The 288,358-nt window shown below is 38.5% G+C and overlaps 2 protein-coding genes across 2 annotated transcripts in view; one reads left to right on the forward strand and one right to left on the reverse strand.

The window, feature by feature from the left end:
• Positions 1-1,101: 1,101 nt before the first annotated feature.
• Positions 1,102-149,465, reverse strand: Svep1 (sushi, von Willebrand factor type A, EGF and pentraxin domain containing 1). Its single transcript, XM_048338880.1, has 48 exons — positions 148,648-149,465; positions 125,129-125,384; positions 122,426-122,602; positions 101,991-102,149; positions 99,949-100,128; positions 90,497-90,676; positions 89,574-89,768; positions 87,639-87,757; positions 81,435-81,564; positions 79,910-80,017; positions 79,035-79,166; positions 78,247-78,441; positions 77,305-77,426; positions 75,612-75,720; positions 74,589-74,753; positions 73,592-73,825; positions 72,382-72,543; positions 70,528-70,689; positions 66,539-66,700; positions 66,090-66,181; positions 64,953-65,049; positions 61,816-61,929; positions 60,387-60,500; positions 59,264-59,465; positions 57,123-57,280; positions 56,125-56,326; positions 53,700-53,875; positions 52,833-52,957; positions 51,750-51,873; positions 50,431-50,601; positions 48,813-48,986; positions 48,021-48,140; positions 45,293-45,469; positions 44,922-45,006; positions 43,835-44,026; positions 42,050-42,217; positions 29,754-30,426; positions 24,353-27,141; positions 22,518-22,743; positions 19,956-20,111; positions 18,707-18,770; positions 16,686-16,859; positions 14,450-14,626; positions 12,767-12,937; positions 10,312-10,407; positions 7,394-7,489; positions 3,977-4,070; positions 1,102-1,480 (listed from the first exon to the last, which is right to left on the reverse strand). Exons 1-48 carry the CDS (start codon positions 149,197-149,199, stop codon positions 1,459-1,461), a joined length of 10,728 nt encoding a protein of 3,575 aa, XP_048194837.1. The 5' UTR covers positions 149,200-149,465; the 3' UTR covers positions 1,102-1,458.
• Positions 149,466-201,488: 52,023 nt separating this feature from the next.
• Musk (muscle associated receptor tyrosine kinase) overlaps positions 201,489-288,358 on the forward strand; it is a 96,869-nt gene continuing 9,999 nt past the window's right edge. Inside the window, exons 1-14 of the mRNA XM_048338893.1 lie at positions 201,489-201,615; positions 211,111-211,237; positions 214,722-214,873; positions 221,116-221,243; positions 223,281-223,422; positions 229,476-229,526; positions 229,637-229,666; positions 246,293-246,322; positions 252,724-252,848; positions 259,464-259,623; positions 271,099-271,105; positions 276,860-277,123; positions 279,851-280,026; positions 287,619-287,820. Coding sequence (XP_048194850.1) covers positions 201,537-201,615; positions 211,111-211,237; positions 214,722-214,873; positions 221,116-221,243; positions 223,281-223,422; positions 229,476-229,526; positions 229,637-229,666; positions 246,293-246,322; positions 252,724-252,848; positions 259,464-259,623; positions 271,099-271,105; positions 276,860-277,123; positions 279,851-280,026; positions 287,619-287,820 — 1,673 coding nt within the window. The 5' untranslated portion in view covers positions 201,489-201,536. The remainder of the gene's footprint in view (positions 201,616-211,110; positions 211,238-214,721; positions 214,874-221,115; positions 221,244-223,280; positions 223,423-229,475; positions 229,527-229,636; positions 229,667-246,292; positions 246,323-252,723; positions 252,849-259,463; positions 259,624-271,098; positions 271,106-276,859; positions 277,124-279,850; positions 280,027-287,618; positions 287,821-288,358) is intronic.

Consider the following 288,358-nt stretch of genomic DNA (forward strand, 5'->3'; position numbering starts at 1 on the left):
TCCACTTTCCTTCCCCCCTTACTCCCCCCTCCTTCTCAAGTTGAAGGCCCTTTATATCATCATCAGTTGTCTCACCCATTTCAGGACCTGCTTATAGACAATATGTTTTACTGCCACAGATATTACTCTGGCCCTTTATAAGTCAGTAGTAATTGAACTGTTAAAGCTTTGCATTTTAATATCTTGTTAATTTAACGGTCTTCTCTATATTCTTTTAAATTGTTCACCACAAACTGTTACCTTTCCATATAATCATATTTTCTGATGTGTGTTATTGTTAAAAGAAACCTATGCTATTTAGAAAATACAACAAAGAAAGAAACAACCTATACTTTAACCATAGAGATACCACAATTTATACTAGGGACTTACTTTGAATGAGATTTTTTTTTCCTGTTCTTACTTAACTTGGAATCATTTAAAATTCTACTTATATTCTTTGTCATAATTGGTATTTCTTAATATCACTAAAGTATACTTGCCATGAATCTAAGGGCTGAACTAGCCTGTGAACTTGTGGCATACTCCAGGTAGTCCTCATTGTTAACATTTGCTTTTAATATATTTTATTACAATAAATCAAAGTGTAATGAAGTCTTTGGACTTTAATCTCTGTGCAATAATGCATGCCAAGACTGGCAATATCTTGCAGGAAGCAGAGGATATTGAAGCAGCGAGTTGCAATAAGGCCCAAGTATGGGCTTAGTCCTAACTGCTCAGTTATACTTCTAAAGTCATTGTGAGAAGGCAAGGGAACATATTAATTTGGGAACCTCCACCATCTTGTTTCCTCCCACTCCCATTGAGTTGATGTCTACTGCTTTCTAAATGCTAGGAGAGGAATTATCTAGCCCCCAACCCCTCAACATCTTTGTTTAGAGGTCTAAGCCCAATAGCTACTCTTTGTTTAAATAAAATGAACCTTTATCGTGGCAACCCTTATTGTTGTGACAATGGGAGTAGAAAAAAGGGTCTCTTTTACTATAAAAGCTTGGTATACTACATGTGATCATGGGCTATGCCAGAAGTATAGAAAAAAAACCATGAGACTTCTTAATTTTGCCCTGGCCAACTCAGAAAATGGCACTACCCAGCCAAATATTATTTAGTAGCAAAATATATTTTAATGGAAAAAAATCATCTTAAGTAACCGAATAAAAATGTGTTCCAGAAACTTTCCCAATAGACAGCAGAGTATGTACATTTCATGAGGATGGGATAGCATCTATTTAGTATAATTTTTATATAGAAAATACAGGCACATTTAAAAATGGGAACATATAAGAAACGATGTCATGAGGAATAACAAAATATATCACAAAATTTAAAAAGTCAACTGCAAATAAAATGTTTACTAAACAAAACAAGCCCCAGCACCATGTTGGATTGCCTTGGTGTAAGTTCCGTGTAGCCCAAGGAGCTGTCAGGAAGAGATGATCTGCCCCAGGTGTGTGGTGATTAAAACCCAGTCCTTCTTTTCCTGGAGCAGAAAAAAAACAAAACAGATTCAAAAGACTGAGCTGAAGAGGTAAGAACTTTTGGGGGTGCTGACTGAAACAGAATTGAATTGAAAAACCTCAGAGTCTGAACATTATTTGTGATGGGGCTTGTAAGGATGGGGGGGTGGTTATTCTCTTGGAAAATGAAGGGGCCTGGAGAATAAGGCTAACTCATGAAAAGATCTGAGGAGCAGCAGGCTTACATTTTAGTGTCCCTTCTGTCACTAGCTTCCTGTGTGACAACCTTCTCATCTGAAAACAGAAGTATTTGGACTTCCCGAGTCTAAATGTCTCTTAGAGCACTAGTAATTCATGATCTTTAGTAATCATGTTTGTTTAGGTTCGATTTTGGGAAGAGATCAGAGGAAACATAACTTTTTTTCTTAAGATTGAACTATGGGCTGGGAATGTGGTTTAGCGGTAGAGTGCTTGCCTAGCATGCATAAAGACCTGGGTTTGATTCCTCAGCGCCACATAAACAGAAAAAGCCAGAAGTGGTGCTGTGGCTCAAGTGGTAGAGTGCTAGCATTGTGCAAAAAGGAAGCCAGGGACAGTGCTCAGGCCCTGAGGTTGAGCCCCAGGACTGGCAAAAAAACCAAAACTCAAGATTGAACTAACATTGAACAAGATCAAGCTATCCTTACCTATTAGTAGTGAAGGTTGCAGGTTAAGCACCTTGATGGAAGCTACCAGACATTACGCTATCTCCCTGTCATTCATATCAGGAAATGGCTCCATTGTCAGCAAGCGTTTATTGAGTATCTAATTTGGTGCCTGCACATCTACTGATTGTATGGTCCTTACTATATTCAGAATTATAGGAGAGAAGGGAAAAAACTATTACCAGCCTCACCTGCCCTTTACCAAAATTATCCTTGGCATGACATAGCCCAATTTAGCACCACAACTTGTCCTGGCATGCTGGATCAATCAGAATCTTTTTTCTGGATTTGTAAACTAGGGCAGTGTAGGAATGTCTCTGAATATTGTATGATGCTATATAAAATGTGCAAGTTATGACCAGTTCTGTCCTATGTGAACTGGCCAGCAGAGGAAACTACTCTGCAGAGATAGAGAGAGGGAAGAAGGGAAGGACGGAGGAAGGGAGAGAGAGAATGAACCAGCCCTTGGAGAGAAGAGATGAAGCAAGAGTAGGGAGGCTTGGTGTCTCTTGAGTTCCCAGTTTTGCTCCTTCTGATGTTCTATTCAGCGATTTCTCTGTCTTGGGATTGTGATGAAAATACCTCTACAGACTATGACTGGTATTTCTGAACCTTAAACAGGTACAAGTTTAAAATTGTTTTCCTCTGGACTTATTTTGATGATAGTCTTTTCTCAACTCCATAATCAGAAATGAGAAACCAATAAATAGAACATAGTTTTCATAAAATTTCTTGTAAGTCAATGAAATAGTGAACATATAAACTAAAAATACAGGACCAAAATACTCGGCTTGTGAAATAACCATTTACTGTCAATTTCAATACTATCTTTTATCGTACTCAAGAACTTAAACATCTAATAGGCAATTTTCCATAAATGATTACTTACTTTACATCCTTGTAATTTCTGTTGAAAAAATTGTTTATCTATCTTCCTTCCTTCCTTCCTTCCTTCCTTCCTTCCTTCCTTCCTTCCTTCCTTCCTTCCTTCCTTCCTTCTTTCCTTCCTTCCTTCCATCTTCCCTCCCTCCCTCCCTTCCTTTTTCCTTCCTTTATCTTCCTCCTTCCCTCCCTCTCTCCCTCCCTTTTCTTTCTTCCTCTCTCTCTTTCTTTTCATTCCCTCTCTCTTTTTCCTCTCTCTCTCTCTCTCTCTCTCTCTCTCTCTCTCTGTATGCATCTGTCTCTTTCTTTCATTTTAATTGTGATAAAATTTTATCAGCCCTTGGGATGTTGACATGGAGAATCACAAGCCTGAGGCATGGCTGGGCTATATAGTGTGAACTTGTCTCAAAAAAAAACTTGAAAACAAAAAAAAAACAATAAAACAAAATACATGGAATGGAATGTTTCACAAATTCATATTATTTTTGAACAAGGATCACATTTATCTCTGTTATTTACACATGTGCTTTTGGAGTAAGCCCGAATGCTTGAACTAACTTTTTTTTTTAAGCTTCAGTGTTAGTTCAGATTTAAAGAGTGTATTTGGGATACAAAATGCTTACACTCAGGAATGGGAATGTGACTTAGTGGTAGAGTGCTTGCCTAGCATGCATGAAGCCCTGGGTTCAATTCCTTAGCACCACATAAACAGAAAAGGCCAGAAGTGGCGCTGTGGCTCAAGTGGTAGAGTGCTAGCCTTGAGCAAAAAGAAGCCAGGGGCAGTGCTCAGGCCCTGAGTTCAAGACCCAGAACTGGCAAAAAAAAAATGGTTACACTCAAACTAGAGCTATCTTCTGGTTCTGCAGATGGCTTATCTTGAATTTCAACCTTTCTATTATAGATAAGCATTAATTTATTTTGGGGTTGCCTTACCTGGAGCAGTCGTGTCCTGTCCAAGCCGAAAGACAATGGCAACGGTTGGGTCTCACACATTTTCCACCATTTAAGCAAGGAGACTGGCAAGTAGCTGGGATGAAAATGTTCATGCATTTATTTAATTGCTATTTAAAAATTCTAAAGATGTCCATAGAGGCTTGTGGGAAAATATTTTTCCTCTATTTCCTGGTGCAGCTCCACCACTATTCCTCACATTCTTTTTTCCCATAAGTTATACAACTTGGCACTTTTTGAACTATAACATTTTCATACACTTAGTTAGGTTGTGAATCTCTTGATGGAGCAAGCACTTAACTATATGATTGACTGTATGATTAGGCCAGATACCAACTCTGATGATAGTAAATCAGGCTCATGGACTGTCTAAAATAACAGATGATTCAAACATAAGCCCTCTGTGTTTATCAGGAGATGCACTTACATGGCTTTTACTAGCCTTGATTGGAATGACACTAAACCTAAAATGGGTCAAAAGTAGCCACAGATGAAACTCTGAGAGAAGACCCCAAAATTTAATGACACAGACCTCTTTCTCATAAATCTAGTCTCATAACCACTCCCTATCTGCTGGAATTTATTTGTTAAAAAACCCGAGGATGCTTAGATTTGCAAATATCCTAATATCAGCATGCTTAGCACATTAAAGAGAAAGGAGAACTCCATATAGGGGGAAAAAAACCCTGTCCAGTAAAGTTGGAAATACACACCATGTCAGTTTCATGATAGCATCAAAAAGATAAAAGCCTTTTCTGGATGAAAATATCATCTTTGGTGAGATAGAAATAAATGCCATTTCTATAACTGCTCATTCCCAAAATATGGCCAATGCTTAGTAGGCAAGTATCAGGCATGGGATAGACAGAGTGAAGTGGAAAAGAAAGGAGAAGTGAAATATCAATCTTTCTCTTGGAGGGACAGTCTTACGAAGTAAGAAATAAAAATCAACCTAGAAGATCACTCTCACTTGCAACCTAATAAGAAAGGAATGAAACAAACCAGGTCAGATCTAGCAAAAATCAAACCCAACAATTCAACTCCAGGTCCTTGTGGTTTCTGCTCACTGGCATAAGAAAACATAACTATCTCAGGAACACGCTGACTTAGTGGCCCTCACTGTACTAGTTAACTCACTACATTTACTTCTTTGTCTAGAAAGTTCACATCTCTTTCCTCATGATCATGGCACTCCAGTGTCCTGTTGTGGGCCTCCTCATGCCATATGTCTTCTTGTACAAGCTCATGTCCTTCCCCCTGAGTGTTTTTCATTGATGACTTATACTTCTCTATCTTCAACTTAGATATATCTTCTGGGATCCTTGACCATCACGCAACTTCCTGTCACACCCCTGCTCATGAATGCTCCTCAGATCTCTCAAGCTCAGCATGTTCATCCTTAACTCCTTATCTATACCCCCAAACTTGCCTCCCTGGCTTCTGTAGGTGAGTAACTGGCAAGTTTCAAGCAGGAAACAGGGGTTTTGACTCCCTTTTAAAACTTCTACCCCCACAGAAAATCTATGAACAAGCATCATTGGTTCTATTTGCTTACTTTCTCTTAAATTCATCTTCTTTTTTTGGGGGGGGCGGGTTATCTAGACTTTGTTACGTCTTGCCAACTCTGCCTCTATGACTTTTCAACTAAGTTCTCTAGGTCTTGCTTGCCACCATTTTGCATACTGAGGCTAGATTTCCTAAAAGGAAATTTGACCACATGATTATCTTGCTTGAACCACTTTTGTGCTTCTGATGCTTACAAGGCACAATCCAGTGTCTTGAACTTCACATGTGTATATCCTAGTGTGAGGTTGCTCATGTTTACAACTTCATTTCCAGCTGTACCCCTCCATTTCCTCCGTGGCTTCATTCACATATGGCTTAATGCACCCAACTTACTTATCCCTCCATGTTGTGACTGGAACAATCTCCCAGTGACTCCTCTTGCTCTCCCTCAGATTCTAGGACTGTGAATCCTTTCCTGAACACTGATGGTTACTTTATTCACCTTCACTGCTCTCATAGCTTTTCCACAAAATTCAATTTGCATCAATTTTTGACACATCCTAGTTATGTATTGATAAGTCATTCTGCATTCTTTCCCTTTTCTAGATTGGCATTTGAGAGAGAAGGAGTTTTTGTTTGATAGCCTTCCGTGTACTTAGTACTCAATAAATGTAACTAGGAAATGTGCTGAGGCCTTGATGCAAAACTTAACAAAAGGAAAATGAATATGGCTCTGTGTCATTATGGAAGTTTACTCTGGTTAGAGAACCAAGGAGCTAAGAAAATACAAATAAATCTGACCAATGGAGCTATAAATTGCATACTTCTAATTGTGTAACGCCACATACATGAAATACAGGAAGTAGGCTACTGTGATAGAGAACAAGTTTGATAATAAAAGGAAACTCAGGCATGGAGGTGGATACAGTTGGGTTGGGTAGAGGAGGAGGGAGACAAGGAGCAAAGCTATGAGATGGGTAGTCAGGGAGAAGAGGCTGCTCACAGTGCAGTGGGGGAAGCCACCACAACAGGATCCATAATGGTATGGTGGGAACTGGGTTGTGCTTTAGCTGTGTGAAAGTCAGTCTATGCAGCACCTTCAATGTCACAAGAACTCAGGTTAGATGTGGAGACAATAGACAACCATGCTAGGTTTCACATGGGGCAAAGACATGCACAAAAGCAGTACAGTGATGTTCAGCCTGGTAATGGAGACATAAACACCATCTAACAGGTGCTGACCATGATGTAGAGGTCTCTTACTAGCTGGTGACAGAGGGTTAGCACTGGATGTGAGAGACCTTGGGCAGGGAGGAGTGGAAAAAGACATAGCTGATCTCAGATAACGAAGAGGGAAGGGAGGGGTGCCGGTGGCTCATGTTAGTCAGGAGGCTGAGATCTGAGCATCATGGTTCAAAGGCAGCCCAGGCAGAAAAGTCCATGAGACTCTTATCTCCAACTAACTACTCAAAAACTGGAAGTGGAGCTGTGGCTCAAAGTGGTAGAGTGCTAGCCTTGAGTGAAAGTCTCTCAAGAACAGCAGCCAAGCCCTGAGTTCAAGACCTACAGCCACCAAAAAGAAAAGGAAAAGAGGGAAAGTCAAGAAAGACTCATCATTTGGAAGAATGGCACCAGTACTTGCTATGATATGGTGCTTGTAAACTGGCAGGATGGTTTGCAGGGGGTTCAAGCCTGGGTGCATGAGAAGCATGCATAAATATCAAAGTTGATTTGTTGTAAGTGAACATTGGGTTAGATTGATTTAAGAGTTCCCAAAGTCTCTAAATTTAGTCTCTAGGATGTTTTTCCTTAGTGACATTCATGGGCAGCTCACTTTGAGCGCTATATAGGATACCAAAAATAAAATAAAACAAACCCTAAGAGAAAGCTTACCTGTATGACAGCGAGACCCAGTCCAACCAGATGGGCAGTCACACTGGTAAGGTGCCACACAGCGACCGCCATTCAAACAGGGAAGAATGCATATTGCTAAAACAATCAAAATAAAAATGTATTGGAAAAGATTTATCAAGATATACACACTCAGAGATATTCAAGTATTCATAGAACACTGCATTATCCAGGAGCTCCTAGTATGTGCTCTGCTTATTAATCAGCATCACTGGGAAAAACCAACAAGGGAAGTAAATCTCGATGCACAGCCAGATATAATTTCTCTAATGCCAAATGAACCCTCTCAGTGAGAACACACTGTAATCGATGCCTGCTAAGTGCTTTGCTTTGACTCTTCACAAAAACAATCAGAATGATCTCCATTTCCCCTCATTTCAGATTTCCATTACAAATTATATAAGATGCTCTGAGAGGGTTTGGCTGCCTTGGGATTCTTCTCCTAGACTAAATGGGAATCAGATGGGCTATCTTGTAGGTTACTGTTTGTAATGTTTTAGTTATAATGGAATAACTCGCTCTCATTTTCTAGAAACTGAGGCTCTATGGGGTCTGAGTCAGACCTCCTCCACACCCTCCCGGCTGACATTCCTCTTCCTAGCAGAGGCTGTTTAAAAGACTGGGACATTGTTGTCTTATTCTTCCAAGGATGGTCCTCTAATCAACAGTATTGACCTCACCTAGGAGTTGGCGATTCTTAGGTCTGAACCCAGTTCTGTGGAAGCAGAATCTAGGGCTTAACAGTGTCTTCCACAGGGCTTGTTTGCAAATTGAAGTCTGGGAAGTCATGCTCAGTGAGCTAATAAGCAAGGCCTGGAGTTGAGATATCATGGAGGGACACTCCCTGAGTCCTTGTACTCTTGGTATGATAGCACGGAAGCCTGACAACCCTTAGAAGAAAAGAACAATAGCTGGGGACGTGGTTTAGTGGTAGAATGCTTACCTAACATGCACGAAGCCTTGGGTTCAATTCCTCAGTACCACATAAACAGAAAAAGCCAGAAGTGGTGCTGTGGCTCAAGTGGTAGAGTGCTAGCCTTGAACAAAAGTTGCTCAGGGACAGTGCCTAGGCCTTGAGTGCAAGCCTCAGGACTGGCAAAAAAAATACCAAAAAAACCCAAAAAACGAAAAAACCCAAACCACGATGAAGAAGTGGAAAGAAAAAAATACATTTTTTCCCCATCTTTCTTTTTTTTTTTTTTTTTTTTGGCCAGTCCTGGGCCTTGGACTCAGGGCCTGAGCACCATCCCTGGCTTCTTCCCGCTCAAGGCTAGCACTCTGCCACTTGAGCCACAGCGCTACTTCTGGCCGTTTTCTGTATATGTGGTGCTGGGGAATCGAACCTAGGGCCTCGTGTATCCGAGGCAGGCACTCTTGCCACTAGGCTATATCCCCAGCCCCCCATCTTTCTTAATCACTGTAAAATATTTGCTTTGGTGAGAAGTTAGCAGTCTAAAATTTTTTCCATCATTCAACTCCCTATATAGAATAGTAGAAAAGATCATATTTATGAGGTGCTGCTACTGGGGCTTGGACTCAGGGCCTAGGTGCTGTCCCTTAGTTTTCACTCAAGGCTGGTGCTCTACCACTGGAGCCCCAGCTGTATGCCTGGCGGTTTTTTTTGGTTAATTGGAGATAAGAGTTTTATGGGCTTTCTTTCCCAGGCTGACTTTGAACTGTAACCCTCAGGTCTCAGTCTCTAGAGCGGCTAGGTATGAGCCACCAGCACCCGGCTCTCATATTTATTAAGTTTTCTAGTCTGTTTTTGGAAATAAACCTAGCATTAACCAATGGTCATCACATTAATGACTCACAGAACATTACTAATGAAAACAGGGAATATATTTGATCTCTACATACTGAGATATTGAAGTACAGTACAATTTAGATAATAAAAAAAAAACATTTTTTTTTTGTTGCCAGTCCTGGGGCATGGACTCAGAGCCTGAGCATTGTCCCTGGCTTCTTTTTGCTTAAGGCTAGTACTCTACCACTTGAGCCTCAGCATCACTTCCGGCCTTTTCTGGTTATGTGGTACTGAGGAATCAAACCCAGGGCTTCATGTGTGCTAGGCAAGCACTCTACCACTAAGCCACATTCCCAGCCCCATTAAAAAACATATAAACTACTAATTTACTTTCCACTGGCAAGTTGGACATATTTTTATTGTTTTGTTTTTTGTTTTGGTCAGTCCTAGGGCTTGAACTCAGGACCTGGGTACTGTCCCTGATGAAACTTTGGATCTCTTCTTAGTGTATGTCTAATTATTCAAATTTCTACAGGCCTATTCTTAGCTATACACTACACATCTGATACACTTTCAGCATTTTCTTCAGTAGCCCGCATCTTTGTGCTCAAGGCTGGCATTCTACATCTTGAGCCACAGTGCTACTTCTTGAACATATTTTTATAAGGATAAAAATTTCATATTAATTTACCAAGTATTCCCAGCTTCTTCTTTTCTTAATTAGGGATAAGTGTCATTGACAAATGATGACAGTGGGATGCTAATATTATCTGCAAAGTACAGTGTTATATAATGCTGTTTATTTACAAAATGTCTGGTGTAGTCTATGGTAGATCTGAGGAGGTAAGGGAAGAGAAGGCCATGAGACTCGGCTATAAGCTCCTTCCCAAGAAAACTCAAATAAATGCATGTCAGAAGGTACATGACACGGATATTAGCTGACTCTTGACAAATGTACATTCATATCCATGTGTATTCTAGATCTCCTGCAGCCTCTTGACGTTTTCAGATCAGCCTTGGACATTCTGGTCTGCTGTAAGGATTTCAGCCAATGGATTCCTTCCAACAGAAGGTAGTTCCTAGGAACTTCCCCAACTCAGTGGCTTCCACAGAATTGTTCAGAGTTCAGGGTAAAATTTAAGGACAGACTCACGCTCTTCGCAGAGACGCCCCATCCAGCCATCTGGGCAGGAACATGCATTTGGGCGTTGGCAGACCCCTCCATTCTGACATGGGAACCGACAGACAGCTAGAAAGAGAACAGGGGTGACTCATGATTCTAGGGAATTCTGAAAGGATTGTGGCAGAAATCATGAATGCTCATTTATTCTTTATAATATGTCCTTAAAGAGCAGAAACAATATCAGGTCTCAAGAGGAAATTTCAATATATGGAGAAGTATAGTTTGTTACTGGATGTGACAACTATATAATAGAAAGATAAAATTTTGTATATGTTTAAGATTTACAACTTTCCAGGCATGGTAGTGTATACCTGTCATCCTAGCTACTTGGAGCAGAGGTAGGATTGTAGTCTAAGGCTAACCTTGGTGAGACTTTATCCAAAACCAACTAAAAAGCAAAAGGATCAGAGCATGGATCAACATGTGAAGCATCTGTAACTTGATGTTTTCCTATATGCATATTGTGAAATAATCATCACATCAAGCTAAACACATAATTTCCATTTGCTCCCCTCCTTCCTACCTTCTTCTCTTCTCTAATTCTTTCTCTTTCTTTTATTCATGTGAGAGCACTGACAGTCTATCCTTCAAGAAAACTTAGACACTAGAGCCACAATGCCAAGGATTGCCAGAATTTATTCATCTTTCATAACTAGAAGTTTATAGCCTTTGGCCAGCATCTCCCTATCTGGCTTCCCACTTAGCCCTCCTTGCAAGCACCACTGCATTCTTTACATCTAAGTTTGACTATTTTTATGTTCAGTGGATCAGAGAGATCACAAGCAATATCTGTCTTTTTGTGCCTGGCTTATTTACTTAGCATATGTCCTCCAAGGTTATCAATGATGCTTACTGCTACATACCATAATTTCTTTTTTAATGATTGAATAATCTTCCATGTGTACACACACACACACACACACACACACACACACACACACATTCTTTACCCATTCATCTGCCAAGATTCCATGCCTTTTATGACTTGGCATTTCTATAGACCCTGTGATTTTCCCTGCCTGAATACTATTCTCTTTGCTCTAATCCTTTCTTGTTTAGCTTCCACTTCAGTCTTCAAGACCTAGTTCAAATGCCTCTTGTCTGGGAACCATTCCTGACACATCTCCCAATTCCCAGGCAAATAGGCCCTGGTTTTGCTCTTCCTCATTCCCCAGCACCTCCAAACTTAACCCTCTATGACCGCATCAACAAATCACCTATTACATGCTATGGCAGCTATTTGTGTGACCCATCAGTCTTTGAATTTATCTTTCTATCAGGAAGACGTGCGTGTGTGCGTGCGTGCATGTGTTGTGTGTGTGAGTGTGTTGTGTGTGTGTGTGTGTGTGTGTGTGTGTGTGTGTGTGCTGGTATTGGAGCTTGATCTCATGGACAAGGTGCTGTGCCTGAGCTATTTTCTTCTCTTTTTCCCCCCTCAAATCTGGTAATCTACAGCTTGAGGAACAGTTTTACTTTATTGGAGATGAGTTTCATGGACTTTCCTGCCCAAGCTGGCTTTGAACTTTGATCCTCCTCAAAGCTGGCTTTGAACTGTGATCAGCCTCCTGAGTACCTAGGATTACAGGTATGAGCCACTGGTACCTGACTGTACTTAAATGGTTCTAAAAATGAATTTTTTTGATTAAATTTTTTTTCTGTTTCCAAGACTGGGCTGCTGGGCTTTCTCATATCTTCTAGGACATTTTTTAAAATTTATTTTTATTTTTTCTGTTGCTATTCACTTTGTTGATGTCTAGTGACTGGCTCCATCTAACTTACCAGACATTCCTTCTAGGATATTTTGTAGTTTTGTAGGAAATTCTATGTTACGTCCCCAAACCTTCTCCTTGTCTCTAGAGTAGTAAATATCCTCTGGGGATTGAGCTAAACCAGGTGAGAGGAAGAGGCCATTCCTGTAAACCTGGGCTACCCCGGGGTTGCAGTGTGAATCCCAGCTCTATGGGGCCATTAGCGTGTAGTTCTTATCTCTCATGAAATAATTGTAGAACAAATGAAACAATTCTTATGATTTTTAAAAATGACACTTGGGTAGCTTCTTTTTCCTTTTTATTTTTGCGTGCCAGTACTGGGGCTTGAACTCATGTCCTGGGCTCAAGGCTAATGCTCTACCATTTGAACCACAGCTCCACTTGTGGCTTTTTGCTGGCTAATTGGAGGTAACTTTCTCATGGACTTCCTTATCTGGGCTGGCTTTGAACCAGGATCCTCAAATCTCACCTTCCTGAGTAGCTAGGATTACAGCCTGAGCCCCTGGTGCCTGGCTTCCCTTTTTCATTTTGACACAACTTAGGAGGAAATTTAAAGGAAAAGTGAAGCAGCATGCATGGTAACTGTCATATTGGATTCCCATATACAATTTTCCCCAAAGTATCACTAAGAACTAATCGTTTACATATTTCATTACCTTTGCAAATAGGAGGTGATGTCCATGTTCCATTTTCTAGGCAAACACTCCTTAGGGAGCCCTCCAGCACGTACCCACTGTAACAGGAGTAGGTGATCATGTCCCCATATTGGTGATGGATGCCTCGCACAATAGCATTTTCTACATGAGCTGGTGGGCCACATGAGATTTCTATAGGAAGACAAAACAACTATTAGGCCTGTGTGATTAACCTGATGGAGATCTCATTTCCAAGACTGAATTAAAGAGCAACAATAAAACACATAAAGGGAACTTTTTTCACCCACCTAGTATCTAGAATAGTAGCAACTGAAAGAACAATGTGCTGCTATCTAGAATAATTTGACATGGAAGATATAAGGATATTTGTTTTCTTACTCAAATCTTAAAGGTGAGCCATTTTACCATCAAGAAGTCTGGAGGAGGGTCTACCACACCAAAGAGGTGGCTAAAAGAGAAGGTCAAGGTCGGATGCTTAGAAGGAGAAAAAAACAGCAGGAGCATAGTCTACTGTTTCAGAGTAAAGGTCATGAATTTTAGTACTGTCTTCTAGTGCCTACAATAGGGCTTGGCACCCAGAGTTCTTAATATACATTTGGAAAATTGAGCAAATGATTGTGTAGTACTGTTTATAGCCTATGGATGAAGTTACACATTCGTTTTTGCCTGCTTTTGAGATCTGTGCTAGAATGAATTACATATATCATATATTTAAATAAAAATGATTACAATTGATTTTACTTTGTGGATTTTATTTTATTTTATTTTTTTACTTTACCAGTCGTGGGGCTTGAACTCTGGGCCTGGGTGCTATCTCTGAGCTTTTTTTGCTCAAGGCTAATGCTCTACCACTTGAGCCTTAGCCCCACTTCTAGCCTTTTCTGAGTAGTTTAGTGGAGATAAGAGTCTCATGGACCTTCCTGCCTGGCCTGGCTTCCAAGCACAATCCTCAGATCTCAGCCTCCCGAGTATCTAGGACAACAGGTGCGAGCCCCTGGTACCTGGCGCATCTATTTATTTTTTGACCAACACCACAAGACAGGAAGTGGTCACAGACAAGATATTCCCAAGGAGCTACTCACAGAGATCTACTTCCTTTAGCTAAGTCCCACCTCCTAAAGTGTTTAGAACCCCTCTAAATAGTGCTTCCAGCTGAAGACCAAACAGGAGCTTGGAAGGCACTTTTCATATTCAAGCCATAACAATCCTCATCAGTAACACCCAGGAACTTGATAGAAATGCAAATTCTTAGGACTCATCCAGACCTACTAAATCAGAAATTGAGGGCTGGCCCCTAGCCATCTAGGCTTTAAAAGGCTCTCTAGGTAGAGAACCACCCTAGAATCTGTATCAGTAAAGCACTTTAGCCTATTAAAGAATAGATTGGGACCATATGGAGCAAAATACAAATTTTCAATTTAAATTCTTGCCTATTCTTAGAAGAGCACATTTGGAAATGTGCTCTGTGATTGTGGTCAAATAGGTTTTAGCTTAGTTCTGGGAAGTATTTTTTCCCCCCACAATGTTTGGTATTCAAAGATCTTTCCTAAGTTTTAAACATTAATGCAGAAGATAGCTTATGATATGCAGGAAGCTAAGCACTAATTCCTTTCATTGAACATCTCACAGGACGGGAGAAAACCTCATGCTAACTGGCTAACTGGGTCCCATCTGTTGACTTACTTTCACACTTGGCACTTGTCTGTGTCCATGTCTCATCCGGATTGCAGGTGATGACCCCTTGTCCCTTGAGAAGGAAGCCTTCCCTGCACTTGATGGACACATTCTGATCCACATAGAACTCCTTTTCAGAAAGGACAGCATTCTCAGGAATCACGAAGGGGACAGGGCATGGGTTTGCTGTTAAAAGAAAAGAAAATTCAGATAGATATTTCTCCTCATTTCCTAATGTATTTCTTTGAAAGTACAGTTAATTCCTACAGGAGAGGAGGCTTCAGTGTTGATGATATGAGCTTTAAGAAACATAGAACTTATATAAGGATTTTTTTTTTTTTTTGGCCAGTCCTGGGCCTTGAACTCAGGGCCTGAGCACTGTCCCTGGCTTCTTCCCACTCAAGGCTAGCACTCTGCCACTTGAGCCACAGCGCCGCTTCTGGCCGTTTTCTGTATATGTGGTGCTGGGGAATCGAACCTAGGGCCTCGTGTATCGGAGGCAGGCACTCTTGCCACTAGGCTATATCCCCAGCCCCTAAGGATTTGTTTTGAATCCAATGAAGTTATTGAAAAGAGTGACATTGATCAAGATGCATTGTATTCAACTCCTTTGTATCCTACTTAAAGAAACTAAAATGAAAAAAAAAAGATAAAATCAGATAAGATACAGAAATACCAAATGATTTAAACATGAACATAAAACCCTAAAGCTCTAAGATGGCAAGTTAAATAATCTGAAATGGCCTTCTCTGTTATTCTAGATTTTTGTTTTTGATCAGTATTAGGGAACAAAAGTATACTTAGCAATAAAAATGCACTAAATATTCCTTTAGTATTGGAAGAATAGTAAGAACATAGCAAATGCATCTGTCAAGTTATTTTCTTTTTCTGGAAGGAACTAGAAAACTACCAGACATTTCTGTGTGTGAGTTTTATATGACTTCAGACCCATATTTCTATGAGTGGAATATTAGAATTTTGGCATTGTACAGTTGGTAAGTCTTATTGGTAAAGAGATTCGGTTCTGAAGGAAACATGGGAAATGGTGTTAGCTTTGCTTAGTGCAATTGTCTCACATACATTTTTCAAGCAATTTCATTTCTTTTTTCTGATTTGAAATAGGCACAAAAGAAGCATTGGTTGTGAGATAGGTTTCCCCTGAGTCCTAAAGACTCAGTTACTACATCAAGATACTTTAACAGTACCTTAGCTCTGTCAACTTATATCTTATTTGTAAATGTTGTTTCATGACAATGTTTATTATTACCTTTACTTACTATATTTATTTATTTATTTGGTCATGGTGCTTAACTCTGAGCCTGGGTGCTGTCCCTGAGCTTTTCAGCTCAAGCCTACCACTCTACCATGTGAGCCACAGCACCACTTCTGGTTTTCTGGTGGTTAATTGGAGATAAGAGTCTCATGGACTTTCCTACCCAAGGTGGCTTTGAACCATGATCCTTAGATCTCAGCCTCCTGAGTACCTAGGATTCCAGGCATGAACCACTGATGTCTGGTTTACTTACTATACTTATTAATGCTTTATTATATTAACATTACATTTTAAACCTAGTGTCTTTCTTTATTTCTTTTCTATTACTAACAGGGTATTCCTTTTGTCATTGTTTGCTCTTTTAGTGGCAGTGTTGAGGTTTGAACTTAGAGCCAGGTGCTTTCTCTTAGCTACTGGCTCAAGGCTAGCATTCTATCACTTGAACCCACAGTTCCACTTTCAGCTTATTGGTGATTAACTGGAAAAAAAAGGGGGGGCTCACAGCTTTTCCTGTTTGGGTTGGCTTTGAACTGTGATCCTCAAATCACAGCTTCCCTGAATTCCTCAGATCTTCCCCTTGACTCCACTAAAATCTATTATACATTTATAGCAACAGTTAAAAAAATTAAAGCAGTTATACAAAGGGATTTTAACAAGTCAGATTGAGTATAGTGCATCTTGATAGTCACCACTTCCACCAGTCTTCCCATCAACATTAAAAAAAAATTCATTTCATTTTCTCTTAGTGCCTTGAACATACAACCAGCCAAAGAATCTGATAAAAGTAGATTTTTAGCTAGTATGCTTTACATACTAAAAGTAGATTTGTTTTAATACCCCACAAAATTTAGTCATAGATTGCATTCTCCTGGACAATCTCTCTAATCAGTGGGGCTTCCTCTATGTTTGAGATAAGCAGGAAGCTAGTGGTGAAGCTGGTCTGATTCAAACCACTCCAAAGTCAACACACACGTTTGCAGAGAGGAGCTGAGTGGCTCCAGGTTCCGTTTTCCGTGCAGTGCGCCTCCAGCGGCCCTTCTAGGCTGTAGCCTCGGTGGCAAGAGTAGATTACCCGGGGTCCCCCTGTGCTGTTTTCCACCACAGCGTTTCCATTCAGAAACTCTGCTGGAGCTTCACATCTGCTCTCTGAAAGGAAGACCAAAAGCCATATGGTGAATGCTTTCCCAAATCCTCTTTACTTCCTTTGTTGTAGCTGCTAGAAATACTTATTAGAGTATATGTGTTTATATGTGTGTGTATATATATGCATGTGTGCATATATATACACGCATATTTGTATATTATATATGCACACACATAATTGTACATATTGTAATACATTACATATATAATGTATATTATATATGTTTTACATATGTATACACATATATAATTATACAATGTGTATAAGATATTGTGGCATGCTCCTATGTAAGACACAGTGAAACTCACTGGTGGAAGAAAATAACAACATTGGTAAGTATTTAATGACTACATCCTCACTTGTAAGGATTTCTGTTTTGTTCTGTTTATTTCAGCTGTCTATTATGTTGTTAATAATACTGGGGATAGAGGAAGATCTGAGTGAGCAGGTGGATGAAGTAAAAAGAATACTATATACTAAATTGCTACTACTGTTAAAAAATTCCCCTATGATACCAAATTAAGTTTTTATAACACCTGGGTAATAAAGCCCAGATAAAAAGATAAATACCAGATTCCCAATTAAGTTTGAACATCCACTTAATGTATAACAAATATATTTTAGGTAGAAGTGTGTCAAATATTTTGTGGGACTTGCTTATATTAAAATTGTTCTTCATCTGAAATCTAAACTTTAAAGCTCCCTGTATTTTTTTTGTGTGTGTGTGTAAATCTGACAGCCTTACTTAAAACAACCCTGAGATTATTTCAGTCAGTAGTTGACAAAAAACAGGTAAGCAAAATATAACAGGAAGGTATTACGAATGAGGAAGCATGGACTTGGGGAAAATGGGAATAAACGACATTGGACATGGCTTAGCACTATGCAAAGTTCATACAGTCATGTATGAGATTATAGGACAGATATAGTTATATGAGCATTAAGAACTAAAACCAACCATTTGTCTCTATGAATTGCAACCATATACTATTGCTTAGGAGACTTAAGACTCCACTCTACACAAAATTATCTCATTCATTTACTTCTGGAAATATGGATGAACCAAGAGAGAAGCATCATTAACAAGTTAGCTCAGCCGCTAACTTGTTAATCTGATGCTGGGCAGGCCTCTTCAAGTCTCCTAACCTCCATTGAGTAAGTGTAGTAAATGGAAAACTTCTTTTAGTCCTTCCATTTGTCAATGGAAGGGACAAGAAGAGTCCATCTAAGAGGCTCTTCCAGTCTGAGAATTATAATTAAAGAGCTTACCACTTGTAATAGTTGAAATTCTTGTCTCTAATGCTTCATTGTCTTAGGGCAGACGAAGCAGAGGGGGCATTGATTAGGAATAAAATCATGTGAGTTAGTCTACATGTTTCCCACTCAACTTGACTGTGCTCATAAAATGAGTTAATACAACAATCCACACAGAGTGTGAATGGTCATTTATAGGCATCCTGGAAGCACTTTAAAAAGATGTCAGAATTGGTCAGTACTGCCCAGGAAGCAACCACTCTAAGCTTCCTAATTTATACCCATTTGAGGTGACTCCTCTCCAAATGCTAATAAACAGAACCACTAGTCTTTAAATGAAATGTTTGCTTTCCAGAGCCAGTAATTCTATGCTGTTTTTCATTTAGTCCCTAATGTCTACTCTTAAGTTTTGACCCTTTATTGGTTTGGTACCCTTGAGCAAAAACCTCATTAACTGTTCCCTTATACTTTGCAGAGTTGTTCGCAAACTTGTTTTTAAATTACAAGGCTGATACATTAAATAGTTCTAGCACATTGTTATTTTGTTGCCTGGACACCATTGTAGGGACCACTAGGTGCCCTTTATTTAACTTACTTTTGCAGGTCGCTACTCCTCCACTCCACTGTCTGTTTTCCTGACAGATCCGCTGTCTGTTCCCCTGTGAAGCAATGGAGAAAGGGCATGGACAAGAAAAGAATTCTGTAACAGAAAGACAGTAAGAGAAGGCAAAGCTATGTAGCTGTAGACACGAATGTCTCAGCACTGGGAATAGTAAGTAAATATGTGACATAAAGGTAGTGTAAAGAACAGGTACAGATTCTCAAAAAGGTATCACGACTTCAAAATTCATCCCTGGCAGACTTCTTACTTACTTATCACTTTTTATTTAAAATGTCAATTAGTTATAACTAATAGTAAAGATGGATAAAGAATGGATTTAAAAATGTCAAAGAGATACTTAGTATATTTATTTACTTATTTAACTACTTATTTATTTTGGTTCACTGTGGAGCTTGAATTCGGGGGCCTGGGCACTGTCCTTGACTCTTTATGTTCAAGGCTGGCATACTACCACTTTGATCCACATCACCACTTCCGGTTTTCTGGAGTTTCATTGGAGATGGGGTTCGGTTGGAACTGCTCTAAGGATTTATTTACTTTTTTTTTTTTTTTTTGCGGAGGGACCAGAGGTTCCTGTATGAGGGAACCTGGCATCTCAGTTAAGAATTTGCCAATGTCTAAGGGCTCATTGTTGAGGAAATTCTGGCTTTACAGACATCAAGTTTGTTGTCACCCGCCATAGTTGACAGGAGAACTTCCTTTTCTCAGGGTGTGATTGGCAGCACAACCTGCTGAGACAGGTCAACTATGACTTTGTGGTTGGAAATTTTACTACTTTTACTTTCTGTATAGTATTCTGTTTTGAGGGTCATGGAGCTTGAACTCAGGGCCTAGCTTTTGCCCCTCAGGGTTAGTGTTCTATTACTTTGAGCCACAGCGTAACTTCAGGTTTACTGGTGGTTAATTGGAGATATAAGAATCTCACAGACTTTCCTGTTTAAGCTGGCTTCGAACTGGGATCCTCAGGGCTCAGCCTCCTGAATAGCTAGGATTACAGGCGTAAACCACCAGCACCTAGCTTAGTATTCTTTTGTGTAAAAATTTGAGATTTTTCCTTTTTAAAATTCTAAGTCATCCATTGCTTTCAAAGTGTCAAGTGTATAAGGCAACAAAACATAACAGATATTTTTAGAACAAAGTTGGTAAAAATAAATTTGTGCTAATACTAAAACTATTCCTGAGTTTACAGTAAAGCAAATTAATTCCAGTTAGACAATTTTACCTCTAATTCGTAGCCAGGCTCACACTGATAAATAACTGTGCTTTCAAAGCTGTAATTACTGCCAATTACGTATCCATGCTCTGGGCTTTCAGGATATCCACAAGACACTGGCATGCAGGATTCATCAGAAAGTAGTGGTGCCCACGTTCCATCAAGCTAAGTAACAAACAAGTTATAGTTAGGAACAAGCGAATAAGTTTGCTAATATTGGTAAATGGCAAAATAACTCCCCAAATCAGAGTCAAGAAGACCCAACATGTGCTGACATCATTTTTCCCCCTTTTTCTTCTTTCCTGATACTGGGGCTTGAATTCAGAGCCTCAAGTTCTTGCTTGACTTTTTTGCTCATGGCTGACACTCTAATACTCAAGCCATGACCCCACTTCTGGCTTTTTGCTGGTTAGTTGGAGATAAGAAGATAAGAGGCTTGAGAAATCAAGAACACCAAGCAGCATGCTTTCTTTGTAATTCTTGAGGCCTGAATGGTTGATACAAACTTCCATAATAAATATCAATACACCCTTTATATTTTATATAATTTTACATTTTAAAGTTTCTGGGAAATAGCATCTTTCACAGACTATACAAAGTTTAAAAATGGTTTCCTCTTCTCCATTTCAAGACAAATACTGGAACATATCATTTATTTTTTAAGAAATCACACAGTAAAATTTTTGTCTTTAAATATGTTTTTCTCTGTCATCACCTTGTCAGGGTTTTTTAGCCTTCTAGTCAGGTAAAGTGAGTCACACACAGTTTTTCTCTTTGGGAGTGTTACTGTATTACCAAATGATAGGTGTATATGTATATGTGTTCATCCACCATTCCTTACCTATAATTTCTTCTCTAGGGCAAGACATAGAGATGGGAACTCTTCTTCCCAAAGTGAGTGACAGACACTCAAAAATTTCCCTGCTGGGCTGGGAAGATGCTTAGTGGCAAGAGCACTTGCCTCATATACATGAAGCCCTGGGTTCAGTTCCCCAGCACCACATATATAGAAAATGGCCAGAAATGGTGCTATGGCTCAAGTGGCAGAGTGCTAGCCCGGAGCAAAAGAAGCCAGGGACAGTGCTCAGGCCCTGAGTCCAAGCCCCAGGGCTGGCAAAAAAATAAAAAACAAATTTCCCTGCTTTTCTACCTTGGAGTTATCCACAAAGAAATTCTCTGACCTACTTTGTCTGAAAGTAGATCCTAAGGTGCCCATGTCAGAAAGGGTCCTACCCCACAATTATAAGGATGAAGTGCTACACAGGGAGGCCAAGAAGAATGTGTACAGAGAAAGCTTGTTGGATGCCCACATGCAGTTCGTTAGCCGTAGCTTACATCCTTTTGTCCAGTCACATTTCTACACATTTGTCCATGATTTGATCATGCTTGAGCAATGAAGTCTCCATAAAAATCTAAAAAGATAGGATTCTGAGAGGTTCTGGACATTGAACACATGCAGGCTTTCAGGAAGGCAAGTGAGGTCACCTTCACACTGAGAGTGTGGTGTCCCTCCGATCACACAGACCAGACGGAAGCTCCTGCCTTCTGGACCCTTCCAGACCTAGCCTTAGGCATTATCTCATCTGGTTGTTCATCTGTAGCCTTTAAAAGAGAAACTCATAATGTAAGTAAGTGTTTTCCTTGTGTTGTAAGCCAATCTAGCATGTTAATGGAACCCACATGGGGGTGGTATGGGAGTCCCAATTAGTGGTCAGATGGTGAGGAGTTGAGAAGCCTGAACTTGCTCCTGGCATCTGAAGAAGGGAAATCTTAGGTTCTGAGCTCTCCAGACCAAAGAGGCCTGCTGCAACCTCCAGGTAGAGAGTGTAAGATTTGAAATGATCTGGAGAACATCTAGGTGGTGTTTGCTGCAGAACTGATTACCTGACACCCCTGGGAATCAGAAGGGTGCTGTGTAGTACAGTAGGTAAAATGAGTTTTGAGTTCTCCTGAGTTCTACTGCCTCTTCACACTTCTACTTTGCTGTTTTCTTAAGGAGAAAGTGTATGACTTTTCTGTCTGCTTTTGCAACTTTTTGATCTTTAGAATTAGAAATTACTTGGCATTGTCCTGGGCAGGATTTCATGTAGAAGTTCTTTTGAGACTAAGATGCAATTGTTATAAATCTCTTGGGACAGTCTTTTAACATTTTACATAATGGTGACACTTTCTTAGTTTAAAAATGGGAATATTGAAGGAATGGTGAGTGAATATCATCCTAATAGTCAAATACCTATGTGAAAATGGAACCAAGTAACTTGAAGGGATAGGAGGGGCTGAGATAGACAGGGGCATTATGATAGAAGGGTGGCCATGATGATCAAAATGCACTGTACTCATAAAATTAACATGCTGCATTGACACTTCTCTGTCCCACTAAAGATGATAAAAACAAACTTAATTAAAAATGAGAATATTGAGATACACTCGATTTCAATTAAAAGACTGCTTAAATCCTTTGCTGTGGATGAAAACTTGAGGCACTTGTTTTCTTTTTCAGGAGAGCAAGACCCGCCCTTGGTCATGGCAGAATATGTATAATGTGAGAGTTGAACTACAGCAGAGTTTCACCTGACACGTTGATATGTTGACACCTTCATAAATGTACCCTTCTACACATGACACAGAAACTTGCTTATTTGTGCCAAAGTCATCTCCATGGACAAGCAAACGTGTCAGATTTGATGGCAGGGGACATTTTTTAGGACTGCAGGAGATTCTCTCAGGGAACCAGTGACCATCTTTCTGGCAGGTGAATGTATCTGTATCTGTGTCCATCATGTAACCTTCCAAACACCTGCAATGGAAATGAGAACATGAATGCCTTGAAGGGAGTACAATGCACTGCTGACCTATTCATGGACTGAAGGCACTAAAAGGCTTAGCATTTTATGTGATGTATCAGAATTAGCTCAGGGGGATGGCATTTGCCCAGATCTCCACATTCAAGATTAGTCAAGACTAAAGTTGCTTTCAATGCTGATGTTAGTTATCTTCAATGTAAACACCAGTTTTTGAATTCATTTTTATCTAAAACCAGCTACTAGATCAAGAAACTCTGAGTGAAGTCTAAAATAGACTCAGCTACTACTGGGAATTTAGCACAGTATCTGTGGCCTATCTACTATGTTACAAGCACTGTCCCAGGTTCTCCACATAAGATAGGTCTTTCTTAATCTTGATCAATAGGTGTTATCAAGTGTTGGTGTTCATTTTCGCTCTAAAACTTTCTACAATTTTGAAAGTGTGCACATTTATTCAGCAAACATTTCTGTAACAGTTAACTAATTTTTGTTACAGCCACATGTGCGCTGCAAATATCAACTCATTCTCTCACCAGTCTTAGGAACAGGTGCTATGTAATCCTACTTTGTGATCCTGAAGTTGATATCACAGAGATTAAGTAGCTTAAAATGGCATTCAGCTTTGGAGCCATGGCACTGAGCTTCTACAGACTATTAAAAGGCAGCATGGTGCAGTAGAAAAACCACAGAACTTATCTGGACTTTTGTTCTGGAATCATGCTTTTGCCGCTAGTCTATGTTGCCTTTTGTTGTTGTTGTTGTTGTTGTTCAACTGTATAATTAACATTTGCCGACAGATTGTAATCAACACACAACAAGGAACCAAACCACTCAGGTCTTAGGAAGTGGGTGACACTGTGGTTTCTCAAATAAACCTGACACACATGGAAAATTTAGAACATACTGAACAGCAAGGAGCAATAATTATTTTTTCTGTGTAGCACTCATTGGTTTCGTTATCATTGCATCTCTTGGTTCTACTTGTTATAGCAATTAGGAAAATGAAAGATGGGGCTAAAGTGTTCATAACACATTGCCTAAGGAGAGTTGCTGAATTATTAATCAAATCTAAGTGGATCATATGTGAAAGATAATTCACAATTCAGAGACACGTAAATGAAACTTTAGAGAGTAGCTATCTTTGAACATCAAGGAATACCTATTCTAGTAAAAATATTACTCATAAATTTATTTCAAAGTTCATCATTTTGTGATATATTTTAGATAGAGAAATTTCCAGCAAAAGCCATTTAGTTTGTTTGAAAATCTTTTTTAGCATTTTTGGGCTAGATTCTTAGTTTTTTCATTGTTGGTAATGGTATTTTGTTGTTGTTCAAGCTAGCTAAAAGATTTTGCTGTTTTATGAGAGTCATAACCATTTTTGTTAGAAATCATGAACTGAAAAAGAAAAGCATAAATTAATTTTCTCTGTGGATTTCTACAAATGATTGATAGAATAAAGCCTAGTGTTAAAAGCTTTGGTTACAGAGAGAAGTTCGGGGATGGTGTTCTCTTTCCAATTATCTACCTTCTGACCTCCTGGTTTTCATTTCACAACCTTCCAGCCTGTACCCATTGAAGATTCTCAAGCCATGGTATTACCTTAGTTTTACTTTGCTTTCATAAGTATATGCTTCTCCAGTTGCCACAGCATTGGCAACAGATGGTGGGGGGCCACAGGACAGAGGCTCACACACTGGGTAAGGGTGGCTCCATATCCCCAAATCTGTACAAATCAGATTAGAACTGCCTTGCATGACGTAGCCAGGTCTGCAGCTGTAAGTCACCACATTTTCTTCTGCATTGCTTCTTTCACTGATGAGTGCATTTGGTATGGTTGGGAGAGAACCACAGGAAGTGTGTTCACAGTGTGGGAAGTCAGAACTCCAGTGACCATTGGCTTCACAGGTGATTTCAGAAAGTCCTAGGAGCTTAAAACCTCTGAAGCACTGAATCTGGGCTGTCTTTCCACAGCCGAAATCAGTTCCATTGACAGTTCCATATTGGATGATTGGTGTAGAACACATGCAAGGTAGGCAGGAAGGTGGGCTGCCACTCCAGGAACCATTGGAGAGACATCTTCTTGAAGGACTTCCATGGAGTTTATAACCAGGAAAGCACTGATACTGTATGTGCCCACCATGATAGAAGGAAAAACCATTAGGGAAGCCCTGGGGAAGATTTTCAGGAGGGCCACAGGCAGCTGGTTTACAGAAGGGGGCCTCTGCATCCCAGGTACCATCCGACCGACAAGTGATTTTCTTAGCACCATGCAACACGTAACCCTCCTGGCAGTGGAACAAGACTTCCTTCTTGAAGCCATAGTCCCGGCCATCCATCACCCCATTTGCCACCTGTGGAGGGGTGGTACATCTGACAGGTATGCATTTAGGAGTTGCTTCGCTCCAACTTCCATCAGCAAGACAAACACGACGTCTGGCTCCCTCAAGCAAGAAGCCTTCATTGCAAGCATACTCAATCTCTTTTCCGAAGGTGTACTCCTCTCCTTTGACTTGGCCATTGGCTGATACTGGGGGTGAGCCACAATCCACAGGAAGGCAAATTGGCTCATGCCCATCCCAGTTTTTATTATCCTGGCATGTTCTTCTCTCAGGGCCATGGAGCACATAGCCAGGGTCACACTCATAGTTCAACACACCCTGGTATGTGTAGTTGCTTCCTTTGATGGATCCATTCAGGATTGGATTTGGCCTTTTGCATGCAATGGTTTCACAGTGTGGGGGAGCACCACTCCACTTCCGGTCCTGCAGACAAAGTCGCATGTCAGAGCCTACCAGGATGTGCCCGGGTTTGCAGCTGTACTGTACGGCACTTCCCAGGGTAGTCTGTGTAAAATGCAAAAGGCCATTTTCAGGAGCAACTGGCAAGTCACATTCAATTGAAATGCATGAGGGTGCACTGCCATTCCAAGTGCCATCTTCCTGGCACATCAGGACAGGGTTTCCTAAAAGCTCATATCCTGGATTACAGGTATAGGACACCATTGTTCCATAGGGAAAATGTGATGAATGTGTACTGGAAGATTCCTTCACATGGGCCCAGCTTTTAGTCACTGCTCCCAAAGGATGAGGACGAGGAGTCAGATAAGGAACTTCCATCATGTCATCTTCTTGATCAAAATATCTCTGGCTTTCTTTGACTTCAGTACAATCTCCAAAATCAATGTGAGGAGGCAGCCCACAGTCTATGGGTATACACGTTGGGATGGAGCTTGACCATCCTGACTCTTCACAGGTCTGCATGGCATGACCAGCCACCTGGAACCCGGGGAAGCAGCTATAGATGATCATGGCCCCATATCTGTAATCAGCCCCTTCTACAAAACCATTTTCAATCGGCTGTGGGGCATTACAGTGGATGGCATTGCAGGATGGGGCGGCCACATCCCAGTCACCTGTTTCTAAACAGGTCAAGGCTTTGGGTCCTTCCAGTCGGAAGCCTTCATCACAAGAATATGTGACAGTCTGCCCATAATGAAGGCTGGTAGAAGAGAATTTGCCATTCAAAATCTCCTTGGGCTTTGGACATTCAATGGGTTTACATGTTGGTTTTCCTCCAATCCAGTCACCATTTTCACCACAAAGGGTGGTGCTGTTGCCCACTAACTCAAAGCCTGGTTTGCAGGTGTAGAGAGCTGTGCTGAGATAGGCAAGTCCTTGCACGTCAATGATGCCATTGAGGATTTCCTCAGGATGGGGGCATTCTACCGGAACACATTCTGGAAGTGGAGAGCTCCAGGTACCATCTGCTTGGCAGATGGTGGTAGGATTGCCTCTTAGGAAAAACCCATCCACACAGGAATACTTGACAGTACTTCCAAAATGGAGAGTGGAAGAAGGCACAGGGCCACCAAAGGAGATCAGGGGAGGTGGGAGGCAAAGAACCACCTTGCAAACAGGGAAGGAGTCATTCCATTGTTGAGACGGCAAGCATTTCAGGACAGAGGGGCCTTGTAGGGCATGGCCTTCTTTACAGGAAAATGTCACCACGCCAACTTCAGAAGTTAACTCTCTTAATATGAGCTGGTTTTCCAACAGAGGTGGCTCTGGGCACTTGGTAGGCACACACTTGGGGGTTGGCTTCTTACTCCACTTGCCAGATTTCTGGCATGTCCATGCACTGTCGCCGATAAGCTCATAACCCTCATGGCAGAAAAATTGGACCTTGGAGCCCACGTCAAAGCTTTCCCCTTTCATGAAGCCATTCTGGATTGGTGGAGGTTTCCCACAGTTGAGAGGGATGCACAGCAGGGGGGATTCACTGTGCCAGTGGCGATTGGCTTGGCAGACGAACAGAGGGCTCCCCACAGACTTGTAGCCTGGATTGCACTGGTACCTCGCTTCACTCTCATAGACCCGGCCAGTGGAATGCTGAGTAACAGGAAGGAAAAAAAGCGAGTATAAATAACATGAATATAAGCAATTGACTGAATGCTTTCATAGTAAAAGTAAACATTAATCAATTGGGACTTCAGGAAATAAAGTCTTACGTTTTTAACCCAGTAGGCTCACTCTACTTTAAGAAATAAGTACAGATGTGGAAGTAAAATGTAACAGATCAAAGTAGATAATCCCTACTATAGACAGTTTTACCACAGGGCAGAGCCTATGCTAAATAAAAAGATCATTGAAGGGGCAACACCAAAGATTATAAATAACTCTGTCACATTTTATGGATTTATTCTAAGCATTCTATTACAGGTTTTTTTCTTCATAATGTATTTCAAAAATTACTGTTGTGGTATGAAGTAGAGAATTTAAGCCAGGCACTTGTGGCTCCTGTCTGGAATCCTTGCTACTGGAGAGGTTGAAATCAGCAGGATAGCAGTTCAACCAGCACAGGCAGAAATGGCCATGAGACTCCTTCTCAGGGTTCCACCAATAACTGGGCATGGTGGCACCAGGGCACCAGCCTGCCATCCCAGCCACATAAGAGGCTGAGATTGTTAGGATTGCGACTCCAGGCCTACCTCTGCAGAGAAGCCCACAAGATTTTGTCTCAGTGGAAGAAGTGGGTGTAGTGGCAGGAGCCTGTTTTTCCCAGCTGTGACAGACAACATAAACAGATGGCACAGTCTAAGCACACATCTTGTCAGAAAGTGAGACCCCACCATCTCAAAAATAAGTAGTGAAAAGTAGAGATGGTAGCATGGTTCAGTAGGAAGATCTCTTGCCTAGCAAGCGCAAGGCTTCAAGTTCAAAACCTAGTACCACCAACTAATAAATAAATATAAAGAATTTAAGACTCAGGACCTCAAAATTAAAATAAATCAGAATAAACTCTTGTACAATTAATATAAAAAGTTAAACTTTTAAAGTGAACAAAAGAACAGGTAATTTTAAGCAGATAATTTATTAAAATCTAAAACTTGCTATGCATTTTTGTGGAATTGTGAATTCTAACTTCTGAAGTTTTATGAATGTAACAGTATTTGGGGAATAACAATATTCGTAAACAATTGTTTTATGTTATGTATTGTTCAACTATCCCATATGCATGTCAACACAAATGCCGTCATAGACTGATCCTCTATTATTAAATGCTAGATCGCCAATGCCCCTAATGGAGCCTGGCACCTGGCAGATGCTCTAGAAATACCTGTGAAACAAATAAATAAACCTTTCTTACCAACAGTCTATATCCTCTATCCATTAAGGTAATAAATCTAAGGAAAAGTTTTAAATTAAAAAAATATAAGTAAAAGTTTTAAACAAAAAAGTTATCACTGTTGTTTTGATGTTCTTAAAGAAGGAAAGGCAGTGGGTAGGTAGAGACTTTAAAGAAATACTGTGACCAGAATATTCTCTATGTAAAATGGCCTTTGGTTTAAGGGATTTTTGATCTTGTTTTCTTGATGAACTTATGAAGAGGAAACCTATTCATTTGGAAGCAGAACATGTTTGGAGGTCATATTTAATTCTGTCTGTTATGATGAAGTACCTTTACAGCATTTGAAAGAGCAATGTAAAACCTTTGTCATAGTTATTTTATTCTATATATTTTTTTATTTCCATGAGTTTTTAAATATATATATATATATATATATTTTTTTTTGGCCAGTCCTGGGGCTTGGACTCAGGGCCTGAGCACTGTCCCTGGCTTCTTCTTGCTCAAGGCTAGCACTCTGCCACTTGAGCCACAGTGCCCCTTCCGGCCATTTTCTGTATATGTGGTGCTGGGGAATCGAACCCAGGGCCTCATGTATACGAGGCAAGCACTCTTGCCACTAGGCCATATCCCCAGCCCTTAAATATATTTTTATTATCAAACTGAATTACAGAGAGGTTACAGTTTCATACATTAGGCATTGGATACATGTCTTGTACTGTTACCTCATCCCTTATTCCCCCCGCCCCCTCCTTATTCTATATTTTGCTGAAAAAAAATAATGAATTTTTCTAGATCCTCTCTGGGCCTTATATATTTCCCTTTCCTTTTTGGTGCCAGTACTGGGGCTTGAACTCAGAGCCTGGGTTCTGTTCCTTGGCTTTTTCATTCAAAGCTGATACTCTACTATATGAGCCACAAGCTTTCTCATGGTAATTGGAGATAAAAGAGTCTCAAGGATTTTCCTGCCTGGCTCTGGTGATTCTTAGCAATCAGCCTCCTGAGTAGCTAAGACTAAGCTAAGCTAAGGCATGAGTCACTAACAACATCCAGCACAGATCTTGATTTCTTAAATTGCATGTCCATTTTGGAGTAATCTGTATAAATGAAAACAGTGTTTTATTAAAATGGCCATAATTGAATTTCTTATTTAGGACCAAGATACTGCCACAAATTGCTCAGAAAAGACTATATTGAAAGATTGTATTAAAAGGAATCATAATCATCTTGATGCATTTTTTTCCCCCACAATCACCATCTGCAGGTTTAGGACACTTCTCTGTCTCAACAAATCTACTCCTTGCCCCTGCTTTTGAGCCCTCGGCCAGTAATAAGTGGGATGGAAGCATGGACCATTTGCCGTTTAGTCTCTTACCTGCAGAAAGCCATTCTCCACCTTAGGTGGTTCACTGCAGGAAACCGGATGGCATGTGGGTATGGGGCTACTCCATTGACCTGTGGCTTCACAGGTGCTCTTCTTCTCCCCTTTAATGTAGAACCCTTTGTGGCAGCTATAGGCCACCACGGCCCCAAAACTGTAGTTTGATCCACTTGCATAGCCATACGTGATGCTGGGCGGCTCCCCGCAGCGCACGGGAATACACTGAATGGACAGCGGGGAGGGGCTCCACTGCCCACCCCTCATGCATTCAATCTTGGCTGAGGTGTTCAGCACGAAACCTTCCATGCACTTGAAGCTCACCACAGAACCAGCTGCAAATTTGGCTTTGCTCACCGACTCCAAGATGCTGTACGAAACAGATGGAGGTTTTTCACAGAAATGAGCTATGCAACGGGGGATTGCCTGACCCTCTGGGGGAATCCATTTGCCCTGGGCATTGCAAAGGAGCTGGGAATTGTCTGCCAGGCTGTAACCATCGGCGCAGTAGTAGAACGCAATGTCGCCAAAGAGCCGATGGGCTGTCTCTGGAGAGGCGTGTTCCACACTGGGGGGTTCGTCACAGGAGACAGCTAGACACTGCTGGTTACTTCCGCTCCATTTGCCATTGGCCAGGCATTCCACCGTGTCAGGACCAGCAAGTGTGTAGCTATGAGATTGAGGGCAAAGAACCAATGAGTAAGCAGCATGTTTGAGAAACAGCATTGATATCTTCTGTTATTTTCTTCTTTCTAAAAATATATCTATCTGAGTTAGGCACAGGTGATTGATGCCTGTCATCCTAGCTACTCAGGAGGCTGAGATCTAAGGATTGTGGTTCAAATCCAGTAACCCTGACTTATGAAGGAGTCTACAGATCCCCTGTTACTACACCACCAGCCTCATTGCCCCTCCCATGAGAGTGGGCCCAGACACTTAGTCTGGGGTATGCACTATTTCTAGCTACCTGGGAACTGGAGACAGGCAAGCATTACAAACGAAAACTAGAAATTGCCACCTTTTATTCTAGCCTGAGAAAAACAAATGCATCTTCTGTCATTATCTTTCCAACCATGACTTTGCTTTTATTCTTTTTTTTTTTTTTTTTTTTTTGGCCAGTCCTGGGCCTTGGACTCAGGGCCTGAGCACTGTCCCTGGCTTCTTCCCGCTCAAGGCTAGCACTCTGCCACTTGAGCCACAGGGCCGCTTCTGGCCGTTTTCTGTATATGTGGTGCTGGGGAATCGAACCTAGGGCCTCGTGTATCCGAGGCAGGCACTCTTGCCACTAGGCTATATCCCCAGCCCTGCTTTTATTCTTTTTTCTTTTAAAATGACTGTTACCAGGGCTGGGAATATGGCCTAGTGGCAAGAGTGCTTGTCTCGTATACATGAAGCCCTGGGTTCAATTCCCCAGCACCACATATATAGAAAATGGCCAGAAGAGGCGCTGTGGCTCAAGTGGTAGAGTGCTAGCCTTGAGCAAAAAGAAGCCACGAACAGAGCTCAGGCCCTGAGTCCAAGCTCCAGGACTGCCCCCCCCCCCCCCCAAATGACTGTTACCGTTAGAATGTTGAGCTTATTGATGAGGTGATTAACATTTGACATATATAAGTACATCTTGAAATTAATATTAATCTATATTGAGGAAGGGAAATGGGTTTAAGATTTTTACTATTAAAGAATTCTAACAACTGGTGTGTGTGTGTGTGTGTGTGTGTGTGTACTGAGAATTGAACCCAATATCTCATGCACGCTAAGCAAATACTCCAGAATCATAGGATCCTGTGTGTGTGTGTGTGTGTGTGTGTGTGTGTGTGTGTGTGTGTGTATGTGTATGTGTGTTACTCAGGATGGGATTCAGAGCTGCTTAACAGGCAAGCACTCTACCACACCCCAGTCCTAATTGTTGTATATTTTCCAAAGAAAAATGAGGAGTATGCTTCGGTCCTATTTGACTCCATTCAGCATTGAACATCTCTCTCTCTCTCTCTCTTTAGATGATATCAGCCTGCTGATTTCAGCACTAATGAGTCCTATATAGTGTAGACAGAGCTCATAGTCAGGCACTTTGAGATATTCAGTGAACTTTAAAGCAGCCATTAGTGTCAGTCTCCATTGCCTCTGATACCTTTACCCACGGGGTTAGAATTAAAAGCTATGTTCTGCTCATGGCTTTACTATTTAATCAGTATGAACAAGGTTTACCTAATAGCTCTCAGACTTTCTTTATGCACAAGGGGTTGGCTCATATAGGATAACAGATTGATAGTGTGCAAAAATCTTAAATCACTCCCAAGTGCTGTCTCAACAAAGTGGAGCAAAAATATTAGAATATGCAGAAGGAGAGTGATTCTTATTGTCTTTATCACTCTTATTGAAGAGCCTGATGATAGTTTTGAAAGAATATCTAATAACTAATTAGGCTGTCATCTTGCTATTAATGAAGAGTAAGGAGAGCAAAAGAAGTAGGTTCCTAAATGGAATCCTGACTAGACAAATTGAGGGTTATTTATTTATTTTTTTGTTCTTGTTGTTTTTAACCTTTTTTTTTTTTTTTTTTTTTTTGCTAGTCCTGGGCCTTGGACTCAGGGCCTGAGCACTGTCCCTGGCTTCTCTTTGCTCAAGGCTAGCACTCTGCCACCTGAGCCACAGCGCCCCTTCTGTCCGTTTTCCATATATTTGGTGCTGGGGAATCGAACTGAGAGCTTCATGTGTAGGAGCATATTCCCAGCCCATTCTTGTTGTTTTTAGTGACTCGAACCTAGGGCCTCACACTTGCTAGGCAGATGCAAGGCCACTGGGTCTTGCCTTCAGCCCCCCTTTCATCAGTTATTTTCAAGGTAGGTTCTTCTTTATAACTGAGTTGGCCTAGGTTGTGATTCTCCTACTTATGCTTCCCCATGGTGCTGGGGTAACAGGCACGTGGCACTGTGCCCAGCCATGGTGCTCCTTAGTGACTGAGAAAACAGGTACTTGTCACTGCATTCTGCCTTTGGTTGAAATGGCATCTCTCAAGCCTCCTCCTCCTCCTCCTCCTCCTCCTCCTCCTCCTCCTTTTCCTCCTCCTTTTTTGACCTGGCTAACCTCCAACCACAATGTTCCCAATCTCTGCCTCCCAAGTAGCTAGAATTACAGACTTGAGCCACCACGCCTAGCTGACTGGTTCCCTTTTATGGATGACAGAATCACCACTGTGAGCTAGTACAGATAGACGTAGCAGAGTTGGGAACTGAATTTGGTTTATCAGATTCCAGTACTTACATTTTACTCCAATACTTCTCTGTCTCTCTCCCTTTTTCTTTTCAAAATGAGTCAAGCATAACTATGACTGGTAGGTGTACAGTAGTAGCTCCACTGTAGGGTGACTAATGGAAACTGTTGGACTCACCCCATCAGTAAAGACTTGTCATTAGATAGCAAGAATTTTACCTGGGGTCCCTCTTAGTTCTTTAAGGAATCAACTATTAGGCCAAAAATGGGGAGTCCATCATCCTAGCCAGAAATAGGAAATCTATAGGAGACAGAAAAATCAACAAAAATGATAGAGTATCAGTAGCCATGTGCATTTAACTTGTGTGCAACTGTATATTATGGAAAGAAGTGTCACTAAATGGATACTCATAGACATCCCCAATTGTTAAGTGAGGTCTCCATCGAGGACTCCTTCAGTCCATCATTTTTGAATAAACTCAGTTCTTTATATGAGGATCTGAACTGAACAAATATTTAGGTAGCTTCTGTCTTAAAGGATACTAGAAGCTACCCATAAACAATATGCTAAGAACATAGTTTTACTATTTAAAAAAGATTCAGTCTCCCTGATTTGTGCATGCAGAATCTATTGTTGCTACGGAAGGTGTGTTCTGAGTGGAAGTTGCACTTATTCAGGCTCCTGATGTTTTACAGCACACTTTATACCATTTTCATACTTCCATACTCGCATCATTGTGTCCATGGATTCCTTGATGTGGCTAGCATATTCACTGGCTCAAGTTCAGAGAGCCAGCCTTAGACACCCTCAGTTTATAAGAATTTATTGTGCCATCTATAAAAGTCTTCCTTTATAGCAGAAGCATCTGCCTCAGAAAGAACCCTCCTTTTTTCCAGAGAGTCTCTTGAGAACATGAGAATTGTGCTTTATAATTTCAGACCTCTGACTCCTGATCTTCTGAAAAATTTCCATCAGTGGTTCTTCCCTGATGGAAAAACCACACCAAAACAATTCTACAATCTAATAGAAAATTGACAAAAATATAATTTTGAATAAGTGAGTTCAAAGACCACATTTAACATGACTCCTAATTTCTTTGAACTGTGGTCTGACCTGCAACCTTTTCTTTATGACTTTCAATGCACACTTTGTTCTTCACTCTGACTCTTCTGGGCCTGCTCTGGGCCAGTGTGGTTCCCCTAGTGCACAGATGCTTCCTTAGGGAAGTATTTGTTCACACTTCTGTTCCTCCACATCTCACCACAGAAAGAGTGAATTCTTCTGCCTGATAAATGGGAAGAGGGGAAGGGCCTACAGATGAAATGGCTCTCAAAGGAAACATGTGAGGAGAGCCGTGGAGAAGAGTTGTTCAGCAAGAGACAGGAGCAAAGGCATAGCAACAGGATACAGCTGAGACAGAGTGGGAATTAACAGATAGGAGTGGCATCAAGACACCTGGAAAAGGCAAAGAGAGAAACACACGTGTGTGTGTGCGTGTGCGTGTGCGTGCGTGCGTGTGTGTGTGTGTGTGTGTGTGTGTGTCTGTTGATCAGGAGGTAGCAGATAGAGATTAGCGGTAGAACATCACAGCTTTGATCTCTGTGCTTGTTCCTGGCTCAGAGCTCTAAGGTCCTTGTAGGTCCCTGAGTGACAGGGGCAGCAGTAGTTTGGATGACAGAATCAATTAAAATGAGGATAGACATTCACTAAGAATGCGTATCTTCTAAAATACATAAATCAGTCTTTTAAGACAGTAAAGGAGGGATCTATTTCCCATTTGATGTGTAAGTGTATTTCCCCCACTTATTTTTGTTAAAGAAGCACTTAAAGGATGATCAGCTTTGTACAGATGATGAGGCATATCCATAACAAAAGCATACCCATAAATACTGGCTACAAAAGCAAGAAAGATTGGACCTAGGACAAATTTAAAATGGAGGACTCTTTCATTAAATTCTATGCAGCTTTTTGTGTTGTCATTTAAGGAAGCATTGAGGATACTCAATGAAGATTTTTATTTAATAAATGAGGCCAGGCAGATACTAAAACAAATTGTTCTGTTGCATACATCAAAAGGGAAAAAAAGGCCCATTAGTGGCACACTGGTGTTCCAGGCACATCTGAGGACAAACTGTCCAAAATACATTTTCATGTTCTCGGATCAATAACTAAGAGTCCTTTGAAACTTCAGCAGAGTAATTTTCAGATGCAGATTTCAGTGATTTGATTCACGCAGGAAGTGCAATCTTACTCATGGGCATGTGCCCAGGAAGCTTTGTGAAAGAGCTGCTAAGGGGGAAATGAGCTCTTCGGCTAAAGAGAAGAACCACCCATTAAAGAGCTCCACTAAGTAGTTGCAACTTCATAAGGACAATAGAAAGCATGCATGGGCATCAGTAAGGAGTCTGGTTTTCACTTCACAGCAACCATCAAAGCTTTTATCTTGCTACATTCAATAATTGCATTTACAAGCTTATAGTTGAGAAGAGTCAAAAGAGAAACATGTGATCAGGGTTTTATGATATTAGTAACCCTTTCATCACTCTTGAGTTTCGCACCATGAAGTGTAAACCTAAGACAGAAAAAACAAAAAAAGAGAAACAAATGACTACTTAGAAGTTTGCCCAGGCAGTTGAAGTACCCTCTCGTCTTTCCTCCCTCCCCGCTAGCTTTTGAAAGCTGTGATTAAAAGTTTCAAAAAGATAAATGTTGTAAAGATTCCTTTGGAAGACTAAGGTTAGAATAGGATGCAGTAATAAGGCTTTGGGCTTCGTTCCTTTTTTGGCATCCATCACCCTCCACTGGGCTCCTAAATTCTCTGCCTCTTTGTTCTCAATTTGGGAGTGGATCCTCTTCCTGAAACCTAAGGAAAGGTTGACAGGTCAATGCAAAACAATGACAGCATTAATAAAAGCAAAAGACATGAGAAAAACGTGTGCATGCACAAGCAGCCTGGGTGCCTACCAGGTGTGCAGGGCACGGCAAAGAGAAGATAGGATTGAGAGAGACTGGAGGCTGGGAATATAGCCTAGTGGCAAGAGTGCTTACCTCGTATACATGAAGCCCTGGGTTCTACTCCCCAGCACCACAGATATAGAAAATGGCTAGAAGTGGCGCTATGGCTCAAGTGGTAGAGTGCTAGTCTTGAGCAAAAAGAAGCCAGGGACAGTGCTCAGACCCTGAGTCCAAGCCCCAGGACTGGTTAAAAAAAAAGAGAGAGAGAGAGACTGGAGAGGGAAATGCATCTTCTTTTTTATTTGTGTGTGTGCTAGTCTTGGGGCTTGGACTTGAGTGTTGCCCTTAAGCGTTTTTGCTCAAGGCTGGCACTCTATCACTTGAGCCTCAGCTCTACTTCTGGCTTTTTCGAAGTAGTTTATTGGAGATGAGAGCCTTGTGGACTTTCTTGTCTGGGCTGGCTTTGAACTGTGATCCTCAAATCATAGCCTCCTGAGTGGCTGGGATTACAGGAGTGAGCCCACTGGTGCCCAGCCCTTATCTTTTTATAAGGTCAATAGTATATTAGGAAGTGGAAGGAGGTAGAAAGACAGGTTACATTAAAAAATCATGATTTGAACAGAACAGTGCTATCCTGGACTAAGGCAAGGCACAGTGTGTATTGAACTGATGCTAGTAAATCTCTTTTCCAGTTGGAGGAACAACTGGAAAAGGAGTAGAAATGGGATGAGACCTGAGCTCCAGTTCTGAATGTAAGAGTCTGGAAAACTTTCCTCTGTTCACTACTTAATGAAATACAACAGGTCTCCCTTAAATGTATAGCTGAGCTGACCAGAGATGAAATCTCCCATGTTCCAGACAGGGAAAGGAAATTAAAGCCAGAGAAGTAACCCCATGAATGAATATTGTAGCTTCTCTGCATTAGATAAGAAAAGGAAATGGAGAGAATAGGAAATACAGCCTTGGAGTTCAGTCACTGAGTCATAGCTGAATCTCTGGTATAAGTCTACATCCTGGAGAGACATTCACTCCAATGGTGAGATTGCAAACTTCCACCCTATGCTCAGCTCTGTTTGTTTTAGGTTGTAGGTCTGCAAGCCTTTAACTCCTATGGGTTTCAGGTTCGAATTTATACCACTCATTTTGTATGGAAAGCCTGCAGATGGATAAATGAATGTCAAACTGGGTCTAGGGTTGGTGATTCTTCTGGAGATACTTGGTAGAAAAATAAAACAATAACTCACATAGTCATATCTAAATAATTCATATGTCATATGTAAGTCTAACTATGATCACATGGATCATAAGAGATTGTCTTAGTTAAAGCCAACCCTGATTATTGTCAGAACATACTCTGAAATCACCACACACACACACACACACACACACACACACACACACACACACACACACACACACAAACATGCTTTCTATCACAATGGGTCTGTGGTAAGAACAAATGACAAGATTGAGGAGATAACAGAACCAATTGTCTAAAGTCTAAAAATATTACGGTCTGTTGAAATAAAGATCAAACACTCAAAATTCTTTTTTTTAAAGAGTAACTATGAACATAACTAGAATAGAAATTCTAGTAACAAAAATAGACAACAAAAAATTTTTAAACGGTAGATCATTTAAAAATCAGACTACAGATAGTAGATGGGACAGTCACTAGTTTGAGAGATACAGATGAGGAAATAACCAGATGTAACACAAGATACTCAAGAGATGGAAGACAAGACAAATTAGGAAACATGAAAATAGGTGGGTAGGGGAGGGATAGGTGAGAATGTTGGAAGGGGTGACATTGATCAAGATGTACTTCTAAACTGTGTTGTTAAATGGCAACTACTTCCTACGGCTGCTTAAATATAATAAAAAAAAAAGAAGAAACACACACACAAAATGAAAGGTCTCAATACATCTGAAAATATTTCTAGAAAAAAAGGGGAAAGTGCCAAAGAGTAAACATTTTCACTGAAAATGACTAATAAATTTAAAAAAATGGTAGAAGACCTACATATTCAGATCACAATGATTTTGAAACAAAATGAAAATATATTTGCTATACCATAGTGGGATGCTAAAACAATAAAGACAGGTTAACAAACAATCAATGGGAAAAGAATTTACTTTTAGAAAACAGCAGCAACTTAACTATTTTCTCAGTCTCAGCACTACCTTACTATTAATTGAACCAGATAATACTTTTGAACTCAGACCGTGTACTCTGGATGCATAAGTAATTTTAAGTAGAAACTATTTTTTTCCTTTCATGTTTCAAATGGTTAGAAATTTGGCCAGATAAAAAGAGACAAGAGAGAAAAGCTCCTCTTTCATAGCAGCTGCTCTGTGGCACCCAAAAGAGGGGGCTGATCACATAAAGGGGTACAGTGCCCTTTCTCTTACTCAAAGTTTTAATTTTAGAAAATTGATTTGTTGTGATTCTGGATCTTCACTTAGGATGTTCTGACCTGTGGCTAGGAGCCCTATTGTTTTCCCTACCTCTTCCTCTAATATTTTCATGGTATCTAGCCTTACATTGAGGTCTTTGCTTCATTTGCTTTGATTCTGGTGCAGGGTGATATGAGGATCTAGCTTCAGTTTTCTGCATGTAGATAGCCAATTTTGCCAGCATCATTTTTTTTTTTTTTTTTTTTTGGCCAGTCCTGGGCCTTGGATTCAGGGCCTGAGCACAGACTGTCCCTGGTTTCTTCCCGCTCAAGGCTAGCACTCTGCCACGTGAGCCACAGCGCCCCTTCTGGCCGTTTTCCATATATGTGGTGCTGGGGAATCTAACCGAGAGCTTCATACGTGTAGAAGGCAAGCACTCTTGCCACTAGGCCATATTCCCAGCCCCCCCAGCATCATTTGTTGAAGAGGCTGTCTTTCTTCCAAGCTACGTTTTGGGCTCCCTTATCAAATATTAGGTGGTTATATGTTTGTGGGCTTGTTTTTCAGCCCTTTATTCTATTCCATTGTTCCTCAGACCTATTCTTATGCCAGTACCAAATTGGGTTATTATTATTATTACTATAGCTTTGTAATAAAGCTTGAAGTTTGGTATTGATAATCTTCCAGCACTGTTCTTCGTGCTAAGGATTGTTTTTGCTATTCGGGGTTTTTATTATTCTATATGAAATTTTGGATTGATTCCTCTGTTTCTTTGAAGGAAGTTATTGGGATTTTGATGGGTATTGCATTAAATTTGTATATTGCTCTGGGCAGAATTGTCATTTTTTCATGTTAATTGTCTCCATCCAGGAGTATGGGAGGTTTTTCCATTTCCTTAAGTCTGCTTCAATTTCTTTTCTCAAAGGTTTAAAGTTTGCACACTAGAGGTCCTTCCCATGTTTGGTTAAGTTTATCCGTAGGTGTTTTCTTTCTTTGAGGCTTTTACAAATGGAGTTGCTTTCTTGATTTCAGACTCTCTCTTCTCATTGTTGGCACACAGGAAGGCTACTGATTTTTGTGGGTTGATCTTATACCCAACTAACTTTGCCAAAGTTTTGAACAAACTCAAGTAGCTTGAGTGAGGAATCTATAGGGATATTTAAATACAGGATCATGTTGTCTGTAAAATGGGATAGCTTTATTTCTTCTTTCCCTATTTGGATCCCCTTTATGTTTTTCTTTTGCCTTACTGCTCTTGCTAGGAATTCCAGCACCATGTTGAAGGGGAGTGGAGAGATACCATCTCACTTCAGTTAAAGAATGGCCATTATCAGGGAAACTAAAACTAACAAATGCTGGCCCAGATGCAGCCAAAAGAAAACTCTATTACACTGTTGATGGGAATGTAAACTTGTTCAACCACTCTGGAAAGCAGTATGGAGGTTCTTTAAAAGACTAAACATAGAGCTTCCCTATGACCCAGGAATCCCACTCCTAGGCATTTATCCAAATGACCACAAAGCAGGCCATACTAAAGCCACTAGCACAACTATGTTCATTGACACATTGTTTACCATAGCCAAGGTATGGGATCAACCTAGATGTCCCTCAGTGAATGAACAGATCAAGAAATTACACACACACACACACACACACACAAACACACACACAATGGAATTTTACTCATCCATTAGAAAGAATGATATTGTACCATTTGTAAGGAAATGGAAAGACTTGGAAAAAATTGCATTAAGCAAAGTAAGCCAGAGCCAAAGAAACATAGGCTGCATGGTTTCCCTCATTTTTGGTAACCAAAATGTGCCTATAAATCTACAAGTAAACATACTGATTAAAACACACACACACACACGGATATGATAAATTATATAGGCATTCACACATGGAGGCCAAAGGAGTATATGCATAGGAATGTGTTACAAAGGCTCAATAGCTGTGTGCATATGACCTTATAAAATAATATTTTACGAAATAAACTCCAAGAAAATGAAACAAGACATTTTTAGTTGCTATTGTTGCTGCTATTGTTTTCTTTCCCTTTTGTGATGTTTGTTGGTATTTGGGACGGTAAGGGGGCACAGAAAAGGTGGAACAAAGGTGAACAAATACAATAATGGTAGTCACTAGACACTGTGGAAAATGAAGTGTACATCTGTGGATGGGGATGGAAGGGAAAAACTGGGAGAGAGGGAAAGGGAGACATGGTAAAAATTGTATTCATTACTTATTACCCGATTCATGTAACTGTAGCCTCTCTGCATCTCAACTCTACAATATTAATAAACTAAAAAAAAGAAAACTGAAACTGTAACTGTCTGTTAATTGTTGGTATTTTTCTTTTGGAAAAATTATAAATGGCAGTGACATGTGATATATTTTCTATTAATTTAATTAACCAGTTAAGATAGTTTCCCCCTGTATTATTGAAATGCCATCACTTTGTATAATGATCATGACATGAAAAACAATAAAAAGTTGATCTCATAGAAGTTTAGAGTAGAATGGTGGCCACCATGAAGAAATGGTGGCCACTATGAAGAAATGATAAATATTTGAGAAGTATGTTTCACCTGATGTAAACATCACATGATGCATAAATGAACATGCATATAAAATACACCTGTACCACATGAATAGGTACAATTTTTATCGTTTTATGTAGCTTTTTTTTTTTACAAAAAGGTTCCAAATTTCACATAGCTATTTGTAGAAAAACTTAAAATTTATACAAGAACTCGGATCTTTCTGCAAGAAAATGCTGCCACCTGCTGGTAGTTCTGGCTTTTGGGCATGGTTTTACAGATGTGAAATAAAAGAACTAGGCTCCAGTCATCATGACAGTGGCTAAATATGTTGAGTTTTTGAGGTGTATATTTTACCCGGATAACCATGCATTATATAATTTGACTCATTTTAATGTACATAAGAATAAACCTTTAATGAACTCATTTTAAATGGGAGCACAGCTAAGTCACAGAGTGATCACAGCACTTCTAATGGTCAGTTAGTGAACAGTACTGTGAGATACAAGGGAGAGAATGGCAAACCCTCTGCTGTTGCTCCTTCCAGACAGGCAAAGAATAAATGTGGTCAATCCACAGAGTGTGCAAATACTAGTAGTGTGAACATATTAAATAAGGACTGTAGAAAAGAATGACTGCAATGAGATATAAATCTGATGACCTGGGATATAAGCAGCCCTCAATGCTTTATTGACTGCCCAAGAGACACAGAACAGAAGATCTCAGAGCGGAGCCTTTCCCTTCTGTATACCCCACAGGGCTTCTAGGAGATCAGAGAGGCCATGAGTGCAAAAGCTCTTTGTGTTTGCTTCCTGTTGCTGAGGTCACTAGGTAAGATCATCAGGAATGGAAAAGCCAGAACTTCATTCCTTTTATTCCCCTGCCAAGACATCTTCCCCTGTGACTTCAAATCTTGCATCTTTGGTTAAAGTAGAAAGACAGTTTCTGTGGCCATGCCCACTGTTTGTTATTCAAGGCTTAATTGAATAAATTTAATAAAGTCCAGGAAGACATTGTTTCCACAGGAAAACATGCTTCCTTTCTGCTGTCTCAAACATCAGAGCCTCAAGCTCTCTTTGGCTTTGCCTCCCAGGAAATTTAATTTTCTGTCCAGTTGAGCCTGTCACTGCAGTCAGGAAGTGGCCCTTCCCTGGCCTCTCCTTGTTCCTTTCCTCATAAGCTGTACTCACCCTTCTTTGCAGGTGTAAGTGACAGTGTTTCCAAAGGTGAAGTTACTGCCCGTAATGACTGCATCTTTGATGGCCGGTGGCTCTCCACAGAAGACAAGGTGACAGGTAGGTGGTGCTCTGTCCCAGGTCCCTGAAGCGGTGCATTCAAGGCGGGAAGGGCCTTGTAAGCTACAGGAAGGAAGGAAAGGAGGATTCTTGTCAGCTCTTTCATTGGTTATTTACTACTTTGGAGAGGAAATAGGCCTCAGAAGACAGAGGACACTTAAGGAGTTATAGGACATACAATGTTTCTTTGCATTTTATTGATTCATACAGAAACAAGGGCCATCTAAATATTTTTTTTTTAAAAAAAGAATGGGTTAGGACAACATGAGGACAGCCACTGGATGCCAAATAGAAGCTCCCTGTGCTCATTGGTGCAGGCGTGAGTATCAGATTACTCAGATGAGACAGGTTCATTGTCCAACTAGGATCCAGCCAGAGGGAGACATTTAGCAGTGAAAACAGGTAATCAGAGTAGTGAGGACAAAGGGCACTGGTCTTTGTCATGAGCTTGCACATTTTAACCATGTTAATTATGACTTTGACCTTTGGCCTTTCTTTGGCTTTACAAGCTCCTATTTCTCTGCTATGGCCTTTTCTTTCCAACCTGATTTGGATTGCCTGCATGATTCATTCTGTTTTCGTTCACTGTATGTGTTTCACGTTAGATACCATGGGACCACCTTTCTGCTCACAACCGGGCCTGATTTTACTATTCCTTCTATTAACACATGCTCACTACAAATCAAATCTCCTCCTCCTCCTCCTCCTCCTCCTCCTCCTCCTCCTCCTCCTCCTCCTCCTCCTCCTCCTCCTCCTCCTCCTCCTCCTCCTCCTCCTCCCCTCCTCCTCCTCCTCCTCCTCCTTCTCCCCCCTCCCCCTCCCCTCCCCTCCCCCTCCCCTCCCCCTCCCCTCCCCCTCCCCCTTCTCTTTCCTCTTCTTTTTGGTGGAGCGGTGGGGTGGGGTAGGGGTAGGGACAGCACTGGGGCTTGAACTCAAATCATCATGATAATACCCTTTTTTAAAATGGCTATTTCTGTGATAAGGTCTTTTATTCCTGCCTAAGTGCATGCTGGGACTGTGATCCTCCCGTGTTCAGCTTCCTACTATAGCTGGGATGACAGGCACACAGCAACACTCTGAACTTCTTCCGCTGAGATGGGTATTGGAGACCCTTCTTTCTGGCCTGGCCTGGACCTGCAATCCTCCCAATTGTAATCTCCTACCTAGCTAGGAGGACAGGTGCATGCCACTCTTCCCTGCTATTGGTTAAGAAGGGGTTTACATGTATACTTGGGCTGGCCTCAAACCACAATTCTCCTAATCTCAGCCTCCTGAGGTTATCCTCCCAAGTATCTAGAATTAAAGGCATGACCAACCGTTGTCTAGCATTCAACTTAACCTCTTCTAAGCTCAAGGACCTAGGCCTTTACTTTGGCATGTATTATATTTGACAACATCCCATGTAATGTTATAAGCTTTGTAAGTTGCTTTATAAAAGAGATCTGTTACAAAAGCATTTCATCAGCTATTTTTCTGTGCTTCACAATGGACTATGGGAATAGAATATTCCCCTGGGCATTTACAATAAGTTAGCCCCCAGGAAGCATACGCGTTTGAGAATATCCTTATGTTTATGGATTTGTTTTAAAAATCAGCCAAGAGAATACAAATGAAAGCTAGCGAGTACATAATAAGCAAGCGAGTGCTGTAGGAAGTGGGTTGGGACTTTCCACACATTACCTGTATCCGTTCTCACAGGAATACAAGGCAGTAGAAAGGTAGCTCAGCCCACTCAGAATGTAGTTTCCGTGACTTATGGTTTCAGGACTGGAACACTCTACCAGTTCACAAGCAGGAGGAGAATGACTCCAAGAACCACTGGCGAGGCAGGATGTTTCTTTATCACCAGCCAAAGTATATCCTTTATTACACCTGAGGGAGGTGGTAAAAGATTACAGAATGCAATTTGCTTGATTTTGCATCATTTCATCTGTACCCTAACCCTCTAGAATCTTAGGATTTTACATGTACTGGGAATTTCTCTTTCTTTTGGCAGCATTAGGATTTGAACTCAGGGACTTGCACTTGCTAGGTGGGAACTCTACCACTTGAGCCACATCTCCAGTCTTTTTGCTTTAGTTATTTTGTGGGTAGAATCTTACAATAATGGACTGTCACCTTCTTGCTCACCATCTCCTGGGTAAGGATTATAAGAGTGAACTGTTGCATTCAGCTTGGAATTTCTCTTTACCACCTACTGAAATAATGCTTTACGAGGCAAGCACTCTACCATTAGGCCATATTCCCAGCCCCTGAAATAATGCTTTAAAATTGCAGTTAGAGGGGTTGGTTCCTCCCTGTCCCCCAAGACTGAATACTATACATCCTCCTCTCAGGTATCTTGGTGGATAACAAGCAAAGGTCAGACTGAGGAATCTGATTTGCCTCCAATTTATGCCATGGCTTATTAGTGACAATAAGAAACATCTTGTTTGAGAGTGGTGTGGGCTCTGCTAAATCCCTCTTCTACAGGCTTGGAATCAGCATTTAATAACCAAGAGTATTCACTAGCTGGAAGTGCCTTCCTCCACAACGCCTCAAGAGGGCGCCAGTGGCAACAATAGATTGCTTGTCATAGGAGTTGATGACTCCTATTAGATTATTGGGCTATATTGTTTCATATTACAATTCATTGCACTTTTTTTCCACTTTCTTTATTTAATTTCCCCCATAGTCAAAAACATCCTCTGGGATTGTATCCTTTCTTCTTTCAGTTTTCTACTACCTCTGGCCTGTCACCAGCTAGTGCAATTTTCAACACGCTTACCAGTAAGTCACTTTACTCTTGTAAGTAAATGTTGACCCCTCAATGCCACCATTTTCTGGGGCAGCTGGTATACCACAGGAAACAGCTTAAAGGAAGAAAAACAAAAGGTGTGACCATCTGAAATTTGAGAGACAGCTCTGGATTTTTCTTGAACTTGAGATCTTTCTGTCTCAATCTCTCTTCCAACTTGATTGCTGGCTTGTGCTAGCAATCCATATGTAGCTTCTAGATTTGTTTGTGTTTTTGTGTGTTTAAGCACTTGCCTAATGGTCAAATTTTAAGACTGATAGGACATGATAATGACATGCCTATAGCTTAACTTATTCTTAAGAGTATCTACCACAATAAACATGGCCATTTACTCAACATACCTTCACAATATGGTCTGAGGTGATTCCATTCTCCAGTCTCCAAGCATGTGATTTTGGTGACTCCAACCAGCTCGTGTCCTTCCTCACAGGAAAATGTGACTTCAGCTCCAACAGTGTAAATCTCCCCCAAAGAGTGGCCATTCTCTGGATTTCCTGGAGCTTTACATTTTATAGGTTCTGGAAACAAAGGAAGTTTTAGTGGAATAACAAGTGACTTTCACCCAACCATGCAAAGTCTTACATCCAAAGAAGTTCACTACAGCTAAAGGACTTAGGAAAATCCTGAGAGAAAAGCTTTTGCAGAAAGGTACATGCAGGCCAGGAGCACCTGGGACATATAGCTAATTGTTTTTTAAAATGTGGTTTTGGGTTGTTGTTTTTTTGTCAGTTGTGGGGCTTGAACTCAGGGGCTGGGCCCTTTCCCTGAGGTTTTTTTTTTTTTTTTCACTCAAAGCTAGTGCTCTGCTAATTTGAGCCACAGTGTCACTTCCATTTTTTCTGGTAGTTAATTGGAGATAAGAGTCTCATGGACTTTCCTGCCTGGCCTGGCTTGGAACCATGATTCTCAAATCTCAGCCTCCTGAGTAGCTAGGATTAGTGGCATGAGCCACCAGTGACTGGTTTAATAGGCATTTAAATAATAATGTCAATACAAGATTTATTTGGGCAAAAAGGCAGTAAGAACTTTGCCCTCCCATATCACCCAACCTCTGTGTGTGTGTGTGTGTGTGTGTGTGTGTGTGTGTGTGTGTGTGCCAGTGCTTGGGCTAGAATTCAGGGCCTGGATGCTATTCTTTAGCTTTGTCACTCACAGTTGGTGCTCTACCACTTGAGCCCCAGCTCCACTTCTGCCTTTTTAGTGATTAACTGGAGATAACTTGGTGGTTAATTGGCAAGGTTTGCTTTTCTGTCCTCTTTTAATCTTAGTCTTTCCCCCTTATGATTTTGTTTATAAAAAAGATGATCAAATGTCTTTGTCTCAAGCAGTCCCTTAAGATTTTCTTCTTGTTCCTGTAGTATACTCAATTTTTTGAGTCATTCTCTGACTCTCCAGCCTTAGTGGCCCCCTCTCTTTGAATAGGAATATTTTTGCAAAATTTGCTTTATTTTACTTACCCTTTAAAGAGAAGAAATATATCTAAATCAGGTATTTCCACAGATAAGTTTTTTTTTTTTTTTTTGGCCAGTCCTGGGCCTTGGACTCAGGGCCTGAGCACTGTCCCTGGCTTCTTCCCGCTCAAGGCTAGCACTCTGCCACTTGAGCCACAGCGCCCCTTCTGGCCGTTTTCTGTATATGTGGTGCTGGGGAATCGAACCTAGGGCCTCGTGTATCCGAGGCAGGCACTCTTGCCACTAGGCTATATCCCCAGCCCCCACAGATAAGTTTTGCATTGTTTTCTTATATAGTGCACAAATAATACACAAAATTTCAGCCTAAGAATAAGATATTATATCTATACATAGATATATTATACATATATATACATGTATATGTACAGATATATCTGTACATATATCTGTATATATTATATATAATACATAGTATTATATATATAAGATTTCCTAGATTGACTTAGATTATGTTTCTGTCCTGTGACTTACTTTTTTTTTAATCCCTTCTCCCTCCCTCCCTCCCACTCCTCCTCCTCCTTCTCTTTCCTTCCCTCCTCCTTCTTACAATATGACACAGGATTCCTAAATCATATGTAACTCCTGGGTCTTTTCTGTGTCTCAGATTGCCGCCTTTCACTTTTGGGGATTTGTTAGCCAAATGATTTAATCCAGTGCTTTATATTCCTCTTTACTTTCTATCTTAGTGTTTTCTGGTAGTTACTCTACAATGAATGAGGAAAGATACCAATGTCTGGAAAGCAAGTCAGTATTATTGAAGTAATTATAGAACACAGACTAGGTAAGGCAAGAGGTCTATTTTCTTCTTTTGTCTTTTTAAAGGTATTATTATATTTATTCACTTAGTTGACATTTTATTTACTCATTCATTTAAATATATATTATATTGTCATAGTAGAGGTGATATACAGAGGGGTTATGTTTATGTGAGTCAGGTGATGAGTACAATTCTTTTGAACCATCTTTTAAGAATTATCTTTAAGTAGTTGTACAAGGGCGTCAACATGTCAGTTTATGAAGTGCATCTTGATCAATGTCACCATTTCCATCACTCTCCCCTATCTCTCTCAACCCCACCCACACCCTCAGTTTTCCTAGTTCCTATGTACACTGACTATTATGACTGCATTTGCCCACCTTTTCTTTCTCCCTTTGTCTTTCCTTCTCCCCTTGACCCTCATCCATCTGACACCACAAGTTCCAGCTTTCTGGTATTCATGTTTTTGAACTGTAAGTTAGTTGTTCAGAGGAGTTATACCATTGGAATCCTTCCCTGTGTATGCTACCAACTTTGTGCAACTGAGACAGAGGAAGGGAACTGACTGTGACGGCGAGACTATTGCTTATATGAATAATAATCCAAGTGCAATCTATTATACCTGCACTATGTAGATATTTCTTCAACATCCTGATGATATATGGTAGCTCCATGCTAAGACAACTTTTAGTTAGTTTAGTATAAGATGTTTATCTTCTTTGCCTCTGCATGCTCTTCAAATTTGAAATTATTGTCTTATTGTAAAATAACATATCTTTAAGACATATAACTGCATTAAACACTGAAATAGGAATTGGCAGTTGTGCGTGCATAGGTTACCTGCACAGGTTTTGCCGTCTCCTGTGTATGGTGGGATGCAAGAGCATATATATGATCCATTTATATTCAGGCAGGACGCATGCTCATCACAGTCCGATCCAACTGCACATTCATCCACATCTGAAATGAAGACAGCTTACAGATGCTCGAGTTCTTTTTTTTCTTATGGATCAAGCATTTGTTTTTACTTTTAAGTTGCTCCATATCACTTATGGTAATACACACACACACACACACACACACACACACACACACACACGTATATTTGTGCCAGTATTAGGGCTTGATCTCAGTGCCTGGGCACTGTCCCTGAGTATATTCATTCAAGGCTGATACTTTACGTCTTGAACCCCAGCTCCATTCTTTGCTTTTACGAAACTCATAGACACTTGCCTGCCCAGGCTGGCTTCTAACCATGATCCTCAGCGCTCAGCCCTCTGAGTAGCCAGGATTATAGGCATGAACATGTAATGCCCAGCAACTTCAACTTTTTTTAAAAAATAAAATTTACATACAAAGGTCATTATCACATTGTGGATCTGCTCAACTTCTAAAAGCTATCACTTCCCTACTTTGTGGGTAGACAAATAGAAGAACAGAGGTTGAGGTAGACTTAATAAAAAACTTAAAACATTGCTGGCACCTCTAAGGACAGGCAGCTGCTTTGTCATTACAGTTTGCCCAGAGCTTACTGGGAAGCGAGGAATGCCTTGAGAACTCCAGGAATGTGTGGCAGCTGTCTCCCACCAAGCTAGAATAAACCCACATAGCAATTAGAAACATTCATCTCACCGAGGCACAGTGGGGAAATGCCATTCCAGCTCCCATTGTCTGTACAGAACATCCTGGAATCACCCAATAAGTAGTAGCCAGTGTTGCACTGGTAGGTCACTGTGCTGCCAGCATGGAAGTCCTCCGCTGAGTAGAAGCCATTCTCCAAGGGGGGAGGCACCCCACAGTGAATGGCTACAAATGGAACCAGAAAGAACAAAACAAAAGAACATCTTAGGAACAACAGGCTCCAGGGATATCTTATCTGCATTAACTGAGTTCTAGGATAGTTGCTAAGGCATGGGTTTCTCTTTGCATGCAAACACTGGCTGTAGGGTGCTTTTGAAGTGGGGCAGGCATGTACAGCAATGAAGCACAATGTGTGCTCATAGTAGGTTTGTGATTCATACTTGGAGAAACTAGGTATGGAGATCCTATTACCCATTAGGTGCAGTCTTAGGTGTTGGGGCTACAGTAGTTGAACAAATAAAATTCCTGTCTTTTGGAACTTACTATCTAGTGAGGTAGGTAGACAAAAAACAAACTGATAAATACATAGCTGGCAATGGGTGCCATTCCTTATCTGGAATAGTTGTTTTGTTTCCTTACAACCTATTTACTTTGTCTACCTTACTTGTTTTATTTTTGCTATTTTAATTTTTATTATTCCTATAAATAAATAATAAATAAGTCCTATTTGCTTGTTAACTTGGCTGTTTCTCTGACTAGAATGTGAACTCCATAAGAATAGCACATTTTTCTCCAAAGGCTGTATCTTCAGCTCTTAGATCAGTGCCTGACACATAGCAGGCACTTTAAACATTGCTGAGTAAGTGAATGACATTGAGCTCTTTTTACTTGCCCACCAGGCAACTCCCTCTGGGCTTCCAGCCTGCTCAGTCTGCCCTTCCCTCACACTTAGTGCCTCATGCCACCTTGGACGTATCTGCAGGTGGTCTCTTTCAATCTTCCTGACCCACCTTTCTCATGGTGCCTGGTACAGCTGTCTACATAAGGGAAGGATTCGATAAATACGTGCTATGTTTGTTTCTATGAAATATTCACCCTTTGTCTAGTGTTCCTGAAATGAAGAATAGGAAAATGACACAGGCTCTGTTGGGAAGTAAGAATCAGTAAGAGCTGGAAGGGTCCATGGACAGGGTGAGTATGGTGGAAGTACTTTGTAAGCATGCAATGAAAACAATGAAATCTGTTGACATTGTTTGAAGAAGGCAGTCAGTAGGTGATGGAGAGGTCAAGTTTCATCAGGTACTTCTTTGCATGCATGTATGGAAATGCTTACTATAAACAATCCTTGTACCACTAGTACATGCTCATAAAAATCTATTTTAAAAAGTGTTCTTATGGGGCTGGGAATATGGCCTAGTGTCAAGAGTGCTTGCCTCGTATACATGAAGCCCTGGGTTCGATTCCCAAGCACCACATATATAGGAAACAGCCAGAAGTGACGCTGTGGCTCAAGTGGCAGAGTGCTAGCCTTGAGCAAAAAGAAGCCAGGGACAGTGCTCAGGCCCTGAGTCTGTGGCCCAGGACTGGTAAAAAAAGGAAAAAAAAAGTGTTCTTATGGCTTCAATGTTTCTCAAGAATCACCAAAGGGGCTTGAACAAAGGCAGCTCACGTTCACAGTGAGGGAGAGGCTGAGTCCACTGTCCCTGATTCAGACAGTACTGCACAGGGTTCCCGGCCAGCTGGAAGCCCGGATCACAGAACAGACGCACAGTGGAGCCTGGCTTTAAATCTCCTGATGCAGCTTTCAGGTGAGGTACGGATCCTTCTAAAGATGGACAATCTGAAGTCAAAGAACACAGGTGTAAAGCTTGTCAGCAACACATTGAACAGTGCCATCCACTTAGGGGTACAAATTCTGTTTTGTGTCAGCACAGGAGAGCCGCTCCAATGAGATTAAAACATGTTATCACATATGTCAGTCATTAGCAAGAAAAATTACTAGAACAATCCCTTGAATTCAACAAACTATTTTCCCTCTTGGGAAAAAAGTCTGCTGAAGATTTTCCTAAAGGAAAATGGGATTTTGGAAATATTAATAAGACAGTTCTGTAAGCATTCAAAGTCAGGAATTTCAGGACATTTTAAGAAACTTTTTATAATTTTAGAGAGCATTTTGATCATTCAGAGTCTGGCTAGTTGATGTGTGAATGGAAACATTCCATGTTTTTCTCCATTTTACCTGTTTTTAGGAAATAAAGAACCAAGAAAACAACTGTTGTAGAGCTGACTCCACCTTGATTAGGGAAACATGGTAGGAAATGTTGGGAGGAATAGAGCTGACTCCACCTGACCCCAAAATTCTGCTTCTGTAAATGGTTTGCTTAACTGTTATTTGCTCTACCCCCTGTGTCAACCTCCTACATCTGTGCCACGCTTGCTTAACTTGTTTGCTGTTCCCCTGGGTCAAGCCCCTACATCTGTGCTAAGTTTTTACCTTTATAAACCCCAATTTGAGGACTGCTTGGGGTCATGGTGGCAGCTTCCAAATCTGCACTGTGTCCCTGGCCAGTCAGTTCGCTTTATGCTTTCCCAATAAATCCGTCTTTTTGCTTGAGACTGTCTCTGAGTGGTGGATTCTTGGAGGGACGGGGAATCCCCTCCCTCGAACCCCGTAACATTTCTAACCCCGTAACAAACCTCATCTCAAATAGGAATATAGAACTCTGGTGGACATTTAAGCTATGATCATTTTCCTCTCACTTTCACCAAATTGTCTCCCAGAATTATTTATACCCTGCTATACAGAATGCATTTCAACATCAAAAACATATTTGGATAGGCATAAGTTTAAATATAAATCACTAATTAAGGAATAGATTGACAGAAGTCTGTGATTTGCTGTGTAGAGCATTCTTATCATTTCCTTTTCCTAGAAACCTAGAGCATAGTGAAGTGATAGAGAAGTTGATGGAGGATGAAAATTCTCACCAGAACAGAATATGCTTTTAGAATTCGTCTTCACTTTTCCTACAACTCCTCTCAAGAAATCAGGCCAGGCCAACACATTTCCTCTACGAAGGTCCTCTGAGCAGGAGGTGGCTAGTGATTTCACCTGCAAGTTTAAAAGCATATATTTGGATAAGCTTTAATTATTCCACTGAGATGGAGTTATTATATCACAAGTTAGTTTGGCTAAAAACTTCTATAGATTTTTGGGGATGGTGGGAGAGAGAAGCAGACTTTTCCATGGTATAATTTTAGGGATAACCTGAAAGATTCTCTTCCTTTCCCCCACCCCTATTGTTCTTTTCTCCAATTATTTCTCCCACATTTAGACTCATTGTTACCTAAAAAATTTAAAAATCCTATGCTTGGAGCTTCTTGTCTAAAGCATTACAGTCTACTAAGAAGTTGGGAAATGGAGGGGCTGCCTTCTATTTGATGTCTTCGATCACTGCCGTTGGGATATTTTGCCATTCCAATGATGAGCAAATATTTATGAAACCTTGCCATGGGTCAAATAAGACCACAAATATATATTTGGTATTTTGCTCAATCCTGTCAGAACTCTGATATGTAGCTGATGTTTTCTTTTATACACAGGAAAATGGAAACTTAAACAGTGGGTGCAACATATTCAGAATCATTCCAGTAAGTCTGCAGTAGAACTGGGATTCATAACTGAGCCGACTCAGTACAGACTAGCTTTCATCACTAACTTATCTATGCTGTCAACAGATAATCTTGTGTAAGGTCTAAATTTCTGCAAGCTTAGTCTGAGATTTGAATTATTATTCTATGTGATTCTTTCCAGTTATGAAATAGCAAGATTTTTCAAAATAGTTCTTTGCAGTAATATGTCATAGTATTACCAAGAAATTAAAAAAAGGATGATCATTGAAAATCATTGCAGGCAACATCTAACTTAGACCACAAAATCCAATGATACTGGTGATAAATTCCCATAACTAAGAGCTTACAATAAGATACGTCATCATTAGGCTGTTGACATTTTCACTAGGTTTATACCTTTGCATCTCATTACTGTCATACACTGAAAATGGAATTGACCTGCTGTGGAGACAGGACATAGTCCCAGAGGTTGAGCTGGCTTATGGAGCCCACAAAAGACTCAGCTGGGTTGAATCCCTCTCCCTTTTTGTCTTGTTCTTGCCCAAGAACTAATGCACCACCACCTAGAGAAAGAGAGGCAAAACTGGCATGATGGTCTCTGTGATTTCCCCAAATATTAATTTGGTATAAGAATAACCAATATAAATATATGCCAAGAGTCATCAAACTGCTATGCTATAAATTTATTCCATGCCTTATCCATAAGAAAAAAATTTAAATTAACTTTATTGAGAACTTAAAAGTCAGTTAATGTTTAAACTATTATGTTGGGTTTATAAATATATAACTATAAAACTTACACATACTACATGCACATATATTATATATGATATAAAATTATAATAATATAATAGAATATACACTATTTTTAAGCCAGTACAGTAGGTAAGAACTAACTTGCTTATTTTTATCAGACTCATGACGGGCTACTAATACTGCTCCTCAGTTTCTATATTCCTTAGGTTATAATGTTCTTTTTCTAAGTAGTTTATTTTAATTGGAGATAAGAGTCTCACAGACTTCTATGCCCAGGCTGGCTTCAAACTGAGATTCTCAGCACTCAGCTTCCTGAGTAGCTAGGATTATAGATACAAGCCACCAGGGCCTGGCCCCAAAGACATTTCTTACAGAGCCAAACAGCTCACATAGAAAAAGGCATCTGATAGCTTAGAGTCTGGATGCTCTAGGAATGCTAAGTGAGAGAGACAACTGGAACCAAGGACAACAAGGTCATCACACTTTTTCATTTGAACCCTGTCTTCTCTGAAACCTGGCAAAATGTTACTCCTTTGGCTAAAGACATACCAGGTATAGCTGTACCAACAGAGAGGCCAGTGCCACTGTCAGATAAGTTCCCATCAATATAGACTTTCCAGGCTCCACCAGAACTTGTCCAAGTGACTGCAATGTGATGCCAACTGCCATCATTCACCGGGGGACAGTTTGTGATCCTCTCCTTCCCATTCACGTAAAGAACCCAGCTGTGGAGAGAAAGGTTCCAGGAACACAGTCATGAGTCGTATGTTGCAATTCTTTGGGTGGGGGCATATCAATCCTCTTCTTTTTCTTTCTTTCTTTCTTTTTTTTTGTGTGGGTGAAGTTCTTTGTGTACACTACTTGTCATTATCTCCATTTGGCCATATTTCACAGGAGCAAAGTTGATTTATTAATTATACTTATTCAAAGCTTATTGGAAATTTCATGGTTTTCAGACACTGAGTGAGTCAAGAGATGTGTCAAGAAAATTGTCCAATTAAAAAAATATATACCACCTGGCAAATTTGGAGAGAGTCAAGAGTGAGTGAGAGTTGTACACATGTGAGATTGTTATCTTTCCACTAGAATGTGCTTTCTAAAACCAAGACCAAGCTTCACATGTCCCATAGAAACTAAGTGTCGTTTTATGGTTGCTGCTGTGGACTCTATATTTGTTTCTTCAAAAGTCACATATTTAGACCTAATCACCAATGTAATCATATTAGGATGTAAGGTCTTTGGGAGGTGATTGGGTTATGAGGGTTGGGCCCTTGTGAATGGGATTAGTGACCTTAGAAAAGAGTTCTAAAGTTGGGTATGACGATGCATGCCCCTAATCCCAGCCCTTTAGAAACTGAGGAAGGAGGATACACACACACACACACACACACACACACACACACACACACACACACACTCGTCCATACCCCAAAATTAAAATAAAAGAGGCCGCAAAGAAATTCTTTGCTGCCTCATCATCTGACAACACAGCTAGAACATGTCAGCTATAAATAAGAAATTGAGCCTTCATCAGACTCCAATTCTGCCACTGCCTTGATTGGGACTTGTGAGCCTCCAGTATTGTGAGAAATACACTGCTGAAGTTCATAGGTTATTCAGTTGATGGTATTTCATTTGGTTAGCTAACTGATTTAAAACGGTTGCCAAGGCAGTTATGTAGTAATCAAAGTGCATCAATGCAAAAATAAAAGAATTGCTGGAACTAAACCAGAATGCTCAGTGGGACAGATTTTCCATGATTACTTAGGGTAATGAAAAGGAGAGTAAATAGCTTAAACCAAAAGACAAAACAAAACAACAACTTCAGAAGTGGAGAAAAAAATGGAACATTGCTATTGAAGATATAAATGCATTGAATACATCTCTATTTGAAAATCTATAAAGAAGTGACATTTCCTCCATTTCCTTCCTTCAGGTTCTCCGTTTCCTGTCTCTATTCACCCAGGCAATAGGTTCTGTTTGCAAGTATGGTTTGCTTTAAGCAAAGGGTTTTGCAAACTTCTTGAGCTTTTTTTTTTTTTTAAGGTATTGGAGTTTGAACCTGATGCTTCCTAGGTAGGTTCTCTTACCCTTGAAGCATTCCTCATAGCCCCTTCACAGATTTTTTTCTTTTTGATGAGAGCTCAAGTCTACTAAGAAGAAGAACATTCAAGAATGGAGAGACTTCCATCAGAATAGAGAGACTCTTCTGGCTCCAGGTGAAGAAAGAGGGCTCAGTGGGTTTCTGGAGCCTGCAACCTGCTCATCAGACCAATGGTGTTGGTAAACCTGAGAGGAAAAGGCCACATGGGCCAATGCAAAGTCTATCTGGATCACAGGCATGGGCTCAAAGGAAAAGAGCAGCGATCTTAAGGGAGGGCTAAGGCTGAGCCAGCAGACAGTCAGGAGCAAGAACTGTGGACTAAAGATGGAAGTCTTGCCCAGTCTGTGATAGTTTAACAAAAGCTGGATTATTACTGAAGTGACTTTATTGACAGTGCTGAGGGAGGAGGCCCTGGGGTTGGGATGAATTCGTGCTACAGGAAGAGGAGGTGTCATCTTGCCACTGCACCTGTGTACTGGATCCTACTTCGTCCATTTATTTGTCATGACAGATCCTGCATTGGCCTTAAGAGTCTAGATCTGAGAGTTAGTGCTGCCCTCCCCAGGATGTGAACTTTGGGACAAATCATTTAGTCTTCCTGAGAGTTTGTTTAGGTCGCAAAAAGGCATGATTTCTCAGGTAATTATGACATAACACCTGACTGCTTAGTAGCAAAACACAATGTGTTATCACTAGAACCTGGCCTTTGTAATAGAACACGTCCAGATACTCTCGTTGGTTATTATGATCCTGCTGTCCTCATACTCAACTTGACTCTCTGTGCTCCCAACCCCCAATGCCACACAGTGAGGTTCTAGCTTGGTCAAGGGATGAGGTCCTTGGCACATCCATTCCAGCACTTGTGCTTACCCATTATAATCAGTCAGGAGGAAGGTATTGGCATTGTTATCCTCAATTGCATAGGAGATGGGTGTACCATAGTTGATGGAGTCAGAGGACTTCATCCAGAAGGCCCAGGTTACCTCGTGCAGAGCAGGGAGCACACCATCTAGTATCACATACTCATAGATTCCAGAAACTTCAAAATCCATATTAAAAGCTGTAGACTGTTCTGGAACAAATAAGAAAGGGTTCAGAAGGTAACATTGGTGAGACAGTTCCAATTTTCCACAGTGAACTGCATATGAGCAGAATTACTCTCAAATAAGCTAATTTTCAGCAAATATGACTGAGAACCAATGTTCAAATCAAATATAGATTATTTATGAAAGGTACATCATGTTATTTTAAATAAAATAACCAATAAGTACCTAGGAAAAACAGTGAGGAAAGAAGAAGAGAAACAGAGAGGAGTGAGTAGGAGAGATAGGATTGGGGTGCTACAAAAACAGAGAGACAGTAAAGCAAGTTTGTATACTGAAAAAGGAGGACTCAGTGGAGAGAAAAAGACTGATGTTGCAGGAGAGAGCAGAAGGTGAGTGAAGGGTAACCTAAGGGTGTAAGATTTTATGTAGTTCATGAACAATTCAGCTCTGACCCAAATCTGCAAAACCTACTCCATAAGACAAAAGTCCTTCAACTAAAAGGTTCTGTTCCCTGATAAAGCAGCTCAGCATTGATCTCTTTATTCTCAAACATAATCTTGGATCCCACCTCCTAAGTCAAGTGGTTTATTAGTGCCTTTTTCTAAACAGGAAGAAATTCTGCTAAATTCAATTTTTTTTCCATTTCCTCCTTATATTTTTAAGCCTAGTGCCAACCATACTGGCTGGCTGGGAAGGTTCAAGTCCAATGTGCATAACATAACTTTGGGTATGTAAAAGCATATGGAACAGGGGGAAATAACCTGATATTTATTATACTATGAATCTTAATATTGGTCACAGTAACATTTAGTTCATATGTACCTGTCTCACACCTGCTGCCTGAAAATCCTGGCGGGCATTTACAACTGTACGAGTTCAGTTTATCCACGCAGGTGGCTTGATTTCTACATGGATTAGACTGACATTCATTGATGTTCAGTTCACAGTGTGGCCCTGTGAAGCCTGCTGCACACTGGCACCTAAAAGAAAACAAAGTGTGTAAACAATCGGAACAGTTGCAAGAAGGCCTTAAAGAAAATCTCCCACTTGTAATAACTCAGTCTTTGAAAACTGACAGGCTCAAACATGTGTTCCAGTGAACAGTCCACATGAACAGTGTCTTAACTATTACTTCTTTCTAGTTCATCTGATTAAACACAAATCAACATTAAACCTAAGTCAACATGTATTTGAAACCCAGTAGCAAAGTAAAGTGGAAAGTAGTTCTGGTTCAGGTGAAATATTAGTTATTTATATGTTCTCTATTGAAGTTCTTGGGAAAAAGTAATGAACAAGTTCAATAGCATTCTAAAGGCTTTATATAAACTGTAACCCCTCTGTACATCACTTTGACAATAAATAAGTAATTATTTTTTAAAAAGGCTTTCTATGTGAAAATTAACATGTATAGCATTGAGTTAATACTCTCATTATTTCTATTTTTATAGTAAGTTAAATGTGGCTAAAGAAGTTAAATAACTATTGAAGTCTTATTGTTGCTAAGTGGTGGAGTGGATTTCGAATCTTGTCCTCAATTTGGGTGGCAGTCTCTGTGATTTGCAGTGAATGACTCAAACCCACTAGAATGGAAAATATATCTGATAGCACCAAATGTTAAACGAGGGTGTCATGAAATGAAAATAATCTCGGATAGTAAGTAGAACTACAATGTGGCAAGATAGGTTTAGACTTTGCATTTCTAGACCCCCATATGTCCATTCTGGCTATCTAATCTAGGAAATGTTGCAGAAGATGTATAAATGCTCACAGCTGCCTTCATAAATATCTATGTAAAGGACAATGGAAAAATAAGTCATGGTACAATCACATTTGTTTTTAAAACCTCTGAAAAATGTATTAAACCATCAGGATCTTGAAGAGCAAAGTTTTTCTTAAGATTTTCTAAGCAATAGCAGTCTGTCCTTTGTACCACAGAAGTGCTGGCTTCTGAACCTTCCTGCAAGAGTGGATAGGAGAGAGTAGCCTTGATAAAGATGACAACACAGGGAGATGGTAGAGAGGAGGCCTTTTGGTTGTTGTTAGACTGCAAATAAGAAGAGTCTGAGAAATGAAGGAGAGATTATATTTGGAAGAGCAAAAGTCAGGATGAGCAGTGAGAACCAATGAAGAGGAATAAGATACCTGCAAAGTGTGGTGAAACTGAAAGGTGCCAAACAGTATTATGAAACAAAGTGCAGAAGACAAAGATGAATACTAAAAAGGAATTCAGTAAAATACAGAAACCCTGAAAAAGAATGAAATTGAAATCCTAAGAATGAAAAACTCAGTAAGTTAAATTAAAACAAAACAACAAAACCTCTGTAGACAGACTCTCCAGTAGAGTGGATCACTGAAAATAAGATATCATGATTTGAAGACATATACTTATATTAGAACACTCCAACAATCAGAGAAACAAAATAGAAAATGGGACATACAAAACCTCTTGGTCACTATTAAGAGACAAAATGTAAGAATCATGGCTACAGAAGAGGAAAAGAAATAAAAGTTAAAGGAATGGAAAATAATTCCAGAGAGTAAATGAAGAAAAATACCCAAATCATGATATGAAAACAGTCATTCACACATAGGAAGCCTTTAGGACATCAAACACACCAGACCAGAAAAGAACCACCCCCAAGATACATAATAGTTCAAACATTAAGTGTTCAGAAAAAGGAAATAATCCTGAAAGCTGTAAGGGAGAAGGGTCAAGTCATATATACTGGACACAGTGCATCAGAATAGTAGCAGACTCCTCACCAGAAACGTTACATGCAAGGAGGGCATGGATGATATATGTGAAGTGTTGAAAGTAAACAACTGCCAACCTAGATTTATCTATCCATCAAAGCTATCATTCCTAATTGAGACTCACCGTGAAACTCCATAAATATGGCCAGATGAATCACTATCCAAGAGAATAAAAGCAGCTCTAAGTCCAGATTATCATGATATTTTACCTGAAGCTATTGGCTCCATCCTTGCAAGTGGCTCCATTTTGGCATGGCTGACTAAGACACTCATTGATGTTCTTCTCACACCGGGTACCCAAAAATCCAAGTGGGCATTTACACAAGAATCCCCCAACCTGATCTTCACAGGCTGCATTATTTAAGCATGGGTTTGATTGGCACTCATTGATTTCTGCTTCACAGTGCACGCCTGCGGAAGGGGAAGGAAGAGAAAGAGCCCAATTCATCAGTTCCCTAGGAAAACACCTTCTTTAAAGGGTGTTGCTCCTAAGGATTAGAATCAAGGTGACAGAGCCATGGGTCTATCAGACTGGTTTAGGATCCACTTTGTAATGAGCTCTGGCTTTCGTCAGTCATTTTAGAGCACTGTTTTCTCTTTTTATAATCTTCTATTTTTTAAATTTGCTTTCTGAAATTAAGATTAACAGTAGGCATTTAATGGAATAATTTAAAAGATATGTAACACATTTAAATTTTTTGTTTTGGGTTGGTCATGGGGCTTGAATTCAGAGCCCAGGTGTTGTCCCTGTGCTGTTTTTGCTCAAGGCTAGTGCTCTACCACTTTATGCCATAATTGGAGATAAGAGTCTGTCACTGACTTTCCTGCCTGGGCTGTCTTTCAACTGCGATCCTCAGCTCTCAGCCTCCTGAATAGCTAGTATCATAGGCATGAGCCACTAGTGCCCAGCCAAAATGTTTTCTTTATTTTAGGACTTTGTCTTTTTCTGTCACTGGCTATTTCATTTTGTAGATTTCTTATCAATTAACTATATGTATTTAATCATATTATATTGCATCACTTTGTAATATCCATTTTCAAAATATATTATGGATCTATTTGTAAATATTATTTATACAATTTATCTTCAGTTCTTGCTTAAAAGTTGTATTAACACACACACACACCCATAACGCATGAACTTATTTTTTTTTCTGAGATGTTTGAGAATGAATTGGAGACCCGATTCAGTGTGTATTCCCTCAAAATGAGGATTTTCTCTTAACAGTATTACAACATACTCATAAAAATGGGAAAATAGCACATACATTGCACTGATATTTAGAGCTTTACAGGATTCTAAGAAACTGAGGAAGAATGGAAACATCTCACCAGTGTACCCTTTCACACAGGTACAGTAGTAGCCAGCCAGGCCATCCACACAGGTCCCCTTATTCAGGCAAGGACTGGAGCTACATTCATTTATATTTTCTTCACATAGTTGACCTGCAAAGAATCACAGAATCTCTGAGCTGGAGAAAACCAGGGCAGACGTGAAGACCAATAGTTTTCAAACAAGTTTCTCAAGTGCAATTAGAAATCATGGCTAGTCAGCTGATTAAAAATGTTGCTCTTTGCCAGATACACTGAGATAAAATATTTCCATCCCTGGAAAGGTTCATTTTTTTTTTTTTTTTGCCAGTCCTGGGCCTTGGACTCAGGGCCTGAGCACTGTCCCTGGCTTCTTCCCGCTCAAGGCTAGCACTCTGCCACTTGAGCCACAGCGCCACTTCTGGCCATTTTCTGTATATGTGGTGCTGGGGAATCGAACCCAGGGCCTCATGTATATGAGGCAGGCACTCTTGCCACTAGGCCATATCCCCAGCCCTAAAGGTTCATTTTTTAAAGACAAAAATTTAAATTTTAAGGCCAAAAATGGCCTTTAGGAGCTATTTTGACAGTTAAAAATTTCTCCTATACAAACTTTGGAACTAAAGTCCCAAATGAAGCATAATTTCACTGCAGAATCTCTGTGCTTTCCTATATGACTAGGATCAATTATTTAATGTATTCCAAATACAGAAAATATTTGAGTTGGTTCAAATGTTTATTGCCATAAGTTATGGTATTAAATATTTCTATTACTTTATGGAAATAATTTTTAGATGATAAAGTTATTAGCATTAGTTCCTTTGAACATTTTAAAGGAACTTACTAAGACATAGATAACCACATACATATATGAATTAATAATATGCAATCAGCCATGTTAGATAATTATATACATATATGAATTAAAATACATAATCAGATGTTTTTACAATAGTCAATATTTTGAGTTAGGTACAGTGCTACAAATGTAGGCAATCTCAATATATTCCATTAATAGTATGTTGTTTTTGTTACTACTTGTATGATGGTAAAGCATATTCTATTGTATGATAATATAATACTAATAATTACTTCTATTATAATAATTATGTAATTGAAGAGGGAATTGGCAGTAAGGTCAGGTTTCTGAACTATTTGGGGTGGTGCAGGGTTTTGGAGGCTGTGACTTGAAATAAGATACACACTTAAATATCTGCATCATTTAGGTTGAGAAGAGAAGTGGGATTATCAATAATAGCTGATTCTCTTTTCCTAGCATCATGGAGATAACACTTCCCAAAGAACCTAATAGAAATTATGTCTCTTCAGTGTGTTAATAATATCATATTAGTATATGCTAAATGTACATGCTAAATTCACTGTGCTGATGAAATCATAATGATTCCAAGGTCTATAGGTTTATGTAATAAAACATAGACTTGTCTCTTACCTGCATAACCCAAAGAGCATTCACAAATGAACCCCCCTACTTGGTCTTTACAAATTCCTTGGTTGAGGCAAGGCATGGAACTGCATTCGTCAATATTTGTTTCACATTTTAAGCCTAAAATACAAACCAAACACTGAAGGAAAATAAAAAACAGCGATGAACAGATATAATATGATAAATTTAAAAGGTATTATCAGTAATCTACACTTACAGGCGGTAGAGATCGGGACAAGTGAACTGCTCCCATCTAGATAATACTTAAAGAAGTCACTATCTACTTCTTATACAGATATAAGATAGCTTATAAGACTACATAGAAAATAGCAACAATTCCAAATAAAAAGTAAGGATCGAAGAGGGAACTTGGAAGTCTCACTGGAACCAGTAATCCTGTTCATTTCAAGGTGAAAAATAACAAGAAGTCAGAGATGCTCATTATTAAGGTCACTTGGCTGAGGGGGGAGCGTGGAGCAAAATCTTGCCAGATATCAGCTCACACCCTGGGTCAACTCTCAGTGCATATGTGAGAGGTCAAATTGCAGCTCACATTCCAGGTGCTCAAGTATGCTGGCTTCATTGTCCCCTAGGATAATGCACAGTGGCCTTCTAAGGGCTAACCGGACTAAAAACCTATGATCTTCCTCTACCCTGGGATGGTAGGTGGAGTGTCAAAATATGAGGCTCATACCACTGGCATTACCTGAGGATATAAAAGTAACATAAATTCCAGAGTAACACCTCACACCTACTGCCATATTTCTGGAGTCTATTCATCTGTGTTTGAACAAGCCTTCCAGAGGTTTCTGACACACACTAATGTTTGAGAACCACTATCCTATAATATTCCCTTTCGAACACACCACTCGCTTATGGATTATTCAGATAAGACCTCTTATTTATGTAATGTTGGTACAAAACTTGGTATAAATAAATTCATAACCCTCCCTACCCCCCTCCAATGTACCCATACAAGCCCACTCTATAAGCAGAAGGCAGGTGTTCTTGCTAGTCCTTGGATATAGCTTGTTTTCCAATATTCTTTTGGCATACACCTTTTAGTGAATTAGTTTACTTACATACTTTTTTTAAAGCAGACAGAACATGTTTATTTAAGAATATAATAGTGAAGTAAAACAGACTATCCTAGGAGAGAGGAAACCCAGAGTTGAGTATCCTTTATGTATCATTTTATTTTCATTAAAAATGTTTAATTGGGGGAATGAGGGACTGTGGGGCACACCTGGAAGTCAACTAGCTGGCCCCGCCTGTTTCTCAGTCCTGGGGCCACGTGTGGCTCAGATGGTGCCTAAGGATGAACTCGGAGGTGGTTCTGTGGGCTCTGACGCCTCGGCTCTTCCGCCCTTACAACCCTCCCCTTCCTGCCGATCTTAGACCTGATTGGTTCCTGTGCCTTATATTAGTGGCACGTACTTTCCCAATAAACGAGATCTTGAGCTGCCTTGACTCCCAGGCCGTCTGATTGTCCTCTGGTGAGGGAGGGCTGGGTGCGGGCGGCCTGCCGACCCTTTCCTTGCTTGGCTTGTCCAGTCGGGGCATGCCTTCCCCATTTCTCCTGTGGGTTGGGGGAGCGCGGGGGGGGGCACGGGAGGTGGGGGGCTAAAGACCCTGACAACTGGCGCCCAATGTGGGGCATGAGGAAGCATAGGTTTAAGCTTTAGATGACCTGAGGTAAGGGTATCCCCAAAAAGATGGGGCAATATCACACTAAGCTTTAGACGACAGGAAAATGAACAAAGAAGACTGTTTAAGGAAGAAAAGGAGAGAGGGGGTGTGAAGCGAAGTGGAGTGGAACCAGACGAACTGGAGGAGCAGAGTGGAAAGCTGAACCCGGCTGCCTGGAGGAGTGGTGCATAGCCCACTGGAGCCGGCCGGAGGAACGAGATGGAGACGAGAACCGACCTGGCCTGAGGAGAGGAGAGTCGTGGAGCGGGGACTCAGTGGAAGCGGCCAGCTCTCGGCCACCACCTCTGTCGTCACACCCAGCACCGCCGGCCAAGCCCCCAGAGCCCGGATGCCTCCAACAAGCAGATGCGGGAGGAGGACCAGGAGGAAGCCGCCAAGAGGAGAAGCAGCAGCCAGAAGGGCAAGAGGAAAGGGGGCCAACCAGGCCCGGGAGCAAGCGCAAGGGAGTTTGCGTGCCTCAAGGGCAGCCACCCCTGGAACAAGAACGGCCTGGTGTGGGACGCGACCTCCCACGCACTGGCAGCAGGCGAGCGGCGAGTGGCGGCCCCACTGGGGACCGGCGTGCCCGCGAGGGAACGCGTGGCGCGGAATGGTGCTGCGGGCCCTGGCGGGGGGACAACACGCCAACTGGCTGTGGGGCCCCAGCAGGAGCGCGTGGTGCAGAAATGGCAGCCCTGAGAACTCCGAGGACGCGACCAGCTGCTGGGTGCTGAGGAGCTCCATCGAGGACAGCTACCCCGCGCAGTATCAGGACTCCCTCTTGAGTGTCAATCTCTCCCCCACCCCCAGTGAAACAAAAAGGGGGAGATGTGGGGCACACCTGGAATTGTTATTTTAAGGCAGGTTTCTATTTTCTCTTTTGTTTCTGGATTCAGCTTAATTCAGGTGAATGAAACTTGTAGAGAAATACAATTCTTACATAATTCCTATGCAATTGAGTCCAAAGCCATATTGCCTTTTCTAAGCACAGCCATCAGGAAGATTGAAAAAGAGCAACAAATCTTAGCCATGTACTTGGACTTCTAGTATTGTGTAACAAGTGAGAAAACTAAGACTGCTTGAAAATGTTTGTGCTGAACAATCTGTTCGGTGTTGAATGTCATGCATTAATTTGTGTTACAAGAAACTTTGGACACATGGAACTGTATGCCCATTTAAATAGTCATTTATGATGTGAGTTTCTCACACAAAAGATGATTATTTTTTTCTTCCTCTAAAATGTGCAGACAAAATCTTTGTGGGGGTATGAATATCTCTTCTTTAACCTACTGGTTTATCTGTTTTTTCAATTCAAATTTTTTTCCACTGATAGAGCCTAGGGTATCTTACATTAGAATTATTATTACATCAGCATATCATTAGCATACTAAGTTAGATTCTGCAAGACAATGATTTCAGATAAGATATACTAAAAGCTTGCATTTCCCAGTTACCTGTATATCCAGGTGGACACTGACAAACATAACCACGCCCAACTTGTTGGCAAGTTCCACTATTGTGGCATGGGTTCAAGAAGCATTCATGGAAAACCTATCAGTGAAAGAAAAGATGCCTATTAGCGATAAAGCACTCCATTCACCTCAATGAAATCCTAAGTAGTCAGAAGATGACAACATTGGACGTCTGGTTCTTGCTTCTAGGTGAGTTCATGCAAACTAGCTGGACCACTGTCTGAATAAAATTTGTGCTTTCCATTCATGGGCACAAATGATAACTACATACTTGAATGATGTCCAGCAAGCCCAAGTCATGTTCCTAAATGCTGGTTGCATGTTAGAATCTATCTGAGGTGTTTTAGACGTATTTGACAGAAGGGATTGCAACTCAGGCCAGTTCAATGAAAACCTTCCTGTGAAGCTTGCTTATTTGAGAGCCCTTGCTTTAAGGGGTTCCTACAAAATTCTAGGTCTAATAAGCTCAGCTTCAAATATAAATAATTATAAAATTCTAGGAAATCATTGTATTGGACTGTATGGAGTTGAAAAATAACAAATAAAATCTTATCATCTTTAAAAACATCATAAGCCAAGGATTCCATGATATTGGACAAGATGAATTCAGAATAATGGCAGAATCTACAAAAATTATCAGCCTTAAGTAGTTAAAAAAATGGAAAACAAGTGACAACTATGTTCATGAGTCATGTTATTTAAAAAAAATCTTTCAAATTCACATTATTCCAAGAAATGTTTTCTTGCTGGCACAAAGTATATAAACAATTTTGAAATGAAGGCTGAACAACTCTTTTTGTCATTCTTCTTTGGCTAAGCCAAGCATTCCTGTTCAAATGATGGGCTATGTGTGTGCTTTGTGTTGATTATTAGTAAGTCAAAGGCTCTTGTAGCCACACATTCTTGGACAGACTTGACTGAGGAAAATCTCTCATTTTTTGGTACTTTGAACATCAAATGTGTCATTTTTTGAAAGTTCTTCCTAGGAGTCATGGGTAAATAAAATTATTCATTTACGGAACTCATGAGTCTGATTAGATTTGTCACCATGGTAATTCTCTTCTGTGTGACATGTGACATGATTTTCCAACTATTCCATTAGGCAGAAAATGGACTTACTTGACTGCCAACTTCATACTTCTTTTCTTTACTTCCAGGAGAGTTAAAGAATATGTCGCTTTCTTCAGCTGCTGAGAAACTTGAACTAAAGCCTACCAAAATGAATAGGGTATGTGTCAGTGTGTGGTAGACATTGCTAATACTTTGGCTCCATCTGGACACTAAGATTCTGGTTGTAGAGTGAGTTAAGCACATTTTTAAAAAATTTCAGTAATAAACCTTTTTGAAAGACTTTTGGCAATCACCGAGTCCAACATTTCCAAAGTGGCCTTTTGAGCCATTTTTGTCATTAAAAAGATCTTAGAAGGTCAATTTAACAAGCCTAAGTACTCAAATCCATGAGAGAGAGAGAGAGAGAGAGAGAGAGAGAGAGAGATCTGAAAAATACCAGAGACAAGCAAAAAAATCTCCATCATGGGATGTGTAAGAAATGAAGTATATCAACCTACTAGAACAATCTGAGATGGATCTGGCACCAGCAAAAGTTGTAGTTCCATAAAAGGGACAAGATAGGCAGAAGGATTTTCCTGGGTCCGGCTGGTAATAGTCCCGAGGACACTGATGGCAGGGCATTAATCCCGAGCGAGAGAACTCTCCTGCTGGACAAGGTACTGCCAAGACAAAGAAGAAAACCCTCAAACTCTGTGCATACAATAAAGCAACACATTACATTTTTAACAATTGCCTACAAGCTTTGGGGTATAAGAAAGCTATTGAAATACTAAAGTAATCCCCTTTTACATATTTAATATCCCCACTGTTTATCACCTAGGTAAATATTTGGCTGTTTCCCCTGTCTGTCATTAACCACACATAGCTATTTGATAAAGATTAGAATGATCCATAGTATTGTATGTTGATTTTTTTCCCATTCCATACTATATCATGAGTATTTCCCAGATCCTTCCCTATGTCATTAAGTAATGTGATTTTAACAAATGAGAAATATTGCATCCACTGGTTCCTGTTGACTTATGCCCAGCTACTCAGGAGGCTGAGGTCTGAAGATCACAGTCTCAAGAGCCTGGACACAAAAATCCTTGAGATTCTTATCTTCCGTTAACTAGTAAAAAAGCAGGAAGTAATGGTGTGTCTCAAGTGATGGAGGGCCAACCTTGAGTGAAAAAGCTAAGGAACAGCACTCAGGTCCTGAGTTCAAGCCCCAGTACCAGCAACAGAAGAATTTTTGTTCAATACACAAAAGAAAAATATAAAGTAATATCTTAGCAAAGTAAAAAAGAGAAACTGTACAACATGCTCAATACATGAAGAAAAAGACAGAAAAACAAAAAGGAAGACAAAAAAGTTGGGAAAAAAGAAAGGAAGGAGGAAGGAGTGAGGAAGGTAGAGAAGTAGAGAGGGGGAGGGAAAAATGGAAAGAAAGATAGACAAATAAGAAGACAAGGAAGGAAGAAAGGAGCAAGAGAAGAAAGAAAGGGGAAACAAAGAAATGAGCTGAAACTAGGAAAAGTATCTAAGGGGCCATTTTGGAACTTGTACCTATTTAACATTAAAATAAGATAGAGCTTACCCACAGCACCAGAAAGTGTTGGGTTTTCATTCCTGGTTCTCACTCATGACAAGCAGAATGTGGTTAAACTGATGTGAGGGATATTAGGAGAAATGGGGGCAGTTCCCAGCATTCTGAGATGTTCTGGGAATTATAACTGTTTAATTACAAATTTGGTGTGAGGCAAACCTCAAAGCTTATTTAGAAAGCAACAAGAAAAACACGTCAGATATGAACTTGATTCAGTGTAAAAATCTTAGTTGATTTTGTGGTTGGGAGGAAGCAAGGGTGGGCACAGAATTTTCTGTGGCAGACTTTCTCCTTAAGTTCGCCTGCATATTGACGAATAAGTCTTTAGGCAATCTACTTCAAAGATGCTAGGAAGCTTTGTTTAGCTTGAAGAAATCTAAAGCTGGTTTTACTCAGCAGACAGGGTTTGAATTTCAGTTAGGTTGCTGGAAAATTCTCTTTACCACTCTTCAGTGAAACATTTAGATGGATGAACCCTCTCCACCTACCATGATCCAAATAATTTAAACATGGGATATATAAAAGCCTGAACTCAGTGTATGTTTCCCTTCTTCCCACGACTCTTAACTTGAGAGAATATTACCCAAAAGGCTTGATGAGTCCCTCTGAAAACAAAACTGCCCATAACAACTTCCCATGCAATTGCATCTTTCTTTAAAAATTATATTATTATTATCTTTAAGTAGTTATACAAAGGGGTTAATCCAACAAATGTTTATAAGTACAATGCATCTTGATCAATGTCAACCCTTTCATCATTCTCCTTCATCTCTTCCAACATATCCCCTCTCCTCAGTTTTCCTAGTTTCATAGGATATGCATTGAATGCTATATCTGCATTCCGCTCCCCCTCCTCTCTTCATTTGTTGAATCTTTTCCCCTTGGACGCTCTCCCCCACCTTCAAGTTCCAGTTTTCTGGTATTTATTTTGTTGGACTGTGGGTTAATATTTGTAAGGAATTACACCATATGAATTCTTCTCTGAAAATACCATACTTTGGTTAATATATTTGTGTATACTCCATGTAGTTTGTTTTTTTTTTAAAGGATGGATGTATCTGTATGGATGGCAGTTAGCATAGGAAGTATGTGAATGTGTCTTTGTGTTGCTTAGAAAGATGGAGAAGCCACAGTTCAGCTTCTCATAAAACCTCACTTATCCTGGAAGCCTAGTGCCTGGAAAGCTAAGTAGAAGAGAATCATGGTTTGAGGTCAGCCTGAGCAGAAAAGTTCATGAGACCCCTCCTCAACTCACAGTTGGGTGCAGTGGCAAGTGCTCATAACCCCAAGCTATGTGAGAGGCTGACCTTGGGAAGACCGTGTTTCCAGGTCATCCTAGGCCTTTAGATTCTGTTAGACTCTGCCTCTGTGGGGCAAAGCTCAGTGTGGTGGTGTGATCTGTGATGCCAGTTATTGTGAAAGCCAAAGCTATGTGGACCAGAGCTGAGTGTGAGCACATGCAGGAAGCAAGATCCTATCTTAAAAACAACCAGCAGGAAAGGGAGCTGCCGTCCAAACAGAAATGTACTCATTACGTGACTTTTATAACTGAAACTATTCTGTATATCACCTTTATAATAACAATAAGAAAAATCACCATGGGGAAAAATTAACCAGAAAAAAACCCCAAACTAATCAGGACTCAGCAGTGTCGAGGCATGGGTCAACTGGAAGAACAACAGCCTAGCAAGCATGGGGCCCTAGGTTCAAACTCCAATGCCACCAAAACCCACCCACTCATTCAGTAAAGGAGCAGCATCTTTGGGTTGCCATAAGTCTTATGTTCTTAAAGAAGAGTATACAGAATGGAGAGAGAATATACAATATCTTCTAGATATGTTTATTCTCTTCTCAATAGCAGAGGTAGTCTAACACCTTATTCTATGGCAGTGTTGGGAGTTGAACTCAGGACCTCACACATACTAAGTAGGCACTCTACCACCTGAGTCACTCTACTAGGCCTGTAACTTCTTATTTTCAATCCAGTTTTTTTGGTTGTTTTTTTTTTTTGACATTGCTTAGTAGTTGCAAAGCTTTGTAGTTGCTGGCAGCAAGTTGACCTTGACTGTCAATCCTGGTTTTATGACGATTCTTTTATTTTCAACTTTAGAAAGTTTTGACTGGATTAACTACATTCAGCAGGGATGTTAGTTAAAAATGCATATGCATATATGTATATGAGAAATATATAATATGTACATGTATTTCTCCTTAAGCCAGTAGTTCTTAACATGCAGACCCTACACCCATAAAACAGATGAAAAGTAGCTAGAAATTCAAATTATGAGATCTTCCTTAAGGCTTGCTGAACCCCAGAATTCTAGGGAGGAGATGCAACAATTGGTGTTTAATGAGCCCTTGGTTCTCACGTCTGAAAACTAAAGCTGTGACTCTCATCTTTTCCGGTTGTGGAGAATTCACCTCAGGGGAGAAACCACTGCCTGGGCTGATAAGATAAATTAGACTCTCTTAGAGTGGAGACTGGGCTTCTGTATTTGTAAAATACTTGTGTAAATGTGAAGATGATTGTGATGTACAGGCAGAGCGAATTACCAGCCATGGAATACTTAACACTATAAGGAATGAAATGCCAGGATTGATAGAACTTTCTATTTTCAGAGTTCCAAGGAAAATATAGGACATCATGTTATAAGTAAAGCTACAGATGTATGTCTCCTAGACTTGAAGGCACATATTTATTCATGAGGCCCTGGGACCAAGTCTTACATTAGCACTAATGTTTGTCCTGAAGTGTTGACTGAGTGACTATAAAGAAACTCTCCACTAAGAGGCAGCTGTTTACATTCTTTGCATATAGAGAGACATGCATACAGTGTGGCTGAAAACATCCTATAGACCCCACTAGGCTTAAAGAACTAGTGTTAAAGATTGGATAACCTCCACAAGCAGAGAAGTTCACGGCTCCTCTTTTCACCGTTGTAGTGGGTTCCGCACATAAGAGGCAGCTCTGGGACCCAAACTCTGGCTGATAGGTGCCCAGGGGACACGATTCACAAGTCTCAAGCCCATTGGAAGAGTACGTGCCTTGTTTACACTGAGCTAAAAAGAAAAAAACATGATGTCATTAGTAATAATTGTACTCAGTTAATTCTACACAGGGTCAGGGGGTCTGCATTTTAATCTAAGATAGAAAGAGAGACATAAAGAACTCTTCCTCCTGATCATCAAGCATATACACTGTACTGCGCCTGCCTCTGTATGCTACTAAATATTAGACTTGGTTACTTCCATTATGGCCTGTTCTGTCAGTGTTTGGCAGCCAAATGCAGTGTATGTATATAAATAACTGCTGAATAACATGAGGAATACAGATGGCAGAAAGGTACCATCACAAGAATGAACTGTACACAGGGGACGTGTGCACAACTCGTATAGTGTTACCTTGAGTAACAAAAACAAACACTGAATTGGGATCGAGTCTTATAACCACTCTCACATCTTTGCTACTATAAATGACACTTGGCTCTTCTGCCTCCTGCTGCTTACAGTTGCTGTTTCACCAGAGGGCTGGAGGGAAATAGCACATCAAGGCAGGCATAGCATTGGCACCAGAGAGTTTAAGTGATTAAACTTAGCATCAGCACACACAGGTGTTTTGTTTGTTTTTGTTTTTCTTTTCTTTTCTTTTTTTTTAACTTGGATTCATTTATATTTCTCAATAGGCATTGCTTGGAGCCCTGACACGAGTTGCCGGCCAAAGGACAGCAAGGTGGAAGACTTCCTACATTGCTAATTCATTTGCTCAGCAAGTGCTCACAGAGCACCAGACCCTCTTCCAGGAGCAGCAGGGCTAAGCCAGGCCAAGGTGACCCACCTCCCTGCTAGCAGTGGGTACTGCTGTGCTTATTTCCCTTTGCCAATCTCTGTGAACAGAGTAACAATTCCTAGTGGCTTAAGGGTGTAAATGTAAATTGAATACATAAATGTGAAAATGATAAATATTGCTAAAATTGTAGAGTAGGGAAGAATTGTTATAGTGTTACCTTGGGAGCAGATATCTTTTTTTTTCTTTTTTCTTTGAGACAGGGTATTACTTTGTAACCCAGGCTGGCTTTGAACTAGTGATCCTCCTGCCTTGGCAAGCTGAGGGCTAAGATTACAGGCATGTAATGCTCAGCATCTTCAAGTGGATATATAGTGGTATCTCACTGAGGTTTTAATTTGTCTTTTCTTTTTTGTTGGTGTGTTGTGGGGCTTGAACGCAGTGTTTTTTTTTTTGTGTGTGTGTGTTTTTTTTAACAGAGCAAAATAAGGTGTCTTGGCATAGTGGATATTTAAAACTGAAGGAGTTTGACAAATTTATAGAAGCAGGAAGATCTCCCTGCCTTTCCCCTGCCCTTTACTCCTGAAGCAGGTCATAACACCCTTAGGGCTGTCAGCCTATTACCTAGAGAAAGGGGATATCCATATCTCTGAAGATGGAAATACAAACAGGCCTTGCTAAGTAATCCATAACTTACTATCATTAGGTCATACCCTTTGATCCAACCATCCTTCTCCACACTATCCACACGTTTCCTTACTTCTTGGAGTGTTCATTTAAGAAGACTCCTAGATCACCTAAAACTTAATGAAATAAATTGGATTGTTCTCCTCTTATTAATTGATACTTATTTTTATAGGAGTCCTAGCCATAATGCAAGACATGAATGAAGAAATCATTCTTCCATTACAACTAGACAGAAAATTTAGGCTGCTTCTGCTCAGAATTTCCACTAAGTCCATATATACCTTTACACTCAGAGATGCTTCTGGAATGGAGGTACTCAGTGCGAGTTCCAGGAGGACAAGGCTTGCACCTTAGTTGTCCTTCTTCATCTTGATAGGATCCGATCCCACAGCTTTCACAGGCAGAATGTTCCAGAGAATAATAGGTTCCCAAAGGGCAGTTGACTGTAGAGAAAACAAACAAAAATATGAATCAAGTATCACAATTGAGTAACATGCTCAGATTTTTCTTTTCCTCTGACATAAAAGTCATAAAGATTGCTTCTGGGTACCATTGCTCTCAAGTTAAATTTTACTGCCAGAGCTTCACTCCCAACATAAACCTTGTGGACATTTCTAGAAAGTAAGAACAGTAGTTTTTATGATTTGGATTTTGTTGTGCTATTTATTTATTTATTTATTCATTTATTTATTTATTTATTTATTTATTTATATTATATTTAGGTGATTCAATTCAGACCCAAAGAAACACAGATTCCATAGTTTGCCTCATTGGCAATAATTAGTAAATCTCTAGGATAGTCCTAACAGATGAACACAATAACTTAATAGCTATGTAAAATGATCACATAAGATGATGCTAAGTGAAATGAACTCCAAGTTATAGAAATAAGTGCTTTATCGTTGTTGTTATTTTCAACATATTATGTGAAATTATGCCCTTTTCTTTGGATTTCTTCCCTATGGTTTTTACCCCTGATGTCACAATAACTGATTTTGGCATTCTCGGTATTGTATATATGTTTATGTGAACTAGAGAGGGGAAGGGGAACATCAAAATAGTGAGACAAATGGTAAAAGGCTAACCAATGCAATAGCAATACTTACAAGACAATATGCTGTAAACCAGCTGTACAACTTGGGGTGGGGGATTGGGGAGGAGGGAAGGTGGGAGAAAAATGAAGGAGGAGGCAACAAGTTTGACAAGAAATGTACTCACTGCCTTACAAATGTAACCATAACCCCGCTGTACATTACCTTGACAATAAAAATAAAATAAATAAGGCTGATTCTCTCACCTAAAATAGTTTCTTGTCTTAACCTATAGTGCTTACTTAGGTTCTTTAGAAGAGAACAGAAGTACTAAAAACCACACAAGAAAAAGAAAATGTTTTTCTCTTGCCACTGTTTGTACTAGTTGAAAAATGGTCATATTCATCTCACTTGGCTGAGTATACATGACACTTTTGTGATCGCAAGAAAAATGCCTTACCACACATGCGTCCCCTCAGCACTGAGCCTGGTCTGCAGAAGAGAAAAGCCTTTTCTGTTTCTAGTGAATTGCTATCAGCCACCAGCCTTTCTGAGGCGAGATGGAAAGAAGACATGGGCTCTGTGTTGAGCGTCCTTTTCAGCTGATTCGTGATCATTTCTAATGTCTTAATGAGTCGCTGCTGGTTTTCCAATTCAAGGGTATCATTTCTTTCATCAGGTAATGGCACACTAGCTGAGATAAAAACAAGACAACATAAAACATAACACACATTATGATGTTTCAGAAAGTTGTTTATAGTTTGCTTTTACCAAAAGAAATGGAATCCTAAAAGCTCTTCAGGAAAAACTCACGGTAAATTTAATCACCACTCACTAAACAACTAGCATATGGGTAATGTTAAGGAACTACAATTTGGGGGGAGGTATGCCAGTGCTGGGGCTTGAACTCAGCACCTTGAGTTCTATGCTTGGCATTGTCATTCAAGGCTGGCACTCTATCACTGGAGCTATAACTCTTCTTCCAGCTTTTTGGTCGCTAATTGGAAATAAGAGTCTCATGGAGTTTCCTACCCTGGTTGGTTTCAAATTATGATCCTGATATCTCAGCTTCCTGAGCAGCTAGGATTACAGGCATGGGCCACCAGTACCTGGCTAAGAGATTTGTTTTATTCCTTTCAAATGCTAGATTTCCAATACCTTTTGAATAGAGATCTTTGCTATCACGGATTAAATTGCTGTAATTTCTTGCCTCTTAAAAACATACTTAATTCACACCAAGATGGTAATAAAAAAGATATATGTTGCTGTGGGGAACCAACAATGTGATAGCTTAACAACGCAACAACAACAACAAGGCAAAACTTGGTTGAGTAGGCTCTCTAATTCTCAGTTCTGAGGCCATTTGCTAATAATGATAATAAATGAGAGATTTGGTTAGGTTTCCAACCACAAATCTCACTTAATATTACCTTTTCAAACAGAAAGTTTATCCTTACCTGTGATGTTAAAAATTAACCGGATTTTGTGGTCAGATGATGGGGCATTTCTTGCGATCCGTGGGGATCTGGCTTGGCTCAGGCCAGTGTTTGTCCCTTGCACTGTGTCCAGAAAGTCATCATAAGAGTAATCCAGCCTGTTAGCTGTGCTCCAGCCTCCAGGTCCTGGCAGTTGGGCAGAGAGACAAATGATAGTATACTAGGTCCTAATGGTTAGCTTCAAGTCAAACTGCATTTTGACCACTTAAAGGACTTGCATCACATACAGGGTTTGGTCTACAATCTTATATTGTAATTTTGGGGCACTTTATATTTAACATGACTATACGAAAAGACTTATTCTAAAAGAAGGTGCTTGTATAGATATACAGGCATGTATACTATTCTGTCTTTGAGTTAATAATTGTCCTAGCTTTAGTAGTAAACAGGCATGGGGGCTGAATTCTGACCAATTTTCTGCTTCTCTTGTGAATTGCCACAAAGAAACTTGATTTCTATATAAATTTAATACATCTAGACAGAATGCCGGGGCATAAACAGATTATGTGCCTTATCTGCAACATATTTTGAAAGTGTAGTTCCTAAAACTAAATGCATACAGAATACAAACACATCAGAGGTGATGTGGATGGGTGATATTTTCAATGAATGTCTAATTACAATGTCAGTTGACTGCCATTTAAATTTCTGCTTTACAACTATTTTTTTTTACTATTTTTACAACTATTTTTTTACAACTTTACAACTATTATTTCTCATCTATGATATCCATATTTTACTTTTACTATGACAACGTGACACTGTTTTTGTTATTGTGCAGTTCTGGCTAATATTTTGTTATCATTTATTTGGTACCATAATTTAATATATCCATAACAACTATTAGCACATAATCAAATTATACAGACACCCTAAAGTACTTCAACCAATTAATAAGAGTAAATTTCCAAGATTACCTCACCCTTCTGGAATTATTCCACTTTTGCAATTTTGCAAACTATGGACACTAAATAATCTAATTACCAATTGCAAAGCCATTGTCATAGTCATAATTATATTCCAGGCAATATTTTTTGGTCAAGTCCTCCAGCCTGCATTCAATATCATCAGCATCACTACAAAATGATGGGACCTGTAAGTCAAATGAAGAAGACAGGTGTCAATCATACCTGTATGCATTGGGCAAATCCTTTGTTCCCTGGCTTTGACATTTCCATGAACAGGAATGGAGGGAAGGATCTGTATGTTCCTGTAAAGGCTGGTTGCCTCTCTTCTTTTCTTCCAGCCTCTAACTGCTTATTCTAACTCCCTTTTCTGACCCTGTCCATCATCTCTTCCCATTCCTCTTGACTCTCCTGTCTGCCCCCTGGGGCTGCCAGAAAGGCGAACTTTCTACTATTCCTACCTCTTGTCTTTCTGCTCCCTTCACCTTTGTCCAAATGAAAACTCAACTTTCTAGTTCTGGGGAATATTTTCTAGCCAATGATTCTAGAGATATTAGAAATTCTAGACCCCTGGGGATCTGGATAGGCCTGGAGGCTGAGGAACTTTCTCTTATAGAATGCTTTCAGAATATATCCCAAATTCGTTTCACTTCTCACCACCCTCAGTCTATCTAAACTGTCATCATCTCTTGCTTTAGCTTTTCATTGTTGTCCTTTTCTCTCTCTATTTCTTGTTCTCTTTCTGCTTCTCCTACTGCTTGGGATCATGTGCAGTTGGTCTCATTAAAAAGCTTTCCATCTCAGAATAAATATCAGTCTTTATCATCTTTATCAGGGCTTTCCAGTTGATTTCTCTTCTTAGCTCTACTTATTCTACCCCATGATCTCTATTGCTCTTCCCACTAACTTTTACTCCCGCCATTCTGACCTCTTTATACTAGTTCAAACCCCCAAGGCCATTCTGCTTCAGTGCCTTCATGGGTGTCATATAATTAATATATATACATTATTGCCTTTTAAAGTATAGATTAGGAGTTATAGAGGCCTAATGAGTGTAATTTTTTTGGTAGTTTTCTATCAATAACAATAATTATTTTTCTCTTTGGAATTTGTTGTTATCAAATGGGTTTAAATAAGGCCTTTTTTTAAAAAACAAACAAACAAACAAACAAGGTTTTCACCAAGTGGATGCAACTTAATATTAATACAGTTAATATATTTATAGCAATGCTTGGTGCATGGCAAACAGTACTATAAAATATGTGTAAATACTATAAAATACTTGTTAGAAAATAAAGTGCTACCCACTCTGTATATGTATCTGTATATAATGTTTCTTGCCTTTAATATGTTTAATAGAATTAAATATATTAGTGTACATTTCTGCAATTGCTGAAAGAAACCTAAACCAACAAAAGAAAATCATTTAAATGTTCGATTCACTCCTCATCATAAAAGAATATAGACTACAAAGTCAAGTATTTCTGTTATATTTTATATGTTTATATATTTATATATTTTTAATATCTCTGACTTTCTAAATTGGAGTGTTTTTTTCTTCCAAATTCACTTAAATGTAGATTTGTTTATCATGTATTCCAGAAGTCCAAAATTAATGAGCAATCCTAAATATGAGGTACAATTTGGGGTCACAAATAGAGAAATTATCAGGAGTGGGAATTTTAGTTGCTAAGGACACAGCGAAAGTCTGCAATAACCCTCACAGAACCCCTTAGAATATGACATAAAATAAAGGACCACTACTGACGTACCATTTTCCCCAGGGTAGTCTCAAAGGCTTCAGAAAACTTTCTCAATAGATCCACATCATCACAGCGAGTTGCTTTGTACAGTGTCACAAAGGATTTGAACCCATGGTTTGCAAAACGTTTTACTGGAAAATATTGGGCAAAACAGCTTCAGTTGGTTAGGGTTTTGAAACAAAAATTTACCTTTCTATAGAATAATGGACACTTAAAAAATTAAATCTAATATGATATGACAAAGACACTGGTGTGTGTGTGTGTGTGTGTGTGTGTGTGTGTGTGTGTGTGTGTGTTGGTACTGCGGCTTAAACATGGAGCATGGGAGTTAGTCCTTCTCTTTTTCACTCAAGGCAGGTGCTTTATTTTTACCATACCTCCAACTTCTGGCTTTTGGGTGGCTAGAGAGTCTCAAGGATTTTCCTGCCTGGGCTGCCTCCAAACTGTAATCCTCAGATCTCAGCTGCCTGAATAGCTACAATTACAGGCGTGAGCCACAGGTGCCCCACTGACTAACTTATAGCAACATATATTTCAGACTATAGAATATCTAACCTAAATCTATACCAAATCTAAGCAGAACACAATGGTTCTATTTATTCCACAAACTATGTGGGATATTAACTTAAATATAGGTTCTTCTAGCAATGATGAGACTGAAAATTTCATATTAACTGATCAAGAACTACATGCTAACACACCCCTTCATGTACTTCTGATAAATCATGAACTAGCCATGATGGTTCTGCTTTCTTAGAGCAACTGGATCAAGAACATGAGTATGGTGGCTAATATTCTAAACTCAGGAAAGAAGAATTCTCTTGTTCACAAAATTTCAAATGTGTGATCCCCTTATCCACTGTTTCTCATAGAAAGGCAAGCACCCTCTTCAACAGGAATATGCATGCAAATATGTACCATGCAAGGGTCCAGAATAAAATTAAAACTTACTAGCACAGTCGGGCCATTCAGTGGAATATGGTGGGTTCCAAATGCCATCTTCAAAAGCACAATAATACTGCTCAGTGGACCCTTCTGTGAAATCATAGCCCTCCAGGCAACTTAACGTGCAGTTAACTCCAGTGCTATCCTGGGCACAGGTAAAATTCCCATTTATAGGTGTAAAGGGAACTTCACAGGGAGAAGCTGTGTTAAAAATAACATGGTATTACTTATACACAGTGCTACGTATAGTATAAATAAAATTCCTGATGTTTAGCCTGAGTTTTTTTAAAGGATTCTTCCTATCTATCACTATCTCTAGGAATTTTTGCCTACACATCCTCAGTGTAAGAAGGTGTCGATAACTACTTTTGGTTTCTGTCTGGGCACATGTCAAAATTTATGTCTATGTGCACTTAGGAGTTTGGCATAGTTTATAAGTATTTATGAATCTGGATGATTGATTATTTTGGTGTTCTTTTAATAAAAGTGAAAAAGGCATAGTAGTTTTGTGTAGCAAAACCACTTTCAGAATGCTTCTTTAAGCATGCAACTTAGATCACTATCATACTTTGTCACTTAGAGAAAAATGTTAGTAAAATGGTAAGTGGTTGTTAATGACTTGTGGAAAAAACACCTCTAATTTGAGGTCAATTCTAGAAGCCTTAAAATCTATCAGTATTTTAACTTTGAAAATCCCATGTGCCCAGCCTGTTTTCTTTCACATGACAGAAGGCTATAGTAATTAGATATTCTAACACATCAATTGGGTTTCGGGGGTCTCATGAAGAAAATACCTTTTATGACAATGTGGATGTCACATGTTCTGTTATTGCCGGAGGGGTCAGTGGCTGTGTACTGCACAACAGTCTCCCCATGAGGAAAAAGGTCTCTTTGTGTGTGGCTTTTGGTGATGACCAAGTCAGAGCCTAGAACAGAAAGGAAGCATGACATTTAGGCGGATCTAAAGTTATTTTCCTAGTTTTCATGCGATCTGAAGTTTCAATTTCTTTAAATCAGTAGAGCTTTCCATTTATGTTGATATGTCCATTAGAGGAGAAGGAAAGGTTTGCTATATAGTCTATAACATACGAATAGTAGTTTCCAAAGCTCCATTAAATGGAGGCATTTTTCTTTGAATAAATCAGCTAGAACACTGGGAGCTTAAGAAATATATTTATCATTTTTATTGTTGTTTTTCTGGGTTTAAGTAAAACCTTAAGGTGAGTTTCTGTTATATTTGCTCACCTTTTTCCTACTTTTTTCAATGACCCTTTGTAATTTATTTGGCTCATATTTAAGAGTGAGTAAAAATATATAGCTTGGACTAGAGACCATGAATAGAATTCAGAGCTTGTTCTTTAAAGGAATTATAAACTTGGGGATGCAATTAATTCATTAGAACATCTCTAGTTACAAAAAACCTAGCATAGCTCTAATAAATGTCCATAAAATCTTGAATAAACAGAAACTCCAGTGGCTAGTAAAAATTAATAATGTTAAATGTTTGATTATACTAGCATCGAAACACATTCATTGCCTTACCTAATTATCCAGCCAACTTAAGGCAGTTGTGATTTGCTTTCTATTTCCTTTATCCTCCTAAAGAGCTTTTCAAAAACAAAGAATGATTCAATGTTACCAAGATGACCACAAAATCCTCTCATCTCACCTGAGTTGTCTGAGAACTGAGGCTCATCCCAGGTGGCAGTGTACTCCTTCTCTGAGACCTGGATTGGAGGTGGAGATCTACACAGGTCTATGACAGGGGGCTCTTCATCTAAAGAATAGAAAATCAAATGGAGAGGTCACAATCTGCGAACACAGTGAAGGGCTCGTGAGAAAGAAGGAAATCTGCAGAGTAATTTGACCTTGTAGGAAACAAGGTTGTAGCTGTGGCTCCTTTAATGAGATATATCTGATTTGCAATTCCACCATCAAAAGAAAGAGCTGTATTTTGCTAGGCGACTCTTTGTCCGTTGAAGAACAAATATCAGGATTCTAAAGTTACTGTGACCACAGCTGTGTGGAAAGCATTCCAGATGTGATGACCACTAAATTTGTGGGTTCTTCTCACAATGGTTGTGTGTGGGGGGGGATCCACCCAGGGATGACAAGAAAACTTTTTTAGATAAACTGTAGGAATGGAAATAGCAAAAACTAGTCATTCTCCTCCTCCCTCTCTTATCTGTAAGGTCAGGATAGGGTCGACAGTTAATCCAATAGTAGGGCCATATGGCAGAGATCTGGGTCATGTCATAGAGCAAGCAACAGATAAATGAGGTGCCGATATTGCTGCAAGGCTGGCAAGTTATGGCTAAAGGTAAGACCCAGGAGGCGAAGGCAGGTAAATTCTAGATGAAGACAAAGAATATGGTATGGACCTGGAACTGGGGAAATGGAGAGGGGATGAAATCTTCTGCAGGAGCTGAAGAACTCTGAGTCTGTTACTAAGAATTAGAATTCAGATTGAAAAGAAGATTTGAGGTAGGCTGGGTGAGCCAGGTTTCAAAGCCCTGGTTGAACATGGTGGAATTTTTGGATGTCACTAAAGAACAACAATGAGGGTTTATGGTGAGAGGAATTTAGGCAAGAAGTTCAGGTCATACATAGGAGTAAAAGCCACCCACCAGTGACAGGCAGAACCACAAGAGGAAGAGAAAACAATCTCAATATCCTTCTAATTTCTTCATCTCAGTTTTAATACTTTTCTGATACTCTGGTAGTTCTGTGAACCCCCTGCCCTGTGGCTTTTTGGTATAATTCTGTAGAAATCTTGCCAAAGATTATACAAGGGCAGGCAGAGCTCTATCGCATTAGCATGCAGTTGAAGTGTGTATGTATTGACAGACAAGTTGCTATCGTGGTTCCTTGAAAAAATCATTTCCTCCCTAGCCAACCCTTTCCAGGAAAAGCACTCCAGTGATAGGCTCTTTCCCTTCCCTTCCCTTCCCTTTCTTTCCCTTCCCTTCCCTTCCCTTTCTTTCCCTTCCCTTCCCTTCCTTCTCTTTCCTTCTCCTTCCTTCCTTCCTTCCTTCCTTCCTTCCTTCCTTCCTTCCTTCCTTCCTTCCTTCCTTCCTTCCTTCTTTCCTTCCTTCCCTCCCTCCCTCCCTCCTTCCCTCCATCCCACCTTCCTTCTTTCTTTCTTTCCCTCTTTTTCTTTTACAAACCATGCACATGATTTGAAGAAGACTTACCAATAACCTTGATATGGAAAGTGCAGCTGGCGTGGTTGTTGGATAGGTCAGTGGCTGTGTAGGTGATCGCCACTTCTCCAATTGGGAATAGGTAGGGTGGGGTAAAGGCCGGATGAACATGAACTGATACCTTTTGGAGACAAACATTTGAAAGTTTAAATTAATGTTACTAGGACCAATAGCTTCATTCCTTTTTGATTTCTAAATTATTGGCAAAGTAATATTAAGATCATAAAACATTTCTGAGTAGAAAAGGGAAGGAAATGAAGCATAGCTTGTTGATGTATTTTTTCAGATTACTTGCATAGTTTGTAATGTTAGCATGTTTATGAATATTGCTCATAGCATAAATATCTTAAAATATTTTCATGTTCTTAAAACATCTGCATAACTTAAAGCATTTCATGTTCTTACATAGTCATGAAAACTGAAGATGACTTAAATGTTTCCATATTTCTCTGTAGAATAAATATCTGATCCATTTTTAAGGAAAATTTTTATTGAAGGATATTAGCTTGGTTCTAGTGTTTCACTTTGCAAATAGGTCTAGGATGGACTATTTTGTAATGATTATTTTCTTATAATAAATACCTATGAACAAAATTAATTCGACACCATTAACATTTCACTGACAGATAATACAAGCACAGTAATAATTTGCATTTCTATTGTCAGATACATATCACATCATTGCCAAAGTTTTTAGAAAGCAAATTGTATGGCACTAAGTCATGATTTTGATTCAGATTTTATTTTTTCCGTTCTGAACATCCAACCTTGGGCTTCATATATATCAGGCAAGCACTCTACTACTGAGATATAGCCAGCTCAAATTTCTTAATGTCTTAGGCTAAAATTACATTCTCATATTTACAAGACATTACAGTATAATTTTCCTTTTTGAATTATATTTTTACTTTAAATGGTTCCAGAATTGTGATGTAATAAAAATGTTATCAGCATATTATTTAATAAATATTCTTACCTTTGTTTTGCAACTTCATTTTTCTGTAGTTTCATATGTCTTTTTAGTTCAAGAAATAATGAAAACATAAAAAGACTTATACAGTCAAATATATTTATCTTCTGATGATATTTTTAAAATCCAAATGAATGTAGCCATTTATGAAATGATTTGATAAGTATCTAAATAAATTAGGTGCCATCATTATTACTGATTTAAAATAAACCAAAAGATTTGATTATACGTCATTATTATTATTGTTGTTTTCAGTATTTGGCACTAGGAATTGAACCCTATGCCTTGCACATGTTAAGAATGTACTCTAGCACTAAGCTACAACGAAAGCCTATTTTTTCAATTCTCTGATGCTTCAATCTGTTTATCATTCTTCTACTTCATACTCCAGAATAATCTTACCTGTTTTCAAAAATATGCTGGCAATGTCACTGATGTACATTCATTCTCTAAATGTTTAGTATTCTATCTATATACATGGCATGTATTTCCATGTGATTTCATTAAAAAAATTTATCTAACATAATGAAATCTACTGAATAATCAACAAAAAATATTGTCTCTAAAGTAAACATAATTGTCTGCCTACTGAAAAAATAGTCAATATGGTAATGAAATTAACAGCAAGATAAACTTAGAAATCAGACCACTCAGTAAATTTTTAATTTGTCATTGAAATCAGTTATTTTAGAATATGTCTCTTTCAAAAGTGTTACATTTGATTTTAGATAATCTCTTGTTTAATGTGTACTTAAAATAAAGGTAATCAATGGCAAAAAAAGAAAGAAATGATAAAGTAATGGCATTCACAGGGAAATGGTCAGATCTTGAACAAATAATATTGAGCGAGACAAGCCTAGAGCACAGAGGACAAAGGTGTATGGTCTCCCTGATATGTGGTTGTTGGAGGGGGAGGGGAGAACAGTAGAGATCATGTCTGTAAAATAACAAACTTCTTTTCAAATGCTATTTTTACATGTTTTGGTCAGCGACTTTACATCATGTCTAAAACCAAACAATTACTAAACAGACATAACCAAACAATTACTAAATAGACATAAAAAGGTCTAAGATAGACCTGCCAGGAGCACAATAGCTCAACAGCTACATACATATGATTATATAAGATGAGGCTAAGCAAAATGAATTCCAAGAGATGGAAACTGGAGGATTTTACTGTTGTCATTATATTTAATGTACTAGGTGAATTTCCTTTGATGTACCCCCTGTGGTCACTGTATATGATTCTGGTACACTGGATATTGTATATATGTTTAACTGAACTGGGGAAGGGAAAGCAAAATGAAGGAGGGTGTAACAAATATGACAAGAAATGTACTTACTACCTTATTATGTAACTATACCCTTTCTGTACATCACCTTATCAATAAAATTTAATTTAAAAAATCTATCAATATTTCATATTTCCTTTAATTTTCTTTCACTCTTCTCAGCAAGTATATGGCCAAATGTTCTACATTTTTATTTTTATATGTATGTGTGTGTGTGTGTGTGTGTGTGTGTGTGTGTGTGTTGGCCCTGGGGCTTGAACTCAGGCTTCTGCTTCTTCTTTTTTAAAATTTTGCTGGCTAATTGAAGATAAGAATCTCACAAACTTTCCTTCTCAGGCTGGCTTCAAATCACCATCCTCAGATCTCAGCTTCCTAAGTAGCAAGGATTACAGGAATGAGCCCTTGGCACTCAGCTACATTTTTATCTTGCATTATAAGTAGAATCTCTTTTAGGAAACACGGTAATTCGTATATGCTATGAATTTATAACTGTATATTTGACTTAGTTACTTTGTTTCAAGAAATTAAGTCAGGAATATAAATTTTTTTAAGTTTAGTAATCATATTCTGAACCCAAGGGAAACAACCGAGTATGAATGATAGAATAGTAGATAAAAAGACAGAACGTAGAGATATAACATTGGGACAACCGTCGTTCCCAAGCGATAAGAAAGAATGAATGAAATCAGAAGAATCCTCTAAATTACAGCAAAATCTTTTGAGCTGAAGCTACAGCATCAGATAAAAGGAGTCTTGTTGATGTAGCAGGCAAAGTGAGTAAAGAAACCGCTAACGACAAAACAAATCTTAGATGACTGCATGTATAATGAAAGATTCCCATGGCATTGGGGAAAAAAAGTATTTCCTGAAAGGGGAGAATCATCATCTTATACCAGACTCTCTTCATCATTAAATGCTAGTATGGAAATAAGAGATATTCTTGAACTTGCAAAGGCTCTGTAAACAAGAGCTGAATCACAAATCCCTCACAAGTGGTGACAGTTGTGGTATAAGGAATTGCCAACGAACACCAAACCCTGTAAATACAGACTTTGTCTGAGAAACAATTATAAATGTGGTAATAAAACAAATGCCAAAGGTTTTGGAAGAGAATATACATGATGTAAAAAACTAATAGTCAACCAATAACAAATTGGGGTAAAAATTATAGACTATCCTAACACAACCTAAAGTGGCTAGAAATGTAAACAAATAATTTGCTTATTTTACTTTGATGGACTCAACAGATAACCTTATCTCCTCACACCTCCCCCCCCCCGATAATAAGGAAATTTTAGGCTTATACCTGTCTATGAATTTTATTTTTTAAATGGTATATTCTTCCTATATAATTACAGTTAAAGTCCCAAAGCAGAAGGAGTCTGGAGGTCAATAATGCCATATTATTAGAGTCCCTGTGGATGGGAGAAATAACAGGAGATTTTCAGTCAAGTGGCAGAGTGGTTCTGTACCCCTAGAATTCACTACTGGCCCTCAGTGGTAGAAAGTGGTGTGGAAATAGAAGCATTCACCCAGCTAGACGGCTAGGACCTTTTCCTTCCCTTTATGTGGAGGCCAAGTTTCAGATGACCTCCTCACAGAACATTGGGAGAGGGTGGAGAGCCAGAATCCCCCTGTGGGATGGAAGCTTTCCCGGGAATAGCAACCTATAGATTTACATTGATAGGATGGGTGCTGGTGAGATGGAAACCATGCTTTTGCGTATAGACAGTTTTCTGTTTCTCTCCTGGTGAACGTGGAAGGCAGGAGGAGGCAGACTGAGGAGAGGAACTCATTGGCCATAGGGTAGCCTGCAATCCCGTTCTTTGGTATGGTGAAGTCATATGGGCCAAGGGAGAAGAGTGGTCCTTCGGTTGTTGCCCCTATCCTATTCTAGAGGTAGTGGGATCTATCACAGGGACTGGAGATGAAAGGATGGGTAGAGGAGGCACTGCCAAAATACATCTCAATGTCATGACACCCTCCAGGGAGAGGGGCATGCCTCTACTGCATCTCCTAGAATCTATATCTGGACTAGAGGAGAGAGAATCAGTGTTGGCAGGCTGGCTTGAGTGTACCAGCAATTTAGGAAGGAAAACATAGCCTTAGGTACATGAAGAACTTGAACTCTTCCTCAAAATTTCCCTGGCCCAGTTGTATCAGTTTCCTAATATGATAACAAATTCCTCCACACATAGCAACATCAATTTGTTTTTACAGCTCCGTAGGTCAGAAATAGCAATGTGTTATACAGGATTCATAAAAATCAAGATGTTAGTAGAGCTGATTCTGTACCTGTAATCAATCAATCAATCTTTCTTTCTTTCTTTCTTTCTTTCTTTCTTTCTTTCTTTCTTTCTTTCTTTCTTTCTTTCTTTCACCAGCCCTGGGGCTTGAACTCAGGGCCTGAGCACTGTCCCTGGCTTCTTTTTACTCAAGCCCAGCACTCTACCTCTTGAGCCACAGCACCACTTCTAGATTTTTCTGTATATGTGGTGTTGAGAAATAGAACCCAGGTCTTCATGGATATGAGGCAAGCACTCTACCACCAGGCCATATTTCCAGCTATATCTGTGCCTTTTCTAGCTTCCAAAGTTAAAGGCTTCCTAAACATCCCCATTAGAACCTAAAAGCTTCCTGAATAATTACTTTCTATAGCATGTAAAGACACAAATATAGGCAAAATCCTCACTTCCTATCTGTCCAGTCTTTTTCCTGCTGCACTGTCTCTTACCACAGACAGACAAGTACTCCTCTGAGAACTAGGGACTGAACTGGGCTCACCTGAATGATCCACACCACTAGTCTTCCTGTCTCAAAATCCTTGGTTGAATCATGTGTACTGAGTCCCTTTGCCTTGGGAGGAAACATTCACACGTTCTGGCAATGAGGCCAAAGCTGGAACTGATTCGGGAAACTAAAGAAGGAATGAAAAACACCCACAGCTTCTCCTTTGTAAGTTACAGTGGTCAGCTCTGGACAGCAGGAGGATAAAGCTTTAAAGTCGATACAAGTTTTTATTTAACTAGCAGAGTTCATCCTTTTCACCCCTGAAAGTGGACTTTCACTACAGGAAGAAATTGTTTGTATAGCCAAAAGTAATCAAAGTATGTAAGGAGAGAAAATAGTTATGTTCTATTGGGGTCTGTCCCAGTTGAGATTATTCAAAATGAATCGATCATGCTGTATGTGGAATTTAGCATCAGGAAATTTCCCCTTCTGGAACTATCTTAGGAAATAATCAGAATAAAGGCAAAAACAGAGTAAAAGGCTGTTCACAGCAGCTCCATTTGCTATTTCCTCCCTCCGCTCTTCCTCTCTCTGTGTCTTGGCAGTGTGGTGTTTAAACTCAGGGCTTTGTACTTGCTAGGGAGGCCTCTGCCATCATTTCTGTTTTCAGGCAGGGTCTTGTGTTTTTTCCCAAGGTGAGCTTTGGACTGACATCCTCCCACCTCTGTCTGCCTCCTGTGAAGCTGTTCTCTCCCCTAAGTGGAAACAGCAATATACAAATTCCTCTTCCTCCTTTCTGTCCCAGTACTGGGGGAGGGTGGGACTTGAACTCCCGACCTCACACTCTCACTTGGCTTTTTCGCTTATGCCTGGTGTTCTAACATGCAATCCATGCCTCTACTTCTGAATTGTCAAGCCTGTAACTCTAGCTACTCAGGAGGCTGAGATCTGAAGATTGCAGTTTGAAGCCAGCCCAGGCAGGAAAGTCCTTGAGACTCTTTATTTCCAATTATCCACCAAAAAGCTAGAAGTAAAGCTGTGGTTCCACCAGTGCCTGGACTGATTGTTCTTATTGGATGAGGCATTGAGATTATTAGCACAGAATAGAATATTGTGTTATCATGATTAAAACAGCATAAAAATTCAGCATGGCATATGCACAATCTATTTGGAAAAGGATGCGGTTATTTATGCAAGCCTTACCTTTTCTCCGGAGTTGTCGCGGGCTGTTGGGATTTGCCAGGTAATGTTAGCAGAGTCTTGCTGTTCCTGAGTCTTAGCCTCTATGTCTTGAGGACAATTGATCTGAGGCGCCTCCACATCTGGTCCCCAAACACACAAACCAATCAGTGTCTTGATTATGTATTATTAAGTCACTCAAGAAGTTGTAAATCTCTGGCTCTATTAGCACCGTGGCTTATTTTTAATGGACTGGTTACAGATATGGAAAATGTAACTACCTTCCATAGTTTATGTTAGCTCAATTACATTTGTAGCTGCTGCACTCTTAGCTTGTTTTTACAGCTATTCTCCTGAACATTCTTTCTTTCCCCCTCTATTGAATTGCTGTCAAAAGAGGAGGAAGCTTGTGAAAGTTTGTGAAAGATTCCATGTCCTTATCTTTCCTGAGCCTTTCTCCACATTTTTATTTGCCTGAATTAATATTTTATCCTCCTATAACATGATATCTACTTTTTCCCCTCTAACTGTGCAGCTGAGGAAACCTTTTCTGATTCTACCCAATCATTTGAAGTACTCATCTCCCAAATTCCCACAGCTTTCTATGTCATAATTCAATACATCATTTTAAAATTTAATTTTCTTTTTTTTGTGTTAGGTTTTTTTTCCCCAAATTTTTATTATCAAACTGATGTACAGAGAGGTTACAGTTTCATACGTTAGGCGTTGGATACATTTCTTGTACTGTTTGTTACCTTGTCCCTCATACTCCAATACAATTTAAGATCTCTGAAGGTTGAGGTATATCTTATCCATAGTTTTATATAGTGCATAACATACAATAGGAGCTTATTAAATGTTTTTGAATGAAACAAAGAAATACACAGTAAGGAAATGAATGAATGCTGTGGTAAAGAGAAATTATACTCAAAAATAAAGCTAATTAACAGTCTTAGAACACATTGTCAAAATAAACAACAAATTAAAGCCAATGATACTTTTTGTAGTGTGAAATTTCACACTACAAATACTGAATTAAAGATCTCAACAGAGTCACAAGCTATTACTATATGACCAAATGCATCCTATATTTTAGGCTATGTTACATTAGTTTGCAAGTGGACATATCTGAATTGATTTGTGTTTCTTACCTTCTTGTTTCTTTAAAGTTTTAGGCTATTTATATTTTCTTGCAACACTTAATTCTGGGCAATTTCCCTCTCCAAAGATGCATAGTGGCATATCCATTCTGACACTCTGATAAAGTATGTAACTTTTCAATCATATTTTGTGACAGTTGGCTGAATTTGGAATTTTAAGTTTATATTTATTTTCTCTCCAAATACAGCTGTAGACATAGCTGCATTTCCTGCTGGTATTTAGAATTGTAAATATGTATAATATGAATCTGATACTTGTGTTTTGGGGTATAATTTATCTTCCTCTCTGGAAATCTACTTAACATTTTTGCATTAATATTGTACCTAGAAATTTTTATAGGAGTAATGAAAATGTGCTCACCTAATACTCAACAACTATCTTTGGGCTAAGGGCTTAAGTCTTACTATAGCTAAGATCTCAGCCTCTGGAGATCTGGGAATACAGGCATGAGGTATCAGCACTTGGCACTAGCTATTATTTAAAAGAAAATTCAGTGTTGCTTACTTTAGATGGACTTAAAACTGTCCAAAGATTTTTATCTCCTAATGAAAAACCTGATTTCCAGCACTAATTTTATCCTTATTTTTCTACTGTTACTTCATTACCTGCCATTTTATTAGATTTTTTAAGCGTTTTAAGCACACCAATTGAACCAGAAATCCTTATGTATATTAGGAAAACACCTGCCATTTTATCCCAAAATTGCAGCAAAATTTGCAAAGAGGATCAGTTCTATGCCATACTCCTGTGGCATTGCTTAAGAATTCGGTTTTCGCACCTAGTGTTATAGAGACCCACCTTTACACGCAGTACTGTGTAGTTTCGCACTCCATTTTCCAGAAAGGGTACATCTCACTTCCCTGACTCCTGATAAAACGAATCCTGGGCGACACATGACATGACATTGCATCCCAGGTTTGGCTGGCTGCTTGCCACAATTGAGGGGGTTTAAGATGACACCCTTAGGCTTCTGAAAGGTGGGACAATGGCGTTCTGGTAGAGGAGAATGAGAGAAGGTGGTTGGAATTCCCCCAAACTAGAAATGCTACAGCTTTCCCCTCCCCAAGAAATATAAAATTGCACTGACACAGATGGACATAAACCACTAAATAATCACGTATGGCAGTGCATGTGTGGTGTATTGGGTACCATGTTGAATTACATCATTTAAATTATCTCTACTTGTTAGGAAAATACTCTCATTTGAGCAATTTCCCCATAAGCCTTTCACTTTTAGTTTGTCACATTAACTACAGGGCTAGCCTGGAGCCAGGGTTCTTTCCATCTCTCCCTCCCAAGTAGTTGTAATTATTGGCATGTTCTATTGACCTAGCCAGTTTATAAAATAGAGTCTCACTAACTTTTGCTGAGAATGGCCTCAAACATCAGCTCTCTGTCTCTGATTCCAGAGTAGCTAGGATTATGGCAGCTACTGGGTTAGTGCCTGCATGCCTGACCAGCATTTGCTTAAAAAAAATCTACCCAGGTTAATTTTAGTTTAAAAGAATTGCCATTTGAAGCTCTAGACTTCAGTGAGTTGGACAACTGAGTTCAGTGTGGAAGTACTTTTACCAGAAGAGAGGACTAAAACAATGCATTTGTCTAAGTATTTATAATATCATGTGTTGAACCAGGCTTTAGTTACCACCTTTAGGGAATCTTGGAGAAATCAGAGAAGGAGTCGTGAGTCACCCAAGGCTCCATCCCTTCTGGGAACTCACCCACACACCGGGGTTCAGTGCCATCCCACTGGGCATTTCCTTGACAGGTAAGCTTAGCGCTTCCCTCCAGCCTGTATCCTTCATCGCAGGCAATCAAGCATGTGGTGTTGTAGGTCATTTCTCCAGAAGAGCAGCTGATTCGGCCGTGTTTGGGCTGGTGGAGACGGGGGCATGTTCTCACTATTATAAAATGCAAAACAATTAGAACATAATTTGCTAAATAAAGTGGTAAGCAATCAATAATACATCATCATTCCTTGGCTATTATGAGGTAATTAAAAATCTATGTTTTATTAAATGCAGTGCCCAAACAGTGTCACCGTGGTTATCTCTCTCCCTGTAAGAGGGAAACTTAAATCATGTAAGGGATCTGGCCCTAACTAGACAATGATGGCTATATATTATGGGTAGTTGAAAAAAAGGGAGGTAACTGTAGCCCACAGTTGCTATGATTCTCTAGGCTGTGTTCTAGCAAAGGGCAAGAGGCCTTTCCAGGGTAGATGCTTCTGGGACAGTTCATGATCAGCTCAGATCTTACACCTTAGGCCATATCCAGGCTGTGCAAAGTTGGCCAATATCCAAAGTAAGATTCCAGTATTCCACTGACTTAAACCTTGGTCCTTCCAGCTCCCCCACTCCTATTGCAAATCTTAGTTTATTATGGTATCTCACCTTAATATCAGTTTGTATTTCCCTATGGTGGCAGACTGTGAAGTATCCAACCAATACCTATTTATGCCAGTTTTATTCAGCCTGGACGTACTGAGATTTATAACTTCTTGCCTCCATTGAAATTAATGAGAGCCAATAAGATACGATGGAAATTATGTAGGACTTCTGGGAATACTTTTCAAGGGAGGAGCCTGTCTCAATGGATAGAAGGCTTCTTTACTTTTACCCTTCCCTCTTTCTTTATCTCAATATACACACTTGAAGGATAGTTTCTAAGCATGCTGTTTTTTGGTTTGGTTTGGTTTGGGTGTTTTTTTTTTTGCCAGTCCCAGGGCTTGAACTCTGGGACTGAGCACTGTCCCTGGCTTCTTTTTGCTCAAGGCTAGCACTCTACCACTTGAGCCACAGCGCCACTTCTGGCCGTTTTCTGTATATGTAGTGCTGAGGAATCAAACCCAGGGCTTTATGCATGTTAGGCGAGCACTCTATCACTAAGTCACATTCCCAGCCCTATGCATGCTGTTTTGTATTTATATAATCCTATAGAAAATGTATCATGCACTAATATGGTAGAATTTAAAAAAAAGACACCTTGGTCTTTGATGATAATGGAACTATTATGCTAGTTTTCACTTTGTCCCTTTAGATGAGCAAAAAACCATTAGGTGGCTCAAGACATTGCTATTCAAGTCTTTGATATGAATATAGTCACAAATCCTAATTCTCTCCACCCAGTATCCATTCAGTTTTCCTCTGTTGATTTTCTAATAAAAAAATCTTTCTATGCTTTCAGCTTATAGAATTTGTATGTTTCCAACATTGATCAAGGGCAGAACATATGACCTGGGATCATATTCCTTGGTCTGAGAAGCAAACAGATAAAACTGGTGATACATTCCTTTACTTGACCTTCTTTGAATATGCCATGAGAAAGCAGTCAGAAGGGTCTTCACTAAGCCCCAAATACTGGAAATGCTCCCATTCCCCATCTAGCCTCAATACTACCAAATGGAGTAGTTCCATGCAGTGTCTGGATACCAGAATTTTCCCAGTTTTCACACTTCTGATCCTTTATCCTCAACGCTACATCAGAGAGGTGACAAGAGGCTAAGAGAAATGACTGTTCCTTCCAGTGCATGTTTACCGATGATATTGTGGCTCCGGATTCTCCTATCAAGATTTCCCCACTACTACCAGCCCTCCCAAACCCACATCATGTCTTCAGGGCCAGTTCAGTGAATTCTCTCAAGTCCTAAGCTCCTTCTCATGAAAATCTTGTTGGGTTGCCCAAACCTCAAAGATCATCTCTTACGTACCAGAGTTATTCTACACAGTTATGCCCCTAATCTAAATCCACCATCTCTTTTATTTGCTCCTGAAAAATGGTTCAATGTTCAGCAAATATCATTTTGAAATTATCTTCCACTTTTACAACCTAATCAAATTGTCCACTATAGACCATATAAGGGCATAGAGGTCAGAGGCATCTTCATTGTTCCTTATTGCATTTCAAGATCATGACCTCTCCTTTTCTGCTTCTTGAAGACCTCTAGCTTCCTTAAAGTATCATACTGTATATTCAATCATATTATGTATTCATTATTCTCTCTTCCTCTCTCTTTCTGGTATAACACACATACCCCTTTGTGATTTCCTTATACATATAAATGATCATTACATCTGAATATCTATGCTTTGATATTCTTATCTATTGTGTGCTTGTCTCTGTAGAAAATCATCTCAAAGTGTTTAAATATTCTCTATACTTCCCTCCTCTACTTCTACTCCAACCAGAGTTTTCAATTAGAGAAAAGGGGAAGGAGAACAAGGGAGAAAGAAAAGAGGACAATGGGAAGGGTAGAAGAAAGAGAAGAGAAGGGGTAGGTAGGAGAGAGAAAGAGGAGAGGAGATAGTACAGCACAGTACTGGGAGATTAGGAGATGTCAATAGTTACAAATGTTAAACCAAGCTATGATGGTCATTGTTTTGGACTGAGGTTCTCTACTAGACCCCAACAGACCAAAGCAAAACAAGCAAAAAACCACTTAAATACCACTTAATCAAACACATTTTAAAGAAGAAAATAATAGATTCCTCCAGAAGATCTTTTTTTCCTGGAAACAGGAGATTCTAGTCTAACTGAATCAGTTAATAAGAAATTCATGTATGCTTTAAACCCTAACCAAAAAAAGTAAAAGTATCCTGAAAAAAAGGATGCCAAACAAGCAGATGTTTTCTCCCTCTCGTTCTGTTTTCCTGTCTTCACCGTATAAACCCAATTGTACTGATGGTTTCCTAAATTGCCTAGAGGGAGCTCAAATTTTACTCTGCAGAATGGGGACTTCCCTGAAAAATAAACTGCAAATAAAAGCCAATTGGATGTCAAATTAAATTGGAGGTAATTTTGTCTTTTGACAGAGAGAAGGGGCAAGGAAGAAGAGAGGGAGGAACAAAGAGAAGGAGATACTGTCTAGACTATGGAAAATGCATCCTTTCTATCAGATAGGCATGTACATTGCTACCAGGAACATATCCTAACATATGCTAACAGGTGGCACAGAGGTTAATTTCAATTCCTCTGTATTAACCTCCTGAGTATTGGGATCCTGGTGTGTGACACTACACCAGATTTTGATATCTTCTAGTGCACAAGCATCAAACATTGTACAAACAATAACAAAAATCCCGACCAAAGAAACAATTCAGTTTACTCTCAACACTCAATGTTTACACTGTACCAAGTTATAGAACTTGAATAGAACCTTGTGGAACAAAGTCTACTAGTGGCTTAAGTTTGCTGTGTACTTGAATCAATCTATTTATCTATTTCTATTATAACAATTTACAAACACACAAAAGAGGAAAGAATTGTATTTCTCATCTCAAATCCCAGACATATTCTTTTTTTTTTTTTATTTTTGGCCAGTCCTGGGCCTTGGACTCAGGGCCCGAGCACCGTCCCTGGCTTCTTCCCGCTCAAGGCTAGCACTCTGCCACTTGAGCCACAGCGCCGCTTCTGGCCGTTTTCTGTATATGTGGTGCTGGGGAATCGAACCTAGGGCCTCGTGTATCCGAGGCAGGCACTCTTGCCACTAGGCTATATCCCCAGCCCCCCAGACATATTCTTAAATTCTAAACATCTTGTTCAGATTGCTTACATCTTGTTACAGATTGCTGAATGTTCTATACATATACATATAGATACACACATATACATATATACACACTCAAGCTAGACTTTATTCTACAGGGATTCATTCAAATTATGTACCTTGGCACAGCATAAACATTGAGTGAATTAAAAACAAGCTTAGGATTAATTACTCTGAGAAAATTGATTTCTTAAGAAAATTAAAGAATCTTATTAGAAATGACATGATAAAAATGATAAACTCTAGCTTCTTCTATTCCTGGGATGACATCAACCACTAATAAAAAATAAATCAAACTTCTTTGTCTTTTACATTTTGACTTTCATGGAAGGTGTGCATCCTACATAGGCAATGTCACAAGCTAAGTTAGCTCCAGAAGGGAATAAAATGAAAGTTTTATTATTTGCATGTATAAACTTGAGAAACAATTGCTTTTGGCTTCAATGAAAATTTGAAAAGTCACTGTGCTTGCCAAACCCAAAGCAAATTGAATTTTCAATTTGCATTTGCATCTCTCAGGAGTACTGATAATAAATTAGAGCTGGCACCTCTGACAGATGCAAATTATATTGCTTCTCAAATGCTGGTTTTAATAAACTTTCATTGCTCTTTAGGGAAAACAAAGCATGTGTAATCATTCCTAATTATTTCTTAAACATCATGCATTTTTTAATCCAAGAAGGACCATTTACCATTTTTTAATAAGAACCCATTTATTTCTTATATTCAATTTAATTTTTTAAAACATTAATAAGCCAAAAATCCAGCTTACATTCATTTTAAACATTTCATAAGTATTTATTTAGTCATTTTAAAAAAGAGCAACTTATCCTGATCTGGTTATTACACATGGTGTACATGACATATAATATGTACGGTTATTGTTTCATTATGTCAATTTACATTTTAGAAAACTAATAGCTAAAATTTTATTTTAAGAAAGCACGAAAAATTGGTCTGTGAAGAGAGCAACCTATTATAGTACACAAAGTATAGTATATAGTACACAAAGAAAGCAATTGTGGCTCCCAACTTAAAGACGAGAGTTTTTTCCTTGTTTTGTTTCCTATTAATCTCCAAATTGTGATAGCAACCAATGCTGAAAATCAATGCAGACTTTCTCTTGCTGAGCCTTGTTTCTCAGGAAAAAGATAATATCATAAAATTTAATTTACTATGATGTTGTTGCATTAGGTAGTTATCATTCAGAAACCATAAAAGAATCCTTAGTGGCTTAGAAAGAATGCATAAATCAAATAAAATTGAAAATGACTGAAGTACTTTGTGGAGAATGCCTAGGGAAATAAGAATCAAGTCTACCAGTTACTACTCAACATGACAAAAAAAATCAACCATGTAACATAAAGTTTTCAAAATGCTTTGCATTTCTCCTGCTCTTCCCTTCTTAATTCAGTCTTACAAAAATTCTTGCCAAATATAATGATGTGATTAAAATTATTCTGATTTTATAATGAAATAAGACCTTTAAAATACAACTTTCTCGGGCTGGGAATATGGCCTAGTGGCAAGAGTACTTGCCTTCTACACATGAAGCTCTTGGTTCGATTCCCCAGCACCACATATACGGAAAACGGCCAAAAGGGGCGCTGTGGCTCAGGTGGCAGAGTGCTAGCCTTGAGCGGGAAGAAGCCAGGGACAGTGCTCAGGCCCTGAGTCCAAGGCCCAGGACTGGCAAAAAAAAACACAAAAACTTTCTCCAAACTACTCTCTCAGAAAGACAAGTGAATCTTGCCCAATGGCTATATTTTATAGAACCCCAGACACCCAGTTGTAAGACATACCAATTTTATGGGTCTCTACTAAGACAATGATAATACTAATTGTAGTGATAATACAATCGTCCTTGGTTTTTAAGAGGCATTCCAATTTTTGAGATGCTCTTATGTAAAGAAAAATGTTTTAGATTTGGTGAAAAATGGTTTATGCTTCACAGAATAGCATCTCAAGGAATTAAATCTATAACCACTAATGATAGAGCAAGGGAAGGGTCTGAGTATCTGCATTTGGGACAACTCTACTGATGCCCTAGGCCCACATAGCCTCCTTCCTACTATGATTAAAATTATTTTCTGTGTGTCGCAATAGCAACCCAAATTACATACATGAGAATAAGCATGCTTTTTAATGAGATGACACAAGAGCAGGACATCCATATATTGATATATATATATATAAATATGCATATATTTATATCAATATATGTCTTCATTAAATTAATTTAGTATTTCCTTCATTCACCAGATTTAAAGGATTGAGAGGAAAACATACACTGTGCACTCATAGTCTAGCTGAAGTGACAAGCTCAGTAACAATAGAAGTGAATGATTGGTTTGTGAGTTTTTCCCCTCTTTGGTTTTTCAAGACATGGTCTCACTATGTAACCTAGACAAGCCTTTGTAGCCAAGTCTAGCCTGTAACTCCCTGTGTAGACCAGTCTGATCTTGAGCTCATGATCCTCTTGCCTGTGCCGTCTAAGTGCTACAATCACAGGCATGCACCACCATGGCTGGCCAGGTATGATGGTTTGTGACAAGCTGGTTAAGATGAGAAATTTGTTTTTCAGAATCCCCTTCTTGTGGTCCCAGGTAAGGGCTAGTCAAAAGAGGGACCTGCCCTTGATTTCAGAAGGCAGAAATAAAGCCAGTGGTTCTTGCAGGTCAGCGCCTTCCACTTTGTCCCTGCCTGCCTTCGTGCCCTATTTCTAATGGTGATCAATCCCACTGACCAGCAACAGCCATGTTTATTCCAGGCTGCAATGCCACTGGGGTCTGTGGGGAGGTTAAGGATCTTATGTCACCTGAGTCTCTCTTTCAAGATTCTACAGTTGAGTAGGTGTAGGATCTGAAAGTGGGTTGTCAGTAATTCCTTGGCCTTTCCAACATCTAGTTTGGACCTTGTCTCCAAGCTTCTTCCAAAGCTATGTAAGGTCAGATTCCCCAAACAAATCTCTTCTACAACATCCCTGGCAGCTGTGCTTCCTGACTTAGACTGGTGTAAGCAGTGTGGCTGCTGGCATGAGAGAGGATAAGCCTGCCTGCCATACATGCACAGAGGCCATGCCCTCAGGCTGGGGAGGTTGGCAACAGTGGAGGTTTTATGAGGTCCAAGATCAAAGGCAGGGCAATGGGGCCAAGCTGGCAAATGGCTGGCTTCCTGAGAGGCACAGGCATTTTTATGGCTTTAGTGTAAGGCTAAAGCCTTACACTTTTATGGCCTTAGGATACAATCTTTGGGGTTGAACTGCAGGGGGCATAGAGGGAGGGGCCAGGGAGATGGTCAGTCTATGCAGCACGTCACTTTTTTTATGGCAAAGAATTAGTGGGATGTTGAAATGTAATGCGCTTCCCTCCCCACCAGGTGGTATTTGAAAGAAAATGTGTAAGTTTTACACTGAACTGGTAACTGTTGCCTTCCTAGGAATATATATTTGTTCAATGTGGGTCTTGGGCTCAGGGCCTGGGCACTATCCCTGAGCTTTTTCTGCTCAAGGCTAGTGCTCTTCCACTTGGAGCCACAGTACCACTTCTGGTTTTCTGGTAGTTAATTGGAGACTTATAAGAGTCTCATAGTCTTTCCTGCTTGGGCTGGCTTTGAACTACCATCTTCAGATCTCAACCTTCTGAGCAGTTAGGATTACAGGTGTGAGCTACCAGTGCCCAGCTAGAGATTTATTTTAGAAGCTTTAATTTTCTCAGAAATGCAATGTGGCTTTTACCACTTGACATTTTTTGTCCCCAGTTTGGGAACTAGGTTCTACTGCACACTAGGCAAGCGTATACCACTGAGCTATACCCCTAGCCCCAATTATCATCCATGAGACTGTAGCACTGAAAACACCTTTGCTTGTGAATATAAATAGTAGTTTATCTGAGACTGGAAATCTAGGATGTAATTTTTTTCCCTCTCAGATACCCTAGAAATAAATACCCTTATCTTCTAATGTGCAAAATGATTCATCAGTGCCCTAAAGGTTAGTCAGATTCTCTTCCCTTTGTAGGTAATGTTATTTATGAGACAGACATAATTTTTCTATTTTTCCAGGGCATTCAAAAATTTCACTAAGATTATTTCCAGACATGGATCTGTTTTTAATAATTTTTTTGGCACTCACTAAGTGATTTTAAATGGAATATGGAAGATTTTGGTTGCACATACTTCTTTTCCAGATTTCAGCTTGCGGATGTATTCTTTGATGTCCTTACTGCTTCCCCTGCATTCTATTCTCCATATATGAGAAAAGTATTTCCTGTGATTATTCTTATGTTACTTTATTCTTTAGGCATTCAGTTACCTCTGAGTTTTTGCTTTATTTTCAAATGAATTTCTAGAGCTGTTTGTTTAAATCTTTTTTCATTTATTGTTAGTGGTCCTCATCTCTCATCTCTAAGAAACTTGTGTGTTCTCTTAGCCCTGAAATGGTCCCTGTATCACTATGATTCCATTTTCTACCCGTCTTGTCCAACCAATCCTCTTTGTTCAATGTGTTAATTCTCTAGTTTCTTCTTCTTTTTGTAGGCATAAATGAAAGTTTAGATTGGGACCTGACTTAGACAATTGTTTGTTTCTCAGTGGGTTTTGTACTGACAGCTGATAAACACTTATGTGCTTTCCAATTGGGGTGGTTAGTAGCTGAGTTTTCCTTGTGGGTATGAAGCCAAGAAAAGAGCAGAAGGTAGAATTTTATATCCAGTGAGCTGGGTGACTTGTGGAGTTCTAGAGGAACCAAATCCTCAATCAAAAAGTATTGCCCGTGGTTTGTGGTGATGAGAGTGTAGTGATAAACAAAGCAACCAAGATACCCAGCTAAATTTGAACTTAAAAAAAAAAGCAATGTTTTCCTCATATAATCCAGTCTCAAGTCTTACATTGTACTGAGAAGCTGCATAGGCAGGGGTCCTGATGGAAAGCCTCAACTCATTGGCCTGTTCCCCTCTGACCTTTCCTTAGGGAGCCTTTCCTTCTGGTCCTAAAGCTATAGAAGTTGGGGTTGTGTGATGGCTGTGGATAGGAACATAGATACTGGGGGTAATAAGGGAGATGAACGGAGGCACTGCTCTGTTTCTCTGTGTTTGATGTGGAAGCCTCATATCCCATCCCTAGTACTGACCCCTTTCCCACTGGTCTGGCTGGGTGCCTTGAGGTCTCATTCCAGCAGAGGCGATGCTTTCTGTAATACATCGTCCACCCCAGGAGACAGCCCAAGAAATGCAGCGTGATTGACTGTCCCTGTTGCAGGATGCTGAAGTGGCTTCTCCACGCCCTGCGCTCACCATTGGCATCTAGTCCCCCCCCTCCACTCCAACAATTCCACAATTCGGCCCTTTATCTTGGTATCCTTGGACATTTGAGATTTGCAGAACCTAGCTATTTATTCCCCAGGCAGGCTTTCCCTTCACTTGTTCATCAAAGGAATATGAAGGGTATAGGTTATAATGATGCAGTCCACTGAATTGAGCAGTTCTAAATTCAAACTTGTGGATTGTTTTTTCCTTTCTGTGGTCCAGTGTATGAAATAAAAGAAGCAAAGAACTGACTGGCCCATTAGACTTTAAATCAAGAAAATCAAGCAAGGCGATCAATACACAATGGAACTGGCAGCTTGCATACCTCTGCAGAAGCTCTCTGACCCAGACCACAAACCATTGGGTAGACACAAAAGGATGCTGCTTCCCACGAGGTCAAATCCAGGGCGACACCGGACCCCACAGGCTGCATTGAAGTGGTTCTTGCAAGTGTTTTGGATAAAGTAGCCATTTTCAGGAGGCTTCAGGGCAGGGCAGTGGACAACTAACATAAAATCCAGAAGCAAAGTCAGCCTTTGTCTATGGACCAACATCCTTTTCAGTTTGTTTACTAGGACAGTCAGTACACACATCTCAGTTCTCCACAGCTTTCCTAACGACTACATTTGGATTTCTAAGTGAATATTTGGAAAAAGAACACTATACCCCAGTCCTATTTGTACTGACTTCAGACTAAATTTAAATACAGGCAAATATAATTTTTAAACTTAAAAAAGCTTACTTGTATTAATACCTACATGGACAAATGCACTATGTTCTAGGGTTTCATCTCCTTGTTTGATGCATCTGCAGATGAAGCCGAGGGTCTTATAAATGCTAAACACACATTCTACAACTAAACTATACCCCACTCCTCTTTTATGACTGTGATGATAATTATTATTATTATCAATTAGTTGTACGAGGTGGCTCCATTTTGACATGTTCATTTATGGATGCAGTGTCCCTTGATCAGAGTCTCCACCTCCATCATGCTCCCTCTCCTCCTCCCCCTCCCCAAACCAGTCTCCATAGCTCCTTTGACAGCATAAAGTATTTTGGCCATATTAACCCTTCTTCACTCTCTCTTTTGCCCTCCCACTCATGCCCACATCCCAGCCAGGATATGTTTCATATTCCTAATATACAATTTTAAAGCACATATGAATTGTTCAAAGGGGCTTCAGTATGTATCTCACACTTGCACATACTATGCTGTAATCAGATTGATTGTATGTGTGTGTATATATGCTACTATATGTGCTTATACATTATGTAAATCCTTTAGGTCAGCCTCTACATATGAGAGAAAACATGTGACCTTTGACCTTCTGTACCTGGATTACTTCACTTTGATGGTTTCCAGATCCATTCACTTTTTTCCTGCAAGCGACGTAATTTCATTCTTCTCTATGTCAGCCCTTAGTATTTGGTTTTTCATATGCCATTAGACATTTTTCTCCTTAATTATGGTAGCATGGAATAATGGACAAATAAGTCTAGAAAAATATATTTGCTATAAACCCTCTTATACATGGCACATATTACTTAGACTTTTTTTTCATTTTGACACAATAATGAGACACTTATGCAAATATATTTTTTTTGTTTCTTTGTTTTGTGAAAGTACCAGGGTTTGGATTCAGGGCCTTATGCTTTCTCAGCTGCTTCTCTACCACTTGAACCATGACTCTAGCTTGCCTTTTTGCCAACTAATTGGAGATGAAGTGTCTCAGGCTTTTCTGGAAGGGCTGGTTTTGAGCTGTGATCTTCCTGATATAGCTCTCTCTTAAGAAAGCTAGGATTGCAGGTATGAGCCATTGGCACCTGGCTTGAAAATAACTTCCTGTGAATTTGACTACCACCAGAGCTAAGAGGAGCTCATTTGTTAATCAAATTGGTTGTTAAAGTAGTAGCATTTGTCTTTTGTGTTCATTTGAGGGTTTTTTTTTTTTTTAAGAGTACTAGTTCTTTATGTTTTCATGGCTATGTTACTCGGTGTCTTGGAACAAGATACTGTTTGGTGGGAAAAAGCAGCTATATTATAAAAGCAACCTACTCTTAGTGACAAGAGAAAGGGACCATAAAGAGCATTTCAAATGAATTGGATGAAAACCCATTATTTCTTTTTTGCCAGTCCTGGGGCTTGAACTCAGGGCCTGAGCACCGTCCCTGGCTTCTACCACTTGAGTCACAGTGCCACTTCCAGTCTTTTCTGTTTGTGTGGTGCTGAGGAATTGAAGCCAGGGCTCCCTGAATGCGAGGCAAGCACTCTACCACTAGGCCACATTCCCAGCCCCATACCCGCTATTTCTGTCCTATAAAGTAGCATTTTTATTTCCTGTCTGCCAGTGGCAGGAGACTTACCTTGGCAGGTCTGGCCCGTTGCCCGATATCCTTCCTTACACACACAGTCTTCAGGGGCTGTGCTTCCAGGTGGAGAGGTGTGATTTTCATCAGGACATGAAATACATGTGCTGATTCCTCCTGGCAAAGCTTCAGGCTTGTAGGTTCCTGGCGGGCAAGCTGAGGGCAGACACACACAGCCTTCAGACACACACACTTCAATGCATGTGATATATCCAGCAAGTCACTGAAAGGCTTGAAACCATGTAGGGAGGAAAGTAGCCAAACAATAGCTTTTGTGTAGCAACAGCAATATAATTCAAGCAAGGAGAGAAGCCAACTTTTTTTTTTTTTACCTTTAAAGAGTGACATTGTTTGTTATAGGCAGGTTATATAGGTTCTCAGCTTCTGTTGCGCAGTACAGTAGACCTGTCCACTGACTTGTGGGAAAAAATTCAAAAGAGCAAGAGACATTAAGGGACTGGAGAAATCACTGATTCTCAACAGATACTACGATACTATCGATATTTCATCTGCCCCTCCCTGTCCTGTGTAGTTTCATCTCCACCCTGAGACCCTACTGCATGCAGTAGAGAACTGTGTTAGATATGCAAAAGACTCTTAGCCCATTGTTCTCATTCAAAGTCCTTGACAAAGAATGAGGAGAAGTGGAAGGGCTTGAGGGAAATAATCCAACTCTTGGAAAATAGACCCTTTGAAGAAAAAAAAATTTTTTTTTAAGATTTTGCTTTTCCCAGGCTCACAGGAGAAAAAAAAAAAGATTAAAAGCAGAATCTAATTGACCTCGCTTCAAATCTTTCCTCTGTACTGACAGTGTGGCTTTGAATTTGTAACTTCATCCTTTGGGAATAACACATCTGTAAAATAACTCAAAATTAAGAGATTTAATAATGAATAAAGGAGCTAAAGGGACTTGCCATGCTCAGTGAAGCCAATTAAATGCAGCAGAGTAATAAGATGCATTTGATTATTAAAACGGAGTAGAAATCGAAGAATGGGAATATATGGTTGATGTTTTATAGTAACTCATTACTTCCTCGTGTGTTAATAAGTAACATCCAAAGTTATTAATATTTGTATATGAATTAATATTATTAGTATCATCATATCCATTGTAAAGATGAGAAAATGAAGCTAAGAGGGACTTGCTGACTAAAGCTGTTTCAGTGGATGACAGGTAGAATGTTTAAAAATTATCTTTAGTTGTACAAAGGGGATTTCAACTCAACATGTCAGTATCTGAGTACAATGAAGCTCGATTAATGACAGTCCTTTTATAGTCCCCCCTCCTTCCCCCAGTCTCTCCAATCTTACCCATTTACTCAATCTTACCAGTTATGTTTTCACATATGTACTTTGAATATGACTCCATTTGGCTGACTTTTGTTTTGTTTTGTTTTTTGGCCAGTCCTAGGCCGTGAACTCAGGGCCTGAGCACTGTCCCTGGCTTCTTTTTGTCAAGGCTAGCACTCTGCCACTTGAGCCACAGCGCCACTTCTGGCCATTTTCTGTATATGTGGTGCTGAGGAATCGAACCCAGGGCCTCATGTATACGAGGCAAGCACTCTTGCCACTAGGCCATATCCCCAGCCCTTGGCTGACTTTTTAAACAGAGCTATAGGTTTAAATAGCATCCACCATGTCCCAGGGATTCTTTTATATACTTATAAATCTCATTTTAATCACCTTTAAAATCTATGAAGTAACTAACCTAATAATGTCATTTCAAAATGAAAAGACTAAGTCCTTAAGAGGCTGAAAAACCTTGCACTGCACAAAAACACTGCACAACACATTAGCATCTGTGTGGGGATTTGAACCCAGGCAGCTGGGATCCAGACCATGTGCACTACATATATGCTGCTTACTAAATACAGGTCTTGAATGTTAAAGCTAAAACTAAGCCATTATAATATACTATAACTATAGAAGAAATCACATTAAGAAATAGGATTCTCAATATGATGTATTAATTAGGACAATAACCACACTTGTAAGACTCCTGGTTATATTTAGAAAGATTCCATATTCACATCATATATATATATATATAATTTTCTTTAAGGACAAACAGAAAATATACCAAGGACTTTTTGGAAGATATGAGAAAGATAGCCATATTACAATATGAAAGTTGGCCGAGAATAAGTTAGAAATTTCCAAAAGAAGAAATGCAAAAAAATCAAATTTGTTAACTTATTAATGATGTAAAAAAAAGATAATGGCTTCTTTTTAATTTTACATTTTTTTGTTTTTTGTTTTTGTTTTCGTTTTTGGCCAGTCCTGGGGCTTGAACTCAGGGCTTGAGCACTGTCCCTGGCTTCTTTTTGCTCAAGGCTAGCACTCTGCCACTTGAGCCACAGAGCCACTTCTGGCCATTTTCTGTATATGTGGTGCTGGGGAATTGAACCCAGGGCCTCACGTATATGAGGCAAGCACTCTTGCCACTAGGCCATATCCCCAGCCCCTAATTTTACATTTTTTAATTAAAAAAAAAAAAGATTTTTATCGAGCAAGAAGGCACTGGTGTGTCAGGCCCTGTCAGGACCACACCCAAGGTGGGGATCTCAGGGAACAGCCAATTTTACATTTTTAAAAAGATGTTAATACCCAGTACCAGCAAGGATGCAGGAAAACACTCTCTGTCCTGCTCTGTTGGGAAGCCTGGGAAGTTTCTGTAGGTTAATCAGAGGAAAGGCACAAAAGGCCTTCTGGAGCTTTCTCCTTCAGAAATGTTATTTTTTTAATTGTTCGACAATGAAGATAACAGAAATTGTTCACAGAGAGAAGATTTGTTAAATTCCTACTACATATCCATCCAACGGAATACAAGCCAGAAAAAATTTAATTCTTCATGTGGTAAGTCATTTTGTAATTTGTCTCAAAAAAAAAAAAAAGCACATTTTCATCTGGGTAATGGTAGCTCATGACTGTAATCCTACCTACTTGGGAAGCAGAGATTGGAAGAATCACAGTTCAAGGCCAGCCTGGAGAAAAAAAAAAAACACTTCATGAGATACTACCTCAACCAATTGCTGGCACAAGAAGCTGAGCTTGAGAGGAACATGGCTCCAGGAAAGTGCAGGGGAAAAATTTCCAGACTCCATAGCAACAGAAAAAGCAAGCCCTGGTAGCTTGCATCTGTCATCTCAGATACAGTGGAAAGTACAAACTGGAGGATCAATATTCAAGTCAGCTCTAGGAAAAATGTGACACCCTAACTCAGCATAAATGCTAGAAAAATGATTCAAGAGTTAGAGCCAGTACTGCCAAAGAGAAATCAAGCATATTTCCTGAACTCATATGAATTGGATGATCCTATTTGACATACAAACATACTTGAGAATGAAGGAATTGATCCTTAAGGATATATATACACATATATATGTATGTGTGTATATGTATATATATATACATATTTATACATATTTATCTCTGGTTCAATTCTCAGGATTTGGGGGCTCTTTTTGTTGGTCTACCATTTCTGTATCTATTATAATGAATAGGTATTCCTTGAGTAAAACCAAAATGAACCTAATTGTACATCCTAGTTAAGAAAACAGACACATCTCAAATCCTCTGTTTCATTTCAGAGTTGGTTCTCAGACCTTGGAGAGCACTTTGGATGTGTCCTTTTTCCTGTATGTCTTTCCTTCAACAGTCAAAGGAAAACCATGGTGTTTGATTCTAACTGCCCAGTCTCCTGTAATTCTTCCTCCTCCTGCATGGACACGACTCTTGTGTCAGCTGAGATCATCTCACCTTTTCCAGGTTTGCAAACTCCTGCATTCTGCCTTCATCTCTGCCCTTCAGTCAAATCCCTTTCTACGTACACACTATCTCCATGTGGTCATCAGGAGAAGGGTGAATCTGTGGATGTTTGTAACTTTCCCACCTCCCGTCACCTATAATCAGCCAGTGAATTCTATGTTCTACTCAGAGCTGCTTCACAGTCAGCTAGCACCTAGTATTGTACCACCCCTGTCCCCTGCCATGTCTCATTTGATTAAACTTGGGAGCCTGAACAATTTTAGTAAATATCACCCCCCAATCCCCCATGCTCCACTTCCTTTCCTAGCCTCCATTTAGTGCTTGAGTGTTGGTGAGTTTTCCTGCCTCAGAGTGAACCTCCACCCTTCTTCCAGACTCCTGTTCCTCACAGCTTCTCCAGCTTCTTCAGACAGATGGGACTGCCTTCTCTTCTGGGCACTCAGAGCAAGCACATCACCTGGCCTCTCATCTGGTGCCTATGTACTTGTATGTACAGTGGACTTGTCTCCTTCTCTGGGTGTGCTACTTGCTCCTGTAAGTTCCAAGAGTCAATTATTTGACTCTGCCATTATTCATCCCATTGCCTGGGCTGGCAGGCAATCCATAAAAGGAAGGCAAACAAACAAACAATAAGCTCTGCTATTGTGTAGAAGGGGAGTCTGGGTAAGGACAGTACCAAGACCAAGAAGAGTAACAATGAAATGAGGTGAAAGGGTGTGCCAGCAATTAGTTGAGATAGTATCTCATGAAGTGTTTTTTTCCCCTAGGCTGGCCTTGGCCTGTGATTCTTCCAATTTCTGCTTCCCAAGTAGGTAGGATTATAGTCATGAGCTACCATTACCTGGCTGAAAATGTGCTTTTTTTTTTTTGAGACAAATTACAAAATGACTTACCATGTCAAGAATTAAATTTTTTTTTCTTTTTTTTTCTTTTTTTTTTTTTGGCCAGTCCTGGGCCTTGGACTCAGGGCCTGAGCACTGTCCCTGGCTTCTTCCAGCTCAAGGCTAGCACTCTGCCACTTGAGCCACAGCGCCACTTCTGGCCGTTTTCCATATATGTGGTGCTGGGGAATCGAACCCAGGGCCTCATGTATATGAAGCAGGCACTCTTGCCACTAGGCCATATCCCCAGCCCAAGAATTAAATTTTTCTGTCTTGTATTCCATTAGCCTCGACGTTAACAAGTTATGGGGTTACTGGCAAATCAATTTGTTTCCTTTTCCTGCAGTATATAGAAATTACAACTAACCATGTCTGTGATCATTCCAAAACTAAGAAGTGATGATTCTGTAAATAGCATAGTACTACAAAGTAACCTAGAGAAATTTCCATGCAAGGGGCCAGATTCTAGCTACTGATTTTATACATTTTTAAATATTAAAAATATTTTTCCAAAATCTTTTTAATAATCAAGGGTTTACAACACGAAGTAGAGAATAGTGTTTGGGATAAAAATATCCAAAAGTACATTTGGAAATACATTGTGAAATTCATACCCATAATGGAAAACAGACCTTAGGAGAACTATTAAAAGCATTGCACAATTTTAGAGGGAGAGGTGGAATCAGCCTCCTTGATTCCCAAGTGGACGATCTCTTGTAGAAAATCAAGCAAAAGTTGAAAAGATGAGATAATTCTGTGGCCTGAACAAGTTTCACAAGTCTTGATAAAGGTTTATGGGAGTTCAAAAAAATGGTTTAAATGAGACATTTCCTTCCTGGGAGCATACCAAATATGATTTCTTAACTGCCCATGTTGTTGTTAAAATAAGCACTTTCTCTTTTCAGAAACAGTAACTATCACTAGAAGTATGACTCTGGAAGTTATCATGGTGTCCTATCATTAGATTTTTTTTTCTCCAGCTGACACGCAATGCTTTGACTGAAGTCAATTAGGACACCACAAACAAACCAGATTTGAATTTGGAACAGACAAGGGAGTCTCCATCTCTCCAATCTATCTCTTCATTAAATATCAACTTCTTTAACATATTCATACATGTACATAACATACCCAGTGACTTCACATTTTGAAAAATTCTTCCTTATACATAATCTAAGATTAACTTAAGAAAACCAAGGGAAAGATAAAAGGCTTTTTTGGTACAATTCATTATTAAAGGTTAATGAATAATTAAACATTTATAGTTCAGCCTGGCATAGTTTCATGCCTGTAATCCTGGTTATGTAGGTAGTGGCATGTCCAAAAAAAAAATAATTAAAGCCATACAGAATTAAGGTATGGCTCAAGTGGTAGAGTATACACATAACAAGCAGACAATCCTGAGTTAGAATGCCAGTACCAACCATATATATATGTGCATGTATGTATCAACACACAGCATGCACATACACACACACACACACACACACACACACACACACACAGAGTCAGACCAATAAAGGAGCTGCATTTGGCCATATACTAAATAATTCCAGTGGAGTCCAATTAGGTAGACTATCATGGCAGCTCATATAGTTGTGCAATTCCAAAGCCTTCATTTCTGCTGCATCTAATATACAAGCCCCCAGGGAAAGGCTCTTTATCATTACAACACCATGCTTCTTTTCAACACTATATATTTGATCTGAGTAAGGCATCTGTCACTGCGATTGTTGTGATGGGATGATTATGAGTTTGGGGATCCACTGCCCTAGAGGGGACGAGATTTCCCCATAATGAGTCAAGGCAAGAACTCTAGTATGTCCACAGGGATCTTTTCATTAGGCAACTTCAATCCATAATATTCTATTTTCTATGGGGAATTTGATGATACTTTCAATCACCCTGAAGTCATCGCATCAGAGCATGTGTGGAATGCACTGGCGCCCTGCCACTTTGCCTGTGATTGCTCAGCTCATTTGGCTAGAGTGCAGATTATTTGGACAGAATTGAAAATCTGAACCCTGTGTGGTTCCATAACAGCACATGGCAACCTAACCACAGGATGCCATGTTGCAAATGCCAGCACCTTCTCCAACTTGCCAGGGTGGTGATGGATCACCAGTCTATCCAAAATAAACACAAAACCCCACATCCTCAAAAGACTGTACAAATGAAAATGCATCACAAATAAAGCTTCCCATGTTAAGAACTAGTATAAGGCTTGGAAATGGTGGTTCATGCCTCTAATCCTAGCTACTCGGGAGGCTAAAGGTTCAGAGCCAGCCTGGGCAGAAAAGCCTGGGAGACTCTGTTTCCAAAATAACCAGCAAACAAACAGGGCTAGAGTAGGGCTCTGGTGGTAGAGGCACTCAAAAGCAAGCTAAGTGAGTGAAGGTCCCAAGTTGAAACTTCAGATCAACCCTCCTTGCCCCACCCCCAAAATCAGACATACATATACACAAGTAGATTCATTTGTAAATAAACCTGGCTGAGTACAAAGCATTTAGAGTAAGTCTTTTATTGCAAACTGTATCCTTAACTATCTTGAAATATTAACTGACTGACTGAAAAATGTACAGTCATCCTGAGTTTTGTAAAAAAAAAAACTTTGTGGGCATACAGTTTTAGGCAAGATCCTCTGATGATTTTTGACCTTACTTTTCTTTTTTAAAATACAGTAAAAAAAAAAAAAAAGCCCTCGATGCATATCCTACAACATTAAGAAAAACGAGAGAAGGGGTAGGTTGAGAGGGATGAGTGAAAATGCTAAAAGGGGTGACATTGATCAAGATGCATTGTATTCTAAGTTGCTTTGTTGAACGGCAACTCTTTTGTAAACTACTTATAGATATTTAAAAATAGCCAATAATTCAGGATTATATAAAACAGTATAAAGTTTACTAAAAGTTAAAAGACTTTTGTTTCAACTCTTCCTTTGATGTTGGACGTTGATATTGGCAATTTTATTTTAATTAATTAATTAATTTATTTATTTATTTATTTATTGCCAGTCCTGGGCCTTGGACTCAGGACCTGAGCACTGTCCCTGGCTTCCTTTTGCTCAAGGCTAGCACTGCCACTTGAGCCACAGCGCCACTTCTGGCCATTTTCTACATATGTGGTGCTGGGGAATCGAACCCAGGGCTTCATGTATACAAGGCAAGCACTCTTGCCACTAGGCCATATTCCCAGCCCCGATATTTGCAATTTTAAACAACCTTTATAAAAGCATTTTGTTTTTCGTGATAATGGGATTTGAATTCAGAGTTTCACACTTGCTAAACAAGCAATCTGCTATTTGTGCCACCCTGTTTTAGTCTAGTTATTTTTCAGGTAGGATCTCATACATTTTTGCCCTGATGAGTCTTGCACCATGCTTTTCCTACCTATATCTCTCAAATAGCTGGGATTACAGATGTGAACCACCATGCTAGCCTCTCATGTCTTTGATTCACTAATGTTTTCCCCCCTTAGACAAAAGACTAACTTCCCAAACTAATGAGACTATTGTATATTTTATTATATATTCAAACTATTATATATTCAGACTATTATACTTTATATTCCCATTATCAGGACTAAAATTGCACAACTGACTGTATTCTTTTTAACCATTGGCTAGTAACAGGTTTTTTTTAATGATCAATTAATCATTATTTAAATGGGAAGTCCTGTGGATTTCGGCACAATAGGGTTTCAGTGTGAATCTAGGATCCGATTATCCGTGGGATTTACATACTGGCCAAACAGAAGCCTGTTTGCTTCAAGAATTTATGAATCTTTTGGGAGATTGTCCACATCAGGGATAATACTCAAGTACAATCCAGATTGGTGTGATCTTTGCTTAATAGGAACAGACACTATGTTGGTGTATTTATTAGTATCACATAGGCTTGCAAGATGCTACCTTTGGGGGAAACTGGGAGAAGGATAAAGGGGATTTCTCTACATTCCCTTTTAAAAGTCACACGAATCTATAAGTGTCTCAAAAGAAAATGTACAATGAATTTGTTTCTAAATAGCAGGAGACAGAAGCAAACTGTCAAGTTGCCTCCAGAAGTACTGAAAGTAGAGAAACAACAGTTGGAAGACGAGTGGATCCTGGCCACTATAGAGCTTTGCTAAACACAAAACACTTTGATATGTGGAAAAAAATCATGCTGAAAAATGCACATGAGCATTCTGACTGGAAAAGGCATTACTGAAAGGAGCATATTTGTATTCATCTATCTATCTATCTATCTTTCTATCTATCTGTCTATCTATCTATCTATTATATATGTAATATGTGCATCCACTATGTATACAATGCATAAGCATATATATTCTTATTAGTACTAGTGGGATATTTTTGTGTGTTTGTTGGAACTGGAGTTTGAAGTCAGGGTGCCTGGATACTGTCTCCCTGCTCAAGGCTAACACTGTACCACTTGAGACACTGCTCCCCTTCAGACTTTCTGGTAATTAATTGGAGATAAGAGTCTCATAGACTTTCTTGCGTGGGCTGGCTTTACATCTTGATCTCAGCTTCTAGAGTAGCTAGGATTACAGGTTTGAACTGCCAGTATCCAGCTTTAGTGGAATTTTTTGTATCAGATTTTAAACTCCATGTTTCTTTATAGAAAATTTTATTAACCTAAAAGTATTTATCTTGACACCTTATACATTTATTCTACTCATGTTAGTAGTTTTCAGTTCATTCTTTCAGATTTTTCCCCCTCAGGGGAATAATAATATTCTATACAAATAATAAGACAATTCTCTATTTTATGTTAAACCTTAAATGATGAGATAGAATATCTTGCTTTCTTAAATTTTATAATTTTGCCTTAAGTAGCTCATATATGAGGCATATTTTTCCTCATAATTTCTTCTATAGCTCGTAAGTTATTTTCTTATAACGGCTTCCATATTTTGACAATATCAAATTCTTAAATTTTAAAGGAAAGTTTCCAAATATTAACAATATGCTACATATAGTAACAATGGTCTACTTTATGTATTTGTAACCCTCACAATACCCTGAAAGGTTATGTCTTCTAGTGTCATATAAATTAAAAACACTACCTCAAACCATCAGTACATGCAACTACCACACATACACGCATGCACGCACATACACAAATTTGGGATGAATCTTAGTATTTAGATAACATGAAAGAGATAAATGTGTTATTAGTAACTTCCTATTGTTGAACTTGGCTTTCCAGATGGCTCACTTTGATCCAAAGCCAGAGTTCTCAGGGTCAGTAGACTTGTTCACCTTTGATTCTCCATAAAAGGAATGGAAAATTCCCAGGAAGCTGAGAACCAAGCAGGGTTTCCATATGCTGTGTTGTAGTACTTAAACATATAACTCTCCTGATTCACTTCTTCATTCATTCACCAAAAACTCATTAATATTTGCTATGTATTACATAGAAGCAACTAAATTTTTTTTAAAAAAAGAAGTATAACCTGTAATGAAGGAATTCATAGACTATCAAAGAAGAAAAATCTACCAAAATAACAATAATAATACTATATAGTGAATACAAACAAAGAGATGATATTTATGAGAACCAGAAGATCTACATCTATCAGGGTATTGAGTCTGTGTAGGAAGGAATGAAAGAAGAACTGGGCAAACAGACAAATCATGGGGGAGACTAGGCAGAGGGAGAGAAAGGCCCAAGCATAGAGCCATGAGAAGGCATGGAGAGACTTGGGGGGTGTCAGATCTAAGCAGAAGTTTAACACTATTGTCACATGACATTATTTTGTTGATTGTGAGGTTTGAACTCAGGGCCTGGGCCCTATCCCTGAGGTTTTCCACTCAAGGCTAGCACTCTGACCATGTTGAACCATGAAGCCACTTCTGGTTGTCTGGTAGGTAACTGGATATAAGAGTCTCTCAGACTTTTTTGTCCAAGCTGGCTTTGAACCACAATCCTCAGATCTCAGCATCCTGTGTAGCTACGTCACATGACTTTGATATTCCTTCTAAAACTATTTATTTTTTAAATTTTATTTTGTACTGATAGTAATAATTTGTGGGGTGGTGAAAGTAACAATACGTATATGTACATTATTAAAGTAAATCAGTTGTACAGACGGATTTCTTAGCCCTATTTCTATATATGTATAATATACACTTAATCAGATTCACTCCTCTGTTACTTTTTCTTATGCCCCCCCCCCGATTTTTTACATTTCCCCCCTGTGTTTATTATCTTTAAGTAGTTGTACAGGGGTTTCAATTCAGCATGTGAGGTGGGAGTAGAACGCATCTTGATCAGTGTTACCCCTTTCATCATTCCCCCCATCTTTCCCAGCCCCACCCATCCCCTCAATTTACCTAGTTTCATTTTTACATATGTACATTGAATGTTATGACTATATTACTTTCGAACTCTTTTAAAAGAAATAATGGTACTGCTTTTTAAAGTATCATTTTAGTTTATTGATTTTATCTGTCAGTATAGAATATTAGTTTTCAACCTTAGTACAACTGGTCTTTAGAACTTAAGGTTACGGTGATTTGGGGGATGTGTTAGAGCATCTGTCCTAGACTTACATATACCTAGCTTCTATCAGCAGTGGTCTCTCCATATTGTTTAATATTCCCTGGGATAGGGGACAAAATGACTGTGTGTTTAGAACCACCACCAGTAGCTGTGACAAATATCTCATTCCATTTTAATAGCACAATATTATTGATCCCATTTTATAGATTTGAAAACTAAGGTCTATAGAATTTTAAAAAATTTCCCAGGGGGACAATACAATGAATAAATTACAGGGCCAGAATTCACATGCTACTCATTGCTAACCATCACTGCTTATAAAGCATGGTTGCATAAAGCCTGAGTCATATATATTTCAAAACCACAAGCACTTAGTACGCTACAGGACACCTCGCAATTTCACTGAATTTGGAATGAAGAAGAATTTGAACAACCATAGCCGGATTCCCTCTAGCCTGAGTTATCATTTTCAAATTGCTAACGGGGCAATCAGCCAAACTAGATTAGTCATCTAACATGTAGTGAGGATGAACCACATGTAGATGTTTTGGAGCTAAACAGTGAGAATCTAAACAACTACTTGGAAGCATCCTTTATTTTGAGTGTCATTTAGAAAAGAGCAGCAAAATATTTCAGGGTCATTTCTTCGATGGATAATGGCTGGGCAATGAGACCTATGGATGGATTACAAATAATGGCCCGGAGTTGCGTCATATAGACTCTGCCTCTTTCTAGTTGAATGACATTAGGAAACTGTCTTGAGTTCTTTAAAAGAGTGTTCGTCCTTTGCAAATGAGGGCTGTAAACAGGTAAAGACTCTGCAAGTGGTATGGATCATTTCAAGAGTCAATTTCCAGTACCTCAACATTTGCAAGTACTTAAACTGCTGTGCTTGATAAAATATCTCATAGTGTCTTTTTGCAAGTGTCTGCCTTTCATTTTTCACGAGAAATGTGTACCCCCCATCCCTTTGTGCATTGCTCCAAAGCAAGAAGCCTACAGCACCATTCAAAAGCTTAACATGTGCAAATACCTTTCTAAGTCTAAGGTAGCTTTTCTTAACTAGAGGAACTGTGATGTACATTAGGTCTCTATAGCTTACCTCGGCTTACCTCATATAACTGAAATTAACAATTTCAGTAAGATTTTGGGGGTAGGAGGTGGGAAGAGATTCCTAAAAATCTAGAAAGTAAATAGTGAAATTGATTGGGTAACAAGTACTCTTGCAAGTTTTCCAGTGCTTCAATTTTAGTAAAATTGAAAAGGGACATAATTTTGTCAACTAACAAAACATTAACATACTTTTTGGAAGACAGAAAACTGATGTTATTTTTGGCATGTAAATCCAGAGACACTCCAAGAATTGGGTGTCATCAACTTAACTTTTACAAGTCCCATTTATATGTTTTTGTGAAGAAGGTTTCCAGTACAGAGGTCTATACAAATCAAAGAGAAATGAAATTGATACCATGTTTTTCTTAATCCTTATCCAACAATGAATAATAATAACAAATACATGGATATATGCATATGTCTCATTAAAAAAATTCTAAATAAGGGCTAGGAACATGGCTTAGTGGTAGAGTGCTTGCCTAGCATGCATCACGTCCTGGATTCAATTCCTTTGTACCACATAAACAAAAAAACCAGAAGTGGCTCTGTGGCGCAAGTGGTAGAGTGCTAGCCTTGAGTGAAAGAAGCTCAAGGACAGTATCCAGGCCTTGAATTCAAGCCCCAGGACTGGCACAAAACAAAAAAATTCCAAATATATATCTTTGTGTTTAATAAGTTTCAAAGTATATAATATGTCTGACAAATTTTATGCAAATAAAAATACAATAATTCAATCTAGTAGCATATCTTTCCCAGAAAATTTAAGAATTCATTATAATTTATATCCACTTTTTTCTTTTGCAGTGGAAGAGTACAATACTGTGATCAATAGAAGGCTTTGGCACATACAATTAGAACAGCAAGCCAGGTGCAGTGGCTTATGACCAGAATCCCAACTACTCAGGAGGCTGACACCTGAGGATGGTGGTTCAAAGCCAGACTAGGCAGGAGACTCTTTGAGACTCTTATCTCCACTAAACTATCAGACAAGGAGTAAGTGCTACTGTAGCTCACAGTGGTAGAGTGCTAGCCTTGAGCAAAAAAGAAGCTCACGTTCGGGCTGGGAATATGGCCTAGTGGCAAGAGCGCTTGCCTCCTACACATGAAGTTCTCGGTTCGGTTCCCCAGGACCACAAATATGGAAAACGGCCAAAAGGGGCGCTGTGGCTCAGGTGGCAGAGTGCTAGCCTTGAGTGGGAAGAAGCCAGGGATGGTGCTCAGGCCCTGAGTCCAAGGCCCAGGACTGGCAAAAAAAAAAAAAAAAAGAAGCTCACATTCAGCACTCAGGCCCCAGGAGTGGCTCCCCACCGCCCGCATCACCCCCCCCCCCCCCCCCGCCAAATTAGAACAGCAAAGCAGGGCATGGTGGCACGTAATTGTAATACCAATTATTATAGAAATGGAGGAAGTAGGAGTCTGAGTTCTGGGCAGTCCAGGCAAAGTTAGTAAGAGAGACCACACTTCTAAAACCAGAACACAATCAAAAGGGATGGAAGGTGTGGCTCAAGCGATGGCTTCTTAGACATACATAGGTCCTGGGTTCAATCTTGATACCACATGCACACCACACACACACACATACACACACACATTGGAATAAAATGACGTGCTAGAAGATAGAACTAAGAAAATAAGAAACCAAATAATACCACATTTTTATTTAAATTATTTTATTTTATTTTATTTTTTATTTTTATTTTATGGTATCACTGTCATCCTTTTAAATCTTGCTGAAAAATTACAGATAGCCACTTAAAACTAAGCCAGTGGTACATATGTATGTATGTATGTATGTATGTATGTATGTATGTATGTACCTATGTATATAGCTTTGCAATATTTGGGAAGGAAGCCGGAGGGCTACTTGAGTAAAAATGTTTGAAAACTTCAACTTAGTAATAGTAATATTGTTGGTTTGGTTTTGTTTTTTTGTCCTTTTTAAATTGTTCCTGCGAGGAGTCACCGATTGGAGCTGAGAAAAGATTTTATCATGAGAAGCAGAAATTGTCACAATTCTTATCATGACTGTTTTAGGCTCATATATATTTCCTTCTAGGTGTTAAGAGCACAACACGTCGACTTCCAGTTTGTGATACTTTTTACCAATAATCTGATTTCCTGATTTTCCTGTTACAAAATGCCTACCTCAGTCAGTGGAAAACCAGCAAACCAGCGTAGTCTAGGCAGCAGTTAGAAATCCTCCCCCCCCTTTCAATGGAGAGCACTGTCAAGATACTAGCAATAGCAAAGCCCCTGCACAAAAACCAAAGAGGACTGCATTGTCCAAATTCCTTACATCTTACAAATCCATTACTGGCTACCACTGGGGATATCTGGAGTGGGGAAAAAAATCAGCTAAGCTCTGGTTAGAAAACAAAATTTCCAAATGTTTTGGTTTCCATTCAAGAATTTTTAGGGCTCTTTGTCCTCCTTCTTTCCAGAACAACGATACAATATTAAACAAGAAACTATGTTGTGGGAGTAGGGGTGGAATGGAAGTTTGCGTGCATTTGTGTGTGTGTGTGTGTGTGTGTGTGTGTGTGTAAAAAGTTCTTCCTCACATAAATATTTCAGTGTTTCTATCTCTACACAATATCCTCCTCTGATGTAAAAAATAATGTAATTGGAACTTTGGCTCAAGATACATAGGCCTTATCCATGGCAACTCTCCAGCTGTAATTTTCAATCTGTTCATTTGAAGCTCACTGGAATAGGAGTTGATCTCTGGAGAGGCTCGTTGTCCTCAAGATGCCTATTTCTCTATCCTCCATCTCTCTCAGTTCCTCCAGGGAAAACCCAGAGCAGCTGCAGCTACTTGGATTTACGAGAGTTACCCGGGTGATTTACAGCTCATCTGGTGATCTATCCATTTAAAAAATGTCTCGTCTAGTAAATCAGCTGTATATTGGATTTCATTTGTTGTCAGCAAAAGTTAACGGAATGTAAATATTTTGCTTTCAAATAAATCAAATGCATCATTAAAAAAATAAAACTTGTCTTATCAATGTGCTTTTTTGCTAGGGAATCTGTGGTCCCCAAAGCAGACATGAGAACCATGAAATTACCTAAGATTTTGAAGTGGGGATGCTGGGTCTAATGGGCACCATTTTGGCCACATAGTGGATAAGGAATTGGGTTTAACTAGTGCCATCTTGTCTTCATGGTGGCGGAAGGGGAAGTCCCACCTCCCAGGTGATAGGCATGCCTAAATTCCTAGAGGCAGGGGTGGGGACTTGGACAATAGGTTACTGGACCTGCCAGTCTTGTTTTGTCAACCCTCAAGCTCCCTGTCATATTGCCCCCTGCCTGACCTGACCAGCTCAGGTGCCATTACACCATGCCTCGTGTCTCCAGTGTCTCCTGTCTCCTGGTTTTCCTTTGGTCACCATAGCATTCCACTTCAACTTTCCATTGAGGTTGATCTGGTTTCTTGGTATTGTTTGGTATTGTCCGCTCTTTCTTTGCTTTACTACTGTCATGGCTTAGTTTTCTAAGTGTTAAAGGTATTCAAGGGGCTGCAGGTCTTTGTGACAAGAGTCCACCTGTAGTCACTAGCTTTCCAATAAAGATTCCCAATCTGACCTCTCAAAATGTGTCTTCTCTGTTTTCTGTGGCCAGGTTATGTGCAACAGTTTTAATAACAAGTTCTTGTTTATTGAAGATTCTGGTGCTAAAGTTGACTTCCTACCGACTTTGCTTTTCATGAACTCATACTAAGTAGAGGCCCTGAGGGCAGGCAGTGAGAATGCAAAGTGCATCCAGAATTATTTCTTCTTAGAATAACTGGTCTGATGAAATAAGAATAAAGAATAGCTGGTGATTGTGGCAAAAGGAGTCAAAAACTTGAAGCAAAATCCGAGGAATGAAATAGCTTGGTGTTTAGAGGGAATTGTAACTAATTTTAGTTTTTTATTCCAAAGGTAAAGGAGGCAACAAATCACTGAAATCTTTTCTGTCATGCTATTACACTTGAGTTTATTTTATAAATGGGCTATAATTTAAAAATGTTAAGCAGGGGTGTGGTATGATCAGATTTATATTTTACATATCTCATTCAGTATTTTTTTCTTTCCTAGTATTGGGTTGAACCATGTGAAATTGCTATTCTATAGGTTGGAATTGATCTAATATTGGTTATCTTATTAGGGGCAAACTAACATTTAACACTTGACATTATATTTTTATTTAAGGCCGAGACAGGTTCTTGCTATGTAGTCCACATTGACTTGAATCATACTTAGTATGATCTTCCTTGCCTTAGCCTTCCAAGTTCTGGTGTAAATTACATTGCTAATTATGTATGTGTTTATTAGATGTCTATCAGTATAGCCAGAATGTAGATCTTGGCACTCCACCACTTAAGATTCACCTATCAACCGCAATCATACTCCAGAGAGTTACTATGAGGATGAAATGAACTGCTACACAACAATGCTTGGAAAGGGTCTGGACTACTAAGTGTCTTTACTCTATAGTAATTATTACTATCTAATAATTATCATTACATAGTATTACTTAGTATTAACTATTTTAATGTTATCAGTTACTAGGCTGCCATCATCATCATCATCATCGCCTGCTGAAGGTTAAGGGTGAAGGAAATACTAGTAATAGCACTAGGAAGGAAAACTTTTTTCAGAATTTCCTCAATCCAACCACTATAACTTTGTGCACAAGCACACATATTTATCCTTATGCATATCTCTATATAAATCTTAGACATAGATAGCTATACGTCTTATCTCTATAAATATACCTGTGTACATATGCCATGGTTAGGTCTATTCATAGAAGAAATAGAATCAGAAGGAATTAAATTGCCCAAAGCCACATACTTTAAAATTGACAGAAGTTGAACTTGAATCTAATTCCACACCCATGGTTTCTGAAGAGTAATATACGCTACAAAATATTTTCAGAAATAGAAATAAGCTATCTTGGAAATGACACTTTGAAGAAAAGGGTCCCGGGTCCCTCCTATGTTCTGCTGGTGAGTGATTATGTCATCTTTAGCAAAATGCTTACCTTTCCTGTTGCCTCAATTTTCTTTTACAGAATGAGTGGCTTAAAGCACTTAATCTCTAAGATTTCTCCTGGCTCTAAAGAAGAAAGATTTCCTTCTGAAAGACATTGTACCATGAGGACCAATACTCCGCATTCCATCAATTCAGAAGGGAAGCTGACATCCTCTTTTTAAGTAATAAATCAGCCACAGCCTGTCATCCCTCAGCTCTTAGCTTAGGGCAGATTTTAGCTTTTCCTGGAGTCTGCTCTACATATTATGGCCTTTCATTATTGGCACATATCACAGTTTGGAATTATAGATGGATTTGTTTGGTTAGATTGACATTCCAAGACGGCAATGAGCAATTGTGTGCTGTCCTTGTTGTATCCATCCCAACCCAGTTCCTTACACAGGCCTCCATGCGAAAGGGCTCAGTAGCACTGGCTGACAAATGGATCCTAAGAGGGGCTCAGTAGTTCTAAGTGTTCAGTTCTAGATGATTATGAGGCAATGAGCTTGTTCCATTAGCAAGGGCATTATTTATTTTCTCTTAGTGCCTATTATTCCAGAGGTATTAGCAATGAGAGCTAGCCCACACATGCACACAAACACAACACGTATCCCAGAGTCCTAATGGTCCATTTCTTATCCCTTAGAAATAAATATCAAAAATGACATATTCACATACACATTCATGAGGCCATAACTGATTTAAATCTTGGGCATAGGAAGGTATCAAGCTGAGACTTGTTAATTTAAGAGAAGGGCTGGGGAAGCTAATCCTTTTATGCATGGTGTTCTTGGCGGGAACCAGCAGCAGAAGGCCTCCAATTCGTTCTACTGATGCTCTAAGGACAGACCCACCCAACCGCCTACATATTATGGACTGCTGTGGCTTTCAGCCTGGAATGTACTACTGGTAGCAGCCAAAGCTCCTTGGTCACTGGGCATGGGGTGGGGGTAGGGTTGTGAACGCTCCCTCTCTCTCCCTGCAGACAATCCTCCTCGGGGATGGCTGATTTTGGAGCATTGGCAGTTGTGGCCTACAGTGGTGGAAGCTGCTAAGCAGCCTTGGGGTGATGGGTGATGGTGGCTTGCTGGAAGGGACCAGTTTGATCTAGGACCACACGGAAGGCAGACATGCTGACTACAGCATGAAGCAAAGAAAATGAGATTTTCTGCCTTTGTTTGGTGGGCTGGACAGGAAGAATGAGGGAGGGGGGAGCTGGGGAGAGTGCCAGGCTGGGCTGTTGATGACAGTGTGGGAAGGTGCAAGGGGAGGGAAAAACAGGAGGAGGCAGCTTGGAGGCAGTTGGGCTGGTTCTGCTTAAGTGAGAAATCCAGCTGGGTGGGGGTGGGAGAAAGGCCAGGAAAGCAGTGATTCTGTGGTCAGCAGAGATGGTTGGACCTGGCAAAGGATGTGTGTGGCTATCAGTGGAGATCAGAACTAGGACAGGGAGGCGAAATGAAGAGATGTAGGATGAGAGACAAGAAAAATAAATGAGAGTCAAAGAATGACACAGGAAGAAATGTCTTCTGAGAAAGAGAAAAAAGAAGAACAAAATCATAGAGAACAGAGAGGGGAGAAGCATGTTTTGTGTTGTAGACCAGGCCTACCTACCAAACGGCCAGAGTAAAACAATGTTTCCATGAAAGAAGTAATGAACAACTGGCAGGCAAGGAGAGCAAATTTCCACTTTTAAGTTTTTCTGTGGGTGTTAATTTCCATGGGGATCCAGTTACCCCAAACAGCAAATCACAAAAGAACTTGAAAGCATTTTAAAAAATAAAAGCTACCTTTTAGGTTAAAAACAAATAAATACCTTGCCAGTACCAAAAAACTGCATAGCATTTCAAATATTTTCCCTAACAAAATACCAAGATCTTCTTGGAAACAAAAAAAACTTAAAGAAGGTAGAATTACAAATGTTGATGAAGTAATTCTACTTGGAAGAGGTGGCACTTTAGTACTGTTTAATTCTTTTTTTTTTATTAAGCTACTGCTTTTCTTTTTTTTTTTCTTTTCTTTTCTTTCTTTCTTTCTTTATTTATTTTCTCAAATTTTTATTATCAAACTGACGTACAGAGAGGTTACAGTATCATACGTTGGCCATTGGATACATTTCTTGTACTGTTTGTTGCCTTGTCCCTCATGCCCCCCTCCCTTCCCCCCTTTCCCTCCCCCCCCAGGTGTTCAGTTCACTTACACCAAACAGTTTTGCAAGTATTGCTTTTGTAGTTATTTCTCTTTTTTTACCCTGTGTCTCTCGAATTTGGTATTCCTTTGAATTTCCTACTTCCAATACCAGTAAGTACTGTTTAATTCTTTCAGGCGGTGCTGAGGTGTGAACTCAGTGCCTCATGCTTGCTACACAGGTGCTCCACCATTTGAGCCATACCTTTAGCCTTTTGTGCTTTTAAAAGTTATTTTTCAAGTAAAATCACATATTTTTCCCCCATTCTGGCCTCAGCATCACTGTGAAATCCACAGCCTCCCACTAATCGAATGGCTGGGATTGCCAGTAGGCCCATATTATTGTTTGAGATAGAGTCTCACTAACTTGTCACCAGGGCTGGCATCAAACTATGACCTTCCCAATGGTCATCAAGTGAAGAAAATGTTGGTGCCAATTTGATAAGATTTATGTGGATCAACGAACAGAATCCCACTCATTTCAGTATCAGAAAAACTAAGGCATATTTCAGGTTAGGTACCTATAAGACAGATTGGTTAATTACAAAGAAAATGTCTCAAGACTTTGCAAGCTCTCACTCTTCCTTCTGGAAACCCATCACTGACCTTGAACAAGCCTAGTCTAGCTCGAAGGAATGTGAGAGGCCATTTAAAGGGCAGCCTCCATTGTCCCAGACAAACCCATTTCAGACCAGTCCATGGTCAGCTGACTCCCAAACACAAAAGATGAGTACTTCACTAAGATCAGTAGGATAATTATCAGTAGGCCTGTAAATCAACAGTCCTACCAATTGGTGACAAATGCATGACTTGTGACAGCCAAGACCAAGAGAGCTACCCAGCCAATCCAGACTCATGAGCAATAATAAGAAGTACTTTTTAGTCTAAGTCATTGAATTTCAGGGCCATTTGTTAGACAGCAACAATCACTGAGGCAGTCACCCACAAACCAAGAGACTCACCCGTGCATTCGTGCTGAAGTCCTTTCCCATAATAGCCTTTTTCACAGATGCACTCATATTGTCCTGTGTGTGTTCCACATTTGCAGCTGGCCATTTGATCGCAGCAATCTTTGCCAGCTTCACAAAGATAGGAGCAGTGGGACATATCCTCTTGAATAAAACTCCCAGAAGGTAGATCTACCAATGAATACATGCCAGAAGTTGAGGGAAAGTGATCATCAATTGAATGTTACATTTTTCATTCATTAAACATCTCAGTGCAAGCTTGTCAGAACATCTTTTCTCATGCCTCTGATTTCCCACTGCGCTCTGCTCCCTCCTAAATAGGAACGTGTGTTATTTGCACTACTATGCTCTGGGAATTTGTTTCAGCCAGTGAAGTTATTTTAGTCTGGTACCTCATCATAAGTTCTTAAGGTCATGTGGGGTCATGCAGAAATGAAGAACTTTTGAGAGGGCTCTCCAGATGCAGCAGGAAGTAACATAGTCAGTTCTCCAGGTCGTTCTCTTGGCTTCCAAACCATCAGTGTTTCACTGCCTCTGTATGAGGTCAGGCAGCAGTAAGTAATCAGACTTCCATCCTGGTTCAAGTTAGAAGTAAAACCACAATCTTGACTGCTCCGTAGAGTGCTGATTGTGAGCTACCAGTTTTAGAATAAGCACTATATTTTCTGTAGTTATTTCATTAAAGATCTAAAGAACCACATACTTTAAAAAAACAGGAGTCTGGGATATCTCTTGATTATAAGTACTGTAACTGTTGTTAGGTAAAGAAAGAACTTTCAGATTATTTGAGGCATGTATGAATTAAAGCACGCTAGGAATTTAACCTGAGCAGAGCTGTTTAGAAAGTATGTTAGTGAATATGAATATGAATGATCCATGATGATGGCCCAGAGGGAGAGAAACAATAAATCCATGTATCTTGTCCAAGTTAAAAAAAAATTGTGTGTGTGTGTGTGTGTGTGTGTGTGTGTGTGTGTGTGCACATGTGCCAGCCCTGGTGCTTGAACTCAGAGCTTCACACTCTTGGTTGGCCTTTCCCCCCACCCCTCAAAGCCAGTCTTCTACCACTTGAGCCACAGCTCTACTGCTAGTTTTTTTTCTGGTTAATTGGAAATGAGAGTCTGAAGGACTTTTCTGCTCAAGCTGGTTCAAATCTCCACCTTCAGATCTCAGCCACCAGAGTAGCTAAGGCATGAGTCTCCAGTGACTGGCTGAAATTAAAAAAAAAAATCTTAACCTGAATTCTAATGCAAGATCCACGGTGCTAGGAACAATAGAAAGAAAAGAAGTGGTTGAAAGTCTATAAATGAATATCTGTGAAGGAGATTGATGAGGGCCTAAATTATAAAATAACTCTCCGTATGTATTAAGATTGAAACCAAGGTAGGGGAAAGATAAAAAGAAGACTCCAACTTCAAAAGAAAGATACCAATACAAGCAGGCATCCTATTTAAAGTCCTATGCAGGAGACAGTGGAGTGGGTGAATGGTCTACCACAAAGATCCCTAGGACCTAGTCCTGAGATATTAGGCCATAAGTTTATTAGTCAGTAGAGAAACTTAGGGATCAAAATATGCCTAAATATCAAGACTGATACACTAATCTTTAGGTTGGAGGTGAGAGCTGAGTGGAGTGAGGAGAGTTATCATTCTATAACCTGTATCTACTGAGAATGGATGACACAAGAAATGGATCCATTCAAAATGAAAGTCTTCTTCAGAAAATACAGAGGAAGAAACCTCAGGATTGTATCCTTTGATCTGATCATACTTCCAGTTCACACACTTGACTTTCTTCTTACCAAGTCTGGTAACACAATTAAAATATTAATATTATACATTCTAGATATTGGTTTGGTGTAATAAATGTAGTGCCTTTCAAAGTCCTGGTATGTAATAGTTACCTGAGCCCTTGAAGGTACTGTACACCTAGTTCTTGGACCAACTTTCTTCAGAACAGAGGGTTTTGAACTGGGACTCCAACATGGTACCTAATGCTTTCGCTCATTGGCTAGCACTCTACCAACTGATCCAAGCCTTCACCCCTAAGGATGCCAGTCTTATCTAACAGAAGAGAGGTAGGATTAGAAGTCCAGTGGCTATACCACTCATGGCCTCAGACACCTATAACTCTATGATCCTATCTAGCAACACCTCCTACCCCAGCTGTAATCACTACTTCCCTTGGAGAAGAGGAGAAGCAAAGGCAGTGTCAGTTACTGAACTTCTACTATGGGCTAGATAATAGGAATAGTGGTGCAATTAAATAGTTTATTTAATCCTCCTGAAAAAAAAACTCCAACTATGTGGTATGTAGTATAATACTTTCCATTTCTTGAATGTTTATTTCATCTGTCCAGAAAACTGTAAATGATATCTAAGTCAAGGCTTCCCACTCTGTGGGTGGTCTCAAAACACACCTCAGTTCACTTAGTTCATTCTACCAGCTCTGAAAGGGAGCAGGTCAACATTCTAGTTTAAAAAAAAATTACAGCTGGTAAGAAGCAAAGCAAAGCAATCACTCTTTCTGCAAAGGTCAAAATGTCATCTCTAGGAAGTTCTATCCCATGATACTCAAAGCACACCCGGCCATCATGCTAAGGGAAGAACTTGTAAGACAGTGTGGTAATATTTAAATGTGAGAGAGAAGGAAACCTCTGTTAAGAGGCACATTTGTTATACCATTAGGTTTCATTACCTTCATGTAATGCCCGGCGAGCTAAAGCCTCAAATTCTTCAAAACTATGGAGCAGGTAGCAGTGTTCCTCCTTGGGAGTGGAAGCCACGTCATTCAGTTCCCGGATGTTTCCCTGCCATATGCCGAAAGTGAAAATCTCCACTCCAGCATCTCGCAGCGATGCTGCAATGCCTCTTGGATCTCCACCATTCGAATAGCCGTCAGTAATGAGAAATATAACTTTCGTTGAGTTTTCTCTAGCATGTTGAAGAATTTTCTATGAAGACATGGGAAAGTTGGTCTGAGTTTGTATCGTTAACCTATGTACAAGCTTCCTTCCGTCTTAGGAAAGGGAGGACTTAAGCCCCTGATTGTGGGCATTTCATCACAGTCAGTTGGGAAATACTGACAGAAAACAGAAGTAGGTACAGACTAGAGCCCACAGTGGTCTTTTAAAAAAAAAAAAGAAAAAAGAAAAACACAACAAACATCAAAAGCATTGAAAATGTGTCATTTTAGCCAGGTAGGCCTGTGGCTCACACCTGTAATCCTAGCTACTCAGGAGGTAGAGATCTGAGGATTGTGGATAGGAAAGCCTATAACACTCTTATCTCCAGTTAACCACTAAAAACCCTTAAGTACAGTTGTGGCACATGTAGTGAAGCACCAGCCTTGACCAAAAAACGCTGAGGGACAGTGTATAGGCCCCGAGTTCAAACCCTAGTACTGGCACACAACAAACATTTATTGCCATCATCATCTTTATGGTACTTACCAATAAAGAACAATCAATCCATGTTCATAGGATATATTTTTATGGTAATACTACACCTTATTTCTAAATGATCTTTTATTGTTTATTCAGCTCACCAAATATGAACCGAATCTGACTCCTATGCATCTATTTCTAAGCATACTTCAATTGATCTATTCTCTACCTATGTATATATATGTATATATACATGCATATGTATGTATATATATATTTATCTACCTATTTATCTGACCATCTAATCTGTCTAAACCACTACATGAACATATTCCGCTTGGAAGAAAACTTGACTATCAGAATACGACTCTTCCAGAATTTGTAATGACTGACCTGCTTCCTATATTTGTTTTTCCACTGCTCCTTCAAAAATGCAGAATTGATTCAATACTTCACTTTTGGGCCACCCAGGATTATCATTAAATCAGCTATTTTTGGCGGTATGCTATCTTTATGAGAAAACATTGATTCACTGAATCTGACATTTGAGCTTTATTATTTTAGGACAAGTAGATTCTGTTTTACAATACTATATCCTGTTCCTTCTCTATAGATAAATGGGAAATATGAAATCTTTCAAGCAAATAACCTTTTTATTGTGTTGATGCTTTATAACATCAAACCATAAAAGACACAAGAAGTCTAGCATTATAATTCATTTTTCTGTCATTTTTCATTAGAATTGAGAAAGAAAGATTATATACCCAGGGTATATATCCAAGCAAGTTGGAAGAAGGAATTCTTTTTCTGAAACAATAATTCAAGAAGCAATCATTTATGGAAAGTAGGCATGAATAGCAATAACTGTATCTTGCATTTTACAGTATTCAAAGAAGATATTATGATTCAAAAAATAACTTGTGTATTGGCTAAACTTAAATTTAAAGGAAAAAGGAACTAGGGTTTGAACTCAGGGCCTCACACTTGCTATGCTGTCACTTTGTCACTTGAGCCACACTTTCAGTCATGTTTTTGCTGTGTTTCTGTTTGTTTTGTTTTTGGTGCTGGTCCTGAGGCTTGAACTCAGAGGCTGGGTGCTGTCCCTGAGTTTCTTTCTCTCAAAGCTAGAACTCTACCAATTGAGCTACAGCTCCATTTCCAGCCTTTTCGGAGTGGTTTTTATTGGAGATAAGAGTTTCACGGACTTTTCCTGCCCAATCTGGCTTTGAACAGTGAACCTCAGATCTCAACCTCCTAAGTAGTTAAGATTACATATGTAAGCCACCAGCACCCAGCTTTTGCTGGTTATTTTTGAGATACAGTCTTGTGGACTTTCCTGTTTACACTAGCCTTGAACCATAATACTGCCTCTCTCTGCCTCCCAAATGGCTAGGATTACAGGAATGAACCTTCAGCTTTTGGCTTCCATACAATATTATGGCTAGCCCCTAGCATAGGGTGTATGCTTATAAATATTTATTCATTGAATAAATTAGTGAATGAGTGGATAGGGAAACTCTAGGATCCTCTAGAGGAGAATAACTTGAGTGAGTGGATCTTGATTGAGTAGTAGGAAGCTTAGTATCCATACTTGTGTGCTGTTTTAAATAGTTTTGTACCAGATAAACCTTCCTTCTTTGTGTATTTTATTGTCCTTCTGAAATAAGCAAATATCCTATGGAAATAATATTATCTCATTCCAATCTCGTTCCTCACCATCCAGGTATCGAGCCATGGGCAGTTTTGTGTTAATTCTATTTTCTTTCTCTTCTTTTAAAGTACTGCTGAGCATTTACAGGAATCATTAGATGTGTTGGCAAGATAATATATTAAGCTGAAAAACTGCAAAATAATGGCCCGGACCAGTAGTAGTCCAAGCAAAGAATTACACAAGATCTGGGTTTGGAATGTATATTAAGAGACAGAAAAGGGGAGGATGATTTACTGAAAAATATTTTAACCCTCCTCCATCGTTGTGCTTCATCATGCTCAAATAGAAAACATAATTCAATTTAAAAAAATTGTTCATAGGGACGGAACTGGAGATTTAAGAAGTAAATAGAAGAGTGATGCTGCTTGTGGAATGTGGTAGAGTCTTGGCACTTCCCTCAAGTGTTTCTGAAAGAGTTTACATCATCTGCCTTTGGTGAGCCATTCCAGAAACAGGATTTGGGGTCCAGAATATTGAATGAGGCAAACCATTTGCTGCCAAAGAAAAACTCAACATGGACTCTGTCATGGCAAAAGGTTATCACCATCTGGAGTCTATCAAGCCTCTGATTAGCTTGTATAAATATCTGGCAGGGAAGTAAGCCTCTCGGGTCCAGCCATAGTCATCAGAATGATAAAAATGTAGGGTTGCATAACATCTTTCTAACAACCAAGATCCATCACTGTTACACAAGACTGAACCCCTACCCCAGACCCCAAGGCAGCCTACAACAGAGCTATTTCAAAAAATGGCCTTGAAAGAAATAGGAAAGTCCTAACACATCTGAAGTCAGAACACTATTTGCTCTTGAGTTTCATTAATTACGTGCAGGTATAACATTAAGTGTGATGTGGCCTTAGCTAAAATTGCTCTTGGAGAGCAGCCTGGACTAAGGCTGACTAATTGGAGAAGGTAGATTTGTTATCCTTAAAGAACTTGACACAGTGGATGCATGTTCACTGTGTTTATATCATAGCCATTCTAGGCCAAGGAGCAGAAAATGAGTAGAGTAAATCAGTGTTTCAATTTATTTCTACATTTTTTCCTTCTTCTTAGGAAACATAAAGTTCAAATGAGAGACTCTAAGTGGTTTTTTAAATTAGACTTTCCTCATCCTTCACATTTTAAATTACACCAACTGGGGAAAATTATGTTAAGTGAAGTAAACAAAGGTTGCACGGTTTCCCTCAATTGTGGTAGCTAGAATGTGCCTATAAATCTATAAGTAAATAGCTGGGTGGTATACAAATAGCTACAAGTGAATTAACTCAAGTGGGGAGGGGCGAGGGGTAAACAATGAGGGGGGGGAAATGTAGTCAAGAATTCACTGTATATACCACATTAATTTAAAAGAGTAAGGGTAGGGGTAGGTGGGGGAGGGCTTGAGGATACTGAAGGGGATGATCTTGATCCAGATGGCTTGGGTTCATAATCTGCTTTCTTTTTTTTTTTTTTTTTTTTTTTTTTGGCCATTCCTGGGCCTTGGACTCAGGGCCTGAGCACTGTCCCTGGCTTCTTTTTGCTCAAGGCTAGCACTCTACCACTTGAGCCACAGCGCCACTTCTGGCCGTTTTCTGTATATGTGGTGCTGGGGAATTGAACCCAGGGCCGCATGTATACGAGGCAAGCACTCTTGCCACTAGGCCATATCCCCAGCCCCATAATCTGCTTTCTTAAATGGCACCTCCTCTGTGCAATTATTTAAAGGAAATTTGAAAAATTAAAAATTCACCAAGGTGTATCTGTTTGATTAATATTTTTACTTAGAATACTCTGATATTCTATAGCTCAAAAGATGCCTATTGCTATGTAGTTTTGAATATTATTTGTAGGAAATGTTAAGTTGTTCTGTTGGTTTATTGTTTTTCTGGATTTTGTATATTGTAGTCATTTTTTACATTTTTATCTCATCCTACTTTCCCTCTGAATCTGGTAGAACTCTCTTAGGCTTTTTCTTCCATATCACTCCTGACACTGTGTCTTATGTTTCCTATTGCAAAATTTGTCTTATTCAGTTTTTCAACCAGTTCTGGTTAAATTTCAGTTTGCTCTTTATCTCTATATTTTGAATCTCTAAGCCAGTTTTCCATACTTTCTAGGATTTGGTTCTGCTTTTCATTTGGAATTAATTCTTACACTTTACCTGAATCTTATACTCTGCATGTTTCATCCTAGCAGAAGATGCCCAAAGAAGCCATTTGGGGTTGAAAGATTTTCCTCATCTGTGACCAAGGAAATAGAGCCAGCCAAACTGCCCACAGCAAACAATAAACAACTGGGTAATACAGGTGTTGGAATTTGTGCCTGTCACGTTTGCCATTACAATTATGAAAACAAGCTGATAACCTAGCCAACTGATCAGTGAAGAAGTAGCACAAACACATGCTCTGTGTTTGTATAAATACAGTGGGCATTGTAGTGACATTGACACTATGTAAGGCACATGTGGCACTTGAGTCTATTGCAACTGAAGAAGTAATCATTTTTTTTAAATTTACTTTAAGTGTCAGCAGACAAATGTGGCTAGTGGCTGCGGTGGTAGACAGTTCAGGTTATGGTAGCTAGATCTTCATTCTGGAATGCACAAGAAAAGGACACTGAAAGTCTACATTTTCTGCTTTTCTAATGAATAAAAATTAGGAATATGTAAAATTCAAATGATGAGTTATCTATTTTAAAACAATGGGAACCATGCTTAGTTACAAAAACCCAGCAGATTTCCTAAGTAATAAATAAGGAATAAATCAGTATAACTATCTTCATAATGACTTAAGTGCCCTTTCAAAAATCTAGTCCAAATAATAAGACCTAACTAACCACCATAAAAATTGCTTTTTGTTTTGTTTCTTTTTCCAATTCTTAAGTTTGAACTTAGGGCATTGCACTTGCTAGAAAAGCACCCTGTCATAATGCTGTCTTAGTCTAAGAGCTTTTTGCTTTTATTATTTTGGGGTCTCTCTCTTTGCCTGGGGTTGATTTGGAGTATGTTTCTCCTGCTGACATTTTGTATGCAGCTGGGACCATGAGCACACTGGAATGATAGTACTCAGCTCTTTACTTTTTGAAAGAGGGCCTCACAAACTTTATTTTTTATTTCATCTAATTTTGTTCTATTACTTTATTTGCCTAGAATGTGATCCTTCCTCTTAGGCTGTGAAGTAGCTTAGAATGGTCCTTATGGTTTCTGTTCCCTCTAAAATAATGCAAAACTAGAAATCAAGGAATAAAGTGGAAAATGTGTGCACCATGCTAATTAATTACAGTATGAACAACCTTAAAATATAAAGAACTTTAAAGAGCTCTAAGTAGACAGAAAAAAATAACAGAAGCATAGGTGAGTGTTCTGACCAAACAAAATATAGACAAAAAAAGAGAAAGAGAAAACTCAAAACTGTTTAACTTCATTAATATAAATATAATGCAAATTAAGTATTGGCAGCACCAGTTTTTGACTTTTCAAGCAGCTACAGTTATTTTAACATTTCAAAATCATAAAATACATGGCGAAGCACAGACTTCTTTTGGAAATGTCACTTGGAATCTTTATATTTGGAGTACAATATGACAAAGAGCTCAAAGCCTTAAACTTTATGTCATTTGAATTTAAGTGCTACTGGTAAGAATATCAAGGAAATAGCCATTGATATGTATATATATACAAAAATGACCTCATGGATGCATATGCCAGAATAATTTGCAACAATAAAAGAACAAAAAAAAGATGAAATCCAACAAGAGGACCATAAATAAATTATAAGTTAATCATGTAATATTACTACAATGACATTGCTAAATAATAGTAAATTTAAGAAGTAAGTAGACACAATGATTTTGTGCTTGTGCATGTGCCAGTCTTGGGGCTTGAATTCCAGGCCTTGTGCCCTTGCTTGGCCTTTTCAGGATGGGGCTCTATCATTTAAGCCACACCTCTACTTCCAGCTTAGTGCTGGTTAATTCTAACTATCTCTAATAATCTAATTATCTCTAGATAGTAGTCTCTTGGATATTATTTTTTTGCCTGAGCTGGCTTTGCACTTAAGTTCTCAGATCTCAACCACTTGAGTGGCTAGTATTACAGACATAGTCACAATTGCCCTGCTAATTATATTACATATGTTTATGTCAGTGTGCACATAAGTGTGAATGCATTATACATGAGTATATATGGCTGACAGTATGTACATGGATGTGTTCACTATCTTCTGGTGGCGTGCTTAGGGAATTTTGATTTACTTCTAATTTGTAAATTTATATCATTTATAAATTTCTTCTTTCTCCTTTCCTCTGTGCTTTTCCTGGAGAAAGTCATGTGAATTCTGAACAGAAGTCTCATTGTCAGGTTAATGGCTCCTAAATCCACAACAAACCCCATGCTCTTGAACATGTGACATCCCACTGGTCAAGAAAGTATCGCCACATGGCCTCTCAAACACAATATATCAACTCCATACACTAATAAAGATTCTCTCTCCTTGCCTGCATGATTTGTCAAATGTGGTCCCACGATCCACCCACCTTCAAAGCCTAAAACCTAAGAGTTATCTATAATGTCCTCTATCTTATCTGACCAGGCTGACTTTGAACCTCAGTCCTCAGATCCCACCCTTGAGTAGCTAGCATTACAGATGTGAGCATCTGGTGTTTTAGACCTGCATTATTTCCCTTTCTGTCTATAAAACAAAGTCTAAATCACTTTCCATATCTTTTTATTGTTTAATCCTAGTACTTCTAGCCACATCTCTTAGCACACCCGGTCTCAGATCTCCTTTCTCAACCCACCTTTCACTCTACTGTAGCCACATCTGCCTCTTTGGGCATTCTGGAATGCACCATGCTTTCCTGATGCTTTCTGTGCCTGGAAATTTTTAATACATTCACTGGTTTTTTCTGTCTCTCTCTGTTTCTCTCTCACTTTCCAGTATTTCCACTCTGTCATTTGCTAGTTCTTCCGAATTTGGGTCAAAGTTCATCCCTTCTTTGATACTTTTTCAGTTTCTTCTGTCATAGGTAAATATACACATAACATTTCATGTTTCATATTTATAGTTAATGCTTTTAAGGCTGTCTCTATTCTAGGACAGATTGCTCAGAATTATATCACAAGGAGATTGAAATTTATATTCCCACACTATTGGTGATAAGAACATTAACTATGAAACTACTGAATTGGCAGATAAAAGTTGTAAATGCTGTAGTTTTTTGCTATTTATATGTCTAATACAGAGAATAAAATAATAAACTCTAGCCCAAGAAATGTTACCGTAAATCTTGTTCTCTTCAAGAAACGAGAGCTGTGATAAATATAATCTTTCAATTTATTTTACCCAGTCCATAGTGCATCTCTACTATATATTGGGCCCCATACTATTGTTGTACAACTATGCTAACTTTATGACCCAAAATATCAACTAAAAACAAACTAAACTAAAACAATGTCAAAAGTGTAAGAGGAAAGAGAATAGTGCATATTCATCTTGCAATTTCAAATGAATCATGTTTAGCATGTCGTAAGTATTTACTTAGGCTTGATAGACTGAAATTCTAGAAAAGGAACAAATGTTGGCTTGAGTAGCCCTTAGGCTATTTATGACAGTCTAGCCATATCAGAGAAGAACCAGGAGGTCAAAGAAGAACTCAGATTTATGGTAGCATAGTTCTTCCACCCACATACATGCTTTAGTTATTAAACATGGACACAAATCATTTTGAAATAGACCCATGGGGGAGAGTACATCAAATTGAAAAATAGTGTGCACAGGAGTTGATGAGTAGCAGGCCTAATCCAGACTGTAAAACACAGCAGAACAAACACGCAGAGACCAAACAAATGTCCAGTCATGCCAACTTAGAACTCGCATTCTGGACACACAGGCGAAACCAAGAAAATCTGAATAGCAAAAGTAAAGTCATTAGAATTCAAAAGAAACATGAGAGGCTACATGACATTTCTCTCCAAAGAAAACTGCTAACTTATTTAGATAAAATCAAATTGTATTCTTACAATTGTTTTGGATAACTATAAGATAATTTCAGTTGTTGACATACCAATTGGCTGTGCAATATGACCACATAGCATTCAATTGCAATAGTCAAAGATATAAAACTTACTTTTGTGCTTCCCATCAAGAAAGTCCAAGGAGAAAGTAAGATAATCTCAAACTGTACAACTATTTGGTATTTGGGCATCCATTCATAATTTTACAAATAAACTAGGTAACAAATAAGTACTTTCTTGATAGTAAATACCTATCAGGAAGCCAATGGCCAAACTCATGCTTGAAGCATCTTCATTTAGTTTAAGCACTAGACAACAAGGCCCCATCCCTTCAGTGTGTGACTACCAGACAATGAGACAAGGCAAGAAACCAAGGGATAGAAAGTTGATCATATATCACTAAAAAGAAGCCAATTAAGAAAGATTTATGTACAAGAATAGCTAACTGAGATATTTCATAATAAGAAGAAACCTTTAGATTTTAAAAGTCACTTCTGGGCTGGGAATGGCAACTCAGTGGTAGAACTCTTGTCCAGTATGTGCAAAGGCCTGGGTTCAAGCCACAAGGGAAACACACACACACACACACACACACACACACACACACACACACACACAGTGAGAGAGAGAATGGGGAGAGATGGAGAAGATTTTCAACACTTACAAAAAGTACTTAGTGAAGAATTTCATGGTGATCCTTGAAGTTACTTAGTTTTAAGATAAAAAAATACAAAGAATGTCTTAATCACACACAAACAAAGAAAGTCTATAAGGATTGGATAGTAATGTAATTGGTTTAACTGAAGTAGAAGATTTGCTGGAAACACTTAGGAATATCTCTTCCAACCCAAGATCAGAGAGAAGAATGGAGCCTCAAGCAAGACTAAAACATGAAGTCACCATGAATCCTGGCTACTCCCCGCAACCTTCCATTTATTTTCTTTTGGGATGACACACCAGGTTATCTCAGCTTCTCTCTGCACATTTTCTTGCACATTCCTTACATTGATGGGATTTCTACAGCTCTGTATACAGTCCTAAATTCTATACTGCTCTGCTTCCAGTTAACAAAACAGTTTATGCATATATAAAAAACATCAATCTGAATAAAGTATAGTATAAGAAAGGGTGGATTCCTTGTGTTGCAAATCCCCTGAACAGCTGAGAGTTTAACTCAATGAATTCCACGATGCTGCAGCATGTTTTGTGTGGGGAGGGGGATCTTACAATGGGAGGGGCAATGGAAAGAGGAATGGTGGGCAAATGCAGTCATAATAACTCAATGCTCATATATAAAAATGGAACAAGGTAACTTGAGGAGATGAGTAGGGTTAGGATAGAAGGGGGGGATAATGAGAAGGGTGGCACTGACCAAGATGCATTGTAGTCATAAATTGACAGTGAATTGAAACTCCTTTGCACAACTACTTAAAGATCATTTTAAAATAAAGAAATTATAAAACAACTACAACTACTCTCTCTCCCTAATTCAAACTGCTATGAAGAAGACTTGCAAAGGCTTCATCTCAACCTCTTGATTGGTACCTCAGTCTAAACAGAGAAAGAGACAACCTCCATGGGTGATCCAAAGAGAGGAAAGAGGTAATGTGATTTGACATGGACTGCAAAAGATATGAGCTATAAAAATGACAATGCATTTAGAACCTTTAGAACTCTAGTAGATAATTTGATTTGGAAAATGATCAGGTCAAATTGTCTTTCCCAAAGAGCATCTAATCCTAGGGAACATGATAAGCTCAAGTATAAAAATATTTCTGAAAAAAGTAGGATAATGTTATGTACAACTCAATAGTCATTGGAGTAATGTCTTCTTGTGAGATATTTTAATAACCATGAAGAAAAATTTTGTAGGAGCTGAGTGCATATGAAAGACACAATTTAACCATTATATTGGAACAATTTGAGCATCATTTAACAATACAACTTTGAAAGACTTCAAAAAGCCAATATATTTCTAATCAAATCTACTAACATGTAGAGAAATCAGTGGGTGGAGGTTGAAGAAAGATTTTAAGTTCATGAACTTACTTTGTGTTTTATTGGCAATAATTATGCTAAATTTATCCAACTCACATTTAATTTTAGTGAAACTGACATTGATTAGCATTCCAAATAAATGGTATTTGGAAATGTGTTGCATTTTTCTTCTCTTTTTATTTTTTGTTTGAATAATCACATCAAGCAACTATTTTAGAGCAAAAGATTCTATGTTTATCTCTTTCAAACAATTGGAAGTAAACACCAAATGATTTAGGGTTCAGTTTTATTAGTAGATTAGAAGATTTATTACATGTTGAGCCTCTCTAATCTGAAAATGAAATATCCAAATGCTACAAAATATGCAACTTCTTGAGCACGTATTTGATGTCAGGGTGGAAAATTCCAACAATTGAAACTTGGCTTCATGCACATGCTAATTAAAATTGTTATATAGAATTGCCTCAGATAATTCTAGAGTATACATTAAATATAAAAAATCTCACGTTTAGGTTTGTTCTGTATCCATAAGGAATCTCACTGTACATGCATATTACATATGCAAAGTTATGTATATATGCAGTATAGACTCACAAACCCCAAACATCTGAAATCTGAAATGCTTCTGGTTTCATGTGGTTGAATAAGAGTTTTTTTTTCCCAAATTCTTCTATATACATTTAAATTATCTGTGAGTATACTAGTGCCTATATCTATCATAATTAAAAATGAGTTGGATTTTTAAAATACTTTGAGTATAGTGTCATTTCTGGTAGATTAAATAATTCATATAATTTGGCTTGTTTTTAGAACAGTGAAAGTTCTCTTAATGTGCATTTTATGAGAGAGATTTCCAAACATTGATAATCATGCAACTAGTTGCTAAAACAAGTTTTTTTCTTAAAACCAAAAAAACTACTAAAATAGTCAAAGAGGATTTTGTTTGTTGGGAAATGGGATAGCATCTGAAACAAAAAAACAGAATGGTTATGATGCAAAGAACATTGAGTAACTCAAATTAAGATAAATTGGACTTCATTGGAAGACCAAAGATTTGGCATATAAATTTATAAACTTAAGTGTAGGCTTAGAACACCCAGGACTAAAAATACTGGGATTTGCTTGAGGCACATTTTTTTTCTTCTAATAAAGGTTATAAGTTAGTACTGAGCCTTGCGCTAGGTAAATCCAAGATTTCAGAAACAAAATCAATGAGAAGGACAGAAACAGATACTCTGCCTCTGCAGTAACTGGTGGATACATGTGTTAAGGGACATGTGTTAAGGGACACAAAGTGGTCCTGAGGCTGGCTGATGGAGTTATATATATAGTTCATGGAAATACGTTCTGAGAAGCAAGTCTCCAGGATGCAACAGAAGGATCTGGTAGGAAATAAGAAGGCCCACTGAGGACTGTCTCATTTGTTCAGAAGTTTACTTCTCTTAAGTTTTGTGTCTGCTCAATTCCACCTCTGTCATTCACATGCCAGTTCCACTTGTCCACTTTCTGCCTTAAGATTTTGCAATGAACTTCACTGCAAAGTATATATCTGTACATCTTGTATGTACTAGATCTTCTGGTATAGAGGAAATTTTGCCTGGTGTTAAGAATTTTGACTTTGCTTCAGACTGGTTCAACACCCTAGCAGTGTAACCTTGATCCTTCTTACATTTTCTATGTCCTCTGTACCTGGAGGATAATAATATAATGCAGGAAGATTTCCCCCACCAGCAAGTGCTTTGATTCCCAGGGAAATAGCCATCACTCATCATTATTGTGACTTGCTCTAGAAATTCTAATCGGTTGCCACAATGCATCTGTCAGGTTGATCAGTCAAGCACAATTCAGACCTGTGAACTAGGAATCATGCTTGTGGAAGATGACAAGGTAAGACACGGGACTGGGGAAAATGGTGACTCTCTAATCAATAGCTAGGCAACTCTCTCTTAGCAATAAGGATTTGGCAATGCCCTAGGCAGAAGAGTGGGAAAATGGCTAGGCATAGAGAATGGCAGTACTGATGATCATATGGAGATGGGATGCGCTCTTAAAAGCCCAGAGCCTGCAGACTCCCTCTGGCTCCTTTCCAGAGGGGCTGCAGGGTTTATTTCCTTGATCATATTTTAGGAAAAGAAGTGGAGGGACTTAAACCTGACTGACATTTCCCCCAACATTTTCTACTACTCCCAGAAGAAAATGGTCTTAATAGTGAATCTGTAAAAGTTCTCCTACCATTTCAAAAGTCCAGCATACAAAAAGTTAGGTGTTAAGTATTCTATATCTATATGCTCTCTATCTCAATAATTTTATTATGCAATAGGGTATTTCCTTATACTATTTCTCCTACATTTTTTTTTCCTGTCCTGGGGCTTGAACTCACAGCCTGAGCACTGTCCCTGGCTTCTTTTTCTCAAGGCCAGCACTCTACCACTTGAGCCACAGGGCCACTTCTGGCCTTTTCTATATCTGTGGTGCTGAGGAATTGAACCCAGGGCTTCATGTATACGAGGCAAGCACTCTACCACTAGGCCATATTCCCAGCACTATTTCTCCTACATTTTTAGAAAATACCAACTAAATACCTGATATGAAATAACACTGCTGGGACCTCAGCCACTGGGAGTTGAACCTACAACCTTACACATGCTAGGTAAATATCTACCACTTGAGCCATGTCCCTAGTCCTTTAGCTTTTATTTATTTTTTTTTGTTTGTTTGTTTTTAAGATAGGGTCTTCATCTAGGCACAGGCTAGCCTGTGCCTAGGCTAGCCTTTAACTCTCAATCCTCCTGCCTCCACCTTCCAAACAGCTGGGATAACCCACCAAACCCAGACCCATGACTTCTTACTGGTGAAGTGTTCTTGCTTAGTGGATCACACAGTAACTCAAGTAGAAACTTTTTTCAACGGTTCTCCTTCACCCTGGGGAAGTCCTACATCCTTTCTTCACACAAGCTTAAGCTCCTCGTAGGCTCTTTCTATCAGAAACCAAGGCCCATTTTCCAGACTTTGCAGGCCAGAAGCCCTAGCTCTGCTTGAGCGCTTTCTTGGATATCTAGAGAAGGCTCTGCCCACTTTCAGAGGATGAGGAAATGACACAGAATTAATAGTCTCCAGGGAACAACCCTCCACAGTGCCTATCATAAGGTGGTCTATAAAATCCTGAGATCCCTTGCCTTTTGGGGTGATGCTTGTAGGATTGCAATTCTACATAGGCTCTCAGAGCTCCCTAGTGAAATTAAAGACCAACTACCTTTCATCTTGTAATGAGCTCTCTTCCTTCTCTTGTCTCACTTCCTTACTCTCCTATCAACACTTACGTGGTTCATCTCTCAGCTGATCTTGTTTTTTGCACTCAGACATTCTTCCCAGGTTAAACTTCCAGTAAAAGTTAAGTGGAGATATTGGTCATTGTTTCTACAATGCTTCTTTGTCCAGTAAGTAGGCACAGGAGGAAATCAAGTCTGCTCAAGTAAATGTCCAACCAGTAGTAAAATCCAATTTCTCCTCTCCATCCAGATGGTGGAAGAGGAAAGCAAAACATGAGGTAGTATAAACATTTTTCCTTCTTAAGATGCCATGCCTGTTCTGTTTCTCTCTTGCTTCTAAGTTCTCTGCTTATAGGAACTACAGAAAGATGCTGGACAGGGGGAAAGGTGGTGACTGATTTTTCAGGGCCAGGTCTGCACAGTATCCATGAGCTCAGGGGATGTATCCTTCCCAATCATTGGTGGTTCTCCCTAAATTGTGGGATGGTTCTTGCTCTTTTATGAGAGTTGTAGGCCCTAGAGCCAAATCTGATCCAACAGAGAAAATTGCACATAACACCCATTACAGATGCTTACTTAGCAATAGAGTTTTTTTTGTTAATTAGATTTGGCTATGTACAAATAGGCTAAACTTTAGTATCCATATTAACAAAAAATTCCAGCAGTAAATTCCTGACATCATCACTTTTGGAGCAACATTTAAAAGCTACACATGTATATTTGGGAGGAAAATATGACTACAAAGAGAAACATCTTGGCTAAGAAACAATACTGAGAAAAACACAAAGAAGTGAAATTTGCTTAATTTCTTTCACAGTTCATTTCAGAGTCATCTGGAAAGATAGAGCCTATAAAACAAGACTCAAATTGATAACGCCTTATGGTGAAGCTATGGCTACATTGATGTTGATCAAAATGAATGAGCCAAGTTGGAAGAGATACCCATAGCAAAACACACCATCAAACAACACTTGTGTCTGTGGCTGGTCCTTTTCCAGTGATGAGGAGAAAGAAGACTGATTTTTAACTGCACAACACCAAAGTCACAGTGAGAAATGAAGCTTGGGAGTTAGGAATGAAGAATTAACTGTAGAAAATGGACCCTTTGAGGCAATGACTTTATTTACATGGAATGACACGGGATGTTGGAAGATGTCTTTTCCCCTTAGAAGTGTTCTCTGATGTGTATTATCAGTGAGAATAACAGAGACTGACAGCAATGGATCACTGCCCCTGTCCATGTGTGACAAACCCAGGAGGGCCAACATCTCCTGGCCTCTCAGCCAGAGGGTGGAGCCAGTTACTTCCACCATCTGCAGCCCCAACACGAGCTCAGTTTTACATCGTGGCCATTAATTCCTCTCCTCAGAGAGCTCAACAAGCAATGGGACATCCACTGTCACTTGTTTGAAGATTTTACTGAGTCTGAATTCTGAAGAGATAGTACAAACCAGGAGGAAGGAGAGAGAAGCCAGAGGGAGCAACAGAGTCTATAGAGAAGTGCCTGCCCTTCAATCCAGTTCAGTCTTCCATCCCTCCGAGACTCAATGCTATAGCACTTGGCATTTGACAGAAAGAGATTGCAATTGTCTCATTTCAATATCCCGATGAAATGCAAAAGCATCATTTATGTTAGAAAGCAGAGTTGGGTGGTGGAAGAGAATGCCAAGTCTTTAGGAGTAGTTAAGATAAAAGCGGAGACATAAAAAGAGTGTTTGTACTTGAGACTATTCATTCTGGAATATGTTTTTGGGTGTCCCAAAGGTATTTTTACTTTTCATTCATCTTTTCCCAGATAAGACAGTAATATTTCACTTTCTATTAAGTTATGCATGCTCACTACATTTCCAAATGCAGAAGTGGATATTCTTAAATTGGTAAGTATCCTACCTGCAGATGGCTATGGTTAATATTTTGACAAATGTCTGACTGGTTATTTCTTCTATATGCCTACATTTTATTGAATTGGGCTTGTGCAATATAGACTTTATATATGCACAGTTTTACTTCATTTAATATGGTATTGGCCAATTCACTATAGCATTAGGTTGTTTTGTTTTTGTTTTTGTTTTTGCCAGTCCTGAGGCTAGAACTCAGGGTCTGGGCACTGTCCCTGAGCTTCTATTTTTGCTCAAGGCTAGCACTCTACCACTTGAGCCACAGAATCACTTTAAGCCTTTTCTGTTTATGTGGTACTGAGGAATCAAACCCAGGGCTTCCTGCATGGTAGGCAAGTACTCTACCACTAAGCCGTATTCCCAGCCCTATGCTATTCATTTTAAAATAAGATTGCATTGATTATAATAGATGTCAGCAGGGATGTGTTCTGACTTCCTGGTTCTACCTTCTGTGTGGATTATCATCAAAGTTACCCTTATGCAGACCCTTAACCTACCCCCTCCAATTCTTATTCTTCCTCTGGGAAGAAGGGGCTTCCTCAGCTGTCTCCCTCTGTCCTTTGTCCAGAATGAGTTTACATTATACAAAGGTGGCTGCCTCTGTGGCTATGCCCAGTACTGCCTGTTTTTAGGGAGGCATAATGGCCTATTTTAGAAATGGAGCATTAGGAAGCTGTTCACCTGAGCCACGTTCTCCATCACCAGGAGAAAGGGGCATGCTTGATTCCCATATGATCATTCAGATGTATTATATGAATTATAGGATGGGGAGAAAAGAGTAATTTCTTGGACTTTCCCAAGCCACTCCCATATTGTTTCCAATTTTTTCCTATTCCAGCTAATACTGAAATGCGCATCCTTTTACAGGGATTTTTTGTTTATGTCTTGGCTTCTCCTCTTATGAGAAATTCTTTGGTAAACAATTAATTTTAAGATTTATGCTACATATTGCATACTACAAGTTTCCATGTTACTCTGAAAACATCCAGCTAATATTCCAAATAAGGAATGATTCAAATTATGCTTCAAATTAGGAATGTTTCATGTTTAGAGAAAAGATTTTGTTAAAGGGGAAGTTCTTAAAGACAAGTGATACAGGAAACAACTTGGTGAAAGGCTGGCCATGCTGAGTGATAGGATACTCCCTCTGATAAATGTGAGGAGGTAAAGGAAAATGCAGATGCCCAAAGGTTTATAGATGCCACCAGTGAACATTTAAGTTCATAGCTGATAAAATTAGAATTGCATACATTTACCACAAACACACACGCATGACTTAAAAATACCAACCTTCAAGTAGAAAAATCATTTTGTACTAGCAGGTAGTATATCCTATATCCAAGTGCCACAGGATGGACAATGAAAAATTGAGGCTATTAGGAGTGTGGAGCAGGGATTGAAAAAATAATGCATGAAAAAAATTTTTAAGTAAAACAAAAAAAAAGAGAAAATAATGCATGAATCTGGGGGCTGGGGGCTCAGGCCTATAATCCTCGCTGAGACCTGAGGATCATGGTTCAATGCTAGCCTGGGCAGAAAAGTACAGGAGCCTCTTAAGTCCAATTAATCAGCAAAAAGTCAGAAGTAGAGGTATGGATCAAGTAACAGAATACCAGTTTTGTGCAAAAAGCTTGAGGCATTGAGTTCAAGACCCAATACCTCCATAATAATAGAATGGAAGTAAAGAGAGACTGAACTTGTGTACTCAAAACATACTTCATGCACTCTGTCAGTAGCTTGCAACTGAAAAAAAATTAATTAAATGGCATTGTTATATCCACTTAGGGTAAATGACTTAATCATGGAGTGAATCCTACTAAGAACCTTCCTTAAAACCATTCTTTCTATTCTTCTTGTTAGAAGTTAATGCTTTGCTAATTTTAGGGTTTTTAGGTTGTTTTTTTTGTTGTTGTTGTTTTTTTTTTTTTTTTTTTTTTTTTTGCCAGTACTGGTGCTTGCACTCAAGGCCTGAGCACTGTCCCTGGCTTCTTTTTGCTCAAGGCTAGCACTCTACCACTTGAGCCACAGCATCACTTCTGGCTTTTTCTATTTATGTGGTGCTGAGGAATCAAACCCAGGGCTTCATGTATGCAAGAAAAGCACACTACCACTAGGCCATATTCCCAGCCCCTTTCCTGAATTTTAAATTGCACTTGTTCACACGAATCAAGGTAGCTATCATCATATCCAAACATAGTAATTAGTAGCTGTCCCCAAGTTTATAACTTTCCCATTTAGTGTAACTGTAAAATAACTATTTGTATGTAAAAGAAACATTTATGATCTAAACCTGAAATTTTTTTTTCTTTATTTGCAGTCATGGGGTTTGAACTCAGGGCCTAGGCACTGTCTCCAAGCTCTTTCACTCCAGACTACTGCTCTACCACTTGAACCACAGCTCCACTTTCCTGAAAAATCTTTACTGCTCAATTCTATCTACATAAATAAACTGCTGGTGTCTTGACTGACACTCTGAGAAAGGCAGGTTACAAGGAAGGTGAGTCCATGTTTCACCTTTTCAGGAAGACTCAGAAGACATTATGTACTATGAAGGCTCTGCAGGCTCATTCCCTACTGCTGCCATTCATTCCACTCTAGCAACATTCGCATGCAGTTCATGGGCCATTACTGTCATGAGTTTTTCAACTTGCAGTTGACCTCCAAGTCAGAACAGGTTGCTAGCTATTAGTAGACTCTTCCAGAAATGCATTCTTCATATAACCTGGGAAGCTTTAGTGAACAGTCTTAAAGCATCAATGGGAAAGGAATACTTATAATCTCTTTTCATATACAGGTCTCTTAAACTAAAAGATTGCTCTAGAAAAATCCAAGGGGCCTGGTTGGGGAACCATGTTTTTCTCGATGTTCACTCATCTTTACTAAATTGATAATAAAATATGCACAGCATTTTGCAGATGCTATTTGCCAATTCACTTTCAGTATATGTTTTTCTGTGTGAGCGAGTTCCACATTATAGCAAATACCACATTACATAGATACTCTCTGCTTCTGGTAAACCTGCGAAAGAAGTTTCCACTGCCAATATTTAAACCGGTTGTTTGGAAACTGTAACAGTCTTTATTAAAAGAGATATAATCTAGCACAAAGACTAAGTTAGGTGATTCTCAAATCTTCTATCTTATTCCTGGATGAGTGAGAGCCATCTGAGAAAGAATTTCCAGTCATTTCCCCGGTGGACACACTCTTCCTGCCACACTGATATGATGAAGATGGTTCATGAACTCCATTCAGCATTTATCCTCTCACAGTTGAGCAATAAAGGTTCAGAAAATAAAGGAAGACATATTGCCACATACTCTCCTTAGATGGGGTGTGACTCTCTGCCTTCTCTTGCTTGGGATCTAGAATGGGTTCTCAACAGTAGAAACTCTCAAAGCCATTTTAGACAATTGTATGACCTGAAAATCACAGAGCTGAATTAGAAGAAGAGATCTGGATCACTGGTGACATTGTTGATCTGCTATATTAGCATTGAATTTTCTACTCAAGATCAAATTTGAGAGAACAATAAATGTGTACCATGTTTAGGCCAATGGTGCTTCAGAGTTTTCTACTACATTCAGAAAAAGGAAGTTCAGAAGACAAAGTAGTAATAGCTCTCTCTCTCTCACACACACCTACTTTCACACACACACACACACACACACACATATGGACCAACTGATGCCTCAAGGATGAATATGGCCTTAAAGCCATAGTTAGGTCCTTGAATGTACACTAACTATTTCAGTCTTGCAAAAGTAACTCCTTAGGAAAGTAAAGGATTTTAGCTTTTGACGTTATTCTACCATGGAAAGAATAAACTATGTATGGGCAGAGATGGAAGTCAGGGGCAAGTCAGAAGGCTGAGTTGACTTTCTCTGCTGCTCACTTCAACTTTAAGTGCTTGGTTGCCTCTCCTATTCTGCTTCCTTTTCTGTAAAGCAAGAAAGAATCATAATATGAATAAGTTGTAAATTACAAAGCACTTTGCAGATTGGAAGTGTATTCAAGAAGGAATACTCTACTCATGGTCAGTGTCATTGCCATGATTAGGTAATGAGTGAAAAACTTTCCTACACTTTAACCAGGTAGGGTTCTGGTAGCTGGGGACAAGAACATCAGTCAGTGTGTTTCAACCAAACATAATACAATACTGGAAGCCAAATAATAAGCATCTTTGAGAGTAGCAGTTGGTACACAATCTTAGTATATATCATGACATCCTATATGCAAAGAGTAACAAAGCTAGTAAACTAGATGAAGAAAAGCAGAATTCAGTGTTTGAGAACTACTTGCTCACACTCCTGATTTTCGTACTATTTGTTGCCTAGGAACTGTAAATGAGATCAGTATCTATTTCTTTATGTTGGGGATTCATTTGTGCATTCATTCATTCCATTCTACTTACACTTCTAATGTCTTGATGGGATTATGTAAGAGGTTACTACATAGGAGAATTGTTTAAGTGGAATGATGTAAACTCTAGGAAAGTGGGAGAAACACATTGAAATGGGTTTAGGGAAGAGTAAGAGAGAGTGGTGGAGGGGTATTTGATGGGGGTATGTTATACACATGTATGGAAATGTCACAAAGAACCCTTTAAATAGCACAATCCTTGTTGTGCAAATATTGTATGCTAATGTTTTTTTAAAGAGCTTAAGAAGCACAAAAGAAAATGTTGAGGGTATATTTAAGAATATATCTTTTCATCCCCAAGAAAAGGCTTAGCCTCTGCAATAGAGACTGATTCTTGACACAAAAACCATGCTTTATGATGAGAACAGCTGAGAATGCTGCCAACTGTGGGACTTTACCTTCCCACACCAGCAGAGAACAGCCTTTCCTTATCCCTTCAGCTCCAGGGCCAGCAGAACCCACTGCAAAATGACAAAGGCTATTAGGGCATAATAGTCCTAATTTTCTTCATTGAAATTTTAATGCAATGGCATACCATATACTTGCAGATTTTCTTAGGAAATGTATGAATAGGTTCTTTCTTCTCATAAGGCTGAGAGATAATATTACTGTCTAGATAAAAGGGTGACTATGCCTGTATGGCCATGGAATGGACGATGCCTTTTCTTTGCAGCTACATGATTCTTGCCTATCTATTCTCAACCCTGGCTATTTAAAAGTTGGATTTTGGACAAGATAACACATTTCTCACTGAAGGGCACATTTCTGTAAATCTGAAATAATAAGGAAAACAATTCCCGCTCTAATTTTATTCTATTGGGTGTGAGATGTCTAGAATATAGAGAGCTTGACATTGTTAGTAGGACCAATAAAAATATGTAATTTAGGAGAAGCTACAAGGTAGGAAGGAAAGGCGAGGGGAAAAAGTTGTTGGAAACAATTATTCTCTAGAAAGAAACCTCTGAAGAGCCTTTCATTCATTCATTGTGTAGAAGATTCTCATGTAATTAAATTCAAAGTACTAAATCTTTTCCCCACATTATTGATTGTCAAATGGTCAATAATTTCAACAAAATGTATTGCTCTGAGGAGGAAGGGTGTGATCAAAGTACATAGAATGCAAGTATGAAAATGTCATATTAAAACATATAACTTTATGCAATTAGAAAAAAAAACAAAAGAATGAAGAAAAGATGAATCAAAGAGACTAAGAATAGAGTACTAGACATGATTGACACTGGCCTGTAGTAGTAGTAGTAGTAGTAGTAATATGGAAACCAGGAGACCAAATACCACTTGGACATTTACTAAATGATGAAAGGGGCATTCGATACAACTGGAAAAGGATAAACAGCTGCCAATCATCTGGCCCTAGGATTAGTGACTCATCAATTACTATCTAAAACAAAAAAAAGTCAGACATCTTTGTCATACTAGATGTCAAAAAAGAAAACCCAAATAAAGCACAATTTAAAATTCTGAACTATATTTCTAGTTGGGGAAATGAGAAAGGATCTCAAGGGATGGAAGAAAACATTGGGTCTTAGTAACAGAGTTTGATAGATGTGAGCATATAAAATTTTAAATCTTTCACTTAAGAATGACAGGCATCAACTAAAGTAAAATACAGTGAGTTAGGAAAAGAAAACATTTGCTGTATACACCAAAAAGAGTTCCTGGTCTCACTATATCAATCATGAGCTTTGATTCATGATCACTAGTAGCAAACAAATATGGCGGTAATGGAAAAGGGGTGAAATGTAGAAGCAGGAAATTAGCAAGAGACAAAATATAACTGTCTAGAAAATGTTGATCCTCAAAAATATTCACACATCAATTCATCAAGAGTACTAAGAATAATTGCATACTATAGGGCTGAGCATGTAGCAAACCTGCTGCTTTGATAAAATGTCAATTGTTGCAATTCCCTCAGGGAAGAGTGGGCCATTCTCTGTCAAGAAGTTCAATACAGGGTGGGCTGAGAGCACCATTCAGTGGTAGAGTATTTGTCTAGTAGGTATGAGGCCCTGACTTCAAACCCTAGTACTGCTCTCCCTCACCAAAATAACTTTAAAAGTTTCATATATTTTAATCCAAAATGCAGAAAATCTTCCTAAAGAATGAATTACAATGGTCTACAACTATTTGTGGTCTCTGCAAGTTAGTTAAGGGGGAAAAAACCCAATTATCTCACAATAAATGATTGGTAAAATAAATTATGACATTCATGCAGTGAGGCAATATGCAGCCTAATAACATTTCGATCATGATATAACAAATGAAGGAATCTGGCTACCAAACCACTAGATAGCAACTTGGTTGAATTATGTATGGAGCGTCCATGCTGGACAAATGCTCAACCCAATATAAACAATGGCATTGTAAGGGTGAGGGAGTTAGTGTGGTTTTTCTTTTCCTCTTTTTTTTTTGTTTCATTAGTATTATAAATGATGAGTTGCTATTTTGTGTCATCAACTGACTATGTGTTACTTAGTAATAAAATAAGCCATACAAAAAGTAGCCAGCCAGGTATGGTGACTCACACCTATAATCCCAGTGATTTGGGAAGTAGAGATGAGAAAGACAGAGGCCAGGCCAGCAAAGGGCCTCCATGCTTGATACTCCATTATTGATACTCCATTTCAACAAACAAGCCAGACATGCTGGTGTACATATGTAGTCCCAGCTGGGCAAGGAGGTATAGGTAGAAGCATTATCATCCAGGCCAATCCCTGAAACCTTACATGAAAAAACAACTGAAACAAGCAACAGAGGCTGGGTACGGTTCAGGCAGTACCACACACACACACACACACACACACACACACACACACACACACACACACACACACACACACACAAACACAGAAAGAGAAAGGGAGAAAGGGAGACAGAGAGACAGAGACAGACACAGGCACGGACACACACACACACCGAGACAGACACAGAGACCAGGCATACATACAGGGAGAGACAGAGACGGAGACAGGCAGGATGAAAGGGAGGGGAGAGAAATTTGTAAAATTGTCCAGCATCCAAAACTGCCCTCTTCCAGATGCTAAATTATTACTCCTAAAAGACTCAGAGAGCACAAGTACAGATGTGCACTTCCTGTTGAAAGCATAAAGCACCATTAATGAATAATAATAAAATAGTAACAATAAAATAACAATAGGTTAGGGGCGCATTCTGTTCACTCCACGCCCCACCTGTGCGCACGTTTTGGCAGCCGTACGCCCTGGGCATCTTATGGATCGCTTATGCCAACCAGTCTACCTGTGCATAGTGCGAGAGGCCCCTTCTTAACACATTGCATCCAGAGCAACCACTGAGGCACCCTGCCGTCCAAGAGATTCAAACCCCTTACCCCCAACCCCCACCCCTGGGACCCCCCACTAAAATCGGGGGTGGAGGGGGGCACTGCGGACTTAGATTTCGTGCCAGGCGTTAGAGAGTGGCCTGGGGCTCTCCGCAGTTTGCCCGGGCGGGGAAGGAAGGGCGCGCGGGGTCCCCGAGGGGTGCCGGTGTGCGGGCGCCTTACCGCGGCTTGCTGGAAGGCGCCCTTGGTATAGGTGCCGCCGCCGCGGTAGGGGATGGCGGGGAGCTCGCGGCTGAGCAGCGCGCACTTGTGCTGGTGGGGGCGGCGGGCGGAGATGTAATCCACGCGCGCCACCACGTTGTTCTTGGAGGCGAAGGTCACGACGGCCACGCGCGTGGCGGTGGGCACCACGGGGAAGTCGGACAGCAGCTTGCGCACGAACTTGAGCTCGTTGAGGAAGTTGACGCGGCCCACGCTGGACGACTCGTCCACCAGGAAGACGAGCTCCAGGCGCCCGCTGCGCTCCCGCAGGCGCCGCACGCGGCTCCGGAACGCCTGGCCCAGGCGCTCCACTTTGCTCTCGGCCGGCTCCTCTTCGCCGGGCGCGGAGGGCGCGGGGGGCCTCGCCGGCCACCGACCCGGGGATCCGGGCACTGCTGCCTCCGGGAAGAAGCGGAAGCTGAAATTACGCGACGGGGACAGCTGCTGAAAGGTCGTCCAGCCCGAAACCAGGGCCAGACCCCAGCAACAAAAGGCCAGGCGCGGCCCCCACATCGCGCCGGGGACCCTGGCCGGGGATCGGAGCCGGGTGGTCGGGATCGCACCGGGGCGCGCGTAAAACGGGGCCGCCGGGCAGTGGCCCGGAGTCTCGGCGCCCTTTTCAGTCTGACTCGGGGGACACAATCCAGACTCGTCCGGCTGCTCAGGGACTCGGGAGGGATTGGCGCACGATCGACCCCCCTTGTTCCTCTCGCTCTTTTTCCCCCCTCTTCTCTCTCCTCCTCCTTTCTCCCTGACGCTTACAAAATGTTTGAAGGGAAAGGAGCCCTCAAGAAGATTCTCCTGCCTCGTCCCTCCTTCTCTCCCGCCCTCCCTCCTCTCTCTGTCTCTCCCTCTCCACTGTCCTCGCCCCTTTCCCTATCTCTGCCTCTATCTCTCTCCTCCTCCCCCCTGCTCCTTCTCTCAAGATCCAGCCAAAGACTAGGAGATTCCTTGACTCCAGAACCCCGCGTCTGTCAGCCATCAACAGTCGCTCAGCAAGCGCACCAGCGCCGGGCCCTGATTGATCCCATGTGTCTGGCACAAGTTGCAGAGGAATTCACTGGAGATGGATCCAGATACCAAGAGTGCCACAGTAATTGGAAACACTTTGTAAAAGAAAACACACACACACACACACACACACACACACACACTCACTGGAGGCGGGGGTGGTGGTGAAAGAATCCTTTGAAAACTGGTTAGTCACCTTGTGTGATTCCTTCAGTGGCCTACAGACCCCACCAAGTAGATATTAACGGATGTTTCCTGGCTGGGATTTCTGCACGAAAGTGTGAGTGTGCATGCAGACCCCAGACTTCCCTATGGATTCCAGACCCCTATGCCTTCCAGAGGGAGGATTTACCAAGTTGGGTCATTCATTCATCGATCTATTCATCTGTTTGGTCTTTCTTTCCCCCCTGGAACAAAGTTTTGACTCCTCAATATGAGGTGAATTTACCAGTTAGGCTAGGCATCAAGAAGATGAAGAAGAACAAAAAAGCCAGTCATGAGGGCTGGGAATATGGCGTAGTGGTGAAGTGCTCGCCTCCTACACATGAAGCCCTGGATTCGATTCCTCAGCACTACATATATAGAAAAAGCTGGAAATGGCTCTGTGGCTCAGTTGGTAGAGTGCTAGCCTTGAGCAAAAAGAAGCCAGGGACAGTGCTCAAGCCCTGTTTTCAAGCCGCAGGACTGACAAAAAATCAAAACAAAAACCAAACATGGGTCTGGTCCTTGAGAACATTTATAAGATAACAAGTGATATGAGCATCACACAAGAGATGGATCATCTAGGTGTATCTTCATCTACACCATCTATATCTTATCTAGATTATGTCTCTATGTATGTATGTATGTATGTATGTATGTATGTATGTATGTATGTGAATAATATGGAATCACACAAGAAATATGTCATCTACCTTATAAGAGAGCTTAGATAAATAGACTTGATCTTGGCCAAGATCAGGCAAGGCTTCTATGAGGATGTGGAGTCTATGCTACACTCTGAAGTATGAATAAAGACTTCAACCCTCCCCCTCCATTCCCCATTCTTTCATCCATTTCAACAGGTAAGATCCACCTGGTGTTATGTCTACTTAGAAACACAAGCTGCTATACAGGAGGGGTGAAGGCAGGATAATTTCTCCAGCCCTAAAGGGGTGCATGTGTACAGAAGACCCACACTGCCAGAGACGGCTGGAACACTTATGCAGGTGTTATATAAACCACGTACACAGAGTCAACTCAAATCCTTGGCTCTGTTTCAGCATCTATTTCATGATGGAACTCAGAGCCCTTTGCCTCTCACAGTGGAATATTTAACTCCATTAACATTTAACAAATACTTTTACAACAACAGACGTCTCCAGCTCTATCCTTGGGTTTGTTTGAGGTGAAATCTCAGATCTGCTATTTACTAGTTGTATCCATTTGCTCATTTGAAAAATGGAATGATAATAACATATTAAGGATTAACATAAGGATTAAATCATTAAAAAGAAAGCTCTTAGGAGACTTATGAAACAGCATGTACTTGGTAAATGTCAGTTGTTGTTATTGCCACCTTTCATCATGAATGCTCTCCAAATTTTTTGTTTTCAAACAATTTTATTGACCCTCTATGCTGTGTCAGCATGTTAGATACTGGAGATTGAAAAGTGAATGAGGCTCCTCTCCAGTCCACTAGAAACTCAGAGTGTTTCAAAAGAAAACAGAACTTCATGTTAATTAGAAAAATGATAGGATGATTGCAGGATATAAAAAAGAGAGTCAGAAGAGGGAAAGATCTAGATCATCTCCAAAATGAGCAAAGATCTCATTTGAGCTAGAATCTTGGGAAAAGGACAGTTTGTCCAAATTTCATCTACTCTGTGTCATTTAAAACACAGCATTAAGTCCTGGCATTTAAGGAGTTTAATGTGGAAGGCCGATTGACAATGCTATGCACTGTCTCAAGTGTTACCAGCAAAAATCTGGGGTGGGGAGTAGACAATTGCCTTAGGGCCCTCTGATTGCAAGCAGTGGCATTCAACTTGTCCTTTATAAAGGGCTTCTTTAGCCAAAGTAACTACAGAAAGGCAGGGTAGTGAGCAGTTCTCTCAAAGCCTTAGAAGGGGAAATCAGAGGGGCCCATGCCTGAACCTCCACTACCTGGTGGTAGACTGAGGCAGGAGTTCACAACCATTAAAAAACACAAATCGGAATAACTTAGGTCTTCCAATATTTCTCTCACTTCTGCTTTTCATTGCTTTCTCTTAAATCTCTTCTTCAGGAAGATTCTCCCCCATAAACTCACATTAAGGAAAAATTAACAGACTAGTAGAGGTGTGACTCAAGTGGGCGATCACCATCCATGAGCAAGCAATCTGAGTGAAAACATGAGACCCTGAGTTCAAGCCCCAGTACACACACACACACACACACACACACACACACACACACACACACACACTTAGCAAAATCCACCACTAACTATTCTAAAGAAGGCCCACTGTAGAGCAGACATGGACCATATGTCCATCCCTTAGCTCAGCATTGTGATTATGGGGACAGACTGTCCTAACTTTGGTCATGTGCTCACTGGGGGCAAGGATCTTCTTACCTCCCTCCCCCCACTCCCAGCCACCACACACATACATCTATCTAGTTTTCCCTTCTAGAGTCCCAGCGTTTCCACTAGGCATAAACTTTCCTATGGTCAGAACTACATTTTCTAGCCTCTCCTGAAGCTTAATGTGGGCTGGAACCAGATTCTACACTTTTTTGACCGCATTGGAAAACCTCTTTAAAAGACAGCTGCTGTTTTTTTTGTTTTGGTTTGGTTTTGGTTTGGTTTTGTAAATATATTATTTCTTCCTTTCATCTTTTCCTCTTTCTGTCTAAAATATGAATATCATAGTAGTCATCTTGGCCAGGTAAAAATTATTTATGGATGAAGGAGTAAGGCTTCTGTAGACTTAGTGGAATAGAACAACACAGTGACAGGTGGAAGACGCAATCTTGTGTCCATAATTTATTTTTATTTATTTATTTTTTTGCCAGTCCTGGGCCTTGGGCTCAGGGCCTGAGCACTGTCCCTGGCTTCTTTTTGCTCAAGGCTAGCACTCTGCCACTTGAGCCGTAGCGCCACTTCTGGCCTTTTGTGTATATGTGGTGCTGGGGAATTGAACCCAGGGCTTCTTGTATACGAGGCAAGCACTCTTGCCACTAGGCCATATCCCCAGCTCTTGTGTCCATAATTTGTAAGATATTTTTTGTTGTGAAGTTAACAGAGGTATTGTCCCCCATACAGGCCACTATATACTTTTTCTAAGTAGAACTATCTGAAGAGAGAATCAATGATGGAAAAGCTCTGATGTTGAGACATTGGAAACAAATAAGAGCAATATTGTAAATTTGATTATAATACTAGATATAGATAAAAAGTTTTAAGATGCCCATCACATTTTTTTGTGTTTAATTTCAATCATGCCAAATACTCTTATTTATTCTTGTATGATTACACTATCTTATAGGAAAAATAAAACCAATAGGCGGTAGCCATATGTCTGAAAAGATAAATGGTTTATAATATTTCCACTCATGAAATATTCGAATGTGTTGTTGCTTGCTAGCAATGTAGTCCTGTAACCTAGGTGGTCCAGCAATGTGTTTTTTCCTCACCACTCCTTGCATTTGAATCTCTGATGAACTGCCTCAGATGATGTGGTCTCTAATTTCCACTGAATGGAACTGAAGTTTTTGACAAACCCCAGAGGAAGTAATGGGATGTGGTGGGGGGGTGGATAGGGGGGCAGGCTATATGGAACTACAGCCTTGTTCTGGCTGCTGTCATGAGATTTGTTGGAAGGGAGAAGTAAGGAGACATGAAAACAAAGCAATAAAAAAGAAGGATATCTTCCTCACTGTCATTTTCACTCCCTATGCTAGAATTTGACTGCCCCTTCTGGGGCTGGCTCTCACTCTCTCTCTCTCTCTCTCTCTCTCTCTCTCTCTCTCTCTCTCTCTCTCCTCTCTCTCTCTCTCTCTCCCTCTCTCTCTCTCTCTCTCTCAGTGTGTGTGCCAATGCCTACTTTGGGGTTTCAAGTTCTGCCAAGTTAATTCTGCATATTCCAAAGGGAAATAGAAATGGTAGACACACTACTGAACAGTGGTAATTTGAATTCTGGCCTTCTCCAAACCACCTGCTCCTATTAACCTATTAACTCTTCTTTGCAGAATCCCATGCATTCTGCACAGATTTTCTTGTATTCTTAATTACATGTATAAACATGTTACTCTAATTTGGTTTTAGAAAACTGAAGCTTAGAGGTTTTGCTGGCACATTGTTTATACTTTGTTTTCTGGGCAACTTATTTTGTACTTCGTTTGACTTGAGTCTTTTGTTTATTTACTTTCCACTTAACTATTTTCTTAAATAGAGCTTTTACAGATAGAGTTTTCTTCTGAGTAGAGCTTTAGTTATATCTTATGTGTAGCATTATTATTATTTTTAAACAATCTATAATTGGGGTTTTATTTTCCACTTTGGCCTTGGAATTACTGATTTATTTTATTTTTATTTGTGTGTTTTGGTAGCCTGGTTTTATTTGGTTCTTGAGATAATGTCACTGAGATTTTAATAAAAAGGTCCCACACATCTTCTATCTTACTAGAATTTCTCATGACCTAAAACATAACATCTAGTAAAATGTGTCATTTTACTGAGAAAAAATAAGATATGTGGTTACAGGATATAAATTCTCCGATTGTTATAAATCAATTTTATTATATACATTCGCTAATGTTCTATATTTTTATTCACTACAATCTATTCCATCTGTGTGTGATGAAAAAATATGTTACAGTCTGGTTTACTCAGTTTTGACAATTTGTATTTCCAGGATTTGCTTTATATTTTTTATATTTCAAATCATGTGCATAAATGTTCATCATAGTTATATATTTGCTGTGAACAAGCATTGGATAATAATGTCACTTCACAATGACAATAGCCTCTAATTAATCTTTATTCCTTTAATATATGTAAATCTTATCCATTTAACATATTCATCTGAATTTACCTCTGTCTTGATGGAACCTCAGTTATCATCATGATCTTCATCATCAGTATTACTATTTTGAATTTGTTTGACATTTCACATTCTTCTTCTGTTTTGTCTGTCTGTTTTCAAGATGCGTTAGATCAATGCATCTGCTTAAATTGTAACCAACAACTTTGGTTTCCTGTCGTCTTATTCTAGGTTTTTTTGTTTTTATAAGCTTTGAGCACAGAATATATGGATGTCAAAAATCTTAATAATCAAGATAATTCATGTTTTCAAAACTGCATGCCATAAATCTACAATAAATAAAATATCACAGCTTTAATTAAAGATAGGATCTCACCCTGCACATGTTTGAGTGTCATCTCATCTTTACCCTAGCTATTTAGGGCATTACTGCATCATATCCTGCAGCTACTGTGCCACCCAACCTCTCCTACATGTGTGGACAATTCTGTTTAGATTTTAAATAACAAATCAAGTTGTCAACTACTCAAACCTTTTTTGTCCTGCTAGGAAGTGAATACAGAATCTGTCCATGCTAAGAAAATACTCCAACATTGAGCTACACCCCTCAACCCAACTACCAGTATCCTAATTCATCCTGTCCATCATTAGGATACTATCTTATTTGTTCTATCTACTCATTCTCTTCTCATTTTAATCTGCTTGTCCTATCTCAAATAGGACAGAGCTATAAAAATAATCATGATCCTCTAAACATATTATTCAAAATTTCTGTCTCCTGCTGAGAAAGAAGAGCTTTGTACCTGTCAATATCTTTGTTTTTCACTGAGCAGAATAGAGGTATTCTAGAAGAAAAAAAATAATCACAATGTCCCTTTATAGTCTACACATTTCAGTCTTCTAAAAGTTTAGATTCCATATATGATTCTGTACCCACATATGCATAAAACACTGAATATATATGCACATATATGACTCATCATGTTATTTCCCATCTAAAATAATGCAACTCAGTTTTGTCAATCAGAAAAACAGGATATTTTTTTTCTCAAATTTTTATTATCAAACTGATGTACAGAGAGGTTACAGTATCATACGTTGGGCATTGGATACATTTCTTGTTCTGTTTGTTGCCTTGTCCCTCATGCCCCCCTCCCTCCCCCCCTTTCCCTCCCCCCCCAGGTGTTCAGTTCACTTACACCAAACAGTTTTGCAAGTATTGCTTTTGTAGTTATTTCTCTTTTTTTACCCTGTGTCTCTCAAATTTGGTATTCCCTTTGAATTTCCTACTTCCAATACCAGTAAACACGGTTTCCAATATACTCAGATAAGATTACAGAGATAGTGTAGGTACAACCATAGGAAGGTGATACAAGAACATCATCAATAATAGAAACTACACATACACATAGGACGTTGAAAGTAGTTACAACTGTGATATATCACTTGTTTCCATAACATGGAGTTCATTTCACTTAGCATCATCTTATGTGTTCCTAAGGGTATAGCTATTGAGCCTTGTGATGCTCTGCTGTGACTTGCCTAAACCTGTACTAATTATTCCCAATAAGGGAGGCCATAGAGTCCATGTTTCTTTGGGTCTGGCTCACTTCACTTAGTATAACTTTTTCCAAGTCCTTCCATTTCCTTACAAATGAAACAATGTCATTCTTTCTGATAGAGGCATAAAATTCCATTGTGTAAATGTACCACATTTTCCTGATCCATTCATCTATGGAGGGGCATCTGGGTTGGTTCCAGCTTCTCGCTATGACAAATTGTGCTGCGATGAACATTGTTGTGCTGGTGGCATTACTGTGATTTTGCTCGTGGTCTTTTGGATAGATACCCAACAGTGGGGCTGCTGGGTCATAGGGGAGTTCTATATTGAGCCTTCTGAGGAATCTCCATACTGCTTGCCAGAGTGGCTGAACCAGTTTACATTCCCACCAACAATGAAGTAGGGTTCCCTTTTGGCCACATCCCCTCCAACAATTGTTATTATTAGTTTTCTTGATATATGACATTCTTGCTGGGGTGAGATGGAATCTCAATGTAAAACAGGATATTTTAAAAGACATATTGAAAAAAAAATCAACCTAAGGTATTTAAACCATGCTATTGTTTACCATTTTCATTCACCATGCCACACAGGAACATAGTAGCAAAATTATTACAAAACCAAGCAAATGCACAAGCAGACAAAAAAAAAACAACAACACAAAAAACCTGTGAGGTTTTATTTTTCTTCAGTCACTCCCAGTCAGAGGAGGAGAAATTCAAGTACCTAGAGAGGTCTGGACTCCTTCTTCAGCAAGTGAAATGCAGCTCATCTTGAGCCTAAAACACTGTAAGTACCTTAGTAGTTTCACAGCAATAGCCAATGTAAGGTTTCCTTGGGTATCCTCTGTAGTGGCTTCCTAAAGCCAACTACATTGTTAGGAAAGAACAGAAGAGAAAGCCTCCAGGTGACTCACTTCTTTCCTTCAGGAGTTGGTACCAAGTAGTAGCCTTACTCTTTCCCTTCAGGAAGTAAAACATGTCAAAATGCAAACAGAATTCCTTCTTTATACAGGCCATGCACAGGCGGAGTCAGGACTTAATGAAATTCTGGATCTATCTGCAAAATTATTTATGAAGTCACTTAAGGCTAGTGTTTTTTAACCTTGTAAATGTGATCCCTTCAGACTGGAAGGAGTTGGATTAACAATGGGAAGGTTATCCAGGAATACATAAGATCACCCTTCCAGTTGCCACTGTAATGAATTGTAGCAACTTGGCAGAAATCATCTTGACCATCACTTTCTCCTTTTCCCTCACTTACTTTCAAAAGAGAGTGCAAGTGCTGGGAAACATTTAGAAGAGTGGTTCTGTATCATTTCTTAGTCTGTTCTTTCTTTTTCCTCTGCCAGAGTGGCCAATCTGAAAAACTCTTGGGCTGGGATCATTTTGGACAGACAGAAGTTGAACATCCCTCATGAATATATTTCATATTTGATAAGCCAATTTTTTTCAAATTTTTATTATCAAACTGATGTACAGAGAGGTTACAGTTTCATACGTTAGGCATTGGATACATTTCTTGTACTGTTTGTTACCTTGTCCCTCATACCCCTCTCCCTTTTCCCCCTTTCCCTTTCCCCCCCTGAGGTGTTCAGTTCATTTTCACTAAACAGTTTTGCAAGTATTGCTTTTGTAGTTGTTTGTCTTTTTTTTACCCTGTGTCTCTCAATTTTGGTATTCCCTTTCAATTTCCTACTTCTAATACCAGTATACACGATTTCCAATATACTCAGATAAGATTACAGAGATAGTGTAGGTACAACCACTGGGAGGTGATAGAAGAACCTCATCAATAATAGAAGCTACAGATACAGATGGGACATTGAAAGTAGTTACAACTGTGATATAACAATCGTTTCCATAACATGGAGTTCATTTCACTTTGCATCATCTTATGTGATCATAAGGGCATAGCTATTGGGCTCTTGTGATCCTCTGCTGTGACTTGCCTAAACCTGTACTAATTACTCCCAATAAGGGAGACCATAGAGTCCATGTTTCTTTGGGTCTGGCTCACTTCACTTAGTATAATTTTTTCCAAGTCCTTCCATTTCCTTACAAATGGGACAATGTCATTCTTTCTGATAGAGGCATAAAATTCCATTGTGTATATGTACCACATTTTCCTGATCCATTCTTCTACTGAGGGGCATCTGGGTTGGTTCCAGATTCTAGCTATGACAAATTGCGCTGCGATGAACATTGTTGTGCTGGAGGCATTACTGTGATTTTGTTTGTGGTCTTTTGGATAGATACCCAAAAGTGGGGCTGCTGGGTCATAGGGGAGTTCTATATTTAGCCTTCTGAGGAATCTCCATACTGTGATAAGCCAATTTTGATTTTGCTTTACTTGGTCTTCTTTAGTTAGCTAGACTTGAGACTAGAGAGAAAGAGTAAGGCTAATTTGGAAACTTAATGGTAAGGGTTTTGTTTGGTCTTTACTTTATCACAGTATGACGCTGACATTCAAGGTACTTTTTACAGAACCCACTTCATGCTTCCCTTGGCCAGGACTTGATCCAGAATATATTAAAATCACGGTGACAATGTAGAAAAAAAAATCCTAAAAAGACCCCATGGCACTCCATTGTGCTTTGTCAACCTTATACCTTGCTCAGAGCTCCAAGAGAGGGAAAAGACGGAGTAAAACAACCCAAGGGAATGGGGGAAAATGAACAAAAGGATGTCTTCACCATTTTAGTTTTGGCAAGACGTCAGTCTAGGCTGATGGTTCAGAATTCACTTCCTGTCAAGCTTGGACATGTAACATCATTTCCCATATCCCAGAGGACAAAATCCAGCCTGCATGCTGTTCAGCTACCCCATGCTGGGGTTGTCATTTAAAACACTTGGGTCTCTAAAAGGAAATCAACAGTAGTACCATTACCAGTTTCCAGGCCTTTAAAACAACAACAAGACAAAACAACAGCAAAATAACTGCCCTTTTTTACATGTGAGGCTATTCTTGGATATTTGAAAACCTCTTTTCTCTTTTAATTCGATGGTAGATCTAGGTTTCTTGATGCCATAAACTTCAACTGTGTGTGGATTTTTCTTCCTTTAAAACAAGTAAGTACATCCCATGACTGTGTTTCCCTCACAATCTCTTCATCTTCTGATCTTTCCATATCCTTCGCCAGCACATCTGGAGCAGGGGGTTTTTCTCAGCACTTTCCAAGCCCATGTCCTCAGGGGGTGCAAAGAGGGAGCCTTATTCCTTTCAAGTGTTCTTGTGCTTCCAAGAGGGACACTAAAGATGAATCATAAAAGAAAAAAAAGCACGGAAGGAGAGAAAGCCCTCCCTAACACTTGAAAAAGAGTTCGCACTTATTCCTATGGACCACATCTTTGTTCTCCAGCACCCCAAATGAGTTGTCAACCCCAGGGGCACACAGATTCACCTACAATGCCCTTTAAACAAATACCAATACCTGGACCATATCCCAGTCAAACTAAGTAAGAATTTCTGTAGTGCTTTGCTTGTTTAGGTTTTTGACTCCTCAAGTTCATTGAGAACCATTGCCCGAATGTAGCGGAGTAAAGTGGCTCTCTTTGGTAATATGAAGAATTCTACCTTCTTAAAGAAAACTAAGATGTTCAGCATTTTGGGGATGGTAGGGATAGTATTGAGGATTGAACTCAGCTGGGTCTGGTGCTTGCTAGGAAAATGCTCTACGACTTTAATCAATGCCAAAATCCCTATTTTTTTACCTTGCTTGTGATTTTCCTCACTTCACCTTCTAAGTAGCTATGATTACAGACATATGCTATCATTCCCAGTTACACAAACAATTTTGAGTTTCCCTACATATTACTAATTCTCCATCAGAGGTAAGAATATATATCATCCTGAAAATCAGAATATTTAAGAAGGTACATATCCAAACACATGCATATCATTTGAATTAGGTGTATCTACATGGGATGTGTAGAATAACTAGGGAATATTGCTTTAACCATTAGAATTAGAGAAAAATTAGTAAGTTGGTAGTTGTATAAACAAGCTTCATTGGAAATAAAGCATAGCTACTCTAAGGAAGTTAATAGCATAAGCTTGTTGACATTTTGGCAAAAACAAAATGGTACAATAACCCTAGATTGCTCTAGGGTTGAAGGACACTAAAGGATAAAAATTAAAACTATATGTCACAGTCTTAAATACTCAATTTCAAACTTTTTATCCCCACTTTGTCTCCACTTTTCTTGTTCTAGGGAGAAGCTGAAAATTTGTTCTTTGTTGAGTAAGATCCTAAACAAATTCCATGAGCCCAAGTCTCATGAGATTCTAAATGTGAAGGCATGTAATTTTTGCAAACTTCAGGGTTTTTTTTTTTTTGGCCAGTCCTGGGGCTTGGACTCAGGGCCTGAGCACTGTCCCTGGCTTCTTTTTGCTCAAGGCTAGCACTCTGCCACTTGAGCCACAGCGCCACTTCTGGCCATTTTCTGTATATGTGGTGCTAGGGGAATCGAACCCAGGGCCTCATGCATATGAGGCAGGCACTCTTGCCACTAGGCCATATCCCCAGCCCATGCAAACTTCATTTTAATGTAAACTATTTTCTCCTTCCTAAAGAAGTATATTCATTAACCAATATCATACTAAACGATGAAAAAATTTCCTTTAAAATTAGGAACATGTCAAGGATGCACACTCTTTCTCTTAGTCAATATTTTACTACCATTTTTTTTGTCAAAGAAATAAGGCAAAAGGAAGATATAAAAGTGATTCAAATAGGGAGGGAAGAAGTCAAACTATCCCTACTTGCACATGACATGGCCCTGTGTCTACAAAACCCGAAAAGCTCTATTGCCAAACTTACAGAGTTGATAAACTCCTTTAGCAAAGTAGCAGGATGTAAAATCGACACACACAGAAACCAGTAACTTTTCTGTATGTGGACAATGACCAGTTACAGAAGGAAATTAGGAGAACAATTTTGTTGGCAATAGCCTCAAAAAGCTAAAATAAAACTAGGAATAAACCTAACCTGAGCAGAATTCCAGAGGCTTAGCAAATAGAAGAGAGAATTGACAAGTGGGACTTAACACAACATAGGATACAGTCACTACACTAAAAAGACAGTAGGGGTTTAGTTGCCAGCACAGGACCTTAATGACCTAAAGAATACTTATTATTGCTATTAATATTAGTTTAAATTATTAATGCCATTCCTGACTTATGTGTGATGAAATTTCACAAACTAACTCCAAAATAGCAAAGAATCTGGTATAATTATAAGAATACACCTCAGTGGAAAAAGATGGTTTAATAAACGTACTTAAGATGATAAACTATGAGAAAATACAAAGTTAGAATACTAGTAGACTTGAGATAAATATAAGGAAATTAAATCATACATAAACCAGAAGAATATGTAGATAAATATTTATAAGATCACAGGAAACGGGAGAATGTTTTAAGTATTCAAAAAATAAGCCATCAAAAGAAAACATTATTTCTTTATACACAAAGAAATTGTGTCACTATTGTTTTGACTGTATAGAAATTAGTCATTTTTATAAGAAAATGGCATAAACAAATTCAAATGACAAATTTGGAAAATAACAGAAAATAATCTTATTATTATTATAAAAAGCCATGGTATAAACTCTTAGTAACAAGAGAATTGAAAATATAGACAATATTATAAAAGCGATTCTTAAAAGAATAAATTCAGTTAGCCATGAAGAATATGAAAACACATTTAACCACACTTATGGAAATATGTATTATAACCAAAACAAGAAAGTTCTTGTTTGTATTTCATGTTGGCAGAAATCAATGAACATATCTTCAACCCTAGAAGTAGCTAAGGCTTGGGTTTGCAGACACAAAACATATGTGAATGCATGCTTTCTTCCTACACTGAGGTTAAACATTAGGGATTTGTCTTAGCCTTTGGTGCTGCTGTTCCCACATGTGGTCTTGTACTCCTTCAAAAACAGAAAAGAGGACCAGGTCACCACTGCTAATTAATCAATGTCAGCCAGTCCTACAGATGAAATCTGCCTGCCATTTCTGGGATAAAACTTGATGGAAGTTGAGCTATTCGTCATGGTTAGCTTTGGAGGCTGTGAGTCAATCATTTGTTTTGTTTAAAAGCCATAGAGACTCATGCCAGTGGCTCACATCTGTGATCCTAGCTACTCAGGAGGCTGAGATCTGAGGATTGAAGTTCAAAGTCAGCCCAGGCAGGAAAGTCCATGAGAATCTTATCTCTTGTTAGTCACTGCGGTACTGTGGCTTGAGCAGTGAAGGGCTACCCTTGAGCATAAACGCTAAGACACAGCTCCCAGGCCCCGAGTTCAAATCTAGTACTGGCAGAAGTGGGAGAAGGTAAGCTATAATTAGGACCATATCCTTTAGTTAGGCATCTTTTCAAAGAAATATGCTTTCCTTTGAAAAATACATTATGAGGCTGCAGTGTATAGTACTAATTACAAAAGTTGAACTCTAGAAATACTGAAAAAAAAAACTTAACAGATAAGAGAATGATTAGATAAAATGTGTTCAAAGAATATTTCCACAGTAGTATGCTTACATTTTCAAAAACATTTAACATTATAAAAATGCTCTATACCTTTTATTACAAGGAAAGAGAAAAAGATACACACTTACATAATATGTTTAAAAAGTATGAATGTAGCTGGGTGCCAATGGCTAATGCGTATAATCCTAGGCTATTCAGGAGACTGAGATCTGAGGATTACAGTTCAAAGCCAGCCCAAGCAGAAAGGTCTTTGAGATTCTTATCTCCAATAAACTACTCAGAAAAAGCCAGAAGTGCCACTGTGGCTCAAGTGGTAGAGTGCTAGCCTTGAGCACAAAGAGGCTCAGAGATCGTGCTCAAGCCCTGAGTTTAAGTCCTAGGACTGGAAAAAAAATAATAATCTGGATGTAAATGTGAGATACCCATTAAGAAGATCCCAACAACATTTTTGAAAGAGACAGAAAGAAATCCAAAAAATCATAAGGAATAATAAAAGACCTCAAATAGGAAAAACAGTCCTTAGCAAGAAGAACAGTGCTGGAGGAATATCAATACCAAACTTCAAACTCTACTACAAAGCCATAGTAAGAAAAACACCTAGGTCCTGGCACCAATGGAACAGGATATAAGACTCAGCAATGAACCTACAGGCCTATAGCCATCTAATATTTGATAAGGGCGCCAAAAATACAGGTTGGAAAAAAAGAAAGCCTTTTCAACAAATGGTGCTGGCAAAATTGGCTACACATATGCAAAAACCTGAAGCTAGATCCTTATATATCACCCTAAACCAGAATCAATTTTAAATGGATCATAGACTTCCATGTAAGGCCAGAAACCATGAAAATATTACAAGAAAGGGTAGGGGAAGCACTAGTGCTCCTAGGCATGGGTCAAAACTTCCTAAGTAAAGATCCAGAATCACAACATATCAAAGAAAGAATGGATAGATAGGATTGCATCATACAGAAGACTTTCTGTATGACATAGCCAACAATATTCTTTTTTTCTCTCTCTCTCATCTATCTACCTATCTACCTATCTGTCTATCACCCATCCATCCATCTATCCACCTGTCTAACAACATAGTTAACAATATAGAAAGCACATAGAATGGAAGATTTTTGCCAGCTATACATCAGACAAGAGCCTCATATCTAAAATATACATAGAACTTAATCCCCCCCCCCATGAACCTTCAAAGAAACAACAACAACCTAATTAAAAGTGGGCTAAGGACTTAAAGAGAGACTTCTTCAAAGAAGAAGTAAGAATGGCCAACAGACACATGAAGAAAATTTCAACATCTCTGGCCATAAAAGAAATGCAAATCAAAGCAACATTGAGATTCCATCTCACCACAGTTAGAATAGCCATTATCAAGAAAACTAGCAATAAAAGATGCTGCTGGGGATTTGGCCAAAAGATAACTATTACACTGCTGGTGGGAATGTCAGCTTGTTCAATCACTTTGGAAAGCAGTATGGAGGTTACTCAAAAGACCAAATACTAAACTTTTATGAACCAGCAATTCCACTCCTGGACATTTATGCAATAGACCACAAACAAGACCACACTAAAGCTACCAGGACAATCATGTTCACTGCAGCATTGGTTTCTATTTTTTTTTATTGTAAAGGTGATGTACAGAAGGGTTACAGTTACATATGAGGAAATGAGTACAATTCTTGTTGAACATAGTTACTGCCTCTGATTTTCTCACACTTTCTCCCCCAAGGCTCCCCTCCCCCCCACAAGTTGTAAAGTTCATTTTCAACATAGTGTCTTGTGAGTATCACTATTGCATTGGTTCATCCTTTGTCCTTTGTTTCATCTTCTCTGTGGTTCCCCTTCCCATTCCCAAATTAGATAAACTTATATACAAGACAAAGGGTGCCAAAATAAAAAAAGATGACTACAAGGAGTAAACCAAAGGAAAATTAAAAGAAAAAAAATAATTGCATACAATATAGTAAAAACAAAACCCTCTTGTTCCCATATTTTGTAGTTCATTTCAATTAGCCTCATTTTATAAGGTCATATGTAAATAGCTATTGAGCTATTAAGCTCAGCTAGAACTATCAAATGAGAGAAACCATGGAGCCTGTGTTTCTTTGAGTCTGGCTTACTGCACTTAATACAATTTTTTTCAAGTCTTTCCATTTCCTTATGGTCACTTTCTAATGGAAGCAAAGAATTCCATTGTGTATACATACCATATTTTTTCCATCCATTCATCCACTGAGGGGCCCATATCTTGGCCACGGTAAATAATGCTGCAATGAGCACAGTTGTGCTGGTAGCTCCAGCGTGGCCTTGTTTGAGGTCATTTGGGCAAATGCCAAGGAGTGGGATTGCTGGGTCACAGGGAAGCTCTATGTTTAGTCTTCTGAGGAATGTACATACTGCTTTCTAGAGTGGTTGAACAAGTTTACACTCCCACCAACAGTGTAGTAGCATTCCCTTTTGGCCACATCCCCACCAGCATCTGTTATTTATTAGTTCTCTTGATAATGGATATTCTTACTGGGGTGAGATGGAATCTTGATGTTGTTTTGATTTGCATTTCTTTTACGGCCAGAGATATTGAAAATATTTTCATGTGTCTGTTGGCCATTCTTATTTCCTCTTCAGAGAAGTCTCTGTTAAGTCTTGAGCCCACTTGTTACTGCAATGGTTGTTTCTTTGAGGATTTGTTTTGGGGGGGGGTTAATTTTTTGAGCCCTATATTTTAGACATGAGGCCCTTGTCTGTTGTAATGGCTAGTGAAGACCTTCTCCCAGTCTGTGGGCTTTCTACCTTGCTAGCTATGTCCTTTATGTCCTTTGCAATGCAGAAGCTCTGCAGTTTGATGTAAGCCCATTTATCCAAACTTTCTTTGATTTGTTGTGTTTCTGGGTCTTTATTAAGAAAGTTTCATTCTGTGCCAAGGATCCCTAGTGTTTCTCGAATTCCTTCCTGTAGTATCTTCAGGGTATTTGATCTTACACTGAGGTCTTTGGTCCATTTGGAGTTGATTCTGGTGCAGGGTGATATATATGGATCCTACTTCAATTTTCTGCATGTGTGTAGCCAATTCTGCCAGCACCACTGTTGAAGAGGCTGTCTTTCTTCTATCTAGTGTTTTTGATTTCCCTATCAGTGATTAGGTGGCCGTAAGTCTGTGGGTTCATTTCTGGGTCTTCAATTTTATTCCATTGGTACAGCATTGTCTATCATAGCTGAGATATGGGATCAACCCAGATGCCTTTTAGTAGACAAACAGATCAAGAAATGTGGTGTATCTATGAACATTGGAATTCTATGCTTCCTTCAGAAAGAATGACATAAGGAAGTGGAAAGACTTGGAAAAAAGTATGTTAAGTGAAGTTAACCAGACCCAAAGAAACATAGGTTGCATGATTTCCCTTATTTGTTTTTTTTTTTTTTTGGCCAGTCCTGGGGCCAGACTCAGGGCCTGAGTACTGTCCCTGGCTTCTTTTTGCTCAAGGCTAGCACTCTGCCACTTGAGCCACAGTGCCACTTCTGGCCATTTCCTGTATATGTGGTGCTGGGGAATTGAACCCAGGGCCTCTTGAATACGAGGCAGGCACTCTAGCCACTAGGCCATATCCCCAGCCCGATTTCCCTTATTTGTAATAATTAGAATGTGACTATAAATCTACAAGTAAACCCAAAGGATAATAAAAGACAAAATATTACACTTGGACATGATAATGTACACTGGTATCTAGACTTTCACACAAGACCAAAGGAGGATATTCTTAGGAGAGAGTTTCAAGCTCAATAGCTATGTGCATATGATTATATAAAATAATATTTATCACTAGGTAAGACTTATCTCCAGTAAACCACTCAGAAAAAGTTGGAAGTGGTGCTATGGCTTAAGTGGTAGAGTGCTAGCCTTGAGCACAGAGAGGTTCAGTGACAGTGCTCAGGCCTTGAGTTCAAGCCCAGGACTGGCAATGATGATGATGATGATGATGATGATATTTATCAAAATGAACTTTAAGGAATGAAAACAAGAGGGCTTTTGTTTCTTTTTTCTTTGTTGCTATTTTTGTTTTCTGTACCATTTGTCTTGTTTGTGAGTTTATCTGTTTTGGGCTGAGCAGACGGAGGCACAGAAAGAGTGGGAGAAAGGGTGAACAAATGCAGCAGTTGTATTTACTAGACACTATGTCGAAAATAAGCTATACAACTTGTAGGTGGGGATGGGAAGGAAAAATGGGGAGAGGGTGAAGGAAGGGGTAACCTTCTTCAAAAAGAAATGTATGTATTATGTAACTGTAACCCCTCTGTACATTGCCATATATATGATATGTATATATATATATATGTTAGGCATTATGGCTCAAGCCTATAATTCTAGCTACTTGGGAGGCTGATATGCAGGACTGTGACTCAAGGTCATCCGGGTCACAGCATTTTGTTAAACTCTACCCCATTCAATGGCTGGGTGGAGTGGCATGTGCCTGTCATTAACAAAGACATGGAGGAACACAACAGCTCAGAGCAGTCTGTGCATAAAGCAAGATCCTACCTCACGAATAATGCAGGCACAAGGGGCTGGGGGCATGTCTCATGTGGCAGAGTGAGTACCAGCCTTGTAAGTGCAGGGCCTGACATCATGTCCTAGTACCACAGAAATGTACACAGAAAAAATGATGAGGAGCCAGGCTCTGGTGGCTCATACCTGTAATCCTAGCTACTCAGGAGGCTGAGATCTGAGGACCACAGTTCAAAACTAGCCTGGGCAGGGAAATCCATGAGTCTTTCCAATTAATCACCAAAAAAACTGGAAGTGGAGCTGTGGTTCAAAGTGGTAGACACGAGCTTGTGACAGCAACCAAGCCCCAAGTTCATACCCTATGACCAACCGAAAAAAATGATGAAAAGAAATATAAAACTATGCATATTCACCTTAGAATAGGAAAATTGCTGTTTTATTAATAATATTTTAAGTGACAATACAAATCTGTATCTCTATCCACACAGATAAATGCTAAAATGTATATTTAAGGTTCATTATTTAAAGGTATTTTATGATTGAATAAACTTCCTGAGATATCTAAGTATACCAATGTCTTTACAAACCTAGCTCTACATAAATAATGGTTTCTCCACCAGAAAAATAGAAGTAGCACTGTGGCTCAAAGTGGTAGAGCACAAGCCTTGAGCTTGTGATGGCTCCCAGGCCCCAAGTTCAAGTCCCATGACTGTTAAAAAGACAAAACAAAACACAAATAATGGTATCTAGTTACCTATTATGTGCAAACCGAATTACTCAGAAGGATAATGTGTTATTATTTCCCATGATTATGTGGGTTGATCGTGGTCAGTTAAGGGGCTCTCACTTGAGATTTCTCATATGACCACAATTAGACAGAGACTGGGGCTGAAGTTACCTAGCAACTCAAATGATAGATGTTCAAATGGTCTTTCCATTCTTCGGTGTGAAACTCTATATCTCTATGTGGTTGTCTTTCCAGGAGAATAGCCCTGAACTTTTTATACAGTAGTTCATGCCTCCAATAGGTAGAAAATACTGGATCTGGAAAGAGTGTTGGCTAGATTCAACATGCCGTCACTTCTACTGTATTCTGACGGTGAAAGTCAGGAGGAAATGAATGTAGGTTGGGAGAGGAGGAAATGGACTTCACCTTTAGACTAAGAAGCAGCAAGGTCACATTGTGGTAGAACATAAGGGGAAACAAACACAGCATCCCCATGTGCCACTTGGAAAAATACCTCTGCCACTTCATAGGAGAAACAATTAGATCACTTTTAGGAATATCTTCCAAGCTTTTCCAAACACCAAACATTCAATTTCTTCTCATACCTTTCATGTGTTCAGTGAATCTCAAGCTGGTATAACATCTTAAAAAACAGCAACTTCTCTCCTATTCCACTGTACGTACAGTAGTTTAATTTATCCCTTTGGGAATGTGATTTGATCTTACACTTCCAGTGTTTGCAGATTTAAAAAGTTTAGTATGGAGGAATGTATTCTGCTAGCTTCTGTTCACTCTGGTAATTTGTACCTTGTTTTCCTCCAGCCAGATGTTTTTGTACTTAATTTGCTTAACAATATTCAGACTAGGAAACCATCCTAGCATTTAAATGATGTACCAAACATACCCACATAAATTTTCCATATTCTTGGCTCTTTCTAGATCTTCCTTGTAGTTTCCAACATCCTTAATTTCTATTGAACCCAGATGGACTCTAAATTTGCCAGGAAACAAAGAATACAAAACATGGGACAGTAGTTTATATTCTTCTATTTCCTATGGAGAAGGTCTGAGTTATAATATGCTTTTACAAGTCACAGACACCAAGCAACTGGCTTAAGATAACTGTAGTCAACTTCTAAATGACTTCTAATCATTCTGTCTCTTGATTGATACGATACGTGTAAATTCTTCCTCATGAATGTAAGCTAGTATTAAAGACTCAAGTCCTAACCTGTAAGATACAAAAAAGATGTTGGAATGACACTTTAATTACAAAAGACTGATTTCCATGTTTCTTTCTCTCTTTCACTGTTTCCCTTACTGCTCTCAGGAAAGCCAATGGTCATGTTCTGCGCGGCTCTCTAGAAACTCACACGGCAAGAACCCAACAGGGACTTGTGCATGTCAACTTTGTGATCTTGAAAGTAAAACTTCTGGAGCCTGTAAATGCCATATGAATAAGTATGAAAGCAGATCCTCTTCCTGTCAGGCTTTCTGAAGAGTTCAGGCCTGGGCAGCACCAATGCAGGCAAGAGGAAAGGAAATGACCAACCTAAGAGAAGAATAAAGAAAAAAACAGAAAATAAAAAAAAATAGAGACAATTAATGAAGCCAAAAGGGAAGGAATACAAAGACTCAAATGACCAATATCAAGGATAAAAGAGGGATATCATCACTATAGATCCTACAGATGTTTAAAAGGACAATAAAGGAATACTATGAACAGCTCTATGTACACAACTTCAACAACTTAGATGACATGGGCCAATTCCTTGCAATCTACAAACTTCCCAAATCTATTTCAAATAGAAGTTTTAGTAACTAGAGGACATTTCTTTTAGGAGACTCTCTAAGCTTCATATATGACAATTACCTGTTCCCATCAAAGCTTGACCACTGACTTGGTCTATCTTCCATAAATCTCTCTTGCTTTTTTCTTTTCTCAGACTATATTTATGAATATTGAAAATGATAGCCAGAGGGAGCCTGGGACAATTTAGCCTTCTACAAAAACATTTTGAACACTGTGTGATCATCATTTCTTTCTAGGAACTCCTTCTCTTAGGATCTTCTACCCCAATTCTCAGCAAGGATGTATTTTGTGTTAATGCACATTGAAGAGGGTGAGGGTATTTTTCTATTACATGGACAAGCACCCAGTCATGGGTGTTTTGCAGTCAGCCTTTCATGTATGCATTTGAGGTTTGGGATCATGTTCATTTGAGATTCTCACTGTTCTCCAGCTCTTCTGTGAACTCATCTCTTTCCTGACTCAGAACTTTATTCTGGCAAACCTTCCTGTGGTGTGGCCATAGTCACAGCACAGATTCTCCTTTGGGTCTTGCAACATTACCCCTCAAATCAAACAATGAGCAGTAGCATGTGGCTGGTCTGTCTCATGAGCTTTATTTCCTGCTACAAAGAGGCAACCAAGTTCTCAGAAGAACCAAGATCCTGTCCAACTAATTGTAGCAGGGTTAGGACACTAAAAGAACAACTGCTATAGCTCTTCCTTCTAATTCAGTGAAGAACTTGATGTATTTTTTATATAACATACGTGTGTCAATTCTAGTTTAGGGATGCACATCTAGAGTCCTTCCTCTCTTTCTAAAGAAGGAGGGAAATAAATCTAGAAAAAGCAAAGCTCTTATCTTTATTTGAAAAAATGCTTAAATAGTTTTTTTTAATCAATCTCTTTTTATTTTGGAGTGTTTTCCTCAAACTCATGTATACTTCTAGGCAGCATTTTGCTGGTAGCTTGGTAGACATTGTTAGAAGAGCACATTCCTGGTAATATTTTGAGAGCATGTAAGAGCAATGGTGTGTACAAGAGAGTCACTGGTTAAGCCAAAAAGTTATAATGTAGGAACCTCCCAAAAGCCACCCCCATGTTTAATATGGATTTCTTTTAAACCACCAGAGCTGGGCCTCATTCCTCTCCCACACTCCCTGAAAATTCTGACACTCATCCAAGACCTTCCCTATGATTTAAGACCAGAAGACATGGTCTTTGTGGTGCCTCCCAGACTGGACTGGTCCTCTTAGCTACATGTGAACCACTAGCTTCTTACTGATGTAATACCTGATTTTTCACAAGTACCTGAATGCTAGCACCTACACCTATGTGACCCAAGACCTTGCTCACCTTTCCACATCCCTCCCCAAACCAAAATCTGTGCCTTGTGCTCACCTTGGTTCTTCAAACAAATTTGCCTCTTATTCCCCATTCCCTGCCTTTGGGCAGCTAGCAGTCATGGCCTTCCATCCCTCTTCTACATAATCCACTCTTTTTCATGGTCTACCTTTTTTAAAAACAGGTATTTCACTTTTTGTTCTCATTTCCTCTTCTAAATCCTTAAGAACATTAAACTTAAGGCTTGTTTTTCACATCAAATTGTTTCCCATATCTACAATATGCTAATGTAATCAAAGGATTTATAGTAGATTAAGTGAAGAAAATAAAACCCACAACGTTAGGTGAATGAAGCATGAAAACCTTTCCTATAACAGAATATAAAATGTCAGCCAATGATTATTCCTAGCACAGGTAAGATACCTAATACTTTGTAGTAATTCTGAGAATAATAGTTACAGTCACCAATAAAATGAGTGGGTATAGTCTTTCTCCTTTGGAGCACTGATTTTTAAATGTGAATGAACATTCTGGAGACCCCTGAGGAGTTTAAAAACACTGACACCTGAGAATCCCCTTTCCCAGACTCTTAATTGACTTGTAGGAGTAGCACCTTTGGCACTGACATTTTTTCAGAGTTCCCTGGGTGACACTGTTACACAATCGAGTGAGTGTCTTTGTGGCAAACTAACCTGCTCCACATCTCCAGGAGAGAGCTTGACAAGATATCCGCTGTTACAGTTTCCAAGTCTGTGGGTTTGTATGGGATTGAAGAATTGCTCTTTCTAACACATTTCTAAAGTTCCAGCTGTGGTTTTGGGAATCAGATTTTGAGAAGCCCTGCTTTAGAATACATCAGCAAATATATGAATCACCTAGGGACTCTGTGAGAAGACAGTTCTGGTTCAGAAAGTATGGAACTGGCCTCAGGAATCTGCATTTTTAATAAACTCAAATAGGCAAAGATCATAAAGCAGAGGTCAACTATTAAGAATAGTAAATGTTTTAAATAAACATAATTTGTGAGAATATTGAGAATGTAGTTGAATAGAAAAGTATCAATTTGAAGAATGTTTTCAACCTTAATTTCAGTGATCATTACATGTATGTGTGATTAATTCTATGATTACTGAGGAATTATTTATTTTTATTATTATATTTTTTTCAGTCCTGGGGCTTGAACTCAGGGCCTGAGCACTGTCCCTGGCTTCTTCTTTTTTTGCTCAAGGCTAGCACTCTACCACTTGAGGCACAGCTCCAAGTCTGGCTTTTTCTATATATGTGGTACTGAGGACTCGAACCCAGGGCTCATGTCTGCTATGCAAGCACGCTACAACTAGACCATATTCCCAGCCCCTGAGAAATTATTTGTAAAAATTGGTTAATGGTGTATAATAAAAAACTCAAAATTACTCTAACATGTGTTAAGGTAAAAGTGTTATGGCGGGGGGTGGCGGGGGGGGGGGAGTGGCTCATGCTTGTAATCCTAGCTCTTAAGGCAGCTGAGATCCAGAGAATTACACTTCAGATCACAGTTGGGGATCCAGAGTGGATCACAGTTCAAATCAATTTGAGATCCAGAGAATCACAGTTCTGGTAAGTCCTTTCAAATCTTTCATTTGGCATTGCAGGTTCACATGACTTAAAGTATACTTTGTGGGTTTTGTACTTGAATAATTAATACCTTGCTAAAACAGATTGCTATGGAAGTCAGCCAGATTTTTTGATGATCTACTCCCAAGCAGGTTTACTTGAAAGACACAAATGCTAAGAACCTTGACGTAAAGCTATAGCTTCTGTGTTACTTTTGAAAATAAATGCCTTAAAAGTATCAGGTTCTCTTCATGTTCAGACCTGGATGAGTGGGAAGCAACATCATGAGAGTCAACATTCAAGGACTTAGAGGTTGGATGCACCAATTGAGAGCCAAATCTCTACACAGTTCAAGCTGTATAGATCTCTGACCATACAAGCCAACTCTACCTTCAACCAAGCTGTGCTGGTTACGAGCTTCTGAGCAAGAAACCTCTGTTCCTATTCTGGATGAAGTGTAAATGATGCCTCTTGGCCAGGAAAACAAAACAGCTGTGGGGTTGGGGAACATAACAGATGATGGATTAGAGAGTTTAGATGTCCAAACTGAAGGTTTGTACTTTCTGCATGAGCAGCAGGTCTCCCACATTCTCAGGACTGTCACCTTTGGCCAACTGACCCTGTACATCTATGGCACTGTCCAGTTATCTGGTCCCAGCATTTTAGCAAGACTTCAAGAACCTCATACAACCACACTGAACCTTACATCAACTCTGTGAACCTTCGGAAGGTCAGGCATTCCAGGGGCCAAGACACCAGCTGTGGTTAAAAAAAATTTTTTTTAAACCCCACCAACTCCAGATCTTTCCCTGTTACTAAAGAAGATTTTGGATGCTGAAAGAAATACTAGATTCACTATAGTCATAAACAATTTTACAAGGCCATTTCCATAAGAGTTATAATATTATAATTTTCTTTCTGCTGGCAACTTCATATTTCTTTTGTGTCCCAGGCTTAAATTTAGTAGGCTTTAAGTGATAAATCAAGTGACTTGAGTGACAAATCTAATTCTGAGTTTGCAACTTTGCTTGGTATTTTAGATACCTTAGAAAGTGAGGGTGTTGGGATAGAGTGGAAAAAGTGCATTTGGTTCCCATTGCAGAATTCCAACACATATTTGACAGCAATGGCCTCAGTCAGTAACTTCGGAATATTTTGAAACATCTGAATGTGAAGATTTCTAAATTCCCAGACAATAAAAAAATAACCAAAAACAAAAGGGCACTTGAAGGTGATGGCTGCACCTTAGTTGTAAGATTCTAGGCTTTACACAAAGTAGCAGATGTGAAAATGACAAAGGAACTATTAGAAAGAATTGAATATTTGCTACATTTATGTATCTTTTTTAAAACTTGAGGTAATTTATAATACTGGAATGAGCTCAACATCCAAATCGCGAGCCCCAGCATCAGTGGCCTAGGCTTGTAATACTGGCTACCAGGAGGCTGAGATCTGAGCATCCTGGTTCAAAGCCAGCCCAGGTCAGGAAAACCCACAAGTCCAATTAACCACTAGAAAACTGGAAGTGGTGATATGGCTCAGGTAGTCAAGTGTTAGCCTTGAGTGAAAAAGCTAAGGGACAGTACTCAGGCCCCGAGTTCAAGCCTCAGGACTAGAAAAAACAAAGCAAAAAACAACAAAAAAAATCTTAATTAGGAAAATGTATATCTTTAGTAGATTTAAGCAAAATGAAAGTCAGTAATATGTATTCCCTTGTTTCAAAGTAGGATTATTCTCATCAATGTGAGTGTTCATCAAAATGTGTCTGGGCTATGGAAGAATCATGCAAAGGAGTGTAATAAGATGGGGTGACAGCAGATCTGGGTTCTCTGTGAAAGGAGAAGTTTCTATTACATATTACTTCCTTTTGCCAGGCAGCGGATGTGCAAAACCAAAGTACACAAAATGTTTTGTGATGTTTCTGAAGATATAGATCTTCTCTCTGGAAGAATTTAGAATTTTGTGTATGATTTCTAGAGACTCTAGACCAATGTTAATTGAGAATCCTAGGATTTTGTTTGATGTCCTACAGTTTGAGTAGTACTTGGTGCATCATGAGTGGAAAATATTGATTATGATGACAGTGAACAGTCTTGCTTCATGATTTGAAAGATGGGCAGAAAACCTTTCAGTTTCAAAGTGATGTTTTGTTCAGGTTAACAATTAGTGAAACTTCTTTCTAGGATATGCTAATAAGTAATCAGTATTCATTATCGGTGGTTGTTCTTGTGAATAAAGTCTTTTAAAAAAAACATTATTCAGCAATTTTAGGCAATTTAGAAGAGGATCGATCTATTTAGCAAGCACTGTATCTTTTTTATTTACTCTGTACCAAGTCACTCTGATGAGCAATTTACCTGAGAAGCTCAGGTAATCTAAACAAATCTCAGTAAGTACATGTTCTAATGAAGAAACTGAGATTCAATGTAGCTTAAAATAAATAGCCCTAGGAGAGTCCAGTGTAGCCAGAACAGTTTGTTCTACAAAGCAGAGTGCATAGAGCAGAAATCATATTTTTCAAGAATCTACTTGCTCTGGTCCTATCTATACTGAAAATGTCTCCAGAGTCCAGCAATAAATAGTTTGTTAGTATTAATTTTTAGTGTTTGCTGTTTTTTGGATCATCATTACAGTCGTGCTTTCATTATTGTTTTAATGGAACTCTGGATGTGGAAAAGAAGGGACCGCTTGACAAAGGCCATTCTAGTTTGCCTTGTGGCTATCATTGTCATTCCCTGTCACAGTTCCAACCTCTCATGTGACTTTTTTTTTCTTCTGTCTTTGGCTTTCGAACCTGCTACTTGAATAAAAATGAAATCTTACCTTTTATTCCATTCCTGCCTGATTTCTATTTTTTTCCTCTCCCATTTGGCTTGATTTCATACCAAGTATATAACCAGCTAAGAAAAGAGTCATTCAAAATGTTAATTGACAATAGTTACTCAGCAGTCTGAGATTTGAGGATCATGGTTCAAAAACAGCCTGGGCAAAAAAGTCAGTGAGAGGGCTGGGGAATATAGCCTAGTGGCAAGAGTGCCTGCCTCGGACACAGGAGGCCCTAGGTTCGATTCCCCAGCACCACATATACAGAAAACGGCCAGAAGCGGCGCTGTGGCTCAAGTGGCAGAGTGCTAGCCTTGAGCGGGAAGAAGCCAGGGACAGTGCTCAGGCCCTGAGTCCAAGGCCCAGGACTGGCCAAAAAAAAAAAAAAAAAAAGTCAGTGAGACTCTTATCTCCAATAAACCTTCAAAAGGCCGGCTCAAGTGGTAGAATACCAGCCTTGCATGGAAAAGCAAGAGGATTAGTCTCTATGTTGAAGACCTAACCAACACACATAAGGAATGTTAATAAACTAGCTGTGAAGAGTTCAGTTCTAGTAAAGATTACCTTTAAATGACAGTAAAGACAATCACAATCAGACATAATTGGTAAATATTTGCCATGCCTAGTAATAGATAATGGCACTGTTTATTTTGTAATTATCTATTTTCTCTTGATGGTCTTGTAGATTTTTCCCTATATCATCCTTCACAAAAGTGCTCCTTATCCAGACTCCCATTTTCCTCATGTTTTTCATACTCCACACATTCTCCTTGGGTGACATCATGTTCTCTTAACTATTTTCAACAAGCAAAGCTCTATTTCCTGTCTAGACCTCCCTGAGGATCCTTGGCTTACTTAAACACATACAGTGTGGAGCCAGTATCCATTTTGTCATAGCATCTCAAACTCAACATGCCCCAAATGCCAAATGAAGCTATCAAACCCAGACTCTTATCTGCTGACCCATTCATTTCCTACCCATCACACATCCATGAGAATCTTCTTCACATTTCTGATTATCCCATAATAATCACCTTTCCATCCGTAACCAGGTGAAATTCAGAATCATCTATACTCACTGTTCCATATGTATTTTCACTCACTGATCCCTGTTACTGTATCCACAGTATATCACTTATCAAGGATTTTTACAACTACTTAAAAGCCTTTTCAAATACAACATCATGGGAAAGATGATAGGGTATTCTGAATGACATTAAGTGTAAAATGCATTATTTTCCAATTTTCTAAGTTAAAAAAAAACTTTTGGCTTAGGTAATGTTTGAAAATTCTTTTCACTCTAGGAGATTGTTTGCTTTTAATACTTATATGTGAAAAATTATTATTTACATCTTAAAGAAGTTGTATTTACTAAATTTATTTTTCTTTTCTGCTTTTCTTACGACATTTTATAGCTAGCTTGTGATTCCAAAGAAAAGTTGGCAAGACAAAGTCAAACAGTTCTAAATGAACATCACGAATATCAAATGATCAAACCAAATACGACTAAAATATTTTCCTGACTTTGTTTTGAGATAATTTCTTTCCATCTTTAAAACCATCTTTTAGCACCATCTGCTCCTATAATACTTTGGTGTGCTTAAAAACTTTCATTTCCAGACCTTGCAGTTTTGAAATACTTCATGCAAGTTTCTTAAAGAAAATAAATTGGAAGAATTTTTATTCCTCCAAGCTTATTTTTAATAAATAGCAGATGGATTTCTTAAGAAACATGGAATTGAATATTTTGCTATAATCACATATTTCCTCTCTGATTTTTCCTTAGATCCTATGTTTACTTAATGCCCACAAAGTACTCCATATAAAATTTAGGTAGTCTTTTTCCTTTAAATTATAGACCTAACTTCATAATTGAATCATACAATGTGATGCAGTTTATGTACCTCAATATATTAATAGGCAAGTCAACATTTAAAAATGACATAACTAAAATAAACTAAGAGAAGTTGGTTAACTGAAGCACAACTGCTAGGATTTAACAAGGTAGATGATTGTCCCTCTACAAAACGGAAGCATACATAGAAAAAAGATCAGAGTATCAGAGTTTTCAAATTGCTGAAACTTTCATTGAAATGAATTTCATGAAAAATGAAGTGGTTTGTTTTTTTTCAGTGTGCACAAGTCTGTCATTGATAATGATATGGAAATATAAGTAAGTGGTATGATCACGAGGCTGAAATTGTATTAGGATGAACACCAACAGGCCTATATCTCCCCAGAAAACTCCAAATGGTGGTATTAAACTATTTACAAATATCTTTATCTCCTATTCTATATACATCAACACTGCTATGTCTAGATTCAGTAGCAGCCTCTGCAGTGAATCAAAAATCTTTATCATTTGAAAATCAGATTTATGAATCACTTTGTAGATGTAACTTGACTACAGCATTTTCCTCTAACCCATTTTTCACACCTTTGCCAAAGACAATTCTGTAAAGTTAAATTTGTCTTGTGTAATAAAAGTCCAATTCCTTCACATGGTTGGCAGTGCTTCTTATGATCTCTGCTTACCTCTTGGGCCTTGCTCCTCCATGCCCTCTTATGTTTGCCCATTCCTTCCTATTCCCCATAAACTCTCTCTCTGCACTCACTTCAGTTCTGGGGCTTAGACATTTCCTCAGGAAAACTTCCTCTTAGGAAAAGAAAAGAAGTGGGTTATGGAAGCCTGTGACAAAGTTGTAACGCCTTTGCTTTGGTCTTACATAGCTAGCACAGTAAAGTATTCGCTTTCCTACCAGACTATACACCTCCTGACGATAGGAAATAGACCTAGTTATGGGGAGTATACTAAATAAAGCCCGGTTACGTGACTATATCAATATTTGATACCAAATCCTTACAATTCATTGTTCTTTTATCTCCACTCTCTTATTCTAATTTACTATTAAACTATATCAGCTCAGAACCAGTGGCTCACACCTGTAATCTTAGCTACTCAGGAGGCTAGGCTCTGAGAGATTCTTAATCTCCAATTTACCAGCAAGATACTGGAAGTAGAAAGTGGGGGTCAAGAGGTAGAATAATAGTCTTGAGAAAAAAAACATTAAGCAAGAACAGAAGGCACGAGTTCCAGCCCCAGTGCCAACACACACACACACACACACACACACACACACACACACACACACACACACACACACAGAGTTTCAGAAATGTAATGTTTCTGTTTTCTTTTGGAAAAGATCATGTGGCTTATTCTTACCTTGTTGTATTATGATTGACCGAAATACAAGCCAACTGTAAATTCTATTCATTTATTTTCTTGTGTTAAGGGCAAAGTAAAAGGTAAAGATAAATTAATGTGGAGAAATAAACATGTTCACTAGAAAGACTGAAATTGTGTTTGTCTGGGTAAATAATTTTGGCCTTCACTCTATAATACTTTATACAATACTGTACTTACCAAAATATTTTCCTCACAAATTTCTTTACATATTTGTTGTAAAGATATGACACTATGATGTTATTGCATTATTTAAACTATATCTACAGATTCTAAGATGTATACATATTCATCTATTTGTATCTGCCTGGGGAAAATCACATCAGATGCTTTGTTGTTGTTGTTTTGTTTGTTTTTAATTTACTATGCTTCATTTTCCCCCTATGGTTTATCCCCTGTTGTCTCTGTATTTGATTTTGGTACCCTGGGTATTGTATATATGTCTGTCTGAAGGGAAGGGCAACAACAAAATGGTGAGGCAAAGGACAAAGGGCAAACTAATGCAACAGTGATACTCACAAGACAATATGTTGGAAATGAACTGTACAACTTGGGGAGGTCTTGGGGGGAAGGCAAGTGGGACAAAATGAGGGAGGGTAACAATGTTCGATAAGAAATATACTCACTACCTTATGTATGTAACTATAACCCCTCTGTACATCACCTTTACAATAGAAGTAAATAAGAGATTAAAAATCTATAATTAAATCTATTTATTTCATACTTTTCTATATTTTCTTAAATGTTGAGAAATAAAGCAATAAAGCAATAGTATTCAAGAGATATTAGTAGATGGGGATGTTTTATAAGTTTCTTGCTAGAGTTTTTTTTTTTTTTAAATCTGTTGTGGGGCTTGAACTCAGGGCCTGGGCACTGTCCCTGAGCCTCTTTGTGCTCAAGGCTAGCGCTCCACCACTTGAGCCACAATGCCATTTCCTGATTTTGAGTGGTTAACTGGAGATAAGAGTCTCTCCACCACTTTTCTGCCCAGGCTGGCTTCGAACTGTGATCCTCAGATCTGTCTCTTGAGCAGCTAGGATTACAGATGTGAGCCACCAGTGCCTGGCTTTCTTGCTAGCTTTAAAATTCAATATTGTTATGAGAGCTCAACCATATATGTAAAAATCATGAAATTTAAAACTATTAAAAGAATAAAGACTGATATAAGTAGATATTCTTTCAGAATAGATAATGAACTACAAAGTTACATGACTATTCAATGGTCAACGTTAACCTCTGCTGCCCTCCAGTGGCTCAGAGACTTAGTGCTGCGGGATTTCTAAAGAGAAAATTAGTGCCTCTCATTCTCACATCTTTATTTTAGAGTGTGAATGCTTATGTTTGTTGTCTTGGAACTTTTCTTGGACAGAGTTTCCTATTTGTTATCTTAGATGTTATCTTGGTAGATAAAAACCATCATCTTCTCCATAAAGAAGGTTTTAACTAGGATAGTACTAGATGAGTAGAACTAGTCAATGGAGGAACAGTACTAGTCAATAAAGGCTAACATTTACTCCAGCACAGTATATATTTTTAATTGTGATTGTTAAGTAAAACTCATTGTAAATAGTCACGATAATCACAACTTTATTAGGAATTGTTCGGGTTCATTGTCATACAAAGGAAATGATGGTTGTTGGTGTTCTGTGCTTATGGAACTTCATGAAAGGGATATTTAATGTGTGTGTATGTGCATGTATAAATTTCTCTCTATATATATTTACATATATCGCAGTGCTTCATGATTTCATTTTTATATATCCTGGTCTATCAGAGTTACTCTGAGTTCATTTGGTCTATTGTTTGGGCAGGGGAGGAAGCATTTCTGACACTGGCTATAATCTACTCGCAGTCTCCTGTAACTCAGACCTCATGTCAGGATTTTGGGGAGTTGAGGCCTCTTATATGGATGGTGAAAATGTCTTACCATTCCCTATTGTAGTTCTGGAATATTCTATCATTTTAGACAGGAACTAAGTTCCGTCCTAGATTAACACCATACTGGTAAATGGTTCATCTTTTCACTCAACTGTAGCTAGACTTTTAGGACTAAGCGTTTTACTATTTAAACAACGTCTTCATTTTCTATACTCTATCCTTGCTGTCTTTTATAATAATGAATATTTGTATCTTTCTTATTCTCAGTACATTATTAGAGTTCTATGCATTTTACCGGTATTCTCATAAGCTCTTTTGATTCATTTGCCAATCATTGTTCTACTTTTCACATCGCAGTAATTTTACAGTGACTGGCTGATCAAAAGAAACTTCCCTTGGAGTTCATTTTGCTTAGCCTCATCTTATATAATCATATGTATGTAGCTGTTGAGCTATTGTGCTCCTGGCAGGTCTATCCTAGACCTTTCTATGTTTACTTAGTAATTGTTTGGTTTTAGAGACATGATGTAAAGTCGCTGACCAAAACATGTAGAAATAGCATTTGAAAAGAAGTTTGTTATTTTACAGACATGATCTCTACTGTCCTCCCCTCCCCCTCCAACAACCACATATCAGGGAGACCATGCACCTTTGTCCTCTGTGCTCTAGGCTTGTCTGGCTCAACATTATTCGTTCAAGATCTGACCATTTCCTTGTGAATGCCATTATTTTATCATTTCTTTTTTTTTTGCCCATTAAGATTACCTTTAAGTACACATTAAACAAGAGATTGATTACCTAAAATCAAATGTAACACTTTTGAAAGAGACATATTCTAAAATAACTGATTTCAATGAGAAATTAAAATTTTACTGAGTAGTCTGATTTCTAAGTTTATCTTGCTGTTAATTTTATTAACCATATTGACTATTTTTTCAGTAGGCAGACAATTGTTTACTTTAGAGACAATATTTTTTGTTGATTATTCAGTAGAATTCATTATGTTACCTAATATGCACAGAATGGACTTTTCTATGAAATTATGTAGGATGTCATGTTATCTTCTCCATATTAATAACATAATTAAGTTTTTATTATGTAGTTGTCATATGTATGTGTGCATGTATGCTTTCAGTTATCAGAATAGAGCCTAAAGTTTAAAGATGTTAAATGATTCAGTCAAGTCACAAAAGTAGCAATGAGGATGTTTCAGAGATTCTTGACATCTAAAACAATTTGTATCTAAGTCTGTGTAAATGAACTCCAAGAGATAGAAGCAGGAGGATTTTACTGTTGTCATTATGTTTAATGTACTAGGTGAATTTCCTTTGACGTACCCCCTGGGGTCACAGTATATGATTCTGGTACACTGGATATTGTATATATGTTTATCTGAACTGGGGAAGGGAAAGAAAAATGAAGGAGGGTATAACAAATATGACAAGAAATGTACTCACTACCTTATTATGTAACTATACCCTCTCTGTACATCACCTTATCAATAAAATTTAATTTAAAAAAAGAAACTTCCCATATTTCAAAATTAGTTTCATTGAGGTACACTTTTCAAATAATAAAACATATCTCTTTCTGTGTGCAGTCCAACAAACTTGGACAAATGTTCCCAACTGTGTCAACACCACCATGATTAAGACACAGAACACTTCCAGAACCCTGAAAACATTCTCTCTTCTCTCCATGATGGTGCTTTAGCCTTGGCTAGAATGTCCTAGGAAAGGAAGCAGATTGTAGACTCCTGTACTTTCAATGAAACTTACTGACCTTCTACTTGGAAAAATACACTTAGATTCCTATTTAAAACAAGGCACAAAAATAAAATACAGTTTCATTACATAAGTAAAGTTTAGAATTAGGATTGCAAATGTATTTTTTCATTGTTCATAGTAGTGCCTGTCCTGAGATTATACTGAATATTCAGCACTGTACTCAGAGGATGTGCTGATGAGCTACCACAATCATCGCTTGTAATCTTCGGAGATGCTAAGAAAACATGAGAGAATTGGCATGGAGAGTGACAGGAGATTGCAGCAGAAAATTATTCTTAAATTTTTCATAAAGTAATATATGAATTTTGTAAGACAATGATAACAACTGTGATTTCAGCCTACCTAGTGCTTATGGAATAGATAATGGAGTTGATAGGATGAAGTACCAGTTGACCCTGGGTTCATTGTATTGCTATGTTTGCTAGACTAATTTTCTTTGACAGTACACATAGATAAATAGGAATCATTGTAAATATAGTGTTTCTGGAATTAAGAAGATATTTGGTAAATCACTTACCACTTCCTCAAGGCCCAAATGGAAAATAATGGTTGTATGGCAATATCATCTTCTTAAAAAAATCACTTCCCCTAAGCTATTAGATACAGCTTTTTGGGGGTCACATTCTCATCTTAGCATATAAAAGAGATCCATTAGCATAATCTTTTCTGCTCATATATTTGTCCTGAACTGTTTCCCACATCTTTTATCTCACTTCTGACCTAATTTGATTTCTCACTGTTATTTATTTATGAAGGTATTACAATTAAGAACAGGAACTATTGTTCATGAGAAGTTACTAGATAACATGTACACTACAGGCTGTAGTTCATATTCCTTCATTGCTAATGTCTATCAACAAAAATGAGAGAAATTGAAACTAGTTAAAATGATGACCCTAGTTAAAATGAAACTAGTTAAAATGAAGAGGACTAAAGAATTGGGAGAGCTATAATTTAGATTTTTTTGAGAAGGGTTTTAATGGTATTATGCATGAGTTAAGCCAAGTAAATTTCACAAGATTTCTTCTTGTATATTCTTCTTTTCTTCTTAAATATTTTGTAATGTTTTATTTTGATAATTGCTGACTTCTCTAAGTTCTGAATATTTTGTTTTCCTGAGAAAATAAACACTCCCAGATGATCAGCAGATGGCACTGCTAACTTGAATAACCAAGTTCTTAGATATGCTAGAAAATGGAAACATAATTTTAAAATAAGTAATAGTCACTGTCTTTTGCAGTGTTTTTTGTAGATTATAAAAACAGAAAATAAAACAAGAGGAAGACACTTTATCTATAATTTCATACAAAATGATTAAAATGATTTCTAAAGTATTATTTTCAAATTGATGAGAAAGGACATAATATTTTAAATTAACACATTGGATATTACACAGAACTACTATCTCAAAAATAGGAATAAGATATAAATTTTTAAAAAATAATATATCTTTTAATAATAAGTTTACTTAATTTTTGTGAATTTCATAACTGTGTATTTTATTCTTAACATTGTATTCATAAACTGCTTTGTTAAATGACCACTCCTTTTTACAACTACTTAAAGATAATTTTAAAAAGAATTAAGTTGCAGGGCTGGGAATGCGGCTTAGTGGTAGAGTGCTTCCCTAGCATACATGAAACCCTGAGTTTGATTCCTCAGTTCCACATAAACAGAAAAGGCCAGAAGTGGCGCTGTGGCTCAAGTGATAGAGTGTCAGCCTTGAGTAAAAAGAAGCCAGGGACAGTGCTCAGGCCATGACAACAACAAAAAAGAACTAAGTAGCCAAAATATAAATAGTTCTTGACTTTCGTAAACAACTCTTGTGGAAATCTGAACCTCCAAGGTACACTTGAAATGAGGATGAATTAATTCAGAAAGTCTTCAAGGTGTTTGACAACATGCTTTTGCCTTCATGTAGTAATAAATCACCTCACCCAGAAAATAAATTAAAAAATAAAATCAATAAAATAATAAATAAATAAAATGGATAATTAATCATTTCTGAGCTTATTTGGTTAACACTCTAAATTAATGCTATTATTGCCATCAAGGTTATCCCAAATATCTTTATGTCATTGATTTGAATGTTATTTAGGTGAATAATTATTTTACCTTCGAATGAAAACATTTGGTTTTTTTTCTTTTTCTTAAAGTGTTTTAAATTCTTTGTGTTATTTTCTGACTAAGTTTTTTAAAATGTCTCACAGAGGTTATGAGGAGAGTTTGTGTTTTCATGATACCTGACTTTAGGGTTGTACTTGTTTGCTTGTTGTCTTTTGACTGCGATGTCTGGTGATCATGCATAGATGTTTGTAGTGAAGATTGTATGGACAGGTCGAAGAACAGTAAGAGACAATTCCTTTGGCAGGCCCAGGGATATTATCATGGGAGGACAACAGAAGTTGTGATGGCAATGAGGGCTTCTTACAGCTGAGGTTTGGCAGGCTGCTTCATTGAAAAGGTCTGTGTGACAAAGAAAGATGACTGCAGAAGTGTGTGTGTGTGTGTGTGTGTGTGTGTGTGTGTGTGTGTGTGTGTGGTTGTTGCTGTCATTGTCATAGTTGACACTCAGCTGTGAATTCCTACTCACTCACCCTGGGGATTTCAACTGAATGTGATAGATTTTTCAAAAGGTTTGATGTGATGTGACATGAGCAATGGAGTCTTGACAAACAGTATACTTTGTCTCTCTGTTCATATAGTCAAGGGAATATAATTCCTCTGCTAAGGAGATGCTGTTTGGGGGATGGGAAAGTCAATGTAATCCTTGTGGTAAGAAATGTTCTCATGATATCAAGGGATTGGTTAGCACAGTCTTTATTATTCATACTTGGCCTGCAAGGCTCTGATTGTTAGCAATCTGTAATGATGAAAATTAAGCAGGACTTGGAAAGCTAATGTAGATTTAGAAATCCATATTCATAGGTTATACACTGTAGAGTTGTAAGTATGACTGACTACTTTCTATAGTTCGGATCTGGAGTATCCACATCTAAGCCTACATATTAAATTCTTGATTGTCAACCTGTGGCACTACTGGAAAATGATAAAACCTTCAGGAGGTAGAGCCTTAGTTGGGGAAAGTTAGGTTACCAAGGCAGAGAGAGGGGACTACCCTCAAAGGGAAGGAAGGGCCTTGTCCTCTTCCTTTTTCTCTATCTTCTTCCTGGCCTCCATAAGGGGAACAGATCTCCTCCACTTACCCTGCCATGTTGTACTGTGCAGACACAGGCTCAAAACAGTGAGGCCACTCCACAGAGACTCGAAGTACTGAAATAGTGAAACAAAGTACCCTCCTTCTTTATAAGTGGATAAGCCCAGGTGCTTTGTCTCAGTGACAGAAAGTTGACTAACTCACTACTCACCCAGTCAGCAGGAACATCTATACTATAACTTGCAGTATCCAAACCTGAGCTTGGTGGGTTCAGAGTGAGAGGCTAGCAACTAGAGTGCAGCCACTGGGGGACCACAGACTTTCCATATTAGAGTGACACTACAACCAAAGACACCTCTGTCCTGTGGGAAAAATATCAGTGACATGTTTTAATGATACTTGAGACATTGCAAGAGTGACTCCTGATGGCACAAAAACTATATTTGCCTTAAATGTATATACTATCAAATGCCAGGCAGCAGTGGAGAAAAGCTTGCATCAATCCATTGTCTTCTATAACTGTAACCTTCCATGGAGAATTTTTGCTAAATAAAGCTTCAGAAAACATATGTACCGTGTGTGTGTGTGTGTGTGTGTGTGTGTGTGTGTGTGTGTGTGTGTGTACCTGGGCGCTGTCCTAAGTTTTTCTGCTCAAGGTTAGTGGTGTAGTTACTTGGAGATAAGAGCCTCAGGATTTTCCTGCCCAAGCTGGCTTCAAACCATGATCTTCAGGTCTTAGCCTCTTGAGTAGTTAGGATTACAGGAATGAGCCATCTATGCCAAGCTATGTACCCTTCTTGAAAAAGAAAAAAAACTTTGTTCAATGAAAAATGTATCAATATTCAAAAGTCATGATTTTGTTACTATATAGAGTATTAAGCATACCTATAAAGTGGGACATGAATATGGTAGTTATATATATATTTATTTACAAAGTATAGTTGCACATGTATTTAAAAGTAATAATTACTAGGTCTAGAGTATTAAGTACAGATATACAACTGGGCATGAACCTGAAAAATTTATTGGAATGTTTCTCTATGAATTATATTTATGTATGTATTAACAAGCAATATATGCTTATTATGTATAGTTTAAGGCCTCAAAAATATAAAGGAACAATTCCTTTTTAATCCCACCTTCAGAGAAAATTCTTAACAATTCATATTTCTTTTTGTTACATTTAAGCATGTTGTAAACTGTACCATATAAGCAAATTTTATTCCTGTGTTTCACAGACTTGATAATGAATCAAAATTCAACATTCTCTAATTCTGATTTTTATGCATCCACATGTTATATCCTGTTCCAAAAGGTTTTTTCAAATCTTTGTAGAGCATTTGTACCTGTATAACGTAGATATAAATCTCTGTTATATTGCTGATTTGGATATTTCTATATGTAGGATTAGCTGGTCCAAAGGTGTCAACTCTCTAAGGCTTGCAGAAATTTCTGACTAATTTACAAAATTTCCATGTGTGAATAACATTATCAGTCTCACCATATCATCAATATTAATAATCTTTGAAAATTTAATTCTCCAATTTTAAACACAGATGGAAGCATGTTTAATTCCTCTCAGCTCCTGTATCATCTACATCAGGGCCCTCTCTCTGGGATAAATGTAAATGACACAAGGGATCGTGGTCGATTTCAACATATGACCTTAGCAAACTGTCATCAATGGCCCAACCACATCAGAGCTATGTTCTACCAGCATCCCAGAGCACGTCTACTGCATGAACACCTATCATATGACACACCATCTATCAGACACATGTGAACGAAATACGTTAGGGCTTGGGTCAGGAGCATGATATAATATTCTACAATTTGCTAACTTTAAAAAAGGAGCCAGTTTTAATTGATACTTTTGAGTTAGCTTCTTTGATAAAATAAATCTTAATAACAGAAATAAATTCCTATACTTGCCTGCAGCTGATCAATATCACAGCAGTCATCATACAAAAGCAAGGGGAGTCTACTTTGTTTTTTTTCTTATATCCTAAAAACAAATGACATCTCTGATATATCATATATATATATACATATATATATTCAGATATACAATGATGTTTTGTATTTCTATTCTTTGAATACTGATGAGTTTAAGAATTTGCATATCATTTTATTAGGTTTTTATAATTCTGTAAATTGTCATGTCCTTTGTACAACTTTCTGTTGGAACTTCTTTTTTTTTCTGGTTAGTATATAGAAGAGCTTTGTCACTAAGTTAGTGGCCAGTTGCAAATTCTGAAACATTTACCTATAAGTTCTGTTAAATGGAAAATAGCTTTCGGTTCTGACTTTTGTGAATACACCTTATTTGCATAAGAGTTCTGGTCATTTTGTGATCTCTTGTCATTTCTTTTTAGGAAAGAGAAAAAAATTCTACTGATGAATTTGGGGAGAGAAAGAAAAACAGAGAGAGACTACTACTGTATCTCATGTCATATCTCTGGGCTATCACATACCCTGTTGATTATTTTGCCAGAGTTTTATTTTCAAGTTACCATAGTTCCATGTGTTAATCAAGTAAGCACAATGTGGTTAGGTGACTGACATGTTATAATAAAATATCATTTTTCAACTATCAAGTTTGTGAGCAAACAAAACTTTCATTACTTGGTATGTGTGACATTAAACCATTGCTCATATGGGTGGCTATGAGTCAGGCTGTGGACTGCATTGTGGATTGTGCCTCCAGCTGGCCTATTGCATGACACAGAATGGTCTCCACCAGTCACAATTACATCTGTCTCTGTTTCTATTTGTTAGACAATCTGGCACCAGGAACAGCTGAGAAGAAAGATTTGAAAGTAGCCTGCTTGATTGATGTGTCTAGAGTTATCTCTAAATCCAAATAAAATGTTAAGTGCTATCAAGAATGTATAAATCAGGCATGTCTCTATCTGTCTGTATATTTAGCAAGACTTTGTGATGCCCATGTGCAAAAGATACAATTGGCTTGTAAGAGAAAAAAAATTAAAACTGACTGTACCACACACTTAATTAGTTTACTTTTTTTAACCTGATTCAGTTGTAAAATGGAGCACAAGTCCTAGCATTTTCATCATGATGATTAAAGTGGTTAGAACTAGGGTTTTCAACCAGGTAAGGGAAATATAGTATCAATATACATGCAGAAAGTGGCTGATACCAACAGGTGTTTTTGAAGGTTCAGAACACATTCTGTATATCATGAATTCCAGAGTTGACATGGTTTAGGAACATGTCAGTAGGAAAAAAACAAACCAAAAAGCCCAACTCCTTGAGGCCTTTGGATAAAATCTCTTCATAGGTAGCAAGATAACCATATATAACCTACAGTAGCTGAGCACCAATCATGAGGACCTCACTTTGGGAAAACTGTGCCCATCCTGGTTTGGATTGTGATCTTCCTATTCGTGCTTTGTTTTATTGCTGGGATAACAGATGCTATTGGCTGTGAGTCTTAAAAAGTCCTATGCACCAGCTGGTCTCAACCTTTGATCCCCTGAGCCCTACCTTCTAAGTTGCTAGGATTACAGGCTTGAGAAATTACTCCTTGTCTAAAATTTGTTTGTTAAGTTCTTCTCCATCTTCTCCCTCTCCCCTCATTTTGATTAAAGAATCTTTTCTGTTTACTCAAATGAAAAAGGTCAGGTATATAGCTCTCTAGAAACAGTGCTTGTATGCCTTAATGTTTCCCCATATTTCATTTAGGTCTTCATAATGAAATATGAGCTCCAGCACTCTGATTCAGTGACCCAAATTGAGTGCAAAATGATGTGAGTAGTCGTGGTAGGTAAGTGCCATTTCTGGAGTGTTTTCTCATCTGTGTCTCTTTAAAATTCACCTGCCAAATGCTGGAACACGTACATGACCTCGTTGTTAGTTTTGCTCCCACTACTCTAGCATTCTGGATACTTGTGGTCCAGGCTTTAATAATAAAAGCTTTCTAATGTCATCATTGTTCAAGCCAGAACTTTCTAAGGCTACCTGTGGTTTAGGCCCCCTATGATAGTTTTGAGTCTTGTTATACTCCTCCCATTGAAGTGTGGTGGGCAGTGTCATCCAAAGGCCTCAATGAGTTGGGTTTTGTTTGTTTGTTTGGGTGGTTTTGGCCAGTCCTGGTACTTGAACTCAGGACCTGAGCACTGTCCCTGGCTTCTTTTTGCTCAAGGCTAGCACTCTGCCACTTGAGCCACAGCGTCACTTCTGGTCACTTCTGTGGTGCTGAGGAATCGAACCTAGGGCTTCATGTATATGAGGCAAGCACTCTTGCCACTAGGCCATATTTCCAACCCCAAGGAGTTGGATTTTTCTGTTGTTCTGAAACCATGTCAACTTATGGAATTCATGATATTCAGAACGTGTTCTTAACTTTCAAAAGGTTCTGCTTTTAAGGCAAGTGATTTGCAAGCCAGTCCCTATCAGCCTTTAAAACACTAAAAAGGCTTCATCTGTCCTTTAATTAAAATGAATTATATCATATGGATAGTTCCATAATTTCCTATAGGAATGTAGTTATTTTTTTAACCACTTCCTAGATTTCATTAGTTAGTGAGGACAAACACTGATACCTCTTATCAAGAAGCCACTTTTATTCAGAAGTCAAAGCAAGCCCTACTGGTTCTTTTTTCACCTTCTCCTTCAAGTCTTTGTGTTATTCTTTTCTCTTCACATTCATAAACTATCCTATAACATCATTGTATTTGTACAGCCTGTTCCCTGTGCCCTCCACTCCTTTCCTTGCCCTCACATCTGCCTCACTAACAATGCTGAGATCAAATGCTGTCCTCCCTGGGAGTCATCCCAGACTGCCCACACCAATGCTTCCCCCTCTCTCACCGAACCCTCCCTCCACCCAGTGCCCCTACTCTGTTCTCAGTGCACCTAATACTTGTTACACTCTCCCCTAATTGCTCATTTCATCACATATTTCCTTAGCCTGACGGCAAGGTCTCTATCGATAGAGACCCATCCCTGTAACCACAGTACAAGTTCAATCAAGCAAATGCACAGATTTGGAAAAGAAGTAGAAAAGTTAAGAAAAAGGTGTTTTTCTTCTTAAATCCTGTAGATTTTTCTTAAATTGGCAACATGGAAAAAGTCTCATGCTTTGTTTGACCAATTTTGGAGAAAAACAAAAGTGAAGAATAAAGAATTAAATTAAGTAGAATAGACTAGCTTTTATTTCTGTGAAATTAACTGCATAATGCATATTTTGGGAGTTAACTTAGTGATAACAAATAATTACTAGTAGAATTACTATATGAATGGATCTTTTGATAATAGTTTCTGCATAATACCCCATTTTTGGTAATGAATGCATTCTTTAGCATGGGCAAAGTAACTTGTTGTTCACTATGAAAATGTCGCTCATTCACATTGCTGTTTCTATACAATCTCATATTTTATGGCTGTCAGCTGCACACTGCTTGGAAGATACTTTAGACATGAGCCAACTTTTTACATCTAACAAATGCCCAGTATAGACTCCAAATTCCAGTTGGACTGAACTTGTCCCTTCTGCAGAGGACACAGAAATGAACAAACCCAAGGAAATCTCCCATAGTTAGCTCATGTGCATGCACTCACTCAAACACGCAAGCACACACATGCACGCACACACTCACACAAGCCTCGGAGCAGCTGTGTTATATTAGAAGTTGGAGGGCTTTTGTTAGTTCAGATGTTTCAGTTCTGCAAAGGCACTCTGGAGAAGAAATAAATATTATGAGTAAATCTCGTTTCCATGCTTGTAGTGGGGAAACACTTACCAGCACAGTTTACTACACTTTTATACTAAAACAATCTCATAAAAGAAGACCAGCATTATTCACACAGCACATGACTGCTAAGTCAAGATGGTGCCTATTTTATTCCCCAAATATTCAAAACATGACTCTGCTCAGACTGTTTTCTAGATGGGACTTTTCTTTTCAATAAAATTAACCAGGATACACATGGACTGTGAGTTCACTGATTCTATTCTTCTTCTTCTTCTTTTTTTTGCAAGTGCTTATCTTTTTTCACTTCATCTAATGTGGTGTATTTACAAAACTTTACAAATGAGAGAATGAGGGAGACCGGCCTTTGACATAAGCATTGGAACTGTTGAAAAAAGGTAGATTGGCCCAGGGTGGGAACTCAACTTGGAATCTAAGTCATTCCATTTAAAGATCTGTTTTCTACTTGAAAGTGCAGAGTCTGAAGTTCCAACTTTGGAAACAAGAAGAGACTGCATTGGAGACTGAAGGAAGTATGTATTTATTCATTGGTAAGGGTAAGAAGTCACTCTCACATTAATCAAAATACGAAATGTGACATGTTCAATGCTTTCTCTTATTCTCAGACTACATGGGAAGTCATTTTAGAGAAGATTTAAGTAATATAAAGTCAGAACATGAAGATAAAGGGAAATCTATTTTTAATGGCACTGAGCCAAGAAAGATACATCTATCTATCTCCCTATGAAGTACTGTCAAGGGATTACTTGACTGTGCTCTTCCTCAAAGCCTCATACACTCTTTATCCATTCTTCACTAACTTTTAGTAATCATTTTATCTTAATTATCAATTGCTTAGACCTTTTCTGGTCTTCTCTAAGAAAGGCCCCTTGTATACACTGTAGAGCACGCTGTAATTTCTCTTTATAGTACTTACCTCAGCATGCTTCTATATTTATTTTTTGCCGTAAGTCTGTCTATCTCTAGACTGAAACCTTCAGGATAGCAGGGGAGATTTAAGCTCACGTTCACATCATTATGCCACAAAATAAATGAATGCACTGTTACAGTAGATTCAAATACCTCACACTTACCTGCTACTTCAGTACTCAATCATACCACTCTTGTCTTGGTGCTTTGGTTGCTCCAGAATATGTTTAATTGAGTGCTCTGTACAATCAACTTAGTTGTCACTGAAGGTAATTTTTGTTTGCCCTACCATGTCCCACCATCATATTGTCTTAAAGAATAGAATGTACAAAAAAAGATGGGATTTCAGATCAAGCGGATAACGAAAGAATACTTCATAATGAGGCTTGAATAATTGATCCTTTCTAAAAAGTGTATTTTTCTTTCTATTACACACTAAGAGCAATTCTGGGTTATATTCATGCAATTAATGTGAGGAACACTGAGCTCATGACTCCTAGGACCAGGAGTTCCTGGCTGGCTGTGTCAGGTGACATTTGAGGCTGAGCTACACTAGGGACTTGCAAACAAGGAACAATCACAGTTCAGTCTTATACACTGGCCACAGAGTCTGGGAGTGATATGACTAGGCGGAGTGTCCATAGAGATAAATGGATCTGCTGATAAATGTAAGGAGCAGGGAGCTCAGGTAGCAAAGCATATGGTGACTGTGGCCCTGCTCTCCTCAGCAGGAACAAGTCCCACTGCCTGAGAGTCACTGTGAAGACAGCACTAAGACCATGACTAGTGGAGTGCTTGACATCCAGAAATTGTCTGGACAGATACAATTCCTGCTACAGATGTTTGCTACAAGGCAGGGCTGAGTGCATTGAGCACAGGACTGTGAGAGTTCTATCATTTCTGTTCCCTCCTTGCCTCAGGGGAGGTCTAAAAGCACCCAGATCTATAGTCAGAGTGCCTGAGTCCCTCCATTCTTCACCACCAGTGAAGAGCTCAATGAATGCTCTAATTGCCTCCTCGAATATCTGACGCATTCCAGACACAGCCCTGGGTCTGTGCACTTTCTACATCTGTGCGCAAAACTGTGAGGCCTTTCAGTAAGTGAGAACCTGCCTGCCCCATGGCCTACGTGCTCCACTCCAGCAGCCACAGCTTCCAATAAAAAAAGGAAGCTTCTAAGGTGAAATCAGCAGAGAAGCAAACAACAGACACTAATCCAGTCTGACCCTTAATCCGCATACAACACCAACCTGTACAGTAGAAATATCTCACATGTACTTCACATATGAAGTAAGAATGCCTTCTTGGCTATATAGTGTAAGAATCCACAAATATAAAGCACAACTCAGAAATTCCAGGACTTTTTTCTAGTCAGAAACATTTCAATCTGGCCCTGGCCCTAAGCTAACCTAAAGCAACTACTAGTTTGATCACTGATCCACACACCCAAGCTTTGGCTACAGGCCAGTGCAGTGTTGGTTTGCCTACTCTAATCCTAGCAATTACCAGGACATTACAAAAGCAAGTCTTATCTGCGGTTTTGTAATTAAATTAAATTAAATCTCCCGAGAGCGTCAGAGTTATGCATAGACCACATTCATTTATCCTTGCGTGAGCTCAGAGAGATTGTTGCAAAAAATAGATCATGAATAAGTTGACCGTGTCATACTGATTCCATTGTGTAGTTTGATTGTCCTACAGTCATTTTGTGTTTCTGGGCTGCTGAGTAACTAAATCTAAGGATTCTCTTTCCTTGAAATGGGGCGTTTTTCCCAAATTGGAAAATGGTTTTTCTTCTATCCTTGATGTTAGTATCAGATACTTCTGAGCCCTTACGCGCCCAATGTAGGCATTATAAGTGCAGCGTATTAATAATAGGCAATGTTATTATTGAATTCAGTCATATACAAGAGAGTTTTCATAATCTGTGTGTACAAATGCCAATTATTGTTTGGTAAGGAGAAACGATTATATTTGGCTTTGAAATTTTCAATCATCTGGTAAGAAATAGGGCTAGTAATTTGGGGACACAATTTACAAAGCTGTCTTAACAGAAATATCACTCCCTTGTTTTCTGAAATGAAGATTCCCCCCCAAAAAATCAAACAATAATTAATACAGAGATCTCCTAAGGACTTGTTATGGCAAATGTTTCTAATCTTCTGTTTAGAGGCTCATGTTAACTCTTAAACCCAAAAGCATGATCAAGTATGATCTATCATGTCAAGGTGACCAACTTCCCAACTTTCCAAGTCAGACTAACATTTTCCTTTTTATTTATTTATTTATTTGTTTGTTTGTTTGTTTGTTTGTTTATTTGGTGCTGGTCCTGGGTCTTTTTTTTTAATTGTCAAAGTGAACTACAGAAGGGTTACCGTTGCATATGTAAGGCAGTGAGTACATTTCTTATCCAACTTGTGACCTCCTCCCTCATTTCCCCCACCTCCCCTCTTCCCATTTCTCTCTCCCCCCTATGAATTGTACAGCTGGTTTACACCATATAGTTTTGTAAGTATTGCTGTTGCATTGGTTTGTCTTTTTATCCTTTGTCTCTCAATTTTGCTATTCCCTTTCCCTTCCCTAGTTCCAATAAACATATATACAGTATCCAGGATACTAAAATCAGTTACAGTGATATCAGGGGTAAAAACAGAGGAAGGGAATATGAAAAAAAAATGAAAGACACAGTTTCACAAAGCATGTTGAAAATAACTACCACAGTGATATACCACTTGTTTCCTTAACTTGAAGTTCGTTTTGCTTAGTGTCATCTCATATGTTCATATGGGCATAGCTTTTGAGCTATTGTGATCTTCTGCTAGGACTATCCTAGACGTGTACTAATTATTTCCTATGAAGGAAACGATAGAGTACATGTTTCTTTGTGTCTGGCTCACTTCACTTACAATGATTTTTCCAAGTCCTTCCATTTCCTTACGAATGGGGCAGTATCATTTTTTTCTGATAGAGGCATAGAATTCCATTGTGCATATGTACCACATTTTCTTGATCCACTCATCTACTGAGGGGCATCTGGATTGGTTCCATATTTCAGCAATGACAAATTGTGCTGTGCTGGTGGCTTTAGTGTGGTCTTGCTTGTAATCTTTTGGGTAGAGGCCCAAAAGTAGGGCTGCTGGGTCATAGGGGAGCTCTATGTTTAGCCTTCTGAGGAACCTCCATATCGCTTTCCAGAGTGGTTGAACAAGTTTACATTCCCACCAACAGTGTAGTAGGGTTCCCTTTTGGCCATATCCCCTCCAGTATTTATTATTGTTAGTTTTCCTGATAATGGACATTCTTACTGGGATGAGGTGGAATCTCAGTATAGTTCTGATTTACATTTCTTTTGTGGCCAGTGATATAGAGCACTTCTTCATGTGTCTCTTGGCCATTCTCATTTCCTCTTCAGAGAAGAGAAGTCTCTTTTTAGGTCTTTAGCCCATTTGTTGAGGGGGCGATTGGTCCTTTGAAGATTTGTTTTGGAGGAATTTAATTTTTTGAGTTCTACATATATTTTAGATATGAGACCTTTGTCTGTTGTAGGGCCGGTAAAGATCTTCTCCCAATCTGTGGGCTTTCTGTTTATCTTTCAAGCTGTGTTCTTTGCCCTGAAGTAGATCTGCAGTTTAATGCAATCCCATTTATCCAACCTTTCTTTGATTTGTTGTGCTTCTGGGTCTTTTTTAAGGAAATAGTGTTTTCAGGATATCTGTTTTTACTTCGTGGTCTTGATCCATTTGGAATTGATTTTGGTACAAAGTGATATATAAGGATCTAGTTTTCATTTGTTACAGGTGTTGAACTGGTTTTGCCAGCACCATTTGTTGAAGAGGCTATCTTTCTTCTATCCTATTCTTTTAGCTCCTTTACCAAAGATTAAGTAGCTATAGGTCTGCAGGTTCATTTCTGGGTCTTCAGTTCTATTCTATTGATCCTCAGGCCTGTTCTTATGTCAATACCAAGCTATTTTTATTATTATAGCTTTGTAATACAGCTTGAAGTTGGGTATTGTAATTCCTCAAGCACTATTCTTTCTATTTAGGATTGTTTTTGCTATTCAGGGTCTTTTATTGTTCCATATGAATTTCTGGATTGCTCCCTCTATTTCATTAAAGAATGATGTTGGGATATTGATGGGTGTGGGACTTGAACTCAGGCTTGAGCTGTCCCTACCCCGCCCCCCACACACACCACCACCAAGGCTCACATTTACCACGTCCAGCTTTTTGGACGTTAATTGGAGATAAGAGTTCCAAGGAATTTCTTTCTAGGTCTGGCTTTGAACTGCAATCCTTAGATCTCGCCTCCTAAGTAGCTAGAATTACAGGCATGAACCATTGACATTTCTTAACCCCTCATCCTGTTGGCTGTATTAAGCCAAGTTGACCACATCCTTCCCCTTGAGCAACATGCTTCCTTTTCTCCCACAGGAGTGCTAGTACTTGACTTTCCTTCAACGTCCCTGACAATTATTTCCCACCCCTTTGCTTTCTTGTTATTCCTTATTACAGCTTTATGCTCCACATAAAAGGTAGAGAGTCATATAGGTGGAGAATCAGAGATGTTTTCTAGTTTTCTCTGTGTCTCTCCATAGATTAGGAAACTCTGGATGGATGACACAGAAGGAAGGTCTGAAGGGCATTCAGATACCAGGTGCCAGATGTATTCTGAAAAGAACAAAGCAAAAACACTGCTTAGCATTGCCCTGCCCCAGGATTCTAAATGATGAAGGCCAAGGAAGGTCCAAATATAATTCTCTCTTTACCTATATGTGAAATATGACTAGAATTCCCATCCAACATTTTCCCCTAATGAACCGGGCTAATAACATAACCTTATTTCCTTTAATCTCTTTTCTACTACTTTTCATTGATCTAGAATTTTACTTCAATGTAATATATAGGGTACAGATGTAATTATTTTTTATATGGCTACCTAAACATTTTTTCTTGCTGATTTAAAATGTCAGTTTTGTCATTTACTCTATCTTCTGTGACGTATTTGTAGGTTGGTATCATACTATTTTAGCTGTAATTTTACGACATATTTTAACATTCAGCAGGTGAATGATTTTGTATTGTTGTATTCTTTTCCACAAGGTACTTTGATTACTTTTGCTTATTTAGTTTATGTTCTAAAATCAGCTTTTACAATTCCACAAATACTATTAGAGCATTATTGGGTTTATCTTTAATGTAGAAACCATGTCATCTCAGGGAAAAATAGAAAACACTATGGCTTGCTATTTGTCTTCTACACAAACTATACGAGGACCTGTCTGAAGAAACTGAAACATAAACAAAGCTCTGTTATAAAGCAGCTCTCTTTTAGTGTCTAGATCTTTCTACTCTAAGAAAATTTGCATGAACTAGCCAAGAACTGGTTGCTCATGCCTACCTAATCATCCTAGGCAGGTACTGGTGGTGCATACCTGTAAGCTTAGCTACTCAGGAATATCAAAGTTCAAGCCATCACAGGCAGAAAAGTTCATGAGATGCCGTCTCCAAAATAACCAGCCAAAGTCGAACTGGAGGCATGGTTTAAGTGGTACAGTACTAGCTGAGCAAGCAAATGAAGCAAGTGAGAAGAATGAGATTCTGAATTCAAACCTTCAAACCTCCAGAAAGAAAGAAGAGGAAATGAAAAATTGTATGAACTGAGATTATATATGTAAGGTTCACACAAAAATGAGGTCCAAAGAGAAGAGAGGTGGGAAGGAACTCCAAGACCTTTTCAGAGGTTCAGAGATTGCCTACTTGCCCAGCATCTAGGCACTGATATACCAAGATATCTGGGCATTCAAAGCTTTCATAATCAACATTGATGACAGGAGATTAAGATATACAGTGAAAGAATCTTCTATCTACAATCTTGTAGGTGGTTAATGCAATGAACAAACACAAATGATATTGATCCAGTGGTGAAATCCTTAGGTCAGAAGAGGATGGTGCTTTAGCTACTGCCTTTATTAAGAAAGTGTTGCCTCCTTTGTTTCCACACACGAATGGACTATTCAAACATGTGTTTACATTTGAAGGCAACAAGTTCTGGGGGCTTTCCTTCAGTAGACACCAGGAAATAGTAGGGAGAGATAGCTTGGATGAAAGCCCTATGTCAATGTCTGATTTCCTAGAAGTTCAAGAGTACTGAGCTACATCTACTGAAAAAGTTATAATAGGTCCAAGAGAAGAGGAGGTGTCCTTACCTACCTCCTACCTTCCCAGGCTTATTAGGCCACAGTCCTAGACACAGGTATATGCTGTATCTTCATCTGAGTCTGACTGACTGTTTACCAAGACTGATTGCACTGATTCATAAAACACATCATGGGAACTCACCCAAACATGGCAAGTCTTGCCTAATTTAGATAGTGCACAGTCTCATCCCCAAATCCCTGAATAACTGTATTTATTGTTTTTGTATGCACTTTAGAGACAATAACATGACCATAGACTTTGACTAGTCAAATCTCTAAGTAAACCACTGTAATATCCACAACAATATGAGATGTATATAAGCAATATAGTGCACTGGTTTAGAGGAAAATTAACCTCAGAAGTCAAACACACCTGCCTTAGAAATCTTCCTCCATCATTTAGTTGTTAGTGGATGGCACCTTTATTGATTCTTAAGAGCATCACTTATCTTGGCTGCAAGGCAGACATTTATTGTTGCAAAGAACAGAGAATGACCCTGGTTCACTTAGGAGAAAAACAAATTTATGAGGATGATAATAAATCATAAAATAATAATCTAACCGGGTAGCGATTGAATCCTGGGACACCTTGGAAAGCCAGGCAGGAATGGAAGACAGTTGGATGTTTAGAACTATGGCCAGGATCTGAGCAAAGAAATCTGGTCAGGGTGACACGGCTCTGTGGCTGGACACTGAGCTGGACACTGGATAATGCTGAAGGCACCGCCATGATAACACATTGCTCTGGCATGACTGCCTACGGATATTTGATGCCACCCCGGCTGAAAGGCACCCTACTCCTCTTCTTTGTGGTGATGTTTTGCATCCAAAATCCCTGCAAAGCAAGCATTAAGGGGAACATTGCTATTTAAGTAAGCTTTTTACTGAGACACACAAAATATGCATGGTCATGTAGGATTAAACTCACGCAGGAGTTTAATCTCCAAAATCATGTGATAATGATATTAAGAAGGTAGAAATATAATTCGATTATGGAGTCCAGAGGTGACTTTTTGGGGAAGTGATTAAGATTGAAGGAGATACTAAAGTGCAATCTCCATGACAGTATCCAGGTGGCTTTATAGGTAGGAAAAAATAGACAAGATAGACCTAGAAAGGCATTATCTCAGTCTCTTGCTATATGATGATACCTTGGGGTTCTTCCTGCAAGAAGGTTGTCATCATGACTGAACGGACCCAAAACTATGAGCTTAATAAAACCTCTTTTCTTCAGAAAGTATCTTGTTCCAGGTATCTCATTATCATGATGAAAAACCAACTAATACAGTCTTTGAACTGTATTGTTCACTCTAGGCTTCCCATAGTTGCTGGGATATCAGGCATATCCCAGTGTATCCTGGCTTCCCTCCCTGAAGAGGGAATCCACAGACTTCTCTGATACCCTAGTTCTTCAGAGCCCAGCTTTCCACAAAGGTTGGGATGACAGGCGCATACCAGTGTATCCAGTTACGGATTGAAAAGGTTGAGCTTTGCTGCCTGAGCTAGCCTCAAACTGTGACCCTCCCATTTTTCAGCCTCCCAAGTAGTTAGGACTACCGGTGTGAGCCACCAGCACCTGGCTGAGATTAATTTTACTCTTTTTTTTCTTTTTTTTTATATCTTCAGCCTGAATGATATTATAGGTTATTTTTTAAAGTGGAAGAGGAGATGTGACATTGCTTTCGGATCACTAGGGTTTGAGCATTCTTGAACAACTGTTCTACCATCTAATGTAAGGGAGAGATGATGCGTGCCTTTCAGTCAATTAGGGTAGTATGGGAGCTGAGCTCCACCAGCAGGGCATTAAATATTACAAATAGCAGCATGGATTATAAATGAGGGTGTTAACCAGGCAGACAGACTCTACTGAGTGCTTCTATGTTAAATCAGAGAGGTTTGCAGGTATATTTTACATGATGAGAAGCCATTGAGGCTTTTAAGCAGCGAGTAGAGGACCACAAGACACAGCCATGAAAAAAAATGCAGGGGATTATGACTGTGATCCAGAGAAATTACTGAGAAAGAAGTTGGGTTCGTGCTTTGAATGGGAGTATTAGGAGGGATGGATTCGAGGACTATTTAGTTTGTAAACTCTATAGAGATTGGAATAGGTTGAGTGTGGATGGTGAGCCAAGCAATGGAGAAGACTCCAAATGAGACAGATTTACTTTTTTTTTTTTTTTTGAGAACTAGAGAGTGGTGGGCTTCAATCAAAAGTCAGGAAATCTCCCAATAGCTATGTCCTTATGAACACATAAGATGATGCTAAGTGAAATGAACTCCATGTTATGGAAATAATTGTTATATCACAGTTGTAACTACTTTCAACGTCCTATGTGTATGTGTAGTTTCTATTATTGATGATGTTCTTGTATCACCTTCCTGTGGTTGTACCTACACTATCTCTGTAATCTTATCTGAGTATATTGGAAACCGTGTTTACTGGTATTGGAAGTAGGAAATTCAAAGGGAATACCAAATTTGAGAGACACAGGGTAAAAAAAGAGAAACAACTGCAAAAGCAATACTTGCAAAACTGTTTGGTGTAAGTGAACTGAACACCTCCGGGGCGGGGGGAGGGAAAGGGGGGGAGGGAGGGGGGTATGAGGGACAAGGTAACAAACAGTACAAGAAATGTATCCAAGGCCTAATGTATGAAACTGTAACCTCTCTATACATTAGTTTGATAATAAAAATTTGAAAAAAAAATTCTGCATAAAAAAAAAAAACAAAAGTCAGGAAATCTGTACCTCAGGGAATAGAGTATTGGTTGCATAAGGCATCTGGTATTGTCCTTCTGCCACTGTCTTAAAAGGGATTCTGAAGGGATTTTCTTTCCCTTGTTCCTCCAGCCCTGCACTTGCATTACTGGCCCAAGTGGATCCTCACCAGCTGGCCATGTCCATCATTACAGCCAAGTCTAAGAATTCCAGATTATACTTAGAGCCCGTGGAGCTGCTGACACGGACAGTCATTAGCAGGCAGACCTACTGTAACAACTATGCTCTAAAATGTAAACTGTGCGGTGTTTTCCCCGTGTTGTCTAGAAGCAACTTTCTCCTGCTTGAGTCTGGATTAATCATGAGAGAGCTCGTCCACATTCCACTGGTACAGATTCTCACTCTGGTCGCCTTCAGCGGGACTGAGAAACTTCCAAAAGGTTGGTCTGAGTGCTCTTCTCGCCGTATGATCTTCTTTTAGTCCTAAAGTTGTGTGTGTGTGTGTGTGTGTGTGTGTGTGTGTGTGTGTGTGTGTTTCATGACAACTGATTCATAGTATGGTAGATGTGGGTTTTATCTGGTGATATAGAGGTGAAATGTAAACTAAAGGGGAAAGAATTTGTATACGTAGTTGGTGGAAGAGCTTTTCTCTGCCAGTATTCTCCTCCTAAGTTCTAGAAAACTTACAAATAAGCTGAGCCCCACATGGACAGAGTTCTCTCTTCTAGAAGAGATGTTAGTGGGTAGGTCTGTTTTGTTTATGTGTATTTCACACCTGAAGGTGGTCTAAATGGATGATGACAACATATGACACCAAGTTTGCCAGGTGCAAAACCCACTTCAACTCCAGATATCTGAATGAAAACCATTAACCTTTTTTGGTTTCAGTTTTTACCAAACTCTTCAGGAATATTTAGCTGCCAAAAATCAGACATAGAGAAAGATGTACACAAGACACTATTGCAATGAAAGCTTAAAGACAATGTGTTGTCAATAACTTTGATGCTGGAGTTGTGATTTGGCTTGGCCAGAGTGCAGAAGTTTTTTTTCAGAGCGTTTGGAATGTACCGGAAATAACACCACCTCAGGGGAAAGGAAAGCAACTTAAGAAACTGACAAACACCTGTTGCAGTAACAAGAATGTCCACAGCAATATAGTTTCTGGCTAGGGTCTTACAAAACCAGTGTGTGTCAAATCAAGAAGAGTGGAAAGTACGTGATTCGTAAAGTGACCGAGGGCTTCACTGAAATCTTATTTTTAATGAAATCTTGAGAATGTAGCCTGAATGATATCATTTAATGAGCTTCATATGAAATATATCACAATGGAGTGAAAGGGGTTTGGTGTTTTAGGATACATCCAGATTATTTTCCCTTATATTATTTTAGAGAAGTACTAAAAAGTATGTACAGGTAGTGAGCAAAGGTATTGTTTGTAAGTAGACGGGAAATGTATCTTTAGATTGTGTGATTCAAAATTTTTGAGTCATAATGTCAAAGTTCACATGCAAATAAGGCGTGATTTTCTCCCAATCTCTTTATATAGACTTTTGTTTTGGTTTTGCTTTTCTTTTTGCTTTTTACTTGAGCAGAAGTGTATCCTCGGGTAGTGTATCCTTTCCAATGGATACTTCAGATAAAAGAGAATCTAGATCATTTCCAACAGCTAATAATAGCCAGAAAGACTTAACATTGGTTTCCGATTATTTTAATACTTCCTGATCATACAGCGGATGTCCACTAAGGCAGCACCTGAATGTTTCTGAACTTTAGATTTTAGTAAATCTCATCTGTGTTTTTCTATGCCATGTCCATACAAACAAGTGTCATGGCTAAAGACTAAAAGTTACTAGTAGAACAGTAGATTTTGATAGTCCAAATGAGAATTCAATGCACGAAGCAAACAAAAAGTCACCAAATATTTCTGTGGAAATAACTCCTAACTTATATTATAAAAGGAAACGATTTTCAGTGTCTAAATTTTATGATAATCCTAATTGAAATGCAATGCTATCTCTCTTTGAAAGTTTCAGAATTCTGTGACATTAAAATAAAGATATCAAATATCTTAACTTTTAAATATAATAATCAGATTATTAAATCAACTTTGTTTCTTATCATTTTCTTGCTTCTGTAATTAGGGTTTAGAATTTAAAACAATTCTTCTCAATCTGCTCTGTTTATTGTAAAATCTAAATCAGTATATGTTTAATATTAACCTTAAGCCGAAACACCATGCCTAGAAGAACAAATACCCGTGTAATAAATAGGAAAGTTCTGGAAGTGAATAAGATCATGAAAACAATATAAAACTTGAAGCACTGAAGTGTTTGGAATATGTTGGTAGAAAAGAACCATGTGGATATTATAAAAATAACAGCAAATTCTCCATCTAAATTCTTATAGTCATTTTCTGTTTGCCAAAATGCAATAACAAGCAGAGTTTTTTCAGATGACTTCCTTTTCCTAAGTACTGTATCCTGATTGAAATCAAGGTACCTGCATGACAATATATGACATAATAAACAAACGTATCTTTAATGAATAAATTTTAAACAAGGACATTTAAGGCTTGGAAGAATATCCAGAAGATTCTTCTCTAATTCTCTACAGATCATTTCCTTAATCAAATCAATAGCCAGCTTTATAGAATTAATAGTCTACTGGCTTCTTTCTAATTTAACTGAGGCTCTAAATAGTTAAAGACAATGAGGAAACTCAACATCGTTATGGATCATTTGAACGAGTGAGACTTTTAACAATGAATGCATTTTATAACCACAAGAAGGATAACTTTACAAACCATCATGCTAGAAAGCAGCCAGGGCTTTATTGGATATGTGCTTCAACTATACACTTTTAACATTTACTGCTGAATTGGGACTATGAAGCATATGGTAGGATATTACATTCTACAGAACACTGGAATTCATGCAACTGAATTTGTATAATATGCAAAATAATTACCTGTCGAAATCCTACTTCCCAAATGACCCCATTTACCACCATATATAGGTAGTATTTTGAGTGTATTTGATTTATCTTTAGATATATTTGAGTAACCTTTCCTTTTAAATCATATGTACCCAGGGATAGAATTCACAGATTTGACATATGACTGAGTCAGTACAGGACACAGCTGCCAGTGAAATAAATCCAGGACAGCAAGTTCTGGATGAATGTTTTTATGAGGATGTGTGTTGTAAGAGTTACTCATTGTGTGTTTAGGGAAACACAGTTGCTTTGAGATTACTAAACTTAAAGAAAAGAAAGAAAGAAAAGTTAAGGATTTCTTTTATCTCTACCTTATTCCAATGGTGAAGTAACTCGTCAATGAAATAGGACTTGAGGTCATTGGGGTTGAGTGTCAGTGTGGGAACTGGAAGTAAGGCATCCATTCAGGGACGATGACAAGGATTTCCTAGGCCTAATGGAAAATCCAGATAGGGTTGGAGATAGAAACTTTATAGTGACCCTGTCCTAAACAGTGTGTTCCCTTTACCCAATAGTACTGTATGTACATACAACTAGTGAGGACAAACACATTATTTCAGGATTGGTGCTTTCCCAGGTCAGTGCAGCTATTGAGAGACCTACAGGGCAAATAGGCTGTGGTTATATAGCAAAACACTGTGAAGTGGAGGTTGGATAGCAGAACAAGGAAGAACATTTAAGGCTTGGAAGACAATGTTGAGACCAAGTTTCTTTTTCCAACTCTCCAACACCTTTCCGATGTTCTTTAGGGAAAGCATATAGACTGTGTAAGCCTCAGTTTCCTCCTAACATGAAGACCTACCATAATGCAGCACCCTGCTAAGGACGGTTGGTAACTAATAACCACCACTGGATTATGTGTAAGCCTGTTTTACATGGATGCTTATGAGACTGTAGATTAACCTCACCAAAGGCAATTTCTGAAATCCTAATAGGCTGGGCAGAACTGCCTGTGCCTCATGCCATTCCCAGAGGGAGAAGCCAAGAGTGTGTTCTTTTGTAGGACTTAATAACAAGGCACTATTGTCGTTATCAAAAAACCTTACAAGTTGCAACAACATCATAATAAAATAACTTTCATTTTATTACATCTTCTCCTAAGATATGTCAATATCTAATATTCTCTTTGGGGAATTTGAAATATTCCCAGTACTAAAGTGTTTTCTCATACTGAAAAGAAAAAACAAAAAAACTAAATGCAATGGGGGCTCATACCTATAAGCTTAGCTACTCAAAAGGCTGAGATTAAATTTCAAATTTCAAGCTAAAGGCTCAAAACCAGCCTGGGCAGAAATGTCCACAGGACTCTTATCTCCAATTAACTCACAAAAAAAGCTGGACACAGAGATGAAGCTCATGTGGTAGAATGCCAGCCATGATCAAAAAAGCTAAGGGACAGCACCCAGGCTCTCAGTTAAGCCCTAGTACTGGCACCAGCACACACACACACACACACACACACACACACACACACACTTCATGATGTTGAGATGTATTAATATTTTCCAAGGTCTCAGCTCTAATTTTGTAAGACAGAAATGAGCAAATATACTGGTGTCTTGGTGTTTTAAGTTGTTTTGACATGTCTATCAGCAGTTTTTCAATCCAAAGCTGGCAATGTCAAGGAAGTATCATGTTGTGTCCAGTCATCAGGCACCTAGCACTCTAGTTCAAGCCTCTTTGGTCTAGAAAAGTGTTCATTTTTGTGTTTGTTCTCCATGTTGTCCTTGGAGTGAGAGGGAAAGAGCCTTCTGCTTTACACAGGCCCCAGCTGTGATACAAGTTCAGTAGCAGCATGAAAGGAAACAAGAGACCATCTGCTACATCTACAAATACCATGAAATGCAACTATAGGGTTGTGTCAGGAAAATTTTGAGAGCAAGTATGGAGAATTTCACAATATGGGCAAAGCAGATTTAACTAATTATATTCTGCCTGTAAAAATTAATAATGGTATAACAGTAATGGTTAACCTGTGGGCAAGCACTATGGCAAAGTATAATCTTTCTTAGAATTATGAGGTAGGAATTTTAAATGAACCCAAACACTTAAGTTCACTCTATTGCTTTGTACTTATATGATATTTACGTAAGTTATTCTGTTGTTGTTGTTTCAGTGGCCATCCTGGGTCTTGAATTTAGGGCCTGGGTTCTGTCCTGAGCTTTTTTTTTTGCTCAAACTAGTACTCTACCACTAGAGTCACAGCTCTACTTCTGGATTTTGGGTGGTTAATTGGAGATAAAAGTATCACCAACTTTCCTGCCTGGGCTAAATAACTTCAAACCATGATCCTTAGGTCTCAGCCTCTTGAGTAGCTAGGATTGATTACAGGTATAAATTACCAGCATCTGGCTAATGTTTATCTTTTGTAAAACTCACTTATTTTGAAAATTGGGTGTGATCATACATGCTTGTGATTCCAGGTATTTGAGAGGCATAAGAAGGGAACTTGTAAGACTGAGGCCAGCCCAGTCAGAGGTAGCAAGCTCTTATCTCAAAAACATGAAAGGATTGTATAGCTCAGGTGATAAAGTACTTGCTTAGCAGGCCCAAGGCCCTGGATGCAATTCCTTAATATTATGGGGGGGGGAGGACAAACCACTTATTTTGAAAAATATATACACATACCCTTCAGGCAAGTGGGATAAATACTATTGCTTCTGTGATTCTGTTGGTTGTTTTGTTTTTTTTTTGGGGGGGGGCATTTTTACCTAGCACATAAGAATAAGCACATTCTTTAATTAATTTTATTTTGTAAATTAAATTATTTTTAAAACATTAATTGCAGTTTTTGTATAATGTCCGGCTAGATAACAATGTACTTATATATATAGAATGCCTACCTCTCTGAGAAAAAAAAAGACCTTGATTTGTTATCTTTCTTGATTTCTACAGTATAAATACTCGAAACCATAACTACAGGCAATGTCAAGCTACTAACAAATACTGAAGATTGAGTTAGGAAGTAGCGCAAGGCAGACCATCCTTTATGTACTGTGCTACCATACAGGTACATTCCATGAAAATGACCTTGAGCACAAAGATAATAATAGACTATGGTTAAATAGGAATTGATCCATTTTGAGTGTTCTTAGTTGTAGTGTTTGTTTTTATTTGATAGTGCTGAGCATTGTGAACCCAGGGCCATGCACATACTAGGCAAACACTCTAACAATTCTACCATATCTCAGTCTTCTGATTTTTAAAAATATTATATAATTGGTGTCTCTATATTTTGAAGATGGATGTCTCATTGTATCAGATTTCTGTTTTTTTTTAATTGTCAAAGTGATGTACAGAGAGGTTACAGTTTCATACGTTAGGCATTGGATACATTTCTTGTGCTGTTTGTTACCTCCTCCCTCATTCCCCCCTCTCCCCTACCCCTTTTCCTCTCCCCCCATGAGTTGTTCAATTGGTTTACACCAAACAGTTTTGCAAGTATTGCTTTTGTAGTCATTTGTCTTTTTATCCTGTGTCTCTCAATTTTGGTATTCCCTTTCACTTTCCTAGTTCTAATACCAGTATACACAGTTTCCAATGTACTCAGATAAGATACAGTGATAGTGCAGGTACAACCACAGGCAGGGGATATAAGAGGATCATCAACAATAGAAGCTACGGTTTCACATCTCATGTTGAAAATAATTACAATAGTGATATAACAGACTTTTCTGTAATATGGAGTTCATTTCACTTAGCGTCATCTTATGTGTTCATAAGGGCATAGCTATTGGGCTTTTGTGATCCTCTGCTGTGACTAGCCTAAACCTGTGCTAATTATTCCCTATGAGGGAGACCACAAACAAGAAGACACTAAAGCCACCAGCACAACAATGTTCATCGCAGCACAATTTGTCATAGCTAAAATATGGAACCAACCCAGATGCCCCTCAGTAGACGAATGGATCAAGAAAATGTAGTACATACACACAATGGAATTTTATGCCACTATCAGAAAGAATGACATTCGTAAGGAAATGGGAGGACTTGGAAAAAATTATACTAAGTGAAGTGAGCCAGACCCAAAGAAACATGGACTCTATAGTCTTCTGATTTTTATTTTGTTTGTGATGAAGGGTCTTGCTACTGCCTTTGCTGACCTCAAACGTGTGACCTTCTTATCTCTGAGTAACTGAGATTACAGTGTATGCCACCACGCCTGGCTTAGTTTCTAAGAGAACTTATTTAATAATAAATTTATATGATTTTATTTTCATATCACCTATATTTAATAATCTCACAGCATTTATGAAAAAAATAAACACTGTCTCTTGCAGATCAGTACAAGGCAATTCCAGCAGACATAGTGCCTAACTTTCCTCTTATTTTCTATTACAACCAGTATAATTTAGTACAATTAACTTTTAGTGCAGTGAAAGTCATCTATGTGCTCTACTGTATGTGAGATTATTTATCTGGGATAGATTCTAAGGGAAGATAGTATTAGCAAGTTGAATGTAACCTACAGAGCAGGGTACAGTAACACAATCTGGGTTCTGTTTCTAAATGAGCACCTGGCAAGGGCTCACTCTGCAAGTCTTTTCTGCTTGAGTATACCTGGTCAGTCATGGATTAAAATCTCTTATCAGATCTGAAATAGAGTGGCTGTGTTAAGATCTTGCACGGTTTAGTGTCAGATTAGGGCTTGCGGTTGCAGTGGAGAATCTAGCAACTAAGCATGGTATGGTAACAAGTAATATTTGGCCCACCTGCCCATTTAATGATGGCCTTTTGTTCCCATAACTTTAGAAACTTGATGTGGAGTCCACAGTGTCAGTAGCTGCTCTTTGGTTACTTTTTCTGCCTCTTTAACAGGCAAATTGAGGGGCTGGGGATATGGCCTAGTGGCAAGAGTGTTTGCCTTGTATACATGAGGCCCTGGGTTCGATTCCCCAGCACCACATATACAGGAAATGGCCAGAAGTGGCGCTGTGGCTCAAGTGGCAGAGTGCTAGCCTTGAGCGGGAAGAAGCCAGGGACAGTGCTCAGGCCCTGAGTTCAAGGCCCAGGACTGGCCAAAAAAAAAAAAAAAAAAAAAACAACACTAGAAAAACAGGCAAATTGAAGGATCAAGCCTTAAATCTAATGGCCAACAGCAAAACACAGTATCTGTTTAGAGAAGTAAGCAAGTACCTTTCTTAATACTGCCTGTGATCCCTTTGCCTTTCCTGCACACATAAATCAAGAGACTTATTTATGTCTGGCACACCTGATGCAGGGGCATTCATTACAAGCCTCTTGAGTTCATTAAAGGCTTGATTACATTGCCCATCCCATTCAGATAAATCAGTCTCTTGTTCTTGTACCCTGTCATGAAAGGACACTGCAAAGAACCAAAAATTTGGAATCTTTACAGCAGAAATATCCCCTACACTGGAATCCCCACAGTTGCTTCCTAATTGGGGGGGGGGGATGTGTGGAGGGAGGAACTAGATCACAAATGACCAGTTTCTTTCAGGGGTAGTGTGGAGGGTATACTGTCCTTGGCATATATCAAACCAAATATTTCACCATTTATTTGGATGCTTATGTATTTTCCTTGGAGACCTGATAGCCCTCTTCAGCCAAAAAAGAAAAAAACTTTGCTGTTTAGTTATTTATCTGAGACCCCTTAGAAGGGCTTGCAATAAATGTATTATTTATATATTATAACAAGGTTCCATTTTTAAACTCTTAGTTCTCTAAAGCCTTTGCTCAGGATTTTTTCCAAAATCACAAAGAGATTTTTTAATGTATCTCTGGGTCCTCCCATTTGATGGCAAATAGCTCTTGGGTCCCAGAATTCAGTGGGCTGCAAAAGAAAATGGCCTGTGTATCCAGAACTATATAGTACTCACTATCCCCAGGGAAGTTAGCTAATAAAGTACAGGAATTAGGAACTGTGGGATTAATATGATGTACAATTTTATTTACTTGCCTTAGATCATATACAAGCTTTTATTCTCTCTTAGTGTATATTAACTGTACAATGGGGTTTCAATATTGCCGTGCACTCACACGTGCGTGCACACACTCACACCGACACAATTATCCTTTAGTCAGATTGACCTCTATCCCTTTTTTTAAGGAACCAATGGAATCTTTTCCACAGTAGCTGCACCATTCCTCCTCCGTGACCCCCTCCCCCTTATACCCCACTGGCCATTTCCAGTCTCTCCTACGTTCTTAGCAACATTTATTACTTTTCTTTATACCCATCCTAACCTGGTATGAAGTGGTATCTTATGGTTTGGGTTTGCATTTCCTTACTGATGTATGATGTTGAACTTCTTTTTGTTGGTTGGCCGTCTTTATATCCTCTTTGGAGAAATGCCTATTTGGATTCTTTGCCCTTTATTTTAAATTTGGCTATTTGTCCTTTTATGATTGAGTCTCTTTGTAGCCCCCTAATAGGCAGACTTCAATTCTCTATGAATCTGATGAAGCTCAAGCTTCAGAGCCTCTCATGTGCAGGAATCCCCTCCTAAGACTGCAGTGAGCTCTACCAGTGTGTTCACATGAACATATAGTTTCATAGACAGTGAGAAAATGTGGTTCTTAACAGCTGTTGCGATTACTGTCCATTCCACTCTGGCTTCTTTCAGACTCATTTATATTCATATTGGTTAGTATTGGGGGTGAATGTAGAAATATTTATATTTTTTCTTTAAATAAGCACTTAAATTATATAATGTTAGGCATCACAAGATCTTGATCTGCTCCTACTTATGTATAATAAAGTCTAAACCTCTCTCTCCTGAAAGCGTCTCTTTGGATATCAAGTAACTTATTTGGAAGTAGAGACGTACATAGTTCTCTACATAAAATCTTTCCTTTTGGAATCTTTTTGCTCTGGGGAAATACAACTCGCATTCAGCTATGTGATAACTTCTGGATGATTAAGGAAGGGTTAACAAACAACATTCTGGAATGTTCTCTGATGTCTCCTCTCCTTTCAGCACCGGTTATTACCACCCCTCTGGAAACAGTGGATGCCTTAGTTGAAGAAGTGGCTACTTTCATGTGTGCCGTGGAATCCTACCCCCAGCCTGAAATTTCTTGGACCAGAAATAAAATCCTCATTAAGTAAGTATAGCATTTTATTTTGGAAAGAATGTCCCTGCTGCCTGGCATGTTATTTTTTACATAAATGCAACAGCAGCTTTCCATTATACTCAAGTTCAGCTTCCAAAATATGTAAACATAACTTTCTCCATTGTATAAATGGAATATAAATCTGAATATCAGTAAGTTAAGAGAATTTCCAAAAGAAAAACAGTAATTTACCTGATGTGATGAAAATGTTGCCATATTAGAGCCTAGAAGACACTTCACAATAACCACAAGACACCAGGCTATCCCACGTCTCCAAGCACATGTTCCTGGACACTCCAAGTAAATAGGGACCAACCTCATCTCTGGCACCTCCGGTATCCTACAAAAATGGAGCCGAATGCCGATGGCTCATGCCTATAATCCTAGCTACTCAGGCTGAGATCTGAGGATTGTGGTTGAAGCCAGCCTGTGCAGGAAAGTCTGTGAGACTCTTCAAGTAACCACCAAAAGCCAGAAGTAGAACTGTGGTTTAAGTGGTAGAGCACTAGCCTCGAGCAAAAAGCCTTTGGGACAGTGCCTTGGTCCAAAGTTTAAGTCCCAAGTCCAGTGCACACACACGAACACACACACACACACACACACACACACACACACACACACACACAGAGTAACAGAGAGACAGAGACAGAGGAGACAGAGAAAAAGGTGTGTTTTCTAGGAATCTAATCGCTCTATCATTATCATTTTTCACTCCCTACGGACTGAGACACACTCAAACATGAAATTCCCATTCAGCAGCTAAAGATTCTTTTTCTTACTATAACAATTATTTAATCAAGAAATGCTCTTTTAAAAATTTGTAACAAGGGCTAGCAATATGGCCTCGTGGTAAAATGCTCACCTCGTATGCATGAAGCCCTGGGTTAGATTCCTCAGCACCACATATATAGAAAAAACCAGGAGTGGCACTGTGGCTCAAGTGGTAGAGTGCTAGCCTTGAGCAAAAATAGAAGCCAGGGACAATGCTCAGGCCTTGAGTTCAAGCCCCAGGACTGGCAAAAAAAAAAGTCTGTAACAAAATAAACCACAGACATATTAGCAGGCAATGTAGTTTGCATTAAGACTGAATGTTCTTAGTCCATTTAGGTTACTAAGAAAAAATACTCTAGATAGAGTGGCTTATAAATACAATAAAACTATTTCTCATGATTCTAGAAGCTGAGAAGTCACAACTTCAAGAAGTCAGTAGACTGAGTCTCTGATGAGAACCCATTTCTTAGTTTAGAGGTAGCCATTTTCCATTGCGTCTTCAGATGAGGCTAGAGATGAGTGAATCTCCCCAGTTTCCTTTATGGAGATATTAGTCTGTTCTGCTTTTGACCTAATCATGTTCTTAAGCCCAGCCCTCAAGTACTATCATATTTGGGAGATCAAGTTTCAACACATGATTTGAGGTGGAGGCATAGTCCATACCAAGTGCTTTTTTTTTTTTTTTTTTTTTTGGCCAGTCCTGGGCCTTGGACTCAGGGCCTGAGCACTGTCCCTGGCTTCTTCCCGCTCAAGGCTAGCACTCTGCCACTTGAGCCACAGCGCCGCTTCTGGCCGTTTTTCTGTATATGTGGTGCTGGGGAATCGAACCTAGGGCCTCGTGTATCCGAGGCAGGCACTCTTGCCACTAGGCTATATCCCCAGCCCCATACCAAGTGCTTAAACTGGCTCCAGGGTCCTTGAACTTGGATGTGAAAAAAAAAGTTATCTTTATTTTCTATGACCTCGAATTGAAATTTCATGTTTCTTTCTATGATACTTGTTCTAATGTAGGAAAATGACCCTGTGCTATGAGAAACTGCTTTGTGATATAGATTTCAAGCACTTTATCAGCAAGCTGTCTCAGGAAGACTTGACTGAGCAAATTAAAATATTTGAAATAGTTTTTAGTGACTTTTAGTTAAGCTCTCTGTTTAGGAATTCCCAAGCAAGGATCCGTTTCTTGCTTGCTTGCTTTTAACATTCATATTTGTACTAACAGTTCACAATAATTTAGGTATTGTACAAGATGAGTTAGATTTTTCCTGCCACTCTTCTCACTTCCTTCTGAGCCCTCAGTAGCAGAATCATTGCATATATATATAGTATATATATATATATATATATATACACACACACACACACACATATATATATATATATATATAAGCTTTATGGTATTTCACATTTTGAAATTCTTCCAGTTCTACTTATTCCCCAGTTACAAAGCCACATCTCCCTGTTCATGTACTTGTAGTAGCAATAGCACCCCTCCAAGGTACCAAAAATCTATGTTTATTTCCTATTGTTGCAATAACAAGTTAACACAAATTTAGTGAATTAGAACAGTGTAAAAATTATCTTAACATTCTGAAGATTGTGAGTATAAAATAATTTTATTAGGTCAAAAATCAAAGTGTTGGTAAAGCTGAATTTCCTCTGAAAGCTATAGGGGAGAATTTAATTTCATCCTTTATCCAATTTTTAGGAACACATTTATGTCCTTTGTCCCTTCCTTCCATTATAAAACTAGCAACACTCTCTCTCTCTGACCCATACCTCCATTGTAACACCTACATTCCTCCCTCTGCCATCTTTAAAAAACACTTATTATTACATTGTATTTATATAGATAAATCGATTCAGAATACCTCACTTTACAAGTTCTAATGTGCAAAATCCCTCCTGTCATGGAAGGTCACATATTCATGGGGTCTGGCTATAAAGACATGAACTTTTGAGCATGGTCATTCTCCTTGACACACACCTTTGTTGCAAAAAACCTGTTCCTTGACAAACTCCAAACAACAGCAACAACAAAAAGGTTATTTTAATCTTGATGATTTGCCTCAAGTTTCTTACTGTTGTCCTAATTACATTCTCAATGGAAAGTTTGCATGTAATTATTATGGGTGTGTTTCATACATTTATACATTTTTACAATATGAAGCTGTTTTAATTCCTCATATCTCAGTAACCAGGCTCTGCCTGCCACTCGCTAGATATTCATTAAGTATTGGTTTAATGAAAGAATGACCATTCAACTTACAGCTGCTCCTATACATAATTCACTTCCTTCGCATCCTATACATATACCATCGTTCATTTTCAAGCTGTTTCCTCCCAGTAATCATGGGAGAAGAGTTGGTTCTGATACACTTTCCTAAGTAAAATAGAATATATACTTGGTCTTTGCACACCCTTCCAAAGCATTTTTGTAGGGTTTGGTAATGCTTTGATAATTATAGTCCAGGAAAGATTAGATACAACGTAGTTTTATGTCACCGTGCCAAGTAAGACTGTTATTATTATTATTATTATTATTATTCAGAACTCATTCAAATTTCTTCTCTCTCTTTTTCTGTTTGGTTTTTTTTGTTTGTTTGTTTTTACAATTTCTCATTGACAAACCATTGATTGATCAGTCAATCAAAGCCAAAGAATCACAGTGATGCGCTAATCTACCATTTTGCCCTGTGACCTGCAGGCTCTTTGACACCCGGTACAGCATTCGGGAGAACGGGCAGCTGCTCACCATCCTGAGTGTGGAAGACAGCGATGACGGCATTTACTGCTGCATAGCCAACAATGGCGTGGGGGGAGCTGCAGAGAGCTGTGGGGCCCTGCAAGTGAAGATGAGTGAGTGCAAAAGAGGATTTTAAAGTGTGGATTTTAAAGTTGCCTCAGTACAATCTGAAAAAAGAGTTTCACTCCTACCTGGAGTCTCAATACCAAGTCAAGTTCAAGTGAAACCACAACCTTCAGCAGAGTTAATTCCACACTTCTCATTCCTGCCTTCTGTATCGGGTCCCTGTTCTCTCCCATTTTCTTGCTTTTACATTATTTCTTTATTTCTGTATCCATCCTTCTAAAAATCTTTACCAGGCATTTGAAATAAATATATAATTCCATTAAAATCAAACACTCTTTGAATACGCAACTTCTTTACATGTACTTCTTCCCTTTTCCCTTATTTCAAACTTGATTTATGCTTGCATAGGGAATGTACAGTTTCTCCATCTCATGCCTACAAGCGCTGATGGCTAATTTCCTAGCCCTCCATGCTAATTTCTGCTTTTAAGTCATTCTACTTGTATTCCTACATAAAACCTTTCCTTTCATGAGGACTTATACCCTCCGGATCATTCTCTTTTTTTCTATCTGTTCATTGTGTCATCTACTCATTCCTAGATACTCCTCCAGGTTTATCAATGACTCAAATTACGGACTCATTATCTTTCTGTCCTCTTGTCCTGCCACCATCCTAAAGGATTTTAAGAGCCACGAAACAGAATCACAAGCTACTTCATCTTTACAACTCTGATTGACACAAATTCACTATCAGCTAAGCAACAGCTCCATTCCTGACTTTGTTACCCATTGGAGATGGACTGTATTTAAAATCGTCATGTCCATTAAGTCACTCTAATTATGGACACTTCAGTGAGCAGCCTTGTTGGATGAGGTAAACAGTTTCCCACATTCATGACTCATGACTATCTTTAAGTAAATGCTTATTGTCTTGTTCTCAGGTAAGAACAGGATCTGAATCTCCCATTTTCCTCCTGCTATGACATACCACCACTCACATTGTACATTGTACATTGTACATTGTAATCACATTGTACTACCCTGACTTCTCCATTGTCTTGTCCTTCATTTCTCTTTCTTCTTTCCACTGACCCCCACCCCATACCAAGTGGGATTTGATTTCCATTCATACTTAATGCTCTCCTCCATCTAGTTTATTACCTAACATTAACACTCTTGAATCTCACGACCTCCAGGAGACATTTATCTGTGGCTTGCAAACTGCGGAACTTGTGCTAAGGCTTCCTTTCATCCTTTCACCTCTTACACTAATCACGGAAATTGCACAAATGAACATATTCCCACCATACACACAGGTGGACTACCTGGGCCTTCACCACTATTTCTTCCTTTTTTGTTGTCATCATTTTGCTGGAGGAAACCAATAAGTATAAAAATTCACCGTGAGCATCTAGGATAATTTTTGAGTCTTTGCGTGGCTGAAAGTTTTCATTCTGCTTTTCCTTTCAAGCATCTTTCTAGATGCAGAGTTGGAGTTTAAAATATGTTTTCCCTGGGGTTTGGTAGAAAATTCTATATTGCCATGTGACATCCTATGCTGCAGATGAGAAGTTTCCCCCCCCTTTTTTATCTCTTAATATTTTTGAAAAATTGGAGGATTTTTGCTTTTATTTCTAGAATTCATACATTTTAGAAATAGTCAGGAATATGTTTAGAACTTCTTTGATTTAACCTATAAAGCTTTTAATGTTTTTTTAAAAATCTAGAAACAGATGGGATTTTTTGTTATTAATTTCTCTTTTCAGTCTTTCTGATCTCTTATTCTTAAACTCTCAACAAGAAACACAACTATTTTCAATTATTTTTTACGTTAATTTTTTATCCCTATTTTCTACATCTATTTATGGTCTCCCTACTTGAAGGTTTCTAGCTTTTCCATTCATTTCATGAATTTGGCCTTCTGTATGACCATATCATCCAATTTTTAATCTTAAAATATTTTTAATGGGTCTAGGGTTTGAAGTTAGGGCCTCATGGCTTGCTAGACAGGGACTCTGTCAACTAGTCACATCTCCTGCTCTGTTTTGCACTGATTATTTTTGAGACAGCATCTTGCATCCTGCCTGGGTACACACGGACTGCATTGTAGGTTTTGTTTCCCACTGTAGTGAAATAAGAAGAGTGTACCACCACATCCAGCTCCCTCCATCAAGATGGAAATAGTGTGGACTTTTCTGTCCAGGCTAACCTCAAACCACAATTCTCCTGATCTCAGGCTTCCAATTAGCTACTATTACAGGCATGAGCCAGTGGTACCTGGCAAATACTGTATTTTTAATTTCTAGGAATTACTTTTATTCTGACTGTTCATTATTTTTCATAACAAATTCTACTTTATGTATGATTCTCTATTCACTGAAGCTTCTCTCAGAATAACACTAATGTTTTTTTTTAAGAAACATTCTTCTACCTTCATAATGAATTCTTATTTTATTTTGGTTCTTTTGTGGTTTTTTAAAAAAATGTGTGTTACTCTTACATTGTTTGATCAAAATTGAGAGACAAAGGGTAAAATAAGAGAAACAACAACAAAAGCAATACTTGCAAAACTGTTTGGTGTAAGTGAACTGAACACCACAGGGGGGGAAAGGGGGAGGGGAGAGGGGGGTATGAGGGACAAGGTAACAAAACAGTACAAGAAAAGTATCCAATGCCTAACATATGAAACTGTAACCTCTCTGTACATCAGTTTTATAATAAAAACTAAAAAAAAAAAAGATTTATAATATTCCTTTCACTGCTTTAGGATGTTGAAACCATTTTTTAATGATAAATGTGAATAGTAACATATATGCTAGCCAATAACATTAGCCATTCAGCATAATTTATTACTAGAATACCTTTTTGGTCACCTGAATCAAATTTAATGAAAAATTATTAGGAGATATACCTGTTCATTGAAAAAAATACAAATAAAATAGTTAAGAGCTAAAGATATAAACTGTTACTAAGTCATCCCCCAAAGTACTGCTTAATAGCTTATATACTTCAGAGAATACTTTGTGTCTTTTTTCTCTCTCTTTTCTTCTGAAAAAATAGCTCTGTGTGAAAGGTTATATGAGCCGTTCAATACAGCTTTATCTTCTCATAAGTTCACTTCCTATTATAGTTAATTTTTTCATGCCGATATTAATTTTTCAATATTCTTTAATAGCTACACCACACACACACAATTTTGGACTTCTTGTTATTTTCAGTGTTCTTCAACACTGTAATGCTTAATGTTTAAGTGACTATTTTCTATTATTTAGGTGATTCTGATTATGTCTCTGGGAAATAATTCTTAGGTTTGAGAGACATATGCTTTTCAAAAGCTTCTAATTTATCATTTTATTTTATTAGAGGAAGTTTATATTAATTAATAGTTTCATCATCAGGTGTTTGGCTTTTTATTTTTTTATTTTTTGGCCATATTGAGGTTTGAACTTACAGCCTTGTGTTTCCTAGGCAGGCACTCTACTGCTTGAACTATGCTTTTTGCCTTTTGTGCTTCTATTTTTTTCAACAAAGATTTAACATTTTGCCTAGGCCAGCCTGAACAGTTACCCTCTTATTAAAGCTTCTTGTGTAGCTGGGATGACAGGTATGATGGAGTTCTGCCTAGGTTGAGCTTGAAGAACAATCCATCAGATCTTTACCTTTAAAGTAGTTAGGATTATGGGCCTGATCACTGTGGCTGGCCCCTTTAGCAGTTTTTGAAAGTGTTATCTGCACAGTACCATTATCTGTACTTATGGCTCTTTAGAGGCCCATTGTTCTAACAATTAAACAAACATAATACCTTTTTAATAAATAATAAAAGTAGGATAGAAGAAAAAAGGACAAACTTGTATTCATTGAAAGCATACAAATAGGTAATTAATTTGGAAAATTACTATTATTCTCCCCACATTTTGTCATTTCGTGATTAGCTAAAGTATTTAGGGTACAGTAGCAATTCCCTATACGAAACATTAGGCCAACATTGTCAGTATTGAATTATATCATTTTTTCAAATTGTAGCCTAATTGGAAATAATTTCGTATTTTCCTTGATTTATAATCCTTCAATTGCTAGTGATCAAAGCACTTTAGATAAACTTATTGACTCTCATTTCTTCTTGAAGGAAATTATCACTTAGTGATTGAAAGTGTATTTTTTAGAGATAATTAACATGTCTCAACTCTAGCTTTTGACATTTATGACCTTATAGGTTTAAAGCAAGTTACTTAAGCATTGTGTGCTTGAGTCTCCTTAAGTAATATCTACCTCATAAAATTGGTCATGTGAATAATCAATGTATTAGCTCAAGTAGGTAGAGAATATTCAGCATGTGATAATCTTAACAAGTGTTAACTTGATTTTATCCATTTATTCATTGGCTTTTTCCTTTTGTATATACTTTTGTCATGTTGTCTTTGACTGCTTTTCGTAAGATGTTCTTTTCTTAAATTGGCTAAATTAAATTTTTAAGTTAAATTTTAAAAAAAAAGAAACATTCTTCTACCTTCATAATGAATTCTTATTTTATTTTGGTTCTTTTCTTTTGTGGTTTTTTAAAAAAATGTGTGTTACTCTTACATTGTTTGATCTAAGTATAACTGAATCTTCAATTAATTAGTATGGGGACCTGGTGGGAATATAGAGTTTTGATGGAGGATTGGCTTAATAGCTATCATGAGGAAACAGGTGAGGACAAGTAAAGAGGGTAGGATGGGCTCACTTGTTAAATACTAAAGGCTTGATTCTGGGGGGATGAAGTACAGTTAGATACATTTCACCGGTTTATAGGGCTGCATTGATTTGAATGATTTCATTTTATTTCGAGCCCTAGTAAGCTTGATCTTGATTATATATGAAAGACTTCTTTTCTTTTTTTTTTTTCAAATTTTTATTATCAAACGGATGTACAGAGAGGTTACAGTTTCATACGTTAGGCATTGGATACATTTCTTGTACTGTTTGTTACCTTGTCCCTCATACCCCCTCCCCCCTCCCCCTTACCCTTTCCCCCCCCTGAGGTGTTCAGTTCACTACACCAAACAGTTTTGCAAGTATTGCTTTTGTAGTTGTTTGTCTTTTTTTACCCTGTGTCTCTCAATTTTGGTATTCCCTTTCAATTTCCTAGTTCCAATACCAGTATACACGGTTTCCAATATACTCAGGTAAGATTACAGAGATAGTGTAGGTACAACCACAGGAAGGTGATACAAGAACATCATCAATAATAGAAGCTACAGATACACATGGGACGTTGAAAGTAGTTACAACTGTGATATAACAATTGTCTCCATAACATGGAGTTCATTTCACTTAGCATCATCTTATGTGTTCATAAGGGTATAGCTATTGGGCCTTGTGATGCTCTGCTATGACTTGCCTAAACCTGTACTAATTATTCCCAATAAGGGAGACCATAGAGTCCATGTTTCTTTGGGTCTGGCTCACTTCACTTAGTATAACTTTTTCCAAGTCCTTCCATTTCCTTACAAATGGGACAATGTCATTCTTTCTGATAGAGGCATAAAATTCCATTGTGTATATGTACCACATTTTCCTGATCCAATCGTCTACTGAGGGACATCTGGGTTGGTTCCAGATTCTCACTATGACAAATTGTGCTGCGATGAACATTGTTGTGCTGGTGGCATTACTGTGATTTTGTTTGTGGTCTTTTGGATAGATACCCAAAAGTAGGGCTGCTGCGTCATAGAGGAGTTCTATGTTTAGCCTTCTGAGGAATCTCCATACTGCTTGCCAGAGTGGCTGAACCAGATTACATTCCCACCAACAATGAAGTAGGGTTCCCTTTTGGCCACATCCCCTCCAACAATTGTTATTGTTAGTTTTCTTGATATATGACATTCTTACTGGGGTGAGATAGAATCTCAATGTTGTTTTGATTTGCATTTCTTTTATGGCCAGTGATGTAGAGCATTTTTTCATATGTCTCCTGGCCATTCTCATTTCCTCATCAGAGAAGGAAAGACTTCTTTTCTCATCCCTTCTTTATCTACTTTCATCCTTGGGAGTCCACTGATGTGGGTATATGCTGGGGGAGGGGAGCATCCTATTTCTTATATTTTAGAAATAAGTTCACATTGCTTAGAAAACTTTAAAAATCAATTTTGTATTGTATACAGTGAGAATTTGATGTAGTATTTGATGGATTTTGTAACAGGCCTAAAATGATTTCTAAATTGAATGTTTAGAATTAGCTGGAAGGTAAAACTCTAACTTCACTTCAGACATAATACCTTTTTTAATTCTGAATTTCCACTTTCCTGTAGAACCTAAAATAACTCGCCCTCCTATAAATGTAAAGATCATAGAAGGGTTGAAGGCAGTTCTACCGTGTACAACCATGGGTAACCCTAAACCAGCAGTATCCTGGATCAAGGGAGACAGTACTCTCAGGGTAAGTAAGTGATCACTGTATCAAAAGTGTATATAAGACATACCTTAAAATACAGACATCTCTTCAACACTCAAATTACATGCTTACAAACTTTCAATATAAATGTCCTTCCATAGATTTAAACCAAACCTACATATATTTCAATTTTCATTCATGTGAACTCTCTACCATTCCAGTTGACACTGGCTGGGGGTGGGGGGTATGGAAATGAGCAGCGTTAAAATGAAAAAGAAAGCAAAACCAAAGTAAAGCAAGTCTCTATTTTTGTTGGTTGGTTGGTTGAATCTTGTTAACATCCAATATTTGAAACTTAGAGGGTAAAGCAGATGAAACTTCGTGTTTTATCTCCACTCTTTCGAACTAATTATTATACTGCAACATGACTGCCTCTTCCCATTGTGACTGACCTAAAAATAAGAAAAGTGCCTCCATTTCCATCCTATCATGCCCAGCACATTCCATGGGAAATGTCAATTAACTGGAAAAAAAAACTATAAAGCTGATTAGAGTTGTTTTATTTAAAGTAAAGTAAATGGCATTCATTTTTTAATCATATTGTGCACAGTTCTCTAATTTTTCTTTTGTTATAAGTTTCATTACATTTCCTATATGCCTGTAATCCTAGCTACTCCAAAGGCTGAGATCTGAGGATCTGGGTTCAAAGCCAGCCCAGACAGGTAACTCCAAGAGATTCTTATCTCCAATTTACTAGCAAAAAGCCAGAGGTAAACTTAGGGCTCAAGTGGTAGAGTGACAGCCTTGAGCAATAAAGCCAGGTGAAAGCACAACTGGAGTTTAAAACAAACAACAACCTCAAAAACAGGCTCTCTATATATTCCTGAATTTTAATTCTTAAAAAAAAAAAAACATAGGGGCTGGAAACATGGCCTAGTGGCAAGAGTGCCTGACTCGTATACATGAAGCCCTGGGTTTGATTCCCCAGGACCACATACAGAAAACGGCCAGAAGTGGCGCTGCTAGCCTTGGGCAAAGAGAAGCCAGGGACAGTGCTCAGACCCTGAGTCCATGGCCCAGGATTGGGAAAAAAAAAAAGGAAAAACATAGTCATAATTTAACTCCAAAGAGTAATTTTCATATTATTTGTGGAATTTTCCAAGATTTTAAAGGAAAGGTATTCTCCTAAGGATGCTATATGAGGTACACAGTAAGTATAGTAGTTTAAAACAATGCTTCTATTATTTAAGTATTTTTTTGTCTGGTGGAATTTTGAGATTTGGATTAGTTTGGTTTTCTTGGGGGTGATTTGTTGTTTAGGTTTTTGTTTATTCATTTGTTTCTGGGAATTGACCCAAGGTCTTCTGTATGCTAAGAATATGCTTTACCACTGAGGTCCATGCTCAGCCCATAAAAGCAGTGCTTGTAATTAAATAGAATAGGACATGACTTTTTAAGAAGTTAAGATAGCACTCCTATTCTCATAAGAAAATATTTTTAAAAAGCAATATTATCAGAGGGAGAGAGAAGAGATCCGGAACAGATGAGGGAAGAAAAGACATAAAAGGAATATCCCCATTGAGTAGAAGTAATAAAAGTGTTAATCTAATTCTAAAAAAAAAAAAAAGCAATATTATCTTGCTTCGATTCTGGTGGCTCATGTCTATAATCCTAGCTACTCAGGAGGTTGAGATCTGAGGGCAAAGGTTTGAAGCCAGCCAGGCAGCAAAGTCCATGAGATTCTTATCTCCAATAAACTACCAAAAACTGAAAGTGGAGGTGTGGCTGAAGTGGTAGAGCACTAACCTTGAACAAAACAAGATCAATGACAGCACCCAAGCCCCGAGTTCAAGCTCCAGAACTGGCACACCTCCACACAAAGAAATATTATCTCATGAGATCCTTGTGCTAATTAATTTAGGCAATCTCTCACCATCTCAATATTGTATGTTAGATATAACAAAGGCTCAACCAAACCAAGTTTACTGTTTTGATTAACAGTAATGGTGATGACATGATGAGCTATGGCAAATGTATCCTCTGTCACATATGTTCTCCAATGCATATTCCTGTCTCTGGCAGGAGAATTCCCGCATCGCAGTTCTTGAATCTGGGAGTTTAAGGATTCACAATGTGCAGAAAGAAGATGCAGGACAGTACCGATGTGTGGCAAAAAACAGCCTGGGGACAGCATATTCCAAACTGGTGAAACTGGAAGTTGAGGGTAAGAAGCTGTGTGCTTTCCTAGTTCATGTGATCAGGGGCCTTGCTGTTTATGGGGAAGGCTCCCCTGTGGCCTGAGAAAAGAAGTGTTAAGGAAAGATATCTCCATTAGCATAAAAAGTCATACTCTCTCTGTTGCCCACAACCACTGATAGTTTTTACCATCTCACACTAAATTTATTTTAATACTAAAACAATAGACCAGTACTTTAGAACTTCTTCCTGGCTTGGATAATTAACCCTCATTTGGAAATGTGAAACAATTTTATCTGTTTTCAGCATGCAGGAGTATATTTTTTAAAATATAGGGAAGAAAAATAGTATTATTTTCCAAGTTGTGTTCTGTCATAAGGAAAGGAGTAAACTGAAATGACGCATTAAAAACATATAACAAGAGAGGGCACTTGGATCAAGATACATTATGTACATAAACAGAAATACAAAAACAAAGCACCCTTCTACAACTTAGTGCGAATAAAAGATTATATAAGAAAAATGGCTCTAGGCTGGGTATCAGTGGCTTCTACCTATAATCCTAGCTATTCCAGGAGGCCGAGAGAGCTGATGATCTCAGTTCAAAGCCAGCCTGGGCAGACAAATATGTGAGACTCTCATCTCCAATTAACCAGCAAAAAGTGAGCTACATCTCCTCCAGTGAAAAAAGGAAGGTAAAAGAAAGAGAGAGAGACCCTGAGTTCAAGCCCTAATGCTGGTATGCGTGCACACACACGCACACAAATAGATTGTCAAAATGTCTTAGTCAGGGGCTGGGGATATAGCCTAGTGTCAAGAGTGCCTGCCTCGGATACACGAGGCCCTAGGTTCGATTCCCCAGCACCACATATACAGAAAACGGCCAGAAGCGGCGCTGTGGCTCAAGTGGCAGAGTGCTAGCCTTGAGCGGGAAGAAGCCAGGGACAGTGCTCAGGCCCTGAGTCCAAGGCCCAGGACTGGCCAAAAAAAAAGTCTTAGTCAATTAATTCAATAATTTGATGTGAAGTATTGTTGAGGAATCAGAATTCAAATAACTCTGTTTTACTCACTTGTTCATAAAATTTTTCCTATTTTACTTTAAAAAAGAAATTATCAACAAACCTATACTTGTTACATAATCTGAGAACAAAATCCTCCCCCAATTTTTCCTATCTCAAGCCCCAGTTTCAATATCTGTGGCTCTCACTGTTTTCATTTGTAAAGTGTGGGGTTTATTGGACTTAATGAAGAAAGGGATTGACAGTATTTAGCAGAATCTGGTCTTTATAAAGACTCAAACAACCTTGGCTACAGCAATTGCCACCTCCCCCCGCTTTTCTTTTATCTAATTGATATAATGATACACTATCATCACATGTCAGCACAGATTACATGTCAAGCAGAAAAGGCTTCGATTCCCCAGAATGTTTGATCCATCCCACTCTGCTTTCTGCCCAAGTTTACATTTTCTTGCACCCTCTCTGTTTCATCCCTGCAGTTTTCTACTGACTTTTATAAGGTGAATTTTATTTCTTAAAAGCCCTGTGTCCTTTTTCTTATAAGCCTTCATGATCTCATTTCCCACATTTTCCTCTAAATGAGGCAGCTTTTTATTATACCTTTGCATCAGTTGTTCATTAAAATTCCTATTAACCATTCGTGGTAAAGAATAAAACTGGTGGCACTAGAAATTGACAAATATAAAAGGATCTGTTGTTGAGTGCTAGTAGCCTGTAATCCTAGCTACTCAGGAGGCTGAGATCTAAGGATTGCAGTTTGAAGCCAGCCCAAGCAGGAAAAGTTTGTGCAATTCTTCAAGTAATCACCAAAAATAGCCAGAGATGGAGCTGTGGCTCAAATGGTAGAGTGCTAGCCATGAACAAAATAGCTCAGGGACAGTGCCTGATGTTCAAGCCTCAGTACCAACAGACACAAAAACGGATCTATTGTCAGCATAGTTGCTATAATTATCAGTGCTACTTAAAAGGTTAGTATGTAAGTGCTACGATTTTTTTCAGTGAAATTAAATAAACATGGTAGCATATTCAGACACACTGAGCATCTACTTAGATTCAGAATTGCCTTGAACTCTATGTAGAATGACACAGAATTAATGCTATATCTTTAGTCTCATCCATTTCAATTATTTGGAGCCCAGTTACACAATTAAAGTTTCTCTTGCTATTTAATTTTTTTTTCCATTTCTGGGCCTTGGACTCAGGGCCTGAGCACTGTCTCTGGCTTCTTTTTGCTCAAGGCTAGCACTCTGCCACTTGAACCACAGCACCACTTCTGTATATGCCATTTTCTGTATATGTGGTGCTGGGGAATTGAACCCTGGGCTTCATGTATAGGAGGCAAGCACTCTTGCCACTGGGCCATATTCCCAGCCTTGCTATTTAATTTTTAAATCATTTCTATCAGTAAACCTAATTCTACCTTCTTCCTCTTAGCTAAGTGATTGTGCTTAGTGCTTTAATAGCTAGAGATTTTTTATTAAACATTACTAATACTCTATCTGTATCATTTAAATTTCCTCTAAGAGTAGGTATGATGATTATTTTATCTCACGTACCTATTATCATCCTCTCTAGTCTCAATTAAAATCCGTGACCTGCTTAGCACAGCTGCTGTTCCACAAGAAGCATTTAAGAAATGTAAACTACTACAATTTAATCACAATTAGTCGTGATTAAAACTTAGAATATGCAGCATATCTGTTTTGACTCTGAAAGTTGTTCTGGAAGGTTGATTTCCTCTTAAAGAAGTAGTTGAGAAATTCCTATAAGATATAATGCACATATGATTTAAAGAAAGGGTTACTTCAACCTCTCACACAGAAAAGGTGAAAATGTAAGAAAGAAATAACTAGAAGAACCCTAAAATGCCTTCAAATGCCTGCTGGCTTGGCAGTGGTGGGAACTGAAGGTGAAATGTACCATGGTCAGTGAGGGCAGATGTGTTTATACCATAGTGTAACTCTGCAAATAATTTACAAGATGAGTGTTTTTCATTAGAATTTCATAATGCCCCTTGACTCTGTACTATGTCCATTACACATGAATATTCCAGGGAGAGATAGGGCTTTGCCACGGATAGTCCCTAGCAAAGATAAACACGTCAGGCATGCAGCCACCCTGGGTACACTGTGTTAACTACTCTTAGCTGACCTAACAAACATGGAACTAGAAACACCCTGTCCCAGGGGAATTAGGCTCCCTCCCTAAGTACTGTCCTCAGGCTTCTGGCTGTCTCTGAATAACAAAAATTCCAAAGGTGACATACAGAACTCTCAATGGGCCCACCTAACTGCAGACGGTCCAGCATGAATGGCTCTCTATAAGGAAGTGCTAATCTTTGCTAGTGAAAGGCTAACTATTGAAATACATTATGAATGCTACCTGATTTATTTCATTTAATCAGTCTGCAACAAACATGTCATTTTACAAAGCCAAGGAACAGAGAAGATAGCCAACTTCTACCAAGCCACAGAGATAATGGTACCTGTGAAACTGAAATACTCCACACTGATGACTATCTCTTCCATTAAAGAACAAGATAGTCATTCTATGTGACACTGTCAAGAATGGAAGTGAGCCCAGCACTGGTGGCTCACGTGTGTAATACAAGCTACACAGAAGACTGAGATGTGAGGATCACAGTTCGAATCCAGCCCACAAAGGAAAATCTGTGAGACTATTATCTCCAATTAGCAACCACGAAGTGGAGCTGTGGCTCAAATGGTAGAGTGCTAGCCTTGAGCAATAAACCTCAAAGACAAGACCTGAGCTCAAACCCCAGAACTAGAACCACCCCCCCCCAAAAAAAAACAGAATGGAAATGAGGGAAGAAGTCTGAATTCTGTAAATGAAGAAAACAATGATTGCTGAAAAGAGAGAAGTGTATGTGTGTGTGAGAGAGAGAGAGAGAAAGAGAGAGAGAGAGAGAACAGACACAAGATTCAATAAACTTTGCAGAATAGGGACAAGAACCAACAAGGAAATTGTTTAAAAAAATACCGAAGATATTGAAACTTTAATGAGGAGGAAAACTTGGCCATACAGGAGCATAAAAACATGAAAGAGAATGCGGGTGGTGATTTAGCACACACAAGGGTGTCTCCAGGGGCCAGATGGAGCCATAAACTTTATGTGCAGGGTGACCACATGTCCTGATTTTCCCAGGACACTTCTGGTTTACACCTGTTGTCCTGGAATAATTATTAATAGAATCCCTCTTTTATTTCCACAAGTATCAAGCCTTCCACAATAAATTATATGGTTACTTAGACAGGAGAGAGTCTTCTTCCTTGTAATGGGAAAAGGGGAGAAGGCACATTTTCCAGTATGAACCAGTTCATAAACTGGGTGAGTAGAATTTGAGAAAGCTGTGTTCTCATGGTCTCTCTTTCCTCCAGGAAGTAGAAAGCAAGATTACCTTCTGCAAATACTTCTGTAAGGGGGCCAGGGGAAGGGAGCAGGGATAAAGTGAGTGGAAAGGGTTTTAAAATAGCTGAGGGATGGGAGAGATGACTCACAAGAGAAGTAGGATTGTGAAGCAACGTTAAGGTCTTAGTAGAGTCAAGATCATGAATATGGAGGGATACTGATCTGTATGGCTTCATCTGCCAACACGGGTTGCTCTTCTCTAAATATGTTTAGAAAAAGTAGCAATTTATATATAAAGACAAGAGATAGGTGTTAGAGTTTCACCAGAAAGCAAAATAGGTCAGGAGAAACTATTGCAGGGGACTGAAACAATAATTTAATATCAAAATAATTTAATATCACTGACATGTGTGTATATTTAAGCCTCTGACTAAATACTATAGTTCTGATGTTATAACAGACATAATAACATGGAAGCCTGAAAAATCTTCATGTGTTAACTTCTAAAAACACCCACCATATATGTATGTGATATGACTCTGGTTCACTTCACTGAGCCTCTCTAACTAGTTGTTTACCCATCTCGAACTAGAGATAAAAGCAACACCCATACCTTAGGTTGTTATGATTTCTAGTTAATACAGGACCTAGTAGCATTATAGAATTGTTTGCTGTTTCTATTCTAAGTACTTCATTTAATAAGTACTTGTTTGGGGCTTACCATGGGCAAGGTCCTATTCTAAGTGGTTTAGTAACACTGATTACCAATATAATAGGTTCATAGGGAAAACCAATTTGAAGAAAAGCATGTGAAATATGTTAGGATATATACTGACAGGAACGCCTCTGTTGTTTCCCAAAGCTTACAGTCATCTGGAATGACAAACTTTCTTCAAATGAGGCTGTCCATCTCACAACCTGGGGGCTCCTTCTCAGGATGGTTAACCCCTGGGGAAAGAAATTCATACAGGATGTGAGTAGGGGACATTGTTTCATCTAATGTCCCAGAAAAACCTGCATAACGGATTTCAGATTCTAAGGTGCTTATTTTCTCCTCTTACATCCTATCTATAAGCACTGCACAGAACCATTAGTTTCTTTATTATTTTTTTATTGTCAAGTTGATGTACAGAGGGAGTTACAGTTATATACCTCAAGTAGTGAGTACTTTTCTTGTCAAACTTGTTACCTCCCCCCTCACTTTTCTCCCATCTTCCCATTCATTCATTTCTTAAAATCAACACTTTGTTCCTTAGTTGTACCTCTTATTATTTCTAAAATTGAGATTTGTCTTATAGGTGAAGAAGGCCACCTATAAGTGTACCTATAGGTGCTGTAGCTTTCTTAATGTTATGTAAGTTCTGGTCATGGGAGCTTTGAAAATTGGTATCCTGCCTCAACATATAGGAAAGGAATTTGGAGAGGAAATTGGGAAGACTAGTCATGTGCAAAATTTAAGTGACCTCAGTACATGAGTTTCCGTTGTTTGTCAAGGTATTTGAGTGCTCGTGGATCCATTCTGTTCAGTCTGAAAGGCATTACAATACACTCTTATAGCTGACCATATCTAGTAAGAATCTTGTTTTCTGAAGATTTGTGAACATATGCAGAGTATCAGACAACTAGACTTCCAAAAAAGGTCAAAAATGAAGTATAATTTCTATCTACCTATCTATCATCTCTCATTTCTCAGAAGGAAATACGAGTCCACATCACTATAAAAGATCAGCACTGTTTCAAAATGGTAAGACTTCTGGCAGTTAAATTCACTTGTTGCATCTACAAAAGTAGGAACAAACACATCATGTTTACACCACATTTGATTTGCTTTTCTCCCCTGTGTTTATGCTGCAGCTCTTAATATGACAAATGCCACAGAGCGAGGTATTTAAACCCCCGTGTGTGCTGTGACATAGCTTTAATACATTTGCAGTGGTCCTGTTCCCGGCATCGATCTTTCTTGTTTGATGCCACTAACAGGTTTGATTTGCTGTCATGCATACATTGTGTATTTTAAAATGAGAGAAAAGCTTGTGAATCTCTGATATCCCTAGAGGCTGTCATTGGAAACTTAAATCTGCATGATTTGATAGCCTGCATGCTTAAAAGAAGAGTTTGACCCTTTGACTTTGACTGCAGGGGACATTTTATTGTGGTTTCACCTATCAAGTTGTGGAAGGCTTTCAGGGAAGAATGTCAAAGAGTCTTTCAATTGAAGACTTGCCACTCAAGTCTCCTTGGATACAGAAAGTAATATAACAATTATAATACTGAGTAAATAGGTGATCCTTTGGGCTCAAAAGAGAATTAGAGTCTCCTAATGGCAGTGTTGAAGAAGTATGCCGGACAGTCATTGATGGTTTAGTAAAATGTTGAAGTGCTATTGTTTGAAATGAAAAGGTTTTTATTTTTGTTTTAAATTTCTTTTTGTGAAATTGTTATTGTGAAGGTGATGTACAGAGGGTTACAGTTCCATAAGTCAGGTAATGAACACATTTCTTTTTGAATGGTGTCACCCTTTCCCTCGCTCTCTCTGTTTTTCCCTCCTGCCCCCACCCTGACAAGTTGCATAGTTCATTTTCAACAGTGTCTAGTGAGTATCACTGCTGCATTTGTTCACCCTCTGTCCCACCATTTATGTTCTCCCCTCTTTCTTTCCCCAAAACAGATAAACTTATAAGCAATACAAAAGGTTAAGAAAACAGCAACAAAAGAAAATAAAACCCTTTTGTTTCCATTCCTTGTAGTTCATTTTGATAAATATAATTTTATATGATCTTATGCTCACAACTATTAAGCCTTTATGATAATCTCCTAAGAATCCTCTTGGAATCTCATTGTGTGAATGTCTAGAGACCTGTATAACTTATCATATCCAAGTGTATTTTTTGTCTTTTACCATTCACTATGTTTGCTTGTAGATTTATAGGCACATCTTAGTTACAACAAATGAAGGAAACCATGCAAATTATGTTTCTTTGAATGAAAAGTTATTGTGACCTGAAAGAGATACACTCTAACTGGAAGAAATTTTTAATTTCATTTTTCATATATTTAAATGAGATGCACAGGCTTAAACATACATACTCAGATACAGAAACTTTTCTTTCTCTTTCATAAATTTTATCCAACCAAGATGCTCTGAGCAATGTCCCAGACACTAAAAGGCAGAAAAAAGCCATATATTGTCTTCACTGGACATCACTTCAAGGTGTAAATTTCAAGTTTATGTCCTCAGATTCATGCAATTGATTATGGAAAGCTGTTTTAAAACTGTGGCAATGGGGATTTCAAATACTTTTACATTGTTATTTACTTCAAATATCAAGTACACAGCTTGGAGATCTTAAGTAGTCTTTCTTCAAATGAAAACTATACAAAGCATGATTTGGTGGAGAACTTAAGGTACTAGTTAATCCAAACTCTACACATTTAAGCAAATATCACGGGATCTTGAGTCTGGAATAAACTTTCTAAATTCAAATCCTGGCTCTTCTACCTCACACTTTTAGTAGGTTACTTAAGTCACTTTTGTGCAAGAGTTTCTCTATTTACAAAATGAATTGTCTACCTCAAAATTATAGAAAGATAAGCTTAAATAATACATTATGGCTCTTACAAGACTCATCAGTATAGAAAAAATCATTCAAATAATGACCATCAATATTATTTCTATGGGCCAATCTAACATCTGTGCCATAGGAACAGTGATGGAAGTACTTGTTAAGACAATTATAGCTCCTTTTCCCAGTCTTTAGCTTAGACACAGAAACAATAAAGCCCAATGGAAAGAAAAACTAAATTTTTATCTAAAATAGAACTTACTTTTTTGTGTGTGCTAGTACAGGCTTGATATTAGAGCCTCAAACCCTTCCTTGACCTTTAATCATAGATGACACTCTACCACTTGAGCTGCAGAAAAATCCTTGAGCCATCTAGCTTTTTGCTGTTTATTTAGAGATACCATTTTTTTTCTCAAATTTTTATTATCAAACTGACGTACAGAGAGGTTACATTATCATACGTTGGGCATTGGATACATTTCTTGTACTGTTTGTTGCCTTGTCCCTCATGCCCCCCTCCCTCCCCCCCTTTCCCCCCCCCCAGGTGTTCAGTTCACTTACACCAAACAGTTTTGCAAGTATTGCTTTTGTAGTTATTTCTCTTTTTTTACCCTGTGTCTCTCGAATTTGGTATTCCCTTTGAATTTTAGAGATACCATTTTTTATTTGGAGGTAGGATTTTCTTTTTGTCTGGGTTGTCTTGAACTATGATCCTCAAATCTTGGCCTCCTGGTTAGACAGGATTATAGGTGTGAACCAACAGCACCCAACTAGAAATCATTTTTATGAACTGACTGGTATAGAGCTTCAAAATCATACAGTTCCATCTCTATTTTGTGGGTAAGGAAACTTGAGACCAAACAAATAAATGCCCAAGTTAGCAAAAGAGCTTGGAGATGTTGATTTCTATGCCAGGCATTTTCTACTACTTGTTCTGAACTGTTTTCTTTTTCAGTATTTCAGTTGTGTAGATCAGTACTCTGTGGAACTCACATGCATTATGGGCATTAGTTAGACTTGGGTGTTGATCCTGACCATGGCACTTACTAGTTAACACAAGGTTGGATAGGTTTACTTGACCACTGCAATTCTAATTTCTCCTTCCTGAATTGCAGACAATATTTCTTAGAGCATAGAGTTCTTAAAATGGACTGAGCATACATACAGCATCAATATCGTAGCTCTTTGATAAACAGAGGGCAATGGTGGTATGACTGGCTGTAGTTTACCTTGCTATAAAGCTGATGACTTTTATCCAAACACTACTACCGGTTAGGTTTCTCAGATTTCATAAACAGAATGTCAGCATTACCAACTGCTCATCTAGTTTCCAAAGCACATAAATCTACCCTCAGTCAGCAATGCTTTGTACTTACATTCTTGGTACTTGTTAGAGATTATAACTTAAGTGTGACAAGTAAAATAGGAAAGTATATGTAAGGACTCACAAAAATATAAATGTATCTGTAGTGACAAATAGGAAAAGAAGTTATTTGGGGGCATCCTGTGCAGGAAATAATGACATACACACAACAACTTAAGCATGGAAACTACTTAACTATATATCCTGAACTTCAATCATTGCAGCGGGAGTACTTTCTGAAAATTTTGTTGGAATTATTGATCATTCTATCATTTACTGCTCCTAAATAAGCCCTAAGTGAGAAACTGCTTTAGAAACAATGGCTTTCCTTGAGGAAGTAGCGTTTGCCCACTTCTTATTCTGAGTATTGTGGACCTCACTTTCTTGTACTCTTATTTTTCCCTTTTTCTTCCTGGTGTATATCCCAGCACTAAATTTGAAACATAGATTTGTTATGTTAATTGACCAGAGTTGCTTTCTCTCATATTATTTCGTGATCATATTATTGATTATACCCACCTTGAAACCCCTATGGAAAGAGATTGAATTATCTAATTGATGGATGAATGGAACTCTTTCTTCAAGTGGTTCTCAAATATTAGTGTGCATCACTAGGATCTATAGATCATTTCCCCCCTCTTTTTGTGCTAGTACTGGGGCTTGAACTCAGGGCCTCATGCTCTTCCTTAGCTTTGTTTGCACCATTCAGATGCGCTACCACTTGAGCCATGCTTCTACTTCGTTCGCTGGTTAACTGGAAATAAGAATCTCTTAAATTTGTCTGTCCAGAATGACTATCCACAATACTCAGGGCTCAGCCTCCTAAGTAGTTCGGATTACAGATATGAGCTACTATCGCCTAGCAGATCTTCTTAAAAGACATGACTTCAGGATGTATTTCCCAGAGATTCAGGTTCTACAAGTCTGTGTTAATGGTGTTCAGTAATACCACAAATTATCCTTCAAGGAAGTTAACTGCACTTTGAGAACTATTCACCCAAAATGTCTACTTGTAATGTTTTTATTCTATATAAATCTCAGCAATCCAAACAGTTTATCTACAGACAGTAAGACATAAATGTTAGGATAAATTTAAGCTTATTTATTTGTTGAGTGCCCATTATGTCTCATTGAATGACTTAACTCTTAAAGATACAGAGACAATTTAAGAAATGTGTTATTATCTTTCTGTTACTATAACATGAGTCCTGCAGTTATCAACTTAAAAGGAGGAAAAGTTTATTTTGACTCAAAGCTTCAGAGGTTTTAGTCTGCGGTCACTTGGCCCTGTCACCTTCGGCAAGTGGCAGAGCATTACACCATGGCGGGAGCATGCGGTAGAGGAGGCTGCTGACATCATGACAGCCTTGATGTTCACCTCCAGGTTAGTCTAGGAGCAAACAGCATTCAAGATGTCTTCCAAATTTGAAAAGTTTCCCAATTTTTTTAAGGCAATAAACATGCAAACAAGTCCTTTCATTAGTTGAACTCTATTTGCAAATACAGGTTTGGATGAGGTACTCCACTGGACAGAGGAGGGAGTGAGAGGCCATGGACAGCCTCCAGGAAGTGAGGTTCAATACTGCTTGATGAGGATCTGCTTATGGCAGGAATCAAATGCCAATGAGAAAGGAAATCGAAATTTATTATAAGCATAGAGAGACTAACACTAACTTGTAGCCAAGAAGGCAAAAGAAGAATGACAATTTAGAGCATTATCTTTTAGTCAATGACCTGTGACTGGACTCACAGACTAATTTTGAGAATCTCTTCAATGGTGTCCTTTCTTAGATACCAAAAAAGCTAGCTCTAATGGTGTCAGCATGGGAACCCACAGTTGGAAGGTATGTGACACTACGGAATTTGGAATCTCATCTGAAAGACCACAAAAACTTTCCCAACCCCAGGATGGAGTTCCTAGGTGTTCATGCCTATAATCCTATATCAACAAAACATTGATATCAGGGGGATCATTGTTCCAGGCCAACCCAGGCAAAACGTTTATGAGACCCCTATCCCACCCAATAAAAGATGGGCATTTTGTGCATATTTTTCATCCCAACTATGTGGGAAATATAAATAGAAGAAGAGCAGTTCAAGACAGCCTAGATATAAATATGAGTCTAGGAAAACTAACCAAAGCAAAAGATATGGCTCATACCTAGTAAACACATACCTGGTAAACACAAGGCCCTGATTTCAAACCACATAAATGAATGAATGAATGAACGAGTGAACAAAATAAAACCAATGTTTCCCACCCAAGTTACTGTAGGAAACCAGGATAATAGCTCTTGAGGTTATGATTTCTATTTCTTTCTCCAGCTAAAATTTCTGGTAAGCTTGAAAAAAGAAAGGTTCAGCTTTATGAATGTTGTCAGGATACAGGTACCTTCTTGAGCTTAGGTCAGAAAGATTATTTTGATAAATACCATAAGATATTGATATATGTACCTCAGTTATTTGAAATTAGACTTTGGTGAAGTTTCTATACTAGCTTCATAATTCCTGTGTAAAACAAATGCTACTTCCAAAAGAAAGAAAAGAAGGAAGGAGAAAGAAAGGAAGGAAGGGAGGAAGGGAGGAAAGGAGGAAGGAAGGAAGGAAGGAAGGAAGGAAGGAAGGAAGGAAGGAAGGAAGGAAGGAAAGAAGGAAGGAAGGAAGGAGAGAGGGAGGGAGAGAGGGAAGGAGGGAGGAAGGCAGGCAGGCAGGCAAGCAAGCAGGCTAAGAAATGGTCAAGATTTCAGTCGTAGTGATTTAGCAGTTTTAGCTTCTCCTCCCATCAAAATCATAAGGTGGATTTTTTAAAGAATGAAAACAAAAGTGAATGAGAACTGAAGTCCACCTTTTTATTAGCTAATCATTAAACTTAAGTTTTCAGAATCAGTTTCACAAAACTACTCTTGCTAGTTGCTCTCTCCACAGCTCAGATGGGAAAAACAAAACTAGAGAACTTTGGGAGACCCTCGTCTGACTTACTTGGTAAACATTTCTTGCTCATACTCATTAGTCACCGTCCTATTTACAAGCTAGAAAAATGTTATTATGTCAAAGGCCACAGGAATGTTTCTAACCCAAGCCACTTTAGAGAATCATGATCTCATGAAAGCTGCGGTCTGTCCTTTGAGGGGTCCAGAGAGCTGTGCTTTTGAGGGGCATGTATCTGTGTTCTGTAAAAGCCTTTGCCTTCAGATCTTCCAGAGAGAAGCCACGGTGGGTAAACCACCCCATGCCCAGATCTGCTTCAAAGGGGACAGAAATGTAAACAGTGACAACACACCAGGATCAAGTTTCTTTCCTTTAGCTGCCAAGAGTTAGGAAAGAGAAGCCAGGTATTTATTTAGATTGGTCATCATTACTGCCTTATTTTCTTTTAGTGATTGGAAAACAAAAGAAGAATCTACTCCAAACCAAGTGCCTCGTGTGGTCACTTTTCAGCCTTTCTTGTGGCCCAGTTTTTCCTTAAATGAGTAATACAAAAACAATTTGAAGGACTCTTTTTGATTACATGCTTGTCTAATTACAGGCATCGACTACTCAATTTTTTAAAATACAATGCTAAAAGTGATAGTCTGGTTAAGAACCTATTCAAAGAACATAGATTAGCATCTCTGATTTATGGAGATGATCTGAAGAGGGAATTTATCTTTATACTGAGTGACTGCTGTCTTTGACCATTCAGTTTAAGACTGGAGTTGGCTACATGTTTTTAACACCTAGAAAAATGGCATTTGATAGGTTCAGTATCTAAGTTGTAGCCAGTGAGGGCAGATAGACATTGTAAAAATAAATAAAGTAAAAAGAAATGATGAAATGAAATAAAACCATATCCTTTGAAGTCAGTTGAAGCAACAGTTTTCATGAGTCAGAAAGATATCCTAGAGATAAAAATAGGTCTGTGTATGTATACACAGGAATTATGAAGCTAATATAGAAAGTTCCATGCACATGTCACCAAACTTTAATTTTATATAACTGACTATATAATATATATCACTATGATTTTATATAACCATATATGTGTGCAGCGAGCGAGCAAGAGAGTTTTCCTCCAGTGTTCTGTGTTCTGTGTTGGGCTCTGTAAACTGCTTTATATAAATCATATAATTTAATTTTAATTTTCCCAATTCTGTGATTTAGGAGTTAATATCTATATTTTCTGAATGAAAAAGCTGAAGTTTAGAGAGATTGAGAAGCAACACAGATCAAAGAGCTAGTCAGCAGTAAAGCTGGGATTAAAACATAGATCTGCTGCCTGGATAGTTAAGTGTTAGAAATGCAAGGAACTATCTTATTAATAAGATTTAATATTTCAATAACTGAGTTTGTCCTTAGGAAAAAGCCTGGGAGCACCAGACAATCCAGTTTCCCTTTAAGATACTACAAGGAACATTCTAAACAATTAGTGAAATGGTAGTATGAATTTAAAATAAAACAATCTTTAGAAAATTTTAAAAGGCAAAAAAATCCTCAAGATGTTTTATATAAACAGGATAATTTTCTTACCTTGATATATACTTCATTTTAGCAACTTTAATACAGTCACCAAAGAATTCTCACAAAGTAATAAAAAAAACTGAAGATACTGATATTCAAAAGTAGATTCAAGGCCAACTTAAACTGAGAAGCAATGATGCCTTTCTATTTTGAGAAGTGATTTTGTATCCCTTCTAAACTTTCTATTTTAATTTTCTATTTCACTAAGTTTCTACTGTGGAAGAAAAAAATTACATTTATAATTATATTCAAGAGTAATAAAAAATGTATGTTTATCTTTTATTCGTATTTTTTAATTATGACCTTATTTTTAAATGTTGACCCTGTTATCAGAAACAGTCTACAATCAACTCTCCACAGGCTCAACTTGGTATTAGCTTTACTTTCTAATAACTTCTTTTAATGTTGTCTGTCTATGTGTGTGAGAGAGAGAGAGAGAGAAGAGAGAGAGAGAGAGGAGAGAAAGATACTAGAACTCAGAGCTTTAAACCATCAAGTTCTCTACCATTTGCACCACACTTTTAACAGCTCTGATTATTTGAGAGATGGAATCTCACTTTTCTGCTCAGGCCAGATTAGGACATGATCCTCCTGTTTATGCACCCTGCTACAGCTGAGATGACAGGTACTCAGTCATCACCACGTTCAGCTTTCTTTTCAGTTAATAGAGGTAAGTTCTCCCAAATGTTTTTTGCCCAGTTGGCCTGGAATCTTGACGCTCCCAATCACAGTCTCCTGCATAGTTGGGATAACATGTATGCACCACCACACACAGCTTGGTTAAAATGGAGTCTCACAAATTTTTTTCCCAGGCAGACCTGGAATCACTATGCTGACCAGAGCTTCCCTCATAAGTAGAATTACAGGCATGAGTCAATGGCATTCAGCCCAAATTGGGCTTTATATTTTTTGAAATTATATTGTTTGGTGCATATATATTAGTTATTGTTGTAGATCTTCCCCCTTAATCTTTGAGCAATGCTTCCCACCATTCTTATTAATACTTTTATCAAAAAATTCTTATTAATTTGATATTAATATTATTACTACATTTTTATTTTGCTATTCCCATTATTTGTTTTCTTTCATTCTAACCTTCCAGCTATTTTGTAAGCAGAATACAGCTTTGTTTTTAGTAAATAAGCATAGCAAACAAGTCTTTATACTTGCTCATAAAACTTACTCGTGTTTTTTTAGACTAGAATCTTTTATTTGTTTTTATCACATTTTCTGTTTATCATGGTACTTCTTTTCTCTGTGTCCCTTTTTCTTTGTTTTTAGCTTTCATGGGTTAATATAATTTTTTTAAATTTTGCACTTCATCTCACTTAGATTTTTCCGATTTTGAAATAGTAGGACATATGCTATTTTTTAAATTAATTTATGTATTTATTGTCAAAGTGATATACTGTACAGAGGGGTTACAGTTTCATATATAAGGTAGTGAGTACATTTCTTATCAAACTTGCTACCTCCTCCTCTCTTATTTTTCTCCCACCTTCCTCCCTCCTCAACTTCCTTCCCCTCGCCAATTGTACAGTTGGTTTACAGCATGTTGTCTTCTAAGTGTTGTTGCTTTACTGTTTCTCCTTTTACTCTTTGTCTCTCCATTTTGGAGTTCTCCTTCCCTTCCCTAATTCAGATAAATGTACATATAATACCCAGGACCCAGGGTATCAAAATCAGATACAGTGACATCGGGGTAAAACCATGGGGAAGAAAAAGGCATAATTTCACATAGTACACTGAACAAAACAATAATGATAAACCACTCTTCCCATAACTTGGAGCTCATTTCGCTTAGCATCATCTTATGTGATCATATGTACATAGCTATTGAGCTATTGTGATCTTCTGCTAAGACTATCCTAGATATGTACTAGTTATAACCAGTGAGGGAAACCATAGAGTCTATGTTTCTTTGTGTCTGGCTCACTTCACTTAGTATGATTTTTTTTCCAAATTTTTCCATTTCTTTCCAAATGTGGCAATGTCATTCTTTCTGATAGAAGAATAGAATTCCATTGTGTATATGTTCCACATTTTCTTGATCCATTAATTTACTGAGGGGCATCTGGGCTAGTTCCATATTTGATAGATAGTAAATTGTGCTGCAGTGAACATAATTGTGCTGGTAGCTTTAGTGTGATTTTGCTTGTAATCCTTTGGGTAAATGTCCAAAAGTGGGGTTTTCTGGGTCATAGGGGAGCTCTATGTTTAGCCTTTTGAGGAACCTCCAGGGTGGTTGAACAAGTTTACACTCCCACCTATAGTGTAACAGTGTTCCCTTTTGGCCACATCCCCACCAGCATCTGTTGTTACTAGTTTCATTGATAATGGATATTCTTACTGGGGTGAGGTGGAATCTCAGTGTTGTTTTGATTTGCATTTCTTTATTTTTTTTTTATTTCTCTAAAACTTTATTTCAGAGTTATTCCCCTCATTGTGAAGAAGGTGTGGTTAATGTTCTGCGCCACTATTACCAGGCTTGCCCATTGCCGGTAATGGACTTTGAGAAGTTTCTTGGCACCCAATTGTTAAATTACTCTTTTAAAAACATACAGAGCTCCCAATACTTGCAAAAGTATTACATGCACCATTTCCCCACCATTCTTTAAATCTGAGCTTACATTGTTAATCTACATAAGTGGATGTTAAAATGAGATCATTTTAACAAGTTACAACTGTACAAATCAAAATACTAGTTAATATTAGACAAAAGTATCTTACAAACACTACATTGCATATTACCTTGCAATATGAAACATTACACTTCTAATCTGTGTATGTTTATTTTAGATAACTGAAACTTCACAGACTTTAACAGCAAATAAAGTTTAAAAAATTTAGTTCTGTACATTAGTTCCAACTATCTCTATTTTACAATCTATAAGGTTCATGTCATAGTTCAGCACCAAAAACATCTACAAAACTTTCTAACTAATCTTATTCATCCCATGTGATAAGTTCTGTTGTTTTTTTTCAAGGTGAAAGTCTAAGAAATTCTTCCAGATTGAAGTAGAATACTTTTTTTTGGCTATTCAGACTATGTATAAACTTGGGTTATACCTTGTTATTTTCATTGAACAGATATAAAACAAAACAAAAAATACACATAAACAAAAAAAAACTAAAGGAAAAGAAATCTTAATCCACAAATTTGTCAGTCCATAAATTGGATTTATAACACTGAAGCATAGTTACCCTAATAATGCCTGCCCCATCCATCCTATTTAAATTTAAAAAGGCAGCTACAAAGAAAATTTTACTTATCCTTTAAAATAGGTACAAAGAAGGAATGCAACAAGCTTCCTCCCAATATTGCTGAGCAAAATCCACTATGAACTGACTCAATTCCTCTATCCAGAGCGTCCAGACAAAATGTGTTTTCTATTTCTCTACCAGAAGCCTGCTTGCGACTAGTGTCCCTGCTCAGAAGTTAATAATGTTCGTTACTGCCAGCCTGACTTAAATTAATATCCAGATTCCAGAACCAGTATCATCCTCTTTTCTGCCTCTTTAGAGTTTACAAATCTTACAAAACCATTTATATGCATGAGGTGTAGTTTTTAAACATGGCATCAATCGTGTGCTTCTGTCCAAAGAAAGCAGAGGTACTCTAGTTATGAATTTTAAAAACACCAGAATTTTATACTTTGAACAAGCAAGATTACTTAAAGTACCTAGCTTTTGAAAACCTTCTCCAACTTGAGGACCTCAGTTTTCACAGTTGATACGTACAAACCCTGATTTGCATTTTTTTAATGTCCAGTGATGCTGAGCACTTCTTCATGTGCCTCTTGTCCATTCTCATTTCCTCTTCTTTTGAAAATGACTTTTACAGTTTTAATATACAGATGATACTCTAATTAACAAAGTATAAAATCATGTAGTGTCTTCTCTAGTATTCTCAATGAAAGCAAGATTCTTATTCTGTGGGACTGGGAATATGGCCTACTGGTAAAGTGCTTGCTTCGTATACATGAAGCCCTGGGTTCGATTCCTCAGCACCACATATATAGAAAGCGGCCAGAAGTGGCGCTGTGGCTCAAGTGGCAGAGTGCTAGCCTTGAGCAAAAAGAAGCCAGGGTCAGTGCTCAGGCCCTGAGTTCAAGCTCCAGGACTGGCAAAAAAAAAAAAAATTATTCTCTATTGTCTCATCTAACATGACCTCCCATCAGTCCTGGACATTTTCCTTAAGTTCTACCTAGCAGGTGATTGAGAGGATTATAACTTGAGGCTAGCTTGGGCAAAATATTTAGTATGACTCTGTCTCAGGAAAAAGATTGAGTGTGATGCTGTTTACCTATAATCCCAGCTGTGTTAGAGGCATAGGTAGGAGGAGGTAGTCTGAGGCCAACTCAAATGAATGACTCTGTCCAAAATAATTAAAGTAAAAAGGGATGGGATATGCCTCAAGTGGTATAATAGTAGCCTAGCAAACCTATGCCTCTGCCCACACTCCAGTGCTACCAATACAATTTTAAGAATAAAAAAGTGATATTTTATCCATCTAGAAAACATGTGTCCAAAGTATTTTACCAGACATAATAAATGCATAATGAATAGTTTTTTCTACACACATAGGCAAGCTAACATATACACATATAGGCACCTTGCTTATGTAGAAAAAATTCCCTAGTATGATTTAAGTATATAGCAGAACTTCTAACCAAGCAGTATGGGATACAGAACTTGTTTTCCTAACCTTTATACTATCTGTTGTGACAGGATACACTGACTTGCTCCTAATTGTGATAAGAGATGGACCTAGTTTACCTGAAAACTCTCTGACATACTCATGTTTCTACATAGCTCAAATTCTTTCCTTCAATGACTTTGGCAGTTGAATATTGCTCAGTTTTCCAAAATATTACTCTAGCATTCATCTAAGATAGAACTAGCCAGATCATCATTGGCTTTACCACTAGGTTCCGTTTGATTTATTTGAATATTTTTCTCATAATTCTATTACCTGAAAAACAAGTGGTTTCAAGACCACTAACAAAGAACAAAGGTGTGATTCCAGCTTCCTCTATCTATGTAGCTAAATTTTAGCTGGTTGTTTTTTGGTTTTTGTTTGTTTGTTTGTTTGCTTCCCCCATCTTTCCTCCTTCTTTCCTTTACCCTTCTCCCGTTGGCCCAACCCTCCATCTTGCATGCACCCATTTCTTGATGCTGTTTTTGTTGGACCTTGGCCTAGTCTTTCTGAAAAATTATACTCTTTGAGTTCTTCATAGAATCAAGGTTACAGTAAAGCAACCAGCACAACCATGCTCCATTCAACACTATTCAATATAGCCAAGATAAGGAATCAGCCCAGATGCCCTTCAATGGACAACTGGATCAAGACAATGTGGTATATATGCACAATGGAATTTTAATCATCCATTAGAAAGAATGACATTGTACCATTTGTAAGAAAATGGAAAGACTTGGAAAGATATATTAAGTGAAGTAAGCCAGACTCAGAGAAACTAAGTTTGCATGGTTTCCCTTATATGTGGTAGATAGAATGTACCTGTCAATCTATAAGTAAACACATTGAGTGTATGATATGCAAGTGGTTAGAAATATACTCCATTTCTATCAGAGAATTTTGAAGGCTCCTCTTTTTCCTCTATAGCAGTACATGCCCTTTCTATTCTCCAATCAACTATCATAGTCAATTGAATAGGAACAACTTTCTTTTTTATCTTTCTTAGAATCAAATCTCTCTCTCTTTCTCTCTGTCACACACACACACGCACACATGCATACACACACAAACACATAAGCACACATACACAATAAAATTGGGGGGGGCAAACCATCATAAGAGCAAAATGGATAAAAAAATATGTGTTACAAATTCCTCATTTTAACTAAGAACAATGAGCTAGTCAGTATTACCAGGAATTTAGGGCAAACTGAACTTGGTGCTTATACATGGTGAGAGAAGAATTCAGACAACACTCAAACACAGTAAAGACAATAGGAAAGTTTATTACTAAAGAAATATGGCAGAGAAAGAGACCACACGGTATATACATTCTACAACAAGACAGCACTTGAGCCCATCTCAACATCTTACACAATCTTCAGGATCACAGAGATGGACCTTTGGTTAAATGAGAATTGGAGCGCTTGAAGATGGCTTTCTGATTGGAAGCTCTCCTTCTGTTCCCTATAAGGTCATGGTTCCGGAGATTTAGTGTCCTGTCTTCTCTCATTCTTTTGTAGCCCCCTTCATCCGTTTTGTTGTCAGGCGGGTTTTATCAGCTCATTCTGCCACCCGCAGCCGGCCATATAGGTTGCAATTCCCTGATTGGCTGCTTTTCTGCTAGCTCCTACGCACTAGCTCACATAACTACAAGTAAAACCATATGTAAATTTATATTCTCAGAAGTAAAGTGTTTAGAAACAGTCAGATTTGTTACATTTAATATATGTGTGAGTTTTAATTCTGTGTACAAGGAGAAGCTGAAAGTTCAAAAGTAAGCAATCAAGATGGGTAAGTACAACTATCAAGTTTGGAAACATGGAACTATTTCTTGGATTTTCATTCTTGTACAGTATACAATAGGTTTAGTTTGGTTTGATTTAAAGATTATAAAAATATTACCTTTTATTCTTTTTAAAGAGCTGATCAAAATAGGTTGCTATAATGATACTGAGCTCCCCATCAGTAAAAATATTCAATAAAATGGTGGACTTGTATGTCACATGAATGATGAAGCCAGTAGATTCTAACATTAAGTTCATCTACTGGTTGTTTCTATCCTACTGGACCATCCTAAGAAAGCAAGAGGAAAATGCATTACAAATTCAAATGGTAGTAAACTTTAAAAAGTTATTTTTTTTCTACAAGAGACTCTATGGAACTTTAGGAATTAAATATATATATATATATATATATATATATATATATATATGATACTTTCCCAAGATAGATCTATCCCTACCCAACTAAAGAACACTTAAAATGAATTTGGTAGACAAGGCCAATACATGGCTTTTGAGGTTAAAAGAGAATTTAATAATTAATTGGAAATAAAGACCCCATGAAATCCAGAGGCATCAGAGCATGAAGCAAGTGGGACACATGGCCAAGTGAGGTGTGACTTTGAATGGACCAACAAGCTAGCCCACTGAAGGAGTATACCAAGCCTAAGTAGATCTTAGAGGTTATTCTGCTGGCATTTTCGCTAATTTTAAGTAACAATGAATGTGTGCACATGTATGTACATGTGTGTTTATAAATTCACTAGCATGTCACAATGTGTATGTATATATTTGTAATTATGCATAGAAAACATTTTTTTTCAGTACCGGAGATGGAACCCAAAGCCTCGTAAACTTTACCACTTGAGTCTCACAGCCAACTCTTGGTTTTCATTGCATTTTTAGTGAGAGAGGGTCTTGCTGACTTTGTCTGGGCTGGCATCTCCCTCACATCCTCCTGCTGCTGCTTCTTGAGTAGCTGGGATAAGAGGCATGGAGCCCATGCCTGGCTTATTTATTTCCTCTGATTAAGGTCTAGGATACAAACAGGGACTCTTGCCAGGTGTGGTAGAGTATGTCCATCATCCCAGTACTCCATAGAGGCATACACAAGAGGATCCTAAATTTGAGGTCAGCTTGGGCTACATAGTAAGACCCTGTCTTATATAATAATAACAACAAAAGCAAAACTCTGCAGTTTCCAAATGTCTAGATGATCAAATTTTAAGACATGAATCCTTACTAAATACCTATTCTTTACTAAGCACTGTTGAGTATATTGAGAAACAAATTTCTTGATTTAGAGGTTGGAGACTTATTTAAAACTTCTAAACTGAGTGAAGAGGATATTTTGAGATTGTCGAATGAATCTCTAAATAAATAAAAAAATTTTTTTGGCAACAAGAATATGCCAATGACTTGCTTGGCAGAGGCAAGGAAAGTTGAGATGGATACTATAAATTCAATTAAATTTGAGAGGGTTAGGTGTTGAATAAAATGAGACTTCTCTAATAACACTATCTTGGAGAAAAGGCTCCAAGTCTGGAAAGGGGGTTGAATTCCTAATTCTTCCCAGGGCATGGATCTTGAGTCTCAAGTTCTTCATCTGGAGAATGGACTGGCTTGTGTCCATTATATTCACTCACAGAGCTATACTGAGCTTTCAGTAAGATGATGTATACTTTGTGTGAAAATATCAATCATCTGTGAAGAAATGTGCAAGTGTCTTCCTATATGAAAAAGTGGCTCACAACAGCATCACAATTTCTTACTTGTAAACAAATAGTACCCGTGGCATGTTATTAACGCTAACGAAAGACTTTGACTTGAATAAATAAACCTCATGCAAGGAAAACTGAGTTCACATGCAGTCTATGAGTTATATGGTTATATAAACATTTTGAAAATTAATTTGATTCTTGTCTCCCATCATCTAGGATTTTTTTAGTTTATACATTCTCGATCCTTTATATTTTAGGGTTTTGGGGGGCAGTTTTTTGTTTGTTTGTTTGTTTTTTGCATTTTCCTCTGTGGCATGCTCCCTTCTTCTCTCAGAGCTGCTTCTGGCCATTAAAGTAGCAGATCTCTGTTGGTGGTAGGCTTCTCTGATTCTGCAGAAACCCCCTAATCCTCTGTTTACCACAACACCAGTCTATTGCCATAGAAATGATAGCTGAGCTCCCGCATTCAGCATCAGTGACTTCACAGCAGGGCCTTGTAAGAGGAGAAGCCAAGCTAGGAGGGGAACAGAATTTATAAGAGTAGGGGCTCTGTTGCCTTGAAAGAAAGGGGATTGTCCACATTAAGATAAAAATGCATGAATGAGCTATGTTGTTGGGTGCACTGAGTTTATTTCTGTATAATGTTGCCTAAGTGGTCATTGGGAATCTTATGTCATTTAATCCTTTGCTTTGAAAAGGTCAGCAATTTCCCTTGATTGCGTTTGTTTCCTATTAAAATAAGAGGCAAGCAGATTCTAATTAATCTGTTGCACAACTGATATGCTATGATCAAAGGTTTTCCTTTTCATGATGTATTGTTTTGTTTGTGTGTTCATTGTGTGTGTGTGTGTGTGTGTTTGTTTTGTCTTGTTTCTATTAATAGAAGAAAGTGAACCTGAGCAGGATACAAAAGGTATTTTGTTTATTTTTTATTTTTCTCCACTGCTCCTTTTTAAATGCATGACTCTCTTCAATGGTTTATTTTGTCTGACCTTAAAACAACTCAGTGTCATTGCTTTGTTAAGAAACAAGTGATCTATGGGACTATGAAATCAGTATTTAACAGAGGATAGGTTGCTTTGTTATCTAGCCTGCTAACTGACCATTTACATTTCTTAAGAAAAGCCTAGGCCAACAGAATGTTTGAATTGAAGGTCCCCAAACTGGAAACACAAGCAAAAGGAAAGGAAATCAATTAGCAAGGGAGTATAAATTCCACATGGGTCCTAAGAGGAAGTTGCTTCTTTTCTGGGCGAGTGGGAGGGACGCTGGGGTTAAAATTTTGGAGAATTGTTAAAATGTCATGGTTCCAATTTGTGCTTTTAATTTTTTATTGTATTACTTCATAAGACAAGGAGTTTGGGGCAACTGCTCCAAATCAATAAAAAATTATGTTATTTTATTTTAATCCCACACAGATGTGTGTATTTTCTGGAATATGTTTAAAAGACAATAACTGGAAATCAAATTTGTCTCGGAAAATCCCTCCTGTAGAATAAGAGTTGCAATCACAAAAAGTACCTGACAAGCTGGGTGCGGGTAGCTTACACCTATAATTCTAGCTACTCAGGAGGCTGAGATCTGAAGATCTCAGGCCAAGTCAGGAAACTCCATAAGACTATCACCTCCAATAAACTATTCAGAAAAGGCTGGAAGTGGTACTGTGGCTCAAGTGGTAGAGTGCTAGCCTTGAGCACAAAGAGGCTCAGGGACAGCACCCAGACCCTGAGTTCATCAAACCTCAGGAGTAGAACCAAAAAAAGAAAAAGTACTTTACATCCTGAGTAAGGCTTTGAGCTCTTCTAGCCTACACATTGATATTTGGGGGATGAAACTCATAAATTCACATGTGATATAAGCTAATTCTCTAGGGTTTAATCTAGTGCCAATATTATTTAAAATAGTGGCTATTGCTGAGTGCCCATGGCTCATACTTGTAATCTTAGCTACTCAAGAGACTGAGATCTGAAGATTGCAGTTCAAAGCAAGCTGGGGCTGGAAAGTCTGTGAGGCTCTTATCTCCAATTAACCACCAGAAAACAGGAAGTGGTGCTGTAGCTCAAAGTGGTAGAGCTGTAGCCTTGAGCTGAAGAACTCATGGACAGCTCCCAGGCCCAGAGTTCAAACTCCATGATTGACAAAAAAAAAGTATAGATAGATAGATAGATACATATATATACGTATATATATGTATATATATACGTATATATGTGTGTGTATATATATATATGTATGTATGTATGTTACAACCTCAAACAAAATACAGTCGAGTGTTACCCAAAATGCTTGGGACCAGAATATTTTAGAATATTCATATAAGCCTCTCCAGTAGAACATGCTTACTCTAAAAATCCAAATTGTAAAATTTTCCAAAATTGAAACTTCTTGCGTACTTGTCAGTACTTTAAAAACTTTCAGACTTCAGAGTACTTCAGATTTTCAGATTAGAGATATCCAACTGTATTTGAATGCTTTTTCCCCTTTTTTTTTTTTTGGTTCGTTTTAAATTATAAGATTATTTACAACTAAAGCCATGTAGAAACATTCTAAGTGTTGTTTTTTTAAAACTTGGTTTTCCACTCCCTATTTATTCCTCTCAGTGATTGTTGGTTTGAATCATCTAAAAACCTCTTTAAAGAAAAGTAGAAAATATTAAAGAAAGTAATGACTATCGGAAAACAAAATTCATGTAAGCTAGATGTCTTCTGGAATAATTGCTTGGAAATAAAAGTTGAGAGGAGACTGAAGTATTCATCTGGTGGGGCTCCCATACCAAGGAAATAGATGTAATTCATCTTAGGCCACAGTGCTTGTTACTTCAGGACTTAATTTGGGTTCTTTGAGCTCCATTACACCACAGGGCAATTTCAGAGTAAACAGTGGCCTTATGTCATTAATATGTACTACCTCTTAAAATGAAAACCACTAATAAGACTGATGATGTGTTGGAAAATTGTGTGTTTTAACGAACGTTGGAATTGCTAGCCGCTTACTCACAAATTTGAATGCAGAATTCTCAGTCTACAATTGGTTTTACAAATCTTCCCTACAAAAATAAGCTCCAAACTCCTGAATGGATTCTATGAGAGAAAGTCCAGGGATCAACAGAGTGCCTACGTCTATTTTCCTACTAGAGAAGAATAATAACTTTTGTCTGCCCATGGGAAAATGAGCATGAAAGAACCCACAGTGAATTGGAGAATGATAGATTAGACTACATTCAGCAAGAGGATTGTACAAGTCTTTAAAATTTTATAGCAAAACAATTACAAACTTTTCCCAAATCATTAGTTTTCTATCCCTTCTATTCAGTAGTTTACTTGCTTATGGAAATAGAAATACATTCTTTCTCTTTCATGCAAGTAAATACAAAATAAGAATATATGATACATATCTTATTGGATAAGAAACATCACATTGTGTTTAAAATTGATGGCCTATAATATATTTTCAGCTTGTGGCTACTACTAATAATGAGATATACTATTTAACGATATCCGTTACAATATTACTATGAATCTACATAATTGTAGATGTGTTATTATGCGTGGAGGTTACGCTGGCATTATTTTTAGGTACAACTGACTTCACTGATTGCAGATATTAGATGAGTTGAAATCTTCATCTTTTAGATTTAGAATAAGAAACGTATACAGATAGGTTAAAATACATCTGCTTTATTGCTAATAAAGCTGAATTGAAAAAATAAAGCTTTCTATTATACTGAACAACTAGAATAACATAACCTCATCTTTCTTATCCTCTCGTCACTCTTTCTCATTTTACTACTATCGGTTGGATGGAGAAGTCCCAGCTAAAAAACTTACTTCCATGTACCCACCCCAATACCTTCAGATATGCAGGAGGGCTGAGAGAACCATGGCCTGCATTAATGTATAAAGTAAATTCTGATCTTGTGATGCTTATATTCCAGAGAAAGGGATAATGAAATTAATTCATTCATCAGCATTTGTAAAATAGCAATAAGCACTATGAAGAAACCCAAACAAGACTAAGGACCAAAGGAATAAAGATGCAAAAGCACTATGGTAGTGAGACATTTGAATAGAAACCCAGAGGACACTTGAAACATCCTTTGAGAACAGAGGGAAGGTGAAAGAAAGGTTGAAAATAATTTTCATACTGACAAAAGAGGACTGAATGTTTTATCTTTTGGAGAGAATGTGAGTGTAGAGGAGAAAGTAGTTTCCCCCAGCTAGCCATGATGTTTTCTTACCACAGTATACCTGATAACCAACCAGGATAGGCCAAGGTATCTGTTCCCTTTGGGAAGAAGAACAGTAAAGAACATCAGCAAGTCTCATGTTCAGAAAGCTACCTGCAATGCCAATCGTATTCTTTTCTGTACATTTATGTGCCCCTACGAGAGCTCCCAGAAAGGCCTGATATGGGGTAGGGATGCATATGAATTAAATTAACTCTAACTTGCTGAAGATCTAGAGAATAGGAATGGGCTTTGATTAATTTACTGCCTCACATTATTCTTAGCTGTCTTGTGCAATATGGATCAGCAGACATTTTGCAATGAGCTCAGATGATATTCCAAATAAATCAAAGCTGGCTAAAGAAAAAAAAGAAAGAAAAGCCTATAAATTAGGACAAAATGAACCCTCCCAAATTACTAAATTTCCAGGAAAAAGTTTAAATTCCCCCAAATGAAAACTTTTGCCTTTTTAAGTCAAAACAGAAGGAAAAAAGTCTAGATTTCATTCTTCTCCATTTTTTTCATTGTGCTCATCTTCAGCCAGAAGGCTCTCATTCAAGTTCAGAGGTACAGCCAATGTCATTAGAACAAGTTTCTAATACTTATCAGATTGAAATGGCCCAACTCTAAATCTCTCAAGGATCTTACTTGCTTATTGTTCTCAGAGGCAATGGACCCTATAAGATGTTAATTGTAGTAAATTCATACTAAAAACTGTGAACCAACCCCTACATGAATTACTTTAGCCTCAGTACATTGTGCTGTCCAGGTCTACATTATTGTTGACAGCATTAAGAAAAATAGTCCCTCTATGCATCAATGGTTGGAACCTGGTCAGTCTGTGTTAGTTGTCAAAATTCTACAGGGTATAAACTTAGACAAGTAGAGTAAGAATCCCAAGAACGGCTAGGAGATGCACATCCCTACTATCCCAGTCTGAGGAAGCAGGAGAATTAAGGTTAGAGGTCAGCCTGGGTAAAATTCAGTGACTCTCTCTCAAAAAATTTAAAAACTAAAGGACTAGGGTGTACAACTAGTGTGTACAGTTAGGCTAGGGTGTAAGAGGCACAGCATTTGCCTACCAAGTATGACGCCCTAGGTTCAATACCCAGTATCACCAAAACAGAAAAACTATCCCAAAAGAGCTGTACATTGCATTTAGCTGGCTTATTTCTTTTTCTTCCTTTTCCCTCTTGTTGCCACTTATTTATTAAGGATACCAAATAACTTGCCCTTGTAAATTTCCTGCATTCTGCATTGCAGAAATGCATGACTATGCTCCTGATTCTCTACTTAATGTTGATTGGTAAATAGACCCCAGAAGTTACTAACAGGCAGATCTGGCTGTGTTTTCATTTTGAGGGGGCAGATTCAGCTACATTTAAGAATTTGATCTTTTTAACTCTTTGTTTTCTTGAAGTCAACACTTGATTGCTTTTCTTTCCTCTGGCTTGTGGATCCAACATATACGTGTGTATGTGTTATAGACACATATGACACATATAACAGAATATAAAATTACATGCTAATATATAACATAACTATAATATATAGATAACATATATAGATAAAGTTCTAGCACACTCTGCGTTTGATCTATGGTTATTCTTCCTATGCATCTAGTCTAGTATACACTCTCCATTCCTTTGGAATTCAACTCCACAAATTTCAACTAACTACAACTAAGCATCAAAGCACTAATCTTTGCTAAAACAAGTTGAGCAATTTACTATTATTTATTTTTTATTATATACACCATTATTTATTATTATAGTTTATTAAATTAGTTTCTGTTAGTTGGGAACCCATACTGTAATGTCATGTTCTATGTTTGAGTCCTAGGAGGGCATATAGGAAGATAAAAATACTATATTTTTTGCATTATAATAGGCAATCAAAAAGATTGCATAATAGTTTAAAAGAACTGGATTTGAAGTGACAAGTCATAAGGCCAAATTTCTTACCACTACATTTATTATTTCAGAGAAGAAAATGAATGAGGTTTTGGTTTCCACATCTATGAAATCAGCGCAAGAATCTAGTTTATCTCTGAAATCTCTTCCAAGTTCAATAATTCTGTAATTTTACTAATTATCCTCCAATTGTTTATATACTCTGAGCCTTCATCTACCCATCAGTTAAAGGCAAAATTGTCACATCAAAATAATTCTCTGTTTAATCAGTGGAGATTAAATATGAGATGACTCATATTGCCCAATGAGATGACTCTCTTTCTCTAAAGATTATGACAGATTTTTGCCTGTCTTTCCACTGTGTTAGAATTGAGGAAATAAAGTATTTATGTCTCATTTCTTCTTTTCTTTTTTCTTCTTATTGTACTGGTACTGGCCTTGGAGTCAGGGTCTTATATGCTCCCTCAACTGTCTCACTCACTGCTGGTTTTCTACCACTTGAGCCACAACTCCAGTCTGGCATTTTGCTGATCAAGTGGACATGGAGTTGCAAAGACTTTTCTTCCAGCTTGCCTTTGAACCAAGACCCTCCAACTATCAGTTACCTGAATAGCTAATCCAGAAATCCTTAGCCCCTGGCAATCATTTCTTTAATTCCCTAAAATACTGTCCTATACTCACTTTGGTCAACGACTTTCTACATGCAGAATACACAGTGAGAGAAATGGGCAAAGATTTTGGTTTTAGGCAATCTAAGGAAGGAGTGAACAAACTTTTTTTTTTAAAAGAGATAATGCCAAATTACAGTACATCCATAAAGAATATAAAATAGAAAGCTGGAATAGTGAATGGAGGAGGAGATACGCTGTTTGTTGGGTGACTAAGGAGGATTTTTCTGAGAAAACATCACTTAAATAGAGATTACTCATACAAAGAAACTATCGTGGGAGGACATGGGGAATAAATGCCGTAGACTGAAGAATAGCAAGCTGTATGTCCTGAGATGATGAGACAGGTAAGGACATAAAGGATTCAGAGGAGGAAGCACAACCTTGGGTATTGCCCTGAGGACAGAAGGAAACAGGTAGGATCTCACATGGAAAAACATGGTCTAATGTGCGATTTGAAAGGCCACACAAACTTAGTCATTCACTCATCACTCTGTCTTCCTAACAGTTTTTGCCAGAATCCTACGGGCTCCTGAATCCCACAATGTCACCTTTGGTTCCTTTGTGACCCTGCGCTGTACAGCAACAGGCATCCCTGTTCCAACCATCAGCTGGATTGAAAATGGAAATTCTGTGAGTGTCATATGGAGACTCATTTGGGGCAGACCCTCTGGTGGTAAATTTGAGGACAAATCCCATACTCATAGAGTGACCTTGATTGTGTCATTGGTCCTCCTTGTACCTTTATAGAAGCCTTCCTAGAAACCACTGCCATCTACATTAATATCCAAGAGATTGCTTCTAATCTTATATCATGGGGGAATAATAGAAAACCAAATACTTCCTTCTTGCCTTTGTATAAAAGGGATATATGGTTACAATTATTTCCTACAAGTTAAATAGTTACAATAAATTACATCTGTGAAAGATTAGTTCACAGCTGGAGGCAACTGATTTTAAAAAGAATCCAGAATTAGAATTCATAGCTACTTGTTCAACATTCTTTTCTTTTCTTTTTTTTTTTTGTTTTTTTGTTTTTTTGGTTTTTTTTTTGTTGTTGATGATTGAACTCAGGGCCTGGGTGCTATGCCTGAGTTCTTTTTGCTCAAGGCTAGTACTATACCCTTTGAGCCACAGAGCCACTTTCACTTTTCTGGTTGTTAATTGGAGACAAGAGTCTCGCAGACTTTGCTGCCCAGGCTGGCTTCAAACCACAATTTGCAGATCTCCGTCTCCTAAGTAGCTAAGACTACAGGCATGAGCCACTGGTGCCTGGCACTTTGCTTTACTTTTAAGAGTAACAGTAGCAGGCCAGTGGCAGAGGCTTACACTTATAATCCCACCTATTCAGGAGGCTGAGATCTGAGGATCAAAGTTCAAAGCCAGCCCAGGCAGGAAAGTCAGTGAAACTCATATTTCCAATTAGCTACCAAAAACTGTTGGAATTGGAGCTCTGGCTCAAGTGGTAGAATGATAGCTTTGTACACAAAAGCTCAGGGACAGTGCACAGGCCAAGAGTTTAAGCCCCAGAATTGGCACATACATAAAAAAAAAAGAGTTACAGTAGCTAATGTGTATAAGATGGCTATTTTGAGCCAAGTTCTGCTCCAAGCACTTTACATATAATCATTTATTTATTTAATCTACAAATACATCTCCAGCATCTGAACAGCAAGCCCTACTCTAGGTCTTGTGGAAACAGGAGCAAACAAACCAAAATTCCCTTCCTTCAGAGACCTCGCATGCTGATAGGGGAAGTCACATGCTAATATAAACAAATAAGATAATCTATATTGGGTGTACAATGTAACTGCTGCAAAAAATAAATAAGCTGGGAACAGAATTGGAAAGTTTGAATTTAGGAGATTCTGTTTTCAGTATAACAGTTAGGTCTCTTTAAGGCAAGCTATTTGGGCAAAGAACTAGAAGAGATGGAGGAGCAGCCAATGTAGCCTCAGAAAGGCCCACTGGGCAGTCTCTGAGATAAATATGTATCTTCTACATCAGGGGGACAGCAAGGAGGCTAGTGTGACCACAGGTGAGTGAGCAGAGGTCAGAGAATGGAGGGCTGTGTGTAGGCACTGTAGGATGTGAAGGCTGTGGAAGTCACTAATACAATGTCTACTTTTATTTGTGTGTGGTAAGACACCATTATGTTTGTTTCTGTTTGCTGGCTGATTCTTGTGCATTGTGTTTTGTTTTCTTGTGTCCTTAATTTACTTTCTTGTGAATAGTTAAAACGTCAGGAATGAAACGTTAAAGGCAAAATACATCTGGCACATCTGATTCTAAAACAGGAACAAAATAAACCAGCAGTGACTTTCGTCCAGGAAGAAGGCAAAACTGCAGCCACAGTTCTTATGGTCAGAGAGTGTGCCTTGCTCTTCCAGCCAAGTTCTTGGTAATTCTAGCCAAGTTCAAAATGAAATGGAGATACTTTGGCCTAGGCAGACTTAAATCACCGGAAAGGGAGGCAATTTCAGGCACAGGCTGTTTTAAAAGTAGCAAAGCAGAAATTCCATTGAAGAGAACCTAAAGGAGCCCTGAACACTGACCTCATTTTAGAAGAGTACTAGGGGGAAAAATAGCACAGAACGAGGAGAGATTTGACACAAAATAAAATAAAGCAGAGTTTGATCTGTAGCTTTTTACTAACTAGACTGAACTACAACTAACCTACTAACATGCTACCGAGTCCACAGCCCTCAAAAAGGTGAGAATGGTTCCTTTTCCCTTCCTGTATGCCAACAAACTAAAACTCCAAAGAGTTAGAGCTGAAGAGGCAGAGGAAGTAAAGAAACTGGGGTCAAAGGCATTCAGAGATGATTTCTATTCTTCCTAAGGAAATGCCATTGGCTTCCATGGAAATGTGCAGTCCCAGGTAAATCTCACAATATTAGACATAGTGATTAGAGATGGGTAGAGCAGAGTTAGCTTTTTACAAGAAAAATCCTTGTGGGTTTTTTTAATAACCAGATTTATTTAAATGTATAGTGATGTTATCTCTATATTCAGGCATTGGACTAAAACAAACTGTGTCTCTCTTGTTTTGTTCAATAAATATAACTTCTCAAGTGTTTCAAAAATATAATTAAGCTTTTCTTTTTTTGCTGGTCCAAGGGCTTGAACTCAGGGTCTGAGTACTGTCCCTGAGCTTCTCTTGCTCAAAGCTAGCATTCTACTCCTTGAGCCATAGTATCAATTCCAGGTTTTTGTTGTTTTGGTAATTATTTAGAAGTAAGAGTCTTATGGACATTCCTGCTAGGAAGGCTTTAAACAACAATCCTCAGATCTCAGCCTATGTAGTAGCTAGGATTACAGATGTGATTATACTGGTGGATGGCTAAAATTATTTTTTAATTATTTCAATTATTACTATTTTAATTATAGCATTAAATTTATTTGATTACTTAGATTTCATTTATTTAAATGCATTTAACTGATTATTCAATTTAATTTGGTAATTTATTAAACTTTTAAGAAGAAATAACCAAATCATCTATATTGAAGACTGAGTTTTTGAATACCCTTTTTTTCAGTCTCACATTAAAAAAAAATCTGTAGGTAGTTGTACAAAGGGGTTTCAATTCAACATGTCAGTATAAAAGCACAATGCATCTTGATCAGTGTCACCTTTTCAAAATTCTCCCTCATTTCTCCCTACCCCACTCATTCCTTTATTTTATTAGTTCTATTTTCACATATATACACTGAATCTTCTTAAAGAGAGATTTATCTGTTTTTTTAATCAGATTTTTAAAAGATAGTATTTTCAGTTTGAAGTATGTAAGCTTTGGAGTTGTCTTACTAGCCAGTGGACAAAATAATTACATATAAAAACTATTTTGCAGAGTAATTGAACAGCCAGTTTAAAAGAAGTCAATACTTACGGCTGTTAGTCAAAAACAACATGGACGTGTCTCTCAATCTGTTATCTGTTTTCTATGATGTATAGAAATTACATGCAAGAAAATAATTACTACATACAAGCAAATGAATATATTATCTCCTCACAAAGTCATCAGTAGTTCAGAAATTACAAACACCATGCCCAGAGCAGATTATGTGGTTCCTTCAGGTCAGTATCTAAGTGATGTGGTGAAAATAATGTACCAACTGTAAATTCTAGATGCAGTCTCTTCAGTTACCAGTCATCCCTCAGTAACTATGGAGTACTGATTTCATGACCCTGTAGATAAGCAAACTCTGCATGCTCAAGTCCTTTGTATAAAATTTGTAATGTTTGCATATAACACTTACACATCCTCCAGCAGCCTTTATAATGCCCCTAGTTTACTTTTAATATCTAATATACATGTTGTAAAAATGGTTCTCATTGCTGTTTGTTTGGGGAATGATGACTAGGATAAAGTCAGTATATGTTCCATATGGAAAGATCTTTAAAAATAGTTTTGACTACAGTTGGTTCAATTCACAGATATACAGCCCACAGATATGGAGAGCCAATGAAATTCTTTACACATATCTTGTTCAGAGTAATAACCTGATCATTACGCCTTTGGTATTTCAAACCTGAAGTAGGGTCAAAGATCTAAATGGAGGACAGGGGGTTGTTTTTATTTTTAAGTCATCCAAAATACTACACTGTTGATCAGGATGATCCATGAAAATAGAAAAACAAATTCAAACTATGACTAACGAGGCCTGCTGGGCATAAGTCACCAACTGAATGGAGCAAGGCCTCTGGATACAATAGGACAGCACTGAGGAGACACCGCCTAGTCAAGTAGAGTGCTTTGTAATACATTGGTCTCCTCACACTATTTCAACACCCAGATGAAGTCCAGGAGTGTGGTCACATAGCTCCAAAAGGCTTCTCTTTCCTATGAAGGATGCTTTCAGTGACCTTGAGGAGGTATTTAGACATACTGGCTTCAATGTGAACATGAAAATAGTGAGAGTCTAGGCAGTGTGGAGAGATGGCTTGCTTCTAACTTATCTCCCAGGCCTTACACAGCTTTGCTTATTGAAGGACGTGGTTTTGCAAAGGAAGGAAGCATCTGCCCTATGGGTTTCACTTATGTAAACTGGAAAGAAATACAATATAAAATACAAGATAGCATAAACCATGTCAAATAAATATGTAAATTTATAGTCCTCTGTTTCACTTTTCCTTATTGCTGTGTAGTATGGAGAGCCCAAACTTCCATTTAAAATTGTTTAGTCCTTTGGAACTAAACACATATCTCATATCCAAAAGATACAGAAATTCTGATAAATATAATGATAAGTTCAATTGGAATTTGCAACTCAGTGTAAATCTCTTAAGGGTATTTTTGTCTCCCTTTTTGTGGTTAATTTTCCATGAAAAATGGGCTATTTATTCTGGTGAATATGCTATAATACTTGATCTGATCTGGGAAGTTTCCCCAGTTAAAGAAAATTGATAATCACATCAGCCAGTTCCTCTCACAGCAGTTGAGAGAATAGTGAGGACAGATAATAAAGAGATGAAGGCAAAGATGAAGGACAAACTCTCATTACTCAATTGCTACAGAAAGTACTTGGTGCCAGGGATAGTTCATCACGTGGCAGCCTGGAAGAGTGCTAGTCTCAACTCACGACTTCTGCCTTCCTTGCTACCCTGTGAAAATCTCCTCTCATGCAAAATGGGAGTTAGATGTCTCCAATCTTGTCACTCTCTGGCACATTTACTGCCATTGGACAGAAGAACCTTCCACAGCAGTTAAGCTCAGGTCACCGTGGCCCCTACTTCTGCTCCTCCAAAATAAAGTAAAGGCATTTCACTCAAAATTTCTCACATTCATTTTTCCTTCACATAAGTAGTGATAGTTAAATAATAATTATTAAAAAATGATAAAGTTCTCAAGAAGTCAATGAAAAAAGAACCATCAAAGTAACACTGTCACTGTCTTAGCGATGATATTTAGATGCTAGACACTGAGTTAGTTCATAGTTGGCTAATTTGTTAAGGTTATTGTGTTCGCTTTCTGTTACTGTGACAAAATATCTGAGAAAACGAACTTAACATGAAGATTTATTTTGGTTCATGTTTCAGAAATGTAAGTCCATGGTCACTTGGGTCCACTGCTTTGGACCTGTGGTGGCACAGGGCATGATGGCAGTTGGCAGCATGGTAGAGTAGGCTGCTCACCTCATGGAAGCCAGGAAGAAAAGAGAAAAGAGGGAGCCAGGGTCCCAATATACCCCCAATGACTTGATTTCCTTTTACAAGGTCCCACCTCAGCTGGTTACTAAGACCTTAATGAAACTGTAGGGGGACATTGCAGATCTAAACTAAAACACATTGTTGCTATTGCTCTTGTATTTTGTATGTGGGTGTTTGTTTATTTGTTTGCATTAGTGCTTCCTAGCCTAGGTTGGTCTTGAACTCATTGTATAGCCAAGGCTGACCTCAAACTCATGATCCTTCTGCTTCAGCCTTCTGAAGTCTTAGGATCACAAGTGCCTGAGCACCAAGCCTAGCTTGTTCTTATTTTCTAATGACTTCTCATGGCTCCATCCAAGGATTAGGAAGGGGCTAGGAGACTGGGGAGTCATCTATCTATCTATCTGATATGGATTATCGAGAACTACTTATGGGTTATGGAAATAAGCCCCAAAGTCTAAAACATCCCATACTTGGCTGTCCTTATCTTCAGGACATAGGGGACACATCTTGGAGAATCCACACAGAGTACCTTCCCTATGTTTATTAGTCATCAGTTGCCCAAAGCTTACTGACTTAGCACAATCACCGCTTATGAAGGCACAATGGTTACCAGTCTGGAGATCGCTTGATGATTTGCTTATATGAAACAGGATTTGAACCAATCTTGGCAGGCCCAGTTCCTATCATGGACAGGTTGTGTGCTGGTTGGTCCAGAAAAGCCTTCTTCATAGGTTTGATGGTTGTCATTGTATCCTAAATGATGCAGTAGGAATAAATGGACTGTGTTTTATCCTCAGGCTGGCTCTAACTGGTTCACAGAAAGTTAGAAGTCTCTAAGACATCCCAAAACACAACAAAAGCTAAATTAGATTAAAAGTATGAAGAAAGAGGCTCCTTCTTGAGGGAAGACCCACCAGTTTACACAGCAAGGGCATAGACATGGTGTTGGTATTTCCTCCCCCACTACTTTTACAATTCTTTTCTACATGCCTTTTGATCTTGCTCCTAATGCTTTTGTTCCCTTCTGGTCTATTAGCTGCAGAATATTGGGAAATCTACAATCTAGTTCTTGTATTTTTTTCCTACTCTGTTAGGTTTCTTCTGGGTCCATTCAAGAGAGTGTGAAAGACCGTGTGATTGACTCAAGACTGCAGCTGTTTATCACCAAGCCAGGACTCTATACGTGCATAGCTACCAATAAGCATGGAGAGAAATTCAGCACTGCAAAGGCGGCAGCCACCATTAGTATAGCAGGTAGGATGGCCCTGAGTGCCTACATAGCTCTTCCATACTATCTGTCATTAGGGAAAATATTTTCTTTTCTCTCTTATTCCAGTACCCTTTGGACTCTTTCCATGAGGACACTGTAAAGATAACCTAAACGTGGATTTTTGATGATTCTGCCTCACAAATTAATCTTCAAATGTTTTTTTATTAAATTAATTTATTTTTTATTTTTTTGTCAAACTGATATACAGAGCGGTTACAGTTTCATATGTTAGGCTTTGGATACATTTCTTGTACTGTTTGTTACCTCCTCCCTCATTCCCCCCTTCCCCTTCCCCTTTTCCCCTTCCCCCCATGAGTTGTTCAGTAGATTTATATGAAACAGTTTTGCAAGTATTGCTTTTGTAGTTCTTTGTCTTTTTTACCCTGTGTCTCTTGATTTTGGTATTCCCTTTCAGTTTCCTAGTTCTAATACCTGTATACACGGTTTCCAATGTACTCAATAAGATACAGAGATAGTACAGGTACAACCACATAAAGGGGATACAAGAGGATCATCAACAATAGAAGCTATGCTTTCACATCGCATGTTGAAAGTAATTACAACAGTGATATAACAGTCGTTTCCATAACATAGAGTTCATTTCACTTAGCATCATCTTTTGTGTTCATAAGGGCATAGCTATTGGGCTCTTGTGATCCTCTGCTGTGGCTTGCCTAAACCTGTGCTAATTATTCCCTATGAGAGAGACCATAGAGTCCATGTTTCTTTGGGTCTGGCTTACTTCACTTAGTATAATTTTTTCCAAGTCCTTCCATTTCCTTACAAATGGGGTAATGTCATTCTTTCTGATAGAGGCATAAAATTCCATTGTATATATGTACCACATTTTCCTGATCTATTCATCTACTGAGGGGCATCTGGGTTGGTTCCAGATTCTAGCTATGACAAAAATTGTGCTGCGATGAACATTGTTGTGCTGGTGGCTTTACTGTGTTCTTGTTTGTGGTCTTTTGGGTAGATGCCCAAAAGTGGGGCTGCTGGGTCATCAGGGGAGCTCTATTCTTAGCCTTCTGAGGAATCTCCATACTGCTTTCCAGAGTGGCTGAACCAGTCTACATTCCCACCAACAATGAAGTAGGGTTCCCTTTTGGCCACATCCCCTCCAACATTTGTCATTGTTAGTTTTCTTGATATAGGACATTCCTACTGGGGTGAGATGGAATCTCAATGTTGGATAGCAACTTACAGAATCTCTGTTCTATTTCTTGTTTTTTTCTCTTTCTTGTTTTCTTCCTTCCTTTCCCTCCCCTGTCTCTCATCTCTGTCTCTTTCTCCATGTCTCTGTCTGTCTGCAGTTGGCAGATATTTAACATGGTTGAGCTAATTTCTGCATATCTATTTCTCAAAGCCATTCTTACCTACAAGCATGACTCCTGTGGCTTTTTTTTTCTTTCCTGTTCTATGCAAGCAACAGCAAGCCTTACAGGTATTGTCAAGGAAAACTGCTGACACGTGTTTTCTAGGATATTTATGTTACATTATACAGGTTTATTTTTAAAGTTCAGATGTCCCCAAGGCTTCTGAGAACATTTATGGAATTCCTCGAGATGGAAATAATCCATGTATCAGGAAATACCAGGCATGTTATATTCATCGCAAGTCTACCGTTCAAGAATCAGCTAATAGGTGCTTGGACTGACATGTAAGGCAAGCGCTGCATTTGATGCCAGCTCTCAAAGCCTGTTGCTTCTTATTACAGTCTGACTTAAAAAAATTTCCTCTGGAGGGGAACTTTCTAGTAATGTCTGGAATTTTTAATCTGAGGTGAATGAGACCTAAGAGAAATATATGGGGAGCACTGAACAAGGATGGACCTCTAGAGAGAGGCCAGAAGGAAAGAGAAGAAACCCCCCACCCCCCAAAAAAAACTAAGCTTTCTCTACCATGTACTTGGGGATATATCTGTCTGCAGAATCTTGAGACATCAGCCATAGGAAATAATTTCTCCCAGGGAATGACAAGTCTTAAAAGCAAATTCAAGTCTGTTTAACAAGTAATAAAATAACACTGTTTACATTGCATTTGCTGTTTATAAAACTTTTTTATGTAAAAGGACTTTATGGGAAAAGAAAGAGTATTTCAGAGAGAGATTACGATACACACACACACACACACACACACACACACACACACACACACACACGAGACGGAGATAGAGAAGGAGGGAGAACATTTACCTGTAAGTCCTGAAATCTAAGCACATGTTCTGATTAAGTTTATCCTACATCTCCCCTGGACAGGAAAGAAAATTTAGTGTTACTAATCTTAAGAAAATCTCATTTGTGCCAATTCTCAGTCATTCAAAGGTAATCCCCTTTTCAGTTCTCCTACCTTCTCCTCTCCTGCACAGAGAGAAGAGGACTGACATTTAGGGAGCAAATATAACAGTTTCTGGTGATGTTTCCAGATAGGGAAACACGTAATTTCATCTCTTATCTTGGTGGGGACATACAGGACCTGCCTGGCTGACTCAGCCGCATTGGACACCTTCTAGATCATAACAGCCCTTTGTACCTCCACCAGATCTATTATTATTGAGCCCATCTTTATGAGTCTCCTCTGCAACCTCAACAATGAGGTCCCCTTTTTGTCCCCATTGTGTCCCTGGAGCAGTCATGCTAAATCTCAACTCAGGTCCCCCATTATTCCTCATGGAGCCTGAAGCAACTTCTGGACCATTTTCAAGGTATACAAAAATCAAAAGAAGATTCATAACTGCTCATTAAGTTTTTCTGCATACTCAGTCTTGGCATGCTACTAGGTTTACATTCCTGTGACCATCCTATATCAGGGTAAAGAAGCCCCATAGGGTGTATTGCTTCCAGGATTCCCAATAAGAAGTTTTAAAAAAATCCTCCTTTTTCTCTTAGCTTTTTCCTTAATTAATCCATATACCTCTATTCCAAGATTTAAACCCAGAAAAGGAAGTGTGTGTGTGTGTGTGTGTGTGTGTGTGTGTGTGTGTGTGTGTTATACATATGACTACCTTCCTCTTTTCCACAACATACCAACAAGCTGAATAGGCCAGTCAGGGCTCAAGGGATACTTCTTTTAGTGTGGTAACCTTCAAAGTCGAAAAGTGCAGAGATCGTAGAGACAATACCCTGACCAATAGGAGAAAAATCTAATAAATGATTCTAAGTATACCATATGAAGGCATATCTATCCCTTAGTGTAATTTTTCTGCTTTTTAAAAAATTTTATGCTGGTTCTGGAGTTTGAACTTAAGTCATAGGTGCTAGCCCTGATTGTTGCTCACAGCTAGCATTCTACCACTTGGGCTACAGCTCCATGTCCAGCTTTTTGATGATTAATTGAAGATAAGATCTCACAGACTTTTCCACCGGGGCTGACTTGAAGCTGTGATCCTCAGATCTTGCCTCCTATGTAACTAGGATTACAAGCATGAACTTGTAAGTAGAGCCTGGCTCTCCTCCTCCCCCATCCTGTGTATGGGGCAATCTTTAAGACAGTAAAGGACCACAGACATGATTACCTCCCTATTATGTAGAGCAAAAATTATCTCTTTGACCCTGTCCTTGCCACAATAAGATCCCACTCCATTAATAAATGAAATACACTATACTAACAGAGAAATCTGCACCTTCAAAATGTAGTAGTATCATCTGGTGATTGAAGAGTCTTGAGGTATGGAGACAGGTGACACAGAATGGGAATACCCCAGGGGAAAGGATAGGGACAATCAGCGGTGGTTTCCTATGGAAAATAGCAAGTGCATGGCAAAAGTAGTAGCCATGCATGAGATCGCAAGTGACAGCAGAGCAGTCAAGGGACAAAGAGCAGTCACCTCAGTAAGCTCAATGGTTATATAAACTAGTATCAGTAAACTCAGTAACAAGGTGGCATACAAGTCAGTTTTAGAGGCAGAGGAAACATGGAGGCACTAGAAGTGATACTTTGGAAAGATGATATACTTGTGGAAAGAGATATGTTTACAGTAGCTGCTAAGGCATCATCAAGGAACTTGGTCAGAGAACCCAGCAGAAGGAAAGGATTTATGTATAACTGTGACTTCATATTTTGCCCTTTCAGGAAGTTCGTGAGCAATATTAAAATCTGTCCCCATACAGGATCACAATATTCTACAATACTGGAGAACAAATAGAAAAAAAAAACTAGAACTCTAGTGAAAAACTTGAAAAGAGAAAAAGAAACAGACTTAAGAGATCTGGAGTGGGTACCATCCAAAACATGTCTATGAGTTGGAAAATTATTACATATCTAGTGTTATTCTCTTCTGTTTAACCCCTCATGTCTTTCTCTAGTTAACTGTTATGACCCATTAGGGGACCTGACCATTCTCCACTTTATCCAAAATATTTCCAAATATTCCCAGACAGATCTAGAGAGGGTATCTCAAGTGCAATTGACTAAGACCCCCAAACTACATAGGGTATCTGCCATTTTTAATTTCTCCCTTAGACCTGTTCTTGTCAGTTAAACCTGATTATAGCCTCATGAAGATTCTCCTGGAATCCCTGAGGAAATTTGCTCCTACCCCTTAGGTGCTTCCTAGACCAATACCAAGAATGTGAGGATCACGTTGATGAAAAAGAGATCCTTGGAGCCATTTTAATTCAGGGGCATTTTCCATAAATTGTGTCTTGGACTTCCCAAATCTACTGGAGCTTGGGCACTTGCTTTTTTCCATTTCTGCATTGGGTCTTTCTTATGGTCTCTAGAGGCTTCCAAAGGTCCAGTCAGACATGACACCTCCTCTGGCCATTCTGCCAACACTTTCTTACTCTGACTCCTGCTGTTTCTCACTTCAGCCTCTCCATTAGCCTCTTTTGTTCTGTAGTCAGCTGCCCCCTCTGACATAGCGCTTTTTTTCACTTGGAAGCTTTTCTTCATCTATTTATTTACTCATCCCAGTAGGAAAAATGGAAATGGAAAGAGCTGGTCTAGTATTTAGGGTTATGTCTAATGGTATTTCTAGGGTTTGAAAGACAACAGAAAAGAAAGCTTTTCACAGTACCATGAGCCTGCTCAGATTCTTGTGCATTGTTTAAGAAATATGATATACTTCTTTCTCAGTGATTTACATCTGCTGTTAGTCATCAAAGGGATCAGGAAAGCTTTGGAAATGCCTCCTGATGAACCAGGAAGCGACATTTTCCCTTCAATCACAACCCCTAAGGCTCAGATTGCAATTTACACTCATCAGGATGCTAAGTATTTGGACAGATGCCTTCTCTTTGTCACCAGAGCCCTCAATTCAAGAGAAGAGACCAGCAAGATAATCTATGATCCCTGGAATGAGCATTGTACTGGATCAGCCAGAGGTCACCAAAATATATACATGTATTCCCAAGAGGAATCAACTATTTCCTATTTTCAGAACAGGAGTAGGCTCTTCACCAGACAGTGAGATCCAAGGTTCTAACTGTGCTTATACAGTGTAGGATCCCATCCATCCTCTTCAAGTGGTCATCCTTCATTCTATCAACATTGTCGTCAATGTCCCTTCTTTGTACTGACCTTCAGGTCTAGGACTTTTGACCTCTAAACTTGCAACTGAAATAAATTTATATAGCATCACCACAAATGAGCAATGAGAAGTCTGATGTGGTAGTACTGGAATGTTCCTCTTGACAATGGACCATACAAGTTTACATTCTGTATTTTAAAAGAGTTGATGTCATATTTTGAATTTCACAGCAAAATTACCACAGATGACTGAATGTACTGCTGTCCCTCACAATCTTGACTTATCGCAGTGTTAGAGACAATGTACAAGCACCTAAAGAACAGAAAAGATCACATACGCTGCTTTAGCACTCAGTATTTTAGGCATCATCGAGTGAGAGTATTTTTATTAACAAAACAGACACGATGCCTGGCAAATTCATGGTGGCTTTAAAGTGACAAAAAGTGTTTTGTTTTTGTTTTTTAATGAAAGTGAAAAGAATAAATGAGCAACAGCCAGTAGCCACACTAAATTGTTACCAGTTGTGTTACAGTAAGGCATAAAAGGTAAGCAATCTTTTAGAAACAGGCATCTTACTTGAATTAGTATAGGGGCATGTTTCAGGAGACAGACAAAGTTTTGCTGATCTTTCCCAATAATTTAAAACATTTAATAAATGTGGGTGACAGTTGGAAATTTTTGGAATTAAAAAACATCTATGTTGGGGTTCAGCTTTGGCCTTGAGGGGGAAGGGCAATGGAGAGCGCTCCCAAGACGCCACCCTTCCCCCAGCCCTGGGGGAATGCGGAAGCAGGCCACAATTCTCTGGGTCTGGAACCAGAAGAACTGGCTTTGCGAACAGCCCCCAACTTTCTCGCCAGTCCATGTGCCCCCCATTCTCGCGGGCTTTCCCCCTGGGGTTAGCTCATGAGGGGGTCCTATGACAAGCTCGCCAGCCTATAGCCAGCTCTCTGATCGACCACCCCTTCTCTTGTCGCCCCCTACTATATCAACTGCTAGCCACTCCCTTATTAAATCAGATTTGCTCTTGAAGCATCTCTGAGATCCGCGTACGCCTGGCTTTCTTCATGGGTAAGGAGGGAGGTAAAGCGATCTCGTACGGCCGCGTGCACCTGAGGTCTTTCCTGAGCCCCCCACTCCACTCTGGCCTTACCTGCGGGTCGGGTGACCAGGGGAGAGGGTGAGAAAGGGAGCAGTTAGAGTAGAGCCTGAACCCTCGCACCAGGGGAGGCGACCCGAGCCCGGCACATCTAGGTGTTTTGTTTTTTTTTTACAGTTACATGTCTTTATGTGATAATTCATTTTTCATATTATCTTTAAGTAGTTTATAAAAGAATTTCCATTCAACAAAGCACTTTATGAATACAATGCATCTTAATGTCACCCCTTTCAACATTGCTCTCAAGGCACCCTTTCTCTCGTCTTTCTTCATTTTGTAGGATATACATTGAATTTTTTACTAGAAATCTAGTTTGGATATAAAACAATTTATTTGGGAAGTACCTGGTCCTTTCCCTGTCCCCTTGGCACCCATTTCTGAGAGGGAGGAAGGAAGGAAGGAAATGAAGAAAGAAGAGAAAGAAAATGTGACTAAACTAGGCATTGTGGCCCATGTTTATAATTCCAGCTACTCAGGAGATGGAATAAGTTCAAGACCATCCAGAGAAAAATAAAGAAAGAAAGAAAGAAAGAAAGAAATAAGAGCCCCAGCTCAACTAACAAACTGGGCTTTGTGGTTCACATCTGTAATCCAGGATACACAGGAAACATAGGTAGGAAGATCACCCTGTGAGACTAGCCCTGGCCCAAAACAGAAGAAAAAAAAAACTAAAAGCAAGATTTGGCTGAATTATATGTGAGACGCAAGGGATCTATCCTACCGAGCATGAGGCCCTGAGATCAAACTCAAGTATTGCCAATAATTAGAAAGAGGAAGAGGAGAAGAAGAAGGAGAGAGTAGAGGAGGAACTACTGAGGTGGGAGAAGAGGTGAAAGATGAAAGAAAATGGAGGATGAGGAAGGAGAAAGAGAAGTAGAGAAAGAAGGAGTGAGAAGGAGAAGGAGGAGAGAAGAAAGCATAGGAGAAGGAAGAGGAAAAACTAGAGGATATTCTCTAAGAAACTGACAGGAAAGTAATGAAGGACATATCCTGGCTCTCTTCACAGTCTAGAAACTACCCATCATTAGTATCACTTCTCTTCTTGTGCTTGTGCTTGAAATAAAGTCTAAGCAGTTCATGTATGCCGAGGCACTATGGCACTATGGCTCTGGTTCATCCTCACGCTGTCAAATTCTCCTCTTTCACATCTTTTCACATCAATGAAAAGATGAGTTCCCTCTGTAGTCCTAGATCTCTCTGTTCAGCTGTTAATGGAATCTGCCTTCACTCCTCCAAATTGCAGACTTTTTCTAGAACTTCCTAACGTCCCCTTCTACTGGCATGTATGTGCCAGTGTCCCCAGAAATCCACAGTGATAAAGAGCTCCATTCATCCCGTTGCATATCTGTTGTTCATTCAGATTGGCTAAGGAATCCTGAAAAGTCTCTCCCCAATTCAGCCATAATTTAAATTCTTACTTCAAGTTACAATTTTGCATTCAGCATTATTAATATCTCTTAGATGCTCAAAATGATAATCCCTAAGATTAACTTCCCATCTTAACAAAAGAGAGGGAACTTCCTAGATATTTTTTTCAGAATATAAATAGGTATTATCTATCATTTAATTATTGTCCAACGGTTCCTCTGGTGGTTTGATTCTTGCAAATCTTGATATTTTCTTTATAGTCACTCTTGAGTGTGTGATTTCTTATTTCTGAATGTATTTGGGGTTGTCATAAAGGCACAGGGCCTTTGTCTTTATGCTGAGGAGGGACTAAGCTTTTGAGCTAATGATTGGCTAAAACTATGATTTGTATTGAAAGTGTTTTAAGTCCATGTGGATTGCATAACAGCTTTTAATATCTCAAATTCAATGGGAACCAGCTTTAACAAAGACTCAAGATGCCTTGTATCATCAGTATATTGAGCAATTGAAACTTGAAAAGAACACAGAGGAAATAGCATTATTTTTCTCTAACCATCAAGAGCATGGCTATTATTCTCCCTCCCCTTCCTTCTACTCTCTCATTTTCTGGCACATGGAAAGAGAAGAGGATTTATAGGGAAGAGGAAATATGTCTTTTCCTGAACAAAAACTGTTTTAGTTCTTTCTGTATTGGTTGTTATTATTACTTCAACTAACACTAATATTATTGGTGATTTTAAAGTATATTTCGAATGCTAGATCAGTATGTATGTATATCCCCATAACTTTCATTATCCCCATTTTATAGATGAACTAAAACTCAGGAAGTTATGTTCATGGTTACTTAGCAAATAAATGGCAGAGCCAGGATTACAACCCAGAGGTGCAGTGCAGTACCCAAGGCTTGTAATACCTTGATAAGACATGACTACTTCTGTGCTGCAAGTATCTGACTGATGACCTTCTATAGGTCATATGAGTCTTTGGGAAGAGTCTTTTATAGGCCAATAGATCACATGCTACCTTTACATGAGAGATTCTGCACAATCCCCAGTTCTTCATCTCCGTCCCCACAGGGGAAACCTATTCTTTCTTACTATTGTCATCCTTTTGTCTGGTGGCAAGCCCTCTTGGTACCCTACTTCCCTTCCATAGTGTTCACTGGACTCAGAGTTAATGCAACATCCCTGCTGGTGAAGTGATGGAGAACTCTAGTTTGTCCTTCCTTTCTTCCCTCAGGCCCTAACAATTGTGATTCTTTCAAGAAAGTATTTTGTTTTTTGCAACTTAGACTTTAAATTTAAGACTTCAATGCTTAAATACAGTTGAAAAGAGTCAACTAGACATTTTGTAATCATATACACACAAAAACCCATTCAAGATGAGAAGAGCTGGGAACTACGTCATTTCCTTGCCTCTTGTTTTTATTGGGATTCTCTCCTACCTTCACTTGAAGGCTGAGACCCAAAGCTGTTTGTCTGAGTACAGGCTCTACTCCATAGAACAAAGAATGGGGCAATTAGGTCCTAAATGTCTAGTTGTATGTATGTGTTTATGTATCTGGTTACATGGTTTATGAAAGCAGTAGCCTTAGATATTGGGAGATTTTACCAGTCAACAACCAGTAACAAAATTTAAGTAAGTGTATTGGGGTTCATGCTGTAAATGTTTGGAATGGAAATGACAGCCTTTTGATGGAATAACTACAGTGCATTCATAATAGACTAGTTCAATGGAAATCAACTCACTTAAAAACCAGTTTACATAAATTCTGTTTGCCTAATTTGATAGCCCCACTACTACTATTTCTAACATTTTTGAAATATTACCGTGGAGTATTTCTGACTTATTTTTATACTAGTGATATTTATTTTAGAATTTTTACATATCACTGTGTCTTTTTTCGATTTTATTTAATTTTGAAATCTTGCAGAATTCATTAGCCTATTTGCCAAAAGTGAGTGTTTTCTGACATTTTTGCAAAAAGAAAAATTTGGTTGTCAAAATTTTAAGTCCATAATGGCAGAAAATTCACATAAACTCAGGGTTACAAAAATCATGTAGCTTCTCTTGCACATATAAATGAAATAATCAGGAATACAAATTCATTGTATTTCAAGGAGGTTGACTTCTCCAAGTAATTCATTGCAGAATTCTTAGAAATGTCAAAAGAATAGCAGCCAAATTGGACTAAAACCTTCATGGTTTGGATAAAAACTTAAGCTTTGACATTCAGAGAAATTCTAATGCAGCAAATTGGTTTTACCTAGAGCATACATACTTCAGTTTTACCTCTGTAATGAGAAAAAAAAGCCACAGTCTCCACTGAGACCTGAGTTTTTACTACTGTGGGTACAACTGGCTACCTAATTTGCAGAGACGTCTACTAAATAAAAATTCTCAAGAAACTAAGTGTTTCAAGACTAACAACAGAGCATTAGAGCAACCACAAAGCCTTGTGTGACTCAATGCCTAAGTTATACATCCATGAAGCCAGCCTGGCCTAGAAGGAAAACAGTTTCTAACCTCTCCTCTGTTCACTTTCCTCTTGAGAGAGGTCTCTTAACCATGTTCTGGCTTCTTAAGGCAAAGTCTCCTGATGGCTAATTGAGGAAGTCTGAGTTGAGACACTATCTTAGCTGATGATGGCCAACACTCCCTTGTTTGAAACCTGCCTGTTCGAGTAGTATTGGGATTCCTGGTGGAAGCAGAGAACTTTACAGAATCTTGGACACGAGTTCTGTCAAAAAGTTTCTCTTCTAGACTTGGAAATAAATCATACTAATGAAGTGAGCCAGTCCCAAAGAAACATAGACTCTATGGTTTCTCTCATTGGGAATAATTAGTACATGTCTAAGGATAGTCCTAGCAGAAGATCACAATAGCTCAATAGCTATGTCCATATGAACACATAAGATGATGCTACAGGAAATGAACTCCAAGTTATGGAAACAAGTGGTATATCATTGTTGTTGTTATTTTCAACGTACCATGTAAAATGATGCCCTTTTTCTTTTGTCTTTCTTTCCCATGGTTTTACCCCTGATATGACTGTAACTGATTTTAGTACCCTTTTAGTATCTTTTTACATACATTGGAACTAGAGAAGGGAAAGAGAATACCAAAATCGAGAGACAAAGGATAAAAAGACAAACCAATGCAACAGCAATACTTACAAAACTATATGGTATAAACAATTGTACAACTCATGGAGGGGGAAGAAGGATATGGGGAGGGGGAGGGGGGGAAAATGAGGGAGGAGGTAACAAGTTGGATAGGAAATGTATTCACTGCCTTATGTATGAAACTGTAGCCCCTCTATACATCACCTTAACAATACAGAAATTTTTAAAAACTTTCTCATTTAATCACAAGATGCAAATGTATTAACCTTCTTTTTATTTTTTTCCTTCTATTTTCAAATTGATTTCATCTGGGAATGTCCTTTCCTGTTAATAGAATGGAGGTAAGAAGCTATCATTTTTTCAGTGCTTTGTGTAAGTGTGGACATTCCAGTAATTGCCTATTACTCGCTGACCAATGTAACCTTTTGCAAAGTTTCTGATATCTAAGCCTTAGGTACTCTTACAAGGTGATGACAATATTGGAAGATAGGTAGTAAGTACTACTGAACCTTACTGTGAATCACATGCTATGCTAAGAGCTTTTTAAAGGATTATTTAAATATGCCCTCATCACAGCCCTATGAAATAGGGGCCATAACCATCAATATTTTTTTTAAACTAAAGCAATTGGAGAGTTGCACAACTAGTAAATGATGCTGTTGGTAATGGAATCCAGGATTCACTTCTTCAGAATCCTCCTTCACCGCTTTTTCTCACAGTTAAGAAAGAGTATCATCTTATAACCTTTGATAAATTGTAATGTTTAATATGCAGTACTAATCAAAATTGACTGTCTTGTCATAAACCTCTATGAAGTGTGCCAGAATTTCCAACTAATTTTGCAACTGAATCAAACTAAATTCATAATAAGTAATAATTTTAATTATGATAATGACAATTGCAGCTAAGTTTCATGGTACCTTTTTTTTCCTTCCTTTCTTTCTTTCTTTTGGCTGGTTCTAGGCTGGTTCTGGCCTAGGTGTCCGGGCTCTAGGCCTAGACACTGTCCCTGAGCTTCTTTTGCTCAAGGCAAGAGTTCTACCACTTGAGCCACAATGCCACTTCTGGCTTTTTTCTGTGATTTATTGGAGATAAGAGTCTCATGGACTTTCTTGCCTGGGCTGGCTTCTAGCCATGATCCTCAGACCTCAGCCTCCTGAGTAGCTAGGATTACAGCTGTGAGCCACCAGAGCCCAGCTTCGTGGTACTATTATGAGCACCATTTTCTCATTTTGCCATTTCAGTGCCAAACAATTACCATTCCCATTTTTCAGAGGAGGGAGCGAATGCACCCAAGAGTTGTTCACATCACATAGGTAGACGACCCCAAAGCCTACACCTGAGTGTAGGTACAGAGACTTCAGAGCTCAGATCTGTAACTACTGCACTAAAATATCTTACCCCTATAGAACAGAAACTGAGCAGGGTATAGAACTCTAACCATTGATTTGTACTCTATGGAATAAAATTATTTATTACATAACAAAGCTTGATTTGTTTTAAATCTTGTTCCAATTCATACAGTGTTCATGCATTTGTTTACTCTGTAAAAAGTTCCTAACTTATAATGGTGATCACAGCTTTAAGAGACAAAGTACTGACTCGTAAGAATTCCACACTGAATCTGAAGAACCATGTGGCATAACCATGGTAGAAGTTAACGTACAATGTGGGCCTTTTGATGGTAAATAGATGACATATTTGAGTTCCATGCTCTCCAGCACTCCTACCCTCCCAGTTCAGTTTTAAACTAATTATGCAAATCCTGGCATCCTATTAGAAATGGAAACACAAAACCAACTGTATGTCTTTCCTGTACCTGAGGAGTTTACATTTTACTAGGGCATACACACAGATTAATTACAAACAACATAGTAATAGAAACAAACAAATTCTAGTGGCTTAAAGAACAGACCTAGATCATCTACATGCAAGTAAACTCAAGCAAGGAAGTTAAAACTCCTATTAGTCACAAAATAAATGTGAATTAAAGAACAATCTCACATAAGGGGTAGTGAATACCTAAAATCTCAACACTTGGGAGGCTGAGGAGAAGTACAGCCTTGGCTCATAAAAAGCCTGTGACCAGGATGGGTTATGTATCAAGGTCTTGTCTCAAAAGCAAAACAAAACAATTTTTGTTCCATTTTTTTTACTTATAGTAATATATGTGCTCTTAAACGCTGCTAAAAAGAATATTGCTACAACTTTTTCAATTTCGAGTTGGCTACTTTTATAAACCATAAAATGGTTATATTAATTACTGAATAAATCCACTTTTAGTAAGATATCCTGATATAATAGTTATGAATAACTATTTAAAATGACCTTATATTGATTGGTATAATGTATAAGCAATTTACAAAGAAAATGGATGTAAGTGGTTAAAAACCATGTTTTTGAAAAATAACTAATGGCATAGGCCAATATAAATATTAGAATGCTAATAAATTTATAGGTTACAATCATATCTTTCAGATTATATTTTTCATGCTCACTGGTTATAACTCCATGTACACAAATATGCTTACATGAAATCCCAATATACTTGGTTACTATAATTAATTTTTAAATTAAAAATTGTGTTTCTTTTGTGTGCCACTTTTTATTTTGCAAAATAAGTGGGTATTTTTTTTCAAAGACAAGGTCACGTCTTTCTTGCTGAGGACAGCATTGTGCACAATGATATTTGATCTGTATTTTACAGCAGAAGTTGGCAGGCATTTCCTGTAAAGGGCCAGGTATTGACTCAGGAAGGCAGACCTAGCTTCCCCTGCTTGACTTTGCTGGTCCAGCACAAATCCCACGCACTGCACAGAAAGGTGGAAATGGTTCTGATCCAATAAACTTCATCAATGGGTTCCAAATCTGAACTCCATTTAGTTTTCATGTGTTGTTCAATAATTGTCTTTTGGAGTTTTTGCAGCCAGTTAAAATGCAAATACCATTCTTAGCCTCAGGAAAACACAGAGATACTGACAATAAATGCATATGCTTAAAATAATAGATAATCTGGCACAAAAACAAGGAATAGGTACAAATTTCCAGTTCAATATTAGGAATGAGTTAAAGAGCTCTCTCTGTTTTACACTATGGTGACTCCAGTTAATAACAACATAGTATACTCTTGAAAAGTCACCAGGAATAGGCTTTAAATGTTCCCACCACAAAAAGGTATGTATTTGAGAGCGTATAGCTGTATAATTTAGCTGTTCCACAGTATATGAATATTTCAAAACATCATGTTGTATATGATACATATATATCTACATTTGTCAGTTAAAAATGACAATTTTACTTTTAGAAAAACTTAAGAAATAATGTGTCTGTAAATGTGTCTGTACATATACCCAGCTATGAAAATCAGTATTGATCATGATTTAGGTTATGGAATAACTTAAATTACCTTTGAGTATGTGTGATAGTGTCTTGCCATAACTGACCAAGTTCTAACATTTAAGCACAGTATCATAACTCACTAGTTCAATGTTTAATCTGAGTATTGCTTAAAGAATTTGTATTGACACACTGTTCTATGAGCTGTATTTGTCTACCTTTGCCTTAGCAAATGGATCATGTACAAAGACATTAGTATAAATGAATAAATATAGTTCCAGCCATTTTGAAGGAAGCAACATAGAATCCTGGCATTACCTTTGTTAGGAAAGTTCAAGGGCAAACAAAGTAGCTGCTAGGTAAGGAAGGATTTATCTATACCAGAACATAGGCAGGGATAGCAAATAGAATTCCACCAGACAGGAAGGAGACAATGTGTAGACACACTAGAGCAGGGCGTTGTTACAGCCCAGACAAGGACATGGCTGGTCATCCTAATAAACACTTAAAGTGGTATTGTGTGTTACCTTCATGTGAACTGAAAGGTAACAGTGTAAAGTGTTTCATTAAAGGTGATGCTTACATGTTGAAGAAGAGAGAAAAGGGGGTGAGTGGTATAGTGAAAATCATTTCAGAGTTCTAGTTGACTGCATAGAGGTGAAAGGGAGTTATGGGACCAACAAAGATCCATTATTACCTTTATAGAAAGATATCAGGTTTAGTTCATCAGGAGGCAAAATAGTAACAAGCTCCACATGAAATATTAACGTGAATTCTAAAGCAACCAACTTGGTAAAGCATTCCAGAATAATCAGCATTCTGTAAAGGTATCCCTATGACCTCTGACCCTCTGGTCCAATGAGCAGCAGGACCAGCTGGTTCTAGGGTTGCCCCTATAGCAGTCTTAAGAACTAAGGTAGAGAAGCACATCAGGGCTGATTGTGGACCGTTGAAGCACACAGAAAACACCAGTGAAAAGTGTGTGCTCATCTCATTCCCCAGTGGTTGCTAAGAGCTCCTTCTTAATTTCTTTAAATGAGGGGTTTAGGAAACTGAGGGACAAAATGGCCCAAAGTGCCTCTGTTTCTTGCATCTAACATTTGATTGCTGAATAAAATTTGAGGTTTGCAAGTCTCTGAAAAAGGAAAAAAGAAGAAGTAGCAAAAATACTGAAACTGAGCAGACAAAGATAGATTGATGATAGATAGCAGATAAAAGTAATTTCAGATAAATAGCATGTGTTGTGTTGTGTGTGTGTGTGTTTGTGTGTGTGTATATGTGTGTGTGAGAGAGAGGAGAGATAGAGAGAGAAAGAGATGTATATGTTAGTTTCTATATATCCACCCATAAGCTGGAATTGTGAAGCTAATTCAAGCAGAGATACACTGCCCCAAGTGAAGTGCTCATGATCTCAGGATCAGCATAAATATATGGAATATATGTAGTTTTTTTTTCCAACAGGTAAGAGTTGCACAAGATAGTGCTCTTTACCAAGGAAACACCAAAACAATAGCTAAGATCTAATTTTTATTCAAAATTTGTCCTGTTTTTTCTTTTTCACTTTCTATTACATAGCTAAATCTTAAAACTGAGAGAGGATTCAATTTTATTGAGCCATCTTGAGGTTGTTCCAACCTTTCTTTTATTAATATAATTGTTAATAGTCCTTTTCTCTGAGGCTACCTTCATTAATTTTTCTTGAGAACAACTTTTCTTGGATCTATTTTCTTTCACAAAAAAGATGCATTTTGTTTCAATCATGCATGTTTTTGATGTTTATGGAAAAAATCATTTAGCAATTAGCACATGACATCAAAACCCAAAAGAATAATTGAGTGCAGAGACATGGAGAGAATATTTCGCTCTTACCCAATTTACTTGTCCTGTTAAGTGCAAAGTCATATTCTGCTCCTCTTCTTCCCTTTTTCTCAAGCTATTATATATTTCTATCCTAAGTTGTTATAAGAAATGTCTTTAACCTTTTTTCCTCCTAGCACTATAGGATTTACAGTGTTTCCATCATATATTACCCACTGACATACAACAATTTGGGTTTAGGGTAGTTATTTACATTGTGCTGTGTAGAAGGACCTTTAGGGCACCACGTGGTCCAGGGGCTTCTTCCAACACACAGTGAGAATACAGCAGAGCCAAAGAGCTGCTTAGCACTTCCTGAAAGCCATCCCGCACCAGTCTCCTCCCTCCATGTCTTTCTTTTGCCCTCAGTGAAATTCTAGGGAGATGTGTGAGTGAGCAAGGCCAGGTGTGGAAGGCGTTGTGAAGATGTGAGTTCTACACAAGTTAAGAAATTAACTATCACAACATTGTCTTAAAGCTGCAGGCATTTTGGATCAGAATATTTGGTATGCCCCATCATTTGTTAACCATCAAAATGACCATGTTTTTCAGATGAATTTCTTCTCTTTGTAAGAAGCATATGAACTGACTCAACTAAGTGCAGAAAAATTTTATCTAGAAGGCAAATTACAAAAATACCTTATCTATTCAGCCTCTGACCATTCTCAGAGCTTCTCATACCATTTAGCACATTTGGCCTTCACAAAAGCACGTGGAGGTAAAGATGATATAATCACAGCTGTAAATAAAGATAATCTTCAAATGGAATGTTCCAACCAATTTGCTAGTACAATTTCCTGCTTGGTTCTGTGATGCAGATGTAAGGCAAAAAAAAAAAAAAATGTAGGGTGCATGCTAAGGAATAGCACATGAGTGAGAACGTTGACCATTGCTTCTTTCAGTAAACCACACAAAGATAACAAAGGCTACTGCACCCAGTACAGAGGAGAGGTGTGCGACACAGTCCTGGCAAAAGATGCTTTTGTGTTTTTCAACACCTCCTACAAGGACCCTGAGGAAGCCCAAGAGCTACTGGTCCACACTGCCTGGAATGAACTGCAGGCCGTGAGCCCACTCTGCCGGCCAGCTGCTGAGGCTTTGCTGTGCAACCATGTCTTCCAAGAGTGCAGCCCAGGAGTGGTCCCAACACCCAGCCCTGTCTGCAGGTAAAGCTTTCTGTAGGAGTAAATGACAGAATTCCAGTGTCTTGTCTGCAAATCAGAGGAGCTTACAAAAGTAAATGTCCTCATAAGTAAAGGCAAGCTAAGGCTTTATCCAAAAGAGGAAGGAATCACTGATGACAACCTGAAACGATTCTATTACTCTTGTTAGGGTTGATGTTATCATAATCAAAGTCCCTTTTGTCAATAGCCCAGCTACTTACCAAACAGACATTCTACATGAACCTGGACTTCACTAATAGGCCAAGATAACAAAGAATAAAGATGACACCACAGTTAGCATTATTTGTCAATAAATGGTGTCATGATAAACATTTGAAATACTGTTATCAAGTAAGTACATTCCGTCTTCTATTCTAAGTAGTGACATTCTTTTCTCATTTGGGAAGGAGGTAATTAATAAACATTTCTTTAAAATTTTCATATCCCTTAGAAATTGAAATTTATACATTTATGTTCCTTAGAATCATCTTTTCCTTGATTTTTCTTCTTTTACATAAAAGACAAGAAACGCCTATGCTTTTGAATTCAGTTGAAGAAGTTAATTCTCCTTTCTAGATGTATTCATATACATTTTGGCTTAAATTTCAGTTTCCTCATTAGTGCAACAGAGTTGGAAAGACTAAAGGGGCTCAATCACCTGCATGGAATATATTAGTAACTGGATTTTTTTAAAAAAGAAAACTGGATATTATTTTTTAAAGTAAACACAAAAAAATACAGCACATTTCCACCTCTGTTTTCTTTTCTTACTTCCTTTTTTTTTGCCAGTCCTGGGCCTTGAACTCAGAGCCTGAGCACCGTCCCTGGCTTCTTTTTGCTCAAGGCTAGCACTCTGCCACTTGAGCCACAGCGCCACTTCCGGCCATTTTCTATATATGTGGTGCTGGCGAATTGAACCCAGGGCCTCATGTATACGAGGCAAGCGCTCTTGCCACTAGGCCATATCCCCAGCCCCTCTGTTTTCTCTTGTTTTTTTTTTGTTTTTTTTTTTTTTTTGGCCAGTCCTGGGCCTTGGACTCAGGGCCTGAACACTGTCCCTGGCTTCTTCCCGCTCAAGGCTAGCACTCTGCCACTTGAGCCACAACGCCGCTTCTGGCCATTTTCTGTATATGTGGTGCTGGGGAATCGAACCTAGGGCCTCGTGTATCCGAGGCAGGCACTCTTGCCACTAGGCTATATCCCCAGCCCCCTGTTTTCTCTTGTTGTTGTTGCTTTGTTTTGTTTTTATGCCAGTCTGAGCCTTGAACTGTCCCTGAGTTTTTTTGCTCAAGGTCAGCACTTTGCCACTTGAGTTACAGCTCTAATTCCAGCTTTTGGTGGTTATCTGGAGATAAGAGTCAATGCCCTGTTCCACCTCTGTTTTGATAAAACACCAAGAACTGTTTTAGATTTATAATGTTAAGGTACTTTAGAGGAAGATAACAATAAGATTATTAAATAGAGTATTGTATTCCCAACTTACTACAAAGCTTGACACTGTCAGAATCATAACTTTTTTTTTTCATCTAAGAAGATTGTATTGATCAGGCTTGACATCTAAAAATCTCTAGGGACTCTGGTGTTGAAAGAATTCTCTCATTAAAAACAGGAGCAGGAGGGAGAAGCTAGACTTAAGGCTAAAAAGAAAATGAGAAAAAGAGCAGGTAAGAAGCAAACATTGTTCTTACTGAAAATTAGGAAATATAGATTATTTCAAAGATTCTTGCAGTTCTTTGAAGAAACAGTGCCTCTGTTGAATACCACATTTTTTAGTTAGTCTGTTTCTTGGTCTTCTTTATAGGATTATCAAAACTATAAACTGGAGATACTTGTCAATAGTGAAATCCTTTAACTGGAATGTAGCACATGTGTAATAGATGAAAGACTGTGAGCAGCAAAGGAATTTTACAGTAGATTCTGTCAGTCTCCTCCTTAGCACTAGTTACATAGTTTGTGACCACTGGGATAAGTATCATGTTCACACAGTGACTGTGGGTGAAGCTGTTCAACACTGTGGACTGACGCTTGAAACAAATAATAATTTTATTAAAATGTTTCCTATGATATTCATTGTGGGTTTTTTTTTTAATTACAAAACCACATGACTCCATAGCATAAAAAATAAAAAAATACAAGAGTACATGGCTCATGTGGTAGAGTGCTTTCCTCATAAGCATAAGGCTCTGGGGGTTCAAACCCCAATACCATAAAAAAAGAAGACACAAAAATAAAGAGAAAAAGAAAGAACTGAAGTGTATTTGGCAATTTTAAGCATAATTTAACATTTTTCCCTCTATAATCTTTTCCCATTCTCCCACTAGAATGCTCAATCATTTCTAATAAAATTGGAAGAAATAATCACCTAGGTATTTTGTAAATCTCCACAATGCAAAGTGAATCTGTGATTTCTTTTTATTTTCAAATTATGGACATGTTCATATGTGGGCAAAAGCAGAGATCACAGTACAATGAATGGAAATATAATCAATACTCAACAAAAAAAATCTGGGTGTGACAGTTCATATCTGTCATCTTACCTACAGTAGGAAGCAAACAGGGGTGGATCATGGTCCAGGCTAGCCAGGGCAAAGAGTGAGTTCCAGTATCAAATCAAAGCCAGAGCAAAGGGGACTGGAGTCATAGCTCAAGCGGCAAAATTTAAGCTCCAGTGCAAATTGGCCTTTCATATGTCGTGATTCATCATTAAGTTTTCTCCATTCAATACTTTAGGGAATACTGCTTAGCAGTAAAGGAGCTCTTCTGTGCCAAAGAATGGCTGCTGATGGAAGAAAAGAGCCACCGAGGACTCCTAGGATCTGGGACACACCTCCTCTCCATGCTGGACTGCAGCAAGCTTCCCAGCATGCACTGGGATCCCATGGCATGCAACAGGCTTCCATATTTAGGTAACAACGCGTTCCCTCCAAGACTTTGAAAGTTAAGAGAAATTTACTGTGCTTAATGAGTAATGATGAACTTAAGGTTTCTGATACTTTTGGCTTTACTACATTTTGTTTTGTTTTCTTTCATGCCTAATTGCAAAACCTGAATGTGACACTAAGGGTTAGCATGAAGACATACTCCATTTGTTCTAAAGTAAATTAGTGGGTCTTTTTAACTGCTGCTTGGATGTCACCTTATTTCATAGGGGATCTTATGGGAGCTTATAACCTTTCCTGGAATGCACAGAAAAGTGGCTAAGAAATACCTCATAATTTGTTTTAACAGCAGGATAAAGGAATAAAGTTGAGCAGCTTTTAAGCATGCACAAATAAGGCATATGTTTGCAAATGCTGAATGCACAAACCAGAACAGAATTGCTACATGTTGCTTTAATGTACTTCCTCTGTAAGGAACTATGTTGTCATCCCTAACAGTTGGTTTAATTTCGAAGACACACTTTTCATATTTGAATGCAAAAAAATGTTTTCCAATTATCTGTTAAGAAGCTGAAAGAGAAGTCACATTTCTTACACTCACACTGAATACATGAGGTATCCGTATGCTCACTTAAAACAAATTTTTATCCTTTCCCCTTTAGATTATAAAAAAGAAAACCTAACAAGTAAGTAATTCTGTTTGTGCCTTTGAAAGCTTATGTGTATGTATGGAATTTATGCATGCATATTTACACTCTTACTTTATGATGATCAGAACAGAATACTTAATGGCTCTCAAAGAGGTTATTTCCACCATACTCACTGAAAGTAGCACATGAAGGATGATCAATCACTGGAGCTCTGAGATTACAGCTTCTGTCTAGGCCGCAAAGAATACCCCTCCTAATAAATGATATGAATAATATCCTCAACCTCAAAGTTCTTAGCTATTCTATGTCTTATGTGTCTGTAAAATAAGCCAACTTCAACATGTTGCCTTCTGATTTTGCATTCATGACTTTGTATTACTTAATAATTTATAAACGAGGACAAATAATTCTTCACTGAGCTGTTTCATGATCTTTATTTGGACAAATTATTTTGGGGAGATAGGTACTCTGAATTTTGACAGGGTAAGTTTTGTCTTAATGTTGATTGTTGGGTATTTTTATAACAATCCCATAGATATTTTTCTAAATAAGAATACAAAAAATGAACACTCATTTCCATAACATGGAGTTCATTTCACTTAGCATCATTTTATGCATTCATAGGGGCAAAGCTATTAGGCTCTTGTGATCCTCTGCTGTGACTAGCCTAAACCTTTGCTAATTATTCCTTATGAGTAAAACCATAGAATCCATGTTTCTTTGGGTCTGTTGTAATTACTTTCAACATGCCATGTGAAACTGTAGGTTCTTTTGTTGATGATCCTCTTGTATCCCTTCCAGTGGTTGTACCCACGCTATCACTGTATCTCCTCTGAATACACTGGATACTGTATATACTGGTATTAGAACTAGGGAAGTGAAAGGGAATATCAAAATCAAGAGACAAAGGATAAAAAGACAAACGACTCCAAAAGCAATACTTGCATAACCATTTGGTGTAAACCAGCTGAACAACTCATTGGGGGAGAGGGAAGGGAGGAGGGGGAGGGGGGAATGAGGGAAGAGCTAACAAACAGTACCAGAAATGTATCCAAGGCCTAACGTATGAAACTGTAACCCCTCTGTACATCACTTTGACAATAAAAAAAAAGAATACAAAAAATTAAAAAGAAGAAATCTCAAATACAACCTCACTTTTTCAAAAATGTTTCTTAGTTTTAGAATTAGTCATCTTATATTTTATTTTAAGTTTTTTGGTGCTGGTCCTAGGCTTGAACTCAGGGCCTAGACTCTAGCCCTGAGCTTTTTTGAACAAGGCTAGCACTCTATCTACCATGTAATCACAGCTCCATTGCCAGCTCTGTGTGTGTGTGTGTGTGTGTGTGTGTGTGTGTGTGTGTGTGTGTGGTCAGTTAGACATGTAAGTCTCACAGACTTTCCTGCCTAGGCTGGCTTCAAATCGTCATCATCATATCTCAGCCTCTTGAATAGCTAGGATTATAGGCGTGAACCACCAGTGCCCAGCTAGTCCTACTATTATTAACTAGGAAGAAATTTTTAACGTGTCATTGCAATACCATTTATCTGTACCATTTTATCTGTTAAATTGAATGAGTTTCTATTTCAGCCTGTCCCTTCCTTCCTTCTTTCCTTCCTTCCTTCCTTCCTTTCTTCTTTCCTTCTTTCCCTTCCTTCTTTCTGTCTTTCTTACTTCCTTTCTTTCTTGCTTTCCTTCTTTCTGTCTTTATTTTTTTTTGTAGTGCTGGCAATCAAACCTAAGGCTTGAAATGTGAACACAGGGCCACATGCTTGCTAACAGGCACTCTTGAGGCACCACTCCAGTCCCTTTTTGTGTGTTACTTATAAAGCACAGGCTCTGTCTATGCCTAGGCTAGGCTGGACTGTGATCCTCCTTTTGACTTCCCTTTGTCTCTGGGATGGCAAGTGCTGACTTCATCGTGCTTTCTCCACAGCTGATATTAACAGGCACACTCCACCATACCCAGCCATTGGTTGAGATGAAGTCTTAGGAACTTTTATGACCAGGCTGGACTCAAACTATGATCCCCAGATGACTACCTCTCAAGTAGCTAAGATTATAGGTTGAGCCACTAGGCCTAGTCAGATCTTTTTTCTTTCTTTAAAACAAAGAATCTCTGTATCACTCAGGCTAGCCTTGAATTCACCGTGTAGCCCAAGCTCTGCCTGAACTCACGATTATGCTGCCTCTGTCTCCTAAATCCTGGGATTCTAGGTGTATGCCACCATGCCTGGCTCCGTGTAGTTCTTCACATACTCTATACATTGGAACCAACTGGAAAGCTTTAAAAGTGTGGTTGCCCAAGTCCCACATATGTTCTGATAAATTTGGTTTGGAGTACAACTTGGAATTGTGGGTTTTAGTACTTGAGCACATGGGCTAAATTTTCATACATTTCTAGATTTGAAGCTTCTTTGGCTGAGGTGGAATGTCTTTAGGATCATGTAATGCCTTTGTCCTATTTACGTTAGAAATGCAGAATCTGCTAAGTGCTCTGTTTGCCTCTTCTGTGGGATTTCACATATTTTACAGAAGCACTCAGCCCTGAATCATCTTCTGTTTCAAAGATTCAGTAGCAAAAGAACTGTAATCTAGCTTGTTCTTGTAAATGATTTGCTTTTCTCCCCAATTCTTTCTTCTCTTTTGTCTTTATTCTCCCCCCATATACATACAGAGTTAACAATTATGCTTGGCAAACCTATGACTGTGCTAAGTTAAATACTCTTCCTAGTATGCCATCCCTATGAATCAAAGTACTATGAATGTTCTCTATTCTACATATTTCTCTATATGACAAAGGGAAACTAAGCAAGTTGGCCATATTGACTCCTTTGGTATGGGGCTGAGCCAGGGTTTGAACTCAAATATTTCTTATTCTGGCTCTGTCTTCAGAGCCTGGGTTTGTAGCTGCTACACTTGGCTTTTGTTTCTTATCACTTTTCTTCCCCAGGATCTTATCTGATTGTTTAACTGATGCCCTCTTAAATAGCTGTCACTTACTTTTCACATTCTACTGTAACTGGTTACTTCTAAGGAAGTTCATTTACTTCATTTTCTCCATTCATTGCTGATCAAAGTTTGTATAACTTGGATTAGCATGAAAGACCTTTTATGATCTGAACCTTGTATTTGTAGTCTGTAGATACACCCTAACTCAAACAATGAAACTGTTAGGTGTACTTCAGGAATATACCCTAACAGCTTAGTCCAGAACATCCTCACGCTATTTCTTCTGTGTAGACACCATCTCTCCATCCTGAATCTATTCTACTCCCTAACCCCCATCATCCACCTAACCCCTTACATGTAATACCTTTATCTCAGTCTGTGGTGGATACTATACCAAAATACCATAGAGTAGGTGGTTTGCAAACAACCATTTGTTTCTCACAATTCTGGGGACTGGATATCCAAGATCAAGGCAGTGGAAAGTTTGGTGTCAAGTGAATGCCATAGACATAGATGTCACAGACACAGCTGTGGACATAGCTATCTTCTCACTTCCACTTCACACTGCACAAGGGGCAAAGATCTGTCTAGGTCCATATTCATAAGTGAATGAATCCCATAAATGAAGAAGTTGCCTCCTTTCAGCATACAACTTTTCAAGGGACACAGCATTTAAACAATAGCACATTTCATCTGGTTATTATTCATCTGGTTATTGCTCATTTCTTATAACTTAAATTTACTTTATACAACCTACTCAGTATTCCTAAATCTGATTGGATGCTGTCCCTGTGTGTTCATGAGCATCCTGTTCTTACTACTTATAACAAACTCCTACATTTTATTGCAATTACCTATCTGAACATTTTTTCCTATCACAATCAAAGATTTGTCACGACCATTACAATATTCCTGATACCTTACTAAACATACCAATTTAATGAATGCATTAAGTTGTGAGTGAACAACTGAATATGCTTCCTCAGTGTTTGGAGGGAAAAAGATAGAGATAAAATGAATCAGAAAAAAAGAAAGATATGAAGGAAACAAAGCGAACAGAAATCCAAACTGATTGTTTGGACCCAAAGAGATAAGTAACACAGCTCTAGGGAAGACCAGAGCAAACAAATCAGAAGCAATCATTTCTTTAAGAAATAACAAAAATAAACTATCCTAAAAGGAACAAGCATCTAAGCTTCTACAGAAAACAAATTATTTTCAAAGCATGTAACATCTTGCATTTAAAAAGAATGAATCTGGGCTGGGGATATGGCCTAGTGGCAAGAGTGCCTGCCTCATATACATGAGGCCCTGGGTTCGATTCCCCAGCACCACATATACAGAAAATGGCTAGAAGTGGTGCTGTGGCTCAAGTGCCAGAGTGTTAGCCTTGAGCAAAAAGAAGCCAGGGACAGTGCTCAGGCCCTGAGTCCAAGCCCCAGGACTGGCCGAAAAAAAAAATAAATAAATAAAAAGGATGAATCTTAGGATTTGGAGAGTTACTTAAATGGTAGAGCCTTTGCCTAAAACAATAACTCTTACTGAGTCATCACATGTCATTTCAATATGTTATTAATAAGTATTTTATGATATTTTTTGTAAAAAAAAATCCTTACACTTACAAAGGAGATTGCACTGCTAATCTCACTCATTACCTCCCTTTCTCCAACATGTTACATATGCTAGGAATTGTTCTGTAAAATCCACATAGGAAAATAGAGATTTTTTTCCCCCTTTCAGTAACTGCTCCCGCTTTATTCTCAGTGGAAGCAAACTTACTCATTTAAGGCCATTCTCCCCACCCATCCTAGACTGAGAAATCTAGGGGTGACTCAGTCTAGAGAATCAGGCCACTTTGATGCAATCCTAGCAGAAGCTGGGATGTGTAAGCTCTGTGCCAGACGAGGCCTCCTCCTCTTGGTCCTGCACCAATGTTTTACTGCTGTGCTGACGCTCTTGGAATCCCCAGTGCCTGCTTGAGTCACAGCAGTGACCTCTACAGCCTGCAAAACTAGTTACTAATCCAGTAGTGGGTAGGGCTTAATCTTGTGTCCACTCCTACACTAAGAAGTCAAACCTAAGTACCCTAAACGTCGGCTTTCACAGTGTCCTGTCTCAAATGGCTTTAGGCCTCTGCTGCAACTAAGTTTATCTTTTGACTTTGTAATACATTAATTAATTCCCAGATATTTAATAACTATTTTCTTACTATACCAAAGTCCAGGGCTAAGTCTATGTTGTATAATCTACATTGCCAGGTTGTGTTATTGGTCTTATTAACTTCTTAAAAGAACTCAAAAGTTATTTTCTCTTACTGGAACACATTAGTAACTTCTTAAAAGAATTTGAAAGTTATTTTCTCTTACTGGAACACCTTAAAAACATGGAAATTATATTCATAAGATTATATTCAAAGATTATATTCATATTTCTATGATGATTCTTCTATGATGCTTATGCCTCTGTGCACATTCGTATTCACCCAACTTGGTAACTGATATGTTCCTATCATTTTCCTTAAGATTAGTAAATGTAATTACTAATTATACTCTATTTTGTTTTTATTGATCTTGGATCTGTTGTGTTAACTTGTTTATCACTCCTAGTTTCTATCTTTATTGTCTTTCTAAAATTAAAGTTCTACTGATTAAACCACTTTACATATGTTTATAAGACTGACTTGATCTATTTTTCAGTTCTACCGTTTTTGGTATGTGTATTCTAACTTATTAACTTCTGCTTGCATATAACTATTACTTTACTACATGATTTCTTTTATTCTCTTTCTTTATATTTAAGAAAAGATGATAAAACTATGAGTTTACTAGTGACCACAGTTTTGGCCACTCATAACACACAGTATTAAGGGTTTTTTTTCCTAGCCTGTAACCATGGCTAGAAATTTTTTGGGGGGAAAGAGGGTGGTGCTGGTCCTGGGCTTGAACTCAGGGCCTGAGAGCTGTCCCTAGACTACTGTACTCAAAGTTTACACTCTACCACTTGGGCCAGAGCTCCACTTCTGGATTACTGGTGGTTAATTGGAGACAAGAGTCTCAAACTTTCCTGCCTGGGCTGGCTTTGAAGAGAGATATTCAAATCTCCTGAGTAGCTAGGATTTCAGGTGTGAGCCACTAGTTTCTGGCTTATTGTTAACTTTTTAGTCAAAAGAAAATTACAATCATTTGTCTTTTATTTATATTCCAGTTGGATTACAAAAATCTAATAATTAATTCATCTTGGTCAAAAATAGTTCTGCATAATTTCTTCTTTTGAGATATTGACATATATCACCTATGTCAATATTTCACAAGTATTGAAAGAAGGCTTATTCTCTCTTTTTAGGCTACCATGTTCGCTCTTGACCATTAAAATACTCTTATTAGCTGTTAGTTAAATATTCTATATTCATGTGTTTTGTTCTCAATATACTAAGAGAATTCAAAGTATATTTAACAAGGTTGTTTTAATAATACACAGTAGAATATGCACAATGGTAGAAATATGACATATTTTGATTGCCAGAACTAATGAAGACTTGTTTTAAAATTGCATTGAATGGTTACAATGGAGTAAAGGTTGAGTTCAAGTTTTAGATGAGTTCTATTTGTGTTATCATATTTTCAATTACTTCTATTATATGTATATAAAAGCTCAGGTCTGATAATAGTGACCTCAAGTCTAATTATCTGAAAATATTTTATCCAATAATTTCCATGATTGTTATCAATTACAGACATTGTGATACTGTCTTGAGAGGACTAGCCAAAGATCTATACTTCTCCTGGATATATATAAGACTCCCTGAGTCTCATCTTTACAATCCTATGATTCCCTAAGCTGGATTTTCCTAAAACTAAACTTTGCACAATTCTTAAAATTAGACTTTATAGATATATAAACAGAGAGAACCTATGACATAATCATATTCTTAACATGAAACTTCACTGACTAATTACTTGAATTAAGAAAAAAATGTGTCTTGAAGCTTTGAGATGAAAAGAATGATTATTTACTTACAGCATTCCCACCAATGACATCATCAAAGCCAAGTGTGGACATTCCAAATCTGCCTTCTTCTTCCTCTTCCTCCTTCCCTGTCTCTCCTACCTACTCCATGACTGTAATCATCACCATCATGTCCAGCTTTGCTGGGTTTGTTCTTCTCATCATAAGTACTCTGTATTGCTGTCGACGAAGAAAAGAATGGAAAAACAAGAAAAGGTGAGATTTGAATTGAAGTTAATCACATAATGAAATGCTTTACAATATTTAAAAATAGTGAATCATAGAACTGAAATGAAAAGAGAATTATTAATATAATGTTACCATTTTCTTTTTTTAAATTTTTGTGCCAGCATTGGGGCTTGAACTCAGTGTCTTGTAATCTTGGTTGGCTTTTTTTGCACAAGACTAGTGGTGCTCCCCTACTTGATGCACACCCCCACTTCCAGCTTTTTGCTGGTTAATTGGAGATATGAGTCTCATGGATTTTTTTTTTCCCCCCAGGCTGATTTTGAACTGTGATCTTCAGATCACAGCTCCAGAGTAGTTAGGATTACAGACATGAGCCACTGGTGCATGGTAACACCATTTTTTAATGCTATCTAAGGCCCCTGTTTATTTAAATATCCATATCATGATCTTTAACAGTGTCAATATGTTTTTCCCATGTGATACCATGTCCTAAATTTAATTTTTTCAACAAAACTTAAACAATAATTTGGAAAAAAATGGCTTCTCCTGCTTCCCATATTCCCTG

The sequence above is a fragment of the Perognathus longimembris genome, chromosome 1 (genome assembly GCF_023159225.1).
Source record: "Perognathus longimembris pacificus isolate PPM17 chromosome 1, ASM2315922v1, whole genome shotgun sequence".
Lineage (NCBI taxonomy): Eukaryota > Metazoa > Chordata > Mammalia > Rodentia > Heteromyidae > Perognathus > Perognathus longimembris.

Excerpts from the sequence above, each read along its gene's own strand:
- Svep1 (XM_048338880.1), bottom strand. The coding sequence starts at position 149,199 with ATGTGGGGGCCGCGCCTGGCCTTTTGTTGCTGGGGTCTGGCCCTGGTT. Across the intron at positions 75,721-77,304 it reads AGACTACCCTGGGGAAAATG|GTCCCATCATTTTGTAGTGA; the intron begins GTACGTCAGTAG and ends TTTGACTTACAG. Across the intron at positions 57,281-59,263 it reads GATGGAGCCAATAGCTTCAG|GTGCCAGTGTGCAGCAGGCT; the intron begins GTAAAATATCAT and ends GTTTTCTTTTAG.